Genomic DNA, 229653 nt, shown 5'->3' on the forward strand with positions numbered 1-229653 from the left:
GTCTGTTACATATTCGGGTGAAATTCACCAATTTTTGGCTGTGATATATCCCTGCTCTACCTAGTAGACAAATAAAAACATTTCACTAATTTGTCTGTTACATTCTCGGGTGAAATTCACCAATTTTTGGGTATGATATACCCCTGCTCTACCTAGTAGACAAATAAAAACATTTCACTAATTTGTCTGTTACATTTTCGGGTGAAATTCACCAATTTTTGGGTGTGATATACCCCTGCTCTACCTAGTAGACAGGTAAAAAAAAATCACTAATTTGTCTGTTACATTTTCAGGTGAAATTCACCAATTTTTGGCTGTGATATACCACTGCTATACCTAGAAGACAGGTAAAAAAAATCACTAATTTGTCTGTTACATTTTCGGGTGAAATTCACTAATTTTTGGCTGTGATATACCACTGCTATACCTAGTAGACAGGTAAAAAAAAAAATCACTAATTTGTCTGTTACATATTCGGGTGAAATTCACCAATTTTTGGCTGTGATATATCCCTGCTCTACCTAGTAGACAAATAAAAACATTTCACTAATTTGTCTGTTACATTCTCGGGTGAAATTCACCAATTTTTGGGTATGATATACCCCTGCTCTACCTAGTAGACAAATAAAAACATTTCACTAATTTGTCTGTTACATTCTCGGGTAAAATTCACCAATTTTTGGGTGTGATATACTCCTGCTCTACCTAGTAGACAAATAAAAACATTTCACTAATTTGTCTGTTACATTCTCGGGTGAAATTCACCAATTTTTGGCTGTGATATACCCCTGCTATACCTAGTAGACAGGTAAACAAATTTCACTAATTTGTCTGTTACATTCTCGGGTGGAATTCACTAATTTTTGGCTGTGATATACCCCTCCTATACCTAGTAGACAGGTAAAAACATTTAACTAATTTGTCTGTTACATTCTTAGGTGACATTTGACCATTTTTGCAGCGAATAAACCCCTGCTCTGCATAGGTGACAGGGACATAAATTTCAAAAAATCGTCTGTTACATTTTTAGGTGACATTTTACCAATTTTGCCGTATACAAATCCCTGCTCTGCATAGGTGACAGGGAATTAAATTTTCAAAAATTCTTCTTTAATTGACGCGCACCACCTCCTTTACTTGTAAGCTTTGGCTTCAATAATTTGTCCCACTTTTCCGCTCGATCAACATTTAATTTCATCCATTGACCTCCCTTGGATGTGGTATCTCTTTCTCACGCTCCCTCTCCGGCATGGAACCCTGATTCGCTGATAACTGTGATCAACATGGTAGGCTCAGAAAAGAACATCGAAAGTTGATAAAGAAGATATCAAAATAGATCGTGGACGTCACGGGGACGTGCGATCAGGCAGAAGTTATCTAGAGTACAAAACGCAGGAGGGCCTCTCCTTTCTAACGCTTCCAAATCCAAAATACCCCAGTGACATTCCCTATAATTTTTTATCAATCATTCCAATAGCAGGGCATCTTAAGAGTCCTGTATTGTTATTTATCGTCACTACCTCCCCGAGTCGGGAGTGGGTAATTGCCGCGCGCCCCCTCCTTTACTTGGATGCTTCTGCTTCAATAACTTCTCCCACATTTCCGCTCGATCACATTGCAGCCATTAACCTGCCTTGGATGTGGTATCCCTTTCTCACGCTCCCTCTCCGGCGTGGAACCCTGATTCGCCGCTAACCGTAATCAACATGGTAGGCGCAGAAAAGAACATCGAAAGTTGATAGAGAAGATATTCAATTGGATCGTGAACATCACGGGGACGTGCGATATGGTGGAGCAGTAAGTGAGCACACGCCTACACATACTGACTAATGGGTCTGCCCCCTTCAACTTCTGCGTCTCCAACTTGGGCACATGTCCTGAGCTTGCCCTTCACGCCTTGGAGGTGCTGGCCTGCCCTGCAGCCAGTGTATTGTCTGAACGTGTGTTTAGCACGACTGGAGGGTGTTATCACAGGTTATATTTCCCAATGTTTTGGGGTGTACCCTAATTTAAACAAAAAATATAATAAAAATAAAAATAAAAACTGTGTAGGCTACCTCCTCTTCCTCCACCGCCGCTTCCACCTACACCGCCACATCCAATGCCTCCTCAACCTCCTACTCCACATGGACCTCGTCCTCCTAGATCAAGATTATTATTTTTTATTTTTACGTATTTTATGTTATTTTGTCATTTCCCTATCCACATTTGTTTGCAGAGCACTTGCCATGCTCTTAACCACATTTTGCTGCCATTTGCAGCCCTCTAGCCTTTTCCATTACATTTTTAGAGCCATTTTAGTGCTCAAAAGTTAGGGTCCCCATTGACTTCAATGGGGTTCAGGTTCGGGGTCAAGTTCGGGTCCCGAACTCGAACTTTTTTGTGAAGTTCGGCCGAACCCGTCGAACCCGAAAATCCAGGTGTCCGCTCAACTTTAGTCATTAGGTGGTAAAACTGGATCTCATGTTATGACGAGACAATAGTTGGGTTTGTTGATATTGATTCAGTCCTTTATGACTCGCTCAATGTTTGTGGTGTTTATGTTCAATCTATTCATTGTTTTATGGCATATCTAGTAAAAGTTATATTTTAGATTATTAGGATATCCGGTCCACAGAGTAATTGTTGATCATATAAATTTACTCAAACCTTAGAAGGACAGAGAGATGCTGTCAGCAGTGAGTTCCCCTGGCAATGTTGCCTCAGAAATGTCGGTAAATAAGGTAAACACCCCTTGTAATAATACTGTATGTGTGCATATTTCAGAGTCCTTATCCAAGTTTCAAATGCAGGAAACAAAAGAATTTGTCTCAAGAAACACTGATGTGTTCTCAGAGTTGCCTGGGCGCACTTCAGTCACCAAACATGACATAGTCACTGAGCCGCAGGTAAGAGTTCACTTAAAACCATATAGGGTACCTGAAGCTCGGAGACAAGCTATATCTGAAGAGGTAAAAAAGATGTTAGAACTTGGGGTGATTGAAGAGTCCCAAAGTGAGTGGTCAATCAAGTTCCCCTTCCTTACAGTGCTAAATAAAAAACTGCTTTTGTCGTCCAAGAAGGCCTTTTTCTGTATGTCACTATGCCCTTAAGGTTACATGGGGCTCCAGCAACCTTCCAAAAGGTTAGAGGATATCATCCTTAAACCCCATCGTAGATATGCTTCTGCTTATCTGGATGATATCATCATTTTTAGTGATGACTGGGAAAGTCATTTACCCAAAGTGCAGGCGATGTTTGATTCCCTCCGGGCACCCGGGTTAACAGCAAACCCTAAGAAGTGTGCTTTAGGTCTTGAGGAAGCACGTTATCTAGGGCAGCGGTCTCAACCATCGGGCCATGGACCAGTAACGGGCCGTGGATCATCTGGTACTGGTCAGCCGAGTGTGCTGGTGTTAAAGAGGACCTTTCATGGGTCCGGACTTAAGTAAGTAGCAGGACATTTAGGGCATACATGGGAGATGTCCCTGCATTATTATTTCTCGCTCCGGCCACCGTTACCTTGTCCCGCGCTGTATGCTAATCACTAGCATCGGAACACCAGGGAGGAGACATCAGCTTCTCTCGCTGGGCGTCTCCTTCTCCCCTGGCTGTAGCGCTGTCCAATCGCAGCGCAGAGCATCACAGTCAGGGAGAAAAAAAACTCACCTTCTCCCTGGCTGTGAAGGTCTGCGCTGTGATTGGACTGCGCTACAGCCAGGGGAGAAGGAGACGCCCAGCGAGAGAAGCTGATGTCTCCTCCCTGGTGTTCCGATGCTAGTGATTAGCATACATCACGGGAGAAGGTAACGGGGGCTGGAGCGGCGCCCAGAAATAATAGTAAGTGCAGGGACATCCCCATGTATGCCCTAAATGTCCTGCTACTTACTTATTCAAGTCAGGACCCATGAAAGGTCCTCATTAAATGACGGGTTCAGAAACTGTTGGCTCCTGTGCCCTGTCGTTTAGCCTCATAGACTGAAGGCTGCAATGCCTGATGCCTATGAAGCAGTGCTAAGGTGCAAGATGGTCGCGATGTTGACATCACTGCAACCTGCTGTGCCGGGTCACAGGCGTCGTGACAACGTCATCACACCACCAGAGACCCGGTGCAGGAGCACCGCCAGTATTGTGACGCAGGGAACCAGATGGAGGTGAGTATTTTGCTCTTTTTTTGTTAATTTTTTTTTTTCCTTGTGAACACTACTGGGGCACCAAGGAGAAGGCACTATACTGTATATATATATTAAGAGGTATGGTACAACTGGGGGGCACTATATATAAAGGGGCACTACTGTGGGGCACTACATATAAAGAGGTACTACTGGGGGGCACTATATGTAAAGAGGCACTACTGGGGGGCACTATATGTAAATAGGCACTACTGTGGGGCACTATATGTATAGGGGAACTACTGGGGGGACTATATGTAAAGAGGCACTACTGGGAGGGCATTATATCTACTTGGACCTAAATTTGGGAGGATTACTAAGGAGGGCCATAAAAGTAGGTAATAATACTAAATATCTGTATTCTGTTTGTTCAGTTATACAGAAGGAAGTTGTGGAAAAATGAAAGAGAACAACTCCAGTCAGAGGAGACATCATTCATAGTCACTGAGTTGAGGTCTATACGGGTTTATTAATTACTGTTTTTTGAATGACACCCTTCCCCCCTCCCCCGGCGGTCTGCGAGAAAAGTTCTGTGTGAAACCGGTCCCTGGCACAAAAAAGGTTGAAGACCACTGATCTAGGGTATATAATTGGAAGAGGTGTAATAAAACCTCAGGTGAATAAGGTAGAAGCCATCCAAAACTGGCCCCGGCCCATAACCAAACAACAAGCGTTTTTGGGAATTGTGGGGTACTACCGTAGGTTTATACCAAACTGTGCTAGTGTAGCAGTACCCTTGACAGACCTCACCAAGGGAAGTAAGTCTGCCATGGTAAAATGGAGCACAGAAGCTGAGAGTACATTTCAGGAGTTAAAGTCTGCCCTTTGTAGACAACCAATGTTGATGACTCCGGATTTCTTTTTTTTTACTTTCAGATTTTTATTCAGTTTTTTTGTACAAATCAGTACAACAATCAATGAGATGCTGTTCAAACAAGATGACTCCGGATTTCAAAAAGGTTTTTACTGTACAGACTGACGCCTCGGATGTCGGTTTAGGGGCAGTCCTGTCACAGGAGGTTGGGGGAGAAGAACACCCCGTTACATACCTGAGTAGAAAACTTACTTCCGCAGAGAAAAATTATAGTATTGTCGAACAGGAACGTTTGGCAATTAAATGGGCTCTAGAGACCCTGAGATATTACTTGTTGGGGCGACAGTTCAGGTTGGTGACAGATCACTCCCCCCTTACATGGATGAGTTAGGCCAAGGAGAGAATTGCGAGAGTCACAAAGTGGTTTCTGACTTTACAAAACTTTACATTTTTGGTTGAGCACAGGTCAGGTAAACTGCGAGGGAATACAGATGCTCTGTCCAGAACACACTGTTTGGTGAGTAAAAGTGTTCGGCCCCACAGGTTCGAAGAAAGGGGGAGGGTATGTGAGACAGTGACTGGAAAAGTAGTAGAAAATCGCTATATTTCGCCTAGGTTTCTCTCATATACAATGTACTAGACTACAGGAAGTGGATATCTCAACTAGGAAAGCTGGGTGAGATATCAGAAATCCAGGAAAGATGGGTTGCCTTAACAATACATTGTTTGCTGAGGACTTTGGTAAATGAGGTTGTCGGACCTGGATTTTTATGGAATGATGAGCAGCTTGGTAGTGGGGCTCCTCATTCCCTTCCTGTCCAGAACAGGCTAACTATAGAGCTCTCAGCCAGGTGATGGACTTCTGGGCTATAAGGCTAAATTCATACGTCCATGGTCCAAGGTCCGTGAGATACCGGACTGGCATCCTGCTTAGTGCAGGAGCGCACAGCGTCATTGGTATCTCACGGACGTGTGAATTCAGCCTAAAGGACTGCACTATGAGCATGTGTGTGGGGGGGACTGGTTGAATAGACTGTCTTTCACCCTTACCGCTGAAGTCTGCTAAAACGACAAAAAGGACACTGTAAGTTTACTTTGAGTTGTGTCGTGTGGCTGGTAGTAGCCTGCCCGTATAGAAAGGGTGATCCTGTGCTTAGTTAGTGCTCAGCCGAGCAGGAATTTATTTGTGTTTTTTTGCCTGAATGTAAAGGCCTTATAATTTTGATTGTGGATGAAAATAAAGAAAACAGGCAAATCCCTGTGTGAACTGTGGCGTTGTGTCACTGTCGTTGACTGCTGTGCCTACCACTATTGAGCTGACCCCCACAATACATAGATAGCTGTCACTGATAGTTCAACACAGGGGAGGTGTTATCAGCGATTATCAGCATTCTCTGTGTAAGGCCTCCTGCACACGAATGTAGGTGTCCCGTTGCCGTATTGCGGACCACGTATGCGGATCCGCAATACACGGGCACCGTTCCGTGTGCATTCCAGCTGCGGACCCATTGACTTGAATGGGTCCGCAAATTCGGAGATGCGGTACGGTAGCACGGTACGGAACACTACGGAGTGCTTCTGTGGGGTTCCGTACTTCCGTCCCGCAAAAAGATAGAACTTGCTCTATCTTTTTGCGGAATGGACGGATGCTGACCCATTCAAGCTGAATGGGTCTGGATCCGTCCCGGCGGCCACACAGAGATTTCCCGTGCATTGGGGACCGCACATTGTGGTCCCCAATGCACGGAACGGAATGAATACGTTCGTGTGCAGGAGGCTTAAGTGTGGAAAGCTTCCTTCCTTTGTTCCAGAAATCAATGTATGCAAAACAAAACACTTTTCTCCCATTTTCAATGACTAAAAAACATCAACAATATGGCCTGAGACACCAGAATTATCACATTGAACTTGCTGGTAATATTCTACCAGAGGAGCATGGACATGTATGTGATTCTGTGTGCTCTCCCTATAAGTTACTGGCAGTAATGAATATCACAATTAGGGATGAGTGAATCAACTTCGGATGAAACATCCAAAGTCGATTCGCATAAAACGTTGTTCCAATCAGGAGCGTCGCTAGGTCAAAACATTCGGGGCTTGAGCCCCTGATGTTTTGTCCAGGGCCCCGAATGTTAAGGCTGGTAGCTATACAACTGCCTCGCCGACCTAAGGATGGCGATACAGTTGAATTACTGTGGCTGCTTGCTTGTAGAACAGCGCGGTCGGTCGCCAAGCAACTGCCTGTGCCGGGTCTCAGGCAGCGTGATGATGTCATCGCGCACGCCTGAGCCAAGACACAAACGGCGCGGTGACTTCAACATGCCCGTCGGAATCCAGAGGCCTGCAACTTGGACCACCGGCGGTGGGAAGTCAGGTGAGTATTTTTTTATATCTTGTCCACAGTGGAGGCTTTGCGAATGCTATGGGCACTAAATGTTGGCATTATACCTGCTGGAGCCACTGGGAGATTGGTTATAACTATAGGGGCTTTTGCAAGTACTGGGGACACTGAAGAGGTTATTTTACATGGGGGAACTATGTGGGGGCCATTATAACTGTTGGGGGGCACTAGGAGAACCACAGGAGGGCCTTATAACTACTTGGGCACTATAGGAGGATATTATACCTATTTGGGGCACCACACGAGGGCCTTATTACTACCGGGACACTACAGGAGGGTATTATACCTATTGCACACGTTTTACTGCACACTTGTACAATCTCTCACTCACGTGCATCGTGCAGAGATTGCCCTCCTGTGGTGCCCCCAACATTATAACTACTGGGGACACTATAATGGTGGATAATTATTAATATTATAGAGAGCCTTATTATTGCTGGGTGCACTATGGTTGCCATTATTATTGGGCACAACATGGAGGGCACTATCACTAACAGGAGCACTCTTGGGGAGTAGTATCATTATTGGGGGCATTGTAGGGGTCAGTATTACAAAGAAGGGCACTCTGGGAGGGAATTATTGCTATAAGTAGGACTTTTATATTACTATAGGTGGACTAATCTGTATAGCAGTATAATTTCTGTGGTACAGTATTTAGGGGCATTGGGGAGCACAGTAGGCACAGTATTCTGGGCAGCACCAGGATAATACTGTTGGGATAGCAGGGCGGTGAGGATGATGATATTAGAAAAGTGAGAAACCTTTTTTACGTCCAAACCACGATAAATATGGCGTGGGCCATTCTGCTATGATTTTTGATAATGCCGACAACAAGGGTACAAAGTTATTTTTATAAAGTTGAGAGTGGTTAGGGGAGATATTAATATCTAAGAATTTGGTAGATGGTTGTGACCAGTCAAAAGGCGAGGAACGAGCCAGTTTGGAAGACAGACGTTGAGATAGGGATATATTTAAGGCCTGGGACTTGCTCATATTTATCTTGAAATTGGCAACAGTTCCGAAATCTTTGAAAAGGATTTCGATGGCAGGGAGAGCGATCTCGGGGTCTATGAGCATTAACAACAGGTCGACGGCATATGCAGCTGCTCTGTGCTCCCTACCTCCACATTTGATACCATGGATATTAGGGCCTTGCCTTATCTTTTGCAGTAAAGTCTCCATTGCTAAAACAAAAAGAAGGGGAGAAAACGGGCAGCCTTGTCTGGTGCCGTTGGAGATAGAGAACACAGGAGACAGCATTTCGTTTACCTTTACCCTAGCAGTCGGGTTGGCATACATGGTGAAGATAGCGTTTACGATAGGACCAGGTAGACCGAAAGCCGCTAGGGAGGCTTTCAAGTATGACCAATCCACTCGGTCAAACGCTTTTTCAGTGTCAGTACTTAGTAATATAAACGGGGTTTTAGTTTGCTGGGCGTATGTAATTAAGTGGAGAACTCTGTATATATTGTCCCTCCCCTCCCGCCCCGGGACAAAGCCGACCTAATCCTCTGTGCCGCCTCTCGCTCTCCCTCCCTCCCCCCTCCTCCTGCTGTAAGATATCGCTCGTGCGCACAGGGCTCTGAGAGGCTGTCGCCAGAGTGCAGGTCATACCTGGGTTGAGCGAAGTGCCGGCGCATGCGCACTACGCTTTAAGAAGCCAAATCGAGAAGTCCGAACGGGCGCATCAGGCAGAGCCCTGTGCGCACGCGCGAGATCCTCCCTCCTCCTGCTGTAAGACCTCGCGCGTGCGCACAGGGCTCTGCCTTATGCGCCCGTGCGGACTTCTCGATTTGGCTTCTTAAAGCGAAGTGCGCATGCGCCGGCATTTTGCTCAACCCAGGTATGACCTGCACTCTGGCGCCAGCCTCTCAGAGCCCTGTGCGCACGCGCGATATCTTACAGCAGGAGGAGGGGGGAGGGAGGGAGAGCTAGAGGCGGCACAGAGGATTAGGAGGTGGTGCAGAAGTCTGGAAAGGCGGCGCTGGGCACGAACGGCGGTGGGTGCGGCCGGCACCTTGCATCCCTTGACATCCCCTTGGGCACCTTATTTCTTTGAGTGACAGGTTAGTAAAACCAGTTTTTTAGCAAAATAAGGCTACGGATCACATTTAGAAGCCCACATTAGGAATCCTGATGAGGCCCTGAACATCAGCATATGTTTAGCTGACAGGGGTGAAACCTGGTGACAGAATCCCTTTAAGGGCCGCGTTGTATAATTTACATAAGTGTGAAGTTAGGTCATCAAGAAAGGTATTATAATAGAAAGACGTTAGTCCGTCGGGCCTGGGCATTTGCATAAATGCATACTTTGGCCAAAAGTAACATACCTTCTTCAAGCATTACCAATACGCATCCCCTACACCTTTTATGCCAAACTAAACCGGATCTTCTCTAAATACATCTGGAATCATAAAAAGCCCAGAATAAAATATTCCACACTTAAGCTCCAACAAAAACATGGTGGCATAGACCTCACAGCACCTAAATATTTTGTCACAGCAGTGCACTTAAATAGTAGATTGGATAAGGAAACCAGCACATAAACTTTGGATTCCTATTCAAGAAGATTTATTATGCTTCCCGCTACGCCACGTCATCTTCTCAAACCCAGATAATGCCAAAATCCCTACAATTCCAAATAACATTATCACTGAAACGTACAGGATCTGGAATATGAGAGGCGTTTGTTCTCAATGCTCGCCTTTCCCTTCCCCCCTACTCCGAGTCCTAGATATAATAGTAAATGTGGACGCAGAACATAATAACACGATCCCAAAGGAACTTACTTAATTGCACCCTGGTCGACTCAATTTTACCTGGCGGCGTATTACCCTCTAGAGAAGAACTAGCTACACAACTAGACTGTACATCTATTTCCCCACTGATATACAACAAGTTCCTTCTCTCAGTCAAACAACTTTTACAAGACGACTCATTACATAGACCAATGACAAAATTTGAATCTTTCATCTCTCAACAAAAAACCCCTAAAAAAGTAGTCTCGTCCCTCAGCAAACTTTTATCCACCCAGACTGTAGAAGAGAAACTTCCCTTCATCAGGGCATGGGAGAACGACCTAGGTAAGGAATTGTCAGCAGACGACCTAAACAGACTCTTTATAGTTCCCAAACAGGTATCTAGGTGTATTAGGATGCAAGAATCGGGTTATAAAGTTCTCACTAGATGGTACCTCACACCGGCTAAGTTGCATACATTTAATCCTGACTATAGTCCCACCTGCTGGAGATGTGGCCTGCATAAGGGCACATTTATGCATATGTGGTGGACTTGCCCTCTTATTGGTCCTCAGTAATTTCCCAAATTAATAGCATTACCAATATGAATATTCCTATCTGTCCGGAGTCTTGCCTTCTACATCTTTTTCCTGTGAAAAACCCTTACATATACTCTGAAGCTAATTAAGCATCTTTTAGCTGCTGCTAGAATTTTAGTGCCAACTTATTGGAAATCAACTTCCCCTCCTTCGATGGAGCAGTGGGTTAAAAGAGTAGACTCCTTATTCCGACTAGAGGAATTAGCTGGCTGGGAGGCAAAAAGTCACAATACATTCCAGAAAATATGGAGCTGCTGGGCGACTTTTCGAAAACTTACAACATAGGATGAACTGGTCTGCACTATTTTCTGCTACTATTGCTTCTTACAATTATATTTCAATAAAAAGAACGTTGAAAAGAAAAGTGAGAAACCTAAGATGACTGTTTGGTAAACTCTGCAGAGACTAGATGCGGTTGAAAGAAGTTGTCTGGCCCGAATGGAGAAGATGGGGAAAGAAAACGTCTACATCAGAGGAGACATCACCTGGGAGGTACTGGATGTGAGAGGCATATAGTGCTGTATGTTTGTTAGTGTCCATGCAGCAAGTAAAATATGTCTTTAGTCCTAGGGCGAGCTTGTGTGTGTATGTGTTTAGGGCAGATACTTTGAGAATATAGCACATATGTATTGGGGCTTGGGCCCCGGATCTTTTGAGACCCTAGCAACGCCCGTGGTTCCAATACTGTACGGAGCAGGAGCTCCGCACAGTATTAGAATGTATTGTCTCCAATGAGCCGAAGTTATTGCTTTGCGAAGTCTAGCGAGACTTCGGGTAATAACTTCATAAATTAATTTGTACTGTAAAAAACTATTTAACGAACTCTGGTTCGGCTCCAAGTGGTACCTTGGAACTGAACCAGAGTCCAGGATTTTTTTTTTTTTATAGTACAAATTAATTTATGAAGTTATTACCCGAAGTCTCACAAAATAACTTCGGTTTATCGGAGACAATACATTCTAATACTGTGCGGAGCTCCTGCTCCGTACAGTATTGGAACAACGTTTTAATGCGAATCGACTTCGGATGTTTCATCCAAAGTCGATTCGCTCATCCCTAATCACAATATAGCCATGAAGCCTTGGTGTAAGGGTATGGCTACACAGCAACATTTCAAGTAATAATTGGCAATTGTGTTGAAATGCGACACTGCGATAGTTGAAAAAAATCCAGATATGCTGGATTTTGTTGCAGGTTGTGAGCACTTTTTCTTAGCTTTATGCCAGTCGTCTGCTGCTTAGCTGCATTTTCACAGTCAAATCACAGCTGTAAAATAGTCAAGCAACAGCAAGTTGCTTAACACATGTAGCCGTATTCATTCACATGTCCATGCTCAAATCCATGAAAAGGTGGTCAGTGAAGCCCGTGAAGGATCCGCGTGTGGTTCATGTGTCATCCGTGTTTCGTGGACACTCTGCAGCTGAAAAATAATTTTCAAAGCGTCTCTTCCTAATGATTCATGAAACATGGATAGCATCTGTGGTTTGCATGGACCCATAGGCTATAATGGGCATGATTTATCCATGAACACAGGCAAAATAGAGCATGCTTCTGTGCTGAAACAGGGATGTGTGAATACACATGCTGCAGTATTTTCTCCGGCCAAATACCGTAAAAGGGACAGAACGGAAGACATCCTGATACATACTTAACGGCGCGCTCCCTTCTTCAGAACTTCAGGCAGATGGCGCACCTATGACGAGATTTTGAGTATAACAGATCCCTGCTCTTTGGGTTTCTGGAGATCCAGGCAACTGACGCATTTTTTATCCTCTATTCCGACCTCCACGGGGTATGACAGGGCTCTTACCTCGTTTGAAAAAATTTGTGTTGGGTTGGGCGCCTACAGACATTCCCTTTCTGAATGTTATCAGTCCTTGGTAGCCCCTCGACAGGACTATCTTCCACCGTTTGTGGCTAAATGGTCCCAAGACCTGGGAGTGAACATCCCCCCCGATCACTGGTCAAAACTCTTCAGTCTGCTCTACAGGTCATCCATAGCGAGTAGGTTCCAGGAGGCGGGTTATAAGATAATGTCCAGATGGTACTATGTTCCAACCAGATTGCAGAAAATGTTCCCATCCGCGTCTCCTATTTGCTGGCGTTGTGACTCCGATATGGGCTCCATGATGCACATTTTCTGGGATTGCCCAAAAATTTGTCCTTTTTGGCAGTTGGTTCATAAGACCTTGTCCTCAATTTTCAGATTTATGATACCACACACCCCTGGTTTCTTCTTATTATTTCTCTCGGATCTGCCAATGAGTGTGCTTCGGAAGTCATGTTTGTGCTCCCTGGTGATAGCGGCTAGGTCATGTATCCCTGCGAGATGGAAGCTCTCTGCGCCTCTGACAATCAGTTGTTGGATCCAAAAGGTGGAGGAGATCCGGAGAATGGAGGAACTCACCTCGCAGCTGCGAGCCAAGCATAAAGCCTTCCTTGATTCATGGGCCCCTTTGTTTTCTTTTCAGGAGTCTCAGGAGTTTCAGGACCTTCTGGCGTAAGCTGTGGATCTTACTCTGTGGGTTTACCCCCTATACAGTACCCACCCCCCCTTTAGTGTCTATTGTTTGTGTGTATCGTTTCCCTCCTTCTGTTGTTTATTGTCTAGTGGTTGCTCCTCCTAATCTGTGTGCATTTATGCTGCTTTACTCTTCCTGGTAGCTTTGTTTTAAGGCCAGGATTATGTTTTTACTATTTTAGCCCGATGTGGTTATGGATCAGTCGAAAGGGTTCCTGCTCTGGCGAGGTTCCTATCATTATACCACAAGTGCCATTAGATATTGTTATGTTAGTTGACGTATAAGGTGATATCGTTGATGTGCTATATCTTTGATACAATGGATGTACAGTCGTGGCCAAAAGTTTTGAGAATTAGATAAATATTGGAAATTGGAAAAGTTGCTGCTTAAGTTTTTATGATAGCAATTTGCATATACTCCAGAATGTTATGAAGAGTGATCAGATGAATTGCATAGTCCTTCTTTGCCATGAAAATTAACTTAATCCCAAAAAAAACTTTCCACTGCATTTCATTGCTGTCATTAAAGGACCTGCTGAGATCATTCCAGTAATCGTCTTGTTAACGAGCACAAGGCTGGAGATCATTATGTCAGGCTGATTGGGTTAAAATGGCAGACTTGACATGTTAAAAGGAGGGTGATGCTTGAAATCATTGTTCTTCCATTGTTACCATGGTGACCTGCAAAGAAACGTGTGCAGCCATCATTGCGTTGCATAAAAATGGCTTCACAGGCAAGGATATTGTGGCTACTAAGATTGCACCTTAAAGGGACACTGACAGGCCTGATAAACATATTTAGTTATTCCTATGCAGTCATAGGTCTATTAAAGTGTATTACAATCACATAAGTGTACCCCCTGTCGGCATTTTAAACCATGTAAAAACAACTTTATAATCATCTGTCAATCAGCTTCCTTTTATGCCCAAGGGGCGGTTTTTCACATCTCTTTATGCCCAAGGGGCGGTTTTACTCCTACCTTTGTGCCCAGCCGCGCCTCAACTGTCGCTTCCTAGCACCGCCCAGCTCATTATTATTCACTGGCTGGGCGGCTTTTACAGTCCCCGATCCTCCCGAGCCGACGCAGGAGACGCTGGCATTGAATAAGAGACGCAGGCGCACTGTGAGTGAGGGTGCCGGGGGTACAAGTGAGTTCAATTCCAGGGTCTCCTGCTGCATTGAACTCACTTGTAACTTCTGCGCGTGCACCGGATAACTTGCCCGGCACCCTCACTCACAGTGCGCCTGTGTCCCTTATTCAATGCCAGCGTCTCCTGCTGCGCCTGCGTCGGCTCGGGGACTGTAAAAGCCGCCCAGCCAGTGAATAATAATGAGCTGGGCAGCGCTAGGAAGCGACAGTTGAGGCGCGGCTGGGCACAAAGGTAGGAGTAAAAACACCCCTTGGGCATAAAGAGATGTGAAAAAAAACACCCCTTGGGCATAAAAGAAGCTGATTGACATGATTATAAAGTTGTTTTTACATGGTTTAAAATGCCAACAGGGGGTACACTTATGTGATTGTAATACACTTTAATAGACCTATGACTGCATAGGAATAACTTAATATGTTTATCGGGCCTGTCAGTGTCCCTTTAATCAACAATTTAGAGGATCATCAAGAACTTCAAGGAAAGAGGTTCAATTCTCGTTAAGAAGGCTTCAGGGCGTCCAAAAAAGTCCAGCAAGCGTCAGGATCGTCTCCTAAAGAGGATTCAGCTGCGGGATCGGAGTGCCACCAGTGCAGAGCTTGCTCAGGAATGGCAGCAGGCAGGTGTGAGCGCATCTGCACGCACAGTGAGGCGAAGACTTTTGGAAGATGGCCTGGTGTCAAGAAGGGCAGCAAAGAAGCCACTTCTCTCCAAAAAAACACATCAGGGACAGATTGATCTTCTAGATAAAATTAATTATATCACCACACTGGATAAATCGGTGGTGGTATCTGGTTACACCAAAATATATAACAGATTAGTTTTGTAAGCTGGGATTCTTAAAACATAGCCTTTACTAGATCATTTAAAATATTGGTTTTTAACAAGGTGATGAACAACAACATTTACCTCCACTATACCAATTCAAATACATGAAAAAAAGGGTGGATCTTACCACATCTTTGCAAGATCCACAACCAATGGAGGAGGTCCTGGTGTTAGATGATACCGGGGACCAGCGCGACCAGGGTGCTTGTGTTGGTGTTGGCACCGTGAATAGCTCCTAATCGGCCATATTATGTCTTTCCTACCTCATTGAGGGTTGGGGGCTATTAACAGCGCCTGCCTAACACACATGGAGCACCCGCCCCGACAGGGGCGACCCCACACCGAACCTTTCCCTCGGTATGGGTCTAGTGTTCTATATGGCCCTAATTACAAAGCCCTACATGCCATGTTTCTGTCTTGCTTTTGAGACATCAGGGGACTTCACACATGTATTCAAGGGCAATAAAGATCAAGGTGGTTTTAGCCTCGTATCTTCACTCAGGATAGTTGATGGTTCTTATCCTTGAGGTACCATGGGAAGTGTCCCATGACAGCCGGTGTCTCACCACAAACAGTGATTTGGGCCAAATCACTGTTTGTGGTGAGACACCGGCTGTCATGGGACACTTCCCATGGTACAGCAAGGATAAGAACCATCAAATATCCTGAGTGAAGATACGAGGCTAAAACCACCTTGATCTTTATTGCCCTTGAATACATGTGTGAAGTCCCCTGATGATGTCTCAAAAGCAAGACAGAAACATGGCATGTAGGGCTTTGTAATTAGAGCCATATAGAACACTAGACCCATACCGAGGGGAAGGTTCGGTGTGGGGTCGCCCCTGTCGGGGCGGGTGCTCCATGTGTGTTAGGCAGGCGCTGTTAATAGCCCCCAACCCTCAATGAGGTAGGAAAGTTGAATTAGTCTTACCGGTAATTCCTTTTTCGCGAATCCTCCATGACGGCACCTTACTTGGAGATTATCCTCCTCCTCCAGCCAGGCAGGGACAGGAAGGTTCAAAAGGGCCCGCCTCCTCACTTATCTTCAGTGTCTTCTGGACTTGACAGGCCCTAAACTTACACACTCATTCGTGACCTTCACCAGTAATTCATCTATTCTCTGTTATACATATTAAATCTCATACATATAACTCTATAGACTAATTATTTAATTTTATAACTAGTCTTTTTTTTTTTTTTTTGGGGGGGGAATATAAGCGGTGCCGTCATGGAGGATTCGCGAAAAAGGAATTACCGGTAAGACTAATTCAACTTTTCCCCTCCCCTCCATGACGGCACCTTACTTGGAGAACTAACAGATTAGTCAATTAGGGAGGGACAACTGCTTGTAAAACTTTCCTACCGTAGGATAGGTCTCTTTTAGAATCAATATCTATCCTATAGTGTTTTACAAAGGTATGAGGATTCGACCAGGTTGCTGCCCTACAGATCTGATCCAAGGAAGCGGATGCTTCTTCCGCCCATGAAGTCGAAACTGCCCTTGTTGAATGAGCCTTGATATTTACCGGGGGTCGTTCCCCTATTGCTATGTAGGCTTCTGAGATAGCCGATTTTAACCAGCGTGAAATAGACGGTTTGGACGCTTTTAATCCTTTCCTACTCCCTAAGAATTGGACAAATAGGTTATTAGATTTTCTCCAGTCTTTAGTTTGTGATATATACTTCAGAACACACCTTCTGACATCCAAAGTGTGAAAAACCTCTTCTTTTTTAGATTTGGGATTTTCACAGAATGAAGGAAGAACCACCTCCTCCATCCTATGGAACTCCGAGACAACCTTAGGTAGAAAGGAATTGTCGAAACTTAGAATTATTCTGTCGTCCCTGATCGTCATGAAGGGTTTTTTAACCGAGAAAGCCTGTATCTCATTAACCCTACGTGCCGAGGTAATGGCCACTAGAAATACTGTTTTAAGGGTCAGATATCTGATATTTGCTGACTCTAAGGGCTCAAAGGGGGGTTTAGTGAGACCGGAGAGGACAGAGTTTAAATCCCACGGAGCGACCAGAGGTCTACTCCGGGGTCTGAGTCTGACGGTTCCTTTCATGAAGCGAATGCTCCACGGATTAAGAGCTATTTTTTCGTCTAAATAGGCACTTAAAGCTGAAATTTGGACTCTAAGAGTGCTAGGTTTTAACCCTTTATTAAAACCTTCTTGAAGAAAATCTAGAATAGACAGAATACTCCCCACGGAGTTAGAAGTATTTTCTGAACACCAGGAAACATATCTATTCCAGATTTTGCGGTAAATTCTATTAGTGACATCTTTTTTGCCGGCTAGCATGGTATTAATTACTCTGTCCGATAAACCCTTAGATTTTAAGACTGCCCTTTCAGGATCCAAGCAGAGAGATGCAGACTTTGCGTCTTTGGGTGGAAAACTGGTCCTTGACAGAGGAGGTCTTCCGACCAGGGTAGAATCCATGGATCCTCCTTGGACATCTTTGCCAGGAGAGGAAACCAGGATCTCCTCGGCCAGTTGGGAACAATTATGATTACCTCGGCCCTCTCTTCTTTTTTTTTCCTGAGAACCCTTGGAATCAGAGGCAGAGGTGGGAAGCAGTATGCCAGTTGGAAATTCCAAGGAAGAGCTAGTGCATCTGTTCCTGCACTCCTCGAATCCCATGGATCTAGGGAAAAATAAGTTGGTAATTTTGCATTTATTTTGTTTGCAAAGAGGTCTATTTGGGGAAGACCCCACCTTTGTGTTAAGGTCTGGAAAATTTCCTCTTTTAAACTCCACTCCCCCGGATCTAATTTCTTGCGGCTGAGGAAATCCGCTTGGATGTTTTGCGTCCCTTTTAGAAAAATCGCTGATAGGGAGAGGAGATTCTCCTCCGCCCACAAGAAAATCTTGTTGGCTAGGACTTGAAGTTGTTTGCTTTTTGTTCCTCCCTGGTGGTTTATATATGAAACCACCGTCTTGTTGTCGGACCTTATTTGTACGTTGGACCTCTTTAATTCTTCTGAGAAGTAACTCAGAGCCTCCCACACCCCCAGAAGTTCCCGGTGGTTTGACGAGTACCTCTTCTGGGATTGTGACCACTCCCCTTGAGCTGACACTGATTGGAGATGTGCTCCCCAGCCCCATAGACTGGCATCCGTGGTGAGGATCAACTGATCTCTCACTATCCAAGGAACTCCCCTCTGTAAATTTAAATTTGATTCCCACCATTTTAGTGAGGACCGAATTGGATCCGGAATCGTTATTAGACTGTCTAGGGAATCTTGTCTTCGGTTGCATATTTTTAACATGAACGTCTGAAGAGGACGGGAATGTATTTGCGCCCACTTCACTGCCGGGATACAAGCTGTAAAGGATCCTATCAGGGCCATCGTTTGTCTTATGGTGTGGGATCTTTGTTGCCTGAATTGTTTTACTTGGGATTGGATCTTTGTGATCTTTTCTGCTGGTAAAAAGCATTTTTGGCTCACCGAGTCTATGAGAATTCCCAAAAAAACTATTCTTTGTGTGGGAACTAAGTGGGACTTTTCCCGATTTAAAATCCAACCCAGTTCTTCCAGTCTGTCTATCGTTTTGGATAGATTGATCTCTAGGTCTTTCTGGGAGTCCCCCACTATTAAAAGGTCGTCCAGGTATGGGATTATCATTATTTTTTCCCTCCTCAGAGGGGTTATTGCCTCTAGCATAATTTTTGTAAAAAGCCTGGGGGCAGTCGTTATCCCAAAGGGTAGAGCTTGAAACTGGAAATGTTTTAGATGCCCTTGGACCCATACCGCTATTCTCAAGAACGGTTGAGACCCTGGATGAATGGGTACGTGAAAATATGCATCTTTCAAATCTATGGATGCTAGAAACACCCCTTCTTGTAGAACTTTGACCGTGGTTCTTATAGATTCCATCCTGAATTTTTCGTACTTTATGGACCTGTTCAGGGCTTTCATATTTATGATGAGACGCATTTTCCCATTTGTTTTTTTTACTAAGAACACCCTGGAATAACAGCCCAGACCGACTTGGTTTGTTGGTACCGGAACCAAGACGCTCATCTGAACTAGCAGTTCGATTTCTTTTTCCATGCAAAGCTGGAGATGATCCGAGCTCTGAACTGGAGTCTGAACAAATAAAGAGGGGGGACTTTTGACAAAGGGAATACTGTATCCTTTGTGGAGGGTATTTAGTAACCAGTGGCTGCATGAGTATTTTTCCCAGCAATCCACAAATTTCCCCAGTCTTCCCCCCACTGGGGCTCTGGCGTCATTTCTTGGAAGATTCCTCAGAACGGGGAGAGAACATAAAACCCTTCCCTTTCTGTCTTCCTGATCTCCAGTTTTCCGTTTTACTCCTTTTATTTTGAAAACTAACCTTTTTTTGGGGACGAAAAAAGGGAGCTTTCCTCTTCTTTTTATCCTCTGGGAAGTTCTTTTTGGAATCAGAAGCTTTCTCTAGAATTTTATCTAAGTCCTGACCAAAGAGAAGATTACCATAAAACTGGATGTTACATAGTTTTGCTTTGGAACCTGTGTCTCCGGACCAAGCTTTTAGCCAAAGTGCCCTTCTAGAGTTATTGGCTAAAGCCGTAGCTCTTGCGGCCAGCCTGACAGAATCCGCTGTTGTGTCTGACAAAAAATCTACGGCCTTTAATAAAAGAGGGAAGGAGTCTGCAAAATTTTCATATGGAGTATTGGATTTTAAGAGTACATCTAGTTGTTCCAACCAACTTTTTAGGGACCTAGCAACGGACGTGGCCGCGATATTGGGTTTAAACAAAGCCGCGACCGCATCCCAGGTTCTTTTAAGATTAGCATCCACTTTTTTGTCCATAGGATCACGCAATGATCCTGTATCTTCAAATGGCAAAGAAGAACCTTTAGCTAGTTTGGAGAGTGAAACATCAATTTTAGGACAACTCAAGAACGGGGACAATTCTTCTTCGTCAAAAGGAAGCCTTTTCCTAATTGTTCGGGGTAAAAAAACCTTCCTGTCAGGATTTTTCCACTCCCTCAAGATAAGAGACTGCAGATTTTTGTGTACCGGAAATACCCTTTTCTTCTTAGTTTCTAACACTGAAAACATTCTATCCTGGGCGGACCTATGTACTTTTTCTTCCTTAATTTCCATGGTATCCCTGACCGCTTTCAATAGATCGTTTATATCGTCAGAAGAAAACAGATAATTTTTAAAATCGCCATCTGAGTCAGAGTTGTTACTATCCTCATCACTATCTGAAGAAACATCAGAGGAGGATGAAGAGGTTTTTATGGGGGATTTTTTCCTGGGCTCCTGTTTTGATGTCGACGGAACGCTAGCGGCTGCAGAAAAATCTGAAAAAGCGGTTTTTATTTCCTGCTTAATCAGGCACTGCAATTCCTGTTTTAGGGACGGGACTTCTTCCCTAACAATGCTATCAATGCATTTTCCACACAGTTTTTTAGCGTAATTTTCGGGGAGTTTGGCCGAACATACGCGACATCTGGGTATTTTAGATTTCGGCGATATTTTAGGTTTTACAGAGCTATCTTTGTCACTCTTCCATACAGAAAAAAGGGAAAAGATGAGAAAGATTTAATAACAGTGCAAGCAGCATTCCATACTCACAACCTGGATGTCACTCACAGCTACAGGTTGGTCCATAGCTTCCTCCTGATCCATAAGTGCGGATATCTGAGGCTGCAGGAAACTTGCAAACTCTCTGGTCAGAGGCAGACATCCGACTTGACCAGGGCGCCAGTTTTTAAAAACTACGTAGGCCGGAAGTCTCCCCAGGACCTCCGACGTCATCCGGCCCGGCAACTCTCCGGCTACCACAATTAGGCCCCCAGATGACGTCACCCGCCGGAGCCGAGAATCTCGGGCAGCAGGCAGCCTAGAAACCGGAAGTACTCCTTTGAGTGTCCGGTTGCCGCGGCTAGTCACTACGCGCTGGCGCGCGCGAGTTTTGAATATGGAGAGGACCGCGGCAGGCTCCATGGAACGGCCTTACTTGCCCAAGGTAAGACCGTGGCTGGCGCAATGCACCCGCAACTCCGCGATAGCTCCCGACCGGAGCACGAACGTAGTCCTATCTTCCGCCTGGCAGGGACAGGAAGACACTGAAGATAAGTGAGGAGGCGGGCCCTTTTGAACCTTCCTGTCCCTGCCTGGCTGGAGGAGGAGGATAATCTCCAAGTAAGGTGCCGTCATGGAGGGGAGGGGAAAAGACATAATAGGGCCGATTAGGAGCTATTCACGGTGCCAACACCAACACAAGCACCCTGGTCGCGCCAGTATCATCTAACACCAGGACCTCCTCCATTGGTTGTGGATCTTACAAAGATGTGGTAAGATCCACCCTTTTTTTCCATGTATTTGAATTGGTATAGTGGAGGTAAATGTTGTTGTTCATCACCTTGTTAAAGGGAACCTGTCACCAGGATTTTGGGTATAGAGCTGAGGACATGAGTTGCTAGATGGCCACTAGCACATCCACAATACCCAGTCCCCATAGCTCTCTGTGCTTTTATTGTGTATAAAAACCGATTTGATACATATGCAAATGAACCTGAGAGGAGTCAAAGCTTGAAAATATGACTCTTCTCTGGTCACACAAGTAAGATAAGACTTATGTTAATTTGCATATGTATCAAATCGTTTTTTTTACACAATAAAAGCACACCGAGCTATGGGGACTGGGTATTGCGGATGTGCTAGCGGCCATCTAGCAACCCATGTCCTCAGCTCTATACCCCAAATCCCGGTGACAGGTTCCCTTTAAAAACCAATATTTTAAATGATCTAGTAAACGCTATGTTTTAAGAATCCCAGCTTACAAAACTAATCTGTTACAGATTGATCTTCTGCAGAAAGTATGGTGAATGGACTGCTGAGGACTGGGGCAAAGTCATATTCTCCGATGAAGCCTCTTTCCGATTGTTTGGGGCATCTGGAAAAAGGCTTGTCCGGAGAAGAAAAGGTGAGCGCTACCATCAGTCCTGTGTCATGCCAACAGTAAAGCATCCTGAGACCATTCATGTGTGGGGTTTTTACGGCTTTCCAGTATTTAGCCATCTATAAGTGGGGTCGCCCCTTTCGGGGCATGTGCTCCGCTTTTAGGCAGAGATAGCCAAAAGGGACACCCAGGGACAGTTCATCTCCCGACAACACTGGTTATTATAAACTCTGGTGGGCGTAATTCCAAAACCACAGGAACCATGAGTAAATTCACCAAATAGCCCACACTGTTTTCACATGGTATTGTCTATGTATAATTGACCAGGATATGCCCAAGTATCTGTTTCAAAATATCTAGCCACTTTTAGTGGGCACATATATTATCTTTATGCATAATATTTATGTGGGGGTTATATACATTTCTTTTTTCTGTTGGTTTTATTATGTATGATTAAAAGGTTAAGTTTTATAGGTTTTTTTGTTTTCTTAGTAAATTATTTTTTTTATCCCTCTTACAATAACACTTCTGTGAACCGCAGCCCATGTAGTTAACTTTTAAATAAAGGAACAGGTGTCTCTACATTAGAACAAGTTCCTTTAAGGGCTGTTTTACACAAGCAAGTCCATTGCGGGAATCACGCTGTGTGAGCGAATGATCCTCCATTGTGAACTTGAAGGAGCCCTTCTCCAGGTTCATACTGACAAATCGGTCACCGATCCTGTAGAAGTAAGGTCAAGCAGAGGCACACAGCATTATAATTCGTGATAATGGAGTGAGCTCCCACAAGGCCAGAGCAGAGGATCAGGCTCACACACAGAGCACAATTCCCACAATAGGACTCGCTCATGTAATTCAGCCATAAGTCATGTTCACATAAAAAAAAATATATCTTTACTACACAATGACCTGTAGTCAGTCTGTAATTAAATAGGCAAAATATGCATGCAAATATAGTGTGACATGTGCTAAAGTGTCATAGGGCCTCTCCAACTGGTGAAAGAGCTAGTTTGTTGTACATTTAGGGGCCCCCTGTAGCATAAAAACATTTTAAATCCGCCATGTGTAAATGCTCCATGTTTCACCGTACTCCAATCCTTGCAATAGTCAAAAGTATACTATACCAGGAGCAGATCACAACACTGCAGTGGCACAATATTGATGACCCATGCGAAGGGTGTGTTGGGAATCAGTCCCCCGCCGATCAGCAGTTTCAAATAGTTGTAATGCTCATGCGCTGCTTCTTCCTTTGTAGCAGCAGTGCAGATTACTTACAACTGCCCATCCAATTCAAGTAAATGGGACAGAGCGGTTGTAATTACCCTGCACTACAAAGGAAATGGCGCATAGGTAAGCTTTGAAGAAGCAGGCTTGCGCCAGCACCACAACCCACTCAAATAGCTGATCAGTGGGGGTGCCGGGAGTCAAACCCCACCGATCTGATTGATGACCCATCTTGAGGGTACAGTAGGTCATCAATATTACGCTACTACAAAACCCCTTGTAATAATGAATTAATTTTATATAGTTAGAAGTTGTTTTTTTTTGCAGTAAAAATGCCACCATCAGATATTAGCTGAAGGTCTATGGGGAATATTAAACAGAGGAGACATTAGCAGCATTTTGGTCTTTCCCTTCAAAATGCAGCATGCTGTAGCTCTGGCGTTTTCACATCTCTAATAACTATAGGGGGAAAAGCCGGGGGACCCACACAATTCAGCTGCTCTGTAGACATACACAAAGCACAAACTTAGTTACGAAACCACCAAAAGTTTTACTTTATTTATAAATATAAAAAATATACAATGTATACAAAACGTCGATACAAAATGTAAGACTTTACAAGCACAGCCCTGAAGAAAATCCTTTCAGAGTACTATCACCACGGCGTCACACACCTAAATGGAGACAGAGGAAAGAACATTTCTTCATGATTTTCATGAGAAATTAAAGTTACATTCTTATTAAATTACCATGACAGATTTAAAGGGAACCTGTCATCACCTTTATGCTGCCCATACTAACGGCAGTATAAAGTAGAGACAGGTGAGTTGATTTCATCGATCTGTCATTTATAGGGTAAGAGTAAGTGGTTGCCGAGAACCAACATCCCCATCATTGCAGACTGGGCCTGGAAAAGAGTCCCGGCCACCTGAGAAGAGTCCTGGTTACTCATGAATTCCTGCTCTCCTGACCACCTGCTGATGACTGACAGGCTTCTACCTAGTTTTCTCCCTTTCTCTCTAGGAGAGAACTGACAATCAGCAGATGGGCGAGGAGAGCAGGAGATTATAATAACCAGGACTCTTCTCAGGTAGATTTGACTCTTTTCCAGGCCTGAGCTGCAATGATTATGATCCTGGTTCTCAGTAACCACTTTCTTTTAGCTGATTAGTGACACACCGCTGATATCAGCATTTCTGTCACTATTTTATACTGCCCTCAGTGAGGTCGGCATAACGTTGATTGCTCCTTTCCCGTGCAGACATTGAAAAGGTTGTGAGCTGTCTTGTTTGGAATTTCAGCACAAGCTTGATGACAGGTTCCCTTTAAATCTGCTCCATGGCTTACTTTCACCATTAAACAATACAGTTTAAGATTTAAAGCATGGACAGTCTAAAAAGGCTGCAGACTGATCAGTGGCTGATGCGGGATGATAAATCCAGTGCACTTTTAGACCTCATTCACATTCCCATTTTTCACAGACCTGTGCCATCGGCATTTTCTGCAGATGGACTCAGGATAAATAAGCAATATCAGATAGGTGGGGTTCCAACTCATGGCACCCCCACCTATCAGTATGTGGAAGAGAACGCAACAGTAGTGTAAGCGCTTCATTCTTTTCACTTTTAATTTGCTCACCGTTCAAATGGCAACAGCAAGCAGGTCGCCGGCGAGCAGATTAAGAGTGAAGAGAAAGCAGCGCTCACACAGGCACTGCGTTCTCTTCAAACTGCTGATCATGGGGGGATGGGAGTCAGACCCCCACCAATCTGATATTGGTGAGATATCCTGAGGATAGGTCATCAATATAGGAAGCTGGCCAACACTTAATGGTATTGCAGTAATCTGCAAGACCACACAGTCATTAACAGTGAACTCTGAATAAATAATTCCATTCTAATGGCTTGTGTGGAACTCCGCAGCTACATCCAAGCATGGCCACGCTGTGTGGTTGTACCCTGTAAATGAATGCTTGCAAGTGGAGATCTTGATGACAAAAAATAAAAGGCTGTTGACAGAATCCCCTTCAAGTGTAACTGTCTGTTCTAGGCTTCCTGCACACAACAATATCCGTTTGTGGTCTGCAAAACAGATACCAGCCATGTGTGTTCCTCATTTCGTGGATCAGTACGTCCTGATAGACGTCTGTTAGAAGTGTCTATTCTTGTCTGGAACATGAAAAGGACATGTTCTATTTTTTTGTGGGGCTGTGGAATGGAAATACAGATAGCACATTGTGTCCACATCCAATCCAAAAAAATAAAAAACACATGGGACACTGTCTCAGAGGGGATACAGTGTGGTTTTCGATGCAGAATTAGTTGTAAAAATCCACTGTGTGAACATCCCCTGAAGATGTATTTTCTGAAACTAATGCTCCGAGGAAAGTTTCAGTGTTTTTCAGGAAAGTCACTTTCACATGCAGTTTCAGCCAAAGACAGAAGTGGATTCAACAAATGGAAACTATAAAGTTACCCCTCTCTGGACTGACTTCTGGCTTTGAATCAAAAAGCTCAGTGACATTTTTCTAAAAATGCTGTGCAACACCCACCTACCATTTTGGATTTGTACTAAACCTTAAAGACCAGCAGGAAGTCACTTACAGAACAACTCATGAACATACTGGACGTCCCTTCTGCTCCCAAGCCGACTGAAAACACCGGTTGCTCACTGCAGTAGCTGGCGTGCGCCGATAAGTTTGCTTCCAGCAATGCTTGTAGCTTCTCGGTGTTCATGCCTTGAGACTGAAGTCAATTAGAATATCAGATGGTAGATTAAGTCACTTTATGGCCACTTTCACACGGCACTATTTTGCATCAGTGAAAGTGGCGAGAGGCTGGATTCACAGACTGCATCTCTGTTTTGGAACCCACAATACAAAGAATGGTGTTAACAACCCTATTCATACAAAGTGGGGAAAAAATAAAATTAATTATATATATATATATATATATATATATATATATATATATATATATATATATATATATATATACACACACTTTGAACCATTCTTGTAGCGACAGAGGTTGCTTTTTTTTTCCCCATTACTTTTCTCCAACTCCAATACCACTGGCACGCCTGCTCTTAACTACCAGAAGTGCAAGCGCAGAAGTTCTGCTTCTGTAACAGTGACCGCATGTGGCCATTCCGGGTAGCTGCACATGAACAGTCACTGCTCCCGAAAAGCAAAGTCACTGCTTACACTGCTACTCACAAAATGGTCAGGGCCATGTGAGATGTCCAGCCTTGTCAATCTACAGGTACGTGGGGGCTTCACCAGTAGAGAAACCCCTCACAAGTGATGAGCTCTGTTACAATCCCTCTCTGAATGAGAGGAATCGATCCGTCACAATTAATCTGCTGATCTCTAGTTAAATGGTTAACAGGAGCTGAGCTGCAGTAAACAGGCACAGCCACTGCACAGAGGATGGAGGTTAAGGGACCTGCAGTTGAGCGCATTGAAGATCCACACATTTCTGCAGATTTGCCGGGGAACGGGTCCGCAATCGGCTGAGGCTGCCCCACGGACTGTGCTCGTGCATTGCAGCCCGCATTTTGCAGGGCGCACACACCCGTGTGAAAGAGGCCTAAGACAGGATTGCTGGAGATAGCCTAGAGCTATACTTCACTTCGTCCTGTAGGAGAATGGCGTGTCAGTGTTCACCCTTGACCGCCACCCCATTAAAACAGGATATGGGAACCCTGTTCTTGTAATCAGTGGGGGTCCCAGTAGTCAGACACACATCATTGATCCCGTGAATAGGGGGTGGATCAGTATCGATTTGAGGAAAACCCATTCAAAGCGAAGCAGAACGAAGGGGGGGGGGAGAACCACTTACTTTACAATTGATGTACACTCCACATTGACACACGATAAAGCAGCTGGTTACCGTTAGATTATTCCTGCAAGACAAACGGTTAAACTAAAACATGGCAAGATTTGGAGATATGTGCCTTCAAGTGTAGAGGCTTACCTATTACAGACCGGGCACACCACTTCATTTCCGTTATTCAGTCCAACTACGGAATCCAGACACTCCGCTTCAAACTGAACAATCCTTTCAATTTCTTCAACCATCGCTTGTTCTGCAAGGAAAGAAAACGGTTCAGTGGAGAGAACTACATGGCAGAACTCATCGTGCCCAGATGGACGGGCAGGACCCCGTTCTTAAGATAGAAGAAACTGCTAACTAGCCAGAGGATATCCCATAAATGTCTAGATGGAAAGTGCATTTAATGGTATATCCACAAGGGACATAAATACAGCACAAACTGACCAGTGGTACAGACTTTAACCCCTTCACAATGCTACAGTCTGCATCAACAGACTTCCAGAAAATAGAAGTGGGAGGCTGCTGCTCCCTCTAGTGCACCCAAACCCATCTATCAAGGAGCCTTTCTACATTAGGCCAGGGATGCTCAACCTGCGGCTCTCCAGCTGTTGTAAAACTACAACTTCCACCATGCCTTGCTGTAGGCTGTTCAGGCATGCTGGGAGTTATAGTTTTGCAACAGCTGGAGGGCTGCAGGTTGAGCATGCCTGGGCTAGATGAGCGACACTAAGGATTTTAAGGCTATGGCCCAGATTTACTAATGCGATTGCGCCTACAATCTGTGGAGCAAGTAGGGTTTCTACAACTTTTTTGGACTTGCTCAAAAAGAGCTGGTATTTATTGGAAGGGGTGAAACTTCACAGGATTAGGGATGTGACCCAAGAGGTATCATTTTCACCAAATTTGCGACAATTCTGGCGTAAAATTATGCCTCAAAGTAAACCAACCATCACTGTATAGTCAGAGAGAAGTGTCTAAACCATATTTACCATCCAGCCCGAGCCCCTGTGATAAAATCGGGTGCAGGTCTAAGCTTAGTAGTTTCAGAAAATGTGAGAAGATCCAAATAGCCAAGAGTAAATCAGACGCCAAATTGCTAACCATGAATCTTAATTTTCATATTTACCTTCTAGTAAAAGCTCTTGCTTGATTTCTTCCAGAATAACCAGCTCTTCAGGGTCCTGTAATACGCCAAAAGTCTAAAAGTGAAACAATAGATAGGCAGCATAGGTTATGATGTAATATCTGCATCAAGTTGTAGGTTGTGAACATTCTGACACCATAAAGTGTCACAGCCCCAGAGTCTCCGTTCTCCCGGAGAGCAGAGACACCGGGGAAGCCGGCAAAGGAGCAATCAGTGGTGCCTTGCCGGCAAGCGCTCTGATTGGTTAGTCTACAGAGACTGAGGGTAGACTAGAGACTGGGGGTGTAATGGGGGCCAGCAGTGAATGGCAGTATTAGGGTACTTTCACACTAGCGCCAGGACGGATGAGACAGGCTGTTCACCCTTTCGGATGAGTCCTGCCGCTATTTAGCCGTGCCACCGCTCCGTCCCCATTGGCTATAAAGGGGGGGCAAATTTCCAGTTCACGGCGAGAGGCCGCCAGACTAAAAAGTCAGACAAGCAGTATTTTTAGTCCGGCAGCCTTTCACCATGCACTGCCGTGCTGCGCCGGAAGTCCACCCACGTCCCCATTATAGTCAAAGGGGACGGAGCAGCTGCACGGCAAAATAGCGGTAGGACGGATCCGACAGGGTGAACAGCCTGTCGGATCTGTCCTGCCGCTAGTGTGAAGGTAGCCTTATAGACAGGCTGTTCTCTGCTGGAAAAGCCTGCCAGATCTAATAAATGCAAGTGTGAACCTACCCTAACCAGTCCACCACTCCATTCAAATGGAGAACACAGAGTGAGGGGGCTCCAGAAGGTCAGACACATATCCCCCAAGATGTTGTAGTAGTGCCATAAAGAACAGCACAGCTTGCAGCACTTTTCTGTGTGCAGTTACCTGTGAGAAGGAAGCCCTCTGCCATAGCGATGGAAGCCTGCCGCTGTGCATGGCCCTCCACTCCTCCTCCATCACCTCCTGCACCAGGAAGGAGCCTCCGACAGCCGCACTGCCGACCTGGCGGAACTTGTCCAGCAGCCTGGAGCGGTTACTCTTCAGCCTCTCCACGCATCTCTAGGGGCACAAGGCGGGAGGTCAGCGCCCTGCACACAGCGGAGAGCCGCCGGGCACGGCGCCGCGCCATTACCTTCCGATAGGTCTCCTTCCACGGAGGGGTCGTCCCCTTGTACAGGGCGCGATGTCTCTGCGAAGCCTCCATCCTCTCACCACTTCCTCGCCCGACGGCCTGATGACCGATATTTAACTGCCCCGCCCCCTGTGATGACCGCGGTGCGGTGCATGCCGGTACTTGTAGTCCTGCGCTGTACTCTCGCTTTATCATAGCTTCATCAGCTCCCCTGTACACGTCCGCCTTCTAGGACCGCTGCCTTCCTCACCCTCACACAGTTTTAATACATGGCAACCCGAGTTTTTCTTTTTTTTCTGGACAACTTATCCTAAAATCAGAGCCAATATTTTTACAAATTGATTATTTTATCCATGTCTATATAGTTCGCATTACCAGCATTTACTGTGAGCTGTAAAATAATGATAATTACCACCAAAACAATCTAGTTCAAGTACCCTCAGCCTCAAAAAAATCACAGACACTTCTATTTTTTTCACGGAAAGGGGGAAAAAGTCACCTATTTTTACGGACTGTCCAGAAATTTCTGGACGGTTGGCAACCCTGCTTGCAAATGGCTGTAAGATTGCACTATGCCAGGGGTGGCCAACCTGCGGCTCTTTGCTTCTTCAAGCGAGACTCTTAGCTGTGGAGCCGGGAAGCAGTCAGGGCGGCTCTCCTCCCCATGCTCAGATCTCTACGTCCTGATGCACACAGTGTGAGAACATAGTACGTGGAGACACGCATTATGTCCTGACATTGTGCTCATCAGGTCACAGTGGAGAGCGTGTCAGACCTGCAGAGTAGCAGGTGTCTGACAGTGGCGTAGCTAGAAATGACTGGGCCCCACAGCAAATTTTTGAATGGGGCCCCCATCCCCAAGTAATTTTTTTGCAACCCCTTCCTTTCATGCCACCCCCATTCCTGTGGCTAGTAAAGATCGCTCTCTCAGACCAGGCCCGGCAGATGTTCCCTCCGTTTTCTACACTGTCTATACTGTCACTGTATATCATTTAGCTGTGTAATACTGTTGAGGGGGCCCTGACCAAATCTTTTAGTCCTCCTCCTCCTGGATGGGCTCCCTTCTGGGTCAGGGCCCCAAAGCAGCTGCTTCCCCTATAGTTACGCCCCTGGTGCCTGAGCAGGAGAGGGATAAGATTTTTTTAAAATTCTAGAACTGAGCATGGGGGTCTGATCTGAGCATTGGGGGGGGGGGGGTGACCACGTGTCCCGGATCACCCGGGACAGTCCCGCATTTGGAGAGTCTGTCCCGGGTCCCGGTCACCCTCATTCCGGGACAATGCAGTGTCCCGGAATGACCTGAGCCGCCGACCGACAGACAAATCACATTTTACATTGTCCACTGGCCATAAGATTGGATTCTGAAACCCCAAAAGAACAGCTGACACTGCTGGGGAAAGTTTAAAGGGGTTATCCAACAATAAACTTGTTTCTTGGACCTCTTCAGAGTGGCTTAACCCCCGCTGCTGGATTCCAGCTGCATCGCTCCATGGCCACCTCCGCAACACCCTGTTGACAAGTCACGTGACTACTACAGCCAATCACTGGCTGCAGTGGTGACCAGTCACCCATGCAGCACATGACACCGTGACGTACTGCGGTGCCTGGCCGCAACGGTCAGGTGATGACCCTCAACGTGATGTTGATTCCCAGAGACCGTGGACCTGCGGAAGTTGCCGTGGAGCAATGCAGCCGGAATCGAGCAACAGGGGACCGGGTAAGTATGAACCCCATGGTGGGTCCAGCCACTTTGAAGAGGTCTGTTAAAAAAGTTTACTGTCATATAACCCCTTTGAACTAGCCATACAATTGTCCTGCAGGTGAAGTGTGGTATTACAAGCTGGCTGTTCAAACATATGGCCGACCGTGAAACAACTGGGCCCCACCTGCCAGAGTGAGAGCTACTCTCTGTTAGCAGCTATCCTCTCTGGTTCACACAGGGGGCGCTGAGCAGGGGATCCCTCTCTATGACGTTCATATGCCATAACTGGATATCTTGAGGGGATGTTCATAAGACAATTAGAGGCTTCTGGGAAGTTTTCAGCGTGCTTGTGATCTTTTATAAAATTAAATTTATCAAAACAATAAATACATGGATTAAATGTTATTTACACAGTTACACAATATGTCATAAAACGCTTACAAAACCGAGAAAATAGGGTTATCTCGTGTAATCGCATCAATCACTTTAACCTCTATTCTGCCAAACAAAGCTTTATTTGATGAAAACGCTGTAAGCATATTAACAAATAAAAGCATTGGTATTATTAAATAACACACAAATTCCTTAAAGGGGTTATGCAATAGTAAAAATACACCCCACAATGCTCGGGCCCCTCCTATAGAAGATACTTACCCGGTCCCTGCCACCCGCGTCCCTCCGGTTCCCTGCATGGCCACAGCTCCATCTCCTGGTTGCTCACATCAAAACATTCCACGACGGAGGGGTTAATAAGCAGCTAATAGCAGGTTGTGACCGTGACCAGCCTCCCTAGCATCGCGGGTGACTCTAGGGAGTCTGGTCCCTGTCACGGGCTGCTATTGGCTGCTCCCCTCGTCGCCGGAGGTTTTGATCCGAGCCACGGGGAGATTCAGAGGTGGCCGTGCAGAGATCCGGAGGGATGCGGGTGCCGGGGACCAGGTAAGTATCGTCTATAGGAGGGGCCTGGCATTGTGGGGGGGGGGGGGGGGGTGTATTTGTACTATTGGATAACCCCTTTAAAGGGAACCTGACACCAAGATCTTGGACTGTTATCTGCACAAGTAGAACTTAGGGTGACTACGTGTCCCGCATTTGGAGAGTCTGTCCCAGGTCCCGGTCACCCTCATTCCGGGACAATGCAGTGTCCCGGAATGACCTGAGCCACCGACCACTGCTGTTGTGACAGTCACTTCTTTATACTATGCGATCGCCGAATCAGATCGGCATCGCATAGTACTGTCCTGTGTGTGTGTGGCTCCTCCCCTGCCTTGCTGCGCGGCCGAGTAGCGCGACCGCGTGATGATCTTAGACTCACGTGACTTCGGACTGGCCAGGATCTCTACTGTGCCTGTAACTGTGCGGCCGTTATCAGCATTAAAGAGGACAAAATGTAAGTTTAACTTTGCAATGAATAATGATGTCTGCCTCTTCTTTGGGTTTAGGGCAGCAAATATTTATTTCTTAGAAAGTTGGATCGGATGTTGTGTGACTTGTGAAACATGTACTAAGTTAGTTACTACATGGAATTAGAGGCAGGAAATGGAATGTAAGTGCAAATTAAAAGATAAATGTAGAGAGGCTCAGGCAACATATAAGCAATGGATATGTAGATGTTAGGGCATGCAAGTCTGGAATATTGTTTTGTTCTGTTAGTCGACCCATTGTACAGCGCTACGGAATTTGCTGGCGCTATATAAATAATAAAATAATAATAATTTTGCTGGCAGGGTACATGGATGTAGTGTGTCTGGCTACAGTTTTTGGGGACAGTTCCTTGGTTCCAAAAGCAGGACACCAGGGAACAAGTTTGGGATGGCGGGACAGGAACCTAAAATCTGGACTGTTAGGAAGCATGATGTTAGAGAGCCGGAAGTTCCTAAAGTATCTCTTCTGTTGTCTTTGTCTTCTGATCAGAACCAACTGCTACATGAATCACGCAACTGGTGCTAAACCATTCCAATATGGATAGCAGCAGTGATGAACAGGGGCCTTCGACTTCTTCAGAAGCAGCAAAATCAAAAAAGATAAAGCGAATGTGCCGATTCCGAGACTCATGGAAAACAACTTACACTTGCATAACCGCAGTGATTGGTAACAATCATAGAGCATATTGTACTCTGTGTAGGCGAGAGTTTGGAATCGGTCAAATGCACTTGTGAAAGTAAGTGTCCCTGAATGGCAGTTAGGAAATGTGGTCACCCTAGGGGGGGGGGGGGGTGTCCTGATCTGGGCAATGGGGGTCTGATCTGAGCATGGGGGTCAGATATGAGCATGGGAGCAGATCTGAGCATGGGGGGGGGGGTCTTGTTTGAGCATGGTTTGGTCAGGTCTGAGCATGAGGGGTCAGATCTGAGAAGGGGAGAACTGAGCATGGGGGGGGGGGGTTCTGAGCATTAAGAGGGGGGTGGGATCTGAGCACTGAGGGTCTGACACTGGGAGTCTGATTTGTGTTGTCTGATCCGAGCATTGGGGGTCTTATTTTGGAGGTCTGATGAGGTTTGGGGTTCTTATTGTAGGTCAGATTAGGATTGGGGATCTGATTTAGGAGTCTGATCTGAGGTCTGAAGAAAAATACAGTCCTGATCAAAAGTTTAAGACCACTTGAAAAATGGCAAAAAATTATATTTAGCATGGCTGGATCTTAACAAGGTTCCAAGTAGAGCTTCAACATGCAACAAGAAGAAATGAGAGTGAGACAATTTTTTTGAGCATTGAATTAATTGAAAATAACGATTAAACTGAAACAGGCTGTTTTTCAGCTGATCAAAAGTTTAGGACCACACCTCCAAAAAAAAAACTAAACCCCCCCAAAACAGAAATCCAACTTCCAACATGAAGTCAGTAATCAGTAGCTCCGCCGTTATTGTTTATCACTTCAAAAATTCGTTTCTGGATGCTTGATGCAAGCGTTTCCATGAGGTGAGTGGGAACATTTCTCCAAGTGGTGAAGACGGCCACACGAAGGCCATCTACTGTCTGGAACTGTTGTCCATTTTTGTAAACTTCCCTTGCCATCCATCCCCAAAGGTTCTCAATTGGATTTAGATCAGAGGAACAAAAGAGTGATGTTATTCTCCTGGAAGAAGTACCTCGTCCTGCGGGCATTGTGTACTGTAGCCAGGGCCGGCCTTAGGTGTTCAGGCGCCCTGTGCGAGCTAACCTTGTGGCCCCCCCCCCCGTGCAAAAAACAAAACAAAAAAACACTGCTTGTTGCATAGGCTGGCTGACTATCCAACCAAGTAGTTACCAGCCCGCACACCCCAAAGGCCGGTGTAATGTTATACTTCCCTACTTCGTGAGATTTCCCTACCCTCGTCACTTCCGGTCGCACCGGACATGACGCGAGGAGGTGTGCAGCGCCGCGCAGGCGCACAACGACAGGTTAGGGAAATTTCACAGCAGAGTGCGCATGCGCCGGGAGCCTTGCCGGCGGTTAGGGTAGGGAAAAACTATGGGCCAGTGCGCAGGCGCAGTGATCGGATGGATGTTCTCAGCTGAACACCGGCCGACACTGCGCATGCACCGGGAGCCTCACCAGCGGTTAGGGAAGGGAAAAATTACGTACGGGCCAGTGCTTTTTCCCTACCATAACCGCTGGTGAGGCTCCCAGCGCATGCGCAGTGTCGGCCGGTGTCCAGCTGAGAACATCCATCCGATCACCGCACCTGTGCACTGGCCCATAGTGCGCCCCCCCCCCAATACCCCAATATAACAAACATTGGTGGCGCAGTGCGCCCCCCCAACACCCCAGTATGATAAACATTGGTGGCGCAGTGCGCCCCCCCCCCCACATGATAAACATTGGTGGCGCAGTGTGCCCCCCCCCAACACCCCAGTATAATAAACATTGGTGGCGCAGTGGGCCCCCCCAACACCCCAGTATAATAAACATTGGTGGCGCAGTGCGCCCCCCCATATAATAAACATTGGTGGTGCAGTGGGCAGTGCCAATGAGGGTTAAAAAATAAAAAAAAAATTAACTCACCTCCTCCAATTGATCGTTTCCTGTTCTTTCTTCATGACCTGTCAAAGGACCTGTGGTGACATCACTGTTCACATCACATGATCCATCATCATGGTAATGGACCATGTGATGAGCTCAGTGACGTCACCACAGGTCCTGAAGAAAGAACAGGAGACCGGCAGCTACGCGATCAGCTGGAGGAGGTGAGTTATTTTTTTAAATTATTTTTTAACCCTCATTGGCACTTCCCACTGTGCCACCAACGTTTCTTATACTGGGGTGTTGGGGGGGGGGGCGCACTGTGCCACCAACGTTTCTTATACTGGGGTGTTGGGGGGGGGGGGGCCGCACTGTGCCACCAACGTTTCTTATAAAGTTATACAAATACAGGAGGCGGGTGCCGGAATCAAATAGCCGGCACCCGACCTCTGTGACAGGGGGCTGCGATCAGCGGCAGTTAACCCCTCAGGTACCGCACCTGAAGGGTTAACTCAACTGCCGCTGATCGCAGCTCCCTGTCACAGAGGTCGGGTGCCGGCTATTTGATTCCCCCCCCCCCCCAACACCCCAGTATAAGAAACGTTGGTGGCACAGTGGCCACAGCCCCTCCCCTCCCCTCCTCCTCCCGTCTCTCTTCTTATTGGCAGCGGCGGGGGCAGCAGGCAGGTCAGACACAGGGGAGGAGGAATCAGGTCAGACAGGGGAGGGGGAGATGGAGGGGGCGCCCCGAGGGAGAACACAAGTACAGCCTCGCCTGCCGCATATTAAATTGCGAGCTGTCGGCCGCCCAGCGTCCCTGTTGCTTTGGCGCCCTGTGCGGCCGCACAGCCCGCACACCCCAAAGGCCGGCCCTGACTGTAGCGTTGTCCTGTTGAAAAACCCAGTCGTTACCACACAGACGAGGGCCCTCAGTCATGAGGAATGCTCTCTGCAACATCTGGACATAGCCAGCGGCCGTTTGACGCCCCTGCACTTCCTGAAGCTCCATTGTTCCACTGAAGGAAAAAGCACCCCAGACCATTAAGGCGCCCCCTCCACTGTGGCGCGTAGAAAACATCTCAGGTGGGATCTGCTTGTCATGCCAGTAATGTTGGAAACCATCAGGACCATCAAGGTTACATTTTTTCTCATCAGAGAATAAAACTTTCTTCCACCTTTGAATGTCCCATGTTTGGTGCTCTCTTGCAAAGTCCAAACGAGCAGTTCTGTGGCGTTCAAGGAGACGAGGTCTTTGAAGACGTTTTTTTGTTTTTGAAGCCCTTCAGTCTCAGATGCCGTCTGATTGTTATGGGGCTGCAGTCAGCACCAGTAAGGGCCTTAATTTGGGTCGAGGATCGTCCAGTGTCTTGACGGACAGCCAATTGGATCCTCCGGCTCAGTGCTGATGAAATGTTTTTGGGTCTTCCACTTGACTTTTTTGTTCCATAACCCTCAGGATCATTTAAGAAATTCCAAATGACTGTCTTACTGCGTCCCACCTCAGCAGCGATTGGCCAGCGCTGCAGCCTAGGAGAAGGAGACACCCACAGGACAAGAGAAGACCCGCCTACTATAACTTAAGAAGCAAAGGTACCGGAGCCTATAATGGGAGAACGGAGCGGCGCCCGGGGATAATAGTAAGTGCAGTGAGATCCCCGGGCGCCGCTCTATATGGCAGCATACTCAGTTAACATCGTTTATACAGGTGAAAGGTCCTCTTTAACACATTTTTGGAATTCTTATTACTTTAAGTTACTTTTTAAGTACTTTGTTTTGAGGATTAAAATAAAAAGTTTGATTGGGCCTAAAATTGAAAAAAAAAGGTTGCCAGAAACGATACACTCACCTAAAAAATTATTAGGAACACCATACTAATACGTGTTGGACCCCCTTTTGCCTTCAGAACTGCCTTAATTCTACGTGGCATTGATTGAACAAGGTGCTGATAGCATTCTTTAGAAATGTTGGCCCATATTGATAGGATAGCATCTTGCAGTTGATGGAGATTTGAGGGATGCACATCCAGGGCACAAAGCTCCCGTTCCACCACATCCCAAAGGTGCTCTATTGGGTTGAGATCTGGTGACTGTGGGGGCCATTTTAGTACAGTGAACTCATTGTCATGTTCAAGAAACCAATTTGAAATGATTCGAGCTTTGTGACATGGTGCATTATCCTGCTGGAAGTAGCCATCAGAGGATGGATACATGTTCTCATTCTGTTTACGCCAAGTTCGAACTTTACCATTTGAATGTCTCAACAGAAATCGAGACTCATCAGACCAGGCAACATTTTTCCAGTCTTCAACAGTCCAATTTTGGTGAGCTTGTGCAAATTGTAGCCTCTTTTTCCTATTTGTAGTGGAGATGAGTGGTACCCGGTGGGGTCTTCTGCTGTTGTAGCCCATCCGCCTCAAGGTTGTGCATGTTGTGGCTTCACAAATGCTTTGCTGCATACCTCGGTTGTAACGAGTGGTTATTTCAGTCAACGTTGCTCTTCTATCAGCTTGAATCAGTCGTCCCATTCTCCTCTGACCTCTAGCATCCACAAGGCATTTTTGCCCACAGGACTGCCGCATACTGGATGTTTTTCCCTTTTCACACCATTCTTTGTAAACCCTAGAAATGGTTGTGCGTGAAAATCCCAGTAACTGAGCAGATTGTGAAATACTCAGACCGGCCCGTCTGGCACCAACAACCATGCCACGCTCAAAATTGCTTAAATCACCTTTCTTTCCCATTCTGACATTCCGTTTGGAGTTCAGGAGATTGTCTTGACCAGGACCACACCCCTAAATGCATTGAAGCAACTGCCATGTGATTGGTTGACTAGATAATTGCATTAATGAGAAATAGAACAGGTGTTCCTAATAATTCTTTAGGTGAGTGTATATATTTACTTTAAGGACTCCTTTCTCATCAGGAGTAGTGAAAATATGAAGTTTTGTTCTGCCAAATATTGCTCTTTCAAGTGCCTACAAGGCAGGGCTCCACCATAAAGTGCTCTCTGCATTGAGCTGCTTCACAGCCCCTCCTATCTGCTGTGAGTGACAACTGTAGCATCTAACCAGGAGTCAGAGCAGAGGGGAGGGGCTGTGAAACTGGTCAATGCAGACAGCACTTCATGGGGAAGCCCAGCCTCATAGGCACTTCAGAGAGCAGCATTTGGCAGAATAAAACTTCATATTCACACTACTCCTGATGAAAAATGCTCCACAAAAGGTATGTTTGTCCTGTTGTCTCTACCTAGTGCTGTCAGCCGTTATGCATGGTCTAAACTGCTGATGGACTCAGTGGGTGTCTCCTGGGTGCATTAGTGCCTGAACTTTTGTTTTAATGAAGGTTTCTAGTAGATGGGATTGAATTGGGCAACCTGTGTGTGTATTACACTATCACATGAGATTACAGTGAAGTGTCAAACGCAGCAGAGGTTTAAGGATGGATTCTGGCAGTGATGTAAGACTCGTCTGTGTACAGCCGCAAAACATTGACTCTTTTTTCAAACAGATTGCACACAGGTGGCATCTTCATGCTGTCCGCGGAGACGGCAGTAAACCGCTACCAGACCCCTCTGGCCACGGCTTATCTCCTTTGAGAACAAAAGGATGAGGCATGTTGAAATCTTTACGTCCCCCGACTTCAGCCTAAGGGTTAATGCACAGAAATGTGTTTTCTTTTCGTGTCCGTTCCGTTTTTTTTTCCGGACAGTATGCGGAACCATTCATTTCAATGTGTGCATTCGGTTTCCGTATGTCCGTTCCACAAAAATCTAGAACATTTAGTATTATTGTTTGCTTTATGGATAAGGATAGGACTGTTCTATTAGGGGCCAGCTGTTCCGCAAAATACAGAATGCACACGGACGTCATCCGTATTTTTTGGGATCCATATTTTACAGACCGCAAAATATATACGGTTGTGTGCATGAGCCCTAAAGGGCCCTTTACACTGGCTGAGAATCAGTCAGATACTTGCTAACGAGCGTTCATAGAAACGCTCGTTAGAGATTATCTGGCGGTGTAAAGGTGCTGCCAATAACCCAATGAATGAGCGAAACACTCGCTCATCAGGTAATTGCATCATTCAATAGGTCACCTAAATCATCGTTTGCCGGCAGCAGATCTTGCTGTCTAAACACATTCGGCTGCTGGCAAACAATAATTCTGTATGGAGGCGAGCGATGGCATTAGCGATCACTCCTCTCCATACTATGGAGGAGATCACTGTATGTAAATACTGCTGTCTCCTTCACTGACAAGCAGGCGATTGTCAGGAAAGGAACGCTTCATTTCCGACAATCGTCTGATGAATTGTCCTGTCTAAGGGGACCTTAACGAACATTGCGCTGAACACCCAATGCAGAATAAATGGCTGGATCCATTAAAGTCATCGGGTCTGGCCGTTAGTCTTATGTGTACGTTCACCTTTATGGCAACAAGTACTCTATACCTTTTAAGTAGTTAATTTATGCAATTTGCAATTGAATTAACTTACACTGTGCTGTAATTTTGTGGCACTGAGAATCTACATGAAATCCACGACTTATGAACTTAGCCTAAGGCCCCTTTCAGACGAGTGAGTTCCACACTCCGGACTCGCAGCGTGTGTATGCGGCAGCGCCCGTCCTGACCTCTCAGCACTGACAGGGTCGCATAGCATCATATTGATTTATGATGCTAAGTAACCCTTAGGCCTCTTTCACACGGGTGTTGCGGGAAAATGTGCGGGTGCGTTGCGGGAACACCCACGATTTTTCCGCGCGAGTGCAAAACATTGTAATGCGTTTTGCACTCGCGTGAGAAAAATCGCGCATGTTTGGTACCCAAACCCAAACTTCTTCACAGAAGTTCGGGCTTGGGTTAGGTGTTGTGTAGATGTTATTATTTTCCCTTATAACACGGTTATAAGGGAAAATAATAGCATTCTGAATACAGAATGCTTAGTAGGTGATCAATTGAGGGTTAAAAAATAAATAAAAAATTAACTCACCTTCTCCTCTTGTTCGCGTAGTTCCCAGTCTCTTCTTTACTTCTTTAATGATGAGCTGTGGGCTTAAGGACCTTTGGTGACGTCAGATCACATGCTCCATCACCGTGGTGATGGACCATGTGATTGGAGCATATGATCTGACGTCACCACAGGTCCTAGCCGGTAGTTCATCTTTTAAGAAGTAAAGAAGAGACCGAGAACTACGCGAACAAGAGGAGAAGGTGAGTTAATATATATATTTTTTTTAACCCTCAATTGATCACCTACTAAGCATTCTGTATTCAGAATGCTATTATTTTCCCTTATAACCATGTTATAAGGGAAAATAATACAGTGAATAGACTGTCACCTAGCAACCATGCGTGAAAATCGCACCGCATCCGCACTTGCTTGCGATTTTCACGCAACCCCATTCACTTCTATGGGGCCTGCGTTGCGTGAAAAATGCAGAATATAGAGCATGCTGCGATTTTCACGCAACGCACAAGTTATGCGTGAAAATCACCGCTCATGTAAACAGCCCCATAGAAATGAATGGGTCGATATTCAGTGCGGGTGCAATGCATTCAACTCACGCATCGCATCCGCGCGAAATACTCGCCCGTGTGAAAGGGGCCTTACAGTTCTGGAATGCATTGGATAACCTGGCATAATGCTGTCACTGTTATCCAGTACATTCCAGAACTCTAAGGGTTACATAGCATCATAAATGAATATAGTAATGTTACGTGACCCCATCTGTGCTGAGAGGTCAGGACAGGAGCTGCCGCACTCACACGGCGAGTCTGATGCATGGAACTCGCTCGTCTGAAAGCGGTCTAAGGGTATGTTCACAGAGTTTTTTTTACAGTGTGGATTTTAGTGCAAATTGCGCGCCTATAATGCACACAGAAAACACATGCAATCTACCTTCCTATTTATTTCAATTGGAAATCCCCACAGATTTCACCCTCTCCAGAGGTGGATTGGCTATTACAGGGAAATTTCCCGGTGGGCCGATACCTAGGGGGCCGCCTGAGCCCTCCTCACGGCCGGCCAGTAGAAGTTTTTGGGGATGTGTTTTGTGATGGACTGTGTACAAAACGGGACCACTTTTAGTATTTTTTCCAGGGCCACTTTAAGTTCCCAGTCCAACCCTGACCATCTCCATTGGAGCGGGTGAAATCCACAAGAGAAATCCGCTGACATGTTGCGAATTTCAAATCCTCAATGCCGTTGCTTTTTTCTCATGCGGCATGTGGATGAGAATTCAGAAATTCTTATCCACTTTGCTGATACTGTACAACGCTGAGGATTTGCCGCACGAAAATCCGCAGCTATAGTCACATGTGACCTCGGCCTAAACCTACAGCCAATTTATGCTGCAGATTTATCCCTTTGCAGTGCATTGGGCGAAATCCAACTGTAAAGTGCTGCAGATAAGGCACATGTGAATATAATCTGCATTGACAAACTCCCACTGTGTCCTGCCAGCTACAGACTTTTAGCACATGCTGGGAGTTGTAGTCTCACGAGAGCTAGAGAGTATGGCGTCCAGTATAGGAATAGACATATAAACATGTAGGGCGGCAATACAGCAGAGATAACGCAGCACGGTGCCACACAGTGGGACCAGCCCCCGCCTCGTGCGGTTCACAGTACGGTCCCGCCCTCACGTCTCCTCCAATCACCAGCCAGGACAGACTGCGGGCGCTGAAAACTGACATCACAGCCGTGGGCGGGCAGGCCGGTAAACATGGCGGCGGTGGGGAGAAGCGGAGACGGCTGGCAGAACGTGTTGTGTGAACACCCGCTCTTCCAGCAGCTGAGGAAACAGGCGGGCAGCACGAGTATCGCCCAGCTGAAGAACCTGGTGTGCTGTGTGGACGGGGACCTGCTGGCCTGGAACCAGGAGGACTGTGCCCTCCACACCGTCAGACTCCGCAGCCTTAACGGGGGCAGCTCGAGCTGTGAGCAGGTGAGGGGCGCCCTAGAGCCGACGTGATCGGCCGATATAGCCCTCTCCTACAGGCTAGGCATTGGTCAGATCTCTGTATCTAGAAGTCAAAAGTTTAGCACTTTTCCAATATACTTTCTGTAACAATTGGTCTCCGGCTATTCTTATATTGTATTCCTTTATATAGCGCCGACATATTCCGCGGTGCGGCAATCGTCCTCACTAGGAGGCGCTGAATTCAGAATACTTTAAGTATATTTGTGGGGTTCGGGAGGAATCGCCACAAATTGGGGGGAAGATGCGCGCTCCGCGCAGATGTTCAGGACCCAGCGCTGCGCAACACAGTGCAATGTGGTCAAAGTCGTCGTAGAGCCCTTTCCTCATGGATTTTAAGATCTCTGCTTTTTGTCGCTGAATGGGATTCTACATTTATTTCCTGGTCGAGGATGAGAATCTGTCCTGGTCCTGTGGTGGACTGCAGAATCTGCATGTGTAAGGTTAGGGCATCATGTCGCAGATACGTTTACAGCTATGTCGCAGGTGAGTCGTGTCTCGCCAGTGACTTGCGTTGAAGTAAATGGACAGTCCAGCAGTGTTAGATTCTATGCGACTTGTTGCATCACAGCCGCAGAATGTCGTATGACACGTACAGTACATGAAATGTCATGCAACACGTGTGCAACCGTGTAGCCTGAGCCTTCGCGTACCGCTACATGACGGAAAATGGTGTAGCGGTGCGACACAGAAAATCCAGACTTGCCGTGTGACTCGCTCCATTGACTTCAATGTAAGTTGCACACGACTCCCCTGCAACTTGGTTGTGTTTTCACAGCTGTAAAACAGTTGCGCGACAGCAAGTTGCAGACAAGTCGCACGTATTTGTGTCGCCGCGTAAGCCCTGCCCTTACGTACAAGTTTCTCTCCCTGTGATATTTTTTGCATCATGTCCACTTTTTATACCGCCATTCACATATATTGTAGAGAATCCGGAAGAAATCTGCTGATAACTGCAGTGACTCATGCGCATGGCGATGCCCGTTCTTAGAGGCACTGTACGATTATATAGCAGCCCATCACTCAGGGGTTAACCCATCTGGGACAACTGGGATGTCGCACAGATATGCCATCAATGTCCCAGAGGTGGGACCTGCACCTATCTAGAGAACGGGGCTCCCGAAAAGAGAGTGCGCCGTGCAAAAGTGACAGCCACCTCTTGGCTTTTTTTTTGTGCTCCTATAGGGATGAACAGAGGGTGGCCAAGCATGCAGTCCCATTCTGGAGATGGGTGCGGGTCCCACATCTAGGACCCATTCCTATCTAATAGTGATGGCATATTTTAGCAATGGGAATACCCCTTTAAGTAGTATTCTGATTTGTTTTCCCTTGTGTCACTAGGGCGTAATAGTAATTAGAGGTTGCCCCAGCCCTCTGGTTGGGGACTACTAGTGTAGGGCATGGGTCCTTCTGCCTGAGAGCTTCATATATTTCTTCACGTGATAGAGGAGGAGGACCACATTGATGGGTTTCATTCATCCTACAGAAGCTGCTGTGTATCAACGCCCCACTCTTTGATGTTACCGAAGTCCAGCTCAACCCGACTCAACAACACATTGCGTTGATTGGAAGCAAAGGTTTGATGGTCCTGGATGTGCCTAAACGCTGGGGCAAAAACTCTGAATTTGAAGGGGGTGAAAAAACTGTGAATTGCAGGTAAAATACTGTTCTGTAATTGCTTCAAATTGTAGGAGGGGTTGGGCAGATTTCACATGGGAACAGCACATGCATGCTGCTAGTAATAAGCATTAGTAAACGGCTCCTACGTCCAGCGGTTTAATATAATACTTCATGTCTACACGCAGGTCTGCACTGCTGATGGAGGGTCCCGTCCATCAGTGGCCTCCATTCACTTAGGCTACATGAACACGACTGTGTGCCCCCTCGGCCGTATTGCATTCCGGGCAACTGCCATGTGCATTCCGAATCACGGATCGCAGACTCATTCACTTGAATGGGTCCGAAATCACGGAGGCACGGATCTGAACCCCACGGAAGCACTACGGAGTACTTCTGTGGTGGTTCTGGCTGTGCCTCCGCACAGCAAGAAAGTAGCGCATGCACTATTTTGCGGTGCAGATTGCAGACCCCATCCTTTGGCAGTTTTGTCACTTTTGAGCGCGTGCTTGCCTGACAGTCTATTGTGCCATATTCCAATCATACACATGAACATTTTCTTTTATACTGTATTTTTTATTTCCCATTCAGAACTATCCCCATTGCGGAGAGGATTTTCACGAGCTCCACCTCCCTGGTTCTGAAGCAGGCAGCATGGTACCCGAGTGAGAGTCAAGAACCTCGTCTCGTTTTACTGACCTCTGATAATACAATAAGGTAAAACAATGTACCACATCTTAGACTTATTAGGAATTTTAATAAGTTACAGGTATATTAAAAAAAATAAAAGTGCGTGGAATTACACATTTTTATTTTTATAAAAAATAAATGCATTTTTTAAAGCTTTAAACAGAATCTGTCCCTACACACAGCTTTGCACTGCCCTTTTTTTGGGGTGTTCTGGAGTTTTTTTGGGCATTTTTTTTTTTTCAGTGTTTGACCAATTTTGTTTTCTTTATGTGGATTTTTCTTTAGGCCTCATGCACACGACGTATCCGTTTTGCGGTCTACCAATTGTGGATTCGCAAAATACGGATGCTGTGTTGCATCTGCATTTTATGCAGACCAATTAACTTCAATGGTTCCACTGTATAGGGCATGTTCTATTTTTTTATTTGGAACTGACATATAGATGCAGAAAGCCCATGAATCATCCATGTCGCCATCCATCTGTATATCCATTCCGCAAAAGAGATAGAAAATGCCTGCAAAATGTTGACCACGGACCCATTGAATGCAAACAAAATGCGCACAGCACACGGAGCGCTTCTGTATTCTGCGGATCCAGGTTTTGCAGACCGCAAAACGGATACAGTCGTGTGCATGGGGCCTAATAGAGAGGATGTCAAAATCTTGTAAAAATACGCCAAGAACTACAGCATGCTGCGTTTTTTTTTTTTGTTTTTTTTTTTTCACGTAAAACCACTTGTGTCCTGTATTTCATATTTCTCATAGACCTTCAGCTAACATCTGCAGCTGAGCTGGCATTTTTACCGAAAAAAATGCACCAAAGTATGCCGTTAAAAATGCAGAAAAGGTGCATAAAAATGCCAGCAGAAAGCGATGTGTGAACCCAGACGGTGACTGAGAAGCCATGCCCAATGTTCTATTCAGCAGGTCTCTTGTCTGGCAGCTGTACAGCAGGCACCCCGTCTCCCCCACCTGCTGGTTTAAGGGGTATGCACTTTGCAACCAGTTTCCATGGTTACAGACTACAAACAAACCCCGTGTGGTCTGATCCTGCAGTTATGTCTCTCCCACCCCCTGCCTGCTCTTCTTGCTAAACTACAGATAGGTGAGAGTGCAGGATCAGGCGACACTTGTTTGTGGTCTGTAACCATAAAACGCAGTGGAAGGAGCCACAGATTTTTTTTGTACAGTTTCTACATTTTTGTATTTCAGAAATAAAAATAGTTGCAAGAGTGGACGTCTCCTCAAAGCTTTGTGTGATGAATGCTGGCTGCACTATTAAAATAATCATACATGTTCTATGTGTAAAAATGCCCACAGTTTGCGGTAAAGAATGCAGGCTATACGGTAGTGGAGGTCCAGAAATTCATCATACCCTACCCTAAAAGATATATGTAGTATCTATCCAGTGTGGTATTTTTAAGGTCTTCAGTAGGTGGTGACCCATTTGTTGACCCTCACAAATATATATATTTAAATGAGATGTGACATGAATTGCTAAAGTAACTGCTTTTTAAATATATTTTACAGAATATACAAACTGCACGATCATTTGTCTGCAGAAAAAGTAATTCCACTTTCCAATGCAGACGAGGAGACGTCGCTTCCCCAGAACAGGTATGCCTGTACCATTGCCTTGTCCTGTTGTATAACATGAATAGTTCTTTTTAAGGCTCCATTCACACGTCCGTGGTGTGTTGCGGGTCTGCAACACACCCGCCCGGCACCCCTATAGAAATGCCTATTCTTGTCTGCAAGCTGCAGACAAGAATAGGACATGTTCTATCTTTTGCGGAGCTGCGGACCTGAAGATCGGGGCTGCGCTCCGCAAATGCGGATGCTGACAGCACACTGTGTGCTGTCTGCATCCATTCCGTCCCCATAGAAAATGAATGGGTCCGCACCCGTTCCGCAAAATTGCGGAACCATTTGCGGACGTGTGAATGGAGCCTAAAGGGATTATCTGGGATTAGGAGAAATTGGGGCAGAGGATGGCATAAAATAACAAAGTAAGCATGAATTACCTGTTAAGACCCCTACTGCTCCAGCGCTGCTGGTAGAGTACCTTAGAGACCCGTGATCATGTCCTCTCTGCAGTCCTGTAAACAAAAGGTGGGCGATCCAACAGGTAAGTGACGCTTATTTGTTATTGAACACTATCTTCTGCCCGTGCCCCAGTTTTTACTCATCTAGGACAACTCCATTAATTTTATGATGTAATATTTGGCTAAGGCCTCATTCACACGACCGTATATATATTGCGGTCCGCCAAAAAAACGCATCCGCAAAAAAATACGGATGACGTCCGTGTTTTGCGGAACGGAGCAGTTGGCACCTTATAGAACAGTCCTATAGTTATCTGTAATGCGGACAATAATAGGACATATTCTATTTTTTTGCGGAACGGAAATATGGACATACGGAAACTGTATGCAGAACCATTCATTTCAATGGGTCCACACAAAATAAAAATAATATGAAAGTTACTCTGTGTGCATTCTGTCTCCCCCCCCCCCCCCCCCCCCAAAAAAAAAAAAAGGAACGGGCACGGAGAGAATATACGTTTGTGTGCATGAGCCCTAACAGATCTGTGTCACTCTCTGGTTACAGGAGCTCATACAAAGCCTCTCTCGGCGAGATCGCGGTGGCGTTCAATTTTGGCCCATTAGCTGCCGTATCAAGGGGTGTCGGTCTGCACGGTAAAGAGAACACTGCATATCCCCTCTATGTACTTTACGAGAATGGAGAGACCTTTCTTATATACATTGATTTACAGGGCAGGTAAGATGTGTTGACCTGTGTTTATCCGTGGTATAGATCTTTATTACAGCGGCATCAGGAGTGTAGATTTGTGTTGTAACTACAGTGTGTGAGAGGAAGGTTATTTATCAAGATGTTGCCTTTAAAGAGTCACCTCTTCTGACATGTTTTAGTAACCACTTGTATTCCCCATGTAATAACCATTCTGAAGCATTTATTCTTATGATTGTATGCTAAGCCTTTCCCCCTTCAATCTTATGACTAAAGGTCCAGCTTGGGCTTAACAGTTGGGTTGTGCCCCTACAGTTTGCCACTGACAGCACTGATTGGATAGTGTCAGACTATGGAGGCACAGGTCCTCTTTAACCCCTTCAGAACTGCCGCCATACATGTGCAGGGTTTAAAAATGAGGCCTGCTCGTGAGCACAGTGGGCGCCACAACTGACTGGTTTCTGCTGTTTTTAAACAGCAGAGACCCCAGGCTAGTGCAATAATGCTGATCACAGACCTGTAATCGTCACATGCCATAGCCAATTGTGACCACGGCATCTAAGGCAGCTTTCCCCAGACCGCTGTGCTCCTGGGGCCTGAGTGGCTTCCCAATGCTGAAATCGAGGAAGCTGTTAGTTAGTGGTAATAGCCTGTTACAGCTGTAGTTCTTGTGGAGGCCTGCAGGGGGCAGGGCTCCATAAGAACGTAGCCAGTCTGCCATACATTGCAATGATATTGTTGCCGGAACTGCCTGCCGGATCCGGAAATCTGTATGCAAACAGATAGCATTTGGATCCGACTGACAAATGCATTGAAACACCGGATCCGTCTCTCCGATGTCATCTGGAAAAAACGGATCTGGTATTAATTTTGCGCAGACCGGGAAATCTGGTCCGGTTTTTCAGAACACTTGGTACCGGATCCGGCATTAATACATTTTAATGAAAATTAATGCCGGATACGGCATTCTGGCAAGTGTTACGGTATTTGGCCGGAGAAAATACTGCAGCATGCTGTGGTATTTTCTCCGGCCAAAATTCCGGAAGAGTGACTGAACTGAAGACATCCTGATGCATACTGAACGGAATGCTCTCCATTGAGAATGCATTAGGATAAAACTAATGAGTTTTTTTTCCAGTATTGAGCCCGTAGGACGGAACTCAATGCCGGAAAACTTTAACGTAAGTGTGAAAGTACCCCAAGGCAGAAGCAATCTCAAAAACGCATGTTCAGGTCCGTTTTTAACAAAAATATAAAAAAGAAATTAAAAATTCAAATGACTCCCCTTTCTCCATAATAAAAATACACAATAAAAAAAATAAACATTGTAGACCTCTCCATGTCCCAAAACACCTGAACTATTGAAATATAAATGTATTTATCGTGTACGGTGAACACCGTAATCAAATAAAAAGTCTAAATGGCTGATTCACCATTTTGTCGCTAAATCTCCCCCAAAAAATTTAATAAAAAGTGATCAAAAAGTCATATACACCCCAAAATGGTATCCCTGCAAAAAATTAGTCCTCACACAGCTCTGTAGACATAACTATAAAAAAGCGGGTCAGAATATGGCGATGAAATAAATTAAAAACAGAAAAACCATATAAATGTGGTATAGATGTAATCGTACTGACCCGGAGAATGAAGTTAACAGATCAGTTTTACCGTCTCTGAAACACAGGAAAAATGAAACCCAGAAAACTGTGCTGGAATTGCATTCTTTTTTACAATTACAACCCCCCCCCCCCCAATTTGGAAATCTTTATATTTTTTTTCCAGCTTACCACTACATTGTATGTAATATTCAATAGTGCCATTAGAAAGTACAACTTGTCCTGCAGAAAACAAGCCCTCATACGTAGTGAATGGAACACTAAAAAAAGTTATGGCTCCTAGGAGGCTGGGAGTAAAAAACAAAAAAAAACAAAACTTGAAATCGCCTGGTCTTGAAAAGGGTTAAGAACGGAAAGTTGTCCTCTTGACTGTCTGACAGGCTGTATTGTGTTTGCAGCAGCAGCAACGTTGGCAGGCTGCTCGGCCCTCTCCCTATGCACCCTGCGGCTGAGGATAACTACGGATACGATGCCTGCTCGGTGCTTTGCTTGCCCTGTGTCCCAAACATTCTTGTGATTGCGACTGAATCTGGACTCCTATATCACTGTGTGGTGTTGGAAGGAGAAGATGATGATGAACAGAGTGTAAGTAACAGATCTGTTTGTGACGACCTGAACTATATTATTATTATTCCATGTTTGTTACATATTTCTTCTGGAAAAGTAATTACCTGTAGAAATGTAAGAGATTTTAATGTATATATTCAGTCTTCTCATCAGCGGGCTCATAGGTGCGCTCCTACAGGGTGTATGTACAGTGGTCCCTCAGGATACAATATTTTCGGCATACAATGGTCTTTTTTGTGACCCATTGTAAGTTGAAACTAGACCCAACATACAATGCCTCAGACTCAGACCCTACCAATCAAGGTCACTTCTCTGGTGAAATAGCTTTATTTGTTGCAAGTGACCAGCTATTCCTGACTGTTAGGCCTCTTTTACACGGGCGTGTCCGGATGCGTCCCGGTGCATTGCGGCAAACCCGCGTGAGTAGGTACGCAATTGCAGGCAGTTTTGACTGCGATTGCGTTCCGATGTTCAGTTTTTATCGCGCGGGTGCAATGTGTTTTGCACGCGCGTGATAAAAAACCGACTGTGGTACCCAGACCCGAACTTCTTCACAGAAGTTCGGGCTTGGGATCAGTGTTCTGTAGATTGTATTATTTTCCCTTATAACATGGTTATAAGGGAAAATAATAGCATTCTGAATACAGAATGCATAGTACAATAGGGCTGGAGGGGTTAAAAAAAAATAATAATAATAATTAAACTCACCTTTATCCACTTGTGCGCGCAGCCGAAATCTCTTCTGTCTTCATCTGTGAGCAATAGGACCTTTTGATGACATCACTGCGTTCATCACATGATCTATCACCATGGTAATGGATCATGTGATGAGCGTAGTGACGTCATCAAAGGTCCTATTGCTCACAGATGAAGACAGAAGAGATGCCGGCTGCGCAAACAAGTGGTGAGTTAAATAATTTTTTTATATATTTTTTTTTTTAACCCCTCCAGCCCTATTGTACTATGCATTCTGTATTCAGAATGCTATTATTTTCCCTTATAACCATGTTATAAGGGAAAATAATAATGATCGGGTCCCGATCGTCACCTAGCAACCGTGCGTGAAAATCGCACCGCATCCGCACTTGCTTGCGGATGCTTGGGATTTTCACGCAACCCCATTTATTTCTATGGGGCCTGCGTTACGTGAAAAACGCACAAAGAGGAGCATGCTGCGATTTTCATGCAACGCACAAGTGATGCGTGAAAATCACCGCTCGTGTGCACAGCCCCATAGAAATGAATGGGTCAGGATTCAGTGCGGGTGCAATGCGTTCAACTCACGCATCGCACCCGCGCGGAATACTCGCCCATGTGAAAAAGGCCTTATATGTACTGGTTTTATCTGTCTTAGTTATCTGCTTATTTTTCTTAAATCTTCATTTTCTCTTATCTTGGATGACATTTTGGGGCTTTGGAACCGATTACTCAAGTTACAATGGTTTCAACATACAATGGCCGTCCTGGAACCAATTAATATTGTAACTTGATGGACCACTGTACATTTAAGAACTGCCCCATTAGCCCCTGCACTGGGCTCTGGAAGCAGGTTTACCTGCGCTCAAGCTATTGCTTCAATTGGATGAACTTTTTCTGTTTGTCTATCTGTGTAACGTTTGGTTTTGAAATCAAGTTCCAGTCTTCAGTATCTTCTTGTATACACCTCCATTGTTCTCATCTATATTATTGGCTAGGTAGTGATTTATTACTTTAATGAATATTTATCATCCCTTATGGGGTGGCATAGGTGGCTCCTAGCTTCAGTCTGTATATTTCATTCCTGTAGTCTGACAAGTCTTGGATCCCCAGCTCTGACCCGATCCCGTCCCTATATGTGTTTGAATGTGTTGAGCTTGAACTAGCTCTGAAACTTACAGAGGAGGATGAAGAATCCATTGAGACCGACTTCTCGTGTCCCATTAAGCTACACAGAGGTAATTTCCTAAGGATAAGGGCTTGTTCACACGACCGTTTGGCTTTCAGTGTTTTGCAGGCCCTTTTTAACGGTTCCGTTTTTCATTTTTTTTAGTTTTAGTAGTGTTTCCAGTTCCATTCCGTTTTTCCATATGGTGTATACAGTAATTACATAGAAAAAATTGGTCTGGGCATAACATTTTTAATAGATGGTTCCGCAAAAACAGAACGGATACGGGAGACATACGGAGTACATTCCGTATGTGTGTTTTTTTATTTTATTTATTTTTTGCGGACCCATTGACTTGAATGGAGCCACGGAATGTGATTTGCAGGCAATAATAGGACATGTTCTATCTTTGAACGGAACAGAAAAACGGAAATGCTGAAATGGAATGCATACAGAGTACATTCCGTTTTTTTTTTCTTCTTGCGGAACCATTGAAATGGTTCCGTATATGGAACTAAAAAAAACAGCCCGTATACGGAACGCAAAAAACGTTTGTGTGAACGAGCCCTAAAACTGATGGTTTTGCATGCAAGTTCAATCAGTTATTTTCTGCGATTGCGGGGTGTGTGTGTGTGTTTTTTTGTGTGTGTGTGTTTTTGTGTTTTTTATATATTTTTTTATTTTTCCCCCGACTGGATTGCATGTGTTTTTCACGCACGTGGAAGAAAAACTGAAAAATAACAATCTACATATCTAGCAACCATCAGTGAAAAACGCTCCTGGAGTCTTCCGTTTTTCACACAAGCTTATTCGCTTCTATGGAGCTGCACAATATAGAACAAGCTGCAATTTTTATTTTTTTTTTCCTGAACGTAAAGATGATGCATGAAAAACGACGCTTGTGACATTGAAATGAATGGATCATGATTCAGTCCGGATGCTGTGCGTTGACTACACGCCTCGCATCTGGACGGGAAACTCGCTGGTGTGAAAGAGCCCTAGCAGTCTCAGAAAGTAAAAGGCCACAGGTCTGATTAGAGTATTGCATATGGCCATTTGTTTCATCACAGGCACGTGTATTTATTTCCGAAATGGGAGTGTTTTTAATCAGAGCCACTTCTCACCACATGACAAAAATTTGCGTCATGGATGGCTGTCAGTACATTTCAACATGATGATCTTGTTCTTGCGGGCCGTGCTAGGATGCCCACTAGATCAATGGTGGGTGATGGACTGTAATACAGACAGGAGAAACCCCCAGTGTTGGCAGTTGACCTCTAGCTAGTCCAGTGCTTCAATAATAGGAAGGAAACCCCATTGTAATGGGGGGAACGCTGGGGAGGCTTTACCATGTAGATAGTCCAGGGCCTGACAAGGTTCTAGTGTTTATGCCTATTAGGGCATCCTGGTATGTGCCAATGCATATTTCTCAGCACAAGAAGAATGCCAACATATTGTTACTAAAAGAATAAATGTAAATGGGATAAATAGTTTGGCACCTCCAGAATTAAATTTAATAAAAATGTCAAGCATACCTGCCGAAAATGGTGGCAGTGTGAAGTACGATGGCAAAAAACAAGGCCTCATTCTGCAAAAACAAAGCAAAATAAAAAACGCTATATGGTCTGGAATGCCGAGGCAAAAACATGTCTGCTCAGAAATGGCCTAGGCCCTATGGTGTTACAAGGCATTAAAAAGAATGTGGGGTACATTTATTAAGACCGGTGACTTAGACGCCTCTGTGCCGGCGGGGGAATTGCTGCAGTTATGTAGAGACATTTTCTATGCCTGAACCAGGCTCTCTTTTTGTTTGATTTTAGACCCAGTGTGTCCATCGCGATATCATTGTACTCACGTGGCTGGCATTCACAGTGTGGGCCTGACTTGGTTCAGCAGACTGGAGAAGTTTCTCAGCGCAGGTATCTTATTTGATGTAATTGCCACTCGCTGGTAATGAAAGGGGAGTCTGCTGTCAGTGTCCCAATTATTCTGCATCTGTTTGTCTCAGGTGAAGAGGATAAAGACAGTCTTCAAGAACTGGCTGCAGAGCAGAAGTGCCTTGTGGAGCACATTCTGTGTACTAAGCCCCTGCCCTGCAAGTAAGTGCATGAGTTCTGGTGCATCTACTCTTTGTTGTAACTCAAAGGGGTTAGCCAAGCTTTATTAAAAATGTGTTTTAATGTACACATACACACATATTGGTAGGAAAAGCTACGGCATGATAGCCATTTAGATGAACAAGCTCATGGGAATCAAAGATGACTTGCATCTTGGGCTCCCCCCCCCCCTTATCATCTTCCTATGCTCAGATAGGATTTATACTGTAAAAATTTAATCAAACCTTTTATTCCATCGTTGTGGCATAAAAAAAGTTACAAATTTATGGAGCATGGAATATTCACGTCATAATATGCGACTTTTTAAGCTTCTTGACGCTTTTTTTAACGTATAACGAAAAGGAGGTGAGGCTTAGGCCTCGTTCACGTGACCATATGGCTTTTTCAGTATTTTGCGGTCAGTTTTTTCACGGATCTGTTTCCGTTTTGTTTTTCCATATGGCATATACAGTATACTGTAATTACATAGAAAAAATTGGGCTGGGCATAACATTTTCAATGGATGGTTTCGCAAAAATGGAACGGATACGAAAGACATATGGAGTACATTCCGTATGTGTGTTTTTTTTTTTTTTTTTGCGGCCCCGTTGACTTGAATGGAGCCACGGAACGTGATTTGCGGGCAATAATAGGACATGTTCTACCTTTCAACGAAACGGAATGCATACTGAGTACATTCCGTGTTTTTTTTTTTTTTTTGCGGAACCATTGAAATGAATGGTTCCGTATACGGAACGCAAAAAAATGGCCCGTAAACGGGAAAAAAACAAACTAGAAACGGTCGTGTGTAAGAGGCCTTAACAGGAGTAGTGCTGCAGTCGACTGGAAAGCCAGAAACTGGCTCAACTTATAGCTGAAGTCTAGGCCAGCCCATATGTTTCTACCACTGCTTCTTAATAAATTAGGTGCCTCTTACTCCGGTGCACAGAGGATTAGGACTGGCATATGGGAATGCCAGTCTTGATCTTGCCCATTTATTTTTGAGACAATACCTTTTAAGCGTATATAATGTCTAACGTTAAAAGGTCAATGGACTTCATGCTGCACTTTAAAGTCTTAAAAATTAAGAGATTTCTGTAAAATAAAATATTGTCAGTTTTTGATAAATTTAACAATATTCTTTTCTTTTTATCCTAGGTTCCCGTCACCCATTCAAGGATTTTGGATTATTTCAGACTTTTCACTTGGCACAACTATGATATGCCTTACTAGTGGCTATGAATGCATCACAAGACCATTACTGTATGTATACATTGTATTTTACATTAACCCTTTCTACCCCGTTTAAAAAAAAAAAAATTTACTTTGCATTTTCATTTTTCACTCCCCGCCTTCCCCCCCCGTTCACGTAGTCGGGCTTATTGCTTGGGTACAAGTTGTACTTTCCAGCGACACCATTTAATATTGCATAGAATGTAGTGGGGAAAAAAATTCCAAAGTTGGTGGAATTGGAAAAAAATATATGCAGTTTTACAGGGGTTAGTTTTACAGCGTTCATTATACGGTAAAACTGACTTGTGATCTTCATTCTCCAGGTCAGTACGATTCTGCCGATACATATGTATACTTTTCCTTGCGTTTTGATGTTGAAAAAATAAAATAAACTTGCAAATTTTTTATTTATTTTTTCCCGCTGTCCTATTCTGATCCCTATAACTTTTATGTAGTTGTGTGCGGAGCTGTATAAGGGCTCATTTTTTGCGGCGCGATCTGTACTTTTTATTGCTTCCATTGTGGGGCGTGTACGACTTTTTGATCCCCTTTTTTTTTTTTTTTTGGTGGGAGGAGAAGCGAGAAAAAAAAATGGGAAAATCGGCCATTTTGACCCTTTTTTTTTTTTTTTTTTTTCCGTTTCACCTTTTTCCATATGGGATTAATTCTGTCCATATTTTGATAGTATGGGCTTTACACACACTGTCATACCCACGAGGTTTAAACACATGGTGTATTTTTTTTTCTTTTTTTAAATTTTTTATTCTATTGGGGAAAGGGGGTTATTTGGGGGGGAAAAATATATATATATAATATATATATATATATATATATATATATATATTTATTTTACACTTTGTTAAAGTTCCCTATGGGAACTATAAAAAAAAATCTGTCATTTAATTGCTATTATCATAGACTCCAATGCACTAGCATTATTACAGGCAAGGGCTCCATAGGAAAGACTGTGCAGCAGCCTCCTGTCATCACATTATAAAAGTATATACATAACAGATAAGTTAAATGGATGCCATACAGTGGCTATGCCTATAAAAGGATCTGTTAACAGATACTGGACTCTGCAGGATGGAAAAGCGTAGTGTACTATGCTTTTGCATCTTTTTTTTTTTTTTTTTTTTTTTTTGGGGACAAAAATGTGACGTGAACAGCCCCTAACTTCATATGATCTAACAATTGAAATCCTGAATTTAATAATTAATTGTCTTTGTATTTTTTTTTCTTTTTGTCCAGAACGACTATCCGACCACCGTCACCACCTCTTCTCTGCTCCCAAGTTGACAGCCGCATCGCAGAGACTGTCCCACATGTCTTGGAAGATGTGAAAGTCCCATTTGAGAATCACATTAGAAACCTTCTTATTCGGACCTCTGCAAATCCTTTACTTCTAAAGTGAGCAAATATGGGACAGGGTCTTGTCAATCCTGTAGTGAACAGGGCTATCTGTAGATGGGTTAACATGGCAGCTTATCTGTTTATGTGCTGGTGTTTTATGTTCTCAGTTGCTTACATTGTGGTTATTTTTATGTAATTTTATTATCTAAAAGTAAGTTGCCAGCACTTTTAACATGCATACATTAACCCCTTCACGACTGCCATACAGCTATATACGTGCTATCTGCACATACCCCGTGCAGATAGCACGTATATAAACGTTATGGCAGCTCTTTAATCAAAGCGCTGCAAAGCACTTGGTTAAAGCTTCTGCCGCTGTCAGGGACCGTGTAGCGTTCAGTAATGCCGGCAAGGAACCAATTAGAGTGGTCCCTTGTCGGCGATCGCTCCAATTGGTAGGTTAGTCTGCATAGACTAATCGGATCACGGCGGTGTAAAAGTGCTGGTTTCAGATCTGATCTGCAGATCAGAGCCTGAAATCAGGCATTAGCTGTATCTGTGGCCCCAAATAGCTCCTGCCTCCCCATCTGTGCTCTCTGTGCGCAGTGGCCTTAACTTGGCTGGCCGTGCTCTGCAAGTGCTGGCTCATGGCTCCCACTGTGCACATCTGTGCCCCCTGTTGTGGTCCTCTTGAATGTGATGGCGGCCGCCATCAGCAGCTAGTGTTCAGCTGTATGCTGGCACTGCTATAACCCCTTAGATGCCGTGGCAGTGGCATCCATGGGGTTAATAGAGGGAGGGGGCTCCCTCTATCAACCATGGATGTTACTGTGATCCCATTTATGAACATATCCCTATGTTCCAGATATCTGCAGATCCTTCCTAACCTAACAGTTATCTGTAATATTAATAGTGATTTTTATTTTTTTTTGTTTCTAGTTCATCTAGTAAAGACTCTTCTCCTCCACCAGAGGAATGTCTTCAGCTGTTAAGTCGAGCAACCCAAGTTTTCCGTGAAGAGTATGTCCTCAAACAGGATATGGCTAGAGAGGAGATTCAAAGAAGGTAACATATTCAGATGTTAGTGATATTTGAGCATTTGGTTGAGATTTTAGTTTTGACCCAACTTTCCTTCCATAGGATAAAATTGCTTATGGCTCAAAAAGAAAAGCAGCTAAAAGATCTGCGGTACTATAAAGAGGAAAGGTGAGCAAAAAAAATCTGAAACCTGGTCTTCTGGAAAATGCTAGAAATTAAACTGCTTCCTTGTTGGATCTCACCGATAGTCAGCCATTGGCATATAGTCAGCCATTGAGCATAACTTTTAATAAAACGTGCATAAATCTCCATGTTTATCTACAGAGGATGATCATATTCAGCATATTTTTTTGACTATTTGTAGAAAAAGCTATATCAACACAAAAAGAAAAACTGAGTCTAAAAAAGGCTCCAAATGTATAATAAATCTTATTCAATAACCTATACAAAACGTTATTAAAAAAGAGACAAAAGACATCAAGAATGAAGTGCGGTATACACCTGAGGTGACTGAGCAGGAATATAAATATCATATGAGGGAGTTAATAAATAGTTAAATGTCTGGTAAATGCTAATGCAGTGTAGGGTGTGTAAAGCTTACGCACATCTTGACCGGACGGAGACCAATGGTTAAAAAAAATCAAGTGGGGGCTAATGCATAACAATACAGAAGATGCTAATGCATCATAAAATAATAATAAGGTAGAAATAAGCATATCATAATACCCATACCAGATAACATAAAACACTCCTCATACAAATTGCAGCATATATGGCATACCCATGAAGATGGGGAATTCACCTCTGGAGACACCTTCCTCTGGGGGTACAGCTCTCCTTGAAAGTGTGCTCCTTTAAGTCCTCAAAGCACCAATTAATGGACATCGATTTGATTGGCCTAATTAGATCCCCATGTGTGTGCTAATAATGGATTCCATATCGCACCTGTATACTGTGGCGCCATCCACATCAAGCCTAACGTGTACTCCGAGCACCCGATGGCCTGTCAGGTGATCGGCTGCATGACTCAGTTCCAGTGACGCGCGGTGGGCACGTGATGGCCAGCCATGTGACCGCCCACATCACAAGCAAAGAGCTCAAGCGTATAGGCATCACATAATCGCAATCGGTAAAGCAGGAAGCGCATATCTCATAACGTCAAAACAGGTTTGATATTAGAATAGTTGGCATTCGAATATGGATATAAAGATATGGATGGAAATATACATACAAACTGCATGCCATAAAAAAAAAAACTAAACCGTGGTAATATAATTCATTGGATATAAATATATAAAATGTGACAGACTAAAATACCAAATGAATAAATAATAAAAAAAATAATAAAAAAAAAAAATATATATATATATATATAATAAAATATTTCATATGCGATTGTTACTAAGAGTAAAAATGAACACCTGATTATGTGAATGAATACATGATTGTATGAATTATATAGATAAAAAATATACAATAAATATGTATGTGTTTGGGGAAGTTAAAATAAAAATGAAAAATCGTTATTCATAATTGAAAGATGGAAAATCAGAAGGGGATGTAGTTAAATTAGCTTTTTATGTATGCCAATCAATGGTGCAGAAAAAGGTATAGATGTGGGGCTATAACAAAAAGTCCCAAGTCAAATACACTGTCTGATTGTCCTCACAATTAGAGACCATTCAAATCTGCACCATCATTTATAAGCAGCAGCTTCAACCTGATATGATGAAGAAACAAAGGCTGAACGCTGCATGCCACTTAAAGGGGTTGTCTGGGTTCAGAGCTGAACCCAGACATACCCTTATTTTCACCCAGGCTAAACCTGATATACTCACATGATCTTTATTATTAATACAAAAATTATAGTGTGGGTATAATTGTTACACTATTACTGTTGTCAAATCAATAAAATTGACATTTACACCAGCATATCATCCCAACGTATATCGCATCCCCATTTACAAAAAGCATGAAATGCAGAACAGAAATTTTCTAGTAATCCTGACTTTGCTAGGAAAGAATCAATATTACAGCAAACTGAAATGTTTACGGCCCAATTAAGAGAGGAAACACTTCCAATACATCAGGGATTCTTCTGACTTGAAGGACGTATTTTAGATTTTTGGTGCCAAACAGAGCAAAGCTCTAGAACTAGAACTGAACCGTCTTCTTCTGAAGGGGAAACCGATGCTGAGCTGACTAGTCAGACTGTTGCCCACCCACCCACACCCTCCCTTCCCTGTACATCATCTAGGGGCAGAGGAGGTAGGAGAGGGAGAGGTACCTACCTAAGGTCGTTTCTTAGGGAGGGGGTCCGTCTGTAAGCGATTATCTACTAAGAGAGAGATTACTCCATTTACAATGTGCAAATAATCAATCTCCAGTAGAACGTTCACTTCCGATGAATTGAGAGTACTGAGTAGAGGGCTATCCTTTGTACCAACTAACACCTTTTAGGTTATTTAAATGGGTAAAAGACTTGAATTTATTTGTGCGCAAATTAAAATGTAAAAATATTTTTGCTACCCATGACAGATTAGAGTGTGAAAATCTGGGTATTGACAGGGTTGATTTGGCCGATGTCCATATTCTTGCTGAATTGAGGAGGGGGGATAGGTGAGGGTCCCTTCACAGATCTGAGACCTCAATCCCTGAAGAATCTACCAGTAGTGGACAACACTCCCATGGACATGTTTTTAAAGATGGTTGTGCAACAACCAGGGTGGATTTGATTTAAATCAAACTGATTTTAAATCACTAGTCAGTAAGGCTTGATTTAAATCATAGTTTTCTACATAATTCCTGCTGGTATAACTTATAATATGCAAGTAGATGAAGATTTTTAGAATAACAACTTTTCATATTAGTTTGATTAGGTTGATTCTGCATTCATAGGTTTGTAGAAGTTAGGGTTAAGGTCTTTTTCTCAACTCTGTTAATGTTATAACATTTTTGCTGTGAAGAAGAGGCATGTGATCTCTGCTGAGTCAAATTCAGTTTTGAGAACTGCAAAAGTAAACCAAGCATCTGTGATAATAACTTGTAGGCAGAGAAACTGCCCAATAATCTTACAAAAACCTCTGGAAGAGCATGACATTGTGAATGGACAAAGGGGGAAACTAACTCTCCTTAGGGAGAGAGCACCTTAATCAGTGTGAGGAGACTTATAGGCCATACATGCTCCTCTGGAATTCTGGGAGGGACGAAATGCAAATGAGCTCTTAACAAGCTCTGCCTCTAATGCCACCAGATGTAAGGCAGCTATCCTATAAGTCAAGATTCAGCTCTTAAAATAAGCCTTGAGACATGACTTGGATATTAAATAAGCCAGCACCTCATCTGCCGACAGCTGTTTCCGGGTGATTGCCCCTCATCAGTGCAGAGCAGAGAGTACTGGCTTAACTGGGTAGGAGGCCTGTGTCCGAGCAAGTGGGGAACTAACTCTCCTTAATCAGTGTGAGGAGACTTATAGGCCATACATGCTCCTCTGGAATTCGGGGAGGGAAGAAATGCAAATGAGCTCTTAACAAGCTCTGCCTCTAATGCCACCCGATGTAAGGCAGCTATCCTATAAGTCAAGATTCAGCTCTTAAAATAAGCCTTGAGACATGACTTGGATATTAAATAAGCCAGCACCTCATCTGCCGACAGCTGTTTCGGACACAGGCTTCCTACTCAGTACTCTCGGCTCTGTACTGATGAGGGGCAATTACCCCGAAACAGCTGTCGGCAGATGAGGTGCTGGCTTATTTAATATCCAAGTCATGTCTCAAGGCTTATTTTAAGAGCTGAATCTTGACTTATAGGATAGCTGCCTTACATCTGGTGGTATTAGAGGCAAAGCTTGTTAAGAGCTCATTTGCATTTCTTCCCTCCTATTGTGAATGGATTAATGGAATTTATTTACCAAAAAAATTAAACATATACAGCCTTATTCTACATAATTAACGAATCTTTATTTCATGATGGAATAACCTTTGGATGGTAATATATTTTCCTCCAAAAAGCATTTTATATAAAAGAAAAATCCGGATTTTTATTTTATTTAAATCTATTTTTATTTTTTAAAAATCATTGATTTTTATCCACCCTGGCAACAACTGTGTATGGAAGGGTGAACATTTGGGCACAGTAATTTGACCAAGGAAAAATGGGATGGGCTGAGAGCTTTGGAATCCGACCATTCTATTGTAATTGCACCCTCAGACAGAGGTGGAAATGTGGTCATAATGGACTACAATCAATATACCGACTTGTCTCAGTAATCTGAATGATCGCAAGTGTTATAGTATTTTACCAACTTAGGCTACTTTCACACTAGCGTTCGGGGCTCCGCTTGTGAGTTCCGTTTAAAGGCTCTCACAAGCGGCCCCGAACGGATCCGTCCAGCCCTAATGCATTCTGAGTGGATGCGGATCCGCTCAGAATGCATCAGTCTGGCTCCGTTCAGCCTCCGCAGCTTGCAGCGTTCGGGTGTCCGCCTGGCCGTGCGGAGGCAAACGGATCCGTCCAGACTTACAATGTAAGTCAATGGGGACGGATCCGTTTGAAGATGACACAGTATGGCTCAATTTTCAAACGGATCCGTCCCCCATTGACTTTCAATGTAAAGTCAAAACGGATCCGTTTGCATTATCATGAACAAAAAAAAAAAAAAAAAAATTTTTGTTCATGGTTATGCAAACGGATCCGTTCTGAACGGATGCAAGCGTTTGCATTATAGGAGCGGATCCGTCTGTGCAGACACCAGACGGATCCGCTCCTAACGCAAGTGTGAACGTAGCCTAACCCTCTGATATCAGATAGAAAAGAACTGAATGAAATACTCTCACAGGCCCTTCGATCCAAACTCATCAGTAAAACTGAGATGGGTTTTGTTTTGTTGCCCCCATATCAGAAAATGGCATTTTTATGGCCTACCGAAGGTCTACAAAAGCCTGTAGCCACTAAAAAGGGAGACCGATAGTCTCGGTACGGACAGTTTGACACCTCGTCAGTACCTATGTGGATCAAATATTGGGGTCCTTTTGTTACTGCCCTTCCATCGTACGTCTGTGATTCGATGGACGTTATTAAAAGGGTAGATGGTCTTCAGGTGGAAATGGATGTATGCCTGGCCAGCTTGGATGTGGAGGCACTGTATAACTCAATCCCACATGATAAGGGATGTGCAATTGTGGCATAATTTTTACAACAAAGAGGTGTACATCTGTGGCCCCATAATGACTTTGTATTATGGTTGATGAAGTTTATTTTGAACCATAATAACTTCATGTTTACCACCAAGTAAGGGGCATGGCGATGGGGAGCCTCTGTGCCCCCACGTATGCAAACCTTTACTTGGGTGGCTGGGAACGTGATGTGTTTGGGGAACACATGAGTGGTTTCATGTAGTCAATTGTGCTTTGGCTGAGGTACATTGATGACGTGTTGATCCTGTGAAAAGGAAACAAAAATACTTTTCGTGAATTTGTCCGGCACCTCAATAACAATGATTGGAGTCTTTACTTCACATCTGAGATCCATGATTACGCCATCACGTTCCTTGATCTTACCGTCTTCAAGGATTCTAATGGATATATTGGCACTCGGCTTTTTGCATGCAAAATTAATTGAGTTAGTGAGTGTGTACATGATTATATGAATTACATATCAAACAGAGTGATGGGAAAAACGAATGAAGTGAATAATCTTATTCACTTCATTAGTTTTTTTTCATCACTATTTCTTTGATATGTAATTATCTATTCACAATTCATATAATCATGTACACACTCACTCTTTCACTTAATTTTGTATGCACATATACATATTTGTATATTCATCTATATATGGTAATTCATACAATTATGTATTCATAGAGTGTTTTATGTTATCTGGTGTGTGTATTGTGATATGCTTATGTCTACCTGGCACACTTTGACCATGTGCAGACCTTTGGTGCAGGGATATTGATTATTTTATGATGCATTAGCATCTTCTGTATCATGTACTAGCCCTTGATTATTTTGTAACCATTGTTCTGCGTCCAATCAAGATGTGCGTAGGCTTTACACACTATACGGCATTAGCATTTACCAGACATATTTAACTATTAACTCCCTCATATGATATTTATATTCCTGCTCAGTCATCTCGGGTGTATACCGCACTTCTTTCTTGATGTCTTTTGTCTCTTTTTTTAATAACTTTTTGTATATGTTATTCAATAAAATTAATTATACATTTGGAGTTTTTCTTCTTGTGTTGATATGTCTGTTTCATGCTGAGTTGGCTTGTGGAGGGTTTGTGATGCTGCCCAATATTACTTTTGGGCTTTTATTGTGGGTTAATTCTGTGTAACCTGTAGAGATTAACGATTTGTAGAAAAAGCCTCAAAGAAATGGCTGAACGTCTTGCTGAGAAATATGAGGAGGCCAAGGAGAAACAAGATGATCTCGTGGACAGGTTGGCTTGCTTTTCTTACTCTTAGCTTTGGGTCTTGGTGTTCCATATAGATGTTCATAATTGTTTTTCCTGTGTGGATTAGAGTCTGCTCCCATGATATCCCTAGTTATGTTTCAAAGCTTTTTTAAAAAGGGTTTTCAGGAGGAAAATATTGGTGACCTATCCTCAGGAAAGGTAGTCAGTATCGGGTCGTAGAGGTCTGACACCCAGCATCGGCACTAATCAGCTGTTTGAAGAGGCCGCAACCTCTTCACTGCATACCAAGCAGAGCGCTGTTCATTGTATAGCACTGTGCTTGGTTTTGCAGCCCAGGGCCATTCTCTTGAATGACATCACTGGCCTAGGAAGAAGCCACAGCCCCATAAAATAGCTGATTGGAGGAGATAACCAGTCAGACCGCCACCGATCAGATATTGATGATGTATCCTCAGGATAGGCCATTAGTATTAAACTTCGGGTAAACGGGTCAGACCTTGACTTGCAGTGTATCTACCTGTAGTTCGCACTAGAGCAGGCATCCTCACACTGCGGCCCTCCAGCTGTTGTAAAACTACAACTCCCACAATGCCCTGCTGTAGGCTGATACCTGTTGGCTGTTCGGGCATGCTGGGAGTTGTAGTTTTGCAACAGCTGGAGGGCCGCAGTTTGAGGATGCCTGCACTAGAGAGACTTTTCTTGTGGAGAATAGCTTATTTGCATGTGTTTTTTTTTTTTTTTTTTTATTATTATTATTATTATTCTCTGCACCAGCTCAATCTCTACAAGTAGAACCAACCAAGAAAATGTATTCTTGTGCTTTAAACTCTATTTTTAGAAGCGTTCACTGAATGGAAAGAGCCGTTCACACGCGGCCACCTCTCCATTCCTGGCTGGGCGCAACAGGGCAGGTCCCACCTCCTGGAACCCACTTTTATCACACATTTATGGCATACCCTGTTATTATGCCATAAATTTCCCAGATGGGTATACTCCTTTTTAAGTCACAATATATACCAGTTCTAACCCTCAGTTTTGTATTATATGCGATAATGGGTGGTTTATATATCTTGGTGCAAAGAAAAAGTAAAGTAGTTGCTGGTTCTTTAATTTTTTATAATGCAAGCAATTGTCTTGTCATTTCTTGTGAAGGCTAAAATCTGTGCTGCACAGCTTCAACACTCGACACCCGGTCTTGACCAACAGTGAACGAGATATGAAGAAAGAGCTGCACACAACAGATGAACAGCTACACCATCTGGATAATGCTATAAAACAGGTGCACAAGCGACTAACCAATAGGCAGCACCGAAATCCTGGGAACTTCACCAGTGCAGGGTTTTTATTTCTTTTTCCTTGTACACAGGTTAAAATGAAAATGGACTATCAAGAGCGCAAGATGAAAAAAGTAAAAAGTCCAAGGAAGTCTAATCTAACACTCAGCGACTACCAACGCAAGAATATCCAGACTGTGTTAAAAGAACAGTAAGTATTAGCTGAGGGGATATTCAGAATCTGTAGGAGTTCGCTGTGCATACTTGCTCCAGGTTTGGTAACAAAATAGATTTTTAATTTGCTAAGTGTGGCACTTAGGAGTTTTCCAGTAACCTTTATTTTTAAGCAAGTGCCTGTGGCCTTCTTCCTGAAGTAGAAGATTCATACTTAAAGGGGTTCTCCAGGAATTAAGAAAATGAAACCACTTAAATGTTACTTTTTTTTATAACTATATTTCCAAATACCCTTCATTAGTTTATAATGCCTTGTTTTTTTCTAGGGAGCAATTACACAGGAGGACAAGTTACTTCACAACACTGAGCTAAAGTGCTGCCTCTCTGCACTGCTTGTCAGGGATAGTCTTTACATCAGTAATCTGTTGTAGGAAAAACTAACTTATCCATTTCAGTATATGTGCTCAGCTATGCTGTTAGGGTCCATTCACACGTCCGCAATTTCCATTAATTTCTATGGGTCCGCATTTCCGTTCCCAAAAAAAAAAAAGTCCTATTCTTGTCTGCAATTGTAGACAAGAATAGGCATATTCTATTAGTGCCGGCAATGTGCGGTCCGCAAAATGCGGAACGCACATTGCCACTGTCCGTGTTTTGCGGATCCGCAAAACACGTTACGGACGTGTGAATGGAGCCTTAGGGTAAGAGTAAACAAGGCGGCACTGACACGGCCACTGTGGCTTTTAAATTGAAGGGGATCTCTCGTCACCTCAGACGAGCCCTTTTTTGGTACAATAATACATGTATAGAACGCCTGCAGCTGACTCCAGAACAGTAAATTGGATTTCCTCCAGTCCTCTCCATTATGTACGTTTGCACAAGAGTCCTCTCAATGCATTCCGTGGCCAGTTTGTGGGCGCACTGCGTGTAAATGGGTATATGTATTGACACATGTATAACTATATTAGGGCTTGTCAGAGGTGACAGATTCCCTTTTAAAGGGGTTATCCAGGAACTGATATTGATAACCTATTCTCAGGATAGGACACCAGTATCAGATCAGTGGCAGTCTGACGCCCAGGACACTCGCCTATCAGCTGTTAGGCCTCTTTCACACGGGCAGTGCGGGAAAAAGTGCGTTGCGGCAACATGCACGATTTTTCCGCGCGAGTGCAAAACATTGTGATGCGTTTTGCACGCGCGTGAGAAAAATCGGCATGTTTGGGATTGGTGTTCTGTAGATTGTATTATTTTCCCTTATAACATGGTTATAAGGGAAAAAAATAGCATTCTGAAAACAGAATGCATAGTACAATAGCGCTGGAGGGGTTAAAAAAATAAAATAAAAATGTAACTTGCCTTAATCCACTTGCTTGCGCAGCCCGGCTTCTCTTTGCTGTGTATAGGAAAAGGACCTGTGGTGACGTCACTCCGGTCATCACATGATCTTTTACCATGGTGATGGATCATGTGATGACCAGAGTGACGTCACCACAGGTCCTTTTCCTGCAATCAGCAAAGAAGACAGAAGAGAAGCTGGGCTGCGCGAGCAAGTGGACTAAGGTGAGTTGAATTATTTATTTTTATTTTTTAACCCCTCCAGCGCTATTGTACTATGCATTCTGTATTCAGAATGCTATTATTTTCCCTTATAACCATGTTATAAGGGAAAATAATAAAGATCTGGTCCCCATCCCGATCGTCACCTAGCAACCGTGCGTGAAAATCGCACCGCATCCGCACTTGCTTGCGGATGCTTGCGATTTTCACGCAGCCCCATTCACTTCTATGGGGCATGCGTTGCATGAAAAACGTATAAAATAGAGCTTGCTGCGATTTTCACGCAACGCACAAGTGATGCGGGAAAATCACTGCTTGTGTGAACATCCCCATAGAAATGAATGGGTCCTGATTCAGTGCGGGTGCAATGTGTTCACCTCCCGCATCGCACCCGCGCGGAAAACTCGCCCGTGTGAAAGGGGCCTTAGAAGAGGCTGTGGCACTCTGTGAGCACTTGGACCTATTCCAGTGGTGTCGCCATGCATCAGTTACATGGCCTATTTGCAGCTCAGTCCGATTCAAGTGAACCCCTTTTAAAATGGATGATTCAGGTCGCTGGGAAACAGCCATTTCACTTCTAAAACCACATGGCTAATTGTAATGGTTTAGCTGCCCTTTTCCTTCATGAGCTGAACACAAGTAGTTCAATTGTTCCAAATGACAACCAGCTGAATTATGAACACCGCTCTGGTGGATATGGCGGCGCGCACAGCAGACTTTTTGCAGAAAATTCTGTGACTGTCCAGGTCATCTGTATGGGGCTTGCTGAAATCCATGCACATGCTGCAGGAACAACCCTGTTGAAATGCACATTCAGATTTTCAGCTGCAGAAATTTGTGCAGCAAATCTGCTGCACATGAATGTACCCCAATAGACGCCGTAACACGAATGCAGGGTTAGTAATGCAATGTATTCACAAAGTTTATCCACTTTTTTGTGAGCATGTAGATATATGAACTCCTTAAAGTGGGGAACATGTCCTTATGCATTTCTACTTACTGCAGAATTTTTTTTTTTCTACTACAGACATGAACATATTCAACAAATGGTGAAACAAATAAATGATATCCGAAGCCATGTGAACTTTTAACAACAAGGATTTCCACCCATGATCTTTAAACCTGAGGCTTTCCTATATTAAGAAAGTGGCAGTAGGAAAATATATGGACTGCAATTTGTGAATTCCTGGATTCCATTAGTGTACATACCATGCTTAAATTTATTGAAGTATCATTTTAACACAACTGTCTCTGACAGATATTGTACAAAAAAACAACTTGGGATGTATTTTTCTTTTTTTTTCTTTTTTTTCAAGCTTTTCTAATACAGAACTTTAAAATATTATTGGATAAACTGAACTTTTTTTTTTTTGTCTACTTCATATGTGATTAGTGTTATTAAATGTGCAGACATTTTCTCATTCTCCCCTCTCATGCCAGTTTTCTAGCATAAAAAGTTCTCAAACACTGTTTCTCCCGAAAAATGGTCAGGGCCAGCGACCCCGGCATAATTCTCTTAGTTTACACCAGTTTTCTGAACTGTACACCAGTTAGAGGTTTGTGTAGATGACCGTTTAGGGACATAAATTAGGCACAGCCTCCAGCATAGACCGGCGTAAAACGCTGATCTATGATAAATTCCCTCCCATAGTCTTGTCTGTAAGGCCTCATGCACACGACCGTTCCATTTTTTGCAGTTTGCAAATTGCGGATCTGCAAAACACAGAAGCCGCCGGTGTGCCTTCTGCAATTTGCGGAACCGAACAGGCGGCCCATTGTATAAAAGCCTATTCTTGTCTGCAAAACAGACAAGAATAGGACATGTTGTTTTTTTTTTGCGGGGCTACGTAACGGATCCGGACAGCACACGGGAGTGCTGTCCGCATCATTTGCGGCCCCATTGAAGTGAATGGGTCTGCACCCGAGCCGCAAAAACTGCGGTTCAGATGCGGACCAGAACAACGTTCGTGTGCATGAGGACTAAAGCTGCTGTACTGTTGCACCACTACAATAAAAGATTACTATAATATGACCTTGTATTACAGGAAGGTCCTGCACTTATATTTTATGGCGGTTTTAAAATGAATTTTCTTCAATTTTAGTTATTTATAGTGGACTGTAACTTTCATACTCTAATAACTTGTTATATGCCCACTTCTGATACTGTAGGTCATGTTCTCCCTTACTACATGCATCTGGCTACAGAAAGTGACAAGCTCTGTTGATATTAGGATGAAAGTGTTTGGAAACGTAGTAGACTTTGACTCCTAAGCCCACAATAAGCAGAGGTTTAAATGCATACATTAGTACCGGTAATTCTGAATCTACCAATTTGCTCAGCTCCTCTTGCACAGATTGGACTGCACGGTCAGCATAACTCCTTTAATTGGGCTATAGACCTAAAGGTGCCCCTACACATTAGATGAAAGTCAACTGGACCTGCCAATTGTGGCAGAACCAAATGCAAAATTGTGCATGGGTGGGTCTCACTATTTTGCCCCCTCCTCGTATGTTGGGGTAGAAAAATGTGACGTGCTGGATTTCAACATTCCGGAATGATTTTGTGGGAATGTAGCAGCTACTTCTACTGCTACCCTTTCCCAGCAGAAATAGAAATGCACGTTCTGCCTTGTCGAGTGGACATCTTAATGGTGGAGTTCGGGGGAATAACTGACTGCTAAAGCGAGCAATCTAAAATATATGGGCAGATTTTGAAAATTCTTATTATTCTGGCTGAATTTTATTTCTCCCAACTCTAATAGAAACTTGTGCTGAGTGTACTTGTATGTTTCAATGGGGAGAAGGAAATAAGCTGTTGTAAGATGAAGCCAGAAGAAAAGATCGGGCATGTGGAAGCCCAACCATAAAAATTAGATTGTCGGCGGGTTTAACCGACTTTGACCAAGTGTATAACCAGCTTTAGATGAAGGGGCAAATGTTACATCTGCAAAGGCCTTTATTGTACACTATATGGGCAAAAGCATTGGCACCTGACCAGCTTGTTGAATGTGCCATTTCAAAACCATGTGGCCTACAAGCCGAAAAAAGTCCAGACGTTCTATTTTTAATGGAGCACATGTGAGGACCATCGAGGCTGTTGGCTCTGAGGCTGGATGACCAGGAAATGGCTGATGCAGGAACATGAACAAACTCTTCCCATGAAGTTGGAATCCTATAATGGTCTAAAATGTATGTCTTAAAGTTTTTAGTTTTTTTTCTTACTGCACTCCGCCTTGATTAGAGTAACAAAGTCTTTATTGGTACTCCTTAAATGGTGCTTACCAGGCCAGTGCTGTGCTCCTGGCACTTTTGGTATCACGTGCCATAAAGTTGTGCCCATGATCCTAGCCTCCGTGTATGTGTGAGAATGAATCTCTCGCCATAGCTAGTGAGATTTATTCTCATGCATGCGCTGTTGGTTGTAAACAGGCTAGGATCAGAATGTACGACACGTGAGGTAGTGACAGGAGAGTGCAGCGGTGAGCAACTTTTAATGTGTACCAAAAAATATATGTTTTTACTCTAATCAATAGGGAAGTGGGACATGAAATTATAAAAATCAGCTAACCTATACAAACATGCTGTATCACATTACCCTGCAATGGATGTAGGTAGTGTAGTCCATACAGTGTGGAAAACAACCTCATACAGTTATTCCACCTCTACCACATAGTATGTACACAGTACAGTATGCATTCTAGTAGGATGCATTCTACGTGCAGCAGCCAAAGCCATTTTTGGTCACCAGAAGCTTTCCTTCCCAGCAATCGCTTGCTAGCTAGCGGATGGGACAACTGCTATTACATGCAGCGATTTCCTCCGCAGCATATGGAGAAGTGAACGTTATGCCATTGCTCGTCCCCATACTGTCTAGTGGTTTACCAGAGGCCCCAGACGAGCGCTGATTTTTAAGAGTGCTTAAAAATCAGAATTGCCTGACAAACATTGTTCTTCAGGTTATTGGCGGCAGTATTACACTGCAAGATCACTAACAAGCGTTCATGTGAGGCCTGCCGCATGGTTATTGTAGCCAATGCACTGTAAGCAATGAGAGTGGCACTTGAATGCCACAAAGCATTAGACTTTGAAAACTGAGTGCTTGGTAGGCCGCTTTCATCCGTATATAGTCCGGATATAATGTAACAGAATCTGCTGCTAATATTAATGAATGGAGCTATTCACATGGGCGTATAATTTCCATCAGTATTTGAAATCCGCAGCATGTCTGAGTTTTGGGCGGATTTGTTTCCAAATACGCACATTACAGTCTGTGCAGTGCATAAATAAGGAAGGAAGAAATACGCCTGTAAATCCTGATGGTATATCATCAGGATCCTGAGCCAGAATACTGACTGAGTTCAATATGCTCGTCTTAAAGTGGCCTTTCACATTACACAAATATCTCTTAAAATTGACTAAGGCCTCATGCACACGGCCGTTCCGTTTTTTGCGGTCCGCAAAAAACGGAAGCCGCCCGTGTGCCTGCCGCAATTTAGGAAACAGACGGCCGTCAATAGAAATGCCTATTCTTGTCTGCAAAGCGCGGACAAGAATAGGACATGTTATTTTTTTAGCGGGGCCGCGGAACAGAGCAACGGATGTGGGCAGCACATGAAGTGAATGGGTCCGCATCCGAGCCGCCAAAACTGCGGCTCGGATGTGGACCCAAACAACGGCTGTGTGAATGTGGCCTGAGGCAGATCTATTAGATTACAAATTTTCACACCGTAATTTTACACAATTAAGGCTACTTTCACACTAGCGGCAGGACGGATCCGACAGGCTGCTATTTCGCCGTGCTGCGGCTCTGTCCCCATTGACTATAATGGGGAAGGGGGGCGGAGCTCCGACGCAGCACAGCGAGAGGACGCCGGACTAAAAGTACTGCATGTCTGACTTTAGTCCGGCGGCCTCTCGCCATGCACTGCCGTGCTGCACCGGAGCCCCGTCCCCATTATATCCTTTTTTTTAATTTATTTTCATTTCCACGCAGACCTGCATTATTGGTGTAAAAATCCATACTCGTTTCCTTGGGAACACATCACTGCTGAGGCCAGTCATTGTCTGCAGCAGTGCACATGACTGTCTATAACTGGAAGTCCAGTATAGATTTTTCCTAAAAAAAAAACACGCTGGAAAACTCCTTTAGGACACTTGCATGTGGTACGAATTACGTGCAGATAAACAGCAGTGTAATACAGTACCAGCAAAGTGAATGAGATCTGTCAAATCTCATTTAGGCTACTTTCACACTGGCGTTTTGGTTTCCGTTTGTGAGATCCGTTCAGGGATCTCACAAGCGGTCCAAAACGGATTACTTTTGCCCTTAATGCATCCTGAATGGATAAGGATCCGCTCAGAATGCATTAGTTTGGCTCCGTTCCGCCTCCATTCCGCTTTGGAGGCGGACACCAAAATGCTGCTTGCAGCGTTTTGGTGTCCGTCATACGAAACTGAGCCAAACGGATCCGTCCTGACACACAATGTAAGTCAATGGGGACGGATCCGTTTTCACTGACACAATATAGCACAACATAAAATGGATCCGTCCCCCACTGACTTTCAATAGTGTTCAAGATGGATCCATCTTGGCTATGTTACAGATAATACAAACGGATCCGTTCTGAACGGATGTGTTTGCGCAGATCCATGACAGATCCGCACCAAACGCGAATGTGAAAGTAGCCTTACACTTTTCATGTAAAAAAAAAAAAGTTTGGGAATGTTACAATTTGCTGAATATCAACTGTTTGTGCAATTCTGCACCTAATATATTTTCCCCATAGACTTCAATGGGATTGTTAACATAAACAGAAAATCAGTCAGCTAGGAGCGGCATGACGTAGGGGTGCCGCGCTCCTCCTCTGGCTGCCCTCTCCTCTCTCTCCCCACCTCGCTCCTGGATGTAATCGCTGAAGCTAACGCTAACGCCGATTTCAGACCGGCCCTGACTAATCGAGCCAGGATGTGATCGATGGAACTACGATTTGCCTGCCGCCTGCCGCTCCGTTACCAGCTCTGAGCGGTCTCCTGCTTTCTGATGGGACCTGCCGCTTCCCGCTCCGTCCCTCTGCCTGCTGGGTCCCGCTTTGACGCTCTCACTGTCTGCTATCTGCCCTGAGCGCCCCCCTCCAGCTACCTGATGTGGTCCGCTACCTGCCGCTTCGTCCCGCCGCTTGCTGCCTGCTTTACGGTACCTGCCTTGCCCCACTGCCTGCGACCCGCTGTAATGTGTTTGCTCTGCCCTCCGTTTGCCTCCCGGCTGTGACCCATCTCATGTTTTGCATCGCCTCGGATCGGTGGCGTCCTCGTGGCTCGCTGCATGTGGTTTGCTGCCTGTGAGGGGTTGGGGGTGCAGGAGCTGCTGAGCCTGCGTTATTGCTGAGCTGTGGTTTAAGTGGGTGGAGTGGAGAGCTTGGGTTTGGTGACCGGTGGGTGAATTTGGGGTGTTTTTTGCCCTTGACTAACATGCCAACACTCTTTTGGGAGGCGGTTGTGATCTGGTGTGGTTGGCGGGGGGCGATGTGAGACTGGGGGATACTTTAATCCACGATATCTCTGTGGTCCTTACTGGATCCCCGTGGGACTGTCAGCTGTATGTCTAGCTGTGGTCACTGGAGCTGGGCCCTGGGAACTTAAGGAACGGTTCCCCCCCTTCCCCTCTTCTCTACAGATGAAGCAACAAGGCACAAGAGGATCCGCTCCCACTGATAGAGGCTAGGACCCCCTTTGTTTTTTCCATTTCGATGGGCCGTCTAGATGGACTGTCCTGTTGAAAATTAAACGCGTCAGTGGGGGGCCTTATTTGGGTGCCCTTGGCATTATAGCGGGGTGGCTGAAAGCTATATGTTTGAGGCTCTATTCAGAAAGCAAGAGCGGTGTTATTACTGGTGTTGTACTCAGTGAACTGGACTTATACACTAATCTTAATTGCAATAAGTTATTTGGTTATGTTAACAGGTTATCTAGTTATTTACTGGTCCTGCCACACTGTCACGAACATGATTCTTATAGAATGATTACCAACTATATTTTGTTTGTTAGCGGTCTGGAACCGCTCTCTGCTCTAGGGGACGATCTTTATATAATTACCTGCAACCGTTTATAGCCCTTTTATTTGGGGGATGTAACTTTTTATTTAGTGTGCAATTATTTTGTGTTTAGGGGTGCGTATCTATTTAGTACCCGCTTTCCCTTGGGGTTATGCTTACTTGTAAGTTATCTTCTCCTGCTTAGGTGTATCTGATACTAGTAACAACCGGCTTTTTGTGGGGACGTGTTGGGTTTATAGCTTTTTGTATTGAAGTGTGTCTTTGATTGTAGCTCACCTATTTAGCTAAAAAAAAATGCCGCCAAAGTTTCGTAAATCAGGAGTAGTGACTTCCCCAAAAGGAGGATCAGGGGGGAGCCCACAGGCCCGATTAGATAAATTTTTGAAGTCACCACCACCTAAAACTAGAGGAGGGGTACATAGGTCTGCCGCCCAGACCGAGTCTGGATTAGAAAATATGGATCAGTTAGAACGGGGTTTATCAAAGGCCAGCTCCTCCCATAGTGAAGGTTTCGATAGTATTAAAAAAAAACTCCAGGATATACTGGGAGTAGTAAATGCTACTAATACCTCGGTGGCAGAGTTGACTTCTTCCCTTGCAGTAGTTCAAGGTGATGTCACCATAATAAGAGACGAAATGGCGAAGTTGAGACTAAAAGTGAAGGAATTGGAATCTGCAGTCAACTCTGTCACCGCGGAGAATGGTCATTTAAAGAACAGACTAGAAGAGGTAGATGAAGACCGCTCTTGGTTAAGAAGGAAAGTGGTAGAGCTGGAGGACAGATCTCGTAGATATAATCTGCGGCTAGTAGGGTTCCCAGAAGGGGTAGAACAGGATAACCCGTCGAATTTCATTCAGAAATGGCTGGTAGAGAATCTGGGACCAGACTATGATGTGTCTACCTTCTGTGTGGAAAGAGCCCATAGAATCCCCTTTAAAAAACCTCCTCCAGGGGCCCCTCCTAGAGCTATCCTGGCAAAATTTGTTTGCTCAAAGGATCGGGACTGGGTCCTTAGACGCAAAAGAGAAGTAGCAGACACACAATTTAATGGTAATTTGATATCAATCTTTCCTGATTTTTCGCGAGAAACCCAAAATAAAAGAAGATCCTTCTTTGAAGTGAAAAAAAGATTGATTGCAGCTAAGATTAATTATTCAATGCTATATCCCGCTAAACTGAGAGTGGTATATAATGACTCGGTGCGTTTTTTTTCCACACAGACGGAAGTGGCGCAATGATTGGACTTAAAGGGACTTAAAGGGTCTATGAATGGTGCGGAAGGTGGGTGAGGGGGGAGGTTAATGAGGGGAGGTGGCGGGGGAGGTTTGGTGGAAGGAGAGAGGTTGATGGGTATTGTGAAATGCCCTGTTAACCAGATAGGGGGGGTTTTTGGGGGTGGGTTCAAGGGAGGGATTGGCTGCCGTCGTTTGCTGTGTGGATATGCGTGCTTCTCCGTTAAGGAAGGGGGTTTTGGAAATTTTTATTCATAGGATATGCCGTGTAACATTCTATTTTGGAATGTGAGAGGGCTGGGAGACAGGGTGAAGAGGGTGAAGAGGACGGTGGTGTTTGACCTTGTAGTCCGCCACCTGCCGGCGATTGTGGTACTACTGGAGACCCACGCTACAGTAGATAGGATCTATACACTGAAAAGGAAATGGGCTTCTCTTGAGTACCACGCTTGCTACTCCTCTTATGCAAGAGGGATTAGCGTATATATTCATCACGGGATGGAGTATCAACCGCTAGATAATTTGATTGATAAAGAGGGAAGATTTATATTTCTCCATGGGTATTGGAAAGGGCAGGAGGTCATACTGGCTTTTATTTATATCCCCCCACCATTTAATGCAACGTTGTTTGCACTGCTAGTTCAATATATATCCACAAAAAAATCAATGTGCGCTTTTAGTGGCAGGTGACTTTAATGCAGTCCCTGATCCTGAGTTGGACCGGTTCTCGTCGTTCTCCGGGCGCGGCCGCGCGGGATCCCCCTTGACTGCTGTATGCCAAGAGCTGGCGCTGGTCGATATCTGGCGCCACCTATATGGCAATAAAAAAATCTTTTCATGTTTTAGCCAGTCATTCGGGTCAATGTCCCGTATAGATCTGGCGTTCGCAAGTCGTGATCTGTGCGGTCGAGTCCTGAGAATGAGATATGAACCCCACAGTTCTTGTTGTGTTTAAGGAGGCTCCAAATATAGGTAGAACTTTTAAACTGAACCCGCACTGGTTTGATGTGATAGGGGAGCAATCCCGAATAGACCAAGATATTCGGGAATTTTGGGACCTTAATGTAGGATTGGCACATATTCACTATGTGTTGGACGCTTTGAAGGCTCATATAAGGGGCTTATACTTTAGTAAAATTAATAGGTTCAAAACGGAAGTACGGCGCAGGGAACAACAATTGACAGACTTAATAAGGAGTTTACGCGCCGTATTAATTGACTCCTATACGGAGCAATCTATTAAACAGTAAAAGGAGGCCAATTTACAGCTTAAGACGCTCCTTTATAAAAAAGCACAACATAAGCTCCTATTTCAAGGCCAGAATCGTTTCTGCGAATCTGGTAAAACGGGTAGGTTTCTGGCTCGCTTGGTGGCCAACCAGAGGGAGTCTACCAGTATAAGAGAAATTAGGAACTTACAGGGTGCTGGGGTGAACTCTGCAGAGGAGATAAGGGAGGAATTTGCGAGATATTACTCTACCCTCTATAAATCTGAGTCTATGTTTAGTCGCACCGTTATGGATCAATATCTTCAAAAATTAGAGCTCCCCCAGTTATGTTCTCAAGATAGAGAGCGCTTGTACTCCCCTATTCTATTAGAGGAACTCCAGGCGACTCTTCCCTCTCTAAAATATAAATCAGCCCCTGGATCAGATGGATTGCCGTTTGATCTATATAGGTACCACGCAAGCGCACTCTTGCCGATCCTGCTTCTAGTCCTGAATGAATCTCGAGCATGCTGTTCTTTACCTCCATCATTTGGGGAAGCAGTGATTATTTTGGTCTTGAAAAAGGACAAGGATCCGTGTGATATGGGATCATATAGACCCATATCACTCTTGAATACGGATTATAAGATTTTCGCCAAAATTTTGTCTAATCGTCTAAAGAGGGTTATAGCGGGTTTGGTACACCCCAATCAGACGGGCTTTATTCCGGGATGGCAAATACAGATGAGTCTATATAGGGTTTATTTGAATCTGTCTGTTGGGGGTAGTATAGACCACTCCATTCTGTCTTTGGACGCCGCAAAGGCGTTTGACAGGATGGAGTGGCCTTTTTTGTGGGCTACAATGTCCCATTTTGGCATTGGGAATCCCTTTTTGGAAATGACTCAAATGCTATATGCACATCCTGTTGCATGTATTAGTGTCAATGGTATTAGATCTTCTCCCGTTACGATGCAAAGAGGGATGCGACAGGGTTGCCCCCTCTCTCCTCTCCTCTTTGCTCTCTTTATTGAACCATTGGCTTCTCGGATTCGCTTGGATAGCCGTATAGACGGTTTTGGAGTAGCGGGAGCGGGCGATAAAATAAGTCTATATGCCGATGACGTGATTCTGTTCCTGGACCAGGGGTGGAAAATTCTCCCGTACGTCATAGAGGTAATAGAAGACTATGGTAAACTATCAGGCTATAGAATCAACTGGTCAAAATCATCGCTCCTCCCGCTAAACCGGAAAGCTGTAGACGAGGGGAGGCGAGTCCGTGTTTTGGTCCCCAATGACACTTTAGATTATTTGGGGGTTAAGATTGGGCTCCCTATAAATAGGTTTTATGATCTTAATCTGGCCCCCGTTCTGAATAAAGTCAGGGACAAAATCTGCGCTTGGCGGAAGCTGATACTGGCACAGACGGATCGAATAGCTCTGATTAAAATGATTATCCTCCCGATAGTTTTATTTCCGTTGTGTGCCTCCCCCATCTGGATAGAAGATATTTTCTTTCATAGGTTAGAGGCTATGATCAATGATTTAATTTGGGGAAGAAAGAGGGTTCGCATAAAGCAGAGATATCTATGGTTGTCGGAGGCAGATGGTGGGCTGTCATTACCCTTTTTTCAAGGTTATTATTTGTGTGCACAGATTCAGCGTTGTTGCTGTTCTAAGGAGAGCTTAGTTTCACGATATTTGACAAAACTTTTTGATAAACCAGTTGATAATATTTTTGTATGGTTGGAGAATGGGTTTATGGGAATGAGGAGGTCCTTGCTGGTCCCGTGCTCACTGCAGAGGGTTTGGAACAGACTGAAGAAGATCCTTAAATCTTCCGGTCCGTTTGTTTTCACCCCTCTGTGGGAGAACAGGGGGCTGGAGGAGTTCTTCAAAATTACAGATTTTGGTTATTGGGTACGTAATGGTATCAACAGGGTGTCTGACCTTTTTTATATGGGTCGGTTTAAATCACTTTTGGAATTTGGTTTTACTGATAGTTCACCATTAGATTTATTTATGTATTCACGTTTGAAACATATATTTGAAGCCTCTAGGAATAGAGGCCCCTTTTTTCCACGAGAGAATATATTTTTTGATTTTTGTGACGCTCAGAAGTATGAAAAAGTGAAGTTATCCAGACTCTATGCAAAACTCCGAATTGCACTGGCAACTGTAACACCTTTCAAAAGCACAAATAAGTGGGAGCAAGAGCTGAATTGCCCCCCACTACAGTGGTCTACTATTTATAGGAATGTGAGAAAGGCGTCAGTTTCCAGTGCGCACAGGTTAATCCAATTTAAGATCCTCCACAGACTTTATTATACGCCTAAAATCCAAGGAAAATTTCCCCAAAATAAAGATCGGGATTGCTGCTGCTCCAAATGTGGATATATTAATGCTGACTATGTCCACTTGCTTTGGAGCTGCAGCAAAATAAGAAGCTATTGGGATGAGGTTTTCGCTACCCTACAAAGGGAGAGCTCAATGAATTATAACCCGGGGGTTTTGATAGTGCTTTTTGGAGAATGTGGGTCAGAAGTGGAAGTCCCGGCCCAGGTCAGACGGACTTGGATGCGGGGATTGATGGTCGCTAAAGCTATATTGATAAAGTATTGGGGCTCTGTCTCCCCGCCCCCTAAACAAGGGAGTGGGGGTCATATCTTCAAAAAATTAGAGTTTATGAGGACATTGAAAGGAAACGGAGAATTGCACGCAGATCTACATAGCCATATTTAATATTATTTTACACATTGATGAATGGAGTGGACGGCAGCCAATGGGGGGGGTGGATATAGTTATTATTATATATTGTCGTAAGGGTGTTCTTAGGATGTTGTATAGAATTTTTCTTCTTGTAAGGATGTTTATGATTGCCATGCTAGGCATACCGTTGTGATTATTACTGTTTTATGTACTAATATCATGATTTGGAAAATAAAAATATATATTTATAAAAAAAAAAAAAACATAAACAGAAAATCCACATCAAAAACGGCGATAAATAGGGTGATTTTCTGCATGAAAATCCACAACGTGCACAGGTAGCCATAGTTACTAAGCTCCTCAGTACGACCCGTGGTATTCCCAACGTTTGTCTATGGAGCTTGCATGACTGTGCTAGATTTTATGCACCTGTTTGCAATTGGGGGGGGCTGAAACACCTGAACTCACTATTTAGGAGGGTCCACGTGCTTTTGGCCATATATTATTTTAGTAACATGTAGCTTTTGTTTTGTTTTTTTAACTCAAACATCAAATTGCTTGATTTTGAGTTAAACCAAATAAAAATAAATCAGACATTGACTCTTCAGCAGCTTTTTAATTGTCAACACTTTTCAATACAGGACACATCTGTAGCTTATGTTACATAGGGTTATAGAAAAGAATCCTGTTATCAGCAGAACTCTGCAGACTTCCATCAGCCTGTACAGAAAACTGCATATAGTACACCCTCATCAGTGACGTAGTATTTTACATGAAATGTTCTGGTAACTGTTCAGTGGTATTACATTTGCATCTAATAAATTAAACAGAAAATCACGTGCTGCTGTTGGAAATGGCACATGATATCCAGACTGCATGCATTCTAGGAGTTGTGTGTTTAGTTATAGGAGAGAGAAATGCAACAGCGGGGCATAAGAGACTTGTCCAAATAAAGGAAACCGTCAAAATCTTGATATCTATGGAATTGTTTCACCTACTAGTCATTCAGATAAAATCCTATACGTTTCCCTCATGGACTGAAAGGAGGTGGGACTGCAGAAAATAAATGAATAGCTGACCTTTGTTATCATACTTAGATCCCATGTCCGTAGCAATGAGCCATGTGTTTTATTACCAGTCTACATCTGGAATATTCAGAAGAGCAGTTATATCAGAAATGTCAAAGGACAAGCACGGGCAATGTTCTCTATTCCAGGAGGACTGCAAGCTATAGTATGCTTCAAGTGCTTATCTCCTAGTGCAGGCATGCTCAACCTGCGGCCCTCCAGCTGTTGCAAAACTACAACTCCCATCATTCCCTGACAGCCTACAGCAGGGCATCGTGGGAGTTGTAGTTTTGCAACAGCTGGAGGGCCGCAGGTTGAGCATCCCTGTCCTAGTATATTCATATGGCAAAACCGTGAATGAATTCCAGAAGAATGGTCTCCATTTCAGTCTCTGGCATTAGAGAGTATACGTCTCAAGTATAGAGAGCAATAAGCCCTTTGTAACAAACAGAAAATTAGGCCTAATTCAAACTAAGAGTGGAGCCTTTTGGGCTCTCAGTCACTGATGGAAATCATTGACCAAAACTCTGTTGTGTGAACTGGGCCTTATTATTTCAGTTTATTAAAGGGAATCTGTCAGCATGATTCTGGATTATCAGCTATACAGTAATACAAGACTAGTACTACAGATAAGGAGTCCAGATCCCTTTATTTTTCTACTGTCCCCTCACTGTCAGCGCTCAAAGCTGTGTAGGGGACTCCTGGGCGTATGCACAGCAGTCCTGGCCGTATATTTCAGTGTAGCTTTGACAGCTAACCATGGGGAGCAGTAGACAAAGAATAACAATCTGGACTGCTTATCTACAGTACTACTCATGTATTAAAAGTCTAAGATCAGAGTGACAAATTCCCTTTAAAGGTTATCAAACCCCTATAATGACCCCCTTAATGCCCGGTACCCATGTCGCTGCATCTCCCCGTCGTGTGGATCAAAACATCTGGCTACAGGTAACACTAGGGAGATGTGACGGCCAGAGAGCGGGGCAAGTATAACCTATATGAGCGGACAGTCATTACAGGGGTTGGATAACATATGCATTCCATTATTTTGTTCCACCAGAGTAACAGAAAAAATAAAAACTGATCTGTTCATTAGATTGAATAATGTATACAAACAGGAACACCTTCCATTTCTCTATATCATTCATTGGCTTGAATGTTTAAAAAATATATATAAAAATCCTTTCAGTCACATTTTCAATAGTTAAAAAATAACTGAAACCTGGCAGAACTTGCACTGACAGGGCACAACTGATGTGCAAAATGACCCCTTTCAAATAAATGAGGACTAGACTGGATCAGTTATTTTCTGTTCGGCTGACAGAACGGAATAACTAAAACATCAGCTGCAAAATAGGAAGTACTGTAGAAATGTAGTTGTGGTCTCACACCTACAGGTAAGTTATTTGCTATTTATTTTCTAGTGTTGGCTAAAAAACATCACATCCTCCACCACAAACCAAAATGCTGGGTGCAGAAATATTAATTTGTTCCTATATACATTCAGCAAACATGACTGCAAGATTTGAGCTTTTGGGGGGGGGGGGGAATTCTTAAATTCTGTGTGAAATATGCCTTAGGGCTCATGCACACAGCCATACGAATGTGTACAGCACATGCTGTCCGCATCTTTTGTGGCCCCATTGAAGTAAATCGGTCCACATCTGATGTGGACCAAAAAAATCTTTTTTTGCCCTTATAGTGCACACAATCCTGAAACTTTGTAACTTATGTTGTCTCCCTGATGAGGTGGTCAGAACATGGTGAAAGGTGTAGGAGCCTTGAGCCTAAACTTCAGGACCTACTTGATAGGATTAGAGGTGGCTCATTTCAGAGTGGGTGCTCCATGAGATTACCACTGTCATTCAGCGCTGAACCTGGACATATCGCCATTTTCACCCAGGCAGCCACCCAGATCTGATGCTCTCCCTGGCCCTGAGCTGTATCGCGCAGGACAATGGCTTTTTGTTTATACTTTTTACACTGCTAGACGGAGCCTTCCGCTTAGCAGTGTTGCCAGTGACATCACCAGCACTGATGGGCAGGCTTTAGCATGGCCCTAGCTGTTTTACGGGCTAGGACAGCGCTAAAGCCCACCCATTAGTGCCAGTGACGTCACCGGGCTCACTGCTAGGCACACGCCTCTGCCAAGCTTACCCATGGAGAGCCCAGTACGTCGCCAGATCTCCAAAAAAAAAAAGGCTTTGCCTGCACTGGAGCATGCCTGGGTGAAAATGGGGATATTCGGGTTCAACTCTGAACCCGGACAACGCCTTTAAGAGTACAAATGCTGTGGAGACCAGTATCCCATCTGGCTCACACATTAGGGGGACACCTATGCCACTTCACAAAAGGGAAGTATAAACAAAGGGAAAAACAAAAACTACTACTGTAGACAGAGAATGTTGACTAAACAGGTAAGCCTTGTGTTTAACCAATTCAAGATCAGGGCAATTTCTCCGATTTTTTTTGTTTTTGTACACATGCTTTCAAAAGCCATAACTTTTTATTGTTTCTAAAATAAAAATTATGTATTTTTTTATACCTGGGAATTTTTTTTTGTGTTTGTCTATTTTTCCACATTTGTAAATATTATTAACAGCACAAAGGAGGATTGTGTCCTCCTTTCCATTATGGTCATTTTCATACAGGAGATATATAGTCATATATGGTCACAGGGGAGGGGGTGTCTATGTATTTTAAAGGGGTTTCCCATCATATACAATGGGGGCATATCGCTAGGATATGCCCATATTGTCTGATAGGTGCAGGTCCCACCTCTGGGACCCACACCTACAACGAGAATGGAGCAGGGAAATGAATGGAGGGCGCATGTGCAGCCGCCCTCCATTCATTTCAATCGGGCCGCCGAAAATAGCCGAGCGCTTGTTCGGCTATCTCCGTCTGCCCCATAGAAATGAATGGGAGCAGGGGCCGCATTCACTTGTATGGGAGCAGCACTTAGTGGTGGACGGACTCCGGGAAACCTGCTTTGTTCTCCTTGTAGGTGTGGGTCCCAGAGGTGGAACCCGCACCTATCAGACATACATGGTATGTGATGGGAATACCCCTTTAACTGCTGATTTCCCCTGTAATGGGTTGACATTAGTCCCAGTTAGGCCTCGTCTGCATTTTCCGCAGACCGCACATTTACCTATTGATTTTAATGTGTTTGTTCACACATCAGTGATTTTCCACTGGCCATGGGTCACTGAAAAAAAAAAAATCTGACATATGCACTACTTTGGTCCGTGATGTGGATCAAACTCCCATTAAAGTGCCCTAGAAGTTAATTTTCAGCCACACAAAGAGGCCAAAAACACACAGACCAAACACTGATCCTTTACGGACATATTCATGGATGAAACCCAGATGGATTTTTTTTTTTCATGGGCATCAAACGGACACGGAAATATGAATTAGGCTTTAGTTTTTCTTTAACACAAGCGTGTTACAGGAAATATGCTCTGTATGATGGCCACATTTCCCAAACCAAAAGCTGCTTCTCTGACCAGATCTCACAGCATCATAATGCAGTGATTTCCTGCCTGACCAAAGGTCTAATGTATTGTACTCATCAATAATGTGAGCACATGACAGACATGAACTCACAGCATCATAAAGTCATTATGATGCTAAGAATTCAGTTTAAAACAGCAGTATTCAGTCCAGGAAATATGTTTCACGAACCAAATACACTTGTGTGAAACTAGCCTGACAGGAAAAATACACCCCCTCAGAGCCTCATTGCAGAGCTGATCTGGGTCAGTACCTGATGATCACTGAGACAAGAGGAGTGTCATGGCTGCTTCTCACACTGCATGCATGGCGCTCATTGAGCACCATCTATACATAATTGGGGAAGACAGGTGGTATTTAACCTGGATGTCAGTGAGTTGTAAGTTTTAATACAAAGAGTGGTAAAGTACTATGACCTAGTCCTAAATGTTCAGTGAGCCCACCACAAGTTCAGTGAATGGTGAGCATACTCCATTACACCAAAGGCAGAATGATTAACTTAATTACAAACAACTAAACCACTAGTATGAGATCAGGTAACTGCCACAGATATGCTGAGGATCTGGAGCCTCAAAATGGTGAATCTTGGGGTTCTTCTTTAAAGGGGTTGTCCAGGATTACAAAAATGTGGCTGCTGTCTTCAAGAAACACCACCCCTGTCCACAGGTCATGTTTAGTATTGCAGCTCTGTCCTATTGCCTCCAATGGAACTGAGCTGCAATACCAAACACAACACATAGACATGGGTGGTACTGCTTTTTGAAGAATTCAGCCCTGTTTTTCTTACCCTTGGACAACCCCTTTAAATCTTTCTGAGGAAATAGGAACCCCTCAAGGTGCTCATAGGCGTAATAGCACTAAGGCCTGTTTCAGACGAGCGTGTCCTGTGCGGGAATCACGCTCTGTGTGTGAGCATGATTCCACGTCATGGACACTGCTCATTTCTCAGGAGCGCACAGCATTATACTGATTTATAATGCCGTGTGTCTCTGCATGACCTGTATCTACTGAATTATACAGACATAACGCTGTCCGTATAATTCTGTAAGGTCATGCAGAGGCACACAGCATTATGTCCATGACGGGGAATCACACACACAGCGCGATTCCCACTCAGTACATGCTCGTCTGAAAGAGCCCTAAAGGGTATATTTAAATGCAGCAAATTAGCTGAAAAAATTGGAAAGGAATCGTTTTCGAGGTAAGCACATTGATTTATGCAAGTCCTATCCATACTTGGAGTTGCAGAAATTTCTGCAACAAATCTGTCAAGTGTGAATAGCCTTTCAAACTCTCAAGGGGCAGTGGCAAACAGCACACAATTTATACAAACTGGGCTTGGAGGGATCATTCAACATCTAATCAAAACGTCCTTTCAATAAATTTGAGGAGCCACTTGGCTTATTCATCTCAGCCCAACAAGAGATGTACTGCTTTGCATACAAGCTCTTCCTGTAGACCATGGAGCCATTCACTGGCCACCAGTGCACTGATTATACCGTAATATCAAGTGATCATCTCTTGCAGGGTTAGGTTCATCCTTCACAAGAACCTAATGGCTTTGATAATTTGTCATATTAGCAACGTTTGTAATATATTCAAACAATTGTGCGTTATAAATATATATCTGTAAACTATTACTGAAAAGTTAAAACTATTGTTTCACAGAAAAATATATAACCGGCTTATTGTAATGACTGCTGTATAACACAATATAATGAAAGGCTATGTAATGTGGCTACTAAAATGTGAACTGGGTGTTAAAATCGATGGCCAAGAATCTGTCACACCATAGAGAGCACATCAGAGTCACCAGTAACAGTAAACTGGTACATGTACTCTGTATGTAATATACAGTCTTTGTATACCTCATGGATTGTTTGATTGCTTTCCCCCAGAGTGTGGCGCTACTGTTATTAGGACACCTTCTCTAATGGGAGTCGATGTATGTCACAGTGACAGGTTCCCTCTGCATAATTATACATCAGTACTTATGGCTGCCATATGGATCGGAATGGAGCAGTATCATATCCATCTATGATAAGTGAACCCAAATGAACCCTTTGCACAGACAAATGCAGAAGTATGACATGAGCATTTACTATATATGTTGTACAAAACTAACATGGCATGCAAGACAGAATCACTGTTACTGCTGTACACATTAAACTGGCAGTGCATGCTGCAATACACAGAAAGAAAAATCTGTTTTCAAGTCTATTTACTGCACGACAGAATTAGCATCAGACCACACCACTACTCGATTTGCTCAAAGTCCTTTTAAAAAAAACAAACACTGCATATTGGAATTGGTATTGCTAATGTTCTTCATACGTGAATGCTCAGTCACTGCAAATCCAAATCCTGACCTGCAGCCAACGAGTAATGAGTACTAATATACCATTATATGTACTCAACATTACTGTCTGCACCAGACCCTTTTTTTTCGCCATCTTGTCTCTTGGATACCTTTGTAATAACTAGATTTATATTCATATGATAGATCCCAAAATTGCCATGAGGTTGGAATTCAATTACAGATGGGCATTCCTGTCTAAAGAGTGTTTAGATTATAATGTGCAGAATAAGCCTGCCAAAGTAACCCACAGAGGGGCTTCGTGTGCTGCCACCATACCGGACGGGTCAAGCAGAATGGTGTATGTAGAGGCCATCACAAAGTCCTCCATAATCTGCCCTAAAGATTTTACTTTGCCTGTGTAACCCAAAAGTAAAATGAAAGACAAAATACGCAGATTTTTATTATTGGAGAGACAGCACTGTTTAGTCAGAGAAAGCAACATGTTTCATTAGTGTTCCTCATGGAAAGATTTTGCTCCTAGCTTTCAAGACGTCTACCTGCACTATGATTTATTCCCTTATTCAGTGCTCTTATTCACATACAGCCACGTCCCCTGATCTGGGAGAAGAGTTAAATAATAATTAATTGTTACTATAAAGAAGAGTTTTTCTTTAAAAAAAAAAAAAACTCAGTTGCAACCATAGATGTGTGTGACACAGGAGTGTCATGTCTCGGGAAGCTGATTAATGTCAGTTAGTCTTGTATCATTCAGGATGGCACGGATTGCCTCTAATGACTCGGTCTGTCGGATACGTTCCAGCTGCACCTGAGAAACAAAGCAAACTTGTTAGAGAAATCAACATTGGTTTAGGTCTCCTAAGTAATACTTTAAAGGGGTATTCCAGGATTTTGTTATGGATGGCCTGTCTGACATAGACAATGCGCCAATGTAGCTCCCGTGCCAAAACTCTGTCCACTGTGTAGTGAATGGAGGTGGTTACTACACTGCTCCACAGTTCCAAAGCAGACTTCCAGTGCTGTAGCTACAATGAAACGTGATCATTTATAGTGTGGTGTGTCGGGCCTCTGCCGATCACATACTGGTGGTCTATCCTGAGGATAGGCCATCAATAACAAAATCCTGAATACCCCTTTAAACATACAATTCATACCTGTGTACATACATTCAGTACAGTCATGCAGTTCTGTGCTGAATTATCAAAACTTCTGTATTATCGAGTGTCAGACCAAAGGGGTTATCCAGCTCTTTGAAACGGATGGCCTATCCTTAGAATAGACCACCAATATTAGACCAGTTCAAATCTCAGCACCCCCAAGTATGATGGCTGTGCCTGGTAAGCAATGAAGGGGAACGCCACAGTCCCTTCATAAACAATTTTAAAGAGGTTTTCTGGGATTTTGATATTGATGGGCTATCTCAGACAACCCATTTAAAGAACTAGATAACCACCAAATACACTTTACTATGTAGATTATATACTGGCTGGCCAAGCTGTAGATTTTATTATTTTAATCAAGCTAGATATAAACTCCATATTTTGGTTACTGGAGATTAAGACGGGTAGTGAAAGTTGCTTTGTTTTAGAATACTAAAGGACAGTAAAGGGATACAGACTTTAAATGTAGACTACTGTGCTACACAGATGATCCCTACCCCACCCAAGAAGGATGTCAGATTAAAGAAAATGTTTATTCAGAAGTTGTTAAAATCACAATTTAAGCTGGCCCCATAATCATATACAGAGAATAGAATAAAATATCTACAATTTTTTTTTTTTTTTAAAAGACTAGAAAAAAAATTCCTTGCTCAGGCCCCCTTTATAAGCTGAAATGGAGAGGCACTCTGTAGGAGATGCTCCCATTTTGGTGGACCCAAACCATACTTATATTACATGAATGGCCATACATTCCAATGGCGGCCAAGAAATATTATATTTCCCCTGTAGTGGCCTCTGCAGGGGAAATGCCCAGTTGGCCATGGCTTTCCCTGGCAAAATAAGCTGTTTAAGTGAAAAAAATAAAAATGGAGTATATGAGTGGGAAAAATGTTATGGGGAGGGAAAGGAGGGAGGGGACAGGGTTGAGCGCCAGAGGAGAACTAGATATTACAAAACAGACACCAGGTCGTGGTAACTCGTTACAATGGAAGGCAGCTACCCACTTGGAAAAGGCGAAACACAAGGACACTTAAGTGCACCGCATGCACAAGAGACAGACAATGGTATAGTAAGGCGCCAGAACAGGTAACTGGTTAACGGAAGGGTATGTGTAAAGGGATGGAGCAGGTGTATATAGGCTCAGGTGGCGGATAAGCCAGCGGTCAAGTATAAAAAATACACATAAAACATCACAAATGTTAAAAAGGGAAGGTGGTATTACTAATCGAGTCAAGGGACTTACTTCACCGGGGAGGAGGGTGAACAGGATAAACTCAAGACACCTGTCCTTCTAACCTCCCCCGCCGAGGTCGCCTGTAAGATGGATGCACACTCCGTCCTCATGATGGAGATGAACTGGAACTGGAGGACTTCCAAATAAGAATAAAAAAAGGATCCTTGATTTGGAAGTCCTCCAGTTCATCTCCATCACGAGGACGGGGTGTGCATCCATCTTACAGGCGACCTCGGCGAGGGAGGTTAGGTGTCTTGAGTTTATCCTGTTCGCCCTCCTCCCTGGTAAAGTAAGTCCCTTGACTCAATTAGTAATACCACCTTCCCTTTTTAACATTTGTGATGTTTTAGGTGTATTTTGTAGACTTGACCGCTGGCTTATCTGCCACCTGAGCCTATATACACCTGCTCCATCCCTTTACACATACCCTTCCGTTAACCAGTTACCTGTTCTGGCGCCTCAAAATAAGCTGTTCGCCATATGTGGTGAGAGCGAGACTCGTGGAGATGATTGCCCCATCAAAATCATTCTGAAAGGAGTGGTCCCGAAGACAACCTCTTTGACAAACACTTATATGCTCTGCAAAACTCAAATCTAAAAATCTTTACTCCTTATATCCATTTCTGTACATTATAAAAAGGAGATTTTTGAATAACTTACCAGTAAAATCACTTTCTCGCTCTTCAATGGGGGACACAGAGACCGTGGGTATAGCTATGTCCTCTAGGAGGCGTTGACCCTAGTAAAAGCTGTTAGCTCTTCCCCTGGCAGCTATACCCCCTCCAGCCTGGAGAGAGAGCTTCAGTTTGTGTACAAGCAGTAAGAGAAGCAAGTAAACCAACGAAAAAACATGGAACACCAACCATGCCAAAGACCCAACAGGGTTCTAACCAGCAACTGCCACACTGTGGACGAACAACAATACTGGGTGGGTGCTGTGTCCCCCAATGAAGAGCGAGAAAGAGATTTTACTGGTAAGTTATACAAAAATCTCCTTTTCTCACCCATATTCATTGGGGGACACAGGAACCGTGGGACATTCAAGAGCAGTCCACGGGGAGGGAAAAACCACAGACCCATGGAAGCAAGTGTCCCTGCAGGCATCTAAGAAACTGCCACTTGCAAGACCTTGCGGGCTAAGCAGCGTCCGCCGATGCATAAGAATGCACCTGGAAAAACTTTGTGAATGTGTGTAATGAGGACCGGTAGCTGCGTTACACAACTGCGCAGTCGAGGCGCGATGCCTCAGAGCCCAAGAAGCGTCCACCGCTCAGTGGAGCGAGCCGTGACAGAGCCCAAGAAGCGTCCACCGCTCAGTGGAGCAAGCCGTGACACCTAAGGGCGTAACCCCGCACTGGTGCGGAATGGTACAGCATTTGCAGACCGAATCCATAGTGCAATTGCCACCTCGGAGACCGACAATCCTTTGCGTGGAACCTCCGGATGACAAAAAAGGGGTTCTGTACGCCGGAAGGGACTGGAGGCTGCCAATAATGACGTAACCCCCTGCCCTAGGGAGTGAAGGAGCGGGACAGTGAAGAAAGGACAATTTCTACATAGATGTGGAAGACAGAGACCACCTTCGGGAGAAAAAGGGAATGGGCCAGAGAATGCCTTATCCTTGTGAAGACCCAGGAAGGGTTCTCTGCAAGAGAGCACCCCCAACTCGAACACCCGTCTGATGGATGTGAGAGCCACAAGAAAAAAAGAAAAAAACTACCTTCTAGGACAGGAGCAGGAGAGATATCTCCCCAAGGGCTCAAAGGGAGAAGACTGGAACGCTGAGAGAATTATATTCAGATCCCACGGTGGTAAAGGACGGTACGGAGGAACCATATGTGCCACTCCTTGAAGGAAGGTTACCATGGGCACCAGGGGAAGCCACGCCGTCAACCAAGACCCTAACTGCCGATGTAAGACCGGAACCTAAAAGAAGGTAGTCTCTGAGTGGCAGTGACAAGGGACATCTCCAGAAGGAGAACGAGATCGGCATACCACGCGCGACGGGGCCAATCCGGAGCTACTAGTTTTTGTCGGATTTCCCTCCATCTGATCCTCTGTAGAAACCTGGGTAGGAGAGAAGAAACACGTAAGGAGGGAACTCCCGCCAAGGAGACATCAGGGCATCCATGTCGTATGTTTCCAGGAGTCCCGCACGGGAGAGAAGGTGGGGAGCTTTCGTGTAGATACTGTTAGCACACCCAGACCAATGGAAGGAGTCCCCATAGAAGGAGGGATGTGGAGGGGGCCACAGCCCACCAGTCGGGACCGAAGCGTGCCTGGAATGGAAGGCCACTAAAGGAATACCCTGTGCAGATGCAGATGAGGGAAGGTAGTAACATAGGAACTACCAAGGCATGCAGGGTGTCTATGAATCAAGATCCAGAGGAGGAAAGGGACAGGGGAAGAATAGGCTAGGTCCAAGCCCATTTCCCGTAGAGACCGGCGCTATACAGAAGTAGCCAAGGATTTCAGTTGTAGAAGAGTCCATCACCTGACGAAAAAACTGGTATGTAGTGGTATGCAATACCGCTCCCACAGTAATAGCCAGTGCTCGCCCCGTCAGCGCAAAAAAACTGAGAGGGAGGCCTGAGACTATCCGTACAAGCCACGTACCCTAATGCCCCAGTTTAAGTAGAGCAACGTTAAAAAACTCTACCTGGAACGGCGCTGAACAGGAGCAACTGCCAAGCTGGCGCCAGGGTAGGGCCCCTACCTGAGGGGATGTCCCACTGTAGCGACTACGAACTCTAGCATTAGCGAAGGGCTGCACCTGTGGAGGAGAACACGCTGTAGCTGCTACCAGAGTGCCAGCATAACCACTTCCCCAGAGAAGGAGGAGTGGTGGATAGAGAATACAGTCAGTGAAGCACTTGACTCGCTGGAACGTACTCACCATATTTTTGCAATGGTGTAGGCACTACTACTGATGCGGACAATATCATGACCGACTGGAACAATGAAGACCCATGGAGATGGGAGTCTCTAGGACACAAGTGATGCTAGTAAGCCCCCTGAGAAGACAGAGGAGTTAAAATCATGGCCAAAACCAGCACCAAAATAACACAATGAGAATAGCCACCGTACCATTGGCGGCACTCATATAGCACTACAGTAAGAGTACCAGGCACCGTTGAGTACCGACTGTTGAATTGCCGTATCTGAAGATATTCCGTTATTCCCCCGCTAGTGGATCACTTGCAAAAGGGAGTTAGGCAGGCAGGAAGCACAGTGATGTGTAACACTCCGGCTATGGGAGGATAGCGTACCGTATCCAATGGTGGTGCAATTACCCTACCTATGGAAGGTGGAATGCGTACAGAGTACTTAAGCCAGTGGTAGGGAAAATACCCCAACTATAAAGGAGGGTTAATGCCCACGGCGAGAACTAGTGCATATGGCGAGTCCTGTACCCTGTGGGAGTGCAATTAGCACCTAAGTAAGGGGGTAATGCATACAGCACACCTTGTAACCAGTGATAATGTCATCCTGCCACCTGTGGAAGGAGCTAATGAATACGGCATGTACTGAACCCAGTGGAGATGCAATTCCGCCACCTACAGAAGGAAGAATGTATACATCCGGCACTTAGACCATCGATGACCGGGGACAATGTATAAGGTCAGTACTGTATCCCAAGTAGTGCAATTACTCCGCCAAGGAAGGGGGTAATGCCTATGACAAGTGCTGCTGGCCACCGTAGACGCAATGTTAGGAGATTGCTTCGGATTCATGTCAGGATCTGAATCAGTGAGCTAACAGCTTTATCTAGTGTCAACGCCTCCTAGAGAACATAGCTATACCCACGGTCTCTGTGTCCCCCAATGAATATGGGCGAGAAACCAATCTAACAATTAAGTGAAAAGGGGAAAAAACAGTTGCTACACTGAAACCATGAACAAGCAGCTGTTTGACGCATAATGACATTACCCCTGATAATTAAAGGACATCTGTCTGCAGATTTGTACCTATGAAACTGGCTGACCTGTTACATGTGCGCTTGGCAGCTGAAGGCATCTGTGTTGGTCCCATGTTCATATGTGCCTGCATTGCTAAGAAAAATGTTTTAATACATGCAAACAAGCCTCTAGGGCAGTGATGGCGAACCTATGGCACGGGTGCCAGAGGCAGCATTCAGAGCCCTCTCTGTGGGCACCCGCACTGTGAAAAAAGTCTAGGGTGTACCAATATGCCTTAGACTTTTCCTGCCATTCATCAGCGCAGGGCGCACTATGAACAGCACAGGCAGGGCACTGAATGTAGGCAGGCTTTAATAGCTAAATGATAAAGTACATGGAATATATACTATATTGAACTATAGTATTCAGGTTAAATTGCTGTGTTGGCACTTTACAATAAATAAGTGGGTTTTGGGTTGCAGTTTGGGCACTCGGCCTCTAAAAGGTTCGACATCACTGCTCTAGGGAAACAGGGCGTTGCCGTTACATGTAAAGGTTCTTCTCTCTCTTCAACTGCTGCGCCCTCTGCAGTTTGATTGACTTTAGGAGAAGTCAGGGCCAGGCGTGATCACGTTTACACTGCCTAGCCTTGTCAATCAAAGTGCACAGGTTGTGGCAGTTGGAGAGACAGTAGAGCCTCTAGGTATAATAGCGGCTCATTTGCATGTAGTAAAACTTCATTGCTCTCAGCAATGCGGACACAAATGAACATGGGACCAACACAGATGTCTTCAGCTGCCAAGTGCACATGGAACAGGTCAGCCAGTTTCATAGGTACAGATCTGCTGACAGATGCCTTTTAACCTGTGCAAATATTAGAAGTTAATAAAATGACTACCAAGGTAATAAAGATGTTGAAGATATCAACATTTATTTCTAGAAATAAAGTTGATGAATTTGATATAACAGAAGACTAAACAATGTACAGTCGTGGCCAAAAGTTTTGAGAATTACATAAATATTGGAAATTGGAAAAGTTGCTGCTTAAGTTTTTATAATAGCAATTTGCATATACTCCAGAATGTTATGAAAAGTGATCAGATGAATTGCATAGTCCTTCTTTGCCATGAAAATTAACTTAATCCCAAAAAAAACTTTCCACTGCATTTCATTGCTGTCATTAAAGGACCTGCTGAGATCATTTCAGTAATCGTCTTGTTAACTCAGGTGAGAATGTTGACGAGCACAAGGCTGGAGATCCTTATGTCAGGCTGATTGGGTTAAAATGGCAGACTTGACATGTTAAAAGGAGGGTGATGCTTGAAATCATTGTTCTTCCATTGTTAACCATGGTGACCTGCAAAGAAACGCGTGCAGCCATCATTGCGTTGCATAAAAATGGCTTCACAGGCAAGGATATTGTGGCTACTAAAATTGCACCTCAATCAACAATTTATAGGATCATCAAGAACTTCAAGGAAAGAGGTTCAATTCTTGTTAAGAAGGCTTCAGGGCGTCCAAGAAAGTCCAGCAAGCGCCAGGATCGTCTCCTAAAGAGGATTCAGCTGCGGGATCGGAGTGCCACCAGTGCAGAGCTTGCTCAGGAATGGCAGCAGGCAGGTGTGAGCGCATCTGCACGCACAGTAAGGCGAAGACTTTTGGAAGATGGCCTGGTGTCAAGAAGGGCAGCAAAGAAGCCACTTCTCTCCATAAAAAAACATCAGGGACAGATTGATCTTCTGCAGAAAGTATGGTGAATGGACTACTGAGGACTGGGGCAAAGTCATATTCTCCGATGAAGCCTCTTTGCGATTGTTTGGGGCATCTGGAAAAAGGCTTGTCCGGAGAAGAAAAGGCGAGCGCTACCATCAGTCCTGTTTCATGCCAACAGTAAAGCATCCTGAGACCATTCATGTGTGGGGTTGCTTCTCATCCAAGGGAGTGGGCTCACTCACAATTTTGCCCAAAAACACAGCCATGAATAAAGAATGGTACCAAAATACCCTCCAACAGCAACTTCTTCCAACAATCCATCAACAGTTTGGTGAAGAACAATGCATTTTCCAGCATGATGGAGCACCGTGCCATAAGGCAAAAGTGATAACTAAGTGGCTCGGGGACCAAAACTTTGACATTTTGGGTCCATGGCCAGGAAACTCCCCAGATCTTAATCTCATTGAGAACTTGTGGTCAATCCTCAAGAGGCGGGTGGACAAACAAAAACCCACTAATTCTGACAAACTCCAAGAAGTGATTATGAAAGAATGGGTTGCTATCAGTCAGGACATGGCCCAGAAGTTGATGAGAGCATGCCCAGTCGAATTGCAGAGGTCCTGAAAAAGAAGGGCCAACACTGCAAATACTGACTCTCTGCATAAATGTCATGTAATTGTCGATAAAAGCCTTTGAAACGTATGAAGTGCGTGTAATTATATTTCACTACATCACAGAAACAACTGAAACAAAGATCTGAAAGCAGTTTAGCAGCAAACTTTGTGAAAACTAATATTTGTATCATTCTCAAAACTTTTGGCCACGACTGTAGATACATTTGACAGCGTCCCTGTGCTTTTACCTGCAGAGTTTGCGACAACTTTACAAAGTCTCTTTGCACTTGCTCGCTAACATCCAGCTCTGTTTGTAGGCGCTGTGCTTTGTTCTTTTCTTCAAAGAACAACTCCTCTAGGCTGGTCTGAAAACAGGAAAAAAGGTCAGTCATCAGTCAATTGAAACATCGAGTTTAAGGAGCGGACACCAAGCGTGCACCAGAGCAGGGAATGCTGTGCTTGCTTGAGGATTGAGCTCCACTACATTCGCGGCACAATATGCAACAAAGCCCAAGGCGTCAAAGTGAAAAGCTACAGGTATTTCAGACCACAGAAGCATACAGGACTTGAAGGCCAGCTTGCCAAAACTTTTCTGTGTTTTGAACTATTCACTTTGGTGGTGCCTTGGACTTTCATAAAGAAATTACAAGCTATTTAACCCCTCAACAGTCAAATTAAAATTGGAAAAATCCTCCTGAAAAAGTCACTTTTTTAAATCGCAGATTGGACCAGCACTGTGGCCTCTTCATACTACACCAAGCGTAATGCTGTACATTTTGTAGTGACTACTTGGTTTTGCAGCTAAATAACCTTCATCTGAATGTTAGTGAGCTGCACAAAGGCCATATGAGAGATGCATGTGAAGTTAAAGCTCTAGGAGGAGGACAGGACGTCAATATTTGAACCCTGGAACCCCTCTTTAATAATCACTTATTAATATGCTACTAAGTAATAAATGGGATTGGATCACCAAGATGATCTCCAGCTCTTAAAAAAACAGTAGGAACCAGACTTGTGGTGAAGACAGAGTGTAGGGCTTTTGTATATAGGCTCACCCCTTTGGCTAATAAAGGGGCTCCCATTATAAATACTTAGAGGAACATTTATTATGACTGGGGTTTTAGATGGTGTTTAAGCCCCTGCACTGTGGATTGCTGAAGTTATAGAGAGTCACCGGCCACTACATAACTTCAGCGTATCCACTGCCGATTCTAAATGTAAGACAGCTTCCTTGCTGTCTTACATTAAGACCACTTTCTATGTTTAAACCAGGCCGCCCAATCCTTTTCCCACCTACACCACGCCCCCATTTTTATACCTGGCGTGAGCGGGGAAGAAGTCGCAGATTCTGCTGCAATATGGCATGCGACAGAATCTGTGCCAGATACATGCCACAAAAGTGTCGTTTATCTGTTCGTAAATTACCCTCAGTCCCTTCAGCACTTTACCAAGTGAATGGTGATCAAGCATATAAATGTTGATCAGGTAACTGGCTTCAGGGATTCCTTGTTGAGCTGCTTCCCTGAAGATAAGCACGGGGCTAAGTCCTGAAAAAACATAAATACGCATGCATAGATCAGCTGTATGTGCATATGTATTGCATGGCTTAGCCCCGTCCACACTGGCTAAAAGACGCATCCTTCGTCCACTCCTAGATACCCTTAAAGCGACAGCCACTCTATTTAGGTGGCTATACCCCTTCGGCATTGCGGTCCTAAAAAACGGACGCCAGGTCACTATTCGTTCGCCAGCGGATCTACAAGCTAGTTGGTCCCAGCTGGGGCTGAGCCCTATCGAGATCCCCTCGTGGAAGCCAGCAGATCTAGATGATCCACCTATCCCGCCACCCCAGGCGGCTGACTGGCGGCCCGTTCTCACAAGAAAAGGGCCCAAAACCAGGGCTGAAAAGTCTGCACACGCTCCAACCTGAGCTCAGGATCGCCACTGAGATCTTCACGTTTTTGCTTACTCCACTCTGATTGTCCGGGACTCTATGCCTTATGGCGGGAAGATCCGAGGCCTCTCCGTATCCAGCGGAGTCCTGCCCAACCCTGGGCTACTTCTACCCGTCAGTTATGGAGTATATTGTTTAGTGTTTAGTTATGGATCCCTTATTTCCAGACTTTTATGATTCACTTAAAGTTCTGGACCTTTCCTACTCCCTACTTCCACCTCATTTTGCAGGGGTTAACCCGGCTTTACCTCCGGATTGCCTTACCCTTTTTTGATGGTCAGTCAATGGCCCTCTCTAGCTCTGCGGGTCCCCCCACCTGACAGTTTTTTGGGAAGTAAGAGACGCAGGTGACGGATCAGGGAGCTTCGTGTCGCTTAACATTTACCTTGCTTGATGTCTCTTTACTAAGCTGCTCTTCTAAAGAGATTTTCAGTTCTTGAACATCCTGAAGTTCTTTTGTTTTATGCTGCAAGCGGGATTCCAGCTGTATGACAAACAGAATGTTACACCATTATAAACCAGAGCTGCATTCACACTTCTAGATGGTTTCATCTTTGTAGCCAACAGAATTTGTAGACTTATTAGGACACATTTACTAATCTTATAGATGGCGCAACTTACACAAGCTGTCTAAAGATGCTACAAACTGATCTCTGTGGCTGAGGCTGGATAAAAAATCTGGTTGCTTGCTAGTCACTTTTGTCTACCTTTATACTTTGTGTCAAAATTTTATACCTCAACTTCCGGGCCAAATCCCTTTCCTGCTAAGCCTTGCTCCCTGGTGAGCTAGGAGGAGCGGACTGCTCCATAACTGGATACACCAAATGCCACCAAACTTTGGTGCATTGTATGACAAGGTCTAGGTGCAATCATCTTGGTAAATGTGGACCATAGTCTAGATCAGCTCTGGTGATCTGCATTCTATGAAGTGTTGTCTTGACACTAGGTAATAAATAGTATTCTGATGTAGCTCACATCAGTCAACTGTGCTTTAACAATGTGTGTGTATATATATATATATATATATATATATATATAAAACAAACATTCCAATAAGAATATATATTTACATTCATACCTCCTCTTTTTCCACTTTTATCCTGTCCAACTCAATTTTTAAACTTGATATCGATGCTGTTAAAAGAGAAAAAAAAAAAAAAAAAGAGCAAAACAGAAAAAAAGGAGTGAAAATATTCCAACAAAGACAACATATGAAAACACACGATACAAAACGATGGCACAAACTCCTAATGATAACATATAGCTTTCATCCAACTTTTTTTTTTTTTTTTTTGCAGTGTCTTTCCGGGTGTTTTTCACAGCATCTCAGTATTTTTCCAAAAATGTTACATCCAGATGTTTGCTGAAAGCCTTTAGTAAATCATTATATACACTACAAACAATGCGCTTTTTCTCATGGAGTTTTTATTTAGTTTTTTGGGTCCATGGTGTTTTGTTGTTTTTTCAAAACAAAGCATATTCTAGGTGTGGCTCTTTTTTTTTGGTGATTCCTGTAGGATTCTATGTAAGACGTAATGAAAGTTAAAAATTGTATGAAAAAAACTGCTACCCCAAAAATATGCATCATTTATTTATTTTAACAAAAAGGCTACAAAAGTGTGAAGGAAGCCTCTTAGATAACTTTACAATAGAATAGCAAGAAAAACCAAAAGCATTAGAACCACCCAAATTACAGTGCAATCTGAAGTCTTCAGATCCTTGGTTTTCAGTCTTAGGACCATATGTGGGCCACAAATCGTATCCCTGTGGATCCTGAAATTCTTGTGGGACCCACTGGCTATTCGTGTAAGCAAAAAAGACAAGTAGACAGGTTCCATAAGTTGCAGCCCGTGTGCGGTCTGATTATTTTTTTTTTTGCAGACCCATAGAAGTCTGTGTGCAATCCACAAAAATGGGGATCAGACATGGAAAATCATGCCCAATCAACTGAATTTACCAAAGGTGGACCCCAAGCAAGGTGTAGAAATATCTCAAAGATAACAAAGAGAAATGGGAGGCTAAGGCTGAGTTCACACCTAAGCGTTTTACAGCGCGTTCCTACGCGCTGTAAAACGCTCAACAAGCAAAAACCAATGATTCCCTATGGGCATGGTTCTCACCTGAGCGTTTTACAGCGTGTGCGAACGCGCTGTAAAACGCCCTACGCCCCAAGAAGCACAGGAGCTTCTTTGGGGCGTATTCAGCGGGAACGCGCCTAAATGGGCGTTTGCTTGTTTCCTCCTTTAAAAACGCGCGTACATAAACGCCCGATAAAAACGCCTGTAAAAAGCGCATACAGAATACGCTCAGGTGTGAACCCAGCCTTAGTGTCATAGCAAAGGGTCTGAATACTTATGTCCATGTGACATTTTCGTTTTTCTTTTCTATTAAATTTGCAAACATTTCTAAAATTCAGTTTTCACTTTCTACTGAAAACTGAGTGTAGAGACATGGGAGAAAACACATTTTTTTTTGTTTTAGCACAAAGCCAAAACATAACAAAATGGGAGAAAAGTGAAAGGGTCTGAAGACTTTCCAAATGCATTATGGCAGGGATCAGGTAAGTATGATTACTACCGAGTGCCTGGCCATGCTGGGGGTCTGAAGAAAAAGTCATCAGGAATGAACATACCGCCATAACTACTTTTTCATTTATGGAATAATCGACTGAAAACACCATGTCTATGTGTGTGTAAGATGTAGCCAGAAAAAACTAAAGGACTAAATATGTAGACAAGGGGAATGAAGACATTGGGATACATAGAGTGACAGATTCCTTTGTCTCTCGGACTGTCAACAGAAAATTTGAGCCTAGTTATTTTCTTACATAAACAGGGAATTAAAAAACACGTATCTCATACCTTCTAAGATGTCTTTAACATGATCAGTGATAGGTAAAGAAGGAAAGAGAAGAACATGAAGGATCAACCAGAATAAAGGAAAATAACAGAAATAAAAATAGCTTTTAAAAAAAAAAAAAAAAAAAAAAGCTGGAGTAATAAAAATTGCTCTAAATAGGAGCATATGCTTCAAAGCGGATTTCCATCCCAAACTTAGAAATGACCCCATGCTAGTATATCAGGAGTTATAACAGTAATTATGTTGCGACATTGGAACTTTTCTATTCAGTTGTAGAAGGAAAATGTAGAAAAAAAATCCATGCCGAAGGTCCACATGCTCTTTTCTGCTATTGATTCCCTATGGATTTCATTGTGGTATTAAAATTTATATCTGCACAAGCATCTTGCAGCCCTATTTATTACCCCTTTAACTATCTTCATCTTTTTTTTTTTCAAAATGTGCAACATAAAAGCAATGCAAAATAGTGAGCAAATGCCTTAAATTTTTATTTCTACAACCTTATTTTACCAGCACATCTAGTTCTGGATAAGCACATTGAATCGGTTACCTATTTCCTCTTTACAATTCTCTATTTCAATTTGAAGTGTTTCTTCTATGTTTTCCTTCTGACACTGTTCGGCCTGAATTTGCTCTTTTAAGAAGAGAATCTCTGCTTTCAGCTTTTCTTCAAGGTGGTCTGATGCTGTACGGACACTAATAATATCTTCACGGTATTTTAAAACTAATTCATGCAATTCCTAAAAACAGAAAATCAGAGCTTTTTATTGTGTCAAATATTATAGTACAAATAAATTACTAAAAGTACACTGACGAGCAAAAGGGTAACAATGTTTTGAACTTTTGACTTTCAGGCTCCATATTTCCCCATCCACTACAGCTTTGAACTTGAGACTACCATCATTTTATAAACAATCTTCTTGGCTATCTCATACATAAATTGGACTTAGTTATTTAGCATATGAATAGGTATGCAGATTCTTGTCATGTAACTAGATTGTTACGGTTTTGCTCCTAAAATTCAATATTTTAATTTTTATTAATTTGCCAGAATTTTGTAAATCTACCTTTGTTTTTCAACACTGCCTGACTCCTTCTGGGCATGCTCTTGTTCAGATTCAAGCATGTCTCAACCAAAATCTGTTCACGGGTCTCTTCTACACGTTCCGAATGGTGCATACTGGTCGACTCACTTGGATATGAATACAGTTTTTTATTCAGCTCCACCCACAAGCGTTCCATTAGGTTGAGGTTTAGGGCCAAATCCAACAACTCTACATCATCATCATTGAACCAATTCTTTGCCAATCTCGACGTATTCTTTGGGTTGTTGTCCTGCTGGAACACTATATTGTCCTTTGTCATACCCATAGTACTCGACTATATGAAATAGCTTGTCTTGTAGGATATTCATATATAGCTCAGCACTGAGAACACCATCAATCCAGGTCAAGTATCCAACGCCTTTGGCTATGAATCAACCTCATATCATCAGGCTTCCTCCACCAAACTTAACAGTTCCTTCAATTTTTCAATCGGTTAGCCCCCTTTTCCCTTGTTTCTTCCAGAGCCCAGTCTATTGACTTCCGTCTCATTGCTCCAAATCACCAGTTTCCAATCTTCTACTGTCCATTGTTTGTACTTTTTTGCGAGCTCAAGCCAATGCTTCTTATGATGATATTGAAGTCGAGGCTACTTCACCTTTTTTATGGCCACAATTCTAGACTTGTGTAATGTGCTTCGCACGGTGCTTGCATGGACATCTGTGATCTCACTATTATAAAGCATATGAGCCTCCACTGCCGTGTTTGTCGTGCCAGAACTGATAGACCTTGTGACGAGCCGACTTGTTGACTCCAATATTTGCCTGGAAGTCCACTTCTTGGCTTCAGAATGGATGGACGGACTTCATTTCATATTCTTCCAGCTGTCATGGCGCTCACATGATGCAGTTTGGCAATTTTATTTACCAAGATACCGCTATCGATGAGCTGGATGATGCAGTCTCTTTTCTTGGGAAATCTTCTCCCTGGCTGCTCCTGGATTCGAACAAGTGACCTTTCATTTGGGAATCAACCTAATAACACACTGAGCTATTAGGGAATGTGAGAACTGGTTGGAATTTGTAGTATACAAGAAGAAAAAGATTGTTCCATCACAGGAGCAAAGTTACCTGACAAGAATCTGCATAACTAATTATATGCTGAATAGTTGCAAGTCCAATTTATGTAGGAGAAGAAGATTGTCTATAAAATGATGGTAGTCTCACATTCAAAGCTGTAGTGGATGATGAGATATGGAGCCTGAAAGTCAGAAGCATTGTTACCCCTTCACTCATCAGTGTATATTTCCACCATTATATACATAGTAAGTATTTCCTTTTCTTAAATTGTATGTCCATCTTTGACCACCCTTGGACATGTTACATACATAGTTAATCTACATTAATAATATACATTACTTATCCCATATTAGAGGGGTTTTCTGGAAATTTTATACTTAAGACCCATTCAAAGGATAGGTCATCAGTATGTGATTGGTGGGGGTCTGATCCACTATATAGAAATGTGATTAAGAAAAAAAACTAAGGGGGAGATTTACCATCTCCCTATACCAGTGATGGCGAACCTATGGCACGGGTGCCAGTGGCAGCACTCAGTGCCCTCTCTGTGGGCACCCGCAGCCTGGAAGAAGTCCAAGGTGTAACACTATGCCTTAGACTTTTTCTGCCGTTCATCAGCGCAGGGCATGCTAGAATGGCACAGACAGCTCACTGAATGTAGGCAGGCTATTATAGATACATGATAAAGTACATTGAAGATATGTTATATTAGTATTCAGAGTAAATGGCCATGTTGGCACTTCGCGATAAATAAGTGAGTTTTGGGTTGAGTTTTTACACTGTCTCTAAAAGGTTCACCATCACTGCCCTATACCGTGGTTTTGGTGTTACAAAGTTGCAAAACTTCGAGCTGGAATAAATTTTAGTCTGGCACACAGTCTACCGGACCAGGCTTTTTTTTCTTTCTTTTTTTAAAGAGGAGGAGCAGTCCTTGTCATAGATGAAATGCTTCCTCCCGCAGTGTAGGGCCCATCAACACTAGCGAAGCACACGTTGGTCTTTATAAATCAGGCTTAAATGTCTCATTGTATTAGAAAAGCTAAGCTACAGACACTCAATGCATAGTGTATTAAAGCACTTGACCTTTTATATACATAAATATCATAAACTGTGGACATATCCTCCAGCAAGAGAGGTCAATAATGATGGCCTCTTATGCCAATTCTATCAAAGACCTTCAAGAGACTGCACTTGCTCAAATTTAAAATACCTCAATGGTATCGGGAAGGATGAAGTTTTCTGCTTGTTGGAGTGACACGTGCAGACCATGCATTCCTTGAAGACTGTCATTGTCCTTCTGTAACCTAGTCAACTCTTCAGAGACCTGCTCCCGTGACTGCATAAGAACAGCCTGGAAACAAGAGAAATGTAAGTCTTTACAATTTATTGGATTCACCGTGCCACTTTCAGTGATTCAGAGTAATGGATACCATATTGTAAGTTTCTTTTACTGTAATGTTGCACTTTATCAATGTCCACCTTATTCTGTGGTATTACCATTTGCTCTTGAACACTTCTCTTTGCCAGAGAGAAAGCTTGCTGCAAGTCTGTGAGCATGGTTTCTGAATCCTGAGCTCTCTGTGTAAGGGTTGATATCTAAAGAAAGCAAAGCAACAGAGTTAGACTGAACTGGAAGCAAATATGACATGATCTTGCCTGAAACTCCAAACTTCTACACACCAGTGAACAATGTGATGACTATTACACCATGTTGTGGGTAAGAAAGGTAAAATGCCTAGAGACGAGCGAAGCGCTCTTCTCATACTACATTCGAAGCCGGTTCGCCCAAAAAATTGTTATAATACTGTACGGAAATTAGTCTCCATACAGTATTAGAATGTATGGGCTCCGATGAGCCGAAATAAGTTATTCACGAAGTTGTGTGAGACTTTGTTGAATAACATCGGTAATTGGTTATTACAGTGAAAAAACACTTCAAAACTTGGAACCAAACTTCGGTTCCAAAGTTTTTCACTGTAATAATTAATTACCAAAGTTATTCAACAAAGTTTTGCGCGACTTCGTGAATAACTTACTTCGGCTCACTGGAGTCCATACATTCAATTGCTGTACAGAGAGGAATCTCCGTACAGTATTATAACAAATTTTTTAGCGAAGCAACTTCAGATGTAGCATCCAAAGTGGCTTTGCTTATCTCTAATGGCTATATAGGAATTTCTGCTCACAGACTAAAATCTACACTGACGGATAGGAGATAGGACAATTGGATGCCAGGAAAAAATGCAAAACTGAAGAAAAAAAGGCCACAGAACAAAAAACAACAAAAAAAACAACAACACACCACTATAAAAATTGTTTTGTAACTGGAGGTGTCCAGGGCATGTTCATCCCCTGCACCCTGCACTGTAGGGAATGAAGCCAGCAACTGCCCCGGGAAGGAGTCACATGAACATGTCCAGTGACCGTCACTATCTTGCATCCTATGGACGTAAAGGATGACCGCTTGTTTGTTTACATCCCCAATACTGGGGTGGCCGGGGGCCTTCAGCTTCCCAGCCAGGGTAAAATACCAAATCAGCTATGGCTGTATGAATGAAACTTTAGCAATCATAGCCTCATAGAAATGTATGCCGATGGCCATTTCAAATCATTCCCGGTGAACACCTTAAAGGGCTTCTGTCACCCCACTAAACTCATTTTTTTTGTGTACTTATAATCCCTATCCTGCGATATTCTATACATTATGTTATTAATCATTTTCGTTCAGTAGATATGTCAAAAAACGTACTTTTATAATATCACTCACTCAGTGCGCCTGCGCCGATGGCGTCACCGAAAGAGAAGATGTCATCGGCGCAGGCGCACTGAGGGAGTGCTGAGGAGGCGAGCCTCCTTATCTCAGAGCGCCTGCGCCGAATCAACACAGGCGCGCGATTTTTGAAATGCTGACATGGCCAGTCTGAGGAGGAGATCGCGGCTGGCCCTGTCAATCAACAGGAGGAGGGGGCGGTTTTTTGCGGCTGCTACCAGCAAGTAGACGCCCTACTTGCTGGTAGACAGGTAATTAGCATATTATAAAAGTATGTTTTTTGACATATCTACTGAACGAAAATGATTAATAACATAATGTATAGATATATCGCAGGATAGGGATTATAAGTACACGAAAAAAAAAAAAATGAGTTTAGTGGGGTGACAGAAGCCCTTTAACCACTTCCCGCAACTGTAACGCCGAAAGGCGTCATTGCGACGGCTCCCCCAGGCTACGCTAACGCCGATTGGCGTCATCTCGCGTGAGCCGGGATTTCCTGTGAACGCGCGCACACAGGCGCGCGCGCTCACAGGAACGGAAGGTAAGCGAGTGGATCTCCAGCCTGCCAGCGGCGATCGTTCGCTGGCAGGCTGGAGATGTGATTTTTTTAACCCCTAACAGGTATATTAGACGCTGTTTTGATAACAGCGTCTAATATACCTGCTACCTGGTCCTCTGGTGGTCCCCTTTGTTTGGATCGACCACCAGAGGACACAGGTAGCTCAGTAATATGTTGCACCAAGCACCACTACACTGCACCCCCCCCCCCCCGTCACTTATTAACCCCTTATTCACCCTTCATCACCCCTGATCACCCCATATAGACTCTCTGATCACCCCCCTGTCATTGATTACCCCCCTGTCATTGATCACCCCCTGTAAAGCTCCATTCAGATGTCCGCATGATTTTTACGGATCCACTGATAGATGGATCAGATCCGCAAAACGCATACGGACGTCTGAATGGAGCCTTACAGGGGCATGATCAATGACTGTGGTGATCACCCCATAAAGACTCCCTGATCACCCCCCTGTCATTGATTACCCCCCTGTCATTGATCACCCCCCTGTAAAGCTCCATTCAGACGTTCGCATGATTTTTACGGATCCACTGATAGATGGATCAGATCTGCAAAACACATACAGGCGTCTCCCTGGAGCCTTCCAGGGGGGGTGATCACCCCATATAGACTCCCTGATCACCCCCCTGTCATTGATCACCCCCCCTGTCAGGCTGCATTCAGATGTCCGTATGATTTTTACGGATCCACGGATCGGATCCGCAAAACACATACGGACATCTGAATGGAGCCTTATAGGGGGGTGATCAATGACAGGGGGGTGATCACCCCATATAGACTCCCTGATCACCCCCCTGTCATTGATCACCCCCCCTGTCATTGATCACCCCTCTGTAAGGCTCCATTCAGACATTTTTTTGGCCCAAGTTAGCGGAAATTATTATTTTTTCTTACAAAGTCTCATATTCCACTAACTTGTGTCAAAAAATTAAATCTCACATGAACTCACCATACCCCTCACGGAATCCAAATGCGTAAAATTTTTATTCTCACGCTTTAGGGCCCCTAGAATGCCAGGGCAGTATAAATACCCCACATGTGACCCAATTTCGGAAAGAAGACACCCCCAGGTATTCCGTGAGGGTATATTGAGTCCATGAAAGATTGAAATTTTTGTCCCAAGTTAGCGGAAAGGGAGAGTTTGTGAGAAAAAAATAAATAAAATCAATTTCCGCTAACTTGTGCCCAAAAAAAACAACATTTCTATGAACTCGCCATGCCCCTCATTGAATACCTTGGGGTGTCTTCTTTCCAAAATGGGGTCACATGTGGGGTATTTATACTGCCCTGGCATTTTAGGGGACCTAAAGCGTGAGAAGAAGTCTGGGATCCAAATGTCTAAAAATGCCCTCATAAAAGGAATGTGGGCCCCTTTGAGCATCTAGGCTGCAAAAAAGTGTCACACATCTGGTATCACCGTACTCAGGAGAAGTTGGGCAATGTGTTTTGGCGTGTCATTTTACATATACCCATGCTGGGTGAGATAAATATCTTGGTCAAATGCCAACTTTGTATAAAAAAATGGGAAAAGTTGTCTTTTGCCGAGATATTTCTCTCACCCAGCATGAGTATATGTAAAAAGACACCCCAAAACACATTGCCCAACTTCTCCTGAATACGGCGATACCACATGTGTGACACTTTTTTGCAGCCTAGGTGGGCAAAGGGGCCCACATTCCAAAGAGCACCTTTAGGATTTCACAGGTCATTTACCTACTTACCACACATTAGGGCCCCTGGAAAATGCCAGGGCAGTATAACTACCCCACAAGTGACCCCATTTTGGAAAGAAGACACCCCAAGGTATTCCGTGAGGGGCATGGCGAGTTCCTAGAATTTTATATTTTTTGTCACAAGTTAGCGGAAAATGATGATTTTTTTTTTTTTTCTTTCCCTTACAAAGTCTCATATTCCACTAACTTGTGACAAAAAATAAAAACTTCCATGAACTCACTATGCCCATCACGAAATACCTGGGGGTGTCTTCTTTCCAAAATGGGGTCACTTGTGGGCTAGTTATACTGCCCTGGCATTCTAGGGGCCCAAATGTGTGGTAAGAAGTTTGAAATCAAAATGTGTAAAAAATGACCAGTGAAATCCGAAAGGTGCTCTTTGGAATATGGGCCCCTTTGCCCACCTAGGCTGCAAAAAAGTGTCACACATGTGGTATCTCCGTACTCAGGAGAAGTTGGGGAATGTGTTTTGGGGTGTCATTTTACATATACCCATGCTGGGTGAGAGAAATATCTTGGCAAAAGACAACTTTTCCCATTTTTTTATACAAAGTTGGCATTTGACCAAGATATTTCTCTCACCCAGCATGGGTATATGTAAAATGAGACCCCAAAACACATTCCCCAACTTCTCCTGAGTACGGCGATACCACATGTGTGGCACTTTTTTGCAGCCTAGGTGGGCAAAGGGGCCCACATTCCAAAGAGCACCTTTAGGATTTCACAGGTCATTTACCTACTTACCACACATTAGGGCCCCTGGAAAATGCCAGGGCAGTATAACTACCCCACAAGTGACCCCATTTTGGAAAGAAGACACCCCAAGGTATTCGCTGATGGGCATAGTGAGTTCATAGAAGTTTTTATTTTTTGTCACAAGTTAGTGGAATATGAGACTTTGTAAGAAAAAAAAAAATATCAAAAAAAAAATCATCATCATTTTCCACTAACTTGTGACAAAAAATAAAAAGTTCTATGAACTCACTATGCCCATCAGCGAATGCCTTAGGCTGTCTACTTTCCGAAATGGGGTCATTTGTGGGGTGTTTGTACTGTCTGGGCATTGTAGAACCTCAGGAAACATGACAGGTGCTCAGAAAGTCAGAGCTGTTTCAAAAAGTGGAAATTCACATTTTTGTACCATAGTTTGTAAACGCTATAACTTTTACCCAAACCATTTTTTTTTTTACCCAAACATTTTTTTTTAATCAAAGACATGTAGAACAATAAATTTAGAGAAAAATTTATATATGGATGTTGTTTTTTTTGCAAAATTTTGCAACTGAAAGTGAAAAATTTCATTTTTTTGCAAATAAATCGTTAAATTTCGATTATTAACAAAAAAAGTAAAAATGTCAGCAGCAATGAAATACCACCAAATGAAAGCTCTATTAGTGAGAAGAAAAGGAGGTAAAATTCATTTGGGTGGTAAGTTGCATGACCGAGCAATAAACCGCTAAAGTTGTGGAGTGCCGATTTGTAAAAAAGGGCCTGGTCTTTAGGGGGGTATAAACCGGTGGTCCTTAAGTGGTTAAACATAAAAAAGCTGTTCTTATCTCATGGGTGCCCCGCCACCCCCTGCTTCCTGGTCCAGCAATGATGTTCTAAAAAAAAGGGTCATGTGACTGCTGCAGCCAATCACTTACTGTAGCAGGTTACATGCCCCTGTGTCAGAAGGTCATTAGGTGATCGGGAAGAATTGGTATGGGAGCAGAGGGGGATCTGTGAGGAGAGTATTGCTTTTTAATGGTTAACCACTTCATTACCGAAGTGTTTACCCCCCTTCCTTACCAGGCCAATTTTTCACTTGTAGCAATGGGCCACTCTAACTGCAAATAACAGATTATTTCTGAGCCAGCCTACATGTATTTGATATGATTTTTCATGGGACATCCTAGGCTACTTTCACATCTGCGGTTTCCATCCGGCACTAAAACCATTGTAAATCAATGGTCGCCGGATCTGGAACGTTCAGTTTCCCATGCCGTACACAAAAACGCTGCTTGCAGCAGAAAAAGAATGCATTCTGGTGCACTCTTTTCTGTTTGTTCAGTTTTTCCACCATTGACAATGAATGGGGACAAAACTGAAATGTGTTTTCCTCCGGTTGTGAGAGCTTTGTCAGATCTTAAAACCGGAAAGGAAAACAGAGATGTGAAAGTAGCCTTAGACCTTTCTTTTGTGCCATTAGATGACAGATATCATATTTTTTTTCAAATATTTAAGGAAAAAGTATGAAAATTATGAAAAAAATTTATATTTTTCCTTTCTTATCAATTTATTTTTCGAACTATTACAAAAGGTTTCCAGACAAAACCATTACCGTACGTTTGTACTCTGAAAATGGACGCTATTTGTATAATTTATCTACTGGCTGCTTCTACTGGCTGGGCCCACCACAAGATTTCAAAAGGCTAAAGCGCTATGGCACCGGATGGCTCTATGGCACAGTGCTAAAACATTACAAGACCCTTCAAAGTGACTTATGTTGTCCCCTAAGGCAGTGTTTCCCAACCAGTGTGCCTCCATCTGTTGCAAAACTACAACTCCCAGCATGCCTGGAGAGCCTTTGGCTGTGCAGGCATGCTGGGAGTTGTAGTTTTGCAACAGCTGGAGGCACACTGGTTGGGAAACACTGCCCTAAGGTATTCATCTTGGATTTAGACATTTTAAGTGTTTGGCAGTTTTTTTCCTTCACATTTTGTTTTATAAATGAAAAAAAATCTGTGTGCGTTTGTATATTTTACTCAGAACCTCCCCCTCTATACTGAATATAGCTGAAAAGAATACCTAGATTTAAAAAAAAAAATTAAGAAAGCAAAAATTGAAAAATGGTGTGTATGCTTGTATATTTCACACACAAATATTTCACTATACTATTGCTTAAACTAATATACTTCATGTATTTTTTTTTACGAACAAAAAAGGGTAGAATGTGTGTAAGGGCTCAGGCACCGACCGTAGGGGTGCCGCATGCGGATCGTGGACCCATTCACTTGAATGGGGTCCGCAATCCACATCAGACTGTCTGCACGGACAGAAAACCCATGGAAGCGCTTCTGTAAGCTTCCTATTCGTGCCGCCGTTCTGCACCGCACCTCCCAGATTGCGTACCCATTCAAGTGAATGGGTCCGCATCCATGATGCGGGGTGCACACAGCCAGTGCCCGTGTATTGCGGGCCGCAATACGGCCATGTGTATGAGGCCTAAGTGTGTGTATGTAGTCTGCTATATTATTGGTAATACTAGTAACTATGGCTATAACTTTGGAATTTTTGTATTATCTTTATTTCACTTTTTATTAATTTTTTAATTAATTTTCTTTTAACTTTTTATTTATTTTAAAAGTGAATTAACCCCCACTTACACAGTCAGGACAGGAAGGGGTTAATTCACAGCCTGGAAGCTCAGTTATTTTACAGTCAGTAGGGGACGTGCTTACATTAAGAAGAGCGGTCCCCGCCGGCTTTTACATTGAACACTGCGATGGATCCTTGTAGCAGGGTGCTACAAGGATGCCAGGAAGCGAGACTGTTTCTGCTGGTCTCAGGACTCCTCACTGTGACCGGAGCTGTCCAATGACACCGCGGTCACAGCAATCTTCAGTGCCACAGGGCATCGGCAGATCGCGATGTAACCCGGTGCATTTATATGTCGGGTTACAGATAAGAGCCTACCGCCATGAAGTATAAAGTCATGTGGCATTAGGCAAAAGGTTAAATAGCACACTCATCACAGTTCTACGTTTTTAATTTTTAATAACAGAATACCCTTTTATGGTGTTTTATATTTCACTTCTGCTACATCTCCTTCTCTTACCTGATTCGTTGTCTCATCTGTGTTTTGTTTCATGTAGTCCTCAAGTTCTTGCTTTTCCTTTAAGGTTTTCTCATACTGGTCATTGGCTTGTCTCAGCATCAATTGGAGTTTTTTAACCTGACAAAAAGCACAGACATGTGTTAAAACGGATTTGTTGGCTTCCATAATGCATTTGGCGACTGTGAAAGTGGAACAATGTACATTATGCTAAAAGTAAGCAATTTAAATATATCTAAAGGATATTAAAAGATATCTAAACGTGCATCCAACACAACACAATTTTGGGAGCTACAGTCAACAAACTTAAATGATTGGCCGGACAGTCAGTCACTACTGGACTGCTCTAGCAGTTTGGGGATTATGTATTGCACTTAACATTCACTAATTCCCAGACGTATTTCAGATGCATCTGTCTGGTGTAATTTTACTACTCATGGTTATCCGGAAAAAAAAAAAGGATATAGGGACACATTTGCTATTTATGCTACTTTAGTGTTGTTTATAAGTCACAAATTTTGTCACATGCTATTTTTCCTACAAAATTTGTGACTTTTCCCCCCTTCATGCCACTGTTCTGAAGTGGTGAGGGCAGGACAGCAGGCCCGGCACATTTATCTTTAGTCACACAACTTTTCTTTAGCTAGGAGGTTGCTGTAGATTTAAGTTGGTCTCACAGCAAGCGGAAGGATGTGGCAAATCTACATATGCAGGGGAAATTAAGAGCGACAAAAAGACAAAAAAACGCCAGTCTTGATACATCTCTCCCATAATTTATAAACAGATCATTTTTTATATCTTAAAAACTGGAATCTTGTTTGTGAGTGCCCATGAACTCACTTGATCCCTAGTCTCTGCCTCTTGCGTCTGGATCCCTTGCAGCTGCTTTTCATAATTAGAACACATATCACAGCGTCTTCCCAGCTGGTTACCTGCCGTCTGCACCTGAAACACATTGCATAAGACTGTTGACATGTGAAACTGGCAAAATGTTTTCGTACTGTATTATCACCTACAAATATAAAATGCCAAGGGTTTCATCTCACCACTCCTGAAACAAATAAACATCAGGACTAAACAGGCATCGCTAGACCCGAATCGGACATCCATATTACAGCTTGTGGTTAGCCCAGCAAAATATATCAAAATGTGTACATCTCATTACAGGGACCTCCATACTTTCCGGACATACGCAATATTGACATGCTGCACAGTCTGTAGATTGCCATGCAAACTGGTATGTACTTTTGTGTGAATAAGGTCTCACTCTGGTCTCATGAGCCTGGAAGACCAAACTTTCTCAATGATTCCACTGATCAGCATGTATACACTGCGACCACCTGACTCATAAAAGCAGTATATTCCAAATAAAGAAATGAGGGTGGTGTACCATGCAGTGGCCGTGATGTGGCCAGAACCTCAAGGTTCGTACCTGCTAACTGAATAAAAGCTAATTTGTTGCTGTCCGTTAATGGTCCTGTCTGTGGTCTACAGCTTTAGGCCTCATGCACACGACCGTTGTTGTGGTCCGCATCTGAGCCGCATTTTTTTGCGGCTCAGGTGCGGACCCATTCACTTCAATGGGGCTGCAAAAGATGCAGACAGCACTCCGTGTGCTGTCCGCATCTGTTGCACCGTTCCGTGGCCCCGCAAAAAAAATATAGCATGTCCTATTCTTGTCCGATTTGCGGACAAGAATAGGCATTTCTACAATGGGCCGCCCATTCCGTTCTGCAAATTGCCGAAGGCACACAGGCGGCTTCCGTTTTTTGCGGACCGCAAAAACGGAACGGTCGTGTGCATGAGGCCTTAGGCTGCACCTCAGCTGTGTGGCTGCAGTTACGTGGTACACCAGCCTGAATCTGTTCCCCCAGACTGCCCAGCTTCTCTTGCCCTGCCACACACACTCAAGTTGTTTTAAAGATCCCATTTCTAGACAAGATCTGCCAAGCAAGTCTACACCGTCATTCAGAAAGAAGTATATATAAGAAACACTGGAATGCTCACATAGAGATCTACTTACCTCCACACATGAGCCTGAGGGATGAGGATCGAATTTCTTTCATGTTTAACTCCTGTTATAAAACTTACTGAGTAGAAACTGAAAGACATGTCTGGAGAGGTCCTCGGTGGGATTCTGCGAGCTATGATCACCACTGATAACTTCAATGATGGGTTGCACTATGCAGAGTGGCCAAAGAGACAAAGGCAGGACCTCTGGAGGAGTACAGCCATTTTGTTCTGGCTAGTCACAAAGGTAACAAAACTCAGACCCCAAAAGATGACATCTTCTCAAATGCTTCCATGACTCCCTATTCTACTTCTGCCAATTTGTTTTTATAACCAAATATACACTTTAGGCTACTTTCACACTAGCATTTTCACTGGATCCGGCAGGGTTCAACAAAAACACTTCCGTTACTGATAATACAACCATCTGCTTCCGTTATGAAAGGATCCGGTTGTATTATCTGTAACATACCCAAGATGGATCAGTCATGAACTCCATTGAAAGTCAATGGGGACGGACCTGTTTTCTATTGTGTCAGAAACCTGAAAACTGATCAGTCCCCATTAACGAACATTGTGGGTCTTGACGGATCCGTCTTGCTCCGCATCCCAGGACGGAAAGCAAACTGCAGCATGCTGAGGTTTGCTCTCCGGTATGAGAACAGAACACAATGCATTTGACAATGAATTGGGAAAAAATTGAAGCGTTTCGACGGATCTCAATACCGGAAAATAGAAACGCAAGTGTGAAAGTAGCCTTAAACAGTTATGGGGTCAAATACCCTTTTGTTTGTAAAATCAGTAAACAGACATCGAGTATATATAATATATAGTAAGGATCATTCTACCTCTTTCTGGAGTAAGTTCCACTCTGTCTCGCTGACCAGACGATAACCAGAAGGAGGCACATAGGCATTCTCCATAATCTGAGTCACACTTGAAAGGAGTGAAGCAGTCTCCTCTTGCTCAGGAGTCATGGCTTTGATTGCTTTCTCCTGATCTTTGGTTAACATGAATCCGCTTGGCATGTGCAAAGATCCAAGGGAAGAAGTGTCAAAATTCTCCAAGACAGAATCAGCTCCAACTAGTGGGCCAAAATCCGATTCATCAAGATTCCCTGCTGATTTGGCTTTGTTATTATAACCCAGAGTTTTTGCCTGCAGTGGCCCGGATGTCCCTAGACTGTCTGTAGACTGCGCTCTCCGAAGTCCATCTTTGAATAAGTCCTCTTGTTTACCAAAACCTTCTCCTTCATGTAGTGCCAAGTCAGCATCTAAGGAATGGATTGAGCCATGAGAACTATTCAAGAGACCCTATAAAACCCAGTAAACAAAATACGGTTATTCCAGGGCAGCATCACAACAATATCGATTTAATGCAAATGATCTCCTTCAAATACCATTTTACACTTTACATACAGAAACATAAAACACTGAGAAACGGCATACTGAGAACACATCGCTTTACTTATTTTGTACAAATCCCTGTAATAAGCCCAACAAATCGTTTATTCACATTTTTTCTGGCATTTTTTGGCCCAAAAACAGTGCAGTCAGAGGTTTTTATGAAATACAAGAATGCCTACAAAAAGGTATTTTTGTCTCTGGGGTCAGTAAGCATTAAACAAACTAGTGGTATGGAGTTTTTTTTTTTCTTTTTCTCCAAACTTTATAGAGCTTAAAAATATCAGGAAAAACACATTAGAAAGGAACTAACTTGAAAATGCAAAAAAAAATAAAGGTAACGAATCAATGTAATAAAAAATACCTGAAACACTTTCCATTGCTAGATGCATTTTAAAAAAATACAGAAATGTGTGTGTGAAGGAGGACTTAGAGTCCACAGCTGCATTCACAATTCTGCAGACTATAGAGCTGAAATCACCCAACACTCTTTGCTGTCTCAACCAAAAAGAAAAAGTTCCTCATTATAACACAAAAAAACTAAAACAAAAAAACCCTGCAAGACAGTAGGAACGGCAGCTGTTCCACTGCATAATAACTTAGCGTCATTGCTAGATAAAAGAAAATGGAGGAATTTATCATTTGCGGTGGTTTAGGTTGCCTACCGGTAGTGTAGAGATGCGACTTTTTTGCAACTTTTTAAAATGTTGCATGTCATATATGAGATTAAAGTACATCTGTCAGCAGATTTGTACCTATGAACCTGGTCCCATGTTCATATTTGCCCGCACTGCTGAGAAAACTGAAGTTTTAATATATGCAAATGAGCCTCAAGGAGCAACAGGGGCGTTGCCCTTACATCTAGAAGCTCAGGTGCTGCGCTCTCTGCACTTTGATTGACATGGCCAGACAGTACAAACATGATCACACCTGGTCCTGACATTTCCTTAAGTCACCTCCACATAAGAGGTACTAGCACGGCCACTTATAGGTTAGGAAGGATGAGGATGAACCCAACGATCAAACCCAGCCCATCAGAGAACCCACCTATAGGCTCAGACTCTGCCAGGTGGGTTCTGGACTGCTAAGAGACCTCTACCCCAAGAGGTGTGTTAGCAAGGCTATTCGAGACCTGGAAGGAGAGGCCGGACATCCCCTGATCCTAGTCCCAGCCTTAGTCCCAGTTCTTGTAGAATCTCTTTAACCCTAGAGCAGGAAACCTCTCTGCATCTAGGGAGGGACCTTTTAACCTGTTTACTTCCCAAGAAGGTCAAAGGAGAACAACCTTCTGTTGTGCCATCATAAGGGATGAGCTGGAAACATGAACTTTTCTCAGCAATGCAGGCACATACAGTTGTGTTCAAAATAATAGCAGTCAGACATCACTAACCTGATCAATTACGGTTTTTGGTAGAAATGATATTTCTACATGGCAAATAATTTACTAGCAGGTGTAGTAGAGTAATAGAAACCCAACAGACCCGACAGTCATGACATGCATGCTGCTGATTCTGTGTAATTCAATCACTTATTGAAAGGGGCATGTTCAAAATAATAGCAGTGTGGAGTTCAATGAGTGAGGTCATTCATTCTTTGAAAAACAGGTGGCAATTATTGCCCTTATTTAAGGAAGGAAGGCAGCAAATGTTGTACGTGCTGGTTACAGTGCAGTTCTCTCTGAAATTGAGGAAGGTGGGTCGTTCCAAACATTGTTCAGAAGAACATCGTTCCTTGATTAAAAAGTTGATTGGACAGGGGAAAACATATAAAGAAGTGCAGAAAATGATAGGCTGCTCAGCTAAAATGATCTCAAATGCTTTAAAATGGCAACCAATACCTGAAAGACGTGAAAGAAAGCGAAAAACTACCATTCGAATGGATAGAAGAATAGCCAAAATGGCAAGGACTCAGCTCCAGGAAGATCAAAGAAGGTCTAAAGTCACCTGTGAGTACTGTTACAATTAGAAGAGGCCTATGTGAACCCAGGCTATCTGCAAGAAGCCCGAGCAAAGTCCTACTGTTGAAAAAAAGACGTGCTGAAGAGGTTACAATTTGCCAAAGAGCACATTGACTGGCCTAAAGAGAAATGGCGCAACATTTTGTGGACTGATGAAAGTTAGGCTACTTTTACACTGCCGTTTCAGGGTCTGCCTGTGAGAGCCGTTTCAAGGCTCTCACAAGCGGCCCCAAATGGATCAGTTTACCCCAATGCATTCTGAATGGATGCGGATCCATTCAGAATGCATCAGTTTGGCTCCGTTCCGCCTCCATTCCGCTCTGGAGGCGGACACCAAAACGCTGCTTGCAGCGTTTTGGTGTCCGCCTGGCGGTGCGGAACCATACGGATGCGTCCTGACTTAAAATGTAAGTCAATGGGGACGGATCCGTTTACATTGACACAATATTGGTGCAATTGTAAACAGATCCGTCCCCCATTGACTTTCAATGTAAAGTCAGGACGGATCCGTTTGACTTACACTTAGACTTTTTTTTGACTAAGTGTATGCAGACGGATCCGTACTGAACGGATACCATCGTTTGCATTTATAGGTGCGGAATCCGGATCCGTCTGTGCAGATACCAGACGGATCCGCACCTAACACAGGTGTGAAAGTAGCCTGAGATGGTTCTTTTTGGATCTAGTGGCCGGAGACAGTTTGTCAGACGACCCCCAGACACTGAATTCAAGCCACAGTACACTGTGAAGACAGTGGAGCATAGTGGTGCAAGCATCATGGCATGGGGATGTTTCTCATACTACGGTGTTGGGCCTATTTATCGCATACCAGGGATCATGGAATACATCAGAATACTTGAAGAGGTCATGCTGCTTTAGGCCTCTTTCACACTACCGTTTTTTATTTCCGTTTTGTGGGCCGTTTTTTGCGTTCCGTATACGGAGCCATTCATTTCAATGGTTCCGCAAAAAAAAACGGAATGTACTCCGTATGCATTCCGTTTCCGTATTTCCGTTCCGTTGAGAGATAGAACATGTCCTATTATTGCCTGCAAATCACATTCTGTGGCTCCATTCAAGTCAATGGGTCCGCAAAAAAAATGGAACACATGAGGAAATGCATCCGTATGTCTTCCGTATCCGTTCCGTTTTTGCGGAACCATCTATTGAAAATGTTATGCCAAGCCCAATTTTTTCTATGTAATTACTGTATATGCCATACGGAAAAACGGAATGGAAACGGAAACACAACGGAAACAAAACAACGGAACCGTGAAAAACGGACCGCAAAACACTGAAATAGCCATACGGTCGTGTGAAAGAGGCCTTATGCTGAAGAGGAAATGCCCTTGAAATGGGTGTTCCAACAAGACAACGACCCCAAACACACCAGTAAACGTGCAACATCTTGGTTCCAGACCAACAAGATTAACGTTATGGAGTGGTCAGCCCAATTCCCGGATCTTAATCCAATAGAAAACTTGTGGGGTGACTTCAAAAATGCAGTTTCTGAGGCAAAACCAAGAAATAGAGAAGAACTATGGAATGTAGTCCAATCATCCTGGGCTGGAATACCTGTTCACAGGGGCCAGAAGTTGGTCGACTCCATGCAACACAGATGTACAGCAGTTCTCAGAAACACTGGTTATACAACTAAATATTAGTTAAGTGATTCAAAGGAAAGCAAAATCTTCAAACATTTTTCAGTTTATATAGTGAATGTTTGAGTTTGTAAAGAAGAATACAAACTGCAATTTTTTTGAACAGTCTAATATTCACTTTTCTTCAATTCTTTTAGAGGAACAACACAAATTTGATATATTTTTCTTCATGTTTTGATTTGGAATAGAATGTGTAGTGTTCCCAATGCATTTGTGTGTATGGAAATAAAAGCTTTTGAGCTTTATTCACTTTTTAAAACACACTGCTATTATTTTGAACACAACTGTATGAACATGGGACCAACACAGATGCCTTCACCTGCCAAGGGCACATGTAACAGGTCAGCCAGTTTCATAGGTACAAATTTGCTGACAGATGCCCTTTAAAGGTGTCCTAATCTGTAACCCTAACCTACTTTTCACTCCACTTTTAAAAGTGACGAGGATCACCAAATGTCATAAAATTTGACCAAATGTTGCAAAAACATGCACCAAATGTCACAGGGGGCATTACTTGCGACATTTTAACACCACAAAACTGACATAGCAGACTTGATAAAGGCCCCCCAAAGTATCTACAAAGTGACTTTTTATTAAGATTTTCATAAAACACAAAAATAAGATATCAATACTGATCAAAAGTAGTAATCTTATAATTTAACATAGGCTGTGTTTACAGTGGTTAAATTATTGTTATAAAAGGACATGACACATTACATAGGAGTGGAACAGCTAAAGTTGTGCAAGTGGAAAATATACACTGGTAGTTCCTTAAAGAGTATGTGTCATCAGAAAACCTATTTCTAAGGAATATTGCCAACAGTTCCTTTTTCTTAGCGATCACTTCTCGGGAGTCATCTCTTCATCACAGACAAGATTACAAGGAAACAACCCCCCATGAAAGTCAACTCCAGTATACAGTTTGCTATAAAGCACATCTCTGAACGGTTCAGCCTCTTGCACGCGAATGTGTGCGCCCCGTGGCCGTGCTGCGGCCCGCAAATTGCAGGCCGCAATGCACGAACACCCAGAGTTGGGCTGCCGCAGCAGATCGCAGGCCCATTCACTTTAATGGGTCCGTGATCCGGCCATTCCGCAAAAAGATATGACATGTTCTATCTTTTTGCGGAACGGAAGTACGGGACGAAACCCCACGGAAGCACTCAAGGTGATGCATTCCCTTTAAAATTTAACCGCTTAATGCTATTTGACATCTATACTCGTCATGGAGCACTGCTACTTGGTGCTCCATGACGAGTATACACGTTATGGCCTTAAACTGTCACCATGTCTGCAAACACGGTGACGGCGCCGAGACCCCGGCTATTACACACAGCCAGAGATCTCCGCTAACCGGCCCAGGACCAATGAGGGCGGTCCCGGGCCGGCGATCGCTCCGATTGGCTAGTCTGTACAGACTAGCCAATCAGAGAAATCAGAGAATTCAAATGCCGGCTGAACGGTTCTGACCCTCACAGTCCGTGACTGTGAGGATCAGAACCTTCTAAAATGTATATAAATGCATAATAACAAACCCCCCCCCCCCATAGGCTCCAGCTCATTTGTGGCCCCCCAGTTTCAGGATGGCCGAGCGGGCGGGCATGCAATCCCTCATTCCCCCATTTTCAGGATGGCTGAACGGTTCGCAGAGTGTCAGCATACAGCTGACACTCTGCTTGAAACAGCCGACATTGGTGCTGGCACTGATGTCAGCTGTTTAACTCCTTCTATGCTGCGGTCCATAGGGACCGCTGTATGGAAAGGGTTAACAGGGAGGGAGCTCCCTCCCTCTCCCATCAGGCCGCTGCTGCGCCTTTGCAGCGACCTGATGCTTGACGGGTTCACAGAGGGAGGGGGCTCTCTCACCCATCCGGCCGCTGCTCTGTTGTGGCAGCATCCGGAAGGTTACCATGGCAACCAGACGCCTTCACAGGCTTTCGGCTTGCTATGGTATAGCTCAGCCTGATCAGGCTCCTGCTAAACGCAGGAGGCTGATCAGGCTGTGTAAAGTCACACTACACTGCAGTACACTATATAGTGTACTGCAGTGTATTATAGAGGCATCAGACCCACTGAATCCTCAAGAACCAAGTGGGTCTGGGTAAAAAAAAAAAAGTAAAAAAATAAAAATAAAAAAAGTGAGAAAAAGTAAACAAAATAAATCTCTAATTTCTTCTTATAGCCGCACATTTATAATTAATTAAAAAAATAAAATACACTACACATGTTTGATATCACCGCGTCCGTAACGACCTGATCTATGAAAGGGTCATGTTACTTTCCCCACACGGTGAACGCCATAAAAAAAATAAAAAGAAAAAAAAATATGATGGAATTTACATTTTGCCCACCTCACTACCCAAAAAAAAATGTATTAAAAGTGATCAAAAGTCATATGTACACCAAAATGGTACCATTCAAACCGTCACCTCATCCCGCAAAAAATACCCCCTACATGAGGCAATCACCCAAAAAAAATGAAAAAAATATGGAATTTTTTTTCTAAAATTATTTTATTGTGTTAAAGTGAAATAAATAGAAAAAGTATACATATTAGGTATTGCTGCGTCCGTAACAACCAGCTCTATAAAAATATCACATGAACTTTCCCCTCAGGTGAACACCGTAAAAAAATTAAAATAAAAACTGTCACCTTACATCACAAAAAGTGTAATACCAAACAATCAAAAAGTCATACGCACCCCAAAATCATACCAATCAAACCGTCATCTCATCCCACAAAAAATTTGATGCTACCTAAGACAATCGCCCAAAAAATAAAAAAACTATGGCTCTCAGAATATGGAGACACTAAAACATGATTTTTTTGTTTAAAAAATGCTGTTATTGTGTGAAACTTAAATACATTTTAAAAAGTATACATATTAGGTATCGCCGCGTCCATAAGAACCTTCTGTATAAAAATATCACATGACCTATCCCCTCAGGTGAACACCGTAAAAAACAAACAAAAAAAACTGTGCTAAAAAAGCCATTTTTTGTCACCTTACATCACAAAAAGTGTAATTATAAACGATCAAAAAGTCATATGCACCCTAAAATAGTACCAAACAGTCATCTCATACCCAAAAAAATGAGCCCCTACATAAAACAGTTGCAAAAAAAAAAAAAAAACTATGGCTTTCAGAATATGGAGACACTAAAAAAAATCATTAAAAAAAAAAGCTTTATTATGTAAAACTGAAACAAACAAAAAAAGTAGTCATATTTGGTATTTTCGTGTTCGTAACAACCTGCTCTATAAAAATAACACATGATCTAACCTGTCAGGTGAACATTGTAAATAACAAAAAATAAAAACTGTGCCAAAACATCTATTTTTTTTTACCTTGCCTCACAAAAAGTGTAATATAAAGCCACCTTATCCCGCAGTTTCCAAAATGGGGTCTTTTTATTTGGAGTTTCTACTCTAGGGGTGCATCAGGGGGGCTTCAAATGGGACATGGTAACTTAAAATTATCCTAGTGAAATCTGCCCTCCAAAAATCACATTGTGCTCCTTTGCTTCTGCGCCCTGCCGTGTGCCCGTACAGCAGTTCACGACCACATATGGGGCGTTTCTGTAAACTACAGAATAAGGGTAAGGCTACTTTCACACTCGCGTTTTGTGCGGATCCGTCTTGTATCTGCACAGACTGATCCGCACCAATAATGCAAACGCTTGTATCCGTTAATAACGGATCCGTTGGCATTATTCATTCAAAAAAAAGGTCTAAGTCAAAACGGATCTGTCTTGACTTACATTGAAAGTCAAATGGGGGACGGATCCGTTTTCAATTGCACCATATTGTGTCAGTGAAAAACGGATCTGTCCCCATTGACTTACATTGTAAGTCTAGACAGATCCGTTTGGCTCCTCATAGTCAGACTGTCACCAAAACGCTGCTAGCTGCGTTTTAGTGACCGTCTAAAAAACGCAACGGAGTCCAAACGCAGCCAAATTGATGCATTCTGAAAGGATCCTTATACATTCAGAATGCATTGGGGCTGAACTGATCCATTTTGGGACGCTTGTGAGAGCCCTGAAACGGATCTCACAAGCGGACCGAAAAACGCCAGTGTGAAAGTAGCCTAATAAATATTGAGCTTTGTTTGGCTGTTAACCCTTGCTTTGTTACTGGAAAAAATTTATTAAAATGGAAAATCTGCCAAAAAAATTCTGAAATTCTTGTGGAACACCTAATGGGTTAACAAAGTTTGTAAAATCTGTTTTGAATACATTGAGAGGTGTAGTTTCTAAAATGGGGCCATTTATAGGTGGTTTCTCTTATGGAAGCCTCACAAAGTGACTTCAGACCTGAACTGGTCCTTAAAAATTGAGTATTGGAAATTTTCTTAAAAAGTTTAAGATTTGTTTCCAAACTTCTAAGCCTTCTAATGTCCCCAAAAAAGAAAATGTCATTTACAAAATGCAAACATGAAGTAGACATATGGAAAATGTAAAGTAATAACTATTTTAGGTGGTATCACTATCAGTTTTAAAAGCAGAGAAATAGAAATGTTGAAAATTGCGATTTTTTTTTTGTTGTTGTAAATTTGCAATTTTTTTTATAAATAAAAATGAGATATTTTGATTCAAATTTACCACTGTCATGAAATACAATATGTGACGAGAAAACAATCTCAGAATGGCTTGGATAAGTAAAAGCGTTTTAAAGTTATCACCACATAAAGTGACATGTCAGATTTGCAAAAAATGGCCTGGTCCTTAAGGCGAAAAATGGCTATGTCATGAAGGGGTTAAATTCAGTTCATTCTTTGCTCATAGGGACAATGAGTGTGTTTTTGTGATACACTTTATCAAAGAACAATGTTAGGCTTTATTCACACGTCAGTGTGCTGTCTGTGTTCTCCAAAGACAGCACACATAGGGCTTCATTTTAATGCGTGTATTCACACATCCGTGTTTTAGCACGGCCCTTGGGTCAGTGGTTTTAGCACGGGAGCATGCCCTATTTTTGTCTGTATTTACGGATCCCTCACACCCATTATAGTAGCAGGGGTCAGAAACCTCCGGCACTCCAGCTGTTCAGAAACTACAACTCCCAGAATGCTTCATTCACTTCTATGTGAGTTAGAAGAACAGCTGCGCACATTTGCATGCTGGGAGTTGTAGTTTCACAGCAGCTGGAGTGCCAAAGGTTTCTGTTCCCTGGTCTATGGGTCAGTGAAAAACACGTCATCCGCGTTTCATGGACCATTTATAGGATATGCTCTGAAAATTACATTTCAGCTGAGCAGTGTCCGTGAAACACGGATGACACACGAGGAGCAAAAAAAATGGACACAAGGGCCAAACACTGATTCTTAACAGAAATCTTTCATGGATGAATCACTGACCATCTTGTCACGTACGTGGACATGTGAATGAGGCCTTCATTTTTTTTTTTTTTACAAAACTATATATAAAGTCTTCCATTAGCAACCCTCTGAGTGTTACTAAGAAGAACCCGTCTTCAGCATTCTACTGAACGCTGAAGATGCAGGATAACTGTAATATGCAGATTCAAGCTGCTCAGCGAGCCACTGGTCTTCCTTTTCTAGCCTCTGCCTCCTTACCCCAAGCCCTGTGTTCCATGGGCATTGTTTCCCTTCTTTCACATCTGGGGACTTGTGCATTGTTTAAAGGGGTTCTGCAGTTTGTTTTAACTGATGATCTATCCTCTGGACAGATCATCAGCATCTGACCGGCGGGGGTCCGACACCCGCGACCCCTGCCGATCAGCTGTTTGAGAAGGCCGCGGCGCTCCAGCAGCCTTCTCAAACAGCTGATCGGCGAGGGTCCCGGGTGTCGACCCCCACCGGTCAGATACTGATGATCTATCCATAGGATAGATCATCAGTTAAAACAAACTGTAGAACCCCTTTAACATCTGGGGGGGAAAAAAGAGGCTCGAACAGAGGCATGCTGAGAAGCCTCTGCATCATACAGTTAGGGCTCACGCACAAAACTATGATTGGTCCAGGAAACACGGTTGTTTACATGTTGGCCGCATCTCCTGGGCTGACCACGGCTCCCCTGACCTAAACACATTCTATCATAGTAATTTATGATACAGTCAGTCTCTATCTGATCGTGGGTCTCAGTGTATTCAGATGATGATGTAAGTACACTGCAATAGCCCAGTGATCAGACAGAGACTGAATGTATCATAAATTACTATGATACAGTCAATTCAGGTCTGGGGATCCAAGGCCGACACATGAACAGTGTTTCTTGGGCCAATCACAGTCGTGTGAATCATCACTTACCCTGAGTCCTCAGCATTCAGTATAATGCTGAAGATGGATTCTTCTTAGCAATCCTCAGTCACAGGGTAGCTAAGGGAAGACTTTACAGTTTCTATGAAAAATGTACATATTTCCATGATAAAGTATATTACATAAATACCTACACTCACTGTACCTACACATTACTATTATATAATAAAAGAGGAGAACAACCTCTTGGCTGTGGAGGTTCGGAAAAATTTCATTGCGAGTTATTGTTCCAAGCACTTTTGCGTCCTCTTCCACTCTTTGCATTCGGTCTTTTCGATTACGATTTCTCTGTTCATCTTTTTCCTAAAAATAAAAATAATGCTAAAGAAAAGTCACACTGTGGAATTCTACCTGGACTCAACACAAACACACTCCACCCCAATAGTAGTAGCTAGAGTCTCTAAATTGGAATTTATGGTATTATAAAATCATACGGATGATGTAAACTTAGGCAGGCAGTCTAAAGATATGCCAAATTTATCAGTGTCTCAGACTGGATGATCAATTTGGTTCATGGCTGGACACTTTCTTCTAATTATACACTATCTATTGGTTGGCTTACTTTTTGTCATAATTCTACACCACAAAGTTGACACAAAGGGGGACCTCTATCAAGACCGGCTTTCCGTTATTCCAATCTTGATCTCCCTGCACTGGAGTGAGATGTGCCTAATTTATTAAGAGGCAGATAAATGATTTGCATCTCTGATCCTCTATGAGCCAGAAACTGAAGTCTATGGCAGCAAGTTATATTAAATCCTCTCCCGCTAAGCCATGCCCTTTTCTCACCATTGTAGAAAAGTGGAGAGAAGATTAAAGTCGCAAATTATGTTGCACATATACCTTGCGCCATTATTTGTGACCCTTTTACCCTACAATAATGGTGCAAAGACCTCTAAAGTGTTCCTCAAAATGTTGCATCTTAGACCATGCTCTTTCCTCACAAAGCCATACCCTTTGGCTGAGCACGGAACAGTCGTTTTTCTAAAACTGCAACAAATGTTGGCAAAATGGGGGGGGGGGGGCACGACTATAAAAATGGATGTGTAAACATGACCTAGAGGAGGGAGTGTCTTACTGGACAACCCCTGTCCATATGTTTTATTAGGAAAGTGTGTGGGGGGAGGGGGGGGCACAGAATGTTATCAAGGGCCGCATTGTGCACCCCTGGTCTAGACGGAACAGCCAGTTTAATAGCATCTTGTTTCAAGGTGTTCTTTTCTATTAAAGGGGTTCTGCAGTTTTTTAAAACTGATGATCTATCCTCTGAATAGATCATCAGCATCTGATCGGCGGGGGTCCGACACCCAGGACCCCTGCCGATCAGCTGTTTGAGAAGACAGCGGCGCTGGTAGTAGTGCCGCGGCCTTCTCGCCGTTTACCGCAGGCCCAGTGACGTCACGACTAGTATCACTGGCCTGGGCGCGGCTAAGCTCTGTTCACTTGAATGGAGCTTAGCCCTGCTAAGGTCATTGATACTAGTCGTGACGTCACTGGGCCTGCAGTAAACAGCGAAAAGGCCGCGGCTCTGCTGGACCGCCGCTACCTTCTCAAACAGCTGATCGGCAGGGGTCCCGGGTGTTGGACCCCCGCCGATCAGATGCTGATGATCAATCCAGAGGATAGATCATCAGTTTAAAAAAAAACTGCAGAACCCCTTTAAACACTGATGACATTCCTGGGCCTCTCAGAATTTTGACCCTACCAAAAACCTTAAATAAAAGGAGCTAATGAAAAGAAACACCACCACAGATCTTACTGGGCTATGGCCAGAAAGGTTGAGCAAGACAGATATGCCTTTTATGACAGGTGTAAGCCTTTTTATATTTGTGGAAATATTTTCTTTTATTATATGCAAAAGCAAATCGTACGTATTCATCTTGAGTACGTGCAACCAACCTGGTCTTTCTTCTTCCTTTCTTCAACCTGTCGAAGTTGCTCCGTTGTCAATACAGCCTCCATACGTTTCATGTCTTGCATCATCAACCGCTGGGACTCTAGAAACTGATCATTTGCTTTTTGCCATGTGTGTTTCAGCTGATTGTGCTGCTGCCTCTCCTGCTCCAGGAGATGACATACTGTCCAAAGAGACAAAAGCCGTCACTCAGGATACCACTAGTGATGCACAAGGTGAGCTGCATCACAAACATTATTGGACGCTCAATATTTCTATCATGCAATATATAGTTATTCCAATTCCTATAGAAGTAAATATAGACACACATTATAAAACCCAAAGTACTTTATTGTGATATTGTTAGTTTATCATACAATCACCTTGGTATTAAATACACAAACTGGCTGTATTCACTATATATCCATGCTATAGCACATAGCATCAGGGCAGCAAACACTAGTTTAGGGAGCTTAGAACATAATCATAATTATTTTTTTTTTTTTAAGAGTAACCACTTTTTATAAACTGTACAAGAAACAAATACCACATAAGAAGATAAAGCAAAGCTAGATTATGGTGCATACCTTCGTGTAACTCTTTCCGCAACTTTTCAGCGTCCTCTTGTAGGACAGACTTCTGAGTGTTCAGAACAGCTACATACATTTCTAAGTCTGTACGGCAGGATTTTTCAGCTTCAAGGTAATGATTCATTTCCTTCATCTATAATAAATAAATAAAAAAATAAACACGTAAACTGCTTCGGAAACTTTACTAATGATCAAATAGCTCTAAGATTAAAATGTGTATAGCTCAGAAAGTCTGGTAAAAACACATGTATTAGGGAAACTAAGCGGTGTTCTCACTATTGACTGTAAAGGCCCCTTTAACAAGCCAACAGACGATAATTATCGGGAATGAACTATTTGGTCCTGATAACTGTCTGCTTGTCAGAGGAGGTGAGCGCTGCATTTACATGCAGTACTCATGTCCACTGCATGAGGTTTAGTGATCACTACTGTGATCACTCATCCCCATAGATAATCATTGTTTCTGGGCAGCAGATCACTGTGTACACAGCATAATCTGCTTCCCAGAGATGGCAAATTTGGTGGTTCGATGGTAAGGTGTGTCTTTTTGCTGATGACACAAAGATTTGTAAATGGGTTGATGTTCCTGGAGGGATACACCAAATGGAAAAGGATTTAGGAAAACTAGAGGAATGGTCAAAAATCTGGCAACTAAAATGTAATTATGATAAGTGCAAGATAATGCACCTGGGGCGTAAAAACCCAAGAGCAGAATATAAAATCAGTGATACAGTCCTAACCTCAGTATCTGAGGAAAGGGATTTAGGGGTCATTATTTCAGAAGACTTAAAGGTAGGCAGACAATGTCATAGAGCAGCAGGAAATGCTAGCAGAATGCTTGGGTGTATAGGGAGAGGCATTACCTGTAGAAAGAGGGAGGTGCTCATGCCCTCTACAGAGCACTAGTGAGACCTCATTTGGAGTATTGTGCGCAGTACTGTAGACCATATCTCCAGAAGGATATTGATACTTTGGAGAGAGTTCAGAGAAGAGCTACAAAACTAGTACATGGATTGCAGTATAAACTTACCAGGAAAGGTTAAAGGACCTTAACATGTATAGCTTGGAAGAAAGGCGAGACAGAGGGGATATGATAGAAACTTTTAAATACATAAAGGGAATCAAGAAGGTAAGGCTACTTTCACACTAGCGTTCGGGGCTCCGCTTGTGAGTTCCGTTTGAAGGCTCTCACAAGCGGCCCCGAACGGATCCGTCCAGCCCCAATGCATTCTGAGTGGAGGCGGATCCGCTCAGCTCAGCAGACGGACACCTGAACGCTGCTTGCAGCGTTCGGGTGTCCGCCTGGCCGTGCGGAGGCGAACAGATCCGTCCAGACTTACAATGTAAGTCAATGGGGACGGATCCGTTTGAAGTTGACACAGTATGGCTCAATTTTCAAACGGATCCGTCCCCCATTGACTTTCAATGTAAAGTCTGAACGGATCCGTTTGCATTATCATGAACAAAAAAAAAAAAAAATAATAATAATTTTTTTTTTTTTTTTTGTTCATGGTAATGCAAACGGATCCGTTCTGAACGGATCCAAGCGTTTGCATTATAGGTGCGGATCCGTCTGTGCAGATACCAGACGGATCCGCACCAAACGCAGGTGTGAAAGAAGCCTAAAAGAGGAGAGAATATTTAAAAGAAGAAAAACTGCTACAAGAGGACATAGTTTTATATTAGAGGGGCAAAGGTTTAAAAGTAATATCAGGAAGTATTACTTTAGTGGATGCATGGAATAGCCTTCCTGCAGAAGTGGTAGCTGCAAATACAGTGAAGCATGCATGGGATAGTCATAAGGCTATCCTTCATATAAGATAGGACCATAGTATTCAGTATATTGGGCAGACTAGATGGGCCGAATGGTTCTTATCTGCCGACACATTCTATGTTTCTATATGTGTAATTTTTGGGGTAAATAAATTCCATTAATCCCATCACAATGTTATGCTCTTCCAGAGGTTTTTGTAAGATTATTGGGCAGTTTCTCTGCCTACAAGTTATTATCACAGATGCTTGGTTTACTATTGCAGTTCTCAAAACTGAATTTGACTCAGCAGAGATCACATGCCTCTTCTTCACAGCAAAAATGTTATAACATGAACAGAGTTGAGAAAAAGACCTTAACCCTAACTTCTACAAACCTATGAATACAGAATCAACCTAATAAAACTAATATGAAAAGTTGTTATTCTAAAAATCTTCATCTACTTGCATATTATAAGTTATACCAGCAAGAATTAGTCTTTATGTAGAAAACTATGATTTAAATCAAGCCCTACTGACTAGTGATTTAAATCGTGATTTAAATCATTTTGATTTAAATCAAATCCACCCTGGGTGGAAGCGAGTAAAGGTTCTCTTCTACTGCTGACCAGCATGCTTAAAAAATGTGTTACTGGAAAATCTATAATTTTTCAGTAAGAATTAAAGGAAGAAATATAATTTTCACCTATTGGACTGTCCCAATGGCACATTAGAAGTTTGAGTGCAATGGGAGACTAAGTGACCCTCAGGGTAAGGAAATGTGTCAGCAAAAATTTCATCTGCCAGTTAAAACTAGACAGTAACACATTTTTTTGTAATCTCTTTATTTTCTGATTGCAGATTTATTCCTTCTGTTTTCTGAACATGATTATGGGGGCGGCCATCTTTCTATTTACAAAGCATTAAGAAGATTGCTTTATGGCAACCCCATGGCCATAGACCTCATTGACTTCTATGGGAGAGTTTTCTAGCCATGCTCTGTGACCCGTGCAGAGGTCACTGTACAAGGGAAGAATAGATAAGTTCTGACAATCACATACTGTGAATGGTGGACCCTGTCTCATCTGTACACAGAGGTGAAATATATTATTGCAATCCTGCCTGTAATGATAACTGCAGTAAAGTGATCTGTACAAACCAAGAAGTGGCGTCAATTATTATTAGACATAGTGGCCAGTGCGAAAACTGCAGGATTTTTTATTTTAGTTTAAATATAAAAAGTAACATGGAAAATTAAAAATAACATCAAAAATTATTTAAAAATATGCTAAACATAAAAAAGTGATTTAAACAGCAGGTCATTTTCTGGTGACACATTCCCTTTAAGGCGATCACTCCACATATGTATGAGAGATGGTCAACAAGCAGACGTGATAGAAAAGGAAAAGCAACTTCAAAGAGGGCACTTGTACCTCTAAAGACAATGGGGGAAGGAGTACTAGCTTCTTTATACCTTATGTCTTTTTATATGACGTGTACATACAAGTTATGCCTCATTCACACGTCAGTGTTTGGTCAGTGATTTTGAGCCAAAACCAGGTGCGGCTCTAAACACAGAACAGGTGCAGATCTTTCCCTTATACCTTATGTCTGTGAAGGCTCCTCCTAATCATCATGTAACATCATTAAAAAGTACAAGGCTGTTACCAGTTTATAATTATTCAAGACGTCTGTGGCGTATCACATAATGGAGGCCAGGTCGGACGGCACCAAGCGCGCACGCGCAGAGCCATAACGAGGCCCATGACACGCGCATCACGTGGCGCCTGACTCAAACAGAAATGGTCTGGAGCGCACTGCCAGCTAAGCCGGAATGCAAATGCGCTCCAGCGTGGAGCGCAACCGACCACCACCAACACTGCAATGGCATGGAATAATGGACGCAGCGCATTAATAAAAACAGTCCACGATAACAATCAACTATATCATTACCAAAAAGGGTGACATGATTGTGCAATAACATGATTATCCAGCTCTAATACACATTTTAAACTAAAAATATTAAAATATATATGTGAACGCCAATAATGCATGTGATAGTTCATATATAATAACCAATCAACACTATATGCATACCAATGATAAATACTTACAATACTGAAGGAGTACATAATAGAACAATATATCTACTCATCCCTATACACAGCGTGCACGAATTGAATCTTAGTGTATAATATGCATAAGCCTAATCTGCAATTTAGCAGAAGCAAATCATATAATTAACACCTATACAAAAATACTTAAAAAACGTGCGTGCAAGGAAATGTGAAATACATAGGAAAATAAAAGGATTAAATGAAACCGTGACAATCCATAGCGGTGTGTCATGCAGTGCTACCCATTGTGATAAAGTGCTATAGTGCTCATAAGTTCTGGTAGAAGAGTTAACTTCCAAAAAATATATATGCATAATTGATTACTAATTTTATACAAATAAGTTTTTTCATTAAATCATCCGACGTTCATATGACGCCAAGAAAAGAACGCAATCCCAACATCGCTGTGCCAGTCTGTTTTTCAGCCATTCCTAGAACCGTCAATCCCATTACCTTCCAAACAGCCTCCGAAAGCAAATATCACAACAGCCTAAATAAACTAAATAAAAACACGGTGTTAAAAAACTTGCAATCGTCAACAGACAAAGAGAAAAAAAAACACCAAAGAAAGAAACATCAATACAGTATTATAAATATGGTGAGAAAGATATTTCTTTGTTTAAACCCCCAGGTACCACACAATCCAATTCATAAATCCATCTCACCTCTTTTTGGGCCAACAGTTTCCTCCAATTTCCCCCTCGCAAGGAGATGAACACCCAATCGATGCCTCTAACTCGAAATCCAGAGCGGTCAGAGTTGTGAAATTCTTTAAAATGTCTACGGATAGATTTCAATTTAGTTAAATCCTTCTCCTCTTTTGCTCCCTCTATTCCTAAGACATGTTCCCGGACCCGTCTCCTCAATTTTCTTGAGGTCATACCCACATAAATAAGTTGGCATGGACATAATGCCAAGTATATCACCCCTGCTGAACTTTTTTCAAGGTTGGATCCAACCGTAACACCTCCCTCCCAATATTTCATCAGGGCAGATCTCACCTTTTTCCACTGAGGATTATATGTAGATATAAACCGCACCTTGTCATCTTGATCTTTTTGTAGTTTCTGACGAATTTGGAGGAGGTCATCTCTTTTCGTTGCCTTTGCTCTTTTATATCCTTGCATGTCTGACATCGAGGAACCAATGGGCGAGTTTATTTTAGAACTACTTGAGTTTGTACTCACCCTCAATTATTTTCTGTTTGGGGATGTCTTCTACCTGCAGCTCCAGGGGACAGCTATGGGGGCGGCCTGTGCGCCATCCATTGCTAATCTGTTCCTGGGGCTGTGGGAGAGGGAAGTCTTCCTTACAGACTCGATCCCCCATATTGGTGGGATCCAGATGTGGGCCCGCTACATAGATGATATTTTCATCGTGTGGCAGGGCTCACAGGCTGGATTCATCCAACTGATGGAATTATTGAACAAGAATGATTTGAATATTAAATTAACTTACAGGATTGAAAAATCAAGTTTGGATTTCCTTGATGTCAGAATTCTGGTTGATGAAGGAAAAGTGACTATGGATTTATTAAGAAAGGAGACCTCTACTAATGCATTACTTCATGCCAATTCATGTCACCCTCGAAATCTCATTTACAATATACCATACAGCCAGTTTTTGTGACTGAAGCGGATTTGTTCCACGGAGAAGTACTTGGAAGAACAAGCTTGTGACCTTTCAAATAGATTTCAGGAAAGAGGCTATCCAAGGACATGCACGATGCAAAGATATAAAAGAGCAACTAAAAAGGGAAGACCTCCTTCAAATACGTAAAAAACGACAAAAAGATCAAGACGACAAGGTGCGGTTTATATCTACATATAACCCTCAGTGGAAAAAGATGAGATCTGCCCTGATGAAATATTGGGAGGTGTTACGATTGGATCCAACCTTGGAAAAAGTTCTTCCTGTGGTTCCATCTATCACATATAGGAGATCAAAAAACATCTTTGTGAGGAACTACCATCCAGGTGAACATCCATCTAGTATCTTTGGATCCAAGGGCCCAAAATGGGGATGCTCCCCACGTGGGAAGTGCGTAGCTTGCACAAATGTTGATAGAGCATTTTTAGAATCCAGCGAAATTTAAAAAACAGTATATGATCACCTATAATATCACATGTGGTACACCAGGGGTGATATACTTGGCATTATGTCCATTCCAACGTATTTATGTGGGTATGACCTCAGGAGAATTGAGGAGACGGGTTTGGGAACATGTCTTAGGAATAGAGGGAGCAAAAGAGGAGAAGGATTTAACTAAATTGAAATCTATCCCTAAACATTTTAAAGAATTTCACAACTGACAGCTCTGGATTTCAAGTTAAAGGCATCGATTGGGTGTTCATCTCCTTGCGAGGGGGAAATTGAGGAAACTGTTTGTTCAAAAAGAGGCGAGATGGATTTATGAATTGGATTGTGTGGTACCTGGTGGGTTAAAAGAAGAAATATTTTTCTCACCATATTTATAATACTGTATTGATGTTTCTTTCTTTGGTGTTTTTCGTGGTTTTTTTTTTGTTTGTTTTTTGTTTCTCTTGGTCTGTCGACGATTGTTTTATGTAAGTTTTTTAACTCCGCGTTTTTATTTAGTTTATTTAGGCTGTGGTGATATTTGCTATCGGTGGCTGTTTGGAATATGATAGGATTGACGGTTCTAGGAATCCCTGGAGAACAGACTGGCACAGCGATGTTGGGATTGCGTTCTTTTCTTGGCATCATATGAACGTCGGATGATTTAATGAAAAAACTTCTTTGTATTTATTTAGTAATCAATTATGCATATATATTTTTTGGAAGTGAACTCTTCTACCAGAACATATGAGCACTATGGCACTTTATCACAATGGGTAGCACTGCATGACACACCGGTATGCATTATTGTCACTGTTTAATTTAATCCTTTTATTTTCCTATGTATTTCACATTTCCTTGCACGCACGTTTTTTAAGTATTTTTGTATAGGTGTTAATTATATGATTTGCTTCTGCTAAATAGCGGATTAGGCTTATGCATATTATACACTAAGATTCAATTCGTGCACGCTGTGTATAGGGATGAGTAGATATATTGTTGTATTATGTACTCCTTCAGTATTGTAAGTATTTATCATGGGTATGCATATAGTGTTGATTGGTTATTATATATGAACTATCACATGCATTATTGGCGTTTAAATATATATTTTAATTGTTATTTTTAGTTTAAAATGTGTATTAGAGCTGGATAATCATGTTATTGGACAATCATGTCACCTTTTTGGTAATGATATAGTTGAATCAATTTGATACATGCATGATTGCAGATTTAGTTGTATTTACAGGATAGTATTGATTAATTGTATATGTTATTGTGGACTGTTTTTATTAATGCGCTGCGTCCATTATTCCATGCTATTGCAGTGTTGGTGGTGGTCGGTTGCGCTCCACGCTAGAGCATACTTGCACTCTGGCTTACCCGGCGGTGCGCTCCAGCGTGAAGCGCACGACCATTTCTGTTTGAGTCAGGCGCCACATGATGCGTGCGTCATGGGCCTAGTTATGGCTCGGCGCGTGAGCGCTGGGTTCTGTCCGACCTGGCCTCCATTATGTGATACGCCACAGACATCTTGAATAATTATAAACTGGTAACAGCCTTGTACTTTTTAATGATGTTACGTGATGATAAGGGGGAGGTGTTCTATTGATTCTTTGTCCCCGGAAAAAGCCTATGTGGCGAAACGGTGTTGGGAGGAGGCGGCTGCAGAGTCGGAGTGCTACAGATGGTATTGATATGAATTGATTCTCTATCCTGCCCTTATATATGTACTTTAATTAAAAGACTCATATGTGGCCATTGTGCCCTGGGTGTTAGTAACGGTTTCATCGGGCATATTAAGATAGTGACCTAATTGTTTGATCATATTCTGAGGCTGACAGACTCTGCAATTTCCTGTTTGTCCTCTCTTGGGAGTATCAGCTGCTGCTATTCTAACTACATGTTTTTATATGTATTATATAAATTGAAAAGTATATTTTTTCTAAAATTGACGGAGGTAATTTATTCTTTGTGGGGTTTGTCTAATGGACTTTATTTCCTCCAGCCCATGTATTTATTAACGTCCGAGTTTATAATTTGGTGTGTACATTAAACATAAGGTAAGGGTTCAGCATTTAACCTCTTCCCGACAGCCTGCCATAAATTTAATTTGGGAGTCGGGGCATTTAAATATAGAGCCATAGCTGCCAGGTGCCTGCTGTTTTAAACAACAGACACCGGGACTAATGTATAAAATCGACCACAACATCGATCGCACATAGTTAACACCTCAGATGCCATGGTCAAATGTTAGCCGGGAGCTTAAAAACTCAGTAACACGCGCTCCCAGGTGTGTAACGGCTCCCCCTAACAGGGATCAGAGAGCCGGATGGTGTGTGTGGCAATGATCCGAGGCTGCCGCAGATAGGTTCCTATGGAGACCCTGCCTGTGGCTGGGCTCCACAGAAACAGAGAAATTCTCAGTCTGCAGTGAGAAAAGCAATCTAATGATTGCTTGTTCGAGTCCCCTAGGGGAACTATTAATAAAATGTAAAAGAAAGAAAAAAAAAAAGTTTTAAAAAATATTTCCCCAAAATTTTTATAAAACAAAATAAACACCATAGGCATCACCGCATGTGGCGAATGGTGTAATGGTAAAAAAAAAAAAAAAATCTAAATTGCCAATTTGCTATTTTTTGTCACTTCACAGTGCCTTAAAAAAACAAAAATACAAAAAAACAAAAATACAAAAAAACAAAAATACAAAAAAACAAACACTCCAAAATGGAATCAATAAAAACTACAGATTGTCCCACAAAAAATGAGCCCCCACACAGCCCGTAAACATAAAAATAAATAAGTTATGGGGGTCTTATTATGGCGATGTAGAGAGAAAAAAAAAGTGACCAAAGCTTTTTTTTTTTTTTCTCCAGTATTAAAATGCAAGAAGAACTACAGATACGTGGTATCGTTGTAATCGTATTGACTCGGAGAATGTAGGTTACAGGTCAGTTTTAGAGCATAGCAAATGCTGTAAAAACAAAACCCCTAAAACTGTTGTGGAATTTTTACAATTCCACCCCATTTTGAAACTTTTTCCAGCTTCCCACTACATCGTATGCAACAGTAAATGGTGCCAATAAAAAGTACAACTTGTACTGCAAAAAACAAGCCCTCATATGGCTATGAGAATGGAAAAAAAAAAAAAAATTATGGCTCTCGAAAGGATTGGAGTCAAAAATGAAAACGGAAAATGGCCCAGTCCTAAAGGGGTTAATTCAAATTCAAATTCTTATGTCCATATGGCCTAATGAAAGTCACAGAAGGGAGTCCCTTCTGGGGACCGCCCTTTTATGAGCCAGATCAAAAGGGCTGCTAAGTTAAAGCAGCTCTCACTTTGGCAGACCTGGCGAGAGGCTATGCAAATGAGCTCTTAGCAAACTCTTCCTCTAATGCCACCATGTAAGGCAACTATCCTATAAGTCAATGTTCAACCCTTTAAACAGGCCTTGAGACATAACTTGGATAATAATTAAGGGACCACCTCATCTGCAGACAGCTGTTTTGGGGTGATTTCCCCTCATCATTGCAGAGCAGAGATTACTGGCTCAACTGGGTAAGAGGCCTCGGTCAGGAAACATTGAGGGAGATTTTTCATCTCCCTTGCGCCAGAAAAGTGGCTTTAAAAAGTCGCAAGCTGTGTGTCTTCAACTTTTTGGCAAAAGGGGGCATGGCAAGGGTGGTAAAAGGGTGTGGCCAACAGCAGAGACAAATGTATCTTCGTTTACGCCAGCTTTCAGGTGCAAATGAAGCCAGAAATCTATGGCAACTCTGAGATGTCATAGATTTCTGTTTAGGTGCATGGACTGCTGGAGGATGCACCTCGTCATGAATGTGGCGCATCCTCTGACAGTCTTGATGTCTTGATAAATCTCCCCTTATATCTCCTTATGGAGAGAGCCTAAACAGTGTTAGGGGTCTTATAGGCCAGGCAACGCTCATCTGGGAAGAGTGTATGCAAATAAGCTCTTAGCAAACGCTGCCTCTGATGCCACAAGATGTAAGGTTGATATCCTATAAGTGAATAAGAGCTCGCTAAGACAGAACTTGGTAAGAGCTAATTTGCTTACCCTCTTCTCAGAATTGAAGAGGACCATTGCCTGGCCTATAAGACTCCTGACACTGTTTAGGCTCTCTCCATGAGGAGATATAGTTATCCCCGAATCCTGACCTAGGCCTCTCACCCAGTAAAGCCAGTACTCTACACTAATGAGGAGCAATCAAGCCCAAAACAGTCTGCAGATGAGGTGCTGGCTTAATTATTATCCAAGTCATGTCTCAAGGTCTGTTTAAAAGGTTAAACACTGACATACAGGACAACTACCTTACATCTTGTGGCATTGGAGGCAGAGCTTGCTAAGAGTTCATTTGCACACCATCTTCCTAGAATTCCAGGAGCATTGCCTACCTATAAGACTCCTCACTCCATTTAGGCACTCTCTACAGACGCTGCAGGTTAAAAGCTTCCAATAAACCTTCCTCCACTACTAATGTCTCCCTTGTTAGTCCTTTGTATGGATAACAGTTGGTCGTCCAGGTATCCACTGTGACTGTCTCATTGCTGGGGATGCTGCCTTTAGAGAAGGGGTTTACTTCATCTGACAAACCCTTTAAAGGGGTTTTCCAAGACTAGGTCATCAATAGCTGATCCGTGGTGGTCCAACACCCGGGACCCCTGCCGATCACCTGCTTAAGGCGGCAGTGGTGCTTGCAGTAGCGCCATAGCCTTCTCTCAGCTTTTCCTAGGCCAGTGATGACAAGTCCATTGGTCACGTGGCCTAGATGCAGCTAAGCCCCATAGAAGTGAATGGGACTGAGCACGATACCAAGCACAACCACTATCAAATATACGGCACTGTGTTTGGTAAGCTGAGGTAAGGCTGTGGCGCTCACAGGAGTGCCAGTGCCTTCTCAAACAGCTGATCGGAGGGGGTCCCAGGCGTTAGACTCCCACAAGTCAGATACTGATGACCTATCCAGAGTATTAATGTCTTGGAAAACCCTTTTGGATTACTTGTGCACTGCATTAATACCCCCATAGTCTAGGTACTAGAAGCCATATGTTTGTAATTTTGCTTAGACTTTCCCCTTTGTCCTCACACATTCTCACAATGTTTTCTACACTAAAATACAATCTAATCAAGGAGGATATGAAACCTTAAACGCTTCAAGCTCCTTTATCTTCTCCTCAGCTTCAGAAAGTTTCTCCTTTAATGCACCAATCTCCTTTTCCATGGGCATCACTACAGATCGAAGTTTTTCAGCATCTTCTTGGGCCTGTTTACAAAAAGAAAAAAATTATTTATATCATTTCAATAAACCTTTATGCTCAGTGTTTAATTGCATACACATTTAATGTGTGCGAGTGTGTATGTGTATATATATATATATATATATATATATATATACACATACATACATACATACATACACACACACACACATATACACATACACATACACACATATACACACACACACATACATACATACATACATACATACATACATATAGGCTTGGAAAGTATAGTTTGTAATTGGATTGAAAACAGGCTGAAGGACCATGTCCAGAGAGTTGTGGTCAATGATTCCTATTCAGAATGGTCCCAGGTTATAAGTGGTGTACCCCAAGATTCAGTGCTGCGCCCTCTATTATTTAATTTATTTATTAATGATATTGAGGACGGGATTAATAGCACCATATCTATTTTCGCAGATGACACTAAGCTGTGTAGAACTGTACGGTCCATGGAAGACGTCCATAAACTACAAGCTGACTTGAACACTCTGAGTGATTGAACTTCATTTGCCAACTTGATGCCCAATGTGGACAAATGTAAAGTTATGCATCTTGGTAGTAAAAATCTCTGTGCTTCATATGTCCTAGGTCAGTGATGGTGAACCTTTGGAGACACGGTGCCCAAACTACAACCCAAAACCCACTTATTTATATCAAAGTCCCAACCTGAATACCAATATAGTATATCTTCCATGTACTTTATCATTTAGCTATAATGGCCTGCATACATTCAGTGTTCCGCCTGTGCTGTTCATAGTGTGCCCTGTGCTGATGAATGGCAGGACAATTCTAAGGTATATTGGTACACCATAGACTTTACCAGGGCGTGGGTGCCTACAGAGAGGGCTCTGAGTGCCGCCTCTGGCACCCGTGCTATAGGTTCGCCACCACTGTCCTAGGTGATGTAACACTGGGAGAGTCCCTTATAGAGAAGGATTTGGGTGTCCTTGTAGATGGTAGATTAAATAACAGCATACAATTTCAATCAGCTGCTTCTAAGGCCACCAGGGTATTGTCATGCATTAAACGAGGCATGGATTCGTGGGGCAGGGATGTAATATTACCACTTTACAAGGCGATGGTGCGGCCCCATCTGGAATATGCAGTTCAGTTCTAGGCACCAGTCCATAGAAAGGATGCTCTGCAGCTGGAAAAAGTACAGAGGAGAGCAACTAAACTGATAGGGGCACGGAGGGTCTTAGGCTACTTTCACACTTGCGTTCAGAGCGGATCCGTCTGGTGTCTGCACAGACGGATCCGCTCCTATAATGCAAACGTTGGGATCCGTTCAGAACGGATCCGTCTGCATTATAGTTCAGAAAAAATTCTAAGTGTGAAAGTTAGTCAGACGGATCCGTCCAGACTTTACATTGAAAGTCAATGGGGGACGGATCCATTTGAAATTGCACCATATTGTGTCAACTTCAATCGGATCCGTCCCCATTGACTTACATTGTAAGTCTGGACGGATCCGTTTGGCTCCGCACGGCCAGGCGGACACCCGAACGCTGCAAGCTGCGTTTGGATGTCCGCCTGCTTAGCGGAACGGAGGCCAAGCAGAGCCATCCTGATGCATTCTGAGCGGATCCGCATCCACTCAGAATGCATTGGGGCTCTACGGATCTGTTCGGGGCGGCTTGTGAGAGCCTTCAAACGGAGCTCACAAGCGGAACCCCGAACGCTAGTGTGAAAGTAGCCTTAGTTATGAAGAAAGATTAAAAGAATTTAATTTATTTAGTCTTGAGAAGAGACGTCTAAGGGGGGACATGATTAACCTGTACAAGTATATAAATGGGCCATACAAAAAATACGGTGAAAAACTGTTCCATGTCAAATGCCCTCAAAAGGGTGCACTGCCTCCGACTGGAGAAGAAAACGTTCAGTCTCCAGAAGCGTCAAAGCTTCTTTACAGTAAGAACTGTGAATATGTGGAATAGATTTCCTCAGGACGTGGTCACAATAGGAACAGAGGATAGTTTAAAAAAGGGTTTAGGTTGAATTCTTAAAAGTAAATGACATTAATGCTTATAAAAATGTGTAGAAATCTAGTCTCACTTCCTTCTGGGATTCACATCCCCACATGTCCCTTGGCTGAACTTGATTGACTTATGTCTTTTTTTCAACCGTATTGATACGGTTGAAAAAAAGACATAAGTCAATCAAAACAGAAGTATTGGAATGCATTGTAAAAGGGATTAGACCCCCAAAAGTTGAAGTCCCAAAGTGGGATAAAAATAAAGTAAAAAAAAGTCCGTCCCCCCCAAAAAATTAAAAATTTCAAGAAAAATATAACAAAAACGTAATTTTCCCCAAATAAAGTTTTAAAAAAAATTGGTAAAAAATAGGGAAAAAAAGAAAAGAAGACATATTAGGTATCGCCACGTCCGTACGGACCGGCTCTATAAACATATGACATGACCTAACCCCTCAGATGAACACCGTAAAAAATAAAAACTGTGCTAAATAAACCATTTTTTTGTGACCTTACATCATAAAAAGTACAACAGCAAGCGATCAAAAAGGCGTTTGCCCACCAAAATAGTACCAATCTAACCGTCACCTCATCCCGCAAAAAATGAGCCCCTACCTACCTGAGACAATCGCCCAAAAAATAAAAAAACTATGGCTCAGAATATGGAGACACTAAAACATCATTTTTTTTGTTTTAAAAAAGCTGTTATTGTGTAAAACTTACATAAATAAAAAAAGTATACATATTAGGTATCGCAGCGTCCGTAATAACTTGCTCTATAAAAATATCACATGACCTAACCCCTCAGATGAATACCGTAAAAAATAAAAACGGTGTAAAAAAAGCCATTTTTTGTCACCTTACATCACAAAAAGTGTAATAGCAAGCGATCAAAAAGTCACACGCACCCCAAAATAGTGCCAATAAAACAGTCATCTCATCCCGCAAAAATCATACCCTACCCAAGGTAATCGCCCAAAAACTGAAAGAATTATGGCTCTCAGACTATGGAAACACTAAAACATGATTTTTTTTGTTTCAAAAAAGAAATCATTGTGTAAAAGTTGCATAAATTTAAAAAAATATATATACATATTAGGTATCGCCGCATCCGTCACAACCTGGTCTACAAAAATATTACATGATCTAACCTGTCAGATGAATGTTGTAAATAACAAAAAATAAAAACAGTGCCAAAACAGCTATTTCTTGTTACCTTGCCTCACAAAAAGTGTAATATAGAGCAACCAAAAATCATATGTACCCTAAACTAGTACCAACAAAACTACCACCCTATCCCGTAGTTTATAAAATAAGGTCACTTTTTTGGAGTTTCTACTCTAGGGGTGCATCAGGGGGGCTTCAAATGGGACATGGTGTAAAAAAAACCAGTGCAGCAAAATCTGCCTTCCAAAAACCGTATGGCATTCCTTTCCTTCTGCGCCCTGCCGTGTGCCCGTACAGCAGTTTACGACCACATATGGGGTGTTTCTGTAAACTACAGAATCAAGGCCATAAATATTGAGTTTTGTTTGGCTGTTAACCCTTGCTTTGTAACTGGAAAAAAATTATTAAAATGAAAAATCTGGCAAAAAAGTGAAATTTTTAAATTGTATCTCTATTTTCCATGAATTCTTGTGGAACACCTAAAGGGTTAACAGAAGTTTGTCAAATCAATTTTGAATACCTTGAGGGGTGTAGTTTCTTAGATGGGATCACTTTTATGGAGTTTCTACTCTAGGGGTGCATCAGGAGGGCTTCAAATGGGACATGGTGTAAAAAAAAAAAAAACAGTCCAGCAAAATCTGCCTTCCAAAAACCGTATGGCATTCCTTTCCTTCTGCGCCCTGCCGTGTGCCCGTACAGCAGTTTATGACCACATATGGGGTGTTTCTGTAAACTACAGAATCAGGGCCATAAATATTAAGTTTGGTTTGGCTGTTAACCCTTCCTTTGCTAAAGTAAAAAAAAAATATTAAAATGGAAAATCTGCCAAAAAAGTGACATTTTGAAATTGTATCTCTATTTTCCATTGATTCTTGTGGAACACCTAAATGGTTAACAAAGTTTGTAAAATCTGTTTTGAATACCTTGAGGGGGGTAGTTTATAGAATGGGGTAATTTTTGGGTGGTTTCTATTATGTAAGCCTCGCAAAGTGACTTCAGACCTGAACTGGTCCCTAAAAATTGGGTTTTTGAAAATTTCAGGAAAATTTCAAGATTTGCTTCTAAACTTCTAAGCCTTGTAACATCCCCAAAAAATAAAATATCATTCACAAAATGATCCAAACATAAAGTAGACATATCGGGAATGTAAAGTAATAACTATTTTTGGAGATATTACTATGTATTATAGAAGTAGAGAAATTGAAACTTGGAAATTTGCAATTTTTTACTAATTTTTGGTAAATCTGGTATTTTTTTTATAAATAAAAATGATTTTTTTTTTAACTTCATTTTACTAGTGTCATGAAGTACAATATGTGACGAAAAAACAATCTCAGAAAGGCCTGGATAAGTCAAAGCGTTTTAAAGTTATCACCACTTAAAGTGACACTGGTCAGATTTGCAAACATTGGCCAAGTCCTTAAGGTGAAATAGGGCTGAGTCCTTAAGGGGTTAAAGTGATAAACCACCTTTAAGCAGCTTTCTGACATATAAATAAGTCATTGTTTATCGTTATGAAGTTATATTTCAATCTTTTATTCTTACTTTGGGCTGTCTTTTGAGCAGCTTTGATCTCAAAGTTCAATAAGTTGAAGTTTAGAATTCAGCGTAGGCAAACTAACATTGTAAGTTGTGGGAGCGCCATCTTGGGCAATTTGGGTCTAGCAAGTGCCATATGGAAAAGAAAATGCATTTGTTTTCTTGCAGGCGATTTGTGATGGTGATCTGGACACTTGATTCAGCTGGTTTCTGTACTGTATGTCGACAAACTGGTTAATGGTCATGAAATCCTGCAAGACCAGCATCAGACTGGTTCAAGTAAAGAATGTTCAGAGGACAAAACAACTAAACGTCTGGAATGTCACATCACAGCCATTGAAAAGTTTTATGTTAGGTTAACTCTGTATACAAGACATTTCAAAATGGTTCTGTACTGAAAGGAAGGAAAAAAAAAAAAAAACTTTAAAATGTCAGTGACATATCAAAGGTTTTTGATTGGTGGGAATCCGAGTACATAGACCCCCGCCAATCTCTAGAGCGAGGAAAAAGAAGCACTGACACAAAGGACTGTCTCTCCTCACTGCCAGGAGACGGACTCAAGATCAGCTCACAGACTTTCTATTGTTCCGGTATTCAGCAGGAACAGACAGAACTCTGTATGAGGGCTTGTTTCTCCTCATTCTAGCGATCGGTGGGGGTCTCAGCACTTAAGACTCCCACTGATCAAAACCTTTTCCTAAGTACAGGTACACTTTAAACGTGGTTGAATAATAAAACCAGGAGAAGCCATTTAGGTTCTGGGACAATGTATTATATATTAATTTTGGATAACCACTGTTTAGCCAATTTGTCCCTTAATGCCAATGTGCTTTTTAATCCAAGTTAAAATTCAAGTGAGAGATATCTCCCATCTATGCCTGAATGAATAAAGAATTTACAGCATAAGATAACAAAAGTAATGAAGTGGTGTCTCACGAAATCTGCATACCTTTTTCATATCATTTTCCAGGTTTTCCTCTTGCTGACCTTCGGAAAGTCGCCTCCTAAGCTCTGCAATTTCCCGTTCAACAGACTCCCTGTACTGCCCCCACTGGCCTCGCTCCTGCTCCAATCTGCGATGAAACTGAAGTTCATACTCTCGCAGAGTGTCTAAGAGAGATATTCAGAAATAAAAGAAAGCATGATACAATTACCGTAATTAAGACTGAAACTTGAAAAAAAGAAAAATGCTTGGAGTCTTTCAGGATAGCGTCTCCCATCACAAAAGTGTTAAAGCTGATCCCGTACATGCTATTAAAATATAACATTTAAGTTGGTACAAAAAAGCAAAAATATGCGCTGGGGAAAAACATTCATTTTTCATTCTTGACTTATTACCCAACATTTATTTTTGCCTTTTTGTACTGTTGGCGTTAGTTAAGTGTTGAAAATACTTGTGTATATATTGACTGGTTTGTTTCTGTAGTTGGGTTTACTTTCAATATCGTAAGTCGGCATCCAGCTCTGGACACAGGAATGAAATTGTAACTGTAAGGCCTCTATCACACGGGCGTCGCGTGTGAGGGCCGGATAGCACGCGGGTGCATCGCGGGAAAATGCGCGATTTTTCCGCGCGAGTGCAAAGCGTTTTAAAGCGTTTTGCAAGCGCGTGAGAAAAATTGGCATGTTTGGTACCCAGACCCGAACCCGGACTTCTTCACAGAAGTTCGGGTTTGCCTTAGGTGTTGTGTAGATTTTATTATTTTCCCTTATAACATGGTTATAAGGGAAAATAATAGCATTCTTAATACAGAATGCTTAGTAAAATAGGGCTGAAGGGGTTAAAAAAATTAAATAAAAAATAATTTAACTCACCTCATCCAATTCTTCTTCTTTGATGACCTGGGAGCAAAAGGACCTTTGGTGACGTCACCATGTGATGGACCATGTGATGAGCGCAGTGACGTCACCAAAGGTTCTTTTCCTCCCAGGTCATCATGGAGGTCATCATCACTAGCCGGGCAGCGCGAACAAGTGGATGAGGAGAGTTTATTTATTTAACCCCTCCATCCCTATTTTACTATGCATTCTGTATTAAGAATGTTATTATTTTGCCTTATAACCATGTTATAAGGGAAAATAATAAAGATCGGGTCCCCATCCCGATCTTTCAAGCAACCCCATTCACTTCTATGGGGCCTGCGTTGCGTGAAAAACGCACAATTTAGAGCATGCTGCGATTTTCATGCAACGCACAAGTGATGCATGAAAATCACCGCTCATGTGCACAGCCCCATAGAAATGAATGGGTCCGGATTCAGTGCGGGTGCAATGCGTTCACGTCACGCATTGCACCTGCGCGGAAAACTCGCCCGTGTGAAAGAGACCTAATTGCTGCAGTTTGCAGGTTATGCATAACTTCAGATGAAAAGTTTGTGACCAGGTGATATTTTAGTACTAGGAAATGGCAGAAGGAACAGGGGATAAATATCTCCAAAGGAGAAACTGATTAAAGGCGTGTTCTCAATTTGATATAGCTCAAGAGCAGTATGAAATAAAGGTAACATTTATTTTCTTATGAGAACCACAAGTATGGGAGCTAAGCACTACCTGTTACTCCCCAGTTAATGGATGGCGACTCTGGTTTAAGTCATCAGCCAAATGTACCATACCTTTCATAATAGCCTGGAGCGAAGCCACCTCTTCCTGCCATTGTTTTTTCACTTCATCAATGGCTTCTTGCTTTGTGCTCTCAGACACTGTAGCTATAGCTTTGATGTTCTCCATCTCGCCTTGTGCTTGTGATAGCTGGAGCTTCAGCTGAGCTATTTCTTCTTGGGATGCTTGAATGATACCATGCTGCCGTTTTAAGTCCTCTGCACAGGAATGAATCAACATAGAAAATATATTAGTTTCTTCTTAATTATTAGTTGATTATTGTATTTGCAAATTCAAGTGTTGGTTCACCTTGACCTTTAGTACTCTAAGGCCTCATGTCCATATTTTGGTCCCTTTCGTGTGCATTCTGCATTTTTCTCACTCCCATCAATAGAAATTATTATTGTTTTCTGCAATATGGACCAGAATAGGCCATGTTCTATAATTTACTGAATGGCCCCATATATTCACAAAAAACAAGGCCCCGTCAACAAACGCAGATACCACACAGATGAAAAATACGGTTGTTGTGTGAATGAAGCCTAACAGGCATACCTTCCTTTTCATATTTAGTAGCAATTTTGAGCAATATGTGAAAGTAAAAATGTTGCAGACTCCTTCTTGGAATCTGTATGTGATTTATCAGTACTCTACAAAATTCTAATTACTTTAAAGGGAACCTGTCACCGGGATTTTGTGTATAGAGCTGAGCATATGGATTGCTAGATGGCCGCTAGCACATCTGCAATACCCAGTCCCCATAGCTCTGTGTGCTTTTATTGTGTAAAAACAACCATTTGATACATATGCAAATTAACATAAAAGAGTCATATCTTACTTGTGTGACGAGAGAAGAGTCATATTTTCAAGCTCTGACTCATCTCAGGTTAATTTGCATATGTATCAAATCGGTTTTTATACACAATAAAAGCACACAGAGCTATGGGGACTGGATATTGCGGATGTGCTAGCGGCCATCTAGCAACCCATGTCCTCAGCTCTATACCCAAAATCCCGGTGACAGGTTCCCTTTAAGGGGGCTGTTCAATTTTGGCTATACCTTTTTTAAGAATATGGTGGTCACCTGGTAACCCAAATATCACCTGTAATGGTCAGGGAAACCTAGCAGCAGAAATGTGATTCAACAGCAGAGATGCCAGGTATAGTCCTCATCTCCTACAATGTGTCCCTGCACAGTCTGACAATGGCAGCTCTGACTGGGTAGAGTGAGTCTGTGCAGGTACACCCACCCCCCAACTGGTTACCACCCCTCTGTACCCTTACTGCAGACTGCTAGCAATTCATTCCTATCTTCTAGCAGAAATAATAGAGGAATGGCACAACATACAGCCAAAAGAATAGATGTTTCAGAACTGCTATTACATGGGGAATGCATGAAGCTATTAAAACAGGCATGTCAGAAAAGGTGACAGGTCCTCTTTAAAGGGGATTTGCAGCACTTAAAAATCTGATCCTAGTCCAGCGAATGGATATACAGTCTCAAATAGGGTTGATGAATATAAATCCAACTCCAGCAATTAACCTAACCCTTAAAATATATATACTTTAATTATACACTCTAAAATGTGGAATAGTAGACACACAGAACACCAATCACTGAGTGAACTCAGATGATACCACGGCAGGCAGCTATATCTGTATCAAAAAGGGTGGGGGGCTATCCCTATGAACTCACCCTGGTCTAATGCTCAGCCCAGGAACGACCCCTTATGGTGGGGACTCCCTGTCCTCGAACCTGGGCTAATAGAGTCCTACAATAGCCCTAATGTCAGGGTAAGGATTAAATAGGTGCCTGCAGGTAGAAGGTACAAATGAATAGACAAACGTTACATACACATACTCCTATAAAGATAGGGTCAGTTGATGGACTATGTATACAACCCTAATGCTGTAATATGACAGCCAGAAGGTACATAGTGCATCAAGGTGTACGTAATTGAATACACCCATAAATTGATATACACAGAAAAAATACCCCAAAAGCGTTTCCCCCACTGTGTGGGATCATCAGGGGGTTAATAAGCTCATAGATACCGGATATCAATAATGATGTGCCGATACCCATAACTTGGGTGCGGACCACCAGTAATGATATATTAGTGTCCGTAATACATTAACGATGATGAGGGAGCCATTCAATGATGGTAGGAGGAGATCAAAGAATCATTAGGACCTAATGCAAACTATAACAAAGATAACTAGTCCGAAATCGATATCCACTGAAATTACATTTCCATGGAGGCATCTGTGGAGGAGAAAAAATATGTGGTATAGAACAAGAGTCTAAAACCTCCACCTCCACCAGTGGCCACCTCTATTGAAGCCAGAACTCAGTTTCTACACTCAACACGAAGGTCCAACGAATGCTAGATGGCATCCATATACTTAGATGACCTAAATCAGGAAAGTACATGTTCAATTTCAACCAGACATAGCAGGAATGATGGAGACTAAGGGGGACTGTGTATCCCTACTTACGGTTAGTCGTCCATCTCTAAAGTGGAGAGTCCTGCTCTTCCAAAGGCCCGCTACTATATGCGCACCATGCTCCCCTATTTAGAAGCACTCCTCATATTCAAAGTTTCCCGCCCCCAATCACCGATGTATCCGCGTCGCCCGTCAGTTAACGTCAATTCCAGTCACTGGGATAGGTCATTTCTGGCTAACGGAACGCAAGTTGGTTCTCAGTCCGTACGCGCATATCCGGTCACGTGTTTCCGGTAAATGGAACACAGTGGACCGCAAGTGCAGTCCCGGTCACGTGTTTTCTGAGAATGCAATACAGTGGACCGCAGATCTAACCGGAAAAATACTTATTCCAGATAGTAGAGGTACCTACTGGCAAATAGAATGTCCTTACCATAAAAGATAAATATAAATAGCAGCTATAGCCGGCGCAAAGACAACACTGAGGCACTATATACCCTGAGGGGGATATACAGCTCAGAAATGACCAGTCCAGGGGGAATCTATATGGGGAACTTCAAAAAGGTTATGAGGTGCAGTGATTTATAGAACCATGGTCTGATACTATCCAGGGACACCTTCCTTTGATTAAAGAGGGTGTCACATATGACAATGAATAGGTAAAATTCATTGAGCTAGATATTATACAATTATAAGATGCTTCCCGCATCTGGCCGGTAAGGCGATACAAAATTTGACTATGGGCCCGGCCATGTTGGACAGAGGCAACCAGGGCAGGGCACTAGCTATTTTATTATTAACCGTCAGAGAAACCAGGAGGAAGTCAGTCTCTCATTAATCCCATGGAGGGACTGGGACCGGAACCTATGTATCCATTCACATTCCTTCTGCAGGATCTTCCTGTCCCAGTCACCCCCCCCCCCCCCCGGGGGGAAGGAGGAACCAATTCAAGAACCGAGAATTGTAAACATCTCGGGTCTCCCCCGTGATGATCATTTACATGTAATGCCATTGGTGTTGCATTCTTCTTCATTATGTCATTCACATGTTCAAGGATCCTTCTTCTCAGCTCTCTCACTGTTTTCCCCATATAGTCCATTGGACACGTACATTGGCAGATGTAAATTGCCCCTTTGCTCCTACAGTTAATGAAATCCCTAACCTGAAAGGGCTGACTGGTCACAGAGCACATAATAGTCTTGGATGTTGAGAGAAATTCACATGCCTTACAAAAACCACATCTAAGCACACAGATAGGTTTACGATCCGACCATGTACCACTTTTTACCGGAGGTGTGAAGTGGCTGTGCACCAGGCGATCTTTTATGCTTTTACCACGCCGATATGTGACAGAGGGGTGCTCAGTGACAACATCGGATAGATCGGAGTCCATCCGCAAAATAGACCAGTATTTTTTCAGGACATTAATCACCTCCTGATTGGCTACGTCAAAAGTGGAGATAATTCGCAGCGGTTGAGGTCTATCAAGGGCTCTATGTCTTGGGACCAGCAGGTCAGTACGACTCTTCCCCTGGGCGTGTTTAAAGGCCTCATTCAAAACTGACTGTGGGTATCCCCTAGCCCTGAATCTGTCCTGTAGTCCTTGCTTCACTGAAGAAGGATTCGCCCTCAGAGCAGTTCCTCCTGACTAGGAGATATTGACCCCTGGGTATGCCCCGTTTAAGGGAGACATGATGATGACTATTCCAGTGGAGCAGGGAGTTAGTGGCCGTGGCTGTCCTGTGTATATTTGTCACAAGTCTGTCCCCCTCTTTAGTCACCCGCACATCTAAAAAGGTGATAGTGTTAGAATCGAGTTCATAGGTAAATCGGAGGCCAATATCGCTGATATCAAGGTCATCAATAAACCTTTTAAACTCCCCCGATCCACCTTTCCAGACCAAGAAGATGTCGTCAATGTAGCGTGTCCAAAATACAATATTGTCAGCCCACCAGGCAGTCTGGTCAGGGAAAACACACAAGTGTCCTCCCACCAGCCCAGGAGGAGGTTGGCATAAGAAGGGGCACAGGGGCTACTCATTGCCGTCCCCCTGAGCTGGTGGTAGAAATGTGCATTAAAGAGAAAAAAAATTATGCGTAAGCGTAAATTCCAATAGCTGTAGGGTAAAGACATTGTGTAAACTACAGTGTGTGCCTCTTGTCCTCAAAAAGTATTCAACGGCTATAAGTTCATAATGGTGTGGGATGGAGCTGTAGAGCGACTCTACATCGATGCTCGCTAGTACACAGTCAGGGTCCAGGTTGAGTGCTTCGATCTTATTGAGGAAGTCCATCGTGTCCCTCGTGTAAGCGGGTAGGGACACAACAAACTGCCTCAGAATCTGGTCAAGGTAGATACCACAGTTTTGTGTCATGGAATTAACCCCCGAGACAATTGGGCGACCCCTGAGTGGTGTGATACCTTTGTGTATCTTAGGCAATCCATAGAAGGTCGCTATACATGGGTTTACAGGATAGAGAAACTCATACTCAGATAGGCTAATAACCTTATTGTTAAGACCCCCCAGAAGTATCAATTTTAAGTCCTCCAGAAAGGACGGAGTAGGATTTGAGGATAGTATCCTGTATCCATCCTTATCCTTCAAGAGGTCAAGACACATAAGCAGATAAGGCATCCTGGTTAAGAATAACCAGATTGCCGCCTTTATCGGACGGTTTGATGATGATGGAATCATCTTTCTCCAGGGACCTTAATGCCTGCATTTCAGCAAGAGAGATTAAAGGTCCTGGGATCGATTTTACCCAGTCGGTCCAGGTTGGTGATGACCATCTGGAGGAAGATGTCAACACACTCATAGTTTGAGGGGGGTGGCATCCTTTTGGATTTTCAAGGTTTCAATGTGGTGAAGGGACCCTTCCCTGGGTCACGTGTACTCTCCTCACCCAGATCTGTAAGAGTCTGAAGGTCCATGAAATCCCCCTCATCCAGTCCAAGGCTCTCACAAGTCTATCTGAGGTTTTTTTTAAAAAAATTGGTTTTTGTAAGGCATGTGAATTTCTCTCAACATCCAAGACTATTACTATTACTATGACTATGACTATTACGTGCTCTGTGACCAGTCAGCCCTTTCAGGTTAGGGATTTCATTAACTGTAGGAGCAAAGGGGCAATTTACATCTTCCAATGTACGTGTCCAGTGGACTATATAGGGAAAACAGTGAGAGCTGAGAAGAAGGATCCTTGAACATGTGAATGACATAATGAAGAAGAATGCAACACCAATGGCATTACATGTAAATGATCATCACGGGGGAGACCAGAGATGTTTACAATTCTCGGTTCTTGGATTGGTTCCTCCTTCCCCCCCCCCCGGGGGGGGGGGGGGGGGGGTGGAGGGACTGGGACAGGAAGATCCTGCAGAAGGAATGCGAATGGATACATAGGTTCCGGTCCCAGTCCCCCCACGAGATTAATGAGAGACTGACTTTCTCCTGTTTTCTCTGACTGTTAATAATAAAATAGCTAGTACCCTGCCCTGGTTGTCTCTGTCCAACATGGCCGGGCCCATGGTAAAATTTAGTATCCCCTTACTGGCCAGATGCGGGAAGCATCTTATAATTGTATAATATCTAGCTCAATGAATTTTACCTATTCATTGTCATATGTGACACCCTCTATAATCAAAGGAAGGTGTCCCTGGATAGTATCAGACCATGGTTCTATAAATCACTGCACCTCATAACCTTTTTGAAGTCCCCGTCCCTGTTCCTATATAGATTCCGCCTGGACTGGTCATTTCTGAGCTCTATATCCCCCTCAGGGTATATAGTGCCTCAGTGTTGTCTTTGCGCCGGCTATAGCTGCTGTTTATTTTTATCTTTTATGGTAAGGACATTCTATTTGCCAGTAGGTACCTCTACTATCTGGAATAAGTATTTTTCCGTTTAGATCTGCGGTCCACTGTATTGCATTCTCAAAAAACACGTGACCGGAACTGCACTTGCGGTCCACTGTGTTCCATTTACCGGAAACACGTGACCGGATATGCGCGTACGGACTGAGAACCAACTTGCGTTCCGTTGGCCGGAAATGACCTATCCCAGTGACCGGAAGTGACTTTAACTGAGGGGCGACACTGATACATCGGTGATTGGGGGCGAGAAACTTTGAATATGAGGAGTGTTTCTAAATAGGGGAGCATGGTGCGCATATAGTAGCGGGCCTTTAGAGGAGCAGGACGCTCCACTTTAGAGATGGACGACTAACCGTAAGTAGGGATACACAGTCCCCATAAGTCTCTATCATTCCTACTATGTCTGGTTGAAATTGAACATGTACTTTCCTGATTTAGGTCATCTAAGTATATGGATGCCATCTAGCATTCGTTGGACCTTCGTGTTAAGTGTAGAAACTGAGTTCTGGCTTCAATAGAGGTGGTCACTGGTGGAGGTTTTAGACTCTTGTTCTATACCACATTTTTTTCTCCTCCACAGATGCCTCCATGGAAATTTAATTTCAGTGGATATCGATTTCGGACTAGTTATCTTTGTTATGGTCTGTATTAGATCCTAATGATTCTTTGATCTCCTCCTACCATCATTGAATGGCTCCCTCATCATCGTTAATGTATTACGGACACTAATATATCATTACTGGTGGTCCGCACCCAAGTTACGGGTATCGGCACATCATTATTGATATCCGGTATCTATGAGCTTATTAACCCCCTGATGATCCCACACAGTGGGGGAAATGCTTTTGGGGTATTTTTTCTGTGTATATCAATTTATGGGTGTATTCAATTACGTACACCTTGATGCACTATGTACCTTCTGGCTGTCATATTACAGAATTAGGGTTGTATACATAGTCCATTAACTGACCCCATCTTTATAGGAGTATGTGTATGTAACGTTTGTCTATTCATTTGTACCTTCCACCTGCAGGCACCTATTTAATCCTTACCCTGACATTAGGGCTATTGTAGGACTCTATTAGCCCAGGTTCGAGGACAGGGAGTCCCCACCATAAGGGGTCGTTCCTGGGCTGAGCATTAGACCAGGGTGAGTTCATAGGGATAGCCCCCACCCTTTTTGATACAGATATAGCTGCCTGCCGTGGTATCATCTGAGTTCACTCTCAGTGATTGGTGTTCTGTGTGTCTACTATTCCACATTTTAGAGTGTATAATTAAAGTATATATATTTTAAGGGTTAGATTACTTGCTGGAGTTGGACTTAAAAATCTGATCCATAAGAATTCCCAAGAGTCATGTCAATATATGAACATGCACATTCCCCATATAAGCAACCTTCGATACATCACCCTATATTATCCCTAATCCCTCTATTAAGAGCTAGCCAAGGACTACACACTTCTGATCTATCCATCCAAAGGCCCCAGATATTTTCAAATTTCGACAAGCAATTACGCTTAATATATACCCCTCTCTCCAACCTTAATACAACATTCAATCTTGCAATAAATTCAGCGGTATTAGAAGGAAGACGCTGTATCCATTTAGCAGCCAACGTTTTACGTGCCTGATATAATATTCTATTAATTCCAGCGACAATATAATCTTGTAAATTATCAGTGTCAAAAATACCAAGCATTTTATTTACAGTTGGTGACTAGGACCATAGATGTCCCTGATTAACATGTGTTACTAAATCTAAAATTTAACATTTATTACTTATCCTTAAAATGTTTAGAACTCTACTATTAAAATAATCAGCTATGCCTGCTTAATATGTATCAATAATGCCAGGGAGTCTGATTGCTAAATTAATCCACTAGAGGGCACTTGTCGCTTATGGCTGTTAAGTCTCTCTTGCCTTTTATTACGGCATCACAGTACTCAGTTGGTGCGCTCTGTTATTGGCACAGTGCGCTACTTTTCAACAGCGATTGTCCTCATAAGATGCACTATTTCTACTTGTATTCCTATCAGACCACTCTCTGAGCTAGGCATAAACTGGCTAAAACACGCTATCTGCCCCCCGACATGTTTCGCCAAACACTTGGCGTCTTCAGGGGTTTGGGCAGTGCCCAAACCCCTGAAGACAACAAGTGTTTGGCGAAACATGTCGGGGGGCAGATAGCGTGTTTTAGCCAGTTTACTGCCCAAACCCCTGAAGACGCCAAGTGTTTGGCCAAATAAAATGTATATACAGTCCCAACACGTGTTAGGGAGATATATGTAAAGGTAGTTAAAAATACTAAGCAGACACATTCTAGGATCAAGAACATATTGTGCACTATATATCTTGTTAATTAACATTATTACGTCACTCCAATACCGTTTTAGGGCATTGCAGCTCTGTAACATATGGAATAGTCCAGCCTCTTCCTCACGACATATCGGGCACCTGGAATCTCCTCTATATCCGATTTTAAAAAGAAGCGCTGGGGTTTTATACGTCCTGTGCAACATATACAATTGTGATAATGTAGCCGCTTCACTAAGGGACAAAGTTGGGGTCAGAGCCAATGTTTCCTCCCACTGGGTATCGGTTATTTCACCCACATCCTTTTCCCATTGCATTTTTACCTTAAGAGGAAACTTTTTCAAATGCTCTCCCAAGAGCTCAAGGTAGATAGTCGAAATAGCTCTTTTGGCTGAACCCACCTCAACTATCTTACTAAGTATTCAACTAGAAGTGAACTGCAAAGATATCGTTTTGGATTGTGACTCAAGAGCATGTCTTAATTGCAAGTATTTATAAATATGAACGGAAGATAGACTGAACTCCAAACTTAACTGCTGAAACTGTTTCAAAATACCTTGAGAATATAACTGACTAATATTCCAAAGGCCACTCCTTTCCCATTGGGAGAAGCCTTCCAGGCAAAACAGTTCTGGCAAAGCCTGATTATGCCATACAGGCGAAATGTGTATTAACCCTGTAATTCCCAAAATCTCTTTAATCTTCCCCCATACCTTCCTCACAAGTCCAAGAATCGGGGATGATTTCAATTTTACATCCACATCCCTCTCCAAAAACGTAACAGGTGGAGAACACCCGTACACCCACTCTATAAGCTTACCACTCCTTCCACCATCTCCAACTACGCTCCAGCTCTTAAAATGTTGCGCTTGGGCGGCTAAAAAAAATATAGAAAAGGGTTAGGCAAAGCCAGACCACCCATCTCCTTACTCCTCTGTAAGGTTTCATACCTAAATCCTACTTCTATCTTTTTTCCATAATACAAAGCAAAAAATTTGTTGGATCTTATAAAAGTGATGCATGGGAATCCAAACAGGTGCATTATGAAGTATAAAAAAAATGTGGCATCATCACGGTGTCGTAGTCGGCGCAGGCGAACCATATAAAGCAATATAAAGCGCATCAGTTCCTGCAAGAAAGCGAAGGCAATTATAAGACATCACTAAAGGCACTTTGTCAACTCAGGTATTGCCACGTAGAACTTCTTCATGCGCATCCAGCCACTGGCATGCATCTTCAGGATTATCAAACATATATGTGTCTCGTCTTTCGCAACCACCCGCAATTTTGCCGGGTAGAACATAGAGTAAGGAAGCCATAGAATCCGCAGCCTTTTCTTAATGTTCAGAAAGCGCGCACGTTTCTTCTGAACTTCTGCAGAAAAGTCCGGGAACAAGGAAATCCGGCTGCCATTTATAGTAAGATCTGTACACTCTCTTGCACCTTTCAGAATAGCATCCCGATCCCTGAAATGCAGGACCTTAAGCAGTAGTGGTCTCGGTGGCGCCCCCGGTAGTGGAGTGCGAAACGGTACACGGTGCGCACGCTCAACACCAAAAAGTGGGGATGGATTTTCTTTGCCAAATTTCTCTATCAGCCACTTTTCCACGAAAGAAACTGCGTCCGATCCCTCTGCACGTGCAGGCACACCTATCATACGGATGTTACTGCGCCTCAGCCCGTTTTCCATGTCATCCGTCTTGGATATAAGCAGCGAAACATTATAAATCACATGCTGAAGGTCAGGCTTCATTAGCGGCACTTGATCTTCTAAATCACTGACACGGCCCTCCATTGCTCCAATCCTTTCCCTCACTTGTTTCATATCTTGTCTGATAAGCCCAATATCTTCTTTTAGGCTACCCATATTAGTGCTGAGCGAAGCAAGCGCTTTATTACATTGTGCTACAGCTGCAAACACATCTTTAATTGTAGGTTCCGTTTGAGCAGCACCAACCACCCATTCTGATACTGCTCCAACCTCTTCATCTTCCACTGCAAGTACAGCTGGCTCATCAGTTTTCTGGGCATTAGATAAAGTGGAGACTTCCAGCTCCGATTCATATGCAGAGGACGCCTTTGTATGTGCGAACCTCTCCAAGCGCGCCGCTACCTCCGTCGTCTTCACAGGCAGTGTGGCGACATTTTGTGCCGTCAGCTCAGCGCTGCTACAATCTTTTCCTTACCTCTCCTTTGCCTTCTGACACTTCATTTTGCAGCGAATTTTCGGCCAAGTACGAGGGGAACAGTTCTGCCTTCAATATGGGCGAGTCACACTCACTATTAGCAGGTATTAGGAGAAATTTCAGGAGTCTTTGCCAGGAGCTCCGCGCCACACACCCGATCACATATACGGTCAGGTCACGCCCCCCAGGTGTGCACATGTATGATGTCCTGTACTCTGAACATGTGGTTATCTCCCCTCTTCCCCTCCCTGATGTACGGGACAATGATGATTACACGTACCGGTAATCCGATTTTCCAGATCCGACGACAGCACCACAGAGAAAGAGGATCCGCCCCCAGGAGCAGGAAACCTACAGAATAAAAATGTGGAGCCCCTCTCCAACCTCAGTGGCTTTCAGAGCAAGAGAGGGACTCCTACTTTAGTTAATCACATTTATAATAAACCAACTATATTTAGATTATTATTATTTTTTTTTCACCCAGTGCCTACAATAGAAAGGAGGTAAGAAAACAGGGAGGGAATAAGGAAGGGTGCTGTCGTGGGGTCTGGAAAATACGATTACCAGTAAGTCTAATCATCATTTTTCCCTTCCCCCACGACAGCACCACAGAGAGAATTACAGAGAAAACCATCCTTCCTTACTTAGGGAGGGACCACCGCTTGCAGGACCTTTCTACCAAAAGATAGATCAGAGGAAGAGTTAAGGTCCAAACGATAGTGCCAGAAAAAAGTACAGGGAGAAGACCACGTGGCTGCTCTACAGATTTAAAGGGTTTCTGTCATGAGAAATAACTTTATGTAGCTGACGGACATTAGCGATGTGCTGATGTCAGCAGTACATAACAGTATGCTTTGTAACTCCCTGCCGCCGTTCTCAAAATATGCTAATGAGCCTCTAGGTGCTATTAGGGCGTTGCTTCAGCACCTAGAGGCTCAGTCCACTCACCCTTTGGCACGCCCAGGTCCACTTGATTGACTGGCGAGTTCTCCTCTTCGTCCAGTAAATACCGCGTAGTATTAGTATGTCGGCTTTGGTCTGGATTTTTTGTCGTTGATTATCCAGCCCAATTCCTGAAAGATCTTTACCACCATCTGAACTGCTTCCCTGAAGCTTCCTCTGAACTGTGATAAGTTTTTGCAATTATTAAAAAGTCGTCCAGATATGGAACTAACATCACATCCTTTAGTCTTATGAAGGATACCATCTCCGCTACAACTTTGGTAAAGATCCTTAGTGCTATAGACAGGCCAAAGGGCAAAGCCTGAAATTGGAACTGCTGTAGCTGACCCTCCATAAGGACTGCAACTCTGAGAAACTTCTGGAACTCCGGGTGTATTGGGATGTGGAAATAAGAATATTTAAAATCTATTACTGCCATGAAACAATGTGGAAACAAAAGCTGCACTGTAGTTTTCATTGTTTCCATATTGAATTTTTTGAATACTAGAAACTTGTTTAAATCCCTCAGATTGATGATGGTTTTGAAGAAGCCACCCGGCTTTGGAACTAAAAAAAAGCGTGGAGAAATAACCTTTTTTTTTGAGGAACAGGAATTAAGACCTTCTCTATTAGTTCTGACTTCTTTTATTATAGGGAAGGACCCTTTTACAGCACAATTTTTTTAAATAATAAATGTTCGAGATGGCAAGGTTCGAAAATCTGTTTTTAGACCGTGACAAATCACCTGCAAAACCCATGGGCTAGCACCCTTTTCACAAGCGGAGAGGAAAAATCTTAGTCTTCCTCCCACTTTTGGGTTGGCGTCATTGTTGCGACTGTTTCTTATTTGACGCGGAAGAGTTTCCAAAGAGGAACCCTTTCCCTGCCAAATTTCTGGACCTATATCTCTGGTCTTTAATCCTAAACGGTCTCCTTCCCGCATCACCCCCTGAGGACCGAAAGGATCTATTGGGCCTGAAAGAAGAAATTCCTGAAGGATTGGGAGGGGGAAATCTCTTCTTCTTATCCGCCGTCTTTTCTAGCAAATCATCTATAATCAGGGCTAAAACGAAATTCACCCTGACAGGGAATACCACATAACTTATGGTTAGAAGCTATATCTCCTCCACTCCAGTTCTTAAGCCAAAGTGCTCTACGAGCGGAGTTAGCAGGAGATGCAGTCTGAGCGCATCTACAGAGGCATCTGTCAAAAAGTCAGCTGCCTTCTGTAATGTGGGCAGGGAGGATAAAATCTGCTCCATAGGACACCTCTCTTTTAACTGGAATTCTAATTGCTGCAGCCAAAAGGCTAAGGTTCTAGCTGTTACCGTAGCCGCTATGTTAGGGGGAAAAGAGGAAGTGGATGCCTCCCAAGCACCCTTCAGGAAGGACTCGGCCTTCTTATCCAAAGGGTCCCTACGAACACCCGTATCCTCAAAGGGAAGAGAAGACCTTTTAGAAACCTTGGAAATGGCAACGTCTATTTTGGGAGCCTTACCTCAAGAAGATGAAGGTTCATCCTCAAAAGGGTATTTACGTTTAAAGTTTTTTGAACTAAAAACCCTTCTACATGTTTTTTTCCATTCCCTTTGAATCAGAGAAATAATGCTATTATGCACGGGGAAGCATCTACCCTTTTTTTCCTGCAATCCTTCAAACAAAGAGTCCCCTACTGACTTATCCTCCTTAACATCTTCAATATTCATAGTGGATCTTATAACTTTTACAGTCTGTCAGTATGTTCAGGTGGAAGAAAGGATCTTCCTATAATTTCGTCCTCTGAGGAAGAATCTGAGGAAAGAGCATCCAAGGGGAAGTCACTGTCGCCAGAATTGTCTTGGGACAGGTTAACCCTTTGGAACACATTAAGCTTTTTACTGGGTTTTAGTGTATTTTTTACTTCCATCCTAAATAGTGTTTTAATATTCTCTAGGAGGGATGGGGATTCATCCGAAATAGTCTTGTCAATACAGAGTTGACACAGCTTTTTGTCATAAGACGACGAAAGAGCTGTTTTACATATGGCACATTCTTTGTTTTTCCTTTTAGCCAGCATTTTCTTAGGCTTTGACTAAAAAATAAAATAATACAAAGAACCATAATTAGAAAGGAAAGACAGTCGCCATCTCACTCACCCAGAAAAAAAAAAAAGAAATCTGTCCAAGTACCGTAACGGGTGCTACCATCTCTCTCTCCATAGATTCTTAAATCTTTTCGTCTTCCATCCTAGCTGATAACAGCAAAGGAAGCCTGCTTTAGGGTCAAAAACATGAAATTCCTCCGGCAATAAATAACCTTCAAGTCACTCCCTGCTTCCACTGTCACTGGCAGAAAAGGAGAGGAGGGAGAGAGACACAAAGATACTGCCTCCATGCCCTGGAAGTCTGTATGAGCAGCTTTATGCAGAATTCTCAAGCCAGATTACTTGAGTCAGTCGCACTAGCTCAGGGACGTTGGAGCAGTTCCTCGATCTCCATAAGCCGCCTGTCAGACCTCGGCGTCTCGGGATATCCTTTTTAAATATCGCGGGCCGGAAGTACATTCCCCCTGCCCCTCCTCCTACCGCGTGGTAAAACTTCCGCAAGATCCGGAGGAGCCCCTGGAGCCCCCCTCCCCCAGATCCTAGGGTCCTGTCAGCCTGCACCAGCGCGATGGACCCCGGCAGGATACAGTCAGCCCTCTAGGGAACCCCTAGGATAACACAGACCAAGGGTAAATACCTGGAAGACAAAAACTGTAGGTCTCGTACTCCAGGGACAGGAAACCACAGAAGAGGTAGAGAGGCTCCACTTTTTTATTCTGTAGGTTTCCTGTCCCTGGGGGGCGGATCCTCTCTCTGTGGTGGTGTCGTGGGGGAAGGGAAAATCATACATTACATTATCTCTGCTGTTCCCTGTCTCTCCCATTTCCTCACTGTCAGGATTGTGTTTCACAAGCTGGGCAGCAAACATTGGAAAGTCAGTGAGCAAAAGAACATCTCAGCATGGAATAGAGGGTCATGAAGCAGCTGTAAAAATTGGCATATATGTGAGAGGAGGGGAAACATGGGAACTATAGGCCTGCACATTGTTAATGCTGACCACACACTGGTTATTAACGGTACACACTCAGATTGGGTCACTGTCACTAGTGGAGTACCTCAGGGGTCAGTATTGGGCCCTATTCTCTTCAATATATTTATTAATGATCTTGTAGAAGGCTTGCATAGTAAAGTATCAATTTTCGCAGATGACACTAAACTGTGTAAAGTAATTTACACTGATGAGGACAGTATACTACTACAGAGGGATCTGGATAGATTGGAGGCTTGGGCAGAGAAGTGGCAGATGAGGTTTAACACTGAGAAATGTAAAGTTATGCACCTGGGAAGGAAAAAAGACCTATCACCTCTCCTGACACATCTATTCTACTAACTACTTGCATTCCCCAAGCAATAAAAATCCTGGAGTGCCTTTTCCTATAACAGTATGTGCGCCATTCCCTTTTATTTTCCTCTATAAACGTATTAATAAAGTGACAACTGGGTATTACCGTTCGCCTTGTCAGGGTACGTCCCTGTACAGTCGGACACTTCCAGCACTGATTGGCCAGACTGTAGGGACTGGTAATACCCAGCTGTTTTATTCTAACTAGTAGGAACAATATAGGAGCTGCACAACAGAGTCATAAGAATATATACTCAAGAACTGTCATTTCATGCGGAATATGCAATTATTTTCTGAATGTCAAAAAGACCTTTTTTAAAATGAATTACTCCTGATCTATGGTGGCATCATCTGGCGAGTATTCAGACACAAAATGTACTTTTCTGTATTTAGATTAAGCTCAGCAAACCTGTCAGCTGATTTCTGCTTCCCTCTCTGACAGCAGGATATGATAGAGGAAATGAAGCTGAGCACTGTGATACAGATTTAAAAGATTTGGAGCAGGATTTCTGAGTGAAAAGCAGTAGATCCTGACAGGACTTCTAGGAGAGACGGCAAAAACCCTGCCTACCCCACTCACATAGGATGATTGACAACCCTCTCTTCGGCCAGGTTCACACTTCAGTTATTTGCTCAGTGATTTCCATCAGTTATTGTGAGCCAAGACCAGTAGTGAAGGCTACTCAACAATAAGGTATAATGGCAAGATCTGCATCTGTTCTATATTTTTGACCCGCACCTGGTTTTGGCTCACAATAAGGCACATGACCGTAGCAGTTCCGTGCAAACAGCTGGTCCACAATATACGGGCACCTGCACTTGAATGGGTCCATAATGCTGAAGATATGGTGCACTACTTTTCTGTGATGCGGCTCGCGGACCCCATTCAAGTGAATGGGTCCGCGTCTGCAGACAGCGGGCACGCAGTGGGTGTAACGACTTGGGGTCTGCAGCACAGGCACAGCCAGTGTTCTGCCAAATATCTATACCTTGCAAAAAGTCTATACCAGAAGTGACGCGGCCGCACAGTAATCAGCTGGAGGAGGGTGTGCGCGGCACTGCGCAAGCGCACATCCACCGGCTTAGCAAAGAATTATTGCAGCGCCGCGATAGAAGTACTTTGTACACCGCGCGTGCGCACTTAGGGGTATAGATATTTTGCAGCGCAAAATGCTTCATCAGATCTCCCTACCCCTGAGTGCGCACGCGCCCACAAATCATCAGTTGCAGTTCATCCTTACCGCAGAGCTGAGTGCTGGATACTGACCTCACCACATAGTAGAGCTGAACTGCAACTGATGATTTGTGGGCGCGTGCGCACTCAGGGGTAGGGAGATCTGCACACGCGCGGTGTACGAAGTACTTCTATCGCGGCGCTGCAATAATTCTTTGCTAAGGCGGTGGATGTGCGCTTGCGCAGCGCCGTGCACACCCTCCTCCAGCTGATTACTCTGCGGCCGCGTCACTTCCGGTATAGACTTTTCGCAAGGTATAGAGATTTGGAAGAACACCGGCACACGGATGTGTGCATGAAGCATAACTGATGGAAATAACTGACCAAATAACTCAAGTGTGAACTCAGCCTTATACACACATTGATACATGTCAATCCTTTGTGTGAATGGGGTAATCAGGACTCTCCCTCTTTTAGGAGCCATGTCAGGATTTACTCTGCTTTATACTCCTGGTGCAAATCATACATGCCTATATACAGAGAGCTCAGCTACACTCCCTCTATTATATTCTGCTCTCTGAAATAACAGCTGCAAATACCCTAAAAGGACCAGTTATATAGATCTAAAAAAAAAAAGTCTCAAATGTCTGGGTTTGGGTCAGTAAACCCGTGGTCGGGCCAGGACACGTCTTGGATACGGATGCGCAAATCCAGCTTTAGGGAAATTTTAGTGTTTATGGATACATGTGACCATCTTGAAATTACAAAAAAAAAAAAGAAAAAAAAATTCTAAATCCATGAATTGCTAAGGTTTACTAAATGTGTTTCATGTGTTTTTTTTTTTCTTTTTTAAAAACACACCCACCCTTCCCTCAAGCTACTCTAGTGAAATCTGTGTTAGAAATCTGAAGCATGTCAGTGTGTGGCTGAAGATCCCGCACTAGAGCTGCCATGTGACAACACATGTCTTAAAGGGAGTGTCACCAGAATTTGCCTTTATACACTGCTTACATAGTGCTGTAGCATAACTATAGAGGAGTCAAATGGTACCTTTTTTTGTTTTGATGTTCACTAGGGGCAAAAACGCTGTTTTATTCATATGTAAATGAGGCCTCGCAAGTGCCCAGGCCGCTCTGCCTTCTTCTCACATAACCCCTCCCCAGCCTGTAGCTTAGCCTGCCCTGTAAGCCTCTTGTGTCATCCAGTGTAGTGGCCGAGATCCCGCTGGCGCATGCACACTGCATGGAACGATGCTGCTGCCCACAATGGTCATCACAGTGCGCATGTGCCGGCGGGATCTTGGCCAGTACACGTGATGAGGCTTACAGGGCGGGCCAAGCTACAGGCTGGGGAGGGGTTATGTGAGAAGAAGGCAGAGCGGCCTGGGCACTTGCGATCCCTGATTTACATATGAACAAACAGCGTTTTTCCCCCTGGTGAACATCATAACAAAAGGACAAATGTACCATTTGACTCCTCTATAGTTATGCTACAGCGCTGTGTAAGCAGTGTATAAAGGCAAATTCTGGTGACAAACTCCCTTTAACCCTTTAATGATCAGGCCTGAAAAGGCCTTAATGATCAGGAACTTGTGTGGTCTAACAGTCCTACCTTTTTTTTAATTTGTTGGACTACCAAAATAATTTTGGCAACATTTTTTTATGTGACTGAAACACATTATTTCAAAAGTCTTTCTCACCCCCCCCCCAGACAATAGCTACTTACTTTTTAAATATACAAACTGAAACCAAAATAAATTATTAAAGTAGTTTCCCTCTTTTGTTTCTATTATTCCAATATATGTGTGTAGTTTAGCCTGCGTGTGGCGACTATGGTGTCAGTTTCAGTTGACATTGGTGTTTTTTTCTTTTATTTGTATTTTTATTATCTATCTATCTATCTATCTATCTATCTATCTATCTATTTCGGGCACATATGTCCCCTCCCAATAGGTCAATAAAAGACTTCTGGGGGACACTGACACTTTTCCACTGTATCTGAGGTTACTACAATCCAGTTACTGTGGACGCCCCAGCTACGGTGACACGGACGCGTGAAAGAGGCCTTATTATTCACACGTCTGTATTCGTGATGACGGAAAGCCCCCAAAAATTGGTGCAACTGTTTAAAGTCCATAGCAAACAAAACTGACTCATACATAATTTATCTAAAGCTGGGGCAACAAGTGGAGATTCTTGTAAAGATCACAGGAAATGCTGATGTGTTCACATTATTATCTGAGCTAAAGATCATGTTACATATCTATATCATTCTTTCTCATTTGACTGTAAACATTTTGGCTTTGATATTTGTCACACTGTCAAAACAAATAAAACAAAAAAAGGAAGTAGGCAGCCCTGAGACACATAAAAGCACAAAATCAGTAACAAGCTCACCCTCTTTAGCCAAATACAGCTCTTTAAATTTCGCCCTCTTCTGATTAAATTCTTGCTCTAGCTGCGCCTTTATCTGAAGATATTCAGCATTCGATCTCTCCAGTTCCTCCACACGTGTCTGCAGAGAAGCTGATAAAGAAGACAGAGAAACCTGTCAATCACAACATTCAAACAGAAAGACGTGGCTTCTATATACTGGCACTGATGGATGCAGCCAGGTGCAAGATTATCAAAGAACGGCAAGATGTTAAAGGGAACCTGTCATCAACGTTATGCCGACCTCACTGAGGGCAGTATAAAGTAGTGACAGAAATGCTGATTTCAGTGGAGTGTCACACATCAGCTAATAGTAAGTGGTTGCTGAGAACCAGCATCATAATGACTGCAGCCCAGACCTGGAAAAGAGTCAAATCTACCTGAGAAGAGTCCTGGTTATTATAATTTCCTGCTCTCCTAAACATCTGCTGATGATTGGCAGTTCTCTCCTAGAGAGAAAGGGAGAAAACTAGGTAGAAGCCTGTCAGTCATCAGCAGGTGGGCAGGAGAGCAGGAATCCATGAGTAACCAGGACTCTTCTCAGGTGGCCGGGACTCTTTTCCAGGCTCAGTCTGCAATGATTGTGATGTTGGTTCTCGGCAATCACTTACTTTTATCTTATAAATGACAGACCGCTGAAATCAACTCACCTGTCTCTACTTTATACTGCCGTTAGTATGGGCAGCATAAAGGTGATGACAGGTTCCCTTCAAGTTCCTCAAAGAACCAGGGAAGAAACTTATCATGAGGGCAACTTTTGTTGTTAGTTTTGAGTCTTTGTTGCCGTAATTCGTGCCAAATTTATCAAACCGGGCACGTTGTTAGATGCATTTGGGGCATCTTTTAAATACACTTATCTGGTTACTACAATTTTGGAATAACCTCTGGAGCACAACTAACATACCTAACCATTCCCACTTCCGCACCCCGTTTTTAAAAGTGAAGAGAATGTTACAAAAATGGCATGTGCCAAATACTTGCACAAAGGGAGTGATAATTCCCTACCCCAGAAGTAGATTCAATAGATTATGAGATTAAAATGCTAAATCTGAGTAGCAAATATTATGCAGTATAATGGTCTTCTGTAGAGTTAAGTTTCACCTGCTTGTCACAAACATGTAAGATATTCAGCTGACAGCTATCTCCCCAACCTCTGCATAAACATGCCTGAACAGCTCATCCATGTGTGCATGGGGGACAAGCTGCTGTCAGACATTTTTGGAAGTGACTTGTCTTCTGTGACTGAACTCCAACATGCCTGACCTGTCATTTCATAGGGGGGCAGCCAAGCGAACCCCATACACATGAACATGTCAGCAGTCACCTCCTGTGCGTCTAGGGCAGGAAGCAGGGACCAATGGTTCATCAGAAGGAAGCAGATTGGTGAAGGGAGCAGGAATTCCTTAATCATTTTAATCATATGGAGCATTTTTTTAACATTTAAAAGCCAGAAAACCCTCCAAGCAAAGACTAAAATCTTTTATTATTGTACAAATATAACCCTACCCTTACCCATGCATTACATTATGGCTATCGAGACGAAAGTATGACATCTCCATTTATATTGTTTTAACCTATCACTTGAGATGGCCATTCATAATCAGAAAAGTTGACTTCAGCGGGATCGCCCAAAGATCCAATATATATGGGGGCCTCCCAACTGTCCCACAACAGAAGACTAGCACTGTCAGAGGTGCCTGGCAGCAGCTTGTCTCCCTCCCCAAACATGTGTGCCCAGTGAGGGGAGCATGCATGCTCATGGTGGAGTCAGGAAAAATAGCTGATGCCAGACAGATATATCATGTGTATCACCAGATTTAAAGAGGACCTTTCACCGATTATTACACTATGAACTAACTATACAGACATGTAGAGCGGCGCCCGGGGATCTCACTGCACTTACTATTATCCCCGGGCGCCGCTCCGTTCTCCTGCTATGTCCTCCGGTATCTCCGCTCACTAAGTTATGGTAGGCGGAGTCTGTACTTGTTCTTCTGTAGCGCTGGCCAATCGCAGCGCAGAGCTCACAGCCTGGGAGAAAATAACCTCCCAGGCTGTGAGCTCTGCGCTGCGATTGGCCAGCGCTACAGCAGAACAAGGGCAGACTCCGCCTACCATAACTTCGTGACTGGAATCTCCGCCTACTATAACTTAGTGAGCGGAGATACCGGAGGGCATAGCAGGAGAACGGAGCGGCGCCCAGGGATAATAGTAAGTGCAGTGAGATCCCTGGGCGCCGCTCTCCATGTCTGTATAGTTAGTTCATAGAGTAATAATCGGTGAAAGGTCCTCTTTAATGTCTGAATATAGACTTCTTTCTATTAGTGAACATATAAGGCTACTTTCACACTAGCGTTGTTTTAATCCGGCGTTCAATTCCGACACCGGAAATGCCCGCCGGATCCGGAAAAACGTGTGAAAACAGATTACATTTGAATCCTGATCAGGATTTTGATCACAATGAAAAAATGCATTGGAAAAAACAGATCCGCCATTTATGGACTAACTTTTTTTTCAAATTTTTCGGGTTTAACCACTTCAGCCCCCAGTGCTTAAACACCCTGAAAGACCAGGCCACTTTTTACACTTCTGACCTACACTACTTTCACCGTTTATTGCTCGGTCATGCAACTTACCACCCAAATGAATTTTACCTCCTTTTCTTCTCACTAATAGAGCTTTCATTTGGTGGTATTTCATTGCTGCTGACATTTTTACTTTTTTTGTTATTAATCGAAATTTAACGATTTTTTTTGCAAAAAAATGACATTTTTCACTTTCAGTTGTAAAATTTTGCAAAAAAAACGACATCCATATAGAAATTTTGCTCTAAATTTATAGTTCTACATGTCTTTGATAAAAAAAAAAATGTTTGGGTAAAAAAAAAATGGTTTGGGTAAAAGTTATAGCGTTTACAAACTATGGTACAAAAATGTGAATTTCCGCTTTTTGAAGCAGCTCTGACTTTCTGAGCACCTGTCATGTTTCCTGAGGTTCTACAATGCCCAGACAGTACAAACACCCCACAAATGACCCCATTTCTGAAAGTACACACCCTAAGGTATTCGCTGATGGGCATAGTGAGTTCATAGAACTTTTTATTTTTTGTCACAAGTTAGCGGAAAATTATGATTTTTTTTTTTTTTTTTTTTTTTCTTACAAAGTCTCATATTCCACTAACTTGTGACAAAAAATAAAAAGTTCTATGAACTCACTATGCCCATCAGCGAATACCTTGGGGTCTCTTCTTTCCAAAATGGGGTCACTTGTGGGGTAGTTATACTGCCCTGGCATTCTAGGGGCCCAAATGTGTGGTAAGGAGTTTGAAATCAAATTCTGTAAAAAATGACCTGTGAAATCCGAAAGGTGCTCTTTGGAATATGGGCCCCTTTGCCCACCTAGGCTGCAAAAAAGTGTCACACATCTGGTATCTCCGTACTCAGGAGAAGGTGGGGAATGTGTTTTGGGGTGTCATTTTATATATACCCATGCTGGGTGAGAGAAATATCTTGGCAAAAGACAACTTTTCCCATTTTTTTATACAAAGTTGTCATTTGACCAAGATATTTATCTCACCCAGCATGGGTATATGTAAAAACACACCCCAAAACACATTCCTCAACTTCTCCTGAGTACGGGGATACCAGATGTGTGACACTTTTTTGCAGCCTAGGTGGGCAAAGGGGCCCATATTCCAAAGAGCACCTTTCGGATTTCACTCCTCATTTTTTCCTGAATTTGATTTCAAACTCCTTACCACACATTTGGGCCCCTAGAATACCAGGGCAGTATAACTACCCCACAAGTGACCCCATTTTGGAAAGAAGACACCCCAAGGTATTCCGTGAGGGGCATGGCGAGTTCCTAGAATTTTTTATTTTTTGTCACAAGTTAGTGGAAAATGATGATTTTTTTTTAAATTTTTTTTTTCATACAAAGTCTCATATTCCACAAACTTGTGACAAAAAATAAAAACTTCCATGAACTCACTATGCCCATTAGCGAATACCTTGGGGTCTCTTCTTTCCAAAATGGGGTCACTTGTGGGGTAGTTATACTGCCCTGGCATTCTAGGGGCCCAAATGTGTGGTAAGTAGGTAAATGACCTGTGAAATCCGAAAGGTGCTCTTTGGAATGTGGGCCCCTTTGCCCACCTAGGCTGCAAAAAAGTGTCACACATCTGGTATCTCTGTATTCAGGAGAAGTTGAGGAATGTGTTTTGGGGTGTCTTTTTACATATACCTATGCTGGGTGAGATAAATATCTTGGTCAAATGCCAACTTTGTATAAAAAAAATGGGAAAAGTTGTCTTTTGCCAAGATATTTCTCTCACCCAGCATGGGTATATGTAAAATGACACCCCAAAACACATTCCCCAACTTCTCCCGATTACGGAGATACCAGATGTGTGACACTTTTTTGCAGCCTAGGTGGGCAAAGGGGCCCATATTCAAAAGAGCACCTTTCGGATTTCACAGGTCATTTTTTACAGAATTTGATTTCAAACTCCTTACCACATTTGGGCCCCTAGAATGCCAGGGCAGTATAACTACCCCACAAGTGACCCCATTTTGGAAAGAAGAGACCCCAAGGTATTCGCTGATGGGCATAGTGAGTTCATGGAACTTTTTATTTTTTGTCACAAGTTAGTGGAATATGAGACTTTGTATGAAAAAAAAAAAAAAATAAAAGCATTTTCCACTAACTTGTGACAAAAAATAAAAAATTCTAGGAACTCGCCATGCCCCTCACGGAATACCTTGGGGTGTCTTCTTTCCAAAATGGGGTCACTTGTGGGGTAGTTATACTGCCCTGGCATTTTCCAGGGGCCCTAATGTGTGGTAAGTAGGTAAATGACCTGTGAAATCCTAAAGGTGCTCTTTGGAATATGGGCCCCTTTGCCCACCTAGGCTGCAAAAAAGTGTCACACATGTGGTATCGCCGTATTCAGGAGAAGTTGGGGAATGTGTTTTGGGGTGTCATTTTACATATACCCATGCTGGGTGAGAGAAATATCTTGGCAAAAGACAACTTTTCCCATTTTTTTATACAAAGTTGGCATTTGACCAAGATATTTTTCTCACCCAGCATGGGTATATGTAAAATGACACCCCAAAACACATTCCCCAACTTCTCCTGAGTACGGCGATACCAGATGTGTGACACTTTTTTGCAGCCTAGATGCGCAAAGGTGCCCAAATTCCTTTTAGGAGGGCATTTTTAGACATTTGGATACCAGACTTCTTCTCACGCTTTGGGGCCCCTAGAATGCCAGAGCAGTATAAATACCCCACATGTGACCCCATTTTGGAAAGAAGACACCCCAAGGTATTCAATGAGGGGCATGGCGAGTTCATAGAAATTTTTTTTTTTTTGGCACAAGTTAGTGGAAATTGATATTTTTAATTTTTTTCTCACAAAGTCTCCCGTTCCGCTAACTTGGGACAAAAATTTCAATCTTTCATGGACTCAATATGCCCCTCACGGAATACCTGGGGGTGTCTTCTTTCCGAAATGGGGTCACATGTGGGGTATTTATACTGCCCTGGCATTCTAGGGGCCCTAAAGCGTGAGAAGAAGTCTGGAATATAAATGTCTAAAAAATTTTACGCATTTGGATTCCGTGAGGGGTAGGGTGAGTTCATGTGAGATTTTATTTTTTGACACAAGTTAGTGGAATATGAGACTTTGTAAGAAAAAAAAAAAAAAATTCTGCTAACTTGGGCCAAAAAAATATCTGAATGGAGCCTTACAGAGGGGTGATCAATGACAGGGGGGTGATCAATGACAGGGGGGTTGATCAATGACAGGGGGGTTGATCAATGACAGGGGGGTTGATCAATGACAGGGGGGTTGATCAGGGAGTCTATATGGGGTGATCACCACAGTCATTGATCACGCCCCTGTAAGGCTTCATTCAGACGTCCGGATGCGTTTTGCGGATCCGATCCATCTATCAGTGCATCCGTAAAAATCATGCGGACATCTGAATGGAGCTTTACAGGGGGGTGATCAATGACAGGGGGGTGATCAGGGAGTCTATATGGGGTGATCACCACAGTCATTGATCATGCCCCTGTAAGGCTTCATTCAGACGTCCGGATGCGTTTTGCGGATCGGATCCATCTATCAGTGCATCCGTAAAAATCATGCGGACATCTGAATGGAGCTTTACAGGGGGGTGATCAGGGAGTCTATATGGGGTGATCACCACAGTCATTGATCATGCCCCTGTAAGGCTTCATTCAGACGTCCGGATGCGTTTTGCGGATCGGATCCATCTATCAGTGCATCCGTAAAAATCATGCGGACATCTGAATGGAGCTTTACAGGGGGGTGATCAGGGAGTCTATATGGGGTGATCACCACAGTCATTGATCACGCCCCTGTAAGGCTTCATTCAGACGTCCGGATGCGTTTTGCGGATCCGATCTATCCATCAGTGGATCCGTAAAAATCATGCGGACGTCTGAATGGAGCTTTACAGGGGGTTGATCAATGACAGGGGTGTAATCAATGACAGGGGGGGTGATCAGGGAGTCTATATGGGGTGATCAGGGGTGATCAGGGGCTAATAAGGGGTTAATAAGTGACGGGGGGGGGTGTAGTGTAGTGTAGTGGTGCTTGGTGGGACTTTACTGAGCTACCTGTGTCCTCTGGTGGTCGATCCAAACAAATGGGACCACCAGAGGACCAGGTAGCAGGTACATTAGACGCTGTTATCAAAACAGCGTCTAATATACCTGTTAGGGGTTAAAAAAAACACATCTCCAGCCTGCCAGCGAACGATCGCCGCTGGCAGGCTGGAGATCAACTCTCTTACCTTCCGTTCCTGTGAGCGCGCGCGCCTGTGTGCGCGCGTTCACAGGAAATCTCGCCCATCGCGAGATGACGCATATATGCGTGACTCTGCGCAGGGCTGCCACCTCCGGAACGCGATCCTGCGTTAGGCGGTCCGGAGGTGGTTAACATGCAAAAGCCGGATCCGGTTTGACTGAACACACAGCGCCGGCGTTAATGCAAGTCAATGGGAAAAAGACCGGATCTGGCGTTCAGTCAAAGTGTTCAGGATTTTTGGCCGGAGGTAAAAATACAGCATGCTACGTTTTTCTGAAAAGCCTGATCAGTCAAAAAGACTGAACTGAAGACATCCTGAACGGATTACTCTCCATTCAGAATGCATTAGGATAAAACTGATCAGTTCTTTTCCGGATTTGAGCCCCTAGGAGGGAACTCAGCGGCGGAAAAGAAAAACGCTAGTGTGAAAGTACGTTTATAAGACGTATAAATCTGAACGTGCCAGTGTAGTGTACTTCATACGTCTTCTGAGGCAGGGCTGTGGGGTGGTAAGCAAAAGTTCTGACTCCAACTCCTGTATATCATCACACACTGACTCCGACTCTTTCATAAATGGCCAATAAGTTAGTAATAACAAATTCACTGTAGTAAAATGGTAACATCTGGCTTTTTCTCACTATCATGTGAGAAACTATATTTATTGGAATACAATTTCAGAAATTCCTGACATTTTTTTAATTCCTGTAAGTAAATATGCAATGCACTATGCATTTAATAACTGGGAAACACTGCTCCAGTCCTGTGTGTTCATCTTCCGATCCACGGCTTATTTACTTCCTCACCACCATGGGCATGATCATCTGCTCTGCTGCAGCCAATGACTGGATTCAGTGGTAACTTGTCCACAAGAGACACATCACTACTGAAGCCAGGTGGACACACGGGAGCCGGCACGCAGGACCAGAGCGGCAGGGAGTATCTTTCCATAGCTGAAGCAGGCTGTGGGCTCCTGTGAAAAAGTTACTTCTTCCCAGACAACACCTTTACAGTAGGGCTACACAGGGACATGAGTGGAGCGATAGCAAATCTGAGAAAAGTAGTGCGACACAAAAAAACGTGCACGTTGTCTGCAACTTGCTGTCAAGTGATTATTTTAGAGCTGGGATTTGGCTGTGAAAACACAATCAAGTTGCAGGTAAGTCCCATGTCGCTCGCAACTTACACTGAAGGCAATGGAGCAGTCATGCCCTAAATGCTGTCTTCCAGTTCTGAGATGACTGGCATGCCCAGTGGGGAACTTCCTCCTGTGGTCTTTAGACTGCTTAGGTTTCTGCCTAGATCAGCGACATCACCGTGCATCGGTCACGTAGCCTAGGTGCAGCTCAGTCCCATAGAAGTGAATGGGGCTGAGCTGCAATACCACGCACAGCCACTATCCAATGTACAGCACTGTGCTTGGTAACCAGTGAGGAGGCCAGACATTGGACCCCTGCCGATCTCATATTGAGGATAGGCAATCAATATCATATTCCCAGAAAACAATGTTAATGCAGTCTTTACTGATGGCAGCATAAAGTGGTGACACACATGGGGATTTCCGCGGTGTGCTATTCATAAGCTAGTAGTAAGTGGTTGCCGAGAACCAGCATCATAATCATTGCAGCCTGGTTATTCCTAATCTCCTGCTTTCTCCTGATTGACAGTATTCTCCTTGGGCCTCTGTCACACAAGCGATATGGATTGTCAGGAACTGATGGTTTTGCATGCAAGTTCAATCAGTTTATGTTTGGGGAGGGGGGGGTAGGAGCTCATGAATAGCTATGACTCTTCAGATGTAGATTAGCTCACGAGTGACACACCGCTGAAATCAGACTATCTGACGATACTTCACGCTGCTCTCAGTTCCCTTTAAAGGAAAATGACCTATTGTTTAAATCACTATTTTATGTTTAAAGAGTAAGCCCCCAGAGCAAGCGCGGCGAAACGTACGTCGGGGTTGTAAGTAATCACTATTTTATGATTAAAGAGTAAGCCCCCAGAGCAAGCGCGGCGAAACGTACGTCGGGGTTGTAAGTAATCACTATTTTATGATTAAAGAGTAAGCCCCCAGAGCAAGCGAGGCGAAACGTACGTCGAGGTTGTAAGTAATCACTATTTTATGATTAAAGAGTAAGCCCCCAGAGCAAGCGAGGCGAAACGTACGTCGGGGTTGTAAGTCTTATCTACCTCAGTGCCAATCGTGTATTGTACTTTTTGTAGGCCTCTTGATTCCTACCAGGGAGGCAACTCAGATCCTCTTTGGATTTGGCTCAGTGATCTTTTGTTATATTGACATGTGTAATGATATGATAGACAGGGCACTGATAATGGTGGGTGATTTTAATTACATATATGGGATTCAATCTCTCATTACAGCAATGATTTGTCTATAAGTGGGGACATACATGGGGACCTAGTGATTGGGAGAGGGAATTGCTCTCTCAGCACCTCTCTGCATTGACTTCTTTTTATTACTTCTGATATTTATTAGATGTATGTCTTTAAATGTGACACAATAAAGATGTTTTTGTATTACATGTGTGGTGTTTGTATGTTGGTTCTGTAGATGTGCTTCCACACATGATTTCCTGTTGCATGGTGGTTCACTTTGACTAAAATTTTAATAAGAAGGCCCTAATAAAACTTTTTCTAATATACTTTATTAATGAGCATAAAACTTTCTGACTGCTCAGCGGTGTACGGAGTACGGAGATGACATTGACTGAATGGGGCCACGGCAGCAGCGAGTACAGGCAGGAGCGCACATTGCTGCCTGCTAAGCTAAGAGCACTGCATGGCAAAGGCCAAAAGGTTTAGTTACTCTTTAACATCTTTTTTAAGATTTTTTTATGGTTATTTTTAATTTTCCATGTCACTATTTGTATTTAACCCTTAGGCTACCGGAGTTTTATTTATTTATTTTTTTCATTTTTGCGTTTTCATTTTTCTTCCCTATTTTCCTTGAGCCATAACTTTTTTATATTTCCGGTCACATAGCTACACGAGGGCTTATTTTTTGTGGGACAGGTTGTACTTTCTAATGCCACCATAAATTATTGCATAAAATGTAGTGGGAAGCGGTAATCAAATTGGAAAAAAAACGCAATTCCTCCACGGTTTTGCGGGTTTTGTTCCCACAGCGTTTCGTTTACGGCAAAACTCTGGGACAGTACGATTACAACGATACCCCATATCATATGTGAAGGTTTTTATATGTCTAAATAGTGTAAAAATTAATTTAAAACTTTGATAAAAAATTATTATTATTTTTTTACATCACCATATTCTGACCCCCATAACTTTTTTATGCTTATGTCTACTGAGCTGTCGCACGGATGAGTCCGGAAGGTGGTTGATTCATTCCTCCTGGACGCATCCGTGCGTCATCTCGCGAGTCGCGAGATTTCCTGTGAACGCGCGCACACAGGCGCGCGCGCTCACAGGAACGGAAGGTAAGAGAGTGGATCTCCAGCCTGCCAGCGGCGATCGTTCGCTGGCAGGCTGGAGATGTGTTTTTTTTAACCCCTAACAGGTATATTAGACGCTGTTATGATAACAGCGTCTAATATACCTGCTACCTGGTCCTCTGGTGGTCCCCTTTGTTTGGATCGACCACCAGAGGACACAGGTAGCTCAGTAAAGTAGCACCAACCACCACTACACTCCCCCCCCCCCCCCCGTCACTTATTAACCCCTTATTCACCCCTGATCACCCCATATAGACTCCCTGATCACCCCCCTGTCATTGATCTCCCCCCTGTCATTGATAACCCCCTGTAAGGCTCCATTCAGAGGTCCGTATGAATTTTACGGATCCACTGATAGATGGATCGGATCCGCAAAACACATAAGGACATCTGAATGGAGCCTTACAGGGGAGTGATCAATGACTGTGGTGATCACCCCCCTGTCATCGATCACCCCCCTGTCATCGATCACCCCCCTGTCATCGATCACCCCCCTGTCATCGATCACCCCCCTGTCATCGATCACCCCCCTGTCATCGATCACCCCCCTGTCAGGCTGCATTCAGACGTCCGTATGAATTTTACGGATCCACAAAAAACATACGGACGTCTGAATGGAGCCTTACAGAGGAGTGATCAATGACGGAGGTGATCACCCCATATAGACTCCCTGATCACCCCCCTGTCATTGATCACCCCCCTGTAAGGCTGCATTCAGATGTCCGTATGATTTTTACGGATCCACTGATACATGGATCGGATCCGCAAAACACGGACATCTGAATGGAGCCTTATAGGGGGGTGATCAATGACAGGGGGGTGATCACCCCATATAGACTCCCTGATCACCCCCCTGTAAGGCTGCATTCAGATGTCCGTATGATTTTTACGGATCCACTGATACATGGATCGGATCCGCAAAACACATACGGACATCTGAATGGAGCCTTAAAGGGGGGTGATCAATGACTGTGGTGATCACCCCATATAGACTCCCTGATCACCCCCCTGTCATTGATCACCCCCCTGTAAGGCTCCATTCAAACATTTTTTTGGCCCAAGTTAGCGGAATTTTTTATTTTTTTCTTACAAAATCTCATATTCCACTAACTTGTGTCAAAAAATTAAATGTCACATGAACTCACCATACCCCTCACGGAATCCAAATGCGTAAAATTTTTTAGACATTTATATTCCAGACTTCTTCTCACGCTTCAGGGCCCCTAGAATGCCAGTGCAGTATAAATACCCCACATGTGACCCCATTTCGGAAAGAAGACACCCCAAGGTATTCCGTGAGGGGCATATTGAGTCCATGAAAGATTTAAATTTTTGTCCCAAGTTAGCGGAAAGGGAGACTTTGTGAGAAAAAAATAAAAAATATCAATTTCCGCTAACTTGTGCCAAAAAAAATAAATTTCTATGAACTCGCCATGCCCCTCATTGAATACCTTGGGGTGTCTTCTTTCCAAAATGGGGTCACATGTGGGGTATTTATACTGCCCTGGCATTTTAGGGGCCCCAAAGCGTGAGAAGAAGTCTGGTATCCAAATGTCTAAAAATGCCCTCCTAAAAGGAATTTGGGCACCTTTGCGCATCTAGGCTGCAAAAAAGTGTCACACATCTGGTATCTCCGTATTCAGGAGAAGTTGGGGAATGTGTTTTGGGGTGTCATTTTACATATACCCATGCTGGGTGAGATAAATATCTTGGTCAAATGCCAACTTTGTATAAAAAAAATGGGAAAAGTTGTCTTTTGCCAAGATATTTCTCTCACCCAGCATGGGTATATGTAAAAAGACACCCCAAAACACATTCCCCAACTTCTCCTGAATACGGAGATACCACATGACACTTTTTTGCAGCCTAGGTGGGCAAAGGGGCCCACATTTCAAAGAGCACCTTTCGGATTTCACAGGTCATTTACCTACTTACCACACATTAGGGCCCCTGGAAAATGCCAGGGCAGTATAACTACCCCACAAGTGACCCCATTTTGGAAAGAAGACACCCCAAGGTATTCCGTGAGGGGCATGGCGAGTTCCTAGAATTTTTTTTTTTTTCTCACAAGTTAGTTGGGGAAGGGGTTTTGGGGTGTCATTTTACATATACCCATGCTGGGTGAGAGAAATATCTTGGCAAAAGACAACTTTGTATAAAAAAATGGTAAAAGTTGTCTTTTGCCAAGATATTTCTCTCACCCAGCATGGGTATATGTAAAATGACACCCCAAAACCCCTTCCCCAACTTCTCCTGAATACGGAGATACCACATGTGTGGCACTTTTTTGCAGCTTAGGTGGGCAAAGGGGCCCACATTCCAAAGAGCACCTTTCGGATTTCACCAGCCATTTTTTACAGAATTTGATTTCAAACTCCTTACCACACATTTGGGCCCCTAGAATGCCAGGGCAGTATAACTACCCCACAAGTGACCCCATTTTGGAAAGAAGACATCCCAAGGTATTCGCTGATGGGCATAGTGAGTTCATGGAAGTTTTTATTTTTTGTCACAAGTTAGTGGAATATGAGACTTTGTAAGAAAAAAAAAAAAATCATCATTTTCCGCTAACTTGTGACAAAAAATAAAAAGTTCTATGAACTCACTATGCCCATCAGCGAATACCTTGGGGTGTCTTCTTTCCAAAATGGGGTCACTTGTCGGGTGTTCAAAAAGCGGAAATTCACATTTTTGTACCATAGTTTGTAAACGCTATAACTTTTACCCAAACCATTTTTTTTTTACCCAAACATTTTTTTTTTATCAAAGACATGTAGAACAATAAATTTAGAGCAAAATTTATATATGGATGTCGTTTTTTTTGCAAAATTTTACAACTGAAAGTGAAAAATGTAATTTTTTGGCAAAAAAATCGTTAAATTTCGATTAATAACAAAAAAAGTAAAAATGTCAGCAGCAATGAAATACCACCAAATGAAAGCTCTATTAGTGAGAAGAAAAGGAGGTAAAATTCATTTGGGTGGTAAGTTGCATGACCGAGCAATAAACGGTGAAAGTAGTGTAGGTCAGAAGTGTAAAAAGTGGCCTGGTCTTTCAGGGTGTTTAAGCTAAGGGGGCTGAGGTGGTTAAGGGCTCATTTTTTGCGGAACAATCTGTAGTTTTTATTGATACCATTCTGGAGTGTGCGTGACTTTTTGATCACATTTTATTAAATTTTTTTGGGTAAGAAAAGCAATGAAAAAATGGCAAATTGGCCATTTTGACCTTTTTTTCCCGTTACGGCATTCGCCGTATTTGAAATTTTAAAAAATATTTTAATAGTATGGGCGTTTTCAGTCGCGATGATACCGATGAGGTTTATATTTATTGTTATTTAGGTATTTATTTTTTTATTATACGGAAAGGGGGGTGATTTAAACTTTTGTATTTATTTATTTTTTTACATTTTTGTAAAAAAAATTGTGATGATTTTGAAACTCATATATGACCCTATAAATAATGTTTTTTTTTTAAAAAAAAAAATGTATTTTGTTCTATTAGGGATTTTAAAAATGACATTTAAGGGTACTTTCACACTAGCGTTAAAGTTTTCTGGTATTGAGTTCTTTCACAGGGGCTCAATACCGGAAAAAAACTGACCAGTTTTAGGCTACTTTCACACCTGCGTTAGGTGCGGATCCGTCTGGTATCTGCACAGACGGATCCGCACCTATAATGCAAACGCTTAGATCCGTTCAGAACGGATCCGTTTGCATTACCATGAACAAAAAATAAATAAATAAATAAATAATTTTTTTTTTGTTCATGATAATGCAAACGGATCCGTTTTGACTTTACATTGAAAGTCAATGGGGGACGGATCCGTTTGAAAATTGAGCCATATTGTGTCAACTTCAAACGGATTAGTCCCCATTGACTTACATTGTAAGTCTGGACGGATCCGTTTGCCTCCGCACGGCCAAGCGGACACCCGAACGCTGCAAGCTGCGTTCAGGTGTCCGCCTGCTGAGCGGAGCGGAGGACAAACGGTGCCAAACTGATGCATTCTGAGCGGGTCCGCATCCACTCAGAATGCATTAGGGCTGGACGGATCCGTTCGGGGCCGCTTGTGAGAGCCTTCAAACGGAACTCACAAGCGGAGCCCCGAACTCTAGTGTGAAAGTAGCCTTATCCTAATGCATTCTGACTGGAGAGCATTCCGTTCAGTATGCATCAGGATGTCTTCAGTTCAGTCACTCTTACGGTATTTGGCCAGAGAAAATACCGCAGCATGCTGTAGTATTTTCTCCGTCCAAAATTCTGGAACACTTGCCGGAATGCCGGATCCGGCATTATTTTCAATTGAAATGCATTAATGCCGGATCCGGCACCAAGTGTTTCGGCAATACGGATCCGTTTTTTTGGTCTGTGCATGCGCAGACCTTTAAAAATGCAAAAAATAAAAATACCGGATCCATTTTTCCAGATCACACGGGAGAGACGGATCCGGTGTTTCAATGAGTTTGTTAGACGGATCCGCCTACAAATGCTATCCGTTTGCACATGGATTTCCGGATCCGGCAGGCAGTTCCGGCGACGGAACTGCCTACCGGATCTTCACAACGCAAGTGTGAAAGTACCCTAAGGGTACTTTCACACTAGCGGCAGGGGAGTCCAGCAGGCTGTTCCGGCTGGTGAACAGCCTGTCGGTTCCGTCCTGCCGCTAGTTCACTTCTGCCCCCAGACTGCCGCTCCGTCCTTATTAACTATAATGGGGGCGGGGATGGAGTTCTGGCGGCAGCGCATGGCTAGAGGCCAAAAAGTACTGCATGCAGTTGGTTTTTGCGCATTTAGATGCCGTGATTTCGCTTGATCAGGGCATCTAAAGCCTTTAATTACCGTGATTGGCATTATTGCTGGTCACGGTAATTAGCTGCAGGTCTCTGCTGTATGGCGCCCGCTGCACGTGCAAGTGGGCGCCATGTTTACACATTGCTCCAGTGCCATACATGTACAGTGCTGGGAGTGAACGGGTTAAAGGATAACTGTCATTTTCATAAAAAAAATCTATTTTAGCATATGTTACTGCTGCAGCAGCATTATGCATAAAGCAATATTTAGTTTCTTCACATACCGCTGTTTTCCTTGAGTTTTCCTCTTAGTTACGGCTGTTTTGAATCCTACATTATGAGGATCTTCTAAAGATGGCTCCTCTGCCAGTTCTCTGAGGCCAAAACTGCATTCCCTCAGGTCACATACAAACTTGCTGTAGCCAGCAGCTTCCTGCCAGCAAATCAGATTGGATTACTGAGAGAGACACACCTCTTCACTCTGAAGCCTAATGCAGGCATGCAGTGTGAAGGACCGCCCCTCCGTCTTCCTGTCTTCTTAGCCGGAGACAGATGAGCCAGAGCAACGGTCTTTTAAGGGAGCAGTGGAAAGGGACAGAGGACATTAATGAAAGCTGTTATTATAAGGTGTAAATATCAATAGATATGACACCGCGCTCTCCCCAGCCTCCGCCAGCCCACTGTCACACACTGAAGGTGTCACCGACACACTTGCCAATAGATAACACAGGCTTACGGTGATTACCTGTTCCTTGGCGCTTCCTCTGTGTCTATTCCTTCTTCTTACGTGTGAACAAACGTGATGCTGGATGTCAGGCTAAGATAACTAGATTGCGGCTCACACCCCGGCCGGTGGCGTGATGCCGAGTGTATAATTCGTACCTCGCACAGATAGTGACGTCACTATACAGACTACGGTGAGTAGTGGGTACCAAAATTCCCATCTACGTGTTTCGGACAGTACGCTGTCCTTCGTCAGGAAAAGGAATATGGCGATGCTGCTTGGTACCTAATATTTATACACTCCTCTCTATAACCTTAACCCTTTCACACCTCTACTCCACGTCTATTAGTTCTAGATTCCTGGGTGCACGCTCCCCACAGATCCCTGCCTAAGGTTCCATTCAGACGTCCGTATGTGTTTTGCGGATCCGCAAAACACGGACACCGGCAATGCGCTTTCCGCATTTTGCGGATCCGCACATTGCCAGAACTATATAGAAAATGCCTTTTCTTGTCCGCAATTGCGGACAAGAATAGGACATGTTCTATATTTTTGTGGAACGGAAGTGCGGACCCGGAAGTGCAGATCCGCAATTCCGGATCCGAGCGGGACAAAGTCTGTCCCCATAGAAATTAATGGGTCCGCAATTCCGTTCCGCAAAATGCGGAACAGAATTGCGGACGTGTGAATGGGGCCCTTTTCAAATGCAAACAGCTCAATCTCAAAGTTTAACCCTCCAGGTGTTAATGTATCCATATTGAAGATCCATTTAGTCTCTGCTCTTGATTAAATCCCCCCCTCTAGATCCCAATCTAATCAATTCGATCCCAGAAAAGGTTGAGTCATCAAATCTCCAATGTTTCTCCATATAATGCCTCGACAGTTGGTGCCCCTCAAATTTTTTCTTGATATTGTATATATGTTCCCCCACTCTTCATTATTTGTCTTTTAGTCCGACCAATGTATATCTTGTTGCAGGGGCATGTAATTGCATATATTGCCCCCCAGCTATTACCGGTAATAAAACCTTATGTCTTCTTTATACGTGCCATTATTATTTAGTATACTGACTTGTATTTTGTTATTGGATATCTTATACCCTGCACATCTTCGACAGGGGAAGAAGCCATTTTATTGGCCTATGCCCCCATAGTGCATTCCCATTTTTTGGGGGGTTTTATTTTTATTCTCTACTTGTTTTGTGATGCAGCTATTTGTAGATGCTATAATATTGCCTATGTTTTTAGCTTTCCTATAAATGAACCTTGGCTCTTTTGGAATGAGCTCCCCCACCAATTTGTCCTCACTGAGGGCGCTCCAATGTTTATTCACAATTTTTTTTTTAAATATTCACCTGGCCATTATACGTTAAAATAGGGGGGGGGGGGGGGGGGGGGATTGTTGTATCCGGTTCTTCTGGTTTTGGTTTTTCCTTGCCCTTTAATAATATTTGTCTGTTCATCTGACCGACCTCATCCTTTTGTAACATCACTTTAGCTACATCATATCCCTTTACCTCAAATTTCTCTTGCATAGCTATGGCTTCCCGCTCGTACTCTCCTGGTTTCGTACAGTTCCTTTTAATACGCAGGAATTGACTTCAGGATATTCTCTAGCCACCGTGGAAGGTGACGACTGTCTTTAGAGATAAAACTATTTGAGTCTGTTGGTTTATTAAAAGTTTTTGAGCATATTTTATCATCCTCAATAAAGATCATTAAAGGGAACCTGTCACCGGGATTTTTTGTATACAGCTGAGGACATGGGTTACTAGATGGCCGCTAGCACATCCGCAATATCCAGTCCCCATAGCTCTCTGTGCTTTTATTGTGTAAAAAAAACTATTTGATACATATGCAAATTAACATCAAAGAGTCATATCTTACTTGTGTGACCAGAGAAGAGTCATATTTTCAAGCTCTGACTCATCTCAGGTTAATTTGCATATGTATCAAATTGGTTTTTATACACAATAAAAGCACACAGAGCTATGGGGACTGGGTATTGCGGATGTGCTAGCGGCCATCTAGCAACCCATGTCCTCAGCTCTATACCCAAAATCCAGGTGACAGGTTCCCTTTAAATCTAAAAAATGTATTTCTGTTTTACTAAAAGCCATTGTAAATTCCAAATTAATAAAAATGATTTTTATGTCATTAAAAAAACTCCTGTAGTTGATTTTCCCCTCCCTTCCATATAAAAATCACGTTATCTATAAAACGCCGCCAGAGGACGAGGTTCGCCTAGAGCCCGCCTCTTTCACACGGGCGTTGCGGGAAAATGTGCGGGTGCAAAACATTGTAATGCGTTTTGCACTCGCGTGAGAAAAATCGCGCATGTTTGGTACCCAAACCCGAACTTCTTCACGGAAGTTCGGACTTGGGATCGGTGTTCTGTAGATTGTATTATTTTCCCTTATAACATAGTTATAAGGGAAAATAATAGCATTCTGAATACAGAATGCATAGTAAAATAGCGCTGGAGGGGTTAAAAATAAATAAAAAATAATTTAACTCACCTTAATCCACTTGCTGGCGCTGCCGGCATCTCGTCTGTCTCCTCCTTTGCTGAACAGGACCTGTGGTGAGCATTCATTCCAGGACCTGTGGTGACGTCACTCCGGTCATCACATGATCCATCACATGATCCATCACCATTGTAAAAGATCATGTGATGGATCATGTGATGACCGAAGTGACGTCACCACAGGTCCTGGAATGAATGCTCACCACAGGTCCTGTTCAGCAAAGAAGGAGACAGACGAGATGCCGGCAGCGCCAGCAAGTGGATTAAGGTGAGTTAAATTATTTTTTTTTTTAAACCCCTCCAGCGCTATTTTACTATGCATTCTGTATTCAGAATGCTATTATTTTCCCTTATAACCATGTTATAAGGGAAAATAATAATGATCGGATCTCCATCCCGATCGTCTCCTAGCAACCGTGCGTGAAAATCGCACCGCATGGGCACTTGCTTGCGGATGCTTGCGATTTTCACGCAACCCCATTCACTTCTATGGGGCATGCGTCGCGTGAAAAACGCTGAATATAGAGCATGCTGCGATTTTCACGCAACGCACAAGTGATGTGTGAAAATCACCGCTCATGTGAACAGCCCCATAGAAATTAATGGGTCGGTATTCAGTGCGGGTGCAATGCGTTCAACTCACGCATCGCATCCGCGCAGAATACTTGCCTGTGTGAAAGGGGCCTTAAGGTTATAGAGAGGAGTGTATAAATATTAGGTACCAAGCAGCATCGCCGTATTCATTTTCCTGACGGAGGACAGCGTACTGTCCGAAACACGTAGATGGGAATTTTGGTACCCACTACTCACCGTAGTCTGTATAGTGACGTCACTTTCTGTGCGAGGTTACGACTTATACACTCGGCATCACGTCACTGGCCGGGGCCTGAGCCGCAATCTAGTTATCTTAGCCTGACATCCAGCATCACGTTTGTTCACACGTAAGAAGAAGGAATAGACACAGAGGAAGCGCCAAGGAACAGGTAATCACCATAAGCCTGTGTTATCTATTGGCAAGTGTGTCGGTGACACCTTCAGTGTGTGACAGTGGGCTGGCGGAGGCTGTGGAGAGCGCGGTGTCATATCTATTAAGGTTTACAGTTTGGAAGCGGTTCGTGTGGTGCCGCTGCAACACCAGCAGCCAAGTAGGTAAGCCGGAGTATAAGCGAGCGCCAGGGGTACTGTTTGCTATTTAGTGTTATTATAAGGTGATTACAGATCGTTTGCCAATCATTTACAGACTAACTCAGGTACACATGCCTAGCTCTAATAAACTACCGAATAAAATAAAAAAAATATATGACAGTTATCCTTTAACCCCTTCAACCCCTTCAACCCCAGGCCTGTTTTCACCTTCCTGCCCAGGCCATTTTTTGCAAATCTGACATGTCACTTTATGTGGTAATAACTTTAAAACACTTTGACTTATACAGGCCATTCTGAGACTGTTTTCTCATCACATATCATACTTCATGACAGTGGTAAAAATGAGTAAAAAAAATAAATCATTTTTATTCATAAAAAAAAAAAAAAATTTACCAAACATTTGGAAAAATTAGCAAATTTCCAAACTTCAATTTCTCAACTTTTATAATAGATAGTTATTACTTTACATTCCCCATATGTCTTTCATTTTTGGATCATTTTGGGAATGCCATTTTATTTTTTGGGGACGTTAGAAGGCTTAGAAGTTTAGAAGCAAATCTTGACATTTTTCGGAAAATTTCCAAAACCCACTTTTTAAGGACCAGTTCAGGTCTGAATTCACTTTGTGAGGCTTATATAATAGAAACCACCCAAAAATGACCCAATTTTAGAAAACTACACCCCTCAAGGTATTCAAAATTTTACAAAATTTGTTAACCCTTTAGATGTTCCACAAGAATTAATGGAAAATGGAGATGAAATTTCAGAATTTCACTTTTTTGGCAGATTTTCCATTTTAATCCACGTTTTCCAGTTACAAAGCAAGGGTTAAACGGCCGAACAAAACTCAATATTTATTACCCTGATTCTGTAGTTTACAAAAACCCCATATGTGGTCGTAAACTGCTGTACGGGCACACGGCACAGCGCAGAAGGAAAGGAAAGCCATATGGTTTTTGGAAGGCAGATTTCACTGGGATAATTTTAAGTTGACATGTCACATTTGAAGCCCCCCTGATGCACCCCTAGAGTAGAAACTCCAAACAAATGACCCCATTTTGGAAACTAAGGGATAAGGTGGCAGTTTTGTTGGTACTATTTTAGGGTACATATAATTTTTGGTTGCTCTATATTACACTTTTTGCGAGGCAAGTTAACAAAAAATAGCTGTTTTGGCACCGTTTTTATTTTTGGTTAATTACTATCTGACAGGTTAGTTTATTTTTTATTTTTTGGGCGACTGTCTTACGTAGGGGCTGATTTTTTTCGATATGAGATGATGGTTTGATAGGTACAATTTTAGGGTACATATGACTTTTTGATCGCTTGCTATTACACTTTTTGTGATGTAAGGTGACAAAAATGGCATTTTTAAAAAAATTTTTTACGGTGTTCACCTGAGGGATTAGTTCATGTGATATTTTTATACAGCAGGTTCTTACGGACGCAGCGATACCTAATATGTATACTTTTTTTATTTATTTACATTTTACACAATAACAGCATTTAAAAAAATAAAAAATAAATAAATCATGTTTTAGTGTCTCCATATTCTGAGTACCATAGTTAATTTTTTATTTTTTTAGCGATTATCTTAGTTAGGGTCTCAATTTTTGCGGGATAAGATGACGGTTTGGTTGGTACAACTTTGGGGGGGGGGGGCTTATGACTTTTTGATTGCTTGCTATTGTGATTGCTTTTTGTGATGTAAGGTGACAAAAAAAATGGCTTTTTTTTTACAAAGTTTTTATTTTTATACGGTGTTCACCTGAGGGGATAGGTCATGTGATACTTTTATAGAGCTGGTCGCCGGAACTGCCTGCTGGATCCGGCAAAATGTATGCAAACTGATAGCATTTGAAATGCCGGATCAGTCTTTCCGTAGTCATCCGGAAAAACTGATCAATTTATTTTTTTCACCTTTTTTTCGGTCTGTGCATGCGCAGACCGGAAGGACGGATCCGCCACTAATACATTCCTATGAAAAAAAATGCCGGATTCGGCATTCGGGCAAGTCTTCCGTTTTTTTAGCCGAAGATAAAACCGTGGCATGCTGCGGTTTTATCTTTTGCCTGATCAGTCATAAAGACTGAACGGAACACATCCTGATGCATACTGAACGGAATGCTCTTCATTCAGAATGCATGGGGATTAAACTGATCAGCTAATTTCTGGTATTGAGCCCCTGTGACGGAACTCAGTGCCGGAAAAGAAAAACGCTAGTGTGAAAGTACCCCAAGGTGACAAAAAGTTTTTTTTTTATCACAGTTTAAAAAAAAAATTTGGACGGTGTTCACCTGAGGGGTTAAGTCATGTGATATTATAGCGTCGGTCGATACCCAATATGTCTACTTTTCTTTTTTTCCCTATTTTTTACAATTTTTTTTTTACTTTATTTTGGGAAAAGGGTGGTTTTTTTTTTTATTTGAAACTTTTAATTTTTTTGTAAAACTTTTTTTTTTTACTTCTTTTTTCACTTTATTTTTTGTCCACTATGGGACTTTAACATTTCAGGGTCTGATCCCTGTTTCAATACAGCACAATACATTTGTATTGTGCTGTATTGAACAGTGCTAACAGTTGCCTAGGAGACCCAGCCCTGGGGTTGGATCTCCTGGGCTTCCATAGCTGGCAGTCCAGATGCCTGTTCAAGGCATCAGGACTGCCATAGCAACCATCGGGTCCCCGTCACCGCAGCACAGGGACCCGATCTACAAGCTGCCGCAAACCCCCTGTATGCCGCGGTCAGCATGACCACGGCATACGGGGGGTTTATCCGCTGGCATCTGTGTTTTCACCAATGCTGGCAGATACAACAGGGGCCCGGCTGCCAGTATCAGCCGGGCCCTTGCTGCTGATCGCGGCAGCCCGTGTGGGGAAGCCGGTTAACCCTAGGACGAGAATGCTCGTCCTAGTGCGTTAAGTACCTGCAAGTTAGGAGGAGCATTCTCGTCCTAGGTCGGCAACGTGTTAAATGGATTGTCTTACACAGAAAACAGCTTTGTAAATAGGTTTTAGGTGATTTCCTTAGGCTCTGCTTGAGATTGAAGAGGTTTTTCCATTGTTTAGATACTGATGACGATTTGCAGGATAGGTTATCAATATCAGATTAATGGCACAGATTAATAGGACCTGAGCGGCAGTATGCCGGACATCACACAGTGGACAGAGCTCAGTCTACGGTGCTGTTTGTGGTGTTGGAGACTAGCAGAAAACAACTGATCGATGGGGGTGGCTCCCCACCGATCTGATATTGATCACCTATCCTGAGGATAAATCATCAACATCTAAACACTGGAAAACTCCCTGAAGGAGGTTGTCCAGCCGTTTATATCGATGACTCAGCACAGATCATCAATATCTGAACGGCGGAGGTCCGAAACACCCAGCACCCCCGCTGATCAGTTGTCTGAAGAGGAGGAAGCGCTCAATGCGAACGCCGCTTCCTGCTCATTACACTGCACTTACTCTCGGACATGCATACCTGCTCCATTTGAGTGAGTACTTTTAATTAAACAACGATGCCGCTGCACAAGAGCATGGAGAGCCGCCTCCTCGTCTCACAGGTGATTAGCAAGGGTGCTGGGTCTTTCAGAACCCTGTCGATCCGATATTAATGACCAGGGATGAGTGAATCGACTGTGGATGAAAGATCCGAAGTTGATTCGCATAAAACTTTGTTTCAATACTGTATGGAGAGAGCGCTTCGTACAGTATTAGAATGTATTGGATCTGATGAGCTGAAGTTATTAATTTGCGAAGTATCGCGGGACTTCGCATAATAACTTCAGAAATTGATTTATACTGTAAAAAAACATTTCCCGAACCTTGGCACCGAACCAGAGTTCGGGAAATGTTTTTTTACAGTATAAATCAATTTCTGAAGTTATTATTTATTTATTTTATGCACTTATATAGCACTACTATATTCCGCAGCGCTTATCAGACATTCGCATCCAACTGTCCCCAATGGGGCTCACAATTTAAGGTCCCCATCAGTATGTCTTTGGAGTGTGGGAGGAAACCGGAGTACCCGGAGGAAACCCACACAAACACGGGGAGAAGATACAAACTCCATGCAGATGTTGTCCTTGGTCGGATTCAAACCTAGGACCCCAGCGCTGCAAGGCACCAGTGCTAACCCCTGAGCCACCGTGCTGCCCAAGTATTATTATGCGAAGTCTTGCGACTGGAGACATCAGCTTTTCTAGTGGGCGTTCCTTCTCCCTGTGCTGCGATTGGACAGCGCTACAGCCAGGGAGAAGGAACGCCCACTAGAGAAGCTGATGTCTCTTCCCCATTGCTCCGATAGTAATTAGCATATGGAGCAGGAGACGAGACAGTAATGGGGCGATGTGGGCGAATGGAGCGGCGCCCAGGACTAATAGTAAGTGCTGGGACATCGCTGGGCGCCGCTCTGTGTAGCCTAATACTGAAACTCTGGACCCAGGAAAAGTAGTCTTTAACACATAATACAGGAGGCGGGTGCCGGCAGCAGAATCGCATTGCCGGCACCCTGCCCCTGACAGGGAGCTGCGATCAGCGGCAGTTAACCCCTCAGGTGCGGCACCTGAGGGGTTAACTGTTGCTGATCTGCCGGTACCCGCCTCCTGTATTAAGGGGTAATTATCATTGGTGGCGCAGTGCGCCCTCCCCCCCCCTCAACCCCCCCCCCCCACCCCATTAAAATCATTAGTGGCACAGTGCGCCGTGTTCCGGCCCCTCTCAACCCCCCCAGTATTAAAATCATTGGTGGCAGTGGCCACAGGGTCCCCTCCCCTCCTCCTCATTGGTGGCAGTGGCAGCTTCTGATCGGAGCCCCAGCTGTGTAATCCTGGGGCTCCGATCGGGTACCATGGCAGCCAGGACGCTACTGAAGCCCTGGCTGCCATGGTAACATCCCTGATGCTGAGTGCACAGGGCAGCAGGGACAGTGTGAAGTTCTATTGACCCTGATAAGAGATCCATCAGGGTGAATAGGACAAGGGATGAAAAAAATCCCAGGTTCTAGCCCCTAAGGGGGGAAATAGTTATTAAATAAAAAGTGTAAAAAATAAATAAATAAAAAAAATAAAATAAAAAAGTATCAACCCCTTTCCCAATTTCACATATAAAATTTATAAATAATACACATATTACATAGCGCCACGTCAGAAAAGTCCAAACTATTAAAATATAAAAAAAATCTATGCGGTGAACGCCGGAACAGAAAAAATAAATAAAAACTGCGCGATTCGCCATTTTTTAAAATGCGGAATGCACGTGGCTTTTTTGGTAATTTTTTTTCCGCGTGGTATCGAATGGTATCGAGTATCGCAATACTTTTTCATGGTATCGAAACCGAATTTAAAATTTGGTATCGCAACAACTCTACCAAGCAGGTGACCCCACCCTTCTATGAGCCCCATTAAAAAAAGGCTGTCTTAATGAAATCACCCCTGTATAGTTTGTCTCTACTAAGTATTGCAGAACAAATTACTATTAAAGGGGTATTCCGGTTACATGGTTATCCTCTATCCACAACACAGGGGATAACTATTAGATTGGTGAGGGTCCTACTTCTACCACTGGGACACCCACCAGTCACAAGAATGGGGTCCCCGTACCACCTGCAGCCCCTGAAATGAAAGAAGTGGCTGGTCGGGTAGGTGTGTGGCTGCTCCATTAATTTCTATAGGAGTTCCAAAGAGAGCTGTCTTCTTGTGTGTGGTCCGCATTCGTATGTCCATTCCGCAGCAAGATAGAACAGGTCCTATTCTTGTCCACTTTGTGGACAAGAATAGGCCTTGTTACAATGGGTCCGCGAAAATAATGGATGCAAAATACATACAATTGTATGCATGAGCCTTTATTGTCCACATTACGGACACGGACAGGACTGTTCTATTAGGGGCCGGCCCTTCCGTTCCGCAAAATGCGCAATGCACACAGCCGATATCCGTGTTTTGCAGATCCACATTTTGCGGTCCACAAAACAGCCGCATAACGGATCCGTCTGGTTTCCGTTATGCAGAACAGGACTCCTGCATAATGGAAACCGACCAGGTCAGTTATGCGGCCCATAAACCTCTATTATAAACAGAATGCCTCTTAAAGGCATTCCATTATGAATTCAGTCATAGAATTCCATTATGGCCCATGGTAACGGAATCCATATCGGAAATGTAATAAAACCTGAACGCTCCCTAGCTATGGGAGTTCCGAAAATGGCCAAGTACTGGGTTGGCTATTTCCAGAAGTCCAATAGTGATGAATGCAGAGGTGGCCATGTACACGCAATGCAGCACACTCTTCATTCACTGCTATGGGACTGACTGGCGTGTTTACTTGGCTATTTTTGGAGCCCTCATAGAAGTGAATGGGACCATGGTACACCATTCTGCGAGGAGGAGGTCCCAGAGGTGTGGCTCACACCTACCTGACATTGGTGGCATATCTACGCCATCAATGTCTGATATGGGAATACCCTTTTAATGAACTTCTGTCACTAGGCAATCTCCTTTTTTTAGGGTGTTAATAAGATGGAAAGACCATGTATGCACATGCCAAAGAGTTGTAGTTTCACAACAGCTGGAGTGCAGGAGGTTGCCTACCCTGCTGTACTGTGTGGAAGTAGTACATTTGGGCCTTCTAGGTGCTTTTTACGATCTGTTCACATGGGAGGAGATTTATCAAACCTGGTGTAAAGGAAAATTGGCTTCGCTGCCCTTAGCAACCAATCAGATTCCACCTTTAATTTTTCAGACCTCCTCTGGAAAATAAAAGGTGGAATCTGATTGGTTTCTATGGGCAACTAAGCCAGTTTTCCATTACACCAGTTTTGATAAATCTCCCTCATAGTGTTTTCCTTCATGTTCAGCTTGTGCATTGGAAAAGCTACTGGTGCATGCATCAAAGGTATCCATAGGTCACCACCACCACCATGATGTAGGTACAGGGATGCTCAACCTGCGGCCCTCCAGCTGTTGTAAAACTACAACTCCCACAATGCCCTTCTGTAGGATGATAGCTGTAAGCTGTCAGGGAATGATGGGAGTTGTAGTTTTGCAACAGCTGGAGGACCGCAGGTTGAGCATGTAGAACAAAAGAGTGCCAGTATGGGCTCGTTCACATCTGCATTGACCTTTCTGTCCTTCTGACCCATTAGAAAAAGAGAAAACCGATCGAATGCTCAATACAAACTGAACATATTCATCCACTGACTTTCATATCCATTATTTTTGGTGGAAAGAAAAGTCTTGCAGATGGGAAATTTCTTCCACCAAAAATGGCAGATATATGACAGACACTAACTGACAGGGGCGGACTGACCGGTCGGGCACTTCGGGCATGGTCCGAGGGCCCGAGCGGGATGGGGGCCCGCCGCAGAATAACATTATGCGTTGTTAATGTTATCCCCCAGGGCTCCATTTGCAGTAGAGCCGCGCCGCAGCTCTGAATACAGCGGCGGGCACAGACAGAAGCTGAACTATCACTTCTTATCAGCAGCGCAGTGGAAGAGTCTCTCCCTCCCCCTGTGCTGCTGCCGCGGCCAATAAGAAGGGGGACAGGGGGAGGGGCTGTGGCCACTGCGCCACTAATGAAGATAACTGAGCTGTTAATACAAATACAGGAGGCGGGAGCCGGAATCAAATAGCGGCACCCGACCTCTATGACAGGGAGCGGCACCTGAAGGGTTAACTGCCGCTGATCGCAGCTCCCTGTCATAGAGGTCAGGTGCCGATATTTGATTCCAGCACCCGCCTCCTGTATTTGTATTTACAGCTCAGTTATCTTCATTGGTGGCGCAGTGCGCCCCCCCCCCCCAGCATAATAAACATTGAGTGCGGCCCCCCCCCCCCCCAGCATAATAAACATTGAGTGCGGCGCCCCCCCCCAGTATAATAAACATTGAGTGCGCCCCCCCTCCCAGTATAATAAACATTAAGTGCGCCTCCCCCCACAGTATAATAAACATTGAGTGCGGCCCCCCTTCCCCCGTATAATTAACATTGGTGGCGTAGTGGGCAGTGCCAATGAGGGTTAAAATAAATAAATAAAAATTAACTCACCTCCTCCAATTGATCGCGCAGCTGCCGGTCTCCTGTTCTTTCTTAAGGACCTGTGGTGACGTCACTGAGCTCCATCACATGGTCCATTACCATGGTGATGTATCATGTGATGAGCACAGTGATGTCACCACAGGTCCTTTGACAGGCTGCTACGCGATCAATTGGAGGAGGTGAGTTAATTTTTATTTATTTATTTTAACCCTCATTGGCACTGCCCACTGCGCCACCAATGTTTATATGTTTATTATACTAGGGAGGGGGGGCGCACTGCGCCACCAATGTTTATTATGTTGGGGGGGACGCACTGTGCCACCAATGTTTACTATACTGGGGTGTTAGGGGGGCGCACTGCGCCACCAATGTTTATTATATTGACCTTCTACTACGCATTCTGCATTAAAGAATGCTATTATTTTCCCTTATAACCATGTTGTTATAAGGGAAAGTAATACAGTGAATAGACTTTCATCCTAGCAACCATGCGTGAAAATCGCACGGTTCAACCGGAAGGATGGATCCGGCATTCCGGTATTTTGAATGCCGGATACGGCACTAATACATTCCTATGGGGAAAAATGCTGAATCCGGCATTCAGGCAAATCTTCAGTTTTTTTTCGCCAGAGATAAAACCGTAGAATGCTGCGGTTTTATCTTTTGCCTGATCAGTCAAAAAGACTGACCCGAAGACATCTTTTCCGGTATAGAGCCCCTGTGACGGAACTCTATGCCGGAAATGAAAAACGCTAGTGTGAAAGTACCCTAAAATATTAAAGAGGACCTTTCACCTGTATAAACTATGTGAACTGAGTATGCTGCCATATAGAGCGGCGCCCGGGGATCTCACTGCACTTACTATTATCCCCGGGCGCCGCTCCGTTCTCCAGTTATAGGCTCCGGTACCTTTGCTTTTTAAGTTATAGTAGGCGGTGTCTTCCCTTGTCCTGTGAGCGTCTCCTTCTCCTAGGCTGCAGCGCTGGCCAATCGCAGCGCACAGCTCACAGCCTGGGAGAAAAAAACCTCCCAGGCTGTGAGCTGTGCGCTGAGATTGGCCAGCGCTGCAGCCTAGGAGAAGGAGACGCCCACAGGACAAGGGAAGACCCGCCTACTATAACTTAAAAAGCAAAGGTACCGGAGCCTATAACGGGAGAACGGAGCGGCGCCCGGGGATAATAGTAAGTGCAGTGAGATCCCCGGGCGCCGCTCTATATGGCAGCATACTCGGTTCACATAGTTTATACAGGTGAAAGGTCCTCTTTAAGTTTAAATCCCCCCTTTCCCAATTTTACATATAAAATATATAAACAATAAATAAACATATTACATAGCGCTGTGTCCGAAAAGTCTAAACTATTAAATTATTAAAAAATATCTCCTATTCGGTGAGCATTCGCCATTTTTAGTCACCTTGTCACCCCAAGCACGCGGCTTTTTTTGGTGTTTTTTTGCACGGTATTGAGTATCGCAATACTTTTTTATGGTGACGAAAGAGAATCAAAACTTTGGTATCGAAACAACCCTACGCCAATCTGATCGGCGTAGCGTTGTCACGATACCAAAATTTTGATTCAGTTTTGATTTGGCGACTAAAAATTTAATTTGGCTCCTAAATTTTTCAGTTCAGGAGCCAATGGCTACTAGGTATTTTTTTTAGTCTGGAGCACTGTGCCCAGCACCCCGATTCCGAATGTTATGCTGGCCTGGTAATGGCAGCGGGGCCCGGTGCAGTCACTGTATTCTATTACACCGGGCCCCGCTCACTGTAATACTAATATTCATATGTGAACAACTTGAAATCCTCTGCGATCCTCTCCCTCTGAGCTCTCTGTACTCACAAACTCAGTAGCAGGCCGGGCGGCAGCGCAACTCACTGACGTCACGCGCCTGCTCCTCCCACTTTATGAATGAAGCAGACGGAGCAGGCGCGGGCCCTGCTGCCATTACAACACCAGATGCCGGCCCCAGACCCTAAATGGGGGTCATTCACTCACAGCGACACTGTTATGGGGGGATCTGTGGATGACACATATATAGCATAAGGTGCTATATATGTGCCACCCGCAGAGCCCCCCCCACAACAGTGCCACCCGCAGAGCCCCCCCCACAACAGTGCCACCCGCAGAGCCCCCCCCACAACAGTGCCACCCGCAGAGCCCCCCCCACAACAGTGCCACCCGCAGAGCCCCCCCCACAACAGTGCCACCCGCAGAGCCCCCCCCACAACAGTGCCACCCGCAGAGCCCCCCCCACAACAGTGCCACCCGCAGAGCCCCCCCCACAACAGTGCCACCCGCAGAGCCCCCCCCACAACAGTGCCACCCGCAGAGCCCCCCCCACAACAGTGCCACCCGCAGAGCCCCCCCCACAACAGTGCCACCCGCAGAGCCCCCCCCCACAACAGTGCCACCCGCAGAGCCCCCCCCACAACAGTGCCACCCGCAGAGCCCCCCCCACAACAGTGCCACCCGCAGAGCCCCCCCCACAACAGTGCCACCCGCAGAGCCCCCCCCACAACAGTGCCACCCGCAGAGCCCCCCCCACAACAGTGCCATCCACAGAGCCCCCACAACAGTGCCATCCACAGAGCCCCCACAACAGTGCCATCCACAGAGCCCCCACAACACCTTTTGGTTCAAAATATTTTTTAATTTGGCTATTCCCCACCCCTCTTGTAATTGTTCCGCTACTTGTGGGCTGCGCGGGAATGAGTTCAGTCACTTCGGTGCGCAATCCCGTCCTGCAGCGCGTGATCCCGCAAGACCCGCCGCTGTAGGTCACGGGTCTCGCGGGATCACGCGCCGCAGGATGGGATTGCGCACCGAAGTGACTAAACTCATGCCCATGTAGCCCGCAAGTAGCGGATCAGTGGAACAAGTACAAGGTGGGTGGGGGGATGATCTGTGGGGTTGCTCAGACGGCTAGGCCCTTCACAGTAGTTATTAACCCCTTTCAGCAGTCCCCCATTCACTGAAGGAGGGACTGCTGAAAGGGGTTAATAACTACTGTGAAGGGCCTCCCCCCCTTTCACAGTAGTTATGCCCAGATATGTGCCCCCTTCACAGTAGTTATGCCCAGATATGTGCCCCCTTCACAGTAGTTATGCCCAGATATGTGCCCCCTTCACAGTAGTTATGCCCACACTGCTTCTAACAGAGGCTCACTAATGGACGCTGAGATTAGATCACCCCATATGAGAGCATTGAATCAATGCTTTCCTATGGGGAAAAATCTGACCATGGAGGTCATCATGCAGGGTGTGAGGACGTCCAGCGTCAGATACCAGACCAAAGGTCTGTTTTACTCCAGGAAGCCCTCAGGTGGCTGCCAGCCTCTAGAGGCTGACTTATTGCTGGAACGTAAACAATGCAGTTTCTCTAGAACATTGCAGCTCGATTTGCAAAAGGGACACTGTACCCAGACCCCTTCAATGAGCTGAAGTGGTCTGGGTGCCTTTTGTGTCGCTTTAACTTTGAAATCTTATTAAAGATTGTGTAGGGTGTGGCTGGAGGCAGGACATGGAGGCGGGACAAGGGTGGGGCTTGCAGCAGAACATGGGTGGGGCCTGTAAGGGGGCCCTTGATTTATTTTGCCCGGGGGCCCTGAGGGTTTTCAGTCCGCCCCTGCTAACTGAGCATAACGGATGGATAAAGCATCCATTAAAGAGATGGGGTATAGAATGGAGTGAATGAGCCCAATATGGTAAAAAAATAAAATAAACTATACCACAAGGTACACAGATTTAAAGGCTATGTACACCTTTGGGGGCAATCTTTTTTATTATTGCATTGTACTCATTTTGATTTTTTTAATTAGTCTTTATTAAAGGGAACCTGTCATCAACTTTATGCCGACCTCACTGAGGGCAGCATAAACTAGTGACAGAAATGCTGATTTCAGCGGTGTGTCACTTATGAGCTAAAAGTAAGTGGTTGCTGAGAACCAGCATCATAATGATTGCAGCCCAGGCCTTGAAAAGAGTCAAATCTACCTGAGAAGAGTCCTGGTTATTATAATCTCCTGCTCTCCCGCCCATCCGCTGATGATTGTCAGTTCTCTCCTAGAGAGAAAGGGAGAAAACTAGGTAGAAGCCTGTCAGTCATCAGCAGGTGGGCAGGAGAGCAGGAATCCATGAATAACCAGGACTCTTCTCAGGTGGCCGGGACTCTTCTCCAGGCCCAGTCTGCAATGATTGTGATGTTGGTTCTAGGCAATCACTTACTTTTATCTTATAAATGACAGACCGCTGAAATCAACTCACCTGTCTCTACTTTATACTGCTGTTAGTATGGGCAGCATAAAGTTGATGACATGTTCCCTTTAAAAAATAAAAAATAAATAAAAATATGGAGCCTTTTTTTCTGTACAGGGCTGAGATGCTCTAGTAGCACCCTTTGGATTTTCTCTCTGCTCCGTCAGACAGGGAGCTGACAGGCTCCTTATCTCTGCTCTGACGTTATAAGCACTCATAGCTCAGTTCTTCTCTTACTGATAAGAATGTGACTTAAATAAAGTGTTTATGACCTCTTAGTAGTTTAGAGAGGTTTATTAGATGCCCAGCACAAAGTGAAAGTACCAATCACACAGTTAGAAAAACAGTTAACCCCTTTGTGACAGAACGGCTCAATATTTTTAATAAAGGCCAATTGAAAATATGATTTTTAGCCAAAAATTAGTAAAATGCAATCATAAACAAAAATACCCTCCGTAAGTATATATAGCCTTTAAGCTTACAATGGGAGTCAATACGCAATGTATGCCTACAAAGTGGAATACACTGGATCTTATCATTAGAGCAATTTATTGGAAATAATCCCAGCGTTATGCTTCCTGTTTAGTTTTCACTTGTTGCTGACTATGCAAATAAATAAACCCGCACAGGAGTGACACACTGTTACCCTCTAACATGTAGAGAATATCAGTTTTCTGCTCCGTATGTGCACAGGTAAACCCTGGGTTTTATCAAATACAACCTGGCAAACAACTGAGGCGTCACACAGGTGCTAGCACATCTCAACCAGAAGAAATGTAAGACTGTATCTGGTCACAACTAAAGCAGTCATCCGAACTACCAGAGGCAAAATGTGCAGTGTATCATTTGGTGTAATGTGCAATCAGATAAGGTGTGCTGCGTGTCATAGACATGGAAATATACACGTGTGAGCTGAAGTTTCCAAGACAGCTCATTATCTCCTGACTATCTGACACGTGGACAGGAGGATTATTCACTGCAGGCCACCATGCATGGGACAAGCAACCTACTGCTACCAGGCAGCTTGTATCACCCTATATAGGACACTATATTGCTCTGTTAGGGCTCATGCACACCGCCGTGTCCATTTTGCATTTCGTAAAACACAGATTAATCAGTGTTGTATCCTTTTTTTGGGGGGGGGGGGGGGGAGGGCGACCCACTGACTTTGTTGGGTCCGTGGTCCACATTTTGCAGACACAGAGGGAACGATGGTGGCATGATGAATCTTACCTGCTCATGTCTGATAGCGCTCAATGATAATAGATGTATACTGGAAATATGGCCTCTATATCTCGCACTGAATATTTTTATTAGAGTGGATCTGTCATCAGGTTATGGGACAGTACAGGGACAGGTCTATTTACACCCAAAATATTGCGCCATTTGGCTAATACATACACTAATCAAAATGAGTCAACCAGGACAGACGCTTAAAAGATTGCTCCTAAAACATGACTTTTAATAGGACCATTAAAGCCAGATACAAGCAATCAAGAATCCCAATATCTGTATCCATATCAAAAATGACGACCCAGGTAGCAATGCAGAAAGCCCATACACTATATCACATGAAGACGGTGCGCCACACTAACATGTCAGACCAGGGTCTGTGTCTGTTCATCAGAAAGTCATCTGCTCCACTCCACAAGCTTTAATAAATGAATCGAAGTTGCACTGTTTTTCATCAAAATTGCTCCACAATTCTGTCATAAATTTGTGTCTCAGAGCAAGGCCTCATGCACACGACCGTTGTTGTGTTCCGTTCCGCAAAATGGGGTTCCGTTTTTGTTTCCGTGTGTCTTCCTTTATTTTTGGAGGACCAGCAGACATAAAGGAAGGTAAAAAAAAAGTCTAAGACAAGTTTGCCATGCAAATGATAGGAATAAAACGGACACGGATGACAATCTTGTGTGCCTCCGCGTTTTTTAGCGGTCCCATTGACTTGAATGGGTCCGCGAACCGTTTTCCGCGGACAAGAATAGGACAGGTTATATTTTTTGGAAGGACTGGGATCACGGACGCGGATGGCAAACGGTGCACTATCCGCATTTTCAACGGCTCCATAGAAATGAATGGGTGCGCATCTGAAACACTAAAATCAGCGGAACGGATGCGGAGACAAACAACGGTCGTGTGCATGAGGCCTAAGGCCTCTTTCACACAACCGTTTTTTTTTCCCGTTTACGGGCCGTTTTTTGCGTTCCGTATATGGAACCATTCAAATCAATGGGTCCGCAAAAAAAAACGGAATGTACTCCGTATGCATTCCGTTTCCGTATTTCCGTTCTGTTGAAAGATAGAACATGTCCTATTATTGCCCGCAAATCACATTCCGTGGCTCCATTCAAGTCAATGGGTCCGCAAAAAAAACAGAACACATACAGAAATGCATCCGTATCCGTTCCATTTTTGCAGAACTGCATCCGTATCCGTTCCATTTTTGCAGAACCATCTATTAAAAATGTTATGCCCAGCCCAATTTTTTCTATGTAATTACTGTATACTGTATATCCCATACAGAAAAATGGAACGGAAACAAAAAACGGAACAACGGATCCGTGAAAAACGGACCACAAAACACTGAATAAGCCATGCGGTCGTGTGCAGCAGGCCTAAGGGTTCATGCACACAACTATTGGCCGTTTTGCGGTCCACAAATTGTGGATCCACAAAACTCAAATAACGGCCGTGTGCATTCGTATTTTGCGGAATGGAACAGCTGGCCCCTAATAGAATAGTCCTACCCTTGTCCGTAAGGGTACTTTCACACTAGCGTTTTTCTTTTCCGGCACTGAGTTCCCTCCTAGGGGGCTATATACCGGAAAACAACATTACTTACCGGTAATCGTTTTTCTCGATACCCATGACGGCACCCAGTGCGACTCAGGACCTCCCATCAGGACAGGAAACCTGAGAAGATAAAAAGGACACACCTCCACCCAACACCAGTGGAAGAAATAAATTGTTCTCCGGAGAGAAGTGATAAGGGATTAAAGACCCTCTTATTCTTTCTTTTTATTTTTTTTTTTATTTTTTTTATTAAATCTATATTACTTCATATAGACCTGACTGATACTTTATATATTTTTATAAATGTATCCGAATCTGTATCTATATATGGGGAGGGAACTATCGGGTGCCGTCATGGGTATCGAGAAAAACGATTACCGGTAAGTAATGTTGTTTTCCCCTCACCCATGACGGCACCCAGTGCGAGATAGACTATAAGTAGAGTCTAGGGGGGGGCTACAGCCTGCAGGACCTTCTGCCCAAATGAGGCGTCAGAATGGAGCTGCAACCTATAATGTCTGAGAAAGGTATGTGGGGAACTCCACGTAGCTGCCCTACAAATCTGAGCTAAGGACACATCAGCTCTTTCAGCCCATGAAGTAGACACTGCCCGAGTAGAATGGGCCCCGAACCCAGAAGGAGGGGAAAGACCCAAGGAGATGTAAGCCCTTGTTATGGCCTTCTTTACCCATCTGGCAATAACCCCGCAGGATGCTTTTTTACCCCTATTCTTCCCTAAAAACTGGACAAGAAGGTTCTCGTCTTTCCTCCATGAAGACGTAACATCCAGGTAAACTAACAAGCATCTTTTAACGTCCAAGGAATGCAAACTTTTTTCCCTGCTATTGGAGGGGTTAGGAAAAAAGGAAGGCAACACAATGTCCTGGCTCCTGTGAAAATCTGAGACAACTTTGGGAAGGAAGGAAGGCAGGGGCCTAATTACTACTTGATTGTCCTGGATGACAGTATATGGTGGATGTGCAGAGAAGGCTTGGATCTCCGAGACCCTCCTAGCAGAGGTGATTGCCAGTAGAAAAGCCATTTTAATGGACAGGATGTCAATTGGGATCTCTAACAAGGGCTCAAATGGCTTATCGGTTAGGGCTGTCAAGACCCTGTTTAAATCCCATGGAGGGGAAAGAGGCCTTACAGAAGGATGGATTCTGGCTGCGGCAGAAAGAAAACGTTTGACCCAAGGATGCATTGCTAACTGATAGTCGAAAAAATAGCTCAAGGCGGATACCTGTACTTTTAGGGTGGAGGCTTTGAGTCCCTTGTCTAACCCTGCCTGCAAGAAGTCTAAAACTTTAGGTATTTCTGGAGGTTTAAATGGATCAGGGCTAGACCCTAGAAAGGAAGCAAAGATATTCCACACTCTATTATATTTCCTGGCTGTTGTAGCTTTCCTACTGCCTAAAAGGGTGGAAACAACCTTGTTAGAGAGCCCTCTACTCAACCAGATGCCCCTGTCAAACTCCACACTGCCAATTGTAGAATCTCCGGATTGGGGTGGCATACAGGCCCCTGGAGAAGGAGGTCCTCCCTTGGAGGGATCATCCAGGGGGGGCTTCTGGCTAGATTTAACAGGGTGGAGTACCAGATCCTTTTGGGCCATTTCGGGGCTACCAGGATTATAGAGGCTCCCTCCCTCCGTACCTTCTTCAGTACGTGAGGAATTAGGGAAATAGGTGGGAAGGCATAGCCTCGTTCTCGGCTCCAATCCTGGGCCAGACTGTCCATGGCCGTGGGGTTCTCTGTGTGATTTAAAGAGAAGAACCTCTCTGTCTTCCTGTTCTTCCGGGTAGCGAAGAGGTCTATAGTTGGAGTCCCAAACCTTAAGACAATCTGGGAAAAGACTTCTTCGTTCAGACTCCACTCTGCCTGGCTGAGTTCCACTCGGCTTAAAAAGTCGGCCACCGTGTTCTCTTTTCCCTTTAGATGTATTGCAGATAGGAGCAGGTTCCTGTCTTCTGCCATTTTGAAAATTTCCTGGCAGAGGAAGATTAGGGATGGTATTTTTGTTCCGCCCTGGTGATTTATATAGGCCACTGTTGTTGAATTGTCCGAGTAAAAGACCAGTTTTTTGTCCAAGACATCTGGGACTGCCACCCTTAGAACTCTTTCTACTGCCCTGAGTTCCTTGTAATTTGATGTGCAGGCTCGGGTTCTTAGATCCCATCTTCCCTGCCAATATTTCCCATCTGAATGAGCCCCCCAACCCCACGGACTGGCATCTGTTGTTATCCGTATGGGTTCTATGAAGGACCAGGGCATCCCTGCCGAAAGATTCTTCTCGGATGTCCACCATAGGAGGGAATACCTTGCTCCGGAGGAGAGATGAAATTTTTCCTCTAGTGTTTGTGGAAGACCATTCCATTTCTTTAAGATATCCCACTGTAACGATCTTGTGTGAATCTGAGCAAACGGCACTGCGGGAATCGTAGCCGTCAGGTGCCCTAATACTGCCATCGCCTTCCTGATGGAACATCGGAAGGAGCGGAAAAGGATCCAAACATGTTTCTTTGTTGAAACTATTTTCTTCTGAGGAAGGAATGTTTTCTGAGCCCTGGAATCTAGCTGCATCCCTAAAAATACACAATTTTGAGAGGGGGTTAGGCAAGACTTTTCTCGATTGATCTTCCATCCCAGATCTTTCAGTAGAGAACACACCAGGACAAGATCCGTCTGTAACTGTACCTTCGTCTGGGCTATGAACAAAAAGTCGTCCAGATAGGGTACTAACACTATCCTGGACAATCGGAGGAATGCCACCATCTCCGCCACAATCTTTGTAAAAATTCTCGGGGCTTGTGAGACCCCAAATGGGAGGGCCCTGTATTGCAGGTGCAGAAGCTGGCCCTTTACTTGGACTGCCGTTCTCAAATACCTTTGGGAGGAGGGATGAATAGGGATGTGGTAATAAGCATCCTCTAAGTCTATACTTGCCATCCAGCAATCTTTGTATAGCAGGTCTATAGTTGTTTTTATCGTTTCCATCCGGAATCTTTTGTATTTCAGGAATTTGTTTAGTCGTTTTAGATTTAGAATCATTCGAAAGGACCCATTGGGTTTCTTTACTAGAAAGAGTGGGGAGTAATACCCCTTGCCCTCCTCTTTTATGGGAACTTGACAAACGACTCCTTTGTCCAATAACGACTGAACCTCTGCCTCTAAAACTGTGGATTTTAAGGGATCTTTCGGAGTTGGAGTGTGGGTGAAGAAATTTGGGGGGTAGGAGAGAAACTCCAATCTGACTCCCTCTGCTATCCCTCCCAACACCCATTTGTTTTGGGTGACCTTTGACCAAGCAGGGAGAAAGGAAGAGAGTCTCCCCCCAACTTGGAGCCCGGCGTCATTGCTGCTTATCTTTTTTATTATCCTGGGATTTGAAAAGAAAGCCGCTAGATTTCCTTTGAAATCGATCTCTCTCTTTCCTATCGTAGGGCTTGCCCCTCTGCCTTCTAAAGCTCTGCTGGGGCCTACGAAAAAAGGGGGGCTTCTGAGGGACAGGAAACCCCCTTTTTTTGTCAGAGGCCTTCTCCAGGATGTCATCTAAAGATGACCCAAATAATCTGTCGCCTTCACACGGAAGGGCACAGAGTCTGGCCTTAGATCCCTGGTCACCCTTCCAGGATCTAAGCCAAATAGCTCTTCTAGCCGCATTTGTCATAGCAGAGGCTCTGGCGGAAAAGCGCATCACATCAGTGGAGGCATCCGTTAAAAAATCAGCTGCTTTTGAGAAGGTGGGGAGAGAAGCTAGGAGCTCTTCTCTAGGTCTTTTTTCTTTAAGATGTGACTCTAGCTGGTCAATCCATAGTCTCAGCGACCGGGAAACCCAGGTGGCTGCGACTGCCGGTCTGAGACAGGCGGCCGATGTCTCCCAAGCCCGTTTAAGATATATGTCCGCTTTTTTATCTAACGGGTCAGAAAGACAACCTAAATCATCAAATGGGAGGGCAGACTTTTTTGCAATTTTGGCGACTGGCGCATCCACCGTAGGGGCCCTATCCCAACTTGAGGACACTTTTTCTTCATAAGGGTATTTTCTTTTAACAGAGGAAGGTATGAAGAACTTTCTGTCAGGATTTTTCCACTCTTTTTTAATAATCGCCTGCATGCTTTCATGCATAGAAAAAACCCTATGCTTTTTAGGGCCTAATGCCTGGAAGGCCTGATCCGCAACTGATCTGGTCTGCTTAATGTCCTCCAGCTGCATAGTTGCTCGGACCGCTTTTAATAATGGCTGCGTATCCTCAGGGGAAAAGAAGGACTTCCCTGAATATTCCTCGTCCGAGGAATCTGAATTACTGGAATCTAGCTGCCCGGATTCTCTGGCCTCACTATCGGATGAGTCCATTTCCATACTATCACATTCTGTGGCTTTATCCGGAGATCTGGAACGGCCTTTACTGAATGTCTTGAAGGATGCTTTAATTAAGGACCTCATAGATCTTGTAAGGGTCTGGGACTGCTCCGCTACCAGTTTGTCTATACATGCCGTACACAGAGGCTTCTGATAGGATGCAGATAGAGTCGTCTTACAATCTGCACACTCTTTGTGTTTTGACTTGGAAGACGACTTTTTTGGAGGCTTTGGGATCTAAGACAGAAACACCTTATTAGTAAAAAAAAAGGAACGTTCTCACCAAGTGAATTTTTCCTTCCCCATCCTTAGGACCAGTACCGGACTTGCAGGCCTCAAGGGGTCCAGGGGTTCAGCGCGTCCATCTGTAGGCTCCGACATGCTTGCTAGCTGGATCCTACTTCAGCACAAACACACTGTGCCTCCGCTGGCTGCCTGCACCTGCGGCCGCATTTATAGATTTAAAAGACGCGCCTCGGCCCTCACTTCCGGGTCCTGCGCGTCAAGGGAGAAGCCCCGCCCCCCGACGTCATCGGCCAGCCCTGAAAGATGGCCCCGCGCATGCGCATAAGCGCTCAGACGCGCGGGCGCCATTCTCAAACTGGGCAAACCGGCATGGGGAGCCGCCTGAACACGGCCACAGCGGCTCCCCGCAGGACCGGCAGCGAGTGCGGGCGCAGGCAGACTTGTGGGGAGCGGCTTCCGGCACGGCCACAGAACTACCGCTCCCCAGGGATAGGTCTTCCCACGGCATAGCCACAGACCCCCCCCCAGCGCTGGTGCTTCTTCTTCTGAGGTATGTCGTGCAGTATTACTGCTGCTTCTCAGGAACTCCCATCCGGAGGACAGGAAACCTGAACTGGTGTTGGGTGGAGGTGTGTCCTTTTTATCTTCTCAGGTTTCCTGTCCTGATGGGAGGTCCTGAGTCGCACTGGGTGCCGTCATGGGTGAGGGGAAAAGAACTGATCAGTTTTATCCCCATGCATTCTGAATGGAGAGCAATCCCTTCAGGATGCCTTTAGTTCAGTCTTTTTGACTGATCAGGACGGCATGCTACGGTTTTATCTCCGGCCAAAAAAACTGAACAGTAGCCGGATTTTTTTTTTACATAGGAATGTATTAATACCGGATCTGTCCTTCTGGATGACACCGGAAAGACGGATCCAGCATTTCAATGCATTTGTAAGACGGATCAGGATCCTGATCCGTCTTACAAATGCCATCAGTTGGCATACGTTTTGACGGATCCGGCAGGCAGTTTCCGGATCACTCTGCCGCAAGTGTGAAAGTACCCTAATGCAGACAATAATAGGACATGTTCTATTGTTTTGCGGGGCCATGGAACAGACACCGTTGCTGTCCACATCTTTCGCAGCCCCATTGAGGTGAACCATAAATATGTTCATGTGCATGAGCCCTAAGTCAGAGAAAAGTCTCCATCCCTGCACCAGATTTATCATTCAGTCTGACCCCTGTGATACATCTGGTGGAGGTCCACACAGCCTAAGGGCTCATGCCCACGAATGTATTTTTGGTCTGCATCCGATCCGCATTTTTTGTCGGTCGGATGCGGACCCATTCACTTCAATAAGGCCGAAAAATATGCAGACTGCACGCCATGTCTTGTCCATATCTGTATGTCCGTTGTGTGGCCCCGCAAAAATAACAGAACATGTCTTAGGTTACTTTCACACTAGCGTTCGGAGCGGGTCCGTCTGATGTTTCATCAGACGGATCCGCTCCTATAATGCAGACGTTTGTATCAGTTCAGAACGGATCCGTCTGCATTATAACTTAGAAAAATTTCTAAGTGTGAAAGTAGCCTGAGCGGATCCATCCAGACTTTACATTGAAAGTCAATGGGGGACGGATCCGCTTGAAGATTGAGCCATATAGTGTCATCTTCAAGCGGATCCGTCCCCATTGACTTACATTGTAAGTCTGGACGGATCCGCTTGCCTCCGCACGGCCAGGCGGACACCCGAACGCTGCAAGCAGCGTTCGGGTGTCCGCTTGCTGAGCGAAGCGGAGGCTGAACGCTGCCAGACTGATGCATTCTCAGCGGATCCGCGTCCACTCAGAATGCATTAGGGCTGGACGGATGCGTTCGGGGCCGCTTGTGAGCCCCTTCAAACGGAGCTCACAAGCGGAGCCCCGAACGCCTAATTCTTTCCCCATTCTGGACAAGGATAGGGCCAGGCCATTCCATTCCGCAAAATGCAGGCGGCTGGTAATCTGTTTTGTGGAACCGCAATTTACGGACTGCAAAACAGCAAAGAGTCATGTGCATGAGCCCTAAGGCCACGTTCACAGTAGTGTTCTGTAATCCAGCAGAGCTGTAGCTGGCAGACCCGGATAATGCTGGGAACTGCTGGGTCCCCACTGACTACAAAGGGATCCGACGGGGATCTGGACACTTTTTGGCATAAATGCCCGATTTCAGCCAAATACCACTACATACAGGAGTATTTGTCTAGCTGAAAGCCGCCATTTAAGGCTCATGCACACGACTGTATGTATTTTGCTGTCCGCAAAAACGGATCTGCAAAAAAATACAGATGGCGTCCGTGTACATTCCGTATTTGCAGAACGGAACAGCTGGCCCCTAATAGAACAGTACTATCCTTGTCCGTAATGTGGAAAATAGTAGGACATGTTCTATTCTTTTGTGGAACGGACATACAGAGACGGAATGCACGCGGAGTAACTTCTGGTTTTTTTGCGGACCTATTGAAATGGATGGCTCCGTATACGATCCGCAAAGAAAAAAATAAACGGACACAGACACGGCCAGATCACTGTAGTCAATAGTGAACGCACGGTTTCCGGCATTATCCAGCTATGCATAACGCTAACAACCCTAACATGGCCCAGGTTTAATACCGGACAGGCTACTGGCTTTTTTGTATCTCTTTCCTTTAGGTAGCTTCACACAAGCGTATTTAAATCTGTCAGTATTCTAGCTCTGGAGTACGCACGGATTCCTGATAGTATACCATCAGTATTGCATCAGGATTTCCCATTGAATTCTATGGGGAAAGCCCCTCTACACAAGGTGCGGAATCGCACTAACAATTGACATGCTGCTGTTAAAATCCGCACAGCAGGTCAATTTCCGCACTAAAGAAAAAAAAATAAATCAAAGCATACATCAGATATGTCAAATCTTATTCTCTTTGCTGGTAACTAGGGATGACAGAACTGCTGTATTCAAGTTCGGTGTACAAGGTTCGGTTTATCTAAGAATCCCGCTACCACGGACCATAAATAGTGGTCGGTGGTAGCGGAATCCATAACAGAATTCTTAGATAACCCAAACCTTGTACGCTGAACTTGAAAACAGAAGTTCCCTCAACACTACGGGTAACATATTACGGAGCGGTTTTTCTACACTGAGGCCTGGTTCACACTTGAGCGTGTTTTATGCACGTTTCTGGCAGATGTTTTCCGGGCGTATTACAGCGCGTTTTTGGAAATAGGAAACGCGCGTCGTACGCCATAGGGAAACATGGGTTTTCGCCTGTTGAGCGTTTTACAGCGCGTAGGAACGCGCTGTAAAACGCTCAAGTGTGAACCAGGCCTAAATCCCCACAAAAAAATGTCCGTAATCTGCATCGTGTGCAGGCGGCCTTATACTGATAACCTATTCTATGGTCGGTGGGGGTACATTGTACAGAGGCTGTGCCTGGTATCGCAGCTCAGCCCTATTCACTTCACATGGCCTGGTGCCTTCTCAAACAGCTGACCTGATTGGATACCACTTTGAACCGAACCCGAGTTCGGGAAATGTTTTTTTACAGTATAAATCAATTTCTGAAGTTACTATGCAAAGTCTCACGAGACTTCGCGAAGTAATAACTTCAGCTCATCGGAGCCAATACATTCTAATACTGTACAGAGCGCTCGCTCTGTACAGTATTGAAACGAAATTTCACGCGAATCGACTTTTGATGTTTCATCCGAAAGTCGATTCGCTCATCTCTAGTGATAACCTATCCAGAGGACAGATCATCAGTATAAAAGTCTCGGAAAACCCCTTTTAAGGACTCTGGGACACGAACGTGTCCCGCATTGTCACAAACACCGACTGTGAGGCAACCGCAGCAGATCGCGGACCCTATCTTTTTGCGGAACGGAAGTACGGGACGAAACCCCACGGAAGCATTCCGTAGTGTTCCGTGCTTCCGTTCCGCACCTCCGGATTTGCGGACCCATTAAAGTGAATGGGTCCGCATCCGTGATGTGGAATGCACACGAAATGGTGCCTGTGTATTGCGGATCCGCAAATGCAGTCCGCAATACGGCCACGGAGCGCACACGTTCGCGTGCAGGAGGCCGTAGGCTGGGTTCACACGTGACTGATTAGATGCAGATTTCCCGTTGCGGATATTTGTGGCAAATCCGCAGCACTGTACAGTACCAGCAAAGTGGATGAGAATTTCACTATTATTCCTGTCCATCTAGGTTTCTGAAACTCACACATGAATTCCTGCAAGCCCCATTCACATAAGTGGAACAGTCACAAAAACTTCTGCCACAAATCTGCCGCGTGCGAATTCACCCTTACAACGAACAATTCCATTTCGCATCTGTCATGCCCGGGTCAGACGCAGACAATGGCGTCTTCTGTGTAATTCTAATGTTTACAGAGGTGTAAGATATAAAGCGGCACAATCACATTTCACACCCTAAGGCCTCATGCACACGACCGTATTTTGTTTACGTGTCCGATCCGTTTTTTTTGCGGATAGGATGCAGACCCATTCATTTCAATGGGTCCGCAAAAAACGCAGTCAGCACACCGTGTGCTGTCCGCATCAGTATGTCCGTTCCGCAAAAAAAATAGTGCATGTCCTATTTTTTTCTAGTTTGTGGACAAGGATAGGCATTATTACAACGGATCCGCCCCAAAAAAAACGGATGCCATACGGAACATCATCCATTTTTTTTGCGAACCATAAAACACATACGGTCGTGTGCATGTAACCTAAACATCAGCAGCCATCCTGCCACATGCATGGGGCACTTCCAAGTCTGAAAGGTGGCAGATTAGATAAAGACATAATAGAAACACCTACACCGACATCATTCAGGACTGGAGCAAGTTATGGGTTTCCATTTTCTGACCTGGAGTGATGCACCTGGCCCCTGGAGTGATGCACCTGGCCCCTGGAGTGATGCACCTGGCCCCTGGAGTGATGCACCTGGCCCCTGGAGTGATGCACCTGGCCCCTGGAGTGATGCACCTGGCCCCTGGAGTGATGCACCTGGCCCCTGGAGTGATGCACCTGGCCCCTGGAGTGATGCACCTGGCCCCTGGAGTGATGCACCTGGCCCCTGGAGTGATGCACCTGGCCCCTGGAGTGATGCACCTGGCCCCTGGAGTGATGCACCTGGCCCCTGGAGTGATGCACCTGGCTCCTGGAGTGATGCACCTGGCCCCTGGAGTGATGCACCTGGCCCCATATACAAGGTTCTGTATAAATGACCCCATAGCACGCAGCCAGCACATGAGGACCACCATCTGATCATTGTTTGCACCTCAGTACCAGTATGACCAGTATAAGGCCACTCACTGGTGACTTTCCAGCCACAGAAATAACTCTCAGCCTATGGAAACTGATCTGCTGAGAAGATCCACAGCAGCCCCCTGCCCAATAATGGGTGCAGCTGGTCACTTGTCAATGCAGGAGCGTGCCCTTTAAATCGTCCATTACAGCGTACAATGTAGCAGTGCAGGGGACAATACACACAGGGCGCTAGCTCCCCACACTATCTGACATGTGTCTGCTTTCAGCCGGTCCAGAGCTCCCAACTACAGCCGCCTCCCCCCACCGGACAGCTAAGCACTGCCTGGCCCGAGTCTAGTCTCCTCACAAGCAGGCAGGAACGCACTCACCATCAGTGGGGGCAGGGCGCCCCGGTTCCGCCATCCCGACCACCAAGCCGGTCACTCTCAGTGACGGGAAACGTTTAGTTCACAGCTCGGCCTGGGCATCCTACAGAACCGCGTCATCCTGACAGCGTGACAGCCGGCGCGCTGACGTCACTGGACGTGACGTTCTGAGAAGTCGCTGCTGCAGGGTGACCATGTTTCTACCTGGCAGCCCATACCCAGAAGCCGCGTCTAGCATGGTAGAACCTCACTTACGGCAGCTCCGTTGTGATGAGGTGCTGTAGGGAGCTTCTACCAGGACGCCCCCCAGTGGAGAGCTTGCTGGTGGGTCCTGTAGTAAATTCAAATGGAAATTATGCAGTTTTAAAAAAAGAAAATTATATGAAGTTGCTTTCTACCACTTTTTTTCTGTAGAAAAGATGCAGGGAATGTGTTAAGCCATGTCCACTTCATAATACATTCCTATGTTTTAGGGCTCGTGCACACAATCGTATGTATTTTGCTGTCCGCAAAACATGGATCCGCAAAAAAACACGTTTGACATTGGTATTGCATCATTGTTTTTTTTTTGCGGATCCATTGTAACAATGACTAGAATAAGAATAGGACATGTTCTATCTTTTTTGCGGAGCTATGCGTTTTTTTGTGGGCCCATTGAAATGAATAGGTCCGCATTCTATACGCAAAAAAAAATACGGAACAGACACGGAAGCAAAATGCGTTTGTGTGCATGAGCCCTTAGGGCAGTGATGGTGAGCCTATTAGAGACCGAGTGCCCAAACTGCAACCCAAAATCCACTTATTTATCGCAAAGTTCGCACAGAGATAGGACATGTTCTATCTTTTTGCGGAACTGAAGTACGGGACGAAACCCCACATAAGCACTCCGTAGTGCTTCCATAGGATTCCGTTCCGTGCTTCCGTTTCAACACCATTCCGGATTTGCGGACCCATTGAAGTAATACGGCCACGGAGCGCACACGTTCGTGTGACAGAGGCCTAAAGGACAGATATTGCTTTGGACTTATCTACACTGTGAGTATTTGGACCATATTATCATTTTTATCCACATTTTCCAACTCCAAACTGTATAAACTTGAATGCTTATTGGATTGAAGCATATTGGGTCATGTATATTTGTGTAATTGTGTGAATGAGTGTGGCTTAAAGGGGTTGTCCGGGATTGGGGACATTGCTCTAATAGTACAAGTGTGGCATACACATTACATACAAGCAGGTAGTACCTTTGGCACAGATTTCTGCAGCCCCGTTTTCATCTTTGAAATTCATGGCCGGCAGTTACTGTTTTCTTCTCCTCAGTGACGTACCGGGTTCCTTGCAGGCAAGCAAAGCTTCCTCTTCCTGCTCAGGGAGCCCGGTGACGTCACTGGCGGCAAATGAATCGAGGTGAATATTGATGAGGGGGCGGAGTTACAGCGGCTGGCCGACATCCTGCTAAGCCCCGCCCCTTAACCCGCCAAGCCCCACCCCTCCAGTCCAGTGAGCTTCTGAGTTACAGCGGCTGGCCGTCATCCCGTTAAGCCCCGCCCCTTAACCCACTAAGCCCCGCCCCTCCAGTCCGGTGAGCTTCTGAATGAATTGAGGTGAATATTGATGAGGGGGCGGAGTTACAGCGGAGCAGAGAGACAGCTGTAACCACCTGATGCCGCGCTGCCACAGGACCCACAGGGCAGTGCAGCCGGAAGTCAGGTAAAGATAAACAGATATATAAACAATGAGTGGGGGACCGTTGGAGCCACATAGAAGTGGCAAAAATAGCTGAAAATGTATGGAGGCCTTTACTTAGATGTACATTGTGAGTAAACGTGTTTTTTTTTTAAAAAATTGGTCCCGGACAACCCCTTTAAGGAGATCATTTTGTGGTTACTTTATTTGTATTTATATAGGAAATCATAAATTTTTCTAGTATTCATATGCTTACAGTTATGCTTCCATGACTTTACATAACAATAAACGGGCAATTCAAAAATAGAGATGAGAAATGTTGAATGTGGAGAAACAAAAAACATGAAATTGCAAGAAACACTAGTATTACACCATCCAAATTGGCACTATCTGGTGGTAAATCTAGGATAGGTCTGCAACCATGTCACTTGCCAGTACATTTGGACATAACTCAGGACTGCCATGGCAAGCTACAGAGCAGGTGGTTACAAGTCACACGTGGCTCCCGAGCCACTGGTTGGGGACAACTGCTCTAGGTAATGTATAACATGGCTGCCTATCTCTAGGTGGTGTATAACGTGGCTGCCTATCTCTAGGTGATGTATAACATGGCTGCCTATCTCTAGGTGATGTATAACATGGCTGCCTATCCCTAGGTGATGTATATCATGGCTGCCTATCTCTAGGTGATGTATAACGTGGCTGCCTATCTCTAGGTGATGTATAACATGGCTGCCTATCTCTAGGTGATGTATAACATGGCTGCCTATCTCTAGGTGATGTATATCATGGCTGCCTATCTCTAGGTGATGTATAACATGGCTGCCTATCTCTAGGTGATGTATATCATGGCTGCCTATCTCTAGGTGATGTATAACGTGGCTGCCTATCTCTAGGTGATGTATAACGTGGCTGCCTATCTCTAGGTGATGTATAACATGGCTGCCTATCTCTAGGTGATGTATAACGTGGCTGCCTATCTGTAGGTGATGTATAACGTGGCTGCCTATCTCTAGGTGATGTATAACATGGCTGCCTATCTCTAGGTGATGTATAACGTGGCTGCCTATCTGTAGGTGATGTATAACGTGGCTGCCTATCTCTAGGTGATTTAAAACATGGCTACCAATATTTAGGTGATATATCAGATAGCTGCCTGTCTCTCTGCAATCTATAATATAGCTTTCTGTCTCTAAGTGATTTTGCTAATTTCTTTATATAATTTACTTTTAACGGTGCTCTAGGTAGGAATATTTTATAGGCTAATGTCTAGTAAATGTGTGCAGGGGCTGCTTGTCCCCAGATGATTTACAAAATTACTGTCTGACAAATATATTACATGGCTGTCTGCTTCCACTGGATGTATAACATGGCTGCCAGTAATATTGATTTTTTTAAATAACTTTTTATTTGTTTAGCCAAGAAAGATCTTAGGCCTCTTTCACACTTGCGTTGTCCGGATCCGGCGTGTACTCCACTTGCCGGAATTACACTCCGGATCCGGAAAAACGCAAGTGTACTGAAAGCATTTGAAGACGGAACCGTCTTCCAAATGCGTTCAGTGTTACTATGGCACCCAGGACGCTATTAAAGTCCTGGCTGCCATAGTAGGAGCGGGGAGCGGGGGAGCAGTATACTTACCGTCCGTGCGGCTCCCCGGGCGCTCCAGAATGACGTCAGAGCGCCCCATGCGCATGGATGACGTGATCCATGTGATCACATGATCCATGAGCTTGGGGCGCCCTGACGTCACTCTGGAGCGCCCGGGGAGCCGCACGGACGGTAAGTACACTGCTCCCCGCTCCCCACTACACTTTACCATGGCTGCCAGGACTTTAGCGTCCCGGCAGCCATGGTAACCACTCTGAAAAAGCTAAATGTCGGATGCGGCAATGCGCCGAAACGACGTTTAGCTTAAGGCCGGATCCGGATCAATGCCTTTCAATGGGCATTAATTCCGGATCCGGCCTTGCGGCAAGTGTTCCGGATTTTTGGCCGGAGCAAAAAGCGCAGCATGCTGCGGTATTTTCTCCGGCCAAAAAACGTTCCGTTCCGGAACTGAAGACATCCTGATGCATCCTGAACGGATTTCTCTCCATTCAGAATGCATTAGGATAATCCTGATCAGGATTCTTCCGGCATAGAGCCCCGACGACGGAACTCTATGCCGGAAGACAATAACGCAGGTGTGAAAGAGCCCTTACAATGCAATTTGCACTATGGGAATATTAGTGAATGCTATCAGCAATATACATGTTGTTTACAGCAATAATACAACAACACATAAGGAAATGAACAAAGAAAACTCCCACATCTTTTTCCCCAGATGTCTGATCCAGTCCCCATTTAGGCATGGTTCCTTCACTTCTAATATACCTACAGTTCCATTTATGAAAGAAGACCTTGAAATGTTTTTTTCTTTAAGCTTCTCTGTTTTAATTCTATCCGTTGTGTAGGAAGACGCAAGGGGCCGTCATTGATGGAAGCTATGTGTCACCGAGATTCCTGGCCTCGGTGAGGTAAGAGCCGGTAGTTTTAAGTAACAGCGGCAGCTAGAGCTGAATGACACTGTTTGTTGTTAGTATGGCTGTAAAGCCGATCCAGGCCGGCTCTTACTGGGAGTAGCCAAAGTGCTGGGTGGGTGGCTGCTCCCCACGCTCCAGGCCGGGTCTTTTCTGGCCTATATAAAACCCAGCCAACAGTCTCAGCTGGGTGTGGTTTATCCTCCATCTGACAGAGAAGCTGGGGAGTCTCTGTGTTTTGGGACCTGTGAATGTGTGCGTTGCTAATGGGCTGAGAAACAGGCCCCTAAAGCCGGCTGTGGACTGCAGGTGGAAAAATGCTAACCAGGTGAAGATTTTGTTCTATGGACATGCATGGTGTGAACAAATACTAAGACTGAACGGTCATTTTGTTTTTTCTTATGTGTGAATAAACACCGAACTGTTTAAGTTAAAGACTTTGTGGTTGCCTCTATACTGCGTCCGCTAGCCTGTCTACCAGAGCAAAACCCCACAATTGGCATAAAGTGTTGGGTTATGTTTTGTATAGTGAGAAGATTTGGTCTCAACTAAGCCAACAATAGCCATCCTGAGGACATCAATAATGCCCCATCTACTAATTTTACCCCAAGAGAAAATGTGGAAGTTCAGATTTGTTGGATCAAGCATGCATCTGGTCCCCTATGTGCATCTTATCCAGGTTTGAACATTTGTCCGATACCCCTGTAGTGTCTGACGTGCCCATATGCAATGTGTCAAATCTGCCTTAGGTAATGAACATTTTGGGCATGCAAGGGTTTCATGCAGAGACTCTGATCATGGAAAGAAGGTGAATGCATAAATAGCATTACGAAGCAATCAAAAATCTGTGTAAATTCAGTTTTTTTTAATAAAATTTTAACAGAAATAGGTAATAAATATTACAAACAGTGCAGTCAAAGGTTCTGTATGGCAATAAGTGATCCCAGATGTACAAGAATAAGTCTTTCGTATATAATAACAGTGGGAACGTGAATAAAGAATGCACAATACTTGTGAGCTCATGTCAAAATTATAGAGGTCTTATATATGGCAAATGTATTTGTCAAGTTAACCAGATTGAGATGGTATTTATTCAAAACATGTCCAAGGTATCAGATTCTAATCTGATTCTCTGCACATTCTCTCATACTACCGCTTTCTGTACACTGGCCCAACTTCTCAAGAGACTTTCTTTCAGTTCCTCAATTGGTATTACCTGACTCCAGTATTTAAAAAGAGTATGGTCCATTTTTGATCCTATCACAGACCTTAGTGATCTATAAATAGTGGATAACAAAGTTCTGTTGGATTTAGGTCCCATCACATGGGGTTCAGTATATATTCTGTTTCTACATTTTTCAGCCAATCAAAAATGAATTAATTGCCAGTACTTGAGGAACTGGGGGTTGTTAGTTGAATTTTGAGCATAATTCCTCAAAATTTAGATATCTAGGAGTAGTATCATGTAGAAGCTGTTTCAAAGTGTGGATACCCAGATCTCTTGAAGGCTCAAATAGATTATTAAGTATGCAATATGGAAAGTCCGGATGACTCCAAAGAGGCATATATTTTCAGGCTAGGAAGGGTAGGCCATGTAGTTTCCAAGTTTCCTTCCATACTATCATAGTATCTTGAATCACCAGAGATGATTTCAAAACTCGCAGCAGTGAAGAATGCTTAACATGTAGCAGTGCTGCCAGATTCCACCGACTCGCTAATTGCTTCTCTAATAATATATTGTAGTAAAAGGAAGAGCCGTGGATCCAATCAATGCATTGCTGGAGCAAGCAGGCCAGGCTACATCCTCTAAGATCAGGGAAGTTTGTGCCTCCCTTTTCCTTTGAGGGCATAAACTGTTTTTTTATATATCTCCGCCTGTGCAAATTCACTTGCCCATATAAATTAGGTAAAGACAGGGTATAAGGTTGCAGTGTTAGCATGTTTAATGAGAAGAGGCAACGTTTGCAAAGAGTATAGCAGCTTGTTGAAACGGATTATTTTCATCACATAACAACACATAACGGGATTTGCGTCCCCACCTATCCCTTGGTTGAACTTGATTGGACTTATGTCTTTTTTCAACCGTATCAACTATGTAACAACCCATCAATGCTAAAGGTAAATGTTGCCATCTCAAGCTCTGCTGCGATTTTTTAAACAATGGAATGTAATTTAAAGAATTCATGGATCCTAGGGACTTACCAATTTTAATGCCCAAATATTTAATATAGGATGAGGCCATTTTTATAGCCTATCCTTTGTATAAGAATAAAGTGTTACTTGACCTTAAACCCTAAAACCTTTCCAACTTCATATAAAGAATTAAATACAGCAGATAGTTAATCCAGAAAAGGACCTATCTATCTCTGGGATCCCACACGTATCCCCTAAAATATCTAGGAATCTTCAAATAATCTTGCTAGTGGTTCCAAAGCCATATTAAAAAGAAGTGGTGACAGCAGACACCCTTGTCTCACCCCCTTCTGTAGAAGAAATGGAGTAGCCAAGAACCCCCCCCCCCCCCCCATTAAAATGCCCCCATGATGTTCATTTTGTCCAACACCCCTACCAACCATTCCCACTTGACACTGTCAAAGGCTTTTTCTGCATCAATTTTCAGGACAGAAGGTGAGACTGATGTGGACAAGGATCCTTTAACATAGTCTAAAACTGTAAAGGCTTTTCTAATATTTGATACAGCGGAGCATCCTTTAATAAATCCGACTTGAGATGTAGCTACTTTCACACTGGCGTTTTGGCTTTCCGTTTGTGAGATCCGTTCAGGGCTCTCACAAGCGGTCCAAAACGGATCAGTTTTTCCCTAATGCATTCTGAATGGAAACGGATCCGCTCAGAATGCATCAGTATGCCTCAGTTTGCCTTTGTTCCGTCTCCATTCCGCTTTGGAGGCGTCTGACGAAACTGAGCCAAGATGGATCCGTCTTGAACACCATTGAAAGGCAATGGAGGACGGATCCATTTTCGATTGTGTCATAGAAAAGTGATCCGTCCCCATTGACTTACATTGTGTGCCAGGACGGATCCGTTTTCTATGACACAATCTGGCACAATAGAAAACGGATCCGTCCTACATTGACTTTCAATGGTGCTCAAGACGGATCCGTCTTGGCTATGTTAAAGATAATACAAACGGGTCAGTTCTGAACGGATGCAGACAGTTGTATTATCTGAACAGATCCGTCTGTGCAGATCCATGACTGATCCGCACCAAACGCGAGTGTGAAAGTAGCCTAAGTCCTGGCATATATTCTGCCAGACGGTCTGCCATGAGTTTAGACATACAGTACAGACAAAAAGTTTGGACACACCTTCTCATTCAAAGAGTTTTCTTTATTTTCATGACTATGAAGGCATCAAAACTATGAATTAACATATGTGGAATTATATACATAACAAACAAGTGTGAAACAACTGAAAATATGTCATATTCTAGGTTCTTCAAAGTAGCCCCTTTTGCTTTGCTTACTGCTTTGCACACTCTTGGCATTCTCTTGATGAGCTTCAAGAGGTAGTCCCCTGAAATGGTCTTCCAACAGTCTTGAAGGAGTTCCCAGAGATGCTTAGCACTTGTTGGCCCTTTTGCCTTCACTCTGCAGTGAAGGCACTCTGTGGAGGCCAGGTCATCTGGCGCAGCACCCCATCACTCTCCTTCATGGTCAAATAGCCCTTACTTTCAAAGTTTTCCCAATTTTTCGGCTGACTGACTGACCTTCATTTCTTAAAGTAATGATGGCCACTCGTTTTTCTTTACTTAGCTGCTTTTTTCTTGCCATAATACAAATTCTAACAGTCTATTCAGTAGGACTATCAGCTGTGCATCCACCTGACTTCTCCTCAACACAACTGATGGTCCCAACCCCATTTATAAGGCTAGAAATCCCACTTATTAAACCTGACAGGGCACACCTGTGAAGTGAAAACCATTTCAGGGGACTACTTCTTGAAGCTCATCAAGAGAATGCCAAGAGTGTGCAAAGCAGTAATCAAAGCAAAAGGTGGCTACTTTGAAGAACCTAGAATATGACATATTTTCAGTTGTTTCACACTTGTTTGTTATGTATATAATTCCACATGTGTTAATTCATAGTTTTGATGCCTTCAGTGTGAATCTACAATTGTCATAGTCATGAAAATAAAGAAATCTCTTTGAATGAGAAGGTGTGTCCAAACTTTTGGTCTGTACTGTAAATTACAATTTTCTCCCAAGTGATGGCCGAATTTAAAGAGGTTAGCCACTTTCTGCTTACTGTTGACCAATGTGTTTGTAAGATTAATATAAGGCACTTATTAATACAGCCTTTGTTGAAATTCCTCCATGTGATGTCTTGTCCATTCAAATACACTGCACCTGCCATCTGTATTTGCACTATTGGGAGTTAAGTGCAGGTGCAGTGTGTTTGAATAGAGAAGACATCACAAGGTGCTCCATCAGAGGCCATCTTATCGACAGGACCTCTTAGTGGACAGCACAATAAGCCTAACAAGGGGGCATGGCTTATGAAATATAGCAAATGACACAGAATATCAACAAAGGCTATATTAGTAAGTGCCATATAGTCATCTTATGTACACATTGGTCACGAGTAGCCAGAGAGTGGCCAACCCCTTTAACTTTGAAAGTTGTTCCTCTGTCAATGAGTGTAGTTGGAGATTATCTAGTCAAGTATTAGGGGTGTCGTTCTGGCTTTGCTCATAGCTATAAAGTCGTTAATAGAAGTCATGGAGAATCTCTACCAGCTTAGTAGGAGCAGGGTTGCCAACCAGAATTTTTCTTTTCTCTAGACAATTTATCCCAAAATCAAGGAAAGCAAATATTTTTTATAGTTAAAAAAGTATACCATAATTAATGTTAAAGATTATAAGTAATACACGTCTATAGCTTAATATACTGCTATGAACTCATTACCAGCATTTACCTTGAGCCGCAAGATTATGATAATTACCACCAAAATCTAGTCAATTACCACCATCTTCAAAAAAATCACAGACACAATTTTTTGGACAAATAAGAAATAGATAAAAAACAGGCACTCGCCAACTAGTATGTCTATAGTAGATTGTTTAATAATAGTAAAATCCCATAAAATAATGAATATAAAACACAATATATCATAAAAACATGTGCACTAGGATCAATAATCTGAGTGCAGATAGCTATCACATAAGATATGTTGCAGGATACCGATATGTTTCAAACAAGTCTGTGCATATACAATAGTAATAAAATATAATTATAATAAAGTGAACAAATGTCCTGTGAAAAAATATATATAAGTCCTGTAAAAAAAAATATAGTTCTACTTAAGTATTTCTGTGGAGAATTCTGTGAAAAAGGTTTGTGAAAAAACTTGCAGAAGTATAGTGTCTTCTTATAAGAATATTGTATCCATACAATATAGCATTAATGTGGCTATAAATTATCTTGCAAAAAGCTGTGTCCAATGGCATATGACGCTGCTGTGACAGGACAACCAGCTTATATAGTCCACACTCAGGGTTCAGTAAGGCATGTATTAAGGAACTCGGGTTTTATAAATGGGGCGTCCCCCTCTTTATCAACCCTCTTACCTGGCCTTCAGAATGCCCCTCGCTTGTGTAGTTGCTGCTTTGCTGGTTGATGAATCCTTTGTATCTCTCAGTATGAGATCCGATACTTTGTGTTTGCTGCTTGGTCTCGGCGTTCCACGTGGTGCTGTTGCGTATCACCTGGAAGCACTCAGCAGGAATCGCGTGGTCTCGCGATAACTTGAGCCAGTTTCACTTTCTCTGGCGTCCGGATCAGCAGTAAATAACTGGGTCTTTGCTCGGGTTCAGGTGGGTAGTTTGTCTCTCGCAGGATCAGCCAGACATGTTTCGAGGGAACTCCCTCTTCCTCAGTAGCTATAGTGCGAGTACTACTACCCCCTTCTTTATATACTCTTGTCATCTCAAACCAAAGTATCGGATATATAAAACCCATTACTTGATGTTGAGATTAATCTTGAGACTACTGAGCCCTCGAAAGAAATCTTTGTTCTCCCCATTTACTACACACTTACTACCCCTCTCCCCATGGGCCTGAATAGCCACCCACTAGTCCGATTTAGGTGCCTTCCATGACACTTAGTTCTGCAATTTTTTTGGCGAATACACTTTCCACAATGGGGAGACAATGGTGTTTTGTCTTTCTGTGTTTATTAGACGGTGTGGGCACCCACCCAGCCTTTTGACGGGTACACTCGGTGCTCTTGACGGTCTTTTACCCACGACCAGTTGTGCTCTGAGTCAGTCAATATTTGTTTGTTTGTCTGTAGGGGCTTCCTTTATTTTTACCTCTCAAACTATTAAAAGTGAAGTTTTACTTAGTGACTGCTCCCTTTTTAGTTCCTATTTCTTAGTGATGGAGCAGTATTCAGGGCTTGGTACACCATTACCTGTCTTCCCTGATTGACCAATCTATTTATACGTCTTGATTCTATAGGGGTATGGCAGGTTTTCTGGCCACTGGCCTAGACAGGAATATTTGGTTGACCGAGGCCAATGTGGTCTTCTCGGAGCAGTCATTTGTTCAGAAGAAATACACCCCTACCCTCAACTGGGCTTTTTCTGAGCTCACCAGAGTGTACAAAGAGCATTTCAGCTCCTGGTGGGATGTGCAGGGGCTCGAACACTACATTAGACAAGGTATTGTGCCTCGAGGCCTCCGCATCGCCATTACTCCATCTAACCGGATCAGAAGTCCCGATCTCCTCAAAAAGTGGGAAAGGGTGGCTACATCCAGTTCACTGCGATTCATGCAGTTATTACTGGACGAAGAAAGGGTTATCTTAGAGCGAGCAGAACGCAGTTTAATAGAAAAAATTGAGACCACAAAAAAATTCCACCTAGAACCTGAATTCACCAATAAAGAGACCCAATTAGAAAAAACCATTGAACGCTATTAATATCACTTGAAGGACGGTAAGCATAAACAATTTACCCGGGATTTTCAGGATTTTAAAGAAAATAAAGCGTATCTGTTCCTAACAAACCCTATCTTGGCTCAGAATACTGACCTCTCCTTCACAGAGACTGAGGCCTCTGATACGAAGAGGGACAGACATCCTAAAACTAGAGGCCGTGGACGGGGAGGTTTTAGATCCAGGGGACGTGGGGGTCGCTTTAGGAGTAACCCTTCAGAATCCCCCTCAACCCTTGCCCACCGCACCCTTAACCTCCCCTTTTTTAGACCAGGGAGCACATTACCCACTGAGGAGCCGGAATACCTAGCTGTCAACAATGCATCTATAACCACCTCTGACAAATTGGCTATTAATTTATCTTCTCGCCCCCTGACCGAAATTGAGATTAAATTACTCAGACTAGGCTTTTTCTTTGTTCCAACTACTAGATTTGACTTATTTCGTTGGACGCGTGACCTCCATCTCTTTGCCCGTAAGCTTAGATGGCATAAGTTTCACAAACGAAGGGATAAGAAAGAAAGCCGAGAATTATGTATCCCGGTAGAGATTTTGAGCGACATCCACTTGCTTTATAACCTAGATAGTACACCTACCAATGTTGAAGGGGTGGGTCCATTCACCTCTTTGAAAAATAAAACCACTAAGATGCCCCCGTAGGATTTTTGAGGCTACGTTTAAGCCTGGACATCCTTCTGGGTGCCAGCCTTACTGATCCGCCGGTACGAGTGTGCGCATGCGTGACTGTCACCGCTGGATGCCCGATCACGTGATTACGGAAGCGCCGGCGCACCCTCTGATGTCATCGCCCGGCGCCCAGTCACGCGATGACGCTAAACGCCGGGCCCCTCAATATATTTCGGCTGTGCAGCCACAGATGCTGCTGGACTATTCATTTAAAGGGGACACAATCACCTTGGTGATCGCCTCTCCCTGGTTTACAGCCATACACTGCCCAGGATCATCTAAGTGCCACCTCCTCTCTCATCACTTACTGATGGTGTTGAGGTGTCTTTTGTCAATATTCTTATTTTGTTCTTTTCTGTTATGTGTTTTTGTTTTAGGTTACACCCCATTGCTGAGCATACGCCTGCTTCTGGTAATATCTGTATGCCCCATGTCCCCTGAAGAATCTAGGGGCTCATATTGAGGAAACGCGTCGGGACACCCCTTTCTTTTTTTCATGTGTATACCTCTGTAAGCCTTTTTCCCCCGGATCTGGCATATTTTCCATTCATGCTCTGTATAGGGCCTTTTAAGGTCTTTAGAGTAGGATCAGGTTCCAGCCGGGGCCACCCCTTGCAGGGTTTTTTGGACCCCGTATTTAGGAGTTTATAGGGTGCATACATTGACCAGGAAGGTGAGCTGGATAAAGTGTGTCTGTTATATAACACTTACTACCCCTCTGCCCTTGGGCTTGAATGGCCACCCGCTAGTCCGATTTAGGTGCCTTCCGTGACACTTAGTTCTGCAATTATTTGGGGGAATACACTTTCCACAATGGGGAGACAATAGTGTTTTGTCTTTCTGTGTTTATTAGACGGTGTGGGCACCCACCCAGCCTTTTGACGGGTACACTCGGTGCTCTTGACAGTCTTTCACCCACGACCAGTTGAGCTCTGAATCAGTCAATATTTGTTTGTTTGTCTGTAGGGGCTTCCTTTATTTTTACCTCTCAAACTATTAAAAGTGAAGTTTTATATAGTGACTGCTCCCTTTCTAGTTCCTATTTCTTAGTATTGGAGCAGTATTCAGGGCTTGGTACACCATTACCTGTCTTCCCTGATTGACCAATCTACAGGGTGGGCCATTTATATGGATACACCTTAAAGAGGACCTTTCATCAGTATAATTTTAATAAACGAATAACCCTACCTAATAGTGCGGCTTCCACTGATGTTCCCCCTTTTTTTTTTTTTTTTAAATCGGCCACCGAATGTTGAAATAATAGCCCCGTTTGTTCTGCTGCAGCGCCTGTCACTCAAGCGCTTTTTTGTATGGGGCGTTGCTAAACTTTTTTCTTTGCTATGGGCCTTGGCTGAGAGCGCAGCCAATCAGAGCGCTCCTCTCTCAGCCAGGCAGATCAGATAGAAAGATCAGCGAAAGATCAGATAGACCGGCCGAGGGACGCGACGGGTGTGGAAGCAGCGGTACGAGCGGCAGGGTAAGTATCATAACCACCTCCGGACCGCCTAACGCAGATTCGCGTTCCGGAGGTGGCAGCGCTGCGCACAGTCACGCATATACGCGTCATCTCGCGAGACGCGAGATTTCGCTCCAAGCCGGCCCGCGCATGCGCATCGCGGGCCGGCAAAAGTTAAAGAACAAGTTCGTCACCAGCCTGCCAGCAACGATCATTGGCTGGCAGGCTGGCGATTTTTAAAAAATCCAATCACAAGCCATATAACAGATCATATTAGTAAATATGATCTGTTATATGGCTTGTCTGCTCCTGTGCTGGTCCTTTTCGTCGGTTGGATCCAGCACAGGAGCAGACTGAACTGTGAGTAGCACCAACACTACACCTTAGCCCCAGATCACCCCCCTGCACCCCAATTAACCCTTTGATCACCCCTTTGATCGCCCCTGTCAATCACCAGTGAAAGGAAAAAAAGTGATCAGTGTAAACTGTCACTTTTTTTTTTTCACTAGTATTGGCTGTTAGGTTTTAGGAATAGTTTAGGCCCCTTGGTTAGGTAGTTAGCGTCAGTTAGCGCCCACCCCACCGCACCGCAGTCACTTTTATTCGCTGAATAGCGTATCGCTAATCAGCATTTGTACTTTTATAGTATCTGTAAGTGATCAAAACTGATCACGGTCAGATCTATAATAGTATTAGTGTCACTTTAGTTCGCCCTCCACCCAAAACGCAGTGTTTGCCCGATCAGGCCTGATCGGTCGCCCACACGTGCGTTCACCCACGCCCGCCCCACCGCAGTGACAAAAAAAATATATTTTTTGATCACTGCACATTCATTTTACACGCACTGCGGCGATAAAAAAATCAGTTTTGATATTTTTTATCAACCGCAGCGGCCTCCGGTACTTCGCTAGCCTCCCCTTTGTAAGACAGGTTTGCTTTTTTTCTTGGGTAGTCTCAGGGAATACCCCTAAATTTAGTAGTCCAAAATGTCAAACAGGGGGTATTCTTCTGAAGAGGCCTACAGGATTCTGACCCAGTCGGATGAGGAGTGGGAACCCTCATCTGATGAATCTAGCGGGTCAGAATATGAACCTGTGGAAAGCAGTGGCTCTCTGACCCAAAGTTCGGACGAGGAGGTGGAGGTCCCTGGCAGCACCAGGCGTACCCGGCCCCATGTCGCTAGACCACAGGTTATGCAGGATCCGCTTCAAGAGCAGCAGAGTGGGGCTGTCGCTGCCGGATCACGTGGTGAGGCATACACCAGCAGCGCAGCCCTCCCTGGACCTAGTACCAGCACTGCCGTACAACATGGTGACGTGGCGAGCACCAGAAGGGCAGTTGAAGCTGGTACGGTGGCACGTGCACTAGTTACCCCGTCGCAGCCACCGCAAAGACAGGCCCGTAGAGCCCCTAGAATCCCTGAGGTGCTGGCAAACCCTGATTGGCAGTCACCAACTTCAGCCGCACCTGTAGTTCCCCCTTTCACCGCCCAGTCTGGAGTTCGGGTTGAGACGGCTCAAATCGGTTCGGCCCTGGGATTTTTTGAGCTGTTCTTGACTGCGGAGCTCTTGGACTTAGTCGTGGCAGAGACCAACCAGTATGCCACACAATTTATATCCGCCAACCCGGGAAGCTTTTATGCCCAGCCTTTCCGGTGGAAACCAGTCCAAGTTTCCGAAATTAAAATTTTTTTGGGCCTTCTCCTCAACATGGGCCTGACAAAAAAGCATGAATTGCGGTCATATTGGTCAACGCACCCGATTCATCACATGCCCATGTTCTCTGCTGCTATGTCCAGGGCACGATTTGAGGCCATCCTCCGTTTCCTGCATTTTAGCGACAACACCACCTCCCGTCCCAGAGGCCACCCAGCTTTCGACCGGCTCCACAAAATTCGGCCCCTCATAGACCATTTCAACCAGAAATTTGCAGATTTGTATACCCCCGAGCAAAACATCTGCGTAGACGAGTCCCTAATACATTTTACCGGGCGCCTTGGCTTCAAACAGTACATCCCAAGCAAGCGTGCCCGGTATGGGGTCAAATTGTATAAGCTCTGTGAAAGGGCCACAGGCTATACCCACAAATTTCGTGTCTATGAGGGAAAAGATCAGACCCTGGAGCCGGTCGGTTGCCCTGACTACCTGGGGAGCAGTGGGAAGACAGTCTGGGACTTGGTGTCACCCTTATTCGGCAAGGGGTACCATCTTTATGTGGACAATTTTTACACAAGTGTGGCCCTCTTTAGGCATTTGTTTCTAGAACGGATTTGCGCCTGTGGCACCGCGCGAACTAGTCGCGTGGGCTTCCCCCAACGGCTTGTAACCACCCGTCTTGCAAGGGGGGAGAGGGCTGCCTTGTGTAACGAAGAACTGCTCGCGGTGAAATGGAGAGACAAGCGTGACGTTTACATGCTCTCCTCCATTCACGCAGACACGACAATCCAAATTGAGCGAGCAACCCGTGTCATTGAAAAGCCCCTCTGTGTCCACGACTATAATGCGCTCATGGGAGGGGTGGACTTCAATGACCAGATGTTGTCTCCGTATTTAGTTTCCCGCAGAACCAGACGCTGGTATAAGAAGGTGTCTGTATATTTAATTCAATTGGCGCTGTACAATAGTTTTGTTCTCTACAGTAAGGCTGGGAGAACACGATCTTTCCTCAAATTCCAGGAAGAGATCATCGAGAACCTCCTTTACCCAGGAGGTTCCGTGGCCCCATCCCCCAGTGTAGTTAGCCGTCTACACGAGCGACATTTCCCCAGTGTCGTTCCTGGTACCTCAACCCAACCGTCACCCCGAAAAAGATGTCGTGTCTGTAGCAGGAGTGGAATAAGGCGTGACACCCGCTATTTCTGTCCTGACTGTGCTGACCACCCTGCCCTATGCTATGGAGAGTGTTTCCGGAAGTACCACACACAGGTACACCTAGCATAGGGATTGCATCTCACAGGACAGGCACACAGGGCTATTAGGGCCCTTTTACTCTCAGCTGCTGCAAACCTCTCCTTTCACCTGGGATAAAGTGCATAACGTACTTCGCCACATCTTTGGGCGATTTGCGCTTTGCACATTGTCCCATGGGGAAGGAGAGGTTTGTTCTATAAAGGTAAAAAAAACTAAACAAAAAAAAAATTACCGGTAAGTAAAAAAGTTAAAAAAGTTTAAAAAAGTTAATATGTTCTGTTCTAAAGTTAATAAAGTTATTGCTTTGCGGCCTGGTTTTTTCTTTTTTGTTTTGTTTTTTTTACCTTCCAGGTGGACCAACCGATCGACCAGCTGCAGCACTGATGTGCATTCGGACAGAAGCATTGTGCTGCTGTCAGATTACACGCAAGTCGGTGTATGCGGCGCTGCAAGACGAGATTTCTCCTCAGCAGTAAAAGATATGTTTGCCGAGGCATATGAGCTGAGGAGGTGGCGGTGTTCATATACTTTGGCAAACACTTTGTATATATAAAAAAAAAAATCCCGGCAATGATTTATTCATCCACATCGATTGATGTGAATGGAGAAATCTGGTTTGCCAGGGCATACGAGCTGAAGTGGGTATGGATGTTGGGCGGAGCTCCTATGTCCTGGCAGACGCCTTTCCCCTCCTTTTTCTTTTTTTGGCAGAGATTTTTTCATCCACATTGATCGATGCGAATGAAGAAATCTGTGCCGTTCATTTTTTTCTTTCAGCCCAGAGGCTGAACGGAAAAAAAAAATCTCATTACCCGTATGCTCAATATAAGGAGAATAGCAGAAACTCCTAATGCTGGGCATACATGTAATGATTGCGGAGACCCTCAAATGCCAGGGCAGTACAAACACCCCACAAATAACACCATTTTGGAAAGAAGACACCCCAAGGTATTCGCTGAGGGGCATATTGAGTCCATGAAAGATTGAAATTTTTGTCCCAAGTTAGCGGAAAGGGAGACTTTGTGAGAACAAAATCCAAAAAATCAATTTCCGCTAACTTGTTCCAAAATTTTTTTTTTTCAATGAACTCGCCATGCCCCTCATTGAATACCTTGGGGTGTCTTCTTTCCAAAATGGGGTCACATGTGGGGTATTTATACTGCCCTGGCATTTTAGGGGCCCCAAAGCGTGAGAAGAAGTCTGGTATCCAAATGTCTAAAAATGCCCTCCTAAAAGGAATTTGGGCCCCTTTGCCCACCTAGGCTGCAAAAAAGTGTCACACATGTGGTATCTCCGTATTCAGCAGAAGTTGGGGAATATGTTTTGGGGTGTCATTTTACATATACCCATGCTGGGTGAGATAAATATCTTGGTCAAATGCCAACTTTGTATAAAAAAAATGGGAAAAGTTGTCTTTTGCCAAGATATTTCTCTCACCCAGCATGGGTATATGTAAAATGACACCCCAAAACACATTCCTTACCTTCTCCTGAGTACGGAGATACCAGATGTGTGACACTTTTTTGCAGCCTAGCTGGGCAAAGGGGCCCACATTCCAAAGAGCACCTTTCAGATTTCACAGGTCATTTACCTACTTACCAGACATTAGGGCCCCTGGAAAATGCCAGGGCAGTATAACTGCCCCACAAGTGACCCCATTTTGGAAAGAAGACACCCCAAGGTATTCCGTGAGGGGCATGGCAAGTTCCTAGAATTTTTTATTTTTTGTCACAAGTTAGTGGAAAATGATGATTTTTTTTTTTTTTTTTTTTTCATACAAAGTCTCATATTCCACTAACTTGTGCCAAAAAAAATTTTTTTTCATGAACTCACTATGCCCATCAGCGAATACCTTGGGGTCTCTTCTTTCCAAAATGGGGTCACTTGTGGGGTAGTTATACTGCCCTGGCATTCTAGGGGCCCAAATGTGTGGTAAGGAGTTTGAAATCAAATTCAGCAAAAAATGACCTGTGAAATCCGAAAGGTGCTCTTTGGAATATGGGCCCCTTTGCCCACCTAGGCTGCAAAAAAGTGTCACACATCTGGTATCTCCGTACTCAGGAGAAGGTGGGGAATGTGTTTTGGGGTGTCATTTTATATATACCCATGCTGGGTGAGAGAAATATCTTGGCAAAAGACAACTTTTCCCATTTTTTTATACAAAGTTGTCATTTGACCAAGATATTTATCTCACCCAGCATGGGTATATGTAAAAAGACACCCCAAAACACATTCCTCAACTTCTCCTGAGTACGGCAATACCACATGTGTGACACTTTTTTGCAGCCTAGGTGGGCAAAGGGGCCCATATTCCAAAGAGCACCTTTCGGATTTCACTCGTCATTTTTTACAGAATTTGATTTCAAACTCCTTACCACACATTTGGGCCCCTAGAATGCCAGGGCAGTATAACTACCCCACAAGTGACCCCATTTTGGAAAGAAGAGACCCCAAGGTATTCGCTGATGGGCATAGTGAGTTCATGGAAGTTTTTATTTTTTGTCACAAGTTAGTGGAATATGAGACTTTGTATGAAAAAAAAAAAAAAAAAAAAATCATCATTTTCCACTAACTTGTGACAAAAAATAAAAAATTCTAGGAACTCGCCATGCCCCTCACGGAATAGCTTGGGGTGTCTTCTTTCCAAAATGGGGTCACTTGTGGGGTAGTTATACTGCCCTGGCATTCTAGGGGCCCAAATGTGTGGTAAGGAGTTTGAAATCAAATTATGTAAAAATTGACGAGTGAAATCCGAAAGGTGCTCTTTGGAATATTGGCCCCTTTGCCCACCTAGGCTGCAAAAAAGTGTCACACATCTGGTATCTCCGTACTCAGGAGAAGGTGGGGAATGTGTTTTGGGGTGTCATTTTACATATACCCATGCTGGGTGAGAGAAATATCTTGGCAAAAGACAACTTTTCCCATTTTTTTATACAAAGTTGTCATTTGACCAAGATATTTATCTCACCCAGCATGGGTATATGTAAAAAGACACCCCAAAACACATTCCTCAACTTCTCCTGAGTACGGGGATACCAGATGTGTGACACTTTTTTGCAGCCTAGGTGGGCAAAGGGGCCCATATTCCAAAGAGCACCTTTCGGATTTCACTCGTCATTTTTTACAGAATTTGATTTCAAACTCCTTACCACACATTTGGGCCCCTAGAATGCCAGGGCAGTATAACTACCCCACAAGTGACCCCATTTTGGAAAGAAGAGACCCCAAGGTATTCGCTGATGGGCATAGTGAGTTCATGGAAGTTTTTATTTTTTGTCACAAGTTAGTGGAATATGAGACTTTGTATGAAAAAAAAAAAAAAAAAAAATCATCAATTTCCACTAACTTGTGACAAAAAATAAAAAATTCTAGGAACTCGCCATGCCCCTCACGGAATAGCTTGGGGTGTCTTCTTTCCAAAATGGGGTCACTTGTGGGGTAGTTATACTGCCCTGGCATTCTAGGGGCCCAAATGTGTGGTAAGGAGTTAGAAATCAAATTCTGTAAAAAATGATGAGTGAAATCCGAAAGGTGCTCTTTGGAATATGGGCCCATTTGCCCACCTAGGCTGCAAAAAAGTGTCACACATCTGGTATCTCCGTACTCAGGAGAAGGTGGGGAATGTGTTTTGGGGTGTCATTTTATATATACCCATGCTGGGTGAGAGAAATATCTTGGCAAAAGACAACTTTTCCCATTTTTTTATACAAAGTTGTCATTTGACCAAGATATTTATCTCACCCAGCATGGGTATATGTAAAAAGACACCCCAAAACACATTCCTCAACTTCTCCTGAGTACGGGGATACCAGATGTGTGACACTTTTTTGCAGCCTAGGTGGGCAAAGGGGCCCATATTCCAAAGAGCACCTTTCGGATTTCACAGGTCATTTTTTACTGAATTTGATTTCAAACTCTTTACCACACATTTGGGCCCCTAGAATGCCAGGGCAGTATAACTACCCCACAAGTGACCCCATTTTGGAAAGAAGAGACCCCAAGGTATTCGCTGATGGGCATAGTGAGTTCATAGAACTTTTTATTTTTTGTCACAAGTTAGTGGAATATGAGACTTTGTAAGAAAAAAAAAAAAAAAAAAAAAAAAATCATCATTTTCCGCTAACTTGTGACAAAAAATAAAAAGTTCTATGAACTCACTATGCCCATCAGCGAATACCTTAGGGTGTGTACTTTCAGAAATGGGGTCATTTGTGGGGTGTTTGTACTGTCTGGGCATTGTAGAACCTCAGGAAACATGACAGGTGCTCAGAAAGTCAGAGCTGCTTCAAAAAGCGGAAATTCACATTTTTGTACCATAGTTTGTAAACGCTATAACTTTTACCCAAACCATTTTTTTTTTACCCAAACATTTTTTTTTTATCAAAGACATGTAGAACTATAAATTTAGAGCAAAATTTCTATATGGATGTCGTTTTTTTTGCAAAATTTTACAACTGAAAGTGAAAAATGTCATTTTTTTGCAAAAAAATCGTTAAATTTCGATTAATAACAAAAAAAGTAAAAATGTCAGCAGCAATGAAATACCACCAAATGAAAGCTCTATTAGTGAGAAGAAAAGGAGGTAAAATTCATTTGGGTGGTAAGTTGCATGACCGAGCAATAAACGGTGAAAGTAGTGTAGGTCAGAAGTGTAAAAAGTGGCCTGGTCTTTCAGGGTGTTTAAGCACTGGGGGCTGAGGTGGATAATTAGGGGTGCACCGAAATGAAAATTCTGGTCCGAAAATTCAGGATGCCCTTGACCGAAAACCGAAACCGAAACTGCCTTTTTGCCCAAATACTTTTAAAATACTTTTTTTTTAATGATTGGCGCTGTTATGCAGAGGGGGATCTGTGGGTGACGCTGTTATGGAGAGAGGGATCTGTGGGTGGCACTGTTATGGAGAGGGGGATCTGTGGGTGGCGCTGTTATGGAGAGGGGGATCTGTGGGTGGCGCTGTTATGGAGAGGGGTATCTGTGGGTGGCGCTGTTATGGAGAGGGGGATCTGTGGGTGGCGCTGTTATGGAGAGGGGGATCTGTGGGTGGCTCTGTTATGGAGAGGGGGATCTGTGGGTGGCGCTGTTATGGAGGGGGGGATATGTGCACTGTTATGGGCATAACAGTGCACAGATCCCTTTCCCCATAACAGTGCACAGATCCCTTTCCCCATTACAGTGCACAGATCCCCCCTCCCCATAGCAGTGCACAGATCCCCCCCCTCCCCATAGCAGTGCCATAGACCGATCCCCCTACCCATAACAGCCCCGGCCCTGCTGCTCACAGCATCACTCACTGCATCTTTATTTTACCTTACAATCGTGACGCTGCAGTAAGAACTCTGCAGGCAGAGCGGAGGGCGGCGTAACGTCACTTACTCACGTGACGCACCTGCTCCGCCCACTTTATGAATGAAGGAGGCGGAGCAGGCGCGTCACGTGAGTAAGTGACGTTACGCCGCCCTCCGCTCTGCCTGCAGGGTTCTTACTGGAGCGTCACGATTGTAAGGTAAAATAAAGATGCAGTAAACCGCCCGCCCGGCGCCCGCCCGCAGATGGTGGGTGACAAATCCCACACCCCATATTTTCGGCCGAAATGTAACAATATCGG

General features: G+C 43.7%; 3 protein-coding genes and 1 long non-coding RNA gene across 6 annotated transcripts; 2 read left to right on the top strand and 2 right to left on the bottom strand.

The window, feature by feature from the left end:
- Positions 1-11276: 11276 nt before the first annotated feature.
- LOC120995588 lies at positions 11277-25067 on the top strand. The gene is made up of 4 exons (XR_005777633.1): positions 11277-11288; positions 13385-13390; positions 24416-24574; positions 24645-25067. It is a non-coding gene; the product is annotated as an uncharacterized LOC120995588 (long non-coding RNA).
- On the bottom strand, positions 23854-29543 carry RPAIN (RPA interacting protein). 2 transcript variants are annotated; one of them, XM_040424866.1, is made up of 7 exons: positions 29427-29543; positions 29180-29353; positions 28300-28372; positions 27315-27426; positions 27180-27243; positions 25941-26081; positions 23854-24011 (listed from the first exon to the last, which is right to left on the bottom strand). In XM_040424866.1, the coding sequence occupies exons 1-7, from the start codon at positions 29496-29498 to the stop codon at positions 23982-23984; spliced, it is 666 nt and encodes a 221-aa protein (XP_040280800.1). In that variant the 5' UTR covers positions 29499-29543; the 3' UTR covers positions 23854-23981. The 2 variants fall into 2 exon arrangements, with proteins under 2 accessions (XP_040280800.1, XP_040280799.1); XM_040424865.1 differs by lacking the exon at positions 23854-24011 and having other exon boundaries at positions 25077-26081.
- A 12231-nt stretch (positions 29544-41774) lies between these two features.
- NUP88 (nucleoporin 88) lies at positions 41775-67965 on the top strand. The gene is made up of 17 exons (XM_040424867.1): positions 41775-42016; positions 43536-43705; positions 44258-44383; positions 45887-45973; positions 46967-47137; positions 49122-49308; positions 51077-51224; positions 52975-53073; positions 53163-53253; positions 54409-54513; positions 55735-55893; positions 56776-56901; positions 56977-57042; positions 63244-63324; positions 64453-64579; positions 64667-64785; positions 67336-67965. The coding sequence occupies exons 1-17, from the start codon at positions 41795-41797 to the stop codon at positions 67397-67399; spliced, it is 2148 nt and encodes a 715-aa protein (XP_040280801.1). The 5' UTR covers positions 41775-41794; the 3' UTR covers positions 67400-67965.
- Positions 67966-84397: 16432 nt separating this feature from the next.
- RABEP1 (rabaptin, RAB GTPase binding effector protein 1) lies at positions 84398-207960 on the bottom strand. Of its 2 annotated transcripts, XM_040424868.1 has the most exons (19): positions 207832-207960; positions 162954-163082; positions 144206-144409; positions 142543-142703; positions 136774-136893; positions 125666-125801; positions 125084-125262; positions 123368-123487; positions 112731-113195; positions 110713-110817; positions 109876-109992; positions 102466-102564; positions 102179-102319; positions 99397-99586; positions 98849-98860; positions 97066-97121; positions 96373-96471; positions 94282-94398; positions 84398-86221 (listed from the first exon to the last, which is right to left on the bottom strand). In XM_040424868.1, exons 1-19 carry the CDS (start codon positions 207863-207865, stop codon positions 86120-86122), a joined length of 2586 nt encoding a protein of 861 aa, XP_040280802.1. In that variant the 5' UTR covers positions 207866-207960; the 3' UTR covers positions 84398-86119. The 2 variants fall into 2 exon arrangements, with proteins under 2 accessions (XP_040280802.1, XP_040280803.1); XM_040424869.1 differs by lacking the exon at positions 98849-98860 and having other exon boundaries at positions 84400-86221.
- Positions 207961-229653: the final 21693 nt, after the last annotated feature.

This window comes from Bufo bufo, chromosome 3, assembly GCF_905171765.1.
Source record: "Bufo bufo chromosome 3, aBufBuf1.1, whole genome shotgun sequence".
In the NCBI taxonomy this organism is placed as follows: domain Eukaryota; kingdom Metazoa; phylum Chordata; class Amphibia; order Anura; family Bufonidae; genus Bufo; species Bufo bufo.

Excerpts from the sequence above, each read along its gene's own strand:
- RPAIN (XM_040424865.1), bottom strand. The coding sequence starts at position 29,498 with ATGGAGGCTTCGCAGAGACATCGCGCCCTGTACAAGGGGACGACCCCT. Across the intron at positions 27,427-28,299 it reads GCAAGAGCTTTTACTAGAAG|AACAAGCGATGGTTGAAGAA; the intron begins GTAAATATGAAA and ends CTTTCCTTGCAG. Across the intron at positions 27,244-27,314 it reads GTGTGCCCGGTCTGTAATAG|GAATAATCTAACGGTAACCA; the intron begins GTAAGCCTCTAC and ends TTTGTCTTGCAG.
- NUP88 (XM_040424867.1), top strand. The coding sequence starts at position 41,795 with ATGGCGGCGGTGGGGAGAAGCGGAGACGGCTGGCAGAACGTGTTGTGT. Across the intron at positions 54,514-55,734 it reads TGCATCACAAGACCATTACT|AACGACTATCCGACCACCGT; the intron begins GTATGTATACAT and ends CTTTTTGTCCAG. Across the intron at positions 55,894-56,775 it reads GCAAATCCTTTACTTCTAAA|TTCATCTAGTAAAGACTCTT; the intron begins GTGAGCAAATAT and ends TTTTGTTTCTAG.
- RABEP1 (XM_040424868.1), bottom strand. The coding sequence starts at position 207,865 with ATGGCGGAACCGGGGCGCCCTGCCCCCACTGATG. Across the intron at positions 125,802-136,773 it reads AGGAGCTTGAAGCGTTTAAG|ATGAAGGAAATGAATCATTA; the intron begins GTTTCATATCCT and ends TATTTATTATAG. Across the intron at positions 99,587-102,178 it reads TCCTTCCCGATACCATTGAG|GAATTGCATGAATTAGTTTT; the intron begins GTATTTTAAATT and ends TTCTGTTTTTAG.